Here is a 288358-nt window from a genome sequence, read left to right as displayed (position 1 = left end):
CCACATTACAGAGCCACAGAGGTAGCCATTTCTACTCCTAGCTGACTCCTGCACAACATCCCAGGTGAAGATCTCAGCACAGCTTGAAAATGGTGCTTTGCAAATGTCTGGCATGGGACCTCATGCTGCAACAGCAGATAAAAGAGCTGAATTTCTTTTTGTTATTATCCCCACACACCAGCCACAATAAATTATTCCAGTGGAGTGATTTGGTTTTCATGTAGCTTCCCTGCAGCTGTTCAGCTTGGCTGATGGGCCCAACCCCTCCTGTGATGTTTTGTCAGATTTCCACCCAGATGGCAAACCTCTTCTCTTAGGAAACCTGCAAAAACAAAAAATGAGGTCGCCTTTTATTCTGCACTTCTTTTGTACTTCTTAATGTGTAAAAAGGCCATGCCCGGGTCAAAGACCTGTTGCAAAACCTGCTGGGCTGGAGGCAAAAAAAAAATATAAAAAAAATATGGAAAGTGCAGACTTAATAAAATAGAAATGGAACAATATTTCAAAATTTCCTGAAAATGTTATCAAACTATTTCCAATTCAAGCCTAACATTTATGCCTTTGATGTGCAAAAGTGACAGGCAAGGCAATTTTGGATACTATACTGAGGCACAGAAGAATTACTGTAAATAACTGCCTAGCCCACCCCACCATGGAGAGCCAGGGCAAACACCTAGCCCTTCCCTTTTCTTCCTCTCAACTGCTTCTTATATTCCATTGCATCCCTGCCAATCATACAGGAATGATGAATCTGAAGCAGCAGGCACATAAATTCTGAGACTGGCCTAGAAATCATGAGAATTACTGTACTCTGGATTCTTTTCCATTGACTCCTTGGTTTTGGCACATTTAGGCACACTCAGGACATATATTCTAGCTTTTTCAACATTCATGAGAGCTAAAATAAACTCTTCTTTTTTCTCGGCCCCCCCCCCCCCCCCCCCAGGGAAGGAGGAATGAAAGCCCAGATATTCAGATCCTGGAACTGGGACTTTAAGAAAAATCATAAACATCATGACCCACACAATGAAGTCATGATAGCTGGCAACTGTCTGGACTTCATGTTTCAAAAGTCATTGTTCTGCTCTCATTAACTTATGCTATCCAGTGTGTCTTCATTGGAAGGGAAAGAGGGCAAGGGAAGCTAAATATGAGGGTCCTTTCCCCCACCATAAATATCCTGTTGGTGTGTTCCCAGTCAGACAGTTTTACTAGTGGTTCCTTCTTCTGCCTTGGTGTGAGGTGTTGGAGGGCACTGGATCAGTGTTGTTTGGAAGAAAGTAGTTCAGTTGTAGCTCACGTTCCTGCTCAGGTGTGATGGGTGATACTGGATTGCAGCACCCAATTTGCTCATACTCCTCCAGGTCTCTTGATACTCTGCACCTTTCTGTGGCAGGATGTTGTCCTTGGTTTGGAAGAAGAATGAATACCACTGGGCTCTGGCCTGAACTGCATCATCTGGTTTAAATAAAACAATGTTCCAAAAAAGCACAAGTCATGTTCCCATGATAGAGCACGGTGAGATTTACATCAGATGATGAGAGGATTCTGCAACACCAAAGGCCCAGAGCCACTCAATATTAACTCACCTTCACTTCCATAAGTGCATTTGACTTCAGTGGAAATCAAGAGCTGAAATACCTTCCTGGAGATGGGCCAAAATGGCTATTTTATCACAATTCCCTCTTGCTTGTCCCTGTAGAACTATAGGATTGCTGGTGGGTGGAGAGGGAGACAACGCACTTTCTTGTCACTGATGAAAAAGGAAATTATTTTAATGGGCATAGAGAAAAAGAAAAGTCTTTTCTCCCTGTGGTAACAATAAAAAGTTCTCAGGCATTTCCTCATTGATACTGCAGCATCAAGCAAACATCGGTGGGGCTCCGTGGGTTCATAATCCAACAGCATTTGGCGTCATGCAGGTTCTGTGGATCTCTTCCAGGTTTTTGTTACCACAGAGTCAGTTCCCCAACCCAGCTTCAAGGATGGCGATTAAGGAAACTATTTCCTAAAAAAGAATACATCTTTTACACCTTTTTTGCTTTAACTTAGCAAATAACTAATTCTCCCACCTGGTTCTTGCGCATTGCTGATCATACATGCCTTTTACCAGCTGGTACATAAGTAGCTGATCAATGTACATTCTCGTTACTTAAACTAATGTTTCTTTATGCAATGAGGGTCCCTAATATGTTGCATGTGGTTTCCATTTGGGGCTTTTTGGGATCTTTTCCAGGAAGTTTCAGGTCATTACCTCAAACCTTCCTCAGCTGAAAAAGGATTGAGGTAATAACCCACAATATCCTGGAGGAGGGAGGGAAAAAAAAGAAAGAAAAAGAGAGAAAGAAAAATTTCTATAATGCCTTGAAGACAAGAGAATGAAAATTGCATGCAGGGTAGATAGAAGGAATGTGGCCTTTGGCCTTCGAGCAAAGGTGTCATAAAATGTGCTGTATTGAAGCAATATGTCAAAATGCAAGATCTTGGGCAGGGAAAGCAAACTGCACAAACCCGAAACCGCTGGGACTGCCGCAGAGTGATGGGCCTGATCCCTAAGCCCCGATTGACTTTCACCTTGCAGAGCTGAATGTTAATTAGTTAAGAGGTTTCATTGGAATAATGGCTGGCATTTTAGGATGAAAGAGAAACAGAAAGTGCTGTGTGGTAAGAAACCCCTTAAACAGCTTCCGGCGTAATGGGGGTGGCTCAATAAGATCATAAGGAATCGCTACCAAAGGAAGGTCAGTTTTAAGTTTAAATAGTCCAAATGTTTCTCCATCTCCGCCGACACTACACCTCATGCTGCTAGTCACTCCTTTTTCCTCTCCCTATCTGAAAACTGCCTTGGCTATAGAAATTGCCATTTATGTCCACTGTGCTTTCTGGTTGGGAGCCAGCTGTCTACCGACTAAGCTAACTGACCCCAGGCTTCAGCCAAAACTGTTCAACACCTACAGCCCTTTTCAAGGAGGGGAATCAACTGCTTCCAGGGCCTCAGGAGGGAGGTGGGGTGGAGTGTGTGTATTTATAGCCCTGACACAGGCAAATGACTTCAAAAGTGGGCTTGTCCAAAGTATTGAACTCTGACTGCTCCTTCTACTTTCTCTTGGAGTTAGAGGTGCTCAATGGTTTTAATGACCAACAGTGGGTGCCTCAGATGCTCTGGGTATTTTGTGAAGCTTTAACCAAAAAAAAAAAAAAAAAAATCTGCGAGGCTTTTTCAAGTGAGATCTGAAATGATCTATTTGATATGGTAGAGAACAAGCTCTCCCTGAATGGAAAACTCTTGGTGGTGTTCCAGGTGGAAAAGGCCATATCAAAGAAGCTTTGGAAGTGGCTTAAACTACTGATTCTGCCAAATGATGGATGAAGCTATTTTCTTTTTTTAACTTGGTTTCTTGTTGCTAGCCTAATGGAGTGAAAATGGTTCCCTTTGCTTCAAAGGATGGGCTCAGCTAGCTGGATGTTGAGGGACATGACGAGAGTTGCTAAGTCTTCCCCAATCCATGCACAGTTGCCATCCTCAAAGTATTCATTAAATCAACATCATGCCAAGAGGTAGAGGAGGGGACTGACTTTTACCCCTAAAGTCTCAGGTTTCCAAAATGTCAAGGTGACTCTGTGTATCTACACCAGAAGACTTTCTGGGGACCTGGTTTTCAGAAAGTGTTGAATAGCCCATTTTAGAAGCAGGTTTCTCACTCCCTGCCCACTCCTCCAACTAAATCAATCCCTGCTCAGTTTGAAACCCTTTGCCTCTGTTTTTGTAAAGCAAAGCTTCACATACAGCCAAGCACCATTATCTTGTCTGTGGCTCTGAACTGATAGGAAGTGGTGCACTGAACTCCAAAGCACTAGGGATCTTCATACTGCTAAACATTTGCAAAGATGCCTCTCCTTTCTCCATTCCTAGTTCATGCCATATTTACAGCTAATATGTTTTCTTAACATCCACAAATAACCGATATAGCATTCCTGTACATCAAGGTCCAACATCTTAAAGCTTTCCAAGACTGAGACAAAAAGCAATGTTTTGTGTCCAAAGACAGCACACATTTTTCCTTCCACTTCTCATTCCTCCTGTATTTCAAGGTGCTGGTGTCATCACTTGCCAGTACTATCCAGCACAGCTATCCAAAAAAACCATGAGCATACCCTAGGAAGTAATGAAATCAACACAAGAGTCAGGAGGTGTTTCTGGAACAAGGCACATCTTGCTTTCCTTTTGTCTTCTGGTTTCTACAGAGCATCAACCGACTGCAGACGGTGATTTTGTACCTCTGGCATTTTGACTGCTTGGACATCCATTTCTGTCTGAGTGATGAGTGATTCCCACAACTAAGTTGCATTGGTGACACCTCTGGAAGATACTTTTATTGACAGAAAATCTTATAAATAACTCTCTGCTTCTTATTTAAGGCTCTATTCTCCAGAAATGAAGGTCTGTATTCTCTTTAAACACAAGATGGAATTTCAGGACATCTCTTCACTCACTCATCCTGGGCTTCAGAAACACTACAGTACAGCACTGAATTCACACATTAAAAAGTTCTGAAAACAGCTAAAATAAATTCCCAGATTGAGTAGTGTGCTTTATAGATTTGAAAAAAAGAATATTTTGAGTATGTGGGATATTCTATATTTTGGAGCAAAAGGAGAAGATTTTTCTGTTGTGTGATGCATGCTTTCAGGAAAAAGAAAAAAAAGAAGCCTCTGTCTCTGGTTCTGTACCCTTTCAGCAACTGTAATCAAATCCACACGCTTTGGACTCATATCCAAAACCAGAAACAAGCCAAAAAGCCTGCAGACAGACCAGTTTTGGATTAATAAACAGTTTTAGATTATAATGTAACTCCAGGAGGGACTATTAGCTCATCTGACCTGTATATTGCAGGCTATTTAATGTTACCCAGTTACCTGTATATTAAGCCCAGTAATTTGTGTTTGACTGCAGCTCATCCTGAGTAAAGAAACCTGTCTGTTTTCAAAGACACAAGAGATATCTTCCACTTCCTTTGGTATCTTCTCCCAGCACTAACTGCACTTACTTCCACACGTCCATGCTTTATAATCTGAATTTGTCATGCCTTGTCTATGAGACATCTGCTCACATTAGCTTTTCTCATTGCATGAGAGCCCCTGGCAACTGGTATTCTCCACTACAAGATACCTTACATAGTAATCAAGTCACACTTCGATTTGTCTCTTGATGGCTAAGCAGACTGATATTAATATTTAAGATCCTTGCTTATTACCCTTTTCTCTTGCTTTTTCAGCTCCGCAAACCTAAATTCTCTGCTAACTTCAGCCATTACTAGAAGTCAAGCATCTACACCACGAGCTGTCCACATACTTTTTGGACAATGCGTTCATCTCCAAATGGGATGATATTTGTCTGCTGTGGGTGTCTATCTTCAATTATGCAGGACAAAGCATTTACCTGCTGTGTGACTAAAGTCTGTTGGGATAATGCCCACTCCTGAGGCCTGGAGAAATGCCGTGCAGACCTGAAAAAAAGAGGTCATGGAGAAAATGCTTTGCAGCAAGAGATTTAAACCATCAATCTGCTCAGCTATCGCGCACTAACTCTGATGATGACCCTACAATGCTGATGTTCAAAAAAGAAAAACCTGCAAAGCTCAAACAAGTAATCTCCCCATTTTTACTTGCCAGCACCTTTCCAGTTCATCACATAAAAAGGAGCAAAGATGAGACAGAGACATACAGTCTTGCTCTTCCCTTTTGAGTCACGTGCCCTAACAGTTACTTCAAAAGTGACTATATGAATAATGTCCAAAAGAAAAATAAAAAAAGGAAATAATTTCTCCTCTCTTCAGTTTCTTCATTCCTTCACTTTTTCCTCTGCACCATTTTCCAATTTTCTAGACAGACAACAGATTTGAAAGAAAGTCCCATAAAGGCTCACACTGCTTCTGTTAAAACCTCAGGAGACTTTCAGACAACTTAAAAATCAGTCCTGAACCCAATATAACTGGAACTGCAAGAACCAGAAGTGCCTCACTGTGGCCTAGTCAAACCCTTCCTCATGAGCAAGGAAGCTTTGGGATGAGGTAATATTTTAGGACAAGTATAAGCGTAAAGGGATGACTTCTAGACCAGGAAGGTCTTTGTGAAGAGAAGGCCATGGCTTCCCAGTGAACTTCTCCAGGCATTAGGGCCCAAACCTCATGTGCTGAGAGCACCCCAGAGGTTTTGGTGCATCAAGAATCACTCGCTGACGTCTAACAGACTGCAAAAAAGCAAGGGGGAGACATGGGGCTTTCCGAACTCATGATCCTGAAAAACATGCTCTCTGGGGTATTCCCAGTAGATGACTCTCAGGGAGGATCATTCTTTCATTTTGCCTTTGCAAACTCAGACCTCTGTAAAGAGACACCCAAAGCCAGCTCGGGATCCCCCGACATTGACAGGACCTATCCATCTGCCTTCACTCATCTTAAAATATTCTTAAACAATGTGTTTCCTTTAGTGGTCTGTGTAGCACAGTATTATTTCCTTCTTCATGTGTTTCTGCTCTTTCCCTGGTGTATCTCTTTATTTGTTTATTGAATTATCCTTTGAACTTGCTTCTGCTTCTTTTCAGAGACCTCCAAATTATTCTTCCTATGCTAATCTTCACCTTCCTTTCAGGCCCCATATTGCCTGTGCTGCCCTTTAATCCTACTGAGGCTTAACAATGATGAATTTAAATTGCAAACTCTTCCAGCTATTTCTAGTTTTGTGCAGCAAAATTCTCCATGCATTCTCAGATCACAATCACGATTCCTCTGGGCGTTTTACATTCCCTCCGAGTCAGCTGAGCAGAGGTCAAGAACATTTAGTATTGCCTCTTCCAACATTTCATTCCTCCCATGCCTTGCAAATCCAGCAGTATTGCGATTCTTCTTTGTCTGAGATGGTCTGCCTTCAGATCTTTCCTTTTGCTCTTATCTACAGCTTCAGACCAGACCCTGGCTATTACCCAAGTGGCACCATGTGCACAGCAGCTTCTACTTCTCCAAACCCTTGCTAGCAATCAGCATCCTCTTTTGCTCTCTCCTTTCAATTGATTTAAGTCATTCAACTTTCAGTCTCCTCTTATACTTCCTGTCATCTGAGTGCCATTTTCTTTTATGACTACAGTCTCAAAGGAGGCTAGAAATAGGCCATAAACCATCATTTTTGGCACTTTGGTAGTTCCTTCAGTCCAAGTACTTGGCAAACAATAATTTAAGCTTCAGCATGAATGTCCTGTCCACTTACGTCAAGTAGAGTTTGCTGCAATATGAACTAACTTTCTGCTGTGGATATTTCAACCCTATGTGCTATGACAGGATCTGGCAGAAGCTATCTGTATCGTTTAGTATTTATACTGCTACACTGGCCAGAAGTCACTGTTATGACCCATTCATGGGGATGTTTTGCAAACCTGGGCTGATCTGAAGTCTGCTGAACACAGTGTTCCAGTGACATCCGATGTCAGTTCCACAGTCGCTACAAAGCATGATAACAGGTCTGGAGTGGGATGCACAGGTATAGGTGCCTTTTCATTCACTGATCCATAACTTTCATTTACACAAGAGCAAGAATATTTAGCAAATAAATTCTCATCCAACATGGTACTTTGCTCTTGAAGTCCGCTTGTTTTATGTTTTGATTCAGCCACGGACATTGCAATCTCAGCTTAGAGTAAGAGCTGCTGAATTCGATAGCCTGATGAGGGTGAGACTGCTGCAACTCCATGTCCCCACGGTCTCCACATCCATCACATGCACATATAAACAGTACATATGCATGTGTATACATATGTCCATGTAAACATGTCTGGCCCCTTTACTTCTGTCTTTGGGGAGCTACAGGCTTGTCAGCCTGACCTTGGTGTCAGGGAAGGTTATGGAGCAGATCACCTTGAGTGCCATCACAGGGCATGTGCACAACAATCAGTGGATCAGGCCCAGGCAGCATGAGGTTATGAAAGGCAGGTCCTGCTTGACAAACCTGATCTTGTTCTGTAACAAGGTAACCTGCTTAATGGATGAGGGAAAGGCTGTAGATGGTGTCTACCTAGACTTTAGCAAGCCTTTGACACTGAGCATCTCCTGGAGAAACAGGCTGTTCATGGTCTGGACAGCTGTACTCTTGGCTGGGTAAAAAATTTGGCTGGATGGCTAGGCTCAAAAAGTTGTGGTGACCCATTTGGTGGCCAGTCACAAGTGGTGTTCCTCAGAGCTCCATGCTGGGGCCAGTCCTGTTTAATGTCTTCATCAGTGACCTGGACGAGGGGCTGGAGCACACCCGCAGTGGGTTTGCAGAGGACACGAGCTGGGGGCAGTGTGACCTGCTGGGGGGCAGGGGGCTCTGCAGGGGGTCTGGGCAGGCCGGGCCGAGGGGCCGAGGCCAGTTGTATGAGGCCCAACAGGGCTGAGTGCCGGGCCCTGCCCGTGGGTCACACCAGCCCCCCACAGCGCTGCGGGCTGGGGGCAGGGGGCTGGGAACTGCCCGGCGGGGAAGGGCCTGGGGGGGCTGGTCGGCAGCCGGCTGGGCATGAGCCCCCAGTGTGCCCAGGTGGCCACGGCGGCCAGCAGCGCCCTGGCCGGTGTCAGCAGCAGCGTGGCCAGCAGGGCCAGGCAGTGCCCGTCCCCCTGTGCCGGGCCCTGGTGCGGCCGCCCCTCGAGCCCTGGGCTCAGCGTTGGGCCCCTCACCCCCAGGCAGACCCGGAGGGGCTGGAGCGTGTCCAGAGCCGGGCAGGGGCTGGGGAAGGGGCTGCGGCACAGCTCTGGGGGGGGCGGGGGGAGCTGGGGGGGCTCAGCCTGGGGAAAAGGGGGCTCAGGGGGGACCTTCTGGCTCCCTACAGCTGCCTGGCAGGGTCAGTCTCTTCTCTCAGATGACAAATGATGAGACAAGAGGAAACGGCCTCAAGTTGCACCAGGGGAGGTTTAGATTGGGATTGGAAGAAATGTCTTCCCCAAAAGGGTTGTGAAGCACTGGAACAGGCTGCCTGGGGAGTGGTGGAGTCACCATCCCTGGAGGGATTTAAAAGACATGTAAATGTGGCATTTCAGGACATGGTTTAGCGGTGGACTTGGCAGTGCTGAGTTGATGGTTGGACTTGATGATCTTAAAAAGTCTTTTCCAACCTAAATGATTCTGTGGTTCTGTGATCAACACAGATGGAAAAGACAGCACTTGCACAAACAGAAATGGTGCCTCATCTTCTCTGGCTAAACAGGGCTAAAGCCCATTGGTGGAAAATATAGACGTATATACTGGTCTCAGGCACTCAGTCTGCCCAGTAGATGCCCCAGTCTCACAGTTGCTTCATGAACAGACCCATGTATGGTAGCTGGCTCAGACCCATGGTCTTACCAGCAGCTGATCACCAGACCTGAGGGTCTGTCTTATAGCTGGCTTGGATTTCCAGTTCCCTCCAGCAGCAAACTTGCAGATGCCAAGTTGTTTCCAGTATCTAGCCCAGCATTATGGTCACTCCAATACTTGGCTCTCAATTTCTCCACCTTTGGTCTTTTCCTTAAATATTATGTAAGACCTGCACATCCCCAAAGTGCTTTTTCCTCAGTGTCTCATGAGTCCCATACACTGTGGGCAGCAATCTCCCTCAGTGTGCAAGAAGACCCTGTGTCTCTTCTCTTGAGGGTTTCACATTAGAACCATGGTTTCACATCAGGACCACAGGTTTCACAGCAGGACCATGAGTTTCACAGCAGGAACATTGGCTGATCCTCCTCCTTTGATAATCCTGGGAGCAGCAGCGTCAGGGTTACTCTGACGGGGGTCCTGAGGTTCCTCCACCTGTGATGGTTCACCTGCTCCTCTGAGCTGCATTTAATTGCCTAAGAGAGGAACATGACAGGCATGTTGGTCACAGGTGGACCATGAAGAAGTTTGTGGGGGGAACAGACAGCAGGAAAAAACCTACCTATGTGGGATAGTTTAAGACAACTGGGACTGCAAGGTCGTCCTTGGAAGCAAAGCTCTGGCTACAATTTGCAGCCAACAATCTGCTCACCCTGCATTCAGCAGTGCCAGTCTCCATTGCATGTCTGGCAATTGCATTCACACAAATGAGATTTCTGCACATAAAATAAACTAAGCCAGAGATACTCACTGTTGGTAAAAACCCCAAACAAAACAAGAAACAAAGCAAGGGAAAGAATTGTCTGGAACATCTAAAATGCAGGATCTTAGTCTTCTCCTGAAACTAAAATTTCCAGTCTTGGAAAAATCCAACAGAAACAGAAAAATTCCTCTAACCTTTGCAAAAATTTGTTCTCTTTTGCCAGTAAAAGCCATTCCTTTGCAGCACCATTTGGATAATTTGCCTCTACATCTTGTTCATCTGTCACCTCATAGGCTTCAGATTTTTTTGTGTTTTCATCACTGTATATAAGTCTGTATATAAGAAAACGAGGGGGGGGGGGGGGGAGAAAAAGGAGGCACAGATTTTGGCAGCAATCCCTGCCTGGAATGAATATAAAACTTTGTTTTATTTAAGTGATCTGGTTGTGTGTGTGTGAGAGAGAGAGAGGGGAGAGAGAGAAAAGGGAAACAAATAAAGACAGTTTTTTTAAAAGTGAGTGTGAAAGAAATTCCCCAGAGAGACAAATAAAGGACTTTTTTATTGCTAATAACACATGTTCTGGCATGAGCTTCGCACGTTGTCAACCCACCTTGAAACCAGTGAGTTTAGCTGTTGTTTGTTTGAGGTTTGTTTTTTTCGGGAGGTTTTGGGTTTGGGTTTTTATTGTTGTTTTTTTAGAAAAAAAACTTACTACTAGCTTTTGAATTGTTTCAGTAAGGGGAAAAATTATTAAACACACCCCCCCCCCCCAAAAAAAAACCACCCAAAACACCACCACCCTTCTCCCTTCTTGTTGTTTATTTGGAAACCCTGAAGGATGAGGGGGCAGTTTCATTCCTTCCCCTCCTTATATTACTAAATCTCCTTGATGGACTGGGTTGGCTTTACGCTGGCTGATGCTTGTACATTTGGGTTAGACTAACAGGACGGATGGTTTCAGCAGCTGTCATCTTGGTGGTTGCCATTCACTTGACCTGGGTGGATCTGATCTCAAAGAGCAAAGCAGAATGGAATTTTATGGAAAAGGGGAATAAAATTGCAAAGGAAATAAAAAGACAGTTAAAATACAGTCTGGCATTAACTGTGCTCCCCACTCATATCCACTAACAGAATGGACCAATTTGAGACAGGAATGTATATAAACCTACACTTTGAGCATGCCCTTGACCAAGGAAGGGCCGAAGTAGGCTAAATGTTTTCCTCAACGTGGCCCAAATGCTTGTGATCTATTTTGAGCCAGGTGTTGTGGGATGTGATCATAGAATCGTAGCATCACAGAATGGTTTGGTTTGAAAGTGACCTTAAAGATCATCTAGTTCCAACAACCCTGTCATGTATGATACTACATATCATGTAGTCCCTGTATGGGAATGTGGTCAGCTAAACTCCCTCTTGTGCAGTCTGAATGGATCTCCAATATTAAAAAAGGAAAGAAATTAAAACTTAGCCTCCCCCATCGTGGTAGGATTTTCAGCATTATGGTTCTGAAAAGTGATTCTCTGTGCAGATTGATGGCTGAGTGGTAAAAAAAGAGAAAAGTTTCTTGTATTAGTGTTCCCCAGTTTTTTAAAGTGCAGTCTTTGAACAGAACATTACCGGTCCCTTCCCACAACACAGGTAAGTAAGGTCTTCACCCAAAGCAGTCCTCACCAAGCATCTCTGCACCTCCCAGAGCACAGTCAGGCTGTAAGTTTGGCATTCATTCCCATCTCCCTTCCTTCATGGCTATGTCCTTTTCTGATGCATTGGGAGCATGGAATCTGTGCTTGTCAACAGTGGTCACCCCACGTTTCAGATCCAGCTCCCAGCCCACTCTGCCATCTGCTGACCATCTCTTTGTTGGGCATAGAGGTGCCCCTATACAGTCTATAAGGCCCCAGAGTGGAACCTGCTTACACTCATCCTGCGAGCAACTCCTGTTCTCCCTTTTTGCCTGGACTGAACACATCAAGTCTCATCCAGAAGGATATGATCACCTCTGTCCCACCCCATGCTCTCTGGAGCTGCTTGGCAGCAGGGTGACTAGTGTGCCAGGCTGGGGACACTGGAGACAGTGTCCTAGTTTGGACAGGTCAAGGGTGTTCTCACTCCTATGCCCATCTACCCAACAACTTACAAAAAGTCAGTCCAGGTGAGCCATGCAGCTGGTGGACTCCAGGACCCTCATATTCATTGCTTAGAGCAGTAAGGTTCGGATAAATATGCAGGTTAAGTATGCTTTTCTGACCCATACCACTTCCCCCCAAGGCTTTTTGAGCTTTACCCTATACTACTTCACATCCTTCAGCCCCACTTTTCCCAGGCCCGTGGGGATCTCCCCGAGTAGGAGCTGCCAAACTAGGATGGTGTCTCTGTGATGATGACAAACATCTGGGAGAACACTAAGGGAAGAGGCTGCCAAATTCTCCCTCTTGTGATTTGAGCAAGACTTGGCCTTCTCCCTACCATAACCCAGAGATTTCTCTGGGCAGTGAAAATAACAGCAGACTTTCAGACAGGACCGTGTCCTCCCCTCCCTCTAAGGTGCCCAAGCACTCAATGTTCTGCTGTCTGATTGAGGTTGAAATCAAAGAAAACCTTAACCCAGAGGTATCCAGCTTTTGTATAGACCACCACAGACCTAGGCTACATGAAGAATGGTGACTCTGATGTGCTGCCTAGAAGATCCCTCAGCTACAGCCAGGAAGAACACCCTCTCCCACCATGTGTCCCAACCTGCGGCCAAAGACATTTCTGTCTCACATGCTGAACATGGAGTTACCAATTAATTTTAGGATGTAGGAACACAAGGCAGAAGGGAACTTCTCTCCAAGAAGGAAAGGGAGTGGGAGAGTGCCCTCAGCCTCTCAGCTCAGCTCTCCATGTCACACAGCATGAGGCCAAAGAAGGCATGGTGTAACTTGTCTCTCACTTCACGCAACCAAGTTTTCTAACATGGGAAAAGCACAGCAAAGAGCACAGAGCTCCTGCAACACAGGGAAAGTCATGGGGGCTGATTCACTATTGAGACAGAATGGTCCAGAAGCAGTGACTATTTTCACTTTTATGGTCTCCATTCTTGCATGGTTGTAAGATAGTTCTCCTTTGGGAACACATGTGTCAGTTAAGACTTCTGTTGCATGTACCGGTGGACCCATTTTCATGGGCATCACCTATCACCCTCTCATCAAATACTATCCTGTAAAGGTACTAAGTGCTACAAGCAGGCAGAGGAAGATTTTAACTTAATCCACCACCAAACAGCTCAGTCCTTGAACTGAAGAAGAGACTTTGGTTAATTGGGTTGCTCCTCAGACATTCATCTGCTAGGGGATTTCTCACTAATCCCTAACTTGGTGACTTATTCTGGGGGCTGAGTGATTATTTGTGGCATTTTGCCCACTAAGCTGTTCGCAAATGATTTTATGGAGAAGCAAAATTGAGAGAGAAAAATCAGTTTTCTCCATTGCTCAGCAAGAAAAGCCAGACGTGATCAATGGAGAACCCCCTGCAGCATTTTGTTAGGCTCACTGGGGCTCAGCAGCCCCAGTAGATGCAGCACAGTTCCATCTAGCTATGCCTTCATTTTCTCCTTTCAGTCAAAGGCAGAGTAAACACAGGGCTTCTCAAGCTGACAAACAGCCAAAGTACAGCTTCTTTAGTTGTTGGAAAAGTCCCTTACTAAAGCAAAAGCCATAGATGAGCCTTGAAATTGTTAAACACTTCCAAAACCCTAATATGTTCAGACCCAAGAGTTTTGTGTGGCTTTTTAAGAAGTATGGCACAGCTATTTCAGTTTTGACTCAGCTTTAGACCTGATCTGCCTCAAAACTTTGTTATTTTGAGGTCTGGAGATCACTGTTTTCTGTCTAAACAAGAGAAAACCACCATGTGTTTGAGGGAGAGGGAGCTTCTCTGCTTTGGTGGATTTCTCCACACAGCATCGGGCAACTTTACAAACAGACCACAATTGTCACCTGCCTAAGATGATGTCTATCCATATCTCAGGATTAGTTCCTCCATACTAAAATATACCCTGAGTTTACAGCAGTGAATCAAGTCACCTTTCATCTTTCTGAAATGTTCATGTTGCTTTTCACCTGTCCCAGATGCAAAATGAAGTGCAGTAACTCAACTCACATGTTTTAAGCCACAAATGGGGACTACAGTAATGCAACACCTTCTCCATTGCCGCCATGCCACATGGGACACCCCTAAGGGAGCCCTTTCTTACCATGACTTGCATCACTCAAGAGAGGGCTTCTTCTCTTTGCAGTCATGAGCTTTAACTCATCACTGCCTGAAGTAGAAGTTTCCCTTTTGGACCCTTGGTCCGTAAAATCAAGCCAAAAATGTGACTTATTCCTTTCTTAAGATCTCACATGTAGCTTCTCACTGTGATCCCATGGGAGAGGAAAGAATAATCCTCTTTTACTAGGGAAGAAACTGAGGCAGAAAAGGTACAGAAAACTAAACAAATTTTGGAAATACTCTCAGACACTCAATTCCTATTATTTCATTACAGAGATGCCAAAACAAATGAAACCTGCTGGTTATTCAGCTCCTTTGAAGTTCAAGCCATGTCATTGTGGGGGCCTATATCTTAAACTGCCAGCTCTGAACATTTCTGCTCCATTGACACATCCATGGCCAGACAGGGAACTGTCAAAGCCAGCAGGAGTTCCTGACTCTCAGCATGATGATGTACAGATCAGAACATCCTGCACTTACTCTCCAGCCAAAGCAGCACACTCCCACCTCCCTCCCATCTGTCTGCCCTTTGCAAGGCAACAGGAATTGCTTGTAAATCTGAGCTTTGCATCTGGCCTCACTCACCTGGCTGACACCCATCGGACTGGAGCACTGACTCCCACACGCACTCTTATGTCTGGAAAGACAAGTCTTCTAACTATCTTCAGTGAAGACACTAGTGAAAGTGAAACTGAATACAAAGCAGATGCTGATCATAACCGAATTCCCCAAGACGATATTATCTCATCTCTCAGCCGGTAGCTTTTATTTGTTGGTGATGCTCCGGTGCTCCTCTCCTTTCCTTCCTTTTCCCTGTAGATCCATAACCATGTCTCGTCCATGTTTTCTCTTAGATGGAAGTCAGTTACCTGACTTTAGACACAAAATACATATTTCTATCTTCACCTTTCCCCTTTCCTGCTTCTTGCCTGTAGCAATGCTCCAGGAGTTTGGCTACCGTATTTTCTGATCTCCTTACACCGCTGTGGCAGCAACACTTCTATCACTAACACAAGCACCACAAAAATTTCAAGTGTTATATCAGTGACTTAATGTGTTTAAGGTGAATTCGACATGTTTGTTAAGGCTACTTACCTGTGCACTTGAACTTCAGCTTTCCTCCTCTCTTCATGTCTCCCAGATATAGATATCACCTCATCAACATCTCGCACCACTGCAAGTTTTCTTTTCATACAGCAAAACATCCGGAAGGCACGTGTGACCTCACACCTCAATTTCTGCAGAGATATTAATGCAATCAAGTTTTCGTGCAGACCCAAGCGGGCATCAGGGTAGCACTTAATGAAGCTTACCAGATATACCATCTCAAAGGTAACTCATCTGACAGTTTTGTTATCTTGCCCAGCTAAGTTCCTGGGCTCTGGTCCCTTGGCAGTCAGTAGCTGCTGAGATGCTAGGAGTTTCCTAGCTGAGGTTTGGCAGCTGGCAACCCCATCACCTGGGTCTACAGTGTGTCCAGTCATCGCAGATCTTGTGCTTTGGCTGCATGCTTTCAAGCCAGACCTGAGTTCAAAAGTGGTGGTACCATTCTCTGGTCCAAACCTGAGATGGCCCTTATATAAAGAGGGAAGAAAACCTCTTTGCTCTCCCCGAGCAGTGATCTGGTGAGATCTTTGGGATATGAGACAACTTTGGGAGCTCTGGAGTTCTTCTGGCTAAAGGTAAGGGACTCTTCCATGGAGCACCCTACCAATCCATGCAACTCTGGGGGGGTATGGCATGGTGAAGTTGAGGAGGTTCACTAGGACTGATGCTGTACTTCAAAGAGGTAGTCTTCTGGGCCAGTTCAAGGTGTGGATGAGAAAGGTCTCTATGAAGGTCTCTATCATATGAACAGCAGAAGATGTCTCGGTGTCCACAGGCATTGCATTTTACCAGCTTGTTTATGTGGGGTGATGATAGAGACTGAGGTTAAAGGCCTGGGTTGAAATCTTCATTTAATCAGAAATTAGTTGGTCAATAACATTTTGGAATGAATAATGGAAGGAGTCATTTCCAGCTAGAGGTTCATGCAGGGAAACTGAGACACAAAATATCTCTGAGTGGGGAGAAGGCTACATCACCTTCTGTCAGTATTAACAGGTGATCGATTTATTGAATGCTGAAGATATCCCACATGACTTTGGACTTTTCTTTGTCTTATCTGCAAATTCAGTGTCTGTCAAAGGGGTGTTTTCTTCTAACAGGGCTGCTGCAATTGGAGTCATGTCTTACAGATGGTGGCCAGAGGCTCTGGTTGAAGAGACACAGCAAGAGGTTAGTGCCAGGAGGTTATCTGCTGCTGACACTTCCTGGACAAGGCTTGTGCTCAAAACTTCATCTACCAGACCTCTGCACTTTCCAAAATTACTGATGACTTGCCACTTTTGCAATTGACTTGCTGACCATTTCCTCTTGCTCCAAACAACAAGAACAAATGATAGGCGGAATCAAGTTCAGCCTGGATATGTATGGCCCTGAGTCTGCTTCCACCAGAGGCAAACTTGTCCCCCAGGAATTAAAATGTGTGGAGGAGGCGAACTGGTGAAAACTGAAAAGCTCCCTCAAGAACCGCACCTGCCTGTTCAATTCTTTTTTTCCTTGTTTTTGTCATTAAAGGTGCAGTCTCACTACACACTTGGTCGCCAATAACTAAGCCTTTCCTCCAGAGCCACGTTAAGCTGTTCTTGGAGAATCCATCCCGGCATTTTTTTATGTCCCTCCTTTCTCAGGCTGTAACACAGGAGAGGTGTGTGGGGGGAGGTTTCCCATCAAAATATCCTCTGTCAAATCCAGTTCACATGTAACTTTGCTGACACAAATCAGGACTGGAGGAATGTCATTGAAGTCAATCCTTTTGTTTGGAACGGGAAATCCAATAAATCCTCTGGCAGCTGGGCTTGGTCGTCAAGGATGACTTTTTTCTATCTTTGCTTGAAATATCAGCCCGCCTTTCAGCCCCATTCAAGCCCAATAGCAATTTTTTTCTTCTACACCTTCTTCTGTTCCTTTCATGTTTTCTTTTGGAGTGAAAGACTAGCAAACAAACAAACAAACAAAAATCCTTTGGAGTGTAACGAATGGACCCAAATTATTTAATCTGGTGTGGAAGCCTACTGAAAAGAAAAGTTCTAAAAGACAGCAACTAAATCAGCATTGACCCTTATAAGTAGCTTAGTTGGAACAAGGGCAAAGCAAGACTGGCAGAGACAGGCTCCTTGATGTTAGCTCAGGCTCTGTCCCGCTGATGTCATGTTATTTTTCGTTTAAACAGTATGTGAACAGACCACACAAGTACCAGAAGGGCCAAAGCATGGCAGGGAATTAACTGCGAGCAACCAGTCAGGACCACTGATTTACACTCAGCAGCCTTAGCTGTGCCCTGCAATACAGAAACATGACACGTGAGAACCAGCTGTGAGCACTCACAGACTATTAAAAGAGACAAAACACCCCAACCCCCCAAATACCTCATTCTTTAATTACAACATGACAAGAGAAGTGACATAAGCCTATTATTTGATTTTAAGATCCTGTTCCCATCTATACCAGATGCATTTGTTCCGAGACGATTGACTGTTTGTTTCTGTACTCGGCCTTGCCAGCTCCTCTTTGCACCTGGAGTGTTCTTTCATTAGCAGTTCTGAGACTTTAATTTAGCCCGTTTTGAAAAGTTTCAAAAGGCCAATCTTATGACAAAAATGTTGTTAAAATAGATACCTCCTAAACTATCAGCTATAGCACAGAAAAAATAATAAATAACTTAAAGGGGAATATTCCCCGTGTCACTTCACAATGCTTGTTTCACATTTTTCAGCTCACGAGGGAAATACAGGCTGATCACCACCAGTTTTATGCTGGCCAGTTTCCAGTTGCCTTCACTTTCAATTATATTCAATTTCCATGTTGTTTTCTAGTTTCTCATAGGCTGGCTTAGTGAACCCACAAACATAAGCTCTGAAATTGCAAACTGTGAAGAAAGAACCACTGATACACATGAAAAAATATTAGGAATTTTACATATGCCTGGTTTTTCCTAGGGCTATAGTAACTTTAGACAGAGCAGAAATCCCTCAGCTCTTCAGTGAGCACATTGTGCCATCACTGCCCTGGAGAGCAGCAGTCTCATGCTCCTCCTGCCGTGGATGCTTTTCTCCATCCTCCCCCTACCACTTCCCTGGGGCCACAACAACCATTTGTGTCCTTACAGGGATTGATATTCCTGCAAAACAGCTCAGGAAGCTAAGTTTTTTATTTAAATTCAGTTTAGTTGCCTGACCTGGTACAACACCCAGGTTTGCTTGTTCTGGGGCAGGAGGTGGTGAGGTACCTTTTCCCCATGGAGGTGACAGCTCGTGGCAGCTCATCATGTTCATTGAAATGTGGCCTTAAAGCCTTCCAGGATATGAAAGACTCTATTACCCTTGTTCTGCAGGACAACGCAGGGAAGGGATCAGGTGATGGCTACACCATGCAGATCTTCAAATGCAAGTTCACAGGGCAGCCCCCAAAGTGAGACACCTTTCACATAAATCAAAACTTCTCATATGGGATTCATCCTGCTCTAATGGGTTGTTTGAGGTAGACAGGCAGCTGCTTGAGTTTTCTTCTGGAGTTGCTGGGAAAAGAGAAGCTTGGAAGAGCTCTCTGGAGAGGGCCTGGATTTGAACCACTAGCCAAGAGCTCACATGACCCATGCAAAGGAGAAATTAATCCAATTTACTCCCAGGTACAGTGTAATTATTCTAAAAAAGGGTTGCACCTGCCCTGGTCCCAAAAATTATCTTCTCCCCCCAAACCGGTCCTGCATATGGGTTTGCCCCATGAAGGAAAAAGCGTATCAGGGGAATCTAGAAGAAAGATGCTATAATTGTGTAAATACATGCATAAGCATACGTAAAGAAGCCACATCAATAAGAAATACCATAAGAAGTCTTTGTAGCTAGCAAGCCTGTGACGATTCATAGCCACCACTTCCCTCCCTTGCCCCGCTGCCCCCAAAATTTGCTAAAGCAGCAGTGGTCATTATTCACTGCAAACTATACAGCTGGATAAACTCAGTGATCAGACAGGTCTTTCCTATTTCTAATGGGAATCCTGCCTGAACTCTGGCCTGCCTGAGTAGCCCTGGGAGAAATTAGCTGATTAAAAATGTCCAGGGGCAGCTGCAAACGGGACAAGTTTTATTCTTCTAAAATACAATTGGCAATGCACCATGTTTGGGAGTTATCACAAGACACTGCATCACCAGAATATTTCATTAAGGCATCTCCTTCCTCCGGTTCATTGTCTGTTCCAGGTTTTATATACCCTGAGCTGGGGGGAGTGGTGTTTCTGCAGCCACTGTCCAAAGGAAGGTCAAGCTGGGTTAACAAAAAATACTTTCTTGTTTAAGCTCTAGGGCAGTATTTGCCTTCCTTTTGCCTCTGAGTACAGTGAGATTGGCTTTATGTGTGCTGTCCCCTCTCTGCTCAGTCTTTTCTCCTTTCAGTGCAAAGAATGTGCTTAACTCCTAAAACATTAGAGCTAAGATCTGGCATGCTTTGCCGGCAAGTGTGTTCACTGTCACTCCCAGGGAATTCATTGCGGTGAAATCCATCTTACTTGGCTTTCCAGCCCTGCGCCTGCAGACATCTCCATCTGAGCTGCATACCCTGGGCTCCCCAGACGTTAGAGTCAAGAGAGGAAAACAGGCACTGCTGAGGTGCAATTCATCTCAGCCTCATGTAGACATTTCTATTAGGTCAGAGCCACGCTCTGTTTCTCTTCACTGACTATAAAGGGAGCCTGAGGTGACTAGCTTGCATGGAGGCCTCTTTCATGTAGATGCCTATGTTAGGTGAGATTAATTTTGCCCTGTAAGTCAGTTTGTGAGGATATCAGACATCCAGCTTTTTATTAGAGCTTTGATTTTGGAGCAGTACCTGGAAATTTCTTTGTCCCTCTCTTGCAGCAGCTGCAGAAGCAGAGCCCTGCAAAGGTTAATCAACCTGCTGTAGTTTTGATAAACCTTGACAGCATCAGACCCTGTTGATATCTGCTTTGGCAACTCATCCCTGGAATTTTCCCCATTCCTGGAAACATCCAAGGTTAGGTTGGACAGGGCTCTGAGCAACATGATCTAGTTGAAGATGTCCCTGGTCATGAAAGGGGGATTGGACTAGATGACCTTTAAAGGTCCCTTCCAACACAAACTGTTCTATTCTATGATTCTGTGACTCGCAGCAAGTGTGGGAGCCCTGCTGGGTCAAGGAAAAGCCACATTGCAGATGATTCTTGCAGAAAGCTACTGTGTCTCTCAAGCAACTCAGACCATGCACAGGCAATGGGCAGACTCTGCTTTGCATGTAGGCATGTTGGGAAACCAATGTCCTCTGCTAAGCATGACCTATCATCAGCTTAGTAATGACAAGCTGCAAATGTTGAAACCTGGACCACGAAGCTCTGGTCTTTTAACATAGCTCCAGTGGCCTGCAAAAACCAAATGGAACAATAATGAGAAGACAGGCAGCTTGAAATCCATAGACACACAGTGCTAAACCAAAACACCACCACACTGTTAACACAGATGTCAAAACAAAGTATGAGCTCTGGGATTCATCTTTTGCCAGTTCAGTGCAAACAATTTGGCTCATGGAAATTAAGCGAGGAAGTCTAGCTTCAAACACATCCAGAGAATGAGTGGGAATGTGGATGACATCCAGCTCTTTTTGAACCTGGTTGATATGCACAAACAAGTGACTGATGGTCACTGGTTAGCTATGAAGAGCACTGGTACTCCCAGTGCTGCTCATCCAGCAGGTCTGACTGGTGCAGTAAAACATTGCGTCTCCCCTTGGTGGTGAAATGACCATGAAAGGCTGTTCAATGTGAGCATATACATCATCCTGACCTAGGTCTCTGATACATGTATGTCTTCATGAACTGTGGTGCAGGTCATGTAGAGCTGGCAGGGTGCACCAGCACTGCTGCCCAGGAGCCATTAGCTTACACACTCTCATGCAAGGAGATATGTTTAGACCCATCTGATGCTTCTAGCTACCTAAAAGCCACATAGCTTTAGGAAAAAATACCCAAATCCACACTGATATATCCAGTGGGACTTAGTATTTAGGGTTTGGTTCCACATTAACTGGGCTCTTAATGGGCAAGCCAGCACTCACACTTGGCAACATCTACCCAGCCCAGTAGTCCTGCAGAGCCAGTTTGCATCTGCATGCCAAAACCCATATGCTAATTGGTGCATCTGTGTTTCCTCCAAGCCAGACACTTGCCTGGGCCTGAAGCTGAAGTGAAGAGAACATTTGCACTGACTCCTGAGGTTATCAGTTTCAGGCCTAAACAAAGGCAGCAACAAAACCCACCTATTCCTAGGCAGCCCCCCCTCAAACTCAGCGTGCCTAACTTCATGCATCATAAAGTCTGGGAAAGGCTCTCAACATGAGATTTTACCAAATGGAGAGTGTGCAGCTATTTAGCACACCCAGCACAGATGACCTGCTGAGCCAAAAGACTCCCACTGAATCAAACCTGATGCACACCATCACTGGCACTGCAGAGAGACAAAACAGGTGCTCCAGGATTGTGTTTTCACCTCCTAACTGCATCAGGTATTGCTCACCCAAGGTTAACCACGGTATATTTCCTAGAGTGATGCTGAGTATCCTGCACAGATGATGGTCTGAAGGGTTATGACTGAGGACACCACCAGCTAAAGGGATATACCAGAACTGGTCTGCATATCATTCAAGTGATCCTGCCAAAATCACTCCATGGCAGCTCAGATAACAGTTGACCTCCCTTTTCTGTAACAGAAAGTCCTTTGCTGCCAGTGAAACTGTGGGATAGATCTTTCATCAATTCAGATCCACTGGCTGCAATTCAATCTGTTCTAGGACTCCAGAGTGAAAAAGCCCCACTTTCTGGACCAAGATTTGTTGGCTATTACCTCTCTCTCTCTTTTGACTCCTCAGTCTTCCCGTCCTTTGTTTTTTTCACGCCGTTCTTCTGCGTCTTTCCCCTTGTTAGAGATCATAAGTGTCCCCAATTACCATCAGGAGAAAGCTTCTAGAGGATTTGGAAAGAGAGATGATACTAGGAGGAAGGCCCCAGCTGTTGCGATTGAACATAGTTCTGTCACTGTGTTCCTGTCCTTTCCTCATAGTTTTCACATGGATCCACCAAAGCTGATCTATAGGAGAAGAAGTTGGTTAGGAGACCAGGAGGATTTGGAGACGATGTGACAGCAGCCTAGTTGGTAACATGTAGTGGATACCCTGCCATAGGTCAAGAAAGTTGTCAGGTACTGCAGACAGGCAGAACAGCTTATTTTGTGTCTCTTCTGGCCACCTTTCTGTTTGGGTATTACAATAGACAATCCCTGTTCTAACGCTCATGAGCACCGAGATTTGGGTTCATCCCACCTGACTTCAGCTACTTACTGTGGAAATGGTCACTCAGGGCTGCTGCTCATGACAGTAGAGAGAAGACACTCTCAAGGCTGGTCATTGTATCAGTTCTTAAAGCCTATGCTGGTAAGAGCTGCTAGGAGAGCAGTCAGCACTTTAAGCCCGTGAATTGTCTGGTCTATTTTAGGCTTCTTCTTCAGAAGAAGAACTTCATCTAATAATAGCTCGTTTGTCTCAGTTGCCTATAAAGACACCAGCTCAAGGGTAGGAACCTGTATTTAGTCATCTTAGTCATCCCCTTTTAAGTACGGAGGCCCAGGAGCATGCAGCTCTAATTTATGTATAGGAAAACTGTTGAACAACTTAAGATTCTTTCCACACAGAAGCTTCTTCTGTAAAGAATGAAAGATAAACTCAGCAGGATCTAGTTGTTGGGAACTGACATGGGGGTCTTGTTGAGTCATTCTTCTTGGGAGTAATTTTTAATCTTGTTTCCAGAAGTCTAGGGTGTTTGCTGGTGGTGGTAGACACAGCTCTGGAGAAGGTCAGTGGGGGTTTAGTCTATTGGTTAGTCAGTGATTTGGTTCAACTCCAGAGTGATCATGTTGGATTTTCTACACGAGACTTCAGTGTCTGTGTCAGTAAGAGGAAAGTAGCTCATTAAGGCAGAAATTGTCAAGAACTTGATCTCCTCTCCCAGTAGTATAAGGACAGGTACAATAGTGTCAAAACAACCACTGACAAGCAAACCTTGTGTGGATATAGTTATCTGGGGAAGCCAGGAATATGAGAAAAAGCTTGAAATTATGCTAGCACAGTCCTGTGATTAAGCTGCCAATCTGGTTTCTGCATCAGGCTGCTTGTGTGACCTTTGGAGGAGTCAATTATTCTTTCTGGGTTTTATTTCCCTCTCTGCGAAGTGGAGGGGATTCTGTCTGTCTAGGCAATTAAAGGTTCTTCAGGACAAGGACTTCCTTCTCACCTGAGCAAGTTCATGTCTTAGCACCACAGAGCCTTGATCTCAGTTCATGTTTCTAAACAAAGTGGCATGCAAAAATCAAGAACTTACATACACAAGCAGCACAACAATTGAAAACCACCTCAGCCTGCAGTTACAGGAACCAACTCTTGCTTCAGATGTTAAAAAGCAATTGCACACTGCTGTCAGACATCAGTGCAAGGCACAGGTAAAGCAGAGGAAAGGAAAACCTGTACTGTAAAATCCTTACTATTTGTTTTTTTAAATTTCATTGTTCCTTCACCATTGGCTTGTAAACCATTATGACATGTAGAAAGAGACACATTGTTTCCTCTAGCCTTTTGGATGCTGCCATTGGAGTTGCAAGGTGGGTTAGCAGTAATAAGAGCAACATATTTCCCTTGTCTCTGTGGCGTTTTCTTTTCACAGTGGATGTAATGGCAGTAAGCTGAGTTAAAGTCCATAACCATTAGCTGAATACTCATTGACATTACAGAATAAATCAATATTGCAACAAGAAGCTGACTGTCTTGGTGCTCAAAATGCACAGACTGCACTGGAACAACCACCATCAGAGAGAGAATTTGGCTCAAGACAAGCAGTTGCACATGTAGATTTAGGACCAGATCTGCATCAATGGAGCAATCCCTTTTAACTGCACTGTTGGGATGGTTCAGCCATTGAAGTCAACACGTGTCATCACACCCATGAAGTCTTGTTTTTTTAACCATCTAAAGACTGTGACAGATTCTGTATAAACTCAGTGCCTAGTCCACAACCTTACAGTCAAAGAAACAAAAGGGACAGAGGACTTCATCTGCTCTGCTCTTTGCCCTAAACTCAGCTCTATGCCTTGTATTCAGCTAGATGTTTTTCAAACCTAATATTACAAGTTCCAACTAAGAGTTTACATCTACTCCAGGCAAGTCAGTTATTATCCTCGCAGCAGCAGGTACCTGGATCAGCTCTAGGGAGTGGATTCCTGGGTGTTCACAAACTAAGCCCTCAAGATATGCAAAGATGTTATGAATAATGTGAAATCTCCAATGCTTGTTACTGTGGCATGACAGGCACATTTGGACAACTTGCAGCTGCATGGCATGATAGCTATGTGTCAGCTGCAGAGGAGACAAGAATTCTCATTGTGACAAGATAACTGTGCCTACATGGATGTGTCCTTGTCCTCTGTTGCCCTCTCCTCTGCTTTTCTTATCTTTTGGTAAACCAGTTTGTAATCTTTCTGAGATAAGGACTGCCTTTAGGAGGAGTCTGTGCAAGACTCAGCCTATTTGTAGTGCAATCCCTGCTTTGGTCTATTTGGTGCTACTGTGACATAAATAATATGCTCTTTATTGATAAATAGATAAGAAGTTCTCTGGTTCTTAGTTCGCTTGGACTATATCCCACTTCAGGAGTTATCTCACAGGTGAGCTCCCCTTCCAATCACATGTGGTCCCACCAACAACTCCCACAGTTACTTACACATGAAAATAATATTAGGAAAACATTTACTGTAAGCTTTAGTTTTATTTAGTAGACTTTAGCAGCTGGAAATAACAAGGAGGAGCCAGCACCTTGCAAAGAGCCAGCACTGCACAGACCACCAGCAAGTGCTCCACACACCTCTGTTTGGAAAGTGATGAGACAGATGGAAGTCATTATTTTGTTTTGAACAAAATACCATCTGGGGCCAACATTTGCTGTCTGTTACTTCTGAGTAAATCCAGAGAAATTCCATCGTGTTTCTTAATAATCAGTCCTGGGACCAATCTTATTAAATATTTTCCTTAATGAACTTGGCAGAAAATAGTAGGCGCCTGGTCATGAGATCTGCTGATGACACAAACTTGAGCAACTGTATTGCTATTGCAGAGGAGGATAAGAATACGATACGGGAAGATCCAGATGACCTGGAAAGAAGGCTCAGTGAGAGAAATGGGTGAATTTTAACAGTAACAAAGAGTAAGAGACTAAGGCGGAAGCTTGTTGGTTTGTGGTAAGGGTAGAGGAAAAAAGACCTGAATTAGTCTATCTGAGCACAGCAACCTTAAAAGGAACAATTGTAATGTATCTCACGCAAGGTGTTTCCGGTAGAGATAAGGAAGTGTCCACACCATTGCACAGAGAGCAGTTGAGACCCCATCTAAACTGCTGTAAAGTGCTGGTCACCCCAAATCAAGCAAGATAACTTCAAAGTTGAAGAATTGCAAAGGGACCAGAGAGTACATCTCGTGAACAGCAGCTAAAAAGCTTGGCTGGTTCAGCTAAAGAAAACAAGCAGATTCATAACCACATCTGTACTTGTAAACTAAGCCTTCCCAATATGATTCTCTGACACTGAGGTCCACCAGGAAGGAATAAATAATGTCCAGGGTGCTTATATCCAGTCTTCTGACTGGGCAGTCCATGATCCATGCTGGCTTCAGGAACATCCTGAGCATTGCTTGAGAGCATCCTAGTTGACATAAGCTGAAACTTTGCCATTGATGTTCCAGCAACTGAACTGTAACGACTAAGTGTTCATGGAGTGTTTACATCAGGAAAGAAACATCAACAAAGGAGAAAAAAACATTCAAGCTGAAGGAAAAGTTGGCACAGAAAGAAGCAGCTATTACATAGACCTGAGAAAATTTGGGGTAGAAATTAAAGACGGGGTTTTGCCCTCCTTTATCTAGGTGTGCATGTCTGTACACATCTACACCGAAGAAAAGGGAATCCCCACCTGGGGTGACCATTTCACTCTAAGATGCTGTCTAGGCAACACTGTCAAGACAGCTGCCTTCTGGAGCTGCTTACTTCTGTCCTTTGGTACCAAATGCCACAAGTGAGACTTAGAACATCTCATTTATAGCTATCTGTGCTAGGGGAAATGAATGCCACCCTAGAAGTTTTACAAGTAACCAGGGAGCAAATGCTGGAGCAGACTTCCAAGGCATTCAGGGAGCACATGCATCCACTTGCTGGCATTTCCCTCCTAGAAGAGGACTATGCATCAAAACTGAAGCAACAAGGTGTCTGAGACAGAGATCACCCGCCAATGGGAAGTGATGTAATCTTTGAAGCTGCACTGATTTACAACAGCAAGAATCTTGTTCTCACTGTTTCTGTGAGCCCAAACAACGGATCGTTCTTTTTTTCAAAATGCATTGTCTTGTACCTGAGTATGAATTTCCCCATTTATGCTGGACTACTCTGCTGATTTTAGAGAAACTGCTCATTATTAACACTCACATAGTAAAAGAATCAGAAACCAAAATTCTAATAACTAACTCCAAACCATATTCTTCTGTCTAAAACCTCGTTGTCCGGTTAATACAGTAACAAAAGAGAGAACTGCCTCAAGTCCATGAAGATCCTTTGAGGTTTATAATGTTGACATTTTTTTCACCTTGCTTGCTTGCATGGCACAGATGGTGTGTCCCTCTGAAATGAGGCTGTTGCTCCTGCTATAGCTGACTACCAGCCTGAGCCAGATGGATGGACAGAGGGGAAATGCCAAATCGTGCATTGATGAATCACTCCACAAGCTCAGCTACCTGCCCCAGCTGTGAAACCTCCTTTTTCCTAGACAGTCTGTGGCATGGATCAGAGAGCTACTGAGACTGTAAAGATACTGAATGACCTGCTGGGGGGCAGGGGGCTCTGCAGGGGGTCTGGGCAGGCCAGGCCGAGGGGCCGAGGCCAGTTGTATGAGGCCCAACAGGGCTGAGTGCCGGGCCCTGCCCGTGGGTCACACCAGCCCCCCACAGCGCTGCGGGCTGGGGGCAGGGGGCTGGGAACTGCCCGGCGGGGAAGGGCCTGGGGGGGCTGGTCGGCAGCCGGCTGGGCATGAGCCCCCAGTGTGCCCAGGTGGCCACGGCGGCCAGCAGCGCCCTGGCCGGTGTCAGCAGCAGCGTGGCCAGCAGGGCCAGGCAGTGCCCGTCCCCCTGTGCCGGGCCCTGGTGCGGCCGCCCCTCGAGCCCTGGGCTCAGCGTTGGGCCCCTCACCCCCAGACAGACCCGGAGGGGCTGGAGCGTGTCCAGAGCCGGGCAGGGGCTGGGGAAGGGGCTGCGGCACAGCTCTGGGGGGGGCGGGGGGAGCTGGGGGGGCTCAGCCTGGGGAAAAGGGGGCTCAGGGGGGCCCTTCTGGCTCCCTACAGCTGCCTGGCAGGGGGTTGTAGCGAGGGGGGGTCAGCCTCTTCTCCCAAGGAACCAGTGACAGGACGAGAGGAAATGGCCTCAAGTTGCACGAGGGGAGGTTTAAATTGGGTGTTGGGAGAAATGTCTTCCCCGAAAGGGTTGTGAAGCACTGGAACAGGCTGCCCAGAGACATGGTGGAGTCACCATCCCTGGAAGTGTTTAAAAGACGTATAGATGTGGTGCTTAGGGACATGGTGCAGTGGTGGACTTGGCAGTGCTGGGTTAATGGTTGGATTTGGTGATCTCAAAGGTCTTTTCCAACCTAAATGATTCTATGATTCCATGACCTTCTCAGCTGGGACTTTTTGAGGCAATTGAGTTGCCATTTCCTATAGCTGGTTGTGGAGGGTGTGGGGTTACATCACAGCATGCACAGACAAGAGACTCAGGCTAAGATTACCATAGGAGACTGCCTCCTAAATCATAAATAATTGCATTGCAGCAGTGATTAAGGGTGCAAGGAAGAATTAGGGAGCCACTGTAATAAGTACTGCACTGACACACACAAAACTCCCGCCTACACATATATTGATATGTGACTGCAGGGGTATCAGGCATAGCATACACACACACATGTACACATATCCTCCGATCATCCTGTTTGCTCTTCTCAGAGCTATTCAGCCTCAGCTGCACTGAGTTTAACTACAGTCAAGCTCTGATGACAAACATAAAATCCTTGCCTTACAAGACTGGGGGAAGCAAGAACATTAATAAACGTGCCGACTTCCAAGCTGAACAGCACAGTGGTCCTTGTTTTCCAGTGCTGTTTCCTCCTCATTTGAGCCTTGCAACATCTTGCCTTTCAGACCCATCCCTTAGCTTGATCCATCAGACTGACTTTTTTTTCACAACTGTTCCCACTTTATAATTGGGAGACTGGGGAGAGAAAAGAGACGATGACAATAATGATTAGCACATGCACCATGTGCCCCAGCGCAGGAACAGCAGGGGTGGTGTGTTCAGTGGTGCAACTTAGTGCAACATCTGCTTCATCTGTCTCTTTCTGCACTACAATTTCTGTCTTCTACTCACTCTGTGCTCTGATGTTTTGGGGGTTGTTTGTTTTTTGGGTTATTTTGTGGGTGGTTTTTTTGCTTTCCTGCCAACATTTCTTGAGAGGCAGGGTTTCCAGTTCTGCTGCTCCTGGGCAGTCCTGCCACATGAACTGCTCAATGTCATCCTTTTGCTTTGACGTAATATACCCATATGGGCTGCCTGGAGGCAAGCAGCTTCATGTCCAGCTCTGGAGTTGATCCACAGCATGACTTCTGTGGGGCAAATGCACCAGAACTAAAATTAGATTTTTCGCTGTCCTACATGTCAAGGTTTCTGGTTCCTTCAGGCTTCAAGAACTGTGTAAATGAGACTTTATAAAAAATGATGGCCTTCATACTGAGGCAAGGTGGGATAAGTCTTAGATTGACAGATGCGCAGAAGGGAGATTGACAAGCCCATGACAACTGTTCCCAACACCTATGTCAGGCCAGTTCTCCTGGACTGTCAGATTTCTTACAATGAAATTAGGATCTTCTAGCTTCTGGATTCAGATTTCCTGGACAATCTGCTACTATGAGACTCTCCAGGCTGCTCTCCTCATCCCATCAACCTTGGCAAGCCAACAGGCCCCAAGGCTGGGAAAACAATAATCTCTGGCTATGGGGCAATTTGCATGGCTGGATTGCTCCTGACCTCTGGGCTATGAAAGCTGCAAGAGCCTCTGGTAGCTGAAAGCCTTTCCAAACCACCTGAGGACAGGACAGACACAGTGACATCTGGGTATTTTGTTAAGGTGTTTTCAGGGCTACTTTGCACGACAAAGAGAAGGGTCAGTGTGTTCAGATTTCCCACTAACATAAACTATTTCTCATGGTGTGCCAACCCAGCCTATCTGGAAACAAGCTTTGTGTCTTTCATTTCCTGGGTCACCTTTCTTTTTTTTTTCATGTTCATCACATGGAAACCCAAGTGAGAATCTGTGATTACCATTTACCAGAGTTTGGACAACACAGAAGGACTTGATGCTTCCACTCCACCTTGAGAAAACTGCCTTCGTATTTGGCTACCCCAGTAGTGGAACAAGGTGACCAGTGCCAAATGAATATATCATTGCCACAATATAGGGCTGCTGACAAGCCTGTAAGGCTCAGCTGAAGATTTCAAAGCCCTGGGCCTGGACCAAGATCCTGTGCTGAGACTGTACAGTGCTGGCTGGACAGCTGGAAGTGCAGTAAATGGGTGTCATGACATAAGCCATCATCCGGTGCTCTCCAAAAGGTAACTGAGATACAAGTTTACCTCCGCCATCCCTACGAGCACTATTTCTGCTCCATATTTTTGATGGTGGGTCCCTGTTTCAGGACCCTGTTAGAAGCAGGTATGTTGTTCTGCATTCCTGCAGTCTCAGTGGTCAGACTAACAGGAATGACCATGCTGGGGCAAGACTAAGTCATCTGGATAGTGTGCAGAAAGCTTGTTTACACTTACCTAGCATATTGCAGGTCTTTTTGTACTCTCCAATCTCCAGTGAAAAACAAACAAAAAAAGAACAAACCTACACCTCTGTATCGTTAGAGTCTGGCCTAAAACATTGGCAATATCAGTAGTAGCATCTCTGGACCTGACTGGAAAAGCTTTTTTTCTCCTGTGGGATTCACCTCTCTGTTATATGTTACCTAACATATAGTCCAGCAGTTCTTTAAAAGCAGGTTCAGGCTTTCTGGTGCAAAAGGCCTGTATCCAACACAAATACACTAAGTGCATGAGGCAAGCAGATGAGTGCTAGAAGGATATGGTCTTCCCACATGTTCACTTGGGCAGTTCAGACACATTTCTGAAAACCACAGTCCCCAGGGACATTCCTCTCTCTGCAAGGGAATGTGCTTGTTAAGCCAGGGAGACAAAAAGCCATCTCCGAAATGAAACAGGTTGTTCTCCAGCCCTAAGAGTGAGGGAAAAAGTCATTAATACAGCCCTCAGTCCAGGTAACATGTCTCTTAGTCATCAGACTTGTTTGGAGACCAAAGCCTCAGCTTCTGATCCCCTCTGACCTGGGGCCCAGCCCGGGAGCAACTGTGGCCAGTCATCTTGGCATCCCTCTGCTCAGAAAATCTTCAGCAACCAGTCCCCAGGAAAATATCTGTGATAGGTCTGGGACTGTTCTACCCTTTTGCAGTTGTGCACGGCCCCTGTGTTGGGTCTGGCTGAGATGGAGTTAATTTTTCCCACAACAGCTCTCATAGTGTTGTGCTTTGCATTGGTCACTAGAAAGGTGTTGGTAACACACCAGTGTTTTGGCTGCTGCAGAGCAGTGCTTGTACAGCATCAAGGCTATCTCTCCAACACTCCCTACTCACCTGGGGATGGGATGGGGGTGGGCAAGGTCTTGGAATTGGACACAGCCAGGACAGCTGATGCAAACTGACCAAAGGGATATTCCATACCATACAGCATCTGATCAGCAACAAAAGCTAAGAGAAAGGAGCAGGAGGGGAGGCATTGGTTATTATGATGTTTGTCTTCCAGACCAACCACTACATGTATCGAAGCCCTACTTCCCAAGAAGTAGTCGGACATCACCTGCTGATGGGGAGTAGAGAATAAATGTTTTGTCTTCCTTAGCTTCTGTGTACAGCCTTTGCTTTTGCTTTATTGAATTGCCTTTATGTTGACTGTGAGTTTTTTCCATCTTATTTTCTCCCTGCCCTGCCCTGCTGAGGAGGGGAGTGACAGAATGGTTTAGTGGGTACCTGGTGTCCAGACAAGGTCAACTCATCACAGCCCCACAAAACAGTGCTGGTCCTAAGCATAAAGAGTCCAAGCAACAGCTTGGAGTTTCATCTCTCTAAGGTCCAGGGAGCCCTTCTACTCATCAAACAACTAGATACCAGACATTCTGCAGTGAATACCCCATGGTTTTCCATGAACTTTGAGCTAAAAGCATGCACAAATATCCATGCTGGAGCCAACAGTATATGCACGGATGTAGGAGAATGGTGGTGTGCACTGGTGAAGGGAAGAAGATAGGGAAGCAGGAGGAACAGGTCCTGAATTTGGAAGGCATTGGTAAGGAGAAGGGGACAGAAGAGAACTGGATACAAGGGGTCAGATAGGTCACTGAAAAGACCTTTTAGGAGGGAAAATTTAAAAAAAAAAAAAAAAAAGAAAAAAAAAAGAGGGAGCCTGCTTCTAAATGTTGACTGGGGAGTCTCTCAACCCAAAGGGCTGGCTGGGGGATAGATGCTTCCTAGCAGCCTCCCATTTCCACAACCCACATGCTGCAGGATTTATGGCTTAACACAGAACAATACAATAGCTGCAGCTGTTTGGCTCCATGAAATAAGCTAGGGACAATTTTCCATCCCTGAGCATGATTGGCACGAAACGTTTCATGTCCATACAGCTGAACTTTCTTACCATCTTTCTCAGGTATCTTGGTGATGAATCCCAACTGGCTGGGTCAGTCTCCTAAGCCTGAAACTTATTGGCTTGAGAGTTGTGGCCAGGGTCTCTTCAATCTCCTTGCAAATCCACTGATTAATTTGACTGCCCTGGAGCTTAAAACTCCCTTCTCCCACATGGACATGGCCCTTCCAGACTGCAGCTGAACTAGTCAGGGGTGCATGATGGATACAGCACATAAGATACCTACCAAGATAGCTTTTGCAGAGGGTCTCTGAAAACACCATTACTCTGGTTGCCTCCCCGTTGACCTACAACACTTTGCTCACTACCACAGGACAAATAGACAGCAGCTCCTGTAAGCCAGGAAGGCAGAGTCACTCACCAGCCTTTATGTTGTGCATTGAACATCTGGTTGTTGATGGAGGAATGAATAAGCTAGAGGGCTGATGTGAACCAGATTGTTTGCACTCTGTCCAAAAATTCCTCTGCAAGCTTCCAGTGTTGACTTTTGGCTTATCTTTCACACATAGCCTCTCTGGGCACTTTCTGGGAAACCAGAAGTACGGATTTGCACCAGCTGAGAAGAAGGATTTCTCATGCTCATCATGCTATGCTTTCATCTGAGCAGACAGGTTTGGGCTTGATTAAGGACACACTCCTCCATGACCTCGGAGTGAGGAGAGGCACACTCCCAAGCTCTAAAGAAAGTAGAGCAAGAAAGGGCAGGAAGAAAGGGACTATGAAAAGGACTCTGTTTCCTATAAGGGATGGGTAAGGAACTCAGAGTAGGTGAGAGACGGAAGAAGTTGGAGGCTAGAACAAGAGTCAGGTACAAAGCCCCAGCCCATTCCTGCCGTTGTGCCTTGTTCACCGTGGCCAAGGGCAGGGATTCAGCATTTGCATCTGCCCTGTCTGCAGTTTCACTAGACCCTGAGGAATATGGCAGATCACAGCCTGGCCAGTAAGTTGCTACTGAACGCTGATCTATCTCTGAAAGTGAGGCAGTTTTTTTTCTAAGCCCTCTTCCTCAAAAGCAAGTGAATAAAAAAAGTCCTGACACAGCAGGAGGGAATCCCAGGTCTACCACCTAGTCTCTATCTCATTCATGAAGAAGGTGGGCCATAAATCCTGCATAAGCCAGTGCAAAGCAACCCCCTTTCCCCCTCCTTGATGTTTTTTGACAAATGCAAATAATAAATCTGAGAATGGATACATTGTTTTTTAAAATACTTCAAAATTTACTTAAGCCCTGGTTGTGTGATGTTCACCATGCACAGAAACCTCAGACTAAGAAGGACAGTGTGTCTCTCTTTAGCCAGCCATCCTTGGTGCGACTTACAAATGTCAGGACCTCTGGAATGACCACTGAGAAAATGGACTTTCAAAAATGAGTCCCCAGCCTCCTCCTAACTGAGACATAAAGAGAAGCAATTCCAGGACAAATGTCTGTCATGGGCTGCTCAGTTTATCAACAGCAGTAGCTGTGTCATCTACAGAGGGTAAGAGGCAGAGCCCATCTATGGTATTAAGGCCATCACAGTCTGATCCTCAGTGCCCAGCTGACCCTCTTCCTTTCTCTGCTCTGCCTTCCCCACAGCTGTGATTTGTTCCCTGGATATTAATGGTTGTTTATAATGACTTCTCAAGATGAAACCTTGGCCCAGGATCTCTATTATGTCCTAGTCTGGCTCAAATAAACCAATAAAGGTTTTTATAGCAGAGAGAACAATATCTTCCCTTTAACATTGCATAGTTAAGATACTGAGTAGATGTGGCAAGAAATCATGAGGTTCGCTTGCAGCAAGGATGATTGAGGTTAAACATTAGGAAAAACTTGCTAGCAGAGAGCGGGACTCTGGAATCAGCTGTCTGAGGTCTCTGTAGCCTCCAACTTGCTGCTCAAACAACCAGCAACAACTGCAGGTAGTTAAATGCCATCTCTTTAACAAGACATTGAAGGTAAGTCTCTGCTGGGAATGGCACAGTTATGGTTGATCCTTTCCTGGTCCAGAAAGACAAGCCCAGTAATGCTTTGAAAAGCATTTCAGGGTTTTTTTTTCTCTGTAGTTTCACAAATTGCCTTTGGGGCTAGCCTTGATTCCTCCCATAAAAGAGTGCATGAACATATGCTGCTCTTCTGGGAAGTCTAGCTGAACTTGAGAATTGGAACTATATATATCTTGTTTTCTGAAGAGCATCTCTATGCCACCTTCAAGACTAGATGTATCCACTGTACAGATGGTTTATGGTGCAAGAGCAACACTTGTGCCTGCAAAAGCCTCAGTGATGAGCTCAAGGGCCATGGTGCTCACAAGCTTAGTGTACCAGTACTTGAACTCCACAACCATTGTCTTCTTCCCAATGCCAAGGAAGTGCTGAGGGTCTACAACTTCAGATCTCAACACAGGGAAAGAATCAAGGTCCCAGCATTACGTCTCACAGAGTCCCTTTGGAATTGCTAATGGAGGAGCCAGGAGGAAAGGAAAATCATTACACTATAATTCAATGCATGAAAGAAGACTACGGAGACTGAAGGACCTATTGAGTCATCTGATCAAAATGTTGTTGTCACAGGTACTCTGCCATATGTTCCCATTCACACTTTTAAAGCTACTAAATGCTTTTCCAGAATTGCATTCTCTGATGCTTCAAAGCCATCTGCTAATTTTTCTGCTTCAAAAAAAAAAAAACCATGGCCCAATTTACATCCATTTATATTTGTACCAACAGAGACCTTAAACTTAAATACCACTTTCTCCCTCCTGCATCATTTCTATGAAGAGCATAGAGAGCTCACCTCTCCCATCCACTCCATACAAGTCTTTATACTATTTGAGAAACTCAGGTTTGGTGCCTAAAACTTTTAACAAATATAATAAATAAATAAATAAAAATACTACCAATCATTGTTGACAAAACTTGCAATAACTCTTAGCATAATGTCATATAAAACTAGCTCATTTTCTTATTAGTGTAATTATAAAAGCTTCTTTTCCTTCTTTCCTGTTCACACCCCTATGTAAGCTGAAAACAAAGATTTCTGTAATTCTTACTGCCAAGCCCAAACAACTCAAAAGAAATTAAATCTGGCATGCAAAGCACCTTCATTTACCTTGTCTTTCAATGGCTTATTAAATATTTCACATAGAAACACTCACACACAGCCACACAGACACTCAAACAGGAATGCCTTTTTTAACATTACTTTATGACTCTACCCCAATGCCAAAGAATGAGTAAAGGAAGCTGGAAAATTGTTTTTTATCATGAGGTTGAGAGGACACAATCCAAGAAATGTTGATGTTGGAAGACCAAAAGATCTGTCAAGTCAAACTAAGGTGACTTGTGGGGATGTCATTTAAGCAACTTAAATTAATACTGCATTATATATCCTGAAGTGCTTCAAGACTCAGACTGTGGTCACTGGGGGTTTTTTTGCAATTCAGCTGGGGAACAGGGCAGTAGCCAAGCCATGTCGGTAACACAACAGTTTTCAGGAAGGATTGCAAGTACAGAGTGAGATTTAGTAAAAAAGCAACCCAACCTGGAGAAGGTAAGTTGGGTGGGATTCACCTCACCCATGTTTGGCTGTCTGCACTGTAGAAGTCTCCATTCCAGCTGGATGACCTGAGCTCTCATGTTAGTTGAAGGAGAGAAATGGCCACATCTAGCACAGAGATCATATAATCTGTTTTAAATATCTACTTGAGATGAACTGAATCATGTCCTGCAAGTGTCTGCTTCCCTCCATTCACTGCAAAGAGTCCAAACATATAATTACTTGCAACATAAACACATAGGGTGGGATTTATAACATGTATTTTATGTTTACAAAGTGCATGCTTTCCTCTGAAACAGAGATCTAGCTTCCCACTCAAGTCAATAGTACAAAATCTGGTCAAATCAGCCAATGGAGTTCTAGGTGGCAACCTAGCCAAGCAGATACAGATTTTACACATACTGTTTACTATTTACTAAATTTACTTAATTGATTATTGCTCCTTGTTTTCAGTACTGACTAGATCTCCATTTACTGTCATAAAACCCTGAATGCTCAACCGAGGGATGAATATTTACATTGAAAACATTTGCAGTTATTTGAGATTAATTCCATTGCTAAGGTGAGATGGATTTCCACAATGAAATGGCATTTTTCCCAGTGAGTACCAATATTTACTATGTCCCATACCATGTTTTAATGATCAAGCTTGGTCAACACACTGATTTTACCTCCTAACTCAGAAGAGGTAAAACTGGCATCTCCAACAACACAAAACCCTGAAACATCATGCTGGGTTTCCTTTGCTATACTGCAGCTGATAAGAAATAGTTCCAAGTTCTTATGGAGTTTCAAATTTCCTTGGAGATTTGATGTACTAAGACTGATGTCAGAAAATCTGGCCCCAGCAGAGTAAGGGATGTTTAGAAAGTTTACAGGTTTTGGCAACAGTCCTAATGGCCAGACAATGGCTTCAAATGATGGCAAAGCAACTTTACAGTATTAATTAGCACAGTCTCATCTAAGGCATGGTAATTGCTTGTCTGGGGGGTGAATTATGAAGTGAAAAGCTTCACTTTGGATTGCTGTGACTCCAGTAATTTCTGCTTTGCATTGGGAAGGGCAGGCAGCACACACAAACATGACTGGATCTCATAACTGAAGGCTTTTGGCCATCCAGGGCTTGACTCAGGCAGGGCTTTACAATAGCATCACTCCTGCTTCTGGCTCCATCACCTCCACAGTCACTGGCTGGGCAGGCACATGCTCCTGAGTCACTTGAAACAACTGTGGTCAGACAGCTGGATCAAGCTGAATGCATCTTTTCCACTTTCAGACACTGGGTGAAGTCCCATCGGAAAGTCCATTTGTTGAAGACCACGGCATGGAGCATGCATATCTCCAAGGCAAAATGCCAGAGGTTTGAACATCAGAGTGGAGGTATTTCAGCACAAAGTCATAGGCCACAGGACATTCCTTCTTAAGCCATGGTCACATTATTTCATATTCATACCTTTCTTGCAGAAATCCAAAGAAAAAGTTGTGCTAACCTGAAGCCTCAGGCACAATTCATGGGCCTGATAGATTAGGCCTGACAACCTAGCAGGTTTGATTGGGTCATGGAAATATCTGCTGAAAGCCACATGAGCACATCTGATTTGGCAATAATAATTAAAAAAGAAAAAAAGAAAAAAGAAACCCAGACATTTGCTGCATATAAACAGAAAATGTTGCTTTATTTTATACCGAGTAGGGTGTTGCAGTTTATAGCAGATAGACAGAAAACATATGTGAAACATCATGTAGATTATATTTATATTGCCTAATGCTCAGGTTTGTTTGGTTGGCATTAACAACAACTCGTGGCTTCCTTTCCTATAAAGCTGGTTTACTTTTAATAAAATCTTGCATTCACATCATCTCAGCCAAGCATTCTCCTGGGGTGGAGTCAAGGGCAAAGAAGGAAACCTCTGTAAAATTCATTTCAAATGTTCTCCCTCCCTTGTGCAGGGATTTTTTTTTTCCCCATGGTCTAAATAAATAAATAAGTAAATGCAAGATGCCCACTGATTGCTTTTGACAAAATAAGGCAAGCGAGAGGCTGAGAAATGTTTGCCTTGTTTTTCCAGACCTGTCACCCTAAGATGTGTTTGGCATGCTGCAGTACTCATACTGAGAGCTGGCAAGGAGTGCCAGTGTGTAAATTTTGGATCCAAAGATGTTTTAAGATCACTAGAAAGAGCAACTTTGTCCTTCTCTGTGGTGGAAATGTTTGGAGCAGTGGGTAGGACAACAACTGGGAGAGGATGGGGAAAGGTTATGGAAGAGAGGGATTTTTGGGGACTTTGAGGGGACTGGACACAAGTTTGTTTGTAGGCATTTGAGGCACATCACTTGAGGATGTTCTTCTCACTTGCCAGTCAAAGCTAAACCTTTGGTGACAGCAGAAGTTCCTTAGCTGCAAACGTAAGGCTAGCAAAGTGACTACATGCGCTTCTTGCTAGAAGTAAGGAGCCAGGTGAAGGAAAGAGCAGTTGTCTCCCATACTGCAGACTTCACGTGCTGTAGAAATAAGCTAGAACTACAGAAGAGTGTAGCAGAGCAGAGATGGCTGAACATCAGGGCACAAAACTGTCATCGTTCATGGACTTACCATGGTCAGATAATACTGGATGTGATGCCTTAGGAGTTAACTGAAGATCCTTCCTTCATGTTACTGGTGTTGGGTGTGCTGGGGAAAGCAAAAACTTGCAAAAAAACCCACTTACAAGGTTTTCACAGAGAGACTGCTGGAACCAGTGTGCTGAGGCTATGATTATACAGAGGTGAGCAGCCAGGTCGTAGAACTTTGGTTAGACTTCAGGGTACATCATGCAAGGCTGTTTTGAGCCCGTTCTCAAAACCAGACTCATGCTCACAAAACTCAGCTCTTGGCTCTGACTGACTCCTGAAAACTCAGAATGTGCTGGACTTCCAGCCTGGGAAGCTTCAGATTCATGCACACAGACAGTGAAAGGAAAACCCATGTCAACGTTTCAAAGTGTCTTGAAGCTGCCCTGAAAGGGCAAATCTTGAAAATCTTCCACCTCCACTTATTTTTACAGTATCACAAAAGATTTTGATGGAGAGAAAATCAAATTTTGCCCAGTCCATCCCACCGTACTGAGACAAGATGAGCTCTCCCTTGTGCCAAACCGGTGCGTAGTCAATACCAATGACCTGAGAATTGCAGCCTTCCTCTGAGGGTGATGAAGAATTATTATCCACAGCTGATGAGGAGAGATGGAGGGGTAGGAAAATTAAGAGATTTTTTTCGCAGAGACACTCATTTAGTCAAGGGCAGTAATGCCAGGTCCTGGCATTCAATGTCTCTTTACATCTGTTCCTCTCTCAAGTCAGGCATCAGCATGTTTTTCCTAATTTGCTACCAAGGATTTCATTTGTGCTGACGGGAACAGTGCAATGGATTTGTCTCTTATAGCAAGACCTGGTCTATCACCCTCTTTCTCAGAGCCATGGGAAGCAAAAGCAATTGCCTTTAATCTCCCAAGACCAATCAATCCCCGTTGCTTCTCCTCCATTACACAGATGTCAAACCAGCTGTGGCAGGAGCAGAAAATGGGCTTTGCATTATGTCCAGCTGTTAGGCAAATCATGGAGTAGAAAGACCACATTTGGGATCCTTTTTCTTTTCAGTGCTGTCAGTCAGATGGAACAGCAGGTCCCTAAAATAGTTATGAATAACCATTAGTAGGAGAAGACTTTGAAAATTTTCCTTGTTTATACATTCACTGGAGGGTCTAAATCCTGGTAGAGCTTAGAAAAATCCACCATTTTCACTAAGCTTTCAACTCTGCTTGGGCAAGAGCTCTGCTGCACAGGATAATAAATAAATGTCATGCCACATGTATACACATTTTCTTCCAAGGCTGTTTTCAATTTCTCCTTTCAGGCGTGTTTTGCCCTGATGGTTCCCTTTTCTGGCTGTATAAGAACCAGCTTCAGCACGTCTCTGAAAGCTTTCCAAACAGAAAGCTCATTCATGTCCTCAATGCTGAGATGAGTAACAGTCTGCAGCCATGTACCTTAGGAGCCATAAAGCAGAGTGGACTGGATTGGAAAAGTTCCTGTCCCCCTTCCCACTGTGTTTTTTTTCATGGAAATAATATTCTGGAGGAACATAGCATTTGAACGCAGTGCCAGCAGAAGGGCCCTGGAGACTCAAGTTCTCACATCTTCAAATTTATCAGCCTCAGCCTGATCTTGTTATTTTTGCTACCACTTCCCACATCAGGAGCTGAGTCCACAGTGTATTCAGGACCATTACATGGATTTCACCTGGAGAGCTCAGCTGTCTCAAAAAGAGCGTGGTGTAGTAACCTAACAAGTGATGGAACTGCTCACTCACCTTGTCCTACTCTGTAGGACAGCTCTCAGAAACATTACATGACCTCTGCAGGCTTCCCACGCAGGCTGCTGCTGGCAGACGTGTCCTTCAGCTGGGGTTGGCCTTGGTCCATGGCAGCAAGCTCCTTAACAAAGACCTCAGGTCTGCATAGTGGCCATGCCCTCAGCACCTGCTGAAACAGAAACTGAGACTACTCAACACCTTGCAGCAGATTAGTCCTAAAACCACCAATTCAACACCCTTGAAAACACTTTTATGCCAAGGTCCACATCAGGCAGAAGAGAAACACGAAGAAGACACAAGGCAAAACGCTCAGGGACATTGAGCATATCCTTGATGCTGATGAGTTTTGGACACATTTTTCCTGCAGTACAAGCAAAGACAGCACTGGTACCACCTTGCAGGTAGCTCATGCTGCCATGCATGTTGGTCACCCTGATTTACCAGGCTTGATGTTTCCTATGTGTGTTAGGGGAGTAATCAGAGGGAAGCTTACTTGTCGTACTTTGGTTTTGTCTTCTTATCTTGGCTGGGATTTCCCTTAGAACAATAAACTGTTGTCCCCTTCTCCCTTTTTTTTAAATTATATCATAACAATAAAGCACTCTGGAGTGAATTTTATCAGACCGTTAATACACAGCATGGGTGGGTGAAGGCAGAGGCCACACTGCAGCAACCCCCACTCCCGGCACATATTAATGGGGCCCATAAAACACACCCTGTTGTGTCTTCTGGCTTAATTGTCAAATGGTTTCCAGATTTAAAGCCCCTAAAGAGAATCTTTTAGGGGATCTACGTTCATTAGGTAACATCAAAAGTAACAGTAAACATAGGAAATGGGAGCTGCCATTTCAAACTCACTAAGACATATATCAGTGAGGGGTTTGCTAATGTTTTCTTTCATACTGGCCCAACCCAATTAAAAAAAAAAAAAAAAAAAGAAAAAAAATTACCTAGCAGACAGAAACCGAATACACCCAAAATTCAGTTTCTTTCCCCAACTGGAGTTCTGTTTATACTCTAATGGCCCTGCCTAGCTCTTCTCCACTTGTTGAATTATAAGTACATGTAAGAAAGCAGAAAGAAAACTAAACTTTGGGGATTAAAAAGCACTGGCCACAATTTGTAGGAATGCACAGCAGTTTTAGGTACCTCAGAGTTTTGGAGTGCCTATCCTGAAGTAACTTGAAGATGTTTTAAAGTTCAGGTTATTAACTCCATCCCTTTGCCACATCTCAGGCAGGGCACTTGAAGATCCTACAAATGCTGGCTCTGTTTCACCTCGTTTAAGTCTCTCTTTCTCTCTCTCTCTTTTTTTTGTTTTTTTTTTTTTTTTTTTTTTTAATACAAGCCGTAGCAGGGCAGTTCAGTAACTTTCTTCAGATGTCTCTTTTTTTTCTTCATCATTGCCTACTTCAGAGCTTCTTGTAGCTATTTTCATGGCATCTGGTACTGATCACAGGCAGAGACACAACAATGAACTTGCTGGAGCATGGCTCTGGGGGGGCGGGGGGAGTCTGGAGTTAGAGACCTTCTGCTCACAGTGTGCTTTGGTACCAGTCCTGTTCTTGAAAACTCCCTGGCTTTCTTCTAATTCCTAGCTTGGAAAGTTTCACCAGGAAGGGAAGGGAGGAAAAAATAAAAGACAGTCTTTTCTTCATCAGTGGCCTTGAGGTAGCTGGGAACCACCTTTACTTGACTGTGTATATGATCTTCAGGAGAACAGTAAATCCCCCATTTGTGGGACCCATCAGTTTAAAATGACTGATAAGTACAGTTTTTCCACAATTCACCTTAGTCTTGTTTTCCCCTCAGATTTTAGACACCAGGTACCCCTACATAAGCAATATAAGCAGTTTCAGGGGTTCCTCAGTGTGGGGAAATAGAAACGAGAGGGAAAAGTAACCTACGCATTAATAGTATATACAGTCTCTCTACATTTGTAGCTGATCCATGGAGGTCCATGGCCACAAATAGGTGGCCAAATTCAAGACTATCTATGTCATTTTCAAGTAGATGACTAAAACATCTACCATCAGTTTGCTAATATAGTGTAGGAAACCAGTCAGATGACTTGCACCCTGTAATTGCCTCTTTGCCTCCATGGACAATGAAGGGAGTTTATTGTAATTAGTTCAGACTACAAACTATCCTCTGTATATTGAGAACAAGATGTCATTAACATTACCCTTAGTCCTTGCCCAAGCTCTTCCTGACATCTACTGGGATTCCAAAAGAAGGCTGGGTAATGAGATAACCTGTTATGCATAAGAGCCCCATTTGCAAAATAAGGCTGATAACACTTTCTTTCTCTCCTTCCCTGCCTGTCAGGTCTATCAGTTCTAGAGGTTCTCCTTTTTTTCAGGGTATATTTCCTTGCATACAATGGCCTCAACCCTCATCCAGGTTACTATCTTGTCTTCTATGACTGTTCCTTTGCAAAAACAATGATGGTGGAAGATATGCCTTATAATTCAAATCAACACCTTGGCCTGCCTCCACCCAGGTTCCATCACAAAGGTGATTTGAGCTAACAGTGACTGAAAACAGTATCTTTAAGCTCAAGCTACTGTTCAGTGAGGAGCATTTGGGAACATATTTACCTGTTTCTATTAAGGAGGATGTGGTCTCATAAAGCTGGAAAGAAGTGGAACAGTTTGGGTCATAATCTTGTCTTCATAATGGGATGCTGATAGCACAGCACTACACAACTGGCTTTATCGAATCATCATGCCAGCAAAGCTGAAGTGTCAAAATGCTTCTTTCGGAGAACGTTGCAAAGAGCATGTTAGTGATGAAGAAACTTACACAGAATGTTTTTGCTGAACACCTTTGTTGCCTGCCTGTGCTGTAAGACATTCATCTTTTCAGTTATGAGAGAGTGGTGTATTACTTGAGCATGAAATATTGTGCTGATGAAAAGGAAAGCCAAGTCACAGAATCGTAAAAAAAAAGGCCTGGAATGATAAGGAGAGGTCATCAAGGCCTTTTCTTTGCCTCCAGGCAGGATCAGTTTTTCCTAAACCATTCCTGACAGATGTTTGTCTAATCTGTTTTTAAAGACCTCAATTGGTTCAAGAATCACAGCCTCCCCAGGCAATCTACCCCAGTGCTTAACTGGCTTTACTGTTAGCAACTTGCCTCTCAAGTTTAACAGAGCTCTCGCAGGGCTCCATTTAAGACTATGACTTCATGCCCCTGAGGATACAGAGAAGAGCTTGTTCCCTTCCTCTTTGCAGCCCTTTTTATATAGCCAAAGACTGCTGAGGGCAACCCTGGATAATCCCTTCTTACTGCTTAGTTGATGTCCATGCTGTTGACCAACTTCAGCTGTGTGAGGACCTCCCCTGCATTCCTGTGGGGTTTATGCTGATTTAAGGGATGGCTAAATCCAGTTCTTCCTCTGTCTCACTCCTGGCCAGTAATGATGGCAGATGGCACAAAAGCTGTTAGGGGTCTGCTCAGCAGCATGAGGGTGGCAGGGAAGTCTTGCTGCCTGAGGGCTTGTGACAATGGGGCACTGTGAAAGGCTTGTTCAAGTATACAAATGCATGAGGGTCCCCTTGGAGTGGTGATGTTTGCTGTCAGCTATATGTTGCCAGCCTACAACAGTGCTAACAGCATCTATACCAGAGACCATGTTGGCCCCCATGGGTTTCATGATTTCTGGTCCTTGAAACACTCTCACTTCTGAACTGATACCCCATGAAAACTGTCTTTGCCAGCTGCATCCACCACATGAAGTGAAGATCAGGTTTTAACATGACCTGTGTGCTTCCTGCCCAACACTGCTGCCCATTAGCCCATATGGTTGCTCCAGATCTAAACAACATCCACTGGGGACCTGCATGGCCCAATGGGTTTGGCTTCACCCATGCAAGATATGTGTAGCCTGCCAAAATATGAGTTGCCTTCCAGGTAGGCTACCAAACCTGCTCAAAGTCTCCTCCACTGGAGAGCTCAGATGTTAGGCTGAGGTGGTCTAAAGACCTGAAGGTTTGCAGCTGGAGGGCACATCCAGCAAAAGTAGATATTCCCACGGTGCTCTTTTTCTACCCTCAACACTCACTCTGGAGTGGGCATAATTGGGCCCTCACAAGGCAGCACCCTCTATCTATCATCTCACCTCTTGTCCTGTCTCTCTGAGCACTCACACATTCCCTAGACAAAACTCCGGCTCGTTTGCCCATAGCCACATGTCCTTCTGTTACGAAACACTAAGTGAGCAAAACCTTGAGGAATTCCATTACAGGTCATACTGAAAAATAAACCAAACCTTGCTAGCAGGTCCCGAAGACAGATAATAATATATGAGGTGGGTAGAGGCCAACAGCTGCTCCTGTTCCTCCTCTCTGCAAGGGTAGTCAGAAGGAGACATTTCTGACAAATTATAAATGACTTGCTGTAGCTGTCATCTTTCAGAGCAGCCACAGAGTAGTGTCTCACAGTGAATATAACCCTTTTTCTCCCTTGCTCCTCTCCTATCAAGAGTTTGGTAGCCTTTTGGTATCAGCCCACATTGCCAGGCAGGAAACTTCCCTTAAGATCCCAGACTGCTTCTTCACTTCAAAGGCCAGTAGGGAGTGTGAAGCACAGGGAGGCCACATTCCTGCAATTTATTTGCCTTGCAGCCTGGTTGCCATGCACTGTTTTCCCTGTCAGAGGTGCCACCAGCCCCCTCCAAGGCCTCACCTTGCACTTGGGCATATAGAGTGGCTCCAGAACAGAAAACAAGAGCATGCTGACCTAGGAAAGGCCACCATCATCTCCTAGGTGATGTAGGCTTTAGCCCGCATCTTCTCTTTGGCAGGAGTTAGAAGCCTGTCCCATCTACCCTTGCTTACATCTGTACTGCAGCTCATCACTGCGCCTGGGACAATCTGAGAACAAAGCTGGTATTCCTGCAAAGTGCTGGGAATGGGAAAGTCACAAGGTCCTGGTATGAGAAAATAAACTATGAGACCCAAATACAAACCTGGGACAAAACAACACCAGTCAGATAGTCCACAGTTCCTGAGACTCCTCCAGTAAAATTCAGTTTGATTGCAACTCAATGCGTGGAGACAAAACCATCTTGCTTTGTTCACAGCAATTCAAGAAGGCTCACTATGAATAATACACAATGAAGGCACCACAGATTTCTGACTCATGCAAGGACAAATGTGCGTGCATTTGTCTGTAAGTCATCCGTGCTTCTTGAGCTCATAGCTGACAGAGGTAGTGCTTTCTGATTACCTGCTTTTATGGTCCAGCTGGTGCAACTGGGATTTATTTAACAGGTCCAGCATTAACTTGTCAGGAAGGATGGAGGTGCCATGGGTAATTTTCTCCAAACAAACTGAAATGAGAAGGTAAGTCATCGCATCTTTCCCTCACAACCACTTTCCCACTGCCATTGACTTTCTCATGCTTCCTTCTGATTTGCAGTAGATGAAGGTTTTGTTCCTGCTCTTACTGAAACCAGAGCATTCCCGTGGTGCTCACTCCATGAAGTTAGCTTAATGTTACCAGTGATGCTTTGTGCTGAGCTGACACACCACCCTGTACACTAAGACATGGCATGTGTGGTGCCTTGTGTTGTAAGCAGCAGGAGCTCTACCCAGCCAAGAAAGTATCCACCATGCTAGTGAGTGTTGTTCAGGAGTTCAGCCCCTCTGGACCTTAAAGAAGACACCATTCATTAAGAGGCTTCTGGAGCAAACGTAAAATTCTGTACCAGTTCATTAAGAGTGTTGGAGAACATTTATGGGCATGGAAACACATTCACTTGTGGTTTGGGATCTAGCAGAGGCCAAGAACCATTCCCAATAGCAGTTCAGAGGAAGGTACCTACTCAGATCTAAAAGCGTGGATGCAAGCTCTTCCATGCCAGATGGTCCCAGAGTCACAGGAAATCTTGGGCACATTTAATTTATTTGCACAAACGCATACATCGAGTCGAGCTCTTGCTATTTTAGGCACCATGTCATACAATCTTTCTCAGAAATACATTGAGCTCAAGAGCTCAAGGTTCCCATGAAAAGAGTGGTCAGCTGGTAAGGACCTCTATAAACTTCTTAGCAGTTCCTTGAGTATTTTCTAGAAATAAATTACTGTTATTTGAAGAAAAACCATAAGGAAGGATTGTAGAAGGAAGAGATAACATAAACCTTAGATGCAGACCTTCTTACTTCTGAATCAACATTTAGCTTAATATCAGCATTTGAGTTTGTGCTATTTTGCTTTGCTTGGAGCACTATATAGTAAAACTGGTGTCTGCCTTCTCATTTGTATTAATGCAGCTGTCTAGTAGCCTTTCGGTGACTAAAAATACCCCCAAAAAACCTGAAACATTGCTCTTCTGACACTGACCTTCTCTCCCATTTTGAACTGGGGTGGACAGTTTCCCTCTGGGATACCACAAACCACATCAATGGCTGGGATTTTCCAATTTATCCCTACCTTTTCAAAGGACCTTTGTTCAAATCCCATGAAACAGTGATCATGATGTAAATATCCCAGTCATGACTGAAAGTCCCAGCATGCTTGACAAGGCACAGGCACAGAATTAAAGTGACAGTCCTTTCCCTGAGGAGGTCTTACAAAGCAGCATTGAAATTGGTGGAGGGTGCATGGAGGAGAGTAACTGCCTAACACCGTTATTAGTTGTGTTAACCTATCAGTTCAGGGTAACTCCTCTGAAGATGGCTGCCATGGGATGTAGTGTGTGGGTGTGTTCATGTGTGGGTGTGCATGCCGAGCATGTGCTCCAAGGTAGGATTCATGTCTCCAGAGTGCACATGGACACTTGAGCCTCACCAGGTTTTGGCTGCATCTTCTGCTCTCACTCAGCCTCTTTGTCTCCACTCATTCCCCCACCAAAATATGGGCATTTGATGGTTGCCAAACACGCGATAGAAACATCTGCCTGCCAGAAAGGCGCCTGCGTGGGGTCTGCTGCTGCTTCTTCTCCATGGGAAGCTGACAGCCTTCAAGGCTTGGAAGGGGTGCCCAGCTCCTCACTGCCCTTCCACTATTCACTCCTTGCTCTGCACCCCTGAGCTCTGCACTGCCCTCCATGGCCATAGCACTTTCCCACTGCTTTTGTACTCCTGCATAAACTCAGATGCAGCCCCCTTCTCTATATCACCCAAAGAGCATTTTTTTAGCTCCTCTATCTGTTTCCCATCACCCTTGCTCATTTTCATGGCTCAACAGCATAAGCCTCTATGAACCACAGTGAGAGAACATGTTCAGCTACAGTAACACAAGGGATTATGGAAACCTATTAATATAAAGAAATAATTTCAGGACAATGAGCACCAGAGAGAGGCACTGGAGTTGACGACACTGGAGACCTAGACTACTCAAATCTTGAAGTTTTGTTGAGGAAATTCAGTTTCTGTGTGTTTCATTTTCCTGTGGCAATATTTCCTTTCCCCACTTTTGTGTGTTATATCTGTCTAGATAACAAGCTTTGTAAGTGTCAGCCTACATGTCTAATGCTTAACACTGTGCCATGTGACCTTGCTTATACCTTACAGGCTTCATTGCAGCAAAAATAATGTCACTGCAGTCAGACAGAATCACCTTTACACAGAGTCCCTTGTTATGGACTTCTCACATCTCTACCTCTGGTCATGAGATGAACTCCTTGGAGTCAGAGTACTCAGGTACTATAGCACAGAGGTAAATGAGAAAAATGGCAAATATCCCCTTTTCCCTACAAAAAATGGAAGTGTTTAGGAGCAGCCAGGAAGAAATCCTCTTTTCTTGCAGTGGTTCAGAGTAAGTCGAGGACAAAAGAGCGAAGCTGAGATTTCTCAGCACAAGTCACCTGCTGCATGCCCATCTGGGGACCAGTTCTGCTGAGCATTGCTTCAGCACATTGGCACAATCACACCCTCTGAAGTTGGTTTGTTTTTCTTTACTGGTTCCAAGCCAAAAAGAGAAGAAACCTGGTTCCTGCAACAGCTTTCAAGGAGCAGGAGGGAGGGAAGATGTGTAACACGTGTTTTGCAGTAGGACATCTTACCTCAGACCAATTCATCATCGTCTGTCCACCCTGCTGGGCCCCGGCGGCAGGTCATCAGCAGAGGCCCCAGATCCACCTCCTCTCCAGAAGTGATCAAAGGGTGAGATTGGGAACGGTGTAAGCTTTCCTGGATGGGATTACAGCGCAGCCAGAGCATGCGACACTGTTTGAGAGATCCTTCTTTTCATCCCCTTGGAGCAGGTTTGTTTTAACTCCCCTCCTGCCATGCCCAGCATCCAGTGCTCATGGGAGGTGCAGCAGGGATGGTTTTGAGGGAGTGCAACTTCCAGCCCAAAAGCCCGACAGCAAATTGGTGGTGCATAGGGCTCACCCTCCGCAACAGCTGTCCTTACACAGGAGCAAGCGTACATCAAATAAAATGTTCAGGTCCTGAACTCTGAAGATTTAAAGGTGAGGTGAGATCAAACCACATTCAGAAAAATTCCACTGAGACTGATTAACACAAGCACACACTACTTCTGTCTGATGGCATCTCATTCATGTTGGGTGGTCCTGGGTGCCAGGCAAGAAGATGCCAGGCACTGGTCCTCTATGGCTGCCCTCATGCAGTAACTGGGTGGAAAGGGGTGACTCCCTGGGATGGGTTTAGGGCTCCTGAGTCTGCAAATAGGAGTTCCTCAGCAGAAAATCCCACTTTCATAGGTCCATCTTCTGCTGAAATGTAAGGACTACATGTCTGGGTCTTTATAAGATTTCTGTGTATGGAGCAAACTGCAGTATGGTCTGAGCTGATGGCTAATGCCAGAAACATAGAAACACCACACATCAGCTGAGACACAACTTCCAAGAAGGAAAACGGACTTTCCTTCCAAGGAGGAAAACATCCAAAAAAGGAAATAAAACCCCACCAATACTCGGCAAGGTTAATGTCAGTCCATGGGATGTTGTAGGGGGAACAGGGGCAGCCTGTGAGGATACGTGTGGAGGTGCAGCCTGTGTACTCACCAGCTCTTGACAGGAGCAATGTCTGTGCTGTTCTCAGGGAGCTCCTGCTGTGCCCCAGCAGAGGCACAACTGTCCTGCGGTTGCTGTTGACTGCACCTGTTTCCCTTGTGCTAGCGGTGCGGGGTGTACAGGACTAGAGAAACCCTCCTAAACTCCATCTGTGGCTATCTTAACAAGCACATGATAAGTTTCACAAATGAATTTTGGCCTCCACACCTAGAAACTACCGTGACTCTGTTACCCCTTCTTCTCCTCTAAAACAACCCTGGGACTTTTCTCCCTGTGACTGCATTAAACTTTTCAGCTTCTTTTCCTGCCTCACTGGCTTAGGTGAAAGACTCAGCATGTCAGCCACGCACTAGAGTTGTCACAGCTCCTTGTAAGCACTTCATATATTATGAGTGACTCCCACAAAGGCTTAAGATCCTTGACAGCGTTTTCCAGCGCTGTCTCGTTGCTTCCGTTTACCCTGACATGGAGCTGATGCAGAATAGAAGATCCATGTCTCCCTTCCAGAGATGCACTGGAAACTTCCCCCCCACATGCCCTCATCCATCGTCCTCCACGCAGATGAGTTACAATCTTCCCCAGCCGCCTGCTTTGGTGAGCAGCCGGAAACTCACGCGTAAGGAAGAAATATGCATGTACTAAAGCAGAACATGTCATATTGTTTAGATGTTAAGGGCAGGCAACAACGTGGGACGTGGCATGAATCACAGCTGCGGCTTGCCTGGAGGATGGGGGTACCCCACAAATGGCAGCTGGTGCTGATTATCTGGAGAAGTTCTCCTTTTTTTAATTCCTCCCATTATAATAGGATCCAGTAATTCATCTTCAGCATGGGCTGTGTGTCTGTTCTTTCTGGAATATCCCAGGGATGGGTTAGTAATCCATCACAGGGAGATAACGAGCTTTTCCTCCTCTTCATTTTTCCCCCAGGTGACTTCAGGGCAGCCAATGTATTTCTACCACCTGAGCTACATGGAGGCTGGCCTAGTGTTTTCAATCTCTGAGGAGAGCCATCATCAAAATCAGCATTTCTAATTAAATAAAATGGAAAGATAAGCAGATTGACAAGCAGGAAAAAAATGCAAGGGGTGCAGTTCTCTCAAATGCCTTGCAGTGGAAAAAAACATCTCACATGATGGCAGCTCACACAATGATATAAATCACATTAGAGAAGGTCAACTGTCTGCCTTAAACTATGACTCAAATAATTGTGTATCTTTCCACTGGCAGCTTTCACCCTGAAAGACATTTAAAAGCTTTCCAAAACCATGCACAGATCACTACAAAGGTAGCTCCACATCCCAAATAAAACATGGGGCTGCCTAGCACCAAACACCGTGCATACCCAGGTGTCCAGAGCACGGAGCAATGTGTTTCACGCATCATTTGAAATTATGCTCTGAGAATATATTGAGCAGTGTCGAGCCGGGGGACTGGATGTTACTGGGTAGCAAAGTGAGCAGTGCAGTGGTTCTGAATGCTGACTGAATATGCTTCATATCTGAATGTCATGCACTGAAGATGCTTTTGCTTGGCAATTACACTTGTAAGCAACAAGGCATCTCCATGTATTGCTGCTGCTAGAAAGTACTGTGGGTACTCCTAAATACCAAGTTAAATGGATCCTTAAACCAACCCAACATAAACACCCTTAAAAGATCAAGCTTTATGAGGTCTTCAAGACAAATACTCCCAAATCATCAGTCACATCTGAAAATCCTGACATTTAGTCTTTATCACGAGAAAAGATGTTAAAATGAGAGCTGTAGCTGCACCTCATCTTAACCAGCTCAGTCTGTCAGAAGAACACAAGCGTAGCCACATTGGTTTGGGTCAAGGGTCCATCTAACTTGGTATGTAGCAGTAGCCAAAGTAAAAAATAAGACAAGTATACAGTTGCACCCCCAACTACTAGCAATCCCATTCAAGATATTTTCTGATACCCTGATTTATAGTTGGGGGCTATAACCTGGGTAATGCACTAACAAACCTGGGAGGAAGGACGCAGGTCTCATCTAGGGCTCTACCGCTCTACCCACCTCCTCGGCTCATTCATCCTTGCAGCCCTGCTCCTGGGTGTTGACAAAGCTGGCATGTCCAGCCACAGTAGCCTTTCTCTGATGGCTGCTAATACCTCAGCAACCCATACGGTGTGGTTAGAAAAGATTGCAGAGCTCTGAAGTTCATAAAAATTCCTAGATTATTAGTTTAATATTAAGTCTAGTCTTTCCATGTCAGTATATTGTAGACCCCCGGCTAGGCATTTTAAATCCAGGACTATGAGAGAATGTTGTAAAGTCTCCAACCCACAAGCTTGGTTTTTTTCTTTGAGAAAGAGGAAAATTAATAAGACAACCTAGAGAATGGGAGTAAGTCCAGGAGACAAAGCAAAAGAATAAGGAGGGGGGGGGTGGGCTGGGGAGTGGAAAAAAGCCAGAGGGGAAAAAAGATGGAGGCTGATAAATGGGTCTTTAGAAAGGCATATTGAAACTTTGTTTACAATCTCATGGTACCAAAGCATGCAGTATTAATAGCCTTCGACACCTTGTAAAGTCAGCAAAACTAATTTTGCAGAAAAGAACTCCTTTCCCAGAAGTCTCCTTTTTCTTACTTAACACGCATTTTCTAGGGCTGACATGTCCCCTTTCATCATGACAGCAGAAAAGTAGCTGGAAGGTTTGCCAGGACGTCTGGGGTAATGTCGCGTGTACTCTTGCAAAGGCAAAACTCAAAAGCAACTCCATCAGATCTTTAATGACCCCAACCACCCCATAACACTCTGATGGGGCAATGGGTCCGGAAGCAAACATGTAAAATCCACTTGTGAGATAGCCAGTCATTATTGTCCCGATCTGACAGATAAAGAGGTGGAGCAGAGTAATCCAGGGTCACACAGAAAGCTGATGTCAAACATGTGGCAGTAGCAGGGGCTGCATCCTGTCATCCTGACAGAGCCCGTGCCGAAGCACAGACTGAACGGCAGTGTTCTCCTTTACCACCAAATTCATTCAGCTTAGGAGGCATGGCCACACTGTTGTACCCAGCCTGAAGTACCCTTCCTACTTCATCAGCTCTGCCAAATGCGTAGCTTTAGACCATATCCATGGTGGAAGGACCACGGATCTTCCAAGGACCTTCTAGCCAACTCACTGCCCAGCACCAGCTACATGGTGCCCAAGGGCCCTTGGAGGTAAATGATGGTGGCTGGACAAAGTGAGTCACCCCTGTTCCCCACATATGAAGGAAGGATATGAGGGGTAGCATGCACCAGACGTTCCTGAGTGCACCCCAAAGCTCAGCTAAAAGCCCTACGTGATGAACGGCTTGACTAAAGGCGGTCTGGGCTCAAGACGTGGCTCAGCCTTGCCAAGCGGAGCCAGTCTGAGGTCTGTGTTCACACACTGCCTCACGCAAGGCATGGCAGACCTGTATGGTTTAGCACACCTGTGAGAAGGAGCCATCTTTGGGTCACCCCCACCCACACGTGATGTCCCTCTGAAGGACAGGGGCAACGTTCCCCCCAGCAGTGACTGTGGGGTACAGACTTCAAAGGTACTATCCTCGCCGAGCCTGAGGATGCATGAGGCTGAAACAATTTTTTTTTTTATTAATAGATGCTGATGGGCTTATGCAGGAGCAACAGACGCAGAGAAAGGTATAGGAACAGTTTCTACTTAAAGCTTTTAGTTACAGAATGACCTTTTCCCCCCAAATGAAATTTTTTACATGGAATTTCCCTTGTTAACATTCTCTGTGATAATTTTTAGTGGAGAATTTATCTGATTGTTCTTGAAATTTTCCATTCATCCTGCTCCAATGAATATTTCCCTATATGTTATGAAACACCATCAGAAAGAGAACGAGAAAATCTACCCTGGATTAGTGGGAATGGCAACCATCTGCACTGCTGGAAACTGACAATGAGGGTCCTATTAGAAGCTGGTAAACCAGGATTACCCGCTTCCCTGCGGTCCCCAGGCTTGGCGTGGTCACCTACTTCAGAGCTGATACTTGTCTGTCTTTGGCTTTGGGAGTATATTCTTCTGCGGAGTTATGAAATTATAAAGCTTCACTAAAAGATGCAAATTTTAATAAAAAAAAGGTTGAGTTTGAGGGAACATTTTGGGCACAGTCGAATTTTCTGATGAGAAGTATTGATGAAGGAAGCACAGAGCACATCCTATTGCTGCAGACACAGCATCTTTTTGTGCCTCCCTCTTCCAAAAATGGGGCAGAGGCATTTGGTTCAAGAAAGGAGCTGCCCTCGAGGTGCCTCCTTCCAAGTGACAAAGGACTGTCTCCAGCAAGCTGTCAGGAGATCCTGTTTATGGGCCATTGTCCGCCTCCAGTTACAGGTCATTCTCACCTCCTACCGCTGGTAACATGAGCTAGAGCTCCCCAAAGAGAGAAAGATTAGCTGACAGCCATAAAAGTCAGTCTCAGAGCATGACCTGGCCATGCTGCCTCCACCACACATGCCCTCCCTCTGGGCTCCATCACTGGGCTGCGAATCTCACAGGCTGGTCGATGTCTCAGAAGACACCACTTTTTTTCTCCTCCCTGGTCTCCAGTGAAGTTTGGCTGGTGACTTTCTGACCCCTTCAGTAGCACAGTGAGTGTCAAGACCAAAATCAACTCTCACCCTCTCCAATGAAAACAAAACAAGGCAAAGCCACCAGTTCCCTGCTCAAGGCCACAGCAGTCCTGCTGAATTTAACCCTCCCCTTTCCACCACCCCTGTGACAGCACAACAGGCTCCGCTCTGTAATAAGCTTGACTCAGCAGGCAGGAGATGCACCAGTTCCTGGGCTGAAAGGTTCTTGCACAAACTGGATCAGATGAGCCCTTTTCCAACTGGAAAGATCACTGCTTCATTGGTGAAAAACAAAACAAGCAAATAAGAAACTCTGCAGGACTCTTCCCTCCAACCGGAACCTTAATCCAGATACTTGTCTGGTTTCAGCAGTGCTGTAGAGTTGGCCCAGACTTTGCAGCAGTAAGTGTGCATTTGAAGGAAAGGAATATTCATGACCCACATGCTGATTCAGCAAGAGCATTCAGTTCTTCTGCCAGCTCTTGGAACACCAGCTTGATTAGCAAGTGCATTGGGCTGGTTGTATATTCATTAAGCAATGTTTTCACATGCCTGCTGTTACTGCAGGGACAGTGAAGTCTCAGAGAGTGAAGTGACAGAGAGAAGCAGTGTAAGACACATGGGCAGGAGTTCATGCAGTGCATTTGCAGCAGCACAGTGTAATCAGCCTCAACACTCACCCTTGTTACGCCACTGTAGGATGGGACTACACACCTAGCAAAGGTTAGGTGGAGAGAAGGACATGAAAGAGAAATCCTGGTCATGGAAGAGATGTTGAGGTAGAAGACAGATAACCTTTGGCTTGCAAAATCCAGAGACGGTAGAAGAGGTTTGAGGGCTTTCTAAGCCACCTCTCCTTTTCAAAAGGAGTCCCAGTATTTACTTGTGTTGCAAAACCATGGGACATGCAAGAAACTAGAAAACTGTAAAAAGATTAAACCACCTAATCTGCTCCCAGTTATAACGTAAACATGAATCTATAACAGGACATATACACTTCCACTGCTCAGCTCCAACACAGATGATATTTGTTTATATTTTGGGGGGACTATATGGGAAACAGAGAATTCCAGCCTTCGGAGAACTGACCAGATGAAACTGGGAAGGTCTCCAAAAGCATCTGCCGTGTCAATGGAGGGTGAAGGAGGAAGCTTGGGGAGGTTTTGGCATGCAGAGCTGATTGAGCAAGACCTCCACAGTGCTGGTGGAATATACAGTTCAAGGGCAGCACAATAGGTTTGTGGCTTCTCCCACCTGCCTAAGACCTGGCACCCAGCTTGGCAGTGGTGGAGCTGATACTCTCACGAAGGATTTGAGATGAAAACATGCAGGGTTTAACATTAAATGAGATGGTTGTTAAATGTAACTGGAATATGAACTGATGAGAAACACATTGAGGTCTAACCAGCAACAGACTCATCCATGTTGCTGTTCTTACAGTCAAGATGAAATGTTTTCAAGAAACAATCTATGCATGGTCCTGAATTTCAGCATGGAATCAGACTGTGATTTGGTAGTGTTCTGCTCTTCAGACTGGGAACATGGCTCCTACTTTGCCCCAGATGAGCTGGGCCAGCCTCTGTGGTCTCTTCAGTTGAGAAGGAGGAGTGCATAGCAGATATTTGTTAGGTGCTCCAGGCCTGCAGCCTTTGGAACTGCTCCTGAAAACTGGCAGAGATGAGTTTCTGCCATTTAAAAGTTTCATCAAAGTCTCCCTAAGATATCCAGGATCCTCCAGCTGCCTTTAGACTGACCCCCTTTGCTGTGGAATAGGCAAATGTCACTGTAAAACAAAATTCTCTCTTTACCGTCAGGTCCATCAAATTTCAGGTGTGGAGCTGAGAGCACTAAATTAGAAACATGGCACCCACTGTGGCACCTATAACCTTTTCATCAACGTTCTGTGAAGCCCATGGTATTCATAATTCTGAGCAAGGGGGCAGTGTAACTTTGATTCTAACTCTATTTCATATGGGATGAAGTCAGTTCTTCAGTCCTGCCCAAAGACCGTTGCATTCAATAACCTTACAGTCCATTAGACTGTGCAGGGCCTTTAACCAAAAGCTTATTCTTTCTTGTCCTTTACCTTGTTTTCCACTTACATGAAATATATTAAAGTGAGTTTCTGATCTCACAGCAAACCTCTGCAGTGATGCTGTCTTCTGAAGAGCATCCGTGGCCCAGAATCAAGAAGAGTCACATTGGGTATTATCGTCTCATCACACCCAGTTAGGGATGTAATTCATTAATAACCCTTCATTTCAAAATCTACCTTTTACATCTGCTCACAAAGTTAAAAATGTCATCCCAAAGCCTCTCTCCTCTTTCACAGATTACCTGGGCACCACAAAATGTGCCGGGTTTCATGCTTTTATGTGGAGCAGGGCAAAAGAGTCCTCAGGGCCTCTTCACCACCAAGGGGCTGTCCTAGAGCCCCAGAAATGTGCAACCCCAAGGGACTGGGAGACTTTGGAGCTTCAAACCATTGCTACACAATTCCTACAGCTCCTGCTTTGAAAGGCTAAGAGCATTCTGGCCAATGAACTTCAGGGGACCTGGCAACATGGGAGTCCTTGTAGACACCCATGGACTGCAGGGACTTCTGGGGAGGAGAAGAGAGGAGCTTAGGAACTGGGGTTCCTCTGGTCTCAGTTCCACAGCAGTTGATTTGCTGAAGATTTGGGACCCTGAAAGCTGAGGACTCCCCTTCCAAGACACTAGGTGAAAAACCAAGCAGGACGAGCTAGAAACATGCCAACTTTCCATCAGGTCCTTGATGAAATCCAACTGTCTCCATGGATCATTTAGCTGTGGGATCTATGGAGGTATTGTCATGGAGGGAGGTACAGATAAAACCAAGGTAAAAGAAACAAACTAACAATACCCTGTAAACAAGGAAAAAAATAATATCTGAGGATTTAAAGGGAAATAATTAGTGCTGGATCCAACTCAGGTCATTTATCTAAAATCCCACGTACCTTAGGGGCCTTCTGAAACATGTCTAGCTTTTTGTTTGTTTGTTTGTTTCCTGTTGTTTTAACCAGACTGAAGTCTACAAGACAAAGATTTGAGACACTAATAACCGTGGCTGATTTCTGCCTGGATTTGTTTCAGCCCTCTGTCGCTTAATGCTAACCAGCAAAATGAAAAATAATTAATAACACTCAAAATTCTCCACACTAAGCGCGAAGTGCTATTGTTCCCTTCACATTCCTCGCGCTGATTCTGCAGGGCCCCAACCCAACAAAGCAATCAAATACATGTGTGACACTGACAGCCTGACTAGCAGCTTTGGCTCCAAGGAGCTCAAGGCTAGTATTTCATCCAAAAAGGTGCTGGGCTATTAGTTGACGAACTGTATGGACATCTTGAACAGGTTCTTGTCTTATGGTATGACCATTTGTGACTTGCTATTTTATGTGAGCTTCCATGTTTTCAAAGCTGGCCTTGATAACCCGGCCCTGAAGCTTTAGATGAGCTTCCAAAATAGTTTCAAGGAGGGTATTGGTTGATGCAGAAAGGGTTGTGGGGTCTTCTGCAAAGTTTCTTTTAGGCTGTGTCCACATGGGTAAATCAAACAGCACCTGCAATTATTCCCAGTCACGAGAGCTCCCTTCTCCAAATGGTTTAATTTTTAAGATGCTCTTGGCACCATTCAGGTCTGGGCCACCAGACCATGTCACGGACACCTCCCAGGCACAACTCAGGAGGTATCACAAGCCAGGGACTCCAAACTGCCTGTTTGGAAGCAGCCACCTGCTTTTGGATGGCAAGAAGGAACTGCAATACGGACACAAGCCCTTCGTTCCTGTTTGGCCTCAGGGCTGGAGATCAGCACTGGGCACGTTTAATTTGCTTGTATAGACCCGGTGACTAAATCGCTCTCTTACCCTCTCCATTACCCAGTGGGAACATATCATGTGGCAGAGATGTTTATAAACCTTCATCCATCTGGAAGTCATTATCTCAAAATGAGGTTTATTTGAAGAAATTGTATTAAATGATTACATGTTATTTTTGCCTCGGCTAGAAAGCAAACTGTTGTACCATTGCTGAGAGCCTCTCTTTGGACAAGATTTGTTTTAATATTTTATCTAGACTATCAGCATCAGGGTATGGCAGTTAATTTGGCTGCCTTGCTACAGTTGTCTGGTGGTCGGACATAATTTATTAAGAGTTTGACTCTTTATTTAGGTTTATTTATTACTGTTTCTCTTCTCCATCTTCTGTTAGGTCTGTATACTACCCCTCTAAATTGTATCTTTATTTACTTTTTGCATTTTGCAGGGAAGATTTGAAACACATATTGAAGTCCAGAAAAGAAAGAGAACAAGACTGCTAAAAAAATGTGCCAGATAGGTTGCCAAAATATTGTCACTTGTGTTGTGTACTGGGAAAAAGCTGGACTAGACAGTTGTGGGACTGATTCTTTTCCCAGTGAAAAGAAAATGGGGAAAAAACCCAGGGAGGACTAAAGCTGAGCACTGACCTTCGGCAAATGCATAGATTTGCAGTCCAAGGTTGATTTCTACGAACATGCAATCTTACTGCAGCCTCCACACAACTGATGGATAATTCATGAATGAGCAAGGGCATGCCTTTAAAGGGAAAAATAACTGCTTGATTTAGATATAACTAGTGGAAAGTCAGATGATTCCCTGCCTTTATGTTCAGATCTGGCTTGCTGCCTTACACATGCTGCCTCTGCAGCCTGTCCTTTCCAACTCATCTGTGCCACCAAACCTTTGTGTGGGAACCTCTTTTCCTCTGATCTTGAAAAAACGCCATCCCATCCTGCTGATATTCATCCTGAGCAAGTATCTCTTTGATCATGTCTCTTCCTCCCCAAGCAGCTCTCCTCAGATTCCCCCATCTGTGCTGCATCCAGCGTGAGCTGCTTCTCCTTGTTTTCAAAGGCTGTCATCCCTCAGTCAGCGTCAGGCGTTTCCCAATGCCAGGTTTTCCATCTGCTGCCCATTTCAGGTTTCTCAGGCGTATGTCTCTTTCTTGGCCAGAGCCTGGATTCATCAAGGCTCATGAGCAAATGAAGTCCAGAAGAGGGTACTGCTCAAGTGCTTTGACATCTGGGGCTGTGGGATCCTTCACACCCCTCTTGGGTTGCTTCTCAAGAAGGTAAAAGGGAAAGTGTTTGGGGCCCACGTAGCAAAGGGGCACCATGAGTGAGTGTGAACATGAGGTCCAAGACATGAAAAAGTTGTGAAGCGATTGACCTACTGATAGTAGTTTAAAACCATAATGTGCTTCCTTTCTGTGTATCATTACTCCCCACTACAAATTTGACCGGTACGATCACTTTGTAGCAGAGCTTTTTTTTTTTTTTTTTCTTTCACCAAAGGTTGGAAGATCAAGAAATATTTCCCTTTTTTCCCTGTGCATTACAAATCTCACCCTGGGATCGCCAGAACCAGTGGTGTTCTCCCCTTTGGACAGGGACCATGTCCCTCTGCTCTGTTTGTATTGTGACCAGCACAGTGGACAACTTCTGCCATATCCAAAAGCAAACTACAATCATTTGCTTTTCTATACTGTGGCCACATTCCCACTGCCCCTTGGCAATTCCTTAACTCTTTAAACCCATTTAACAAGCAGGATAAATGTCAGCCAGATCCTATGATTTGTATACTTTCAAAGTTTCCAAGCTCGTCCTTATCAGCTTAATTTTTCTCTTTATTTTTCTTGCTAATGACATATTTAGAAAGGAATTCCATATTCTGGCGAGTTTAGAGGCATTTATTAATTACATCCTGCTCTTTGTTTATTAATGAGCCTGGGTTCTCGGTTTCCCCTGTTATAATTGTAGAGGGCTTTTGTTCCCCTTTAGCCCTTGCACACTTAACATTAGCTCATAAACATTTCCTTTCCTATGCCCAGCGATTCTCACTATTAGTTTAATTGACCACTGGCTCATCTCGAGTAGGGAACTGACTCATTGTGCACTACAGCTGTCAGCAAGTCAACTAATTGATAATACGCTCGCTGGGGCCAAGCCCAGGACAGCTTGAGATACATAAAAAGAAAGTCGAGACCAGATTTCTCCTGTGTGTTTGCACAGCACCTAGCACAGCGCAGGCCAGAGCTGCCCCAAAGTTCCTAGGTGTTACCACAACAGAAATAATAAGAAATAATAATAAAGAGTGGAGGTGATGTATGAAAAAGATGGAGAAATGTTTCCACACACAGTCTAGTTGCTTCCATTTTCTGAGTGTTCAGATGACCTATTTTCCACGACGCTGCAAATCCATCTAATGAAAACCCCAGTCGTACTTGAGAAATGTATTCTTTTACTAAAAAAAATAAAAAACAAATTGATGAAGATGTCAGAACAAGGTCAGCATTCTTGGGATGATGGGCACTGAGGGAGCTCTTGTGAAGTGAATACTAAGAGATGAAAAAGGCCAGCACTGTCCTAGACCAGGAGTCCCTTTGGTGACCAGTAGAGCTAACCACGCTGCCCAGAAGCCTGCAACAGAGGAAACTGGTCACAAACTGGTGATGAAGCCACCCCTTCAGCACATAAACAATGCATTCAAACATATGCCCAGTGTTGGATGGTACAGGGCAACGATGTCCATGAGGTTACAATTAAGCATGCTCCAAAGCCCTTTGCTGATGCCAAAGGTGTTGCAGCCCCTGTGAGATGAAGCCATGTGTGCCCTGTTCATCAGTGAGGTGGGATGGACCCATGCTTCCCTGCACAAGAGCACAAAGCCTAAGCCTAATGCAAGTCCTTATCTTCCTCACCATCAGGAGGACAATTTGGAAGTCAGAGTCAGATCTCATGTTGGGGCAGTTTACACTAAGGCTGGCTCTGTACCTCTTCAAGAAGAGCTGAGTAAATTAATTTTGGAGGATCTTGGGATGTCAGCAGAGAGCCGGCCTACAACTCTGGGGTCCCAGGGTGAAAATGGGGAGAGAACCAGTGAATCTGTCATCTGCCTTTGACAGTCTTTCCTCTCAGTCCTTCCTGGCCCTCTGGCCCCCTCCAGCTGTGTCACGTCTTACTCATTGCGCTTCAGACCCAGAAAATGAGCTCCTACATCAGGTTCCTCCACCATCAGGCTGGAGCAGCCCAAGAAAGCCCCTTGTGCAGCCCAAAACATGTCCTCATTGCACCACAGGAGCTAGGAGACTGTCTGACACATCAGAGGAGAGAGGCTGCTCTTCTACCTGGGTTTTTTTTTTTCCCTTGGCTGTGAGCTTCCTCTTTTAGACTACCCCTTAGATTTATTGTACTTTTGCACTTCTGAGCACCTGGAAAGTGTTTTTGTCCCATTAATTTTGACTTGGAAGTTTCAATGTTTCCCAGAAGAGAAATAAATCACTCAAGCTGGGAAGACGCGCCCCACACAACCTCCTCCCTTGTCTGGGTCGTCGTGTCCCCTCCCCACCCCCCACCCCACCCCCCCCGGGTCTCCTGCCTTCCACTTTCTTTTCCTTCCTACTGTTCCCTTCCCCCTCTTCCAAGAAACAAATGGGCCACACAAAGTATGAGCTTTACATACCAGAAGCAACGAGGCAATCCTATTTGTCCAAACATCATTTTGCTGAGCACCTAAATAAAGCTCTCGGCACCCCAGCACATTTCCCATTGCTGCAGATGAAGACTGTGGTTCCAGGAAAGAAGGCAGCCAGCCAGAGGAGTCTCATGCCTGCAGGAGTATGCTTCCACTTCTAGAACACTTGGTCCCCAGAAGCCTGAAACACCTCTGGATGGTCAATATTGGGCTGAAGTTGCATTTCCGTAAGGTCTTCTCCCCAAAGGTGACTCTTCTAACCCGAAGGTCTCAAGACTCTCTCCATTGCAGCAGTACTTCTCACACTCTCCCAGCTTGCTTCCTAGCTTGTTATTGTCCTCCTTGCAATGAAGCAACCTACAGTAGCACTCACTGGTCTTCCTGAGCAGGTGGCATACCCCAAAGTAGGCCTTCCCCATTTCATCAGGCACAGGGACACAGAAATGGAATATGTGTATTTTTGGTTTCTGTGGTCAAACTCATGCCCCTGCCACAATCCTCCAAGAACATTGATTCCTTGCTAAAATCCTGCTGTGTAAGTTGAACACTGCTGATGTCTTCTGCCAGGTTCACTCCTGCTCTGCACTGGGGCCATTATTCCTTTGCTTTAGGATATTCACGAAAGATTCAATGATTAGGATTTTGTAATAACCTCCCTTCCCTCACCACCTGGACAACTCATTCAGTTTTCCTCCAATGATAAGCACGCGATGGACAAATTAGATACACTTGGCACTAAAGGAAGTGCTTCAAAATCCATGAAATGTTTGTCTAATCAAGACTTTTTTAAAAATAATTAAAAAAAAGGTTTATTTTTAAGATAGCCTCAGTCCCCAGATTCAGACCTGGTTTAAGGTTTTCCACAATTTGCTTCTCCTCCATTCAGTACAGAAAATACAGTGAGGGAACCACTTGTAGGTTTACTTTACCGTTTTACTATGTAACCTTTTCCTTTTCCCCTGGAAATTAGATTTACATGGTCGTTCAGTGTGTCCCCCACAGATTTCTCCACCTGTTGATTTTTCAACCAGCTTTGACGGAAAGCTGATGGTCTCCAAAGAAGTTATGTTCCCATTTCAACATTAAAATAAAGATTCAGAGAAAGGAGTGATTTCAATCTAAACACTTTGTTCTTCTATTTTTATCCTATTAGCTGGTTTCTACAGGGCGGATGAGGTACATAGCAGATTGTGGTAAACAAACTGCACAAAAACCCCTAGGGAATTCTAAAGGTGCAACAGAAAACAATGGACAACCTTAAAATAAATCAGTTTAACAAGCCATCAGCTTTGAGACATAAATCCATAGCGACCAGACTCTGCTTGCTGCCATTCTTTGTTCTTCCAGTTTCTGTCTGAATTTGAGCCCACTCTGCTAGAAAGGTAAATCCCTCTGACATTTCCAGGCTGTGTAGAAACATAGAAAGTATTGGAAATTCTTCCAGAAAGCACATTTTCACACTGTTTCCAGTTGTGTTTTGCATGCTGCAGTCCCTAGATGCAGTGTGTGCCATCACAAACAGGGGGAAAACCATATGAAAATGGTACTCAGCCCAGCACAGAGGCCAGAGCAACCAGTGCCAGGTGTGTTGGTACTGTGAAAGTCACTGGTAGTGGCTTTCAAACCACCACCTGTCCTGATGGTGACATCTGTAAAAAAAAGTAGGACACTTCCAGTTAGATTGGAGGTTTGGATTGCTTGGTGATGTCATCAAGAGCATATTTACGACATAACTCATCTCAGTCTAGACTTTGCCAGTAAGTTAAACTAATTGCATCAAAAAGTGCCTGTTTCTCTCCCTCATGCTAAACATAAAAGTAATGAAAGTAAATGAAACTGAAAAAACGACATCATTCTGGTAAGGAAATTGTAAAGAACCCAAGTCTTCTCACTTTATTCCCTGCTGTTCTTGAGAAGTTACAGCATGGCATTCAAGACCATCAGAAAAAAACGTCTTGTTCAGTTCCAGAAGTGCGTCTGAACAGAACCTCATTTTAGGCCTGTCTTGACTGAAAGTATTTCCTGGGGGAAAACCAGCCTAGGAGAGCAAAAAAGCAGGCAAGTGTGTTTTATAAAACAAGACAAGCTTGAGTGCTCTACCTGCAGTGCCGTGAAGCTGCATGGAGGATGTTCAGTTCCAGAGGGACATGGGGAGTGCGGTAGGTTGCATGTCAACAGGGGTGCTATAATAACACTACTTACACACTACATTGCTAAGGAGAGCCACTTGGGAAAGCATCATAAATAACACGACTACTTAATAGCTCTGTAGTGCCTTTCATCCAAACATCTCCAAACACTGCACACACATTTGTTAGAACTGCCGCTAACCCCAGGCAAAGTCATGCTATCTTTGCCGTGTGGCAGATAAGGAAATTGAGGTTACATTATTCCCAGGAGCTTGTGACAAAGGCCAGAGTGACAGCCAAGAGTCCTGCCACCTACTCCCCTTTGCCCTAAGGGAGCAATGGAAAATAATGGAAATGGAGGTCTGAGTCCATGGTAACCCCACACTCAAGTCAAGGGGCACTCCAGTGGTGGTTTCTTTCGTTCCTCCACCACAGCTAAGTCAAGTGACAATGTAGGGGATAAAATGGAAGATGATAGGAGAAAAAGTAATGAAGTGGCATAATAGAAACATGGTCAGCTCAATGCATGGTAAATTTATAAACACTTGGAGCTGGTAAATATGATCCCAGGCCTACAGAACACAAACACCTTCCTAGGTTGGAAGCGAGTGGGGGGATACCCTAGGGCATCAGCTTTCACTAAGATGTCTAAAAGCAAATAGATGAGCCCTTGATTTCTGAACTATGTGACTGAAGTCTGCTGTAGTGCAAAGAAGAGGCAGGTCTGACACACAGATCGTTGTCAAACCCAGCTTTTTGCCCTGGTACTGGATGAATAATGCCAGGGTGAGGCTGGTCCTTTCCACAGACTGTAGCAGGCATTTCGATGGCGAACTCAGATGTCAACCGCTACGCTGGAGGCACCTAAATCTGGGGAGAAGACTCCTACGTTTCACAGAAGAGACAGAGCTGGGATTAAATTGTTTAGACCTATCCATATCTCATGTGTTAGAGCAGGGAACAGAAATAACATCAGATGCAAGGGCAAACATGGGAGGCATGTAGGGGCAGCTTTAGCATGAGGTGCCTTCATGGAGGTATCACCAAATGCGCTGGGTGCCTGAGCTTCCATTATATGAGGACCCAGTCAAAAAGTCTGTGGAGCTCAGACAGCTATTCACCTGGAGCAGGATGCAGTTGAGCAGCAAGGTGTCATGTGAGATGCCTTCAAACCACCTGGCCTGGGCTCCAGCTGGCGCTGCAGAAGGGCAATAGTCTTTCATAACCTTCTGGTTGCATTTGTAGGGTTAATCAGGAATCTTAGACACTCTAGGTAGTAAAGCACCACTAAGTGCTTATGTTTAACAAACTGGGTATCATCTGCAGGAGTGGTTGCCTAAATAGATCTCCACTAACTACAAAGGCAGAATGGACATCACAGAGATACTCGGTTTTACATATCTAGGTCTGAATTACACCATACCCCTCAAAACTTCATGAATTTTATACAGGTTTATGAGTCCCTTATGCCAATAGCTGGCAGGATCCAAGTGCCCACACCTGGGACACTCTGAACTAAGCAGTAGGTTGGCACCAGTTTGTGACAATGACAAAACCTTTATTAAAGTGTTGTGAGCTGCAAAGAAGCCTTGGCTTCCACAGACACCACTAGGAATTGAGAGAAACTCTTTCCAGCTCCCAGGATAAGGCCTATCCATGAGGGACAGCCCTTGCCTTTGTCCAATAGCAATGCCAACACCTGAGTGAGCAAAGACCCACGAACACAGATCCATTTGCTTCAAAGCCACGACAGTCCTCTCTTCGCAAGCCCCTACTGCAATGAAACAGTCTGTTGACTCTAAGTTGTTGGGTTTTATAATGAAAAAAAGGAGGAATTCAGATTGTCATGTTTTCTGACCTATAGCTAGCAACACATAACCCCCACTCTCCCTTTGCAACTCTAAAGCGTTGGTGTTAGTGTAACTTAAGATGCTGAGGAAGCTATTCCTCACAAATATTATGATGGGGTTGTCATGTTTCAGTCCATGTGGAGTGATATACGGACTGAACAACAAACCAACCTGCTGGGACCCAGCCCCGAAAGATGAGTCTGCCTCTCACAGTCTACTCTGCACATGCTGGGGGTTATTCCTTCAAAGCAGCTCCTCTGGGAACCATGAGGGAGGAGGGAATGAGGCATAAGAGGAACAGACAGTCCTCCCCCAGGGATGCAATGACCCATTACCACTCACTGTAAAACAAGTAGTAAAGGATGGTTGATGGTCTCTTTGGCTGAAGATGCTCTGCCCAAAAGAAGAAAAAAAGGAGAGTGAGGCATGGGTTGGTTTGTGTACAACTTTTTTTTTTCACTTGGGAGTCAAAAGGGGCTTCCCCCCACTGCTTTTTACTAAATAGTATGGGATTTCAGGGGCTATTCTGGTCCTCCTGCACTCACCCCAACTCAGGTAGACAGTGCCTGGTGTTCACTCTGTCTGTATAAAGAGAAGTCAAACAGCCTAGAGGAGCCCTACTGACAATTTTACACATTTCAGACACAAAAAGAGCTCCAGCATCTCTTAAAAACAAAGACACCTGCTTTAATTATGTCCATGTCCAAGCCCAGGGGAGTTTTACGGGAATGTCTCCCACTAAGAAACAACTGTAACACCAAAACTCCCCCCACCCCCCCACCCCCCCGACTTTGGATATCAGCTCTTCCAAGGCTGGCTACAAACCTGTGGCCTTATCCAACTTCTTTTTACGTTTATAGAAATTAAGGAAGGAAGAAAACTCCTAAAGCCCATTTGGTTGTCTCCTTCCTCCTCTCAGGGAAGGTTCCCATCCCTGGAGTTTATTTCTGCTCTCTAGGACTGGTCTTTTGATTTGGCAACTCACAGATCACGGCCAGCCTGCCAAACACCACAGTGGACTCCTCTGTGCAGGTCCAGAGCAGACAGCTTGAGGAGCTACCATGAAGGTCCCATAACACTGAAATCTGGTCCAGCCAGACCTCCTGTCTCCTGGACAGCAGTGTGGGATATAGGACAGACCAAGCTGTAACAGGACTCAACAGGTCCATCACTGCCTCTGCTTGGTGCATATAGAGAGGAGTCCTCTCCTCCCACCTCAAGGTACGATGGCATCCCTCGGTAGCAGCTCAAGCCTGCCTGGAAGACGCACAGTGTCATGGAGTATCTTCCCATTTCCAGGTAGAGTGAGCCACCAAACTCTTTTCTAGGATCCCAGGACCACCATGAATGCATTTCAGCAGGCACCCCAATCAGGTCAAGGCTGCTGGTGATGTAAAGATGCACAAAAGGCTGTGGTCCCTCTCCCCATGGCTCAGGCATTCCTCTGGCTGCTGGTGCCTTTGAGCTGCAAAATTAACTCCCATGAGAGTGTGCCAAAACCAGAGCATTTGTGCAACAGGCTTCTCCATGATCACGTTTTCTCCAGAGGCATGAGGCATACATGCCTGGGGACTCTGTTGCTGTGGGAACCTTAAGAAACCAGCAATGTCCAGTCTCTCTTAACCTTGTCTTGTGGCACATTACAGTTGGTGTGTTGGTACTGACATGCTATAGGATAGTTAGGGTGGTGTTTTGGGGGTGAAGAGTAAAGAACAATTGTTCTTTGTACTGGACCCCTTGAAAAGTTGTCTGTTAAAGCAGGGGACTGAACTCAGTGATGTTCCTTTCCAAGTTTCAATCTCCTGTACCAAGTTTCTCTGCCTCCTTCTACCACTATGGCCACCACATTCATTGCACATGCCTTCTCAAAGCACCCACTGCCATTGACGAGCCTTTACTGAGAGCCTTCCAGGGCTAAGTCTAATATGTCTTGCCCCAGGGGAAGGGGGAAGACCAACCCACAACAATTCTTACTGGGAATTTGTTTTTCCAGCTGCTTCCAGCATGGCAGAACAATCCCACCTCCACAGCTTCCCTTGCAACTGATATTTTCTGTGCCATATGGACAAGAAAATATCTGCCAAGAAAATAATTAGGCACTGACACGAAGGCAGCCCTGCAGGGAACATTTATATCTACATGGAAAGGCTCCAGATCCAGATGAGAGATGAATCTAATTCCCACCTCAGAGAGAGGTGCTGCTTGCAACCCTTTCCCAGGCCATACTCAGAAGCCTACAGTTCCCTGCTGTGCCAAGGCACAGCACCCCAATGCTCCTTTGATGTACCTGTTATTTATTGCCTACAGAAGAGTGTAGGAGCTACAGCTGATTTCAAGGCCCTCAGCATCTAAGCAACATGTGGTCACACATTAAGAGAACCCTGATGTCTTGAAAGGTTTACGGTTCAAGCAAATGTCACAGGCAAAGGGCAAAAGTAGACAATGTGGAGGGCAGGGCAGGGCTTCCCCATCCCCTCTGCAGATAAGTCTCCATTTCTCAGAATCTTGCCCCATTTGTCTGCTGACTCCGCTTTCATTGCCTGACCCCTGGTGAAATTAGAGACCCAACTGGATTCCCCAAAGTCTACCCTGTTGGCCAAGCAAACCTGCTCTCAAAGTCAGACTCACTCACACAAGCAGGAGTCCCAGGAGGGAGAGAGTCCATGATTTGCTCACCCGCTCCTGTGGTCTGGACAAAGAGGACCTGTGGGGGACAAAGTGGACCATACCCCTATACCATGAAAGGGACCCCAAAGTTGGCTCTTCCTCAGCAGCAGTGTGGTACATGGGCACGGCCAGTTCAAAGCTTCTCAGTGGCACAGGCAATATTGAGTTCTGGTGCCCTTTGGAAGAAGCTGCCCCAAGCCAGAGAAGGAAACAGCTATGGGGACAGGCAAGGGGGGGCTACAGGAGGAGGAAACCTGAGGGCACAGCAGCTGGAGCACAAGATATTTTTTTTTTACCATCAGGAGCCTGTTGCCATTGGGAAGTGCCTACTGAGTTGACTGGCAGAGAAGCTCCCTGTGACTTCTCTCATTCATGGGATGGACCACAGACCAAGCACCCTGACCCTCCCTGGTGTCTAAGCTGGTCAAACCCATAAACCTGTCTCTCCACCACAATACAGCCAGAAGTACTCAAGGACACACAGAGATACTACATCTCCATGTGAGGACCTCTTTTCCCCCAGCTGTCACAGCAGAGATTACCAGCATCCACAGCATCTCTTGCCCACACCATTCAGTCTGCAGTTGTTTATATAATTATTTTTTTTTCATAGAAATCGCCACTGCCACCCTGAAGCAAGCACAAAAGGAATTACAGAAAAATCAAACAGTGTTGTGGGCTCTAACTCCTTCTTCTGCAGAAATAGTATATTTCAAAGGGAAAATATAGGTACAGCAACTCCACTGCTGAGAGATAGAGGGCTGCAATTCCTCTTTGCTTCCAGGGTTTGAAGAAGGTGGGAGTGATTTGTGGCACCCTAAGAAGACAAAGTTTGTACAGTCACTCTTGAAGCATGTGGGAGGGAGTATATATCTGTCTGACGGTCTGTCTGCTTTTCCTCCAGCAATTTTTGAGCCCCTTCACAAATTTCCGGCTAATTTGACAGAAAAGCAGAAATCTCCTAAGTACTTGAGTTCCAACATGTTTTGTGAAGAAGGGAGGGAGAGGGGGAGACAATATAAATGTCCCCACTGAGGAAAAGCAGGTATATGGTTTCTGTCCTTATTAGACCCTAGAAGATCTACATGGGAGAAGCTGTGAACATCCCAAACACTGTAAAAGCTTCAGCAAGGTTCATAGCTAGTAGACACTGAAGACCTCAAAACAGAAAACAGAAATCCTTTTAAATCAGGGTGCATTGCTACTCATTGCTCAAAGTACCGCAATCCTTGCAGAGACCAGGAGTCCCCAGCACTGGTTGCAACGGGTTGCGCAAGTCCTACATGTCTCCTTGGCTGGCATTACAGGTTTATCATATCTCCTCTTGCTCTTATGCTTCCTCTTTACAAGTCAGTGTCATTTTAATCTCCTCCTGCCAGTACCTCCCTCCGCAGGAGCTCTCTGCCTCCTCCTACCCACCACCCCTCTGCCAACCCCGGCTTTATCACTGGAGTCTGGCGGGACAATGCCAGAACAAATTTGCACTTGTATCTCCTGCTGTTTGTTATGATGGCTTGGTGTGTTTCTCCTGCTGGAGAGTTCATTTAAATTCTTATATTTCCAGCCAAGCCTTTGTAGATGAGCAAATCCATGTGTCCTTTCTTTTTCCCCTTGGAGCACTCCAAGCTTTTCTGGTCCTGCCCCAGCCATGGTGTCCAAGTCATGCCTGCTCTGTGAAGGTACAGGGAAGATTTGTGTCATGTGTGTCTACAAGGTCAAATTCTCAAACCCCGTGGGCTTCTACATATCATTATCCCAAGGTTTTTGGCTTCCTCTCTCCCATTTTTCAACATAATTAACTCTTTCTTCCACTCTGCAAATACATTAACTGGTGATCCACCAGAAAAATAATCCCATACCATGCTGTTGAGAAGTTGCTGGCATTTGAGACATTAAAATAGATCGTTTCACCCAGGAGGACAAACAATGCAAACAAGCCAATTCTTATTTTTTGGTAGGATGGTGACTGCTTGTAGCAAATAACCACAAATATAAATTACATGAACAAACAAACAAAAGGAACAGTCTTCTGTAATGTATCCCCAGGTCTGCATGCATTTGTGGTTTGTGCCCCCAAATCCCTGTTTCTCTGTCTTCCCTTAGCCTATATCTCTAATACGTTTCCATTAGCTGGAGAAAATGGGGAAGGAGGTGAGACGGCACCTGTATGAAAAAAACAAGCAGAAATCCTGAAACAAGCACATGTAGACAGAATTGAATCACCCTGCTGTACAGTTTTGCTTGTGGAGAGTGATATCACGGTTTTCCAAAAGCCACGCAGAGAGCATGTTGCCGGTAGAGTGGTGCCCTTTACTGGGAAAAAAGCATCAGAAACCTTATTCACTTGTTGGGTGTTTCATTGAGGTAACCATGCTGCATTTTGCTGTCCTTAAGACAGGAGAGACATTAATTATTCCTTTCCCTGAGCTGAAAAATGGCCACTTGAGCAACTGAAGCCTTTATCTATGTCTGTCACTGCCTTAGAGCTACTGTTCATGCTCTTAACCTGATGCTTTCTAACTGGCTGTAGACCACAAAACTCCATCCTTCCAACAGCAGCGCACTGGGTGAAACCCAGCCCTAGTTAATACACGCTGACAAGCACAAGCAGTTGAAAGAGCCCGATCCTGGCCTGGTCCAGGGCTGAATTTCAGACAGAGTCAGACTTCTGGAGATTACACACAAACAAGGGTCATAGCATGCGGGCACTGCTCAGCCCTCAACATGGATCACATGGAAAAACCTCCACAGATGCAAAATACTGCCACTGGGAGTATTTTCTATTAAATTAATGTCAGGCTGAATCAGCTGGGATAGCTCAGAGATTCCGTAGGAAAACACATGGGATGCTCATCACCAGGGCAAGTGTGGGGAGCACATCCTTTCCAGGGATCACAGGGGCACACCATGCCTAATTTCTGCTTCCAGCACAGGCAGGGAGGATCATAGACCCCCCTCATCTGCCCCTTCCCACTCCCTCACCCAACAGAGAAGATACTTGTATTTTAGCATGAAAACTATGCGGCTCCATGGCATGCTGCCAAGACACCCAGGCAAACCTCCCTGCCAGGATGGGCAGCCTCTGTGCTGCATTCCAGCGGAGGAAAGCATCCTGGTAATGACACCGAGCTCTTGCTAAGCCAAAACGTGTAACAGGAGTCTCTGGGGGGAAGCGCCAATTTATCAGTCTAACTGGACTGGAAATTCCGTTTCGGCAGGATCTGTTCACTCTCGAACATGTGCAGGGCAGCCTGAGGAATGAGCAATGAACATGATATCTCTTTTATGTCTGCCGTGGCAGATGGCCTTATAGTAGTAATAGTAGTAGTAGTAGTAGTAGTAGTAGTAGTAATAGCAATAATAATAATAGCAAAAATAATAATAGCAATAATAATAATAGCTTATTATTATTTTTATTATTATTATTTTAAAAACCTGCCCAGTGACTTCGCACCAGTCTTCCTGGATCTAAAACACAGATGTGAAACACTATGAGACATTTGTACTATTTACCCTTGAAATGCCTGTATCCTGCCTCAGTTTACTTCAGGGTTAATTGATCGATCTCTGAGATGCTGTAATGTTTGAACAGCAAATTGTGTAAACACTGCAAGTCATTCCCATGAGGGTGCACCTGAAAGACCCTGGTCCCCTATAACTAGGTTTTCTGATGTCTAGCAAAGGTTGTGCTCATCCCTCAGCTCCTTTCTTCCACTGAGGATTAGCAGGATTTCTTTCTTTTGCCTGCTTGGGTTCACAAAAAAATATTGGAAATTCCCTCTCTCTCTGGCTTAAACTGGCCAACATCCTTAATGTCTTTTGAAGAGATAAACAGACACAGGCATGTGCAGAACATGATCATATAAGTTGTGCTTTCTTAGAGAGCCAAGTAGAAAACAAGCCAAGTGACTTCAACCCAAAATGCACTTAGAAAATAAATCTTTGTGAAGGTGATCACAGTGGTGAGGATTGAGCGGGTGCAAGGAGAAACAGGCTGTGAGGGTAGCTGTAATTCTTGGGTAAATTAAAATAAACAGAGATGCAAATATAGGTGGTATCAGTCATAAGGATTGCAGAGTCTCAGCCAAAGCGTTTGCACACTGAGAGAAGCATTTGACTTTAGAGGATTAAAATTGCTACTGGTCGTTCAGGGTAAATCACCCTGGGTACAGCCATCCTGCAGCACTGGAACACAGAAACCACAGCAGAGCTGTGCTGGTAACAGACCAGAGAGTAGGGGCAGGGCTGTAAAGAAGAGAAGAAACCAAGGCACCTTCTTTCTGTCAAGACCCCCATGTTGTCCCTGAGAGCGGTATGGCTGAGTCCCACCTCCCAAACTCGGATGGGGAGTGAGGGTTTAGTCAAGAATTTAGCACAAGAGTTGGCCTAACAGATGTAGGACCTAGAGAGATAGTGATGGGTGCCGTAATAAGTCTCATCTGAAGTGCGCTTGGTGCTCCCCATCGGATGCCTGACATGGACCCAAGAGGTTGTGTCCACCTGGGGCTGCAATGGGGTTGCATTCACCCAAGGGAGGGATGGAGAAAGCACAGGGAGAGAACTACAAACCCCACTGAAATCCATCAGGAGGCCTACAGAAATGTCGAACTCCCCCAGCACACGGCCATCAGGGGGTCGGGGAGCATTAGCTGCACAGCCCAGGTTGAGGAGAGGTCAGCTACAGGCACTTGCCATATTGAAAAAGGATTTGCAGCTGAAGGCAGGGCTGACTGCAGAGCTCCCCTCCAGGACCACTTGCAGAATGAACATAATTGCTTGAGCACTTAAGAAAATAGAGATCCATCTTTCCATGCAAGTGAGCCTGCTGCTGGGACAGGAAAGCTCGGGGAAGCAGTGGAATACGTATCGGTGCTTTGCAAAGCAGAGATAAACCCACCAGCAAGGAGGGAGCAAAGAAAGAGAGCTTCGGCAAGCCTTTGCACATCAAATGAACAGTGCATCCCCTGATGAGTGAGGGTGATGGGAAGTAGATCGATGGGCAAACACTCCAAACAGTAGCGTTCATCTCTCATAATAAGGCAGCAAAACTGCTCTCGTTTCCTGTAATCTGATAACCCACCAGAGGAAGGGGGAAAATGCCTTTAAATGGTGATTATACTTTCTGTCATGGTGTTTCCTGATAAAGTGGCCCCCCAACCCAGTGTTATTATCGGTCATGACTACTACAGCAGCATCCTGAGGCTCCCATGGAGATGATTACCTTCAGAAGGAGACCTTTGCTGTCCTGAAGGATCTGCAGGACCCTCATGGGAGTGAGGAGAGAGGTGAAATGAGTGGTTCAAGGCCTCCCAGCTGGGACTAAGATCAAATCCAGCTACTCCTTGGATTATGTGAGCACCATGCAATCATAGCAGTGTCTGCTGGTGGGAACTTGGAGAGGTCTGTAACCCAACCTCCTGCTCAAAGCTGGACCACTACCAGCTTCCAGACAAAAAAAACAGCTCAAAAACTGGCATAGTCATCATAACAAACTGAAAGTGAAGATCTGAAAAACACGACCATCGAAGCTGTATGTTATTGTATAATCTCATGAACATCAAGTCAAGTGCTGGTAAGGACCTGAGATGTTTTTGACCCATCCAGGCTCTGCTATATTGGTGTTTCCTCCCAGTTGCTTCCTGGGCTGGACATTTCATTCCATTTTGGTTCCTCCTTTCACTGCTAATGTGTGGAAGCAATAACAATGCTCAGGACTTGTTTTTTTTACCTCCATCGTTGTGATGGGCCGTTGTAATGCTGCTTCTCCACCGAGCAAAATGCATGTCTATGGCCGTTGTTAGCATTGCTGCCATTTATACTGCAGATGTATCTAAGGGCCCAGCACTGGGTCAAGTGAGTCTTGTGCTAGGCCCTATAAAAGAGAATCCTTCCCCAAACAGGCACTGTATGACACCAGCAGGTGACCAGCACCTCATTCCTGTCCTGAAGGACTAACCCCAGATTTGCTCCATGCTCTGCAGTGCCTCTGATCAGCAGTCCCCACACGGCACCGTGGCTTGACCCTCTCTCATTCATCCTTCCTCACCAGAGAAGTGTGTTCGGGTGGGAACTTTCCATCACCTTCGATCATACGAACACAAAAGAAGCTGAGATCCTAGCTGCACCCACAAACACATCACTGGAAATGAAGATGAATTACGGAGACTGAGGTGCTGCGTGGCAAAGCTGGGTAGTTGAGGTAGGCACCATCGCAGCTGGGACACGTTGACCTCTGCTGGACAGAAGAGCAGCAGCTATCCCAAGGTGCCTGTAGCATTCGTGTACCTGCCCAACTCCTTACAGCTGAGCTGGAGTGGGAGACCTGATCCTGTTCCTGCTCTGCTTTTTGCCTTCCCTAAGTGGTGAATTCCTCAGAAGCAGGACTGGCTAGCCTAGCCATAAATCTGTCTCCCCTGGAGCAAGGGAAATGGTAGAGCAAGCAGGATGAGGGAAGATGTCGTGGGTGCTCCAGAATAATCATTAAAGAAAACCCCATATCCCTTCTCAAAATTAAAAGGGAATGAAAGAATGAGGTCCATAAAACTCCCCTTTTACAGCTCATATCATAGAGACACAGGTCTAATCAGGTTTCTGATTAATTAGGTACGTAATGGGTGACTGCTTCAGACAATGTGCAGGGACAGCTAATACAGCAAGCAGCACTGAATCACAGGCTTGAGAACAGGCAGAACAAAAGCCCCAGATTGCTTTATTACGTTTTTGTTATTAAATCATTTCTTCTAGGGGGAGTGCTATTTTAAACCAGCTCATGGCTTCAGGCAGGAGGGTTGCCCAAGTCTGATTTCTGCTCTGCAGCTGCAAACACTTCAGTCCCATCAGATCTACTGAAGCAAAGGAAACTCCAGACCCTGGCAGCTTGCTGTTGGCTGTGTGCTCCTGAGAGCTGGGCTCCCACCCACCACCCTGCTGCGAGACCAGCGCCTTTCCTGGTTAGCTCTGGACCCCAGAAGACACGTTTTCCTCCCCGAGCCCACCGCTGCCAGCTCCCAGTTTTGTGTGGCTGAGGGCAGCCAACGCCACCATCCTCTGAGTGCCTTGGGGAATAATGTGGAGCAGGTCAACACAAAGAACTCACAGTGACACTGTCCCTCTTCTTAAGGTGTGTCCGGAGTAGAAACCATACACAACTCACAGCCCCAGTGACGTTATGGATTTCCCCAAAATGATGACGGACGATACCTACTCCGTTTGCCACGAGAGGGCACTTGTACATTAATTCTCACATCCCTGGCTCTAGCATGGAGCCTGCCCGAACACGGTTTGGTCAAGGTGGGATCCAATATCCAACACATTTGGGGAATTTATTTTGCAAGGACAGGGCTGTGTTGAGTGGGTTACTCATCACTTTACAGGGGAGACTGCAATAAGGGATACGGGTGCAGCTGGGGGTCTTGGTCTATCAGTTCTATACGGAGAGAAATAATAGCAAAGAAAACTCCCATGGTAAAGGATGCTATATGCAGAGAACATTTCCTCAGAGGATAAGGTTTTGCAGGGAAGGTTATGCAAAAGGGTAACATTGTTCAGTCCAGATGAAGGAGACACCTGCTTCCCAACTTCTTTAGCAAAGACTGTACAAATTCGCAGTTTGGAAACAGGACGGTGGCTGATGTTTGCTGCAGACATGACTCGTTCCTTTGCAAACACCTCACCAGCTGGAAGCTGCAGGACAGAGTCCAGGCTGCTGACTTGGAGCTGATTAGAAACCTTATTCCCCCTTTCCCTGCCTCCGTCATGCAGTGGATGTGGAAAACTGCAAACTCTGAGAATACACATAGCTCTGAAATTACCGCTATTCATCATGTCCAATTGGTTCTTGGAGGAATCCCAACCAGTCAAGGAGTTCTGCAGCGTAACAATAGGTGATTATCTTTTGTTCCAATTCATTTTGTCACAACAGCCTCCCAGCCTCTGCCAGACTGTGAATTTCATTTGGTTTCCAGGAAAAGTACAGACTTAGAAAGGTCTTTGCTTCTCTGGGGAAGGCACCTCATGTTTGGGCAAGAATTCAGCTGTGCCTTGTAAGTCAGTTAACAGACACAATCACTATCTCGTGCCTCAGGGTTTTTTGGGAGAAAAAGAAGCTAAACATCTAACTAAACTCTGGAACTTCAGTCCGGAAAGTAAGAGAATGACAGACATTAATTAGATCAGCTCTTGGAAAGAGAAGGCCTTCTTTCAGTCTACCCTCTCTCTTTTCATGTTCACTTCATCTTAAGGATCCAACCATAGATATGGGACATAACGCTTCTAAACACCATCAACACCATCAAAAAGGGCAGTCAAATGCTGAGCAAACACAAGAAAAGCTCACAGAAGAACAAGCATGATAAGAGACTGCAGAAAATATGACTTATGAAGACAGACTCGTGGAGTGGTGACGACAGCCTAGAGAGAAGAAGCCCGTGGAGGGAACGTGATGACTGTCTTAACATCATTTGCAGCAAAGCAAATCTAGGTTGGCTCCAAAGGAGACCTACTAAGTCAATGGAAGAGAAACACTGAAACAGTCTGGACTCATTTCTGCTATGGGTCTTTATGAATCAGCAGCATGCTCCCTGGTGTAGGCATTTAGACTAGATAATGTCTTGAGCTTTCTTCCATCCCAAAGCTTCCTCCATGCCCAAGACTGTGAAATTCCACAGGATCTGCTATATATGTCCCATAAAAAGAGTCTCTGTAGCTCCACCACCCAGACTTACACCAGAAGAGAAAGCAGAGTAGCAGGGGGATGTTCATCCCATTTTCAAAACCAGTGCTGATGGCCAGAAACATCTGTTCACCCACATACGTGCTGCCTCTGAGCACCGTGTTTCACAGGGACTGGTTATGGTTAAAGAGGTTGAGCTCCACAGGTTGAGTGTGGAGATAATGAATCAAATCCCATTCTCAGTAGCGTTAATTATGAAGTCTTTCTGCAAGCAGCTTACATGAGATTTTGTCCCTGCTGAGGAAATTTCAGTAACTTCAATAGAAAAGAAGACAGAAAAGAGCCAAGATTGTTTTCATTTGTGGCTAATGTTCAGCTTTCCACAGTATTAGAGCACACTGAAACCTTTCCAGCTGGATGGAGACAGATGAGTATCGCCTGAGCTGGGGTAGGATGCGTCGGGGTGCCTGCCCGCAGCAAGCACCCTGGCAAGAAAGCAACATGGTTCATGCTTGTAATCTGCGTTTATAACAAGCATCTCTGGCTCCCAGCACCATGACCGTGGTTGCAGCCTCTCTCAGTCACAGCCAAACTCATACACACCACATCGATTCAAAGGTGTACACTCCAAAGAAGACCCAGCCACGCATTTCTCGGCCTCCCATGGAAAGGCCACCCACATTAGGAGGAAATTTATGAATTAAAATACATCACGACCCAAGGAGAAGATTTCCCTAACCTATTGTTTTCTAGCACAGGGAACAGAGCCCGCTTTCAACTTGCAACAGGCTGGGCTAAAAAGGCAGGGGGGAAGCTCCCGGGACATGTGACAGGCAGGAGCACTCGTATCATCTTCAAATGTCAAAGACCCCTCCTCTGCCCTCCTGCACTCACCTTTTACCTTCAAGCATCCTCTTCCCAGCACAACCCATCACAAGAGCATGAGCCTTCTCCAGCAGGCCACTGCTTTGAGCGGCAGAGCTGTCTGCAGCAATCAGCTCTTGCTCAAGAGTCAGGAAACGTGTGGCCAAGGAGGCTAATTAACAAGAAAATATTTCAATCGTATTTCCATATTGTAGGACTCATGGTTTGCATGTGTTTCCCCCTTCCCCTGTGTGGAAAAAAAAAAAAAAAAGTGTTGCAAAGACTCTCAGAGACAGGGAGTGACATGCGGATCTCTGGCACCTTCCTGCTGAATTCTTTCAGTGAAGGAGTCTGACCCTTCCCGGGGAAGGAGGTTCATGCCTCAGCTGGGTGTGCATGATAGGAGGGGAACATCTGCACCAGCATGGCCTCTTTGCATGCAAGAACCACCCACAAAGTGTCTTCTTCCATCACCTTTCCCTGACCATGGACTCCCAAAGTCCATTTTGAGTCGTGGCTCCTTGCAGGCGTGTGTTGCACAAGATTTGTCCCCATCACTCATCTTACAGACAAAAACTACTCCCTCCGGTCATAAAAATCAAGTCACAGCATGCTTGCAACGTGATGATCTGAGAGCAGAAGGGTTACAAATGCTCAGGAAAGCCTGGGTTTTAAACCTGGGTAAAATGCAGGAGTGGTAATGATAAAAATATAAATGATTTGCATGCAGCGGGTGAAAGACGGTTAGTGCTGTGGGCATAATTCTGCCAGTGCTAAGCCTCTTCAGCTGTACAAAGTGTTCCATAGCTGCAAACCGGGGGGAGAAGCTGGGGGACAGCTCAGCTTTGCAGTTCATATGCTGGCAGTTGAAAGCAGCAGCCCAGGCATCTCCACTTCCCAACCACACCAGGCATTTTTCTGGACCTCAAATGAATGAAGAAACTCAGCAATTCTCAACTTCGGGAGAAACTTCCTCAAAACTGATGCCGAAAGAGTTTTCCCCGACATCTAGCGGCCGGCAAAAACACTGAGAGAGATAACGCAGCAGTAGAAAACAAGCCGTGCTATTACCAGGAAGATTAATTACAAGTGCAATAATATCCAGGCCTTCTGATGAAATATTTTACAGTATATTGCCCTCAGGAGAGTGGCTTTTTTTACTGATTTATTTTAACCTTCACATTACACAGATACGTTATAGACGTCTTCAGAGATGCCCTGGTGTTATTTGCCCCCTGACAGCAAATAATAAACTCTTTCTCAGCTATATAACATTTCCAAGGAAGCCCTTGACGTGACTAGAAAAATATTGAGGACAATTAAGTCACATGGCACTCATAGCCCTGTGGGAACGGACTTGAGCTCTGCTCCAGGACTCGGATAGCATGAGAAACCCTGGTTCAAACGGAGTAGCAAGAGTCTTGGAGGTAGTAATTATTAAAGATCTCCTGCTTAAAGATCCTCTGGGGTCTCTCTATTATTTTAATAACAGTTCAAGCCAACTTTACTGCTTCCAGAGGAGCCCGTTAGCACAAAGGAGGAAGGGCTCATCACAAGGGAACATAGGCAGGAGATCAGCTGCTGGCAGTTTTGTTCAGCAAGGGGGAGCAAGGGGGTGGTGGTCACACATTTTGGGGGGTCCAGGTAAATTCGATGCCTTGCTTGCCTCCCCGCTTTCAGTCTCATTGGATGGAGCAATGTCATGGGCAGAGGTTGCTGGGATGTGGACATCCGCATGCAGCTCCCCTGGTTGAAATATGGTTGAGAGGATTCAGGTAATTTGGGTAGATTTCCAACCATCTGGCCTGCCAGCCTAGATGGTTTTCTTCATTCCTGTCCTTGGATCCTCATCTGCAATTAATTTTTTCCCCTCATTACAGTTGTCTCAGCTTTGCTGTGTTTGTGCAGCGCCTGGCACTCCAGACACAGAGTCTGGCTGAGACCCCACACACTCGTCACACTGAAGAGAGATGCTTGCTGCTGGAATGGGGGAGGTGGGAGGGATGACTAGATCTTGCTGTTCTGCACAGTGGGGGGGCCCCTCCAGCACCCATCAGCATCAGGGGAAAGGTGTTGACCTCCCTCGGTGCCCAAGAGCTGTGTACAGCACCCAGCACATGCAGGCACAGGTTCCCAGCTGATGCTTTCAGCTCATTACAGGCAGTGAATCCACCTGTCATCACTCACCAGTGTTCACAGTGTGCTAGCATCAGTGGTCCTGCCACTCCGGGTCCCACCACACTTCTGAAGGTTTCTCAACACCAGCTCACTATGAGCCTGCTCTTCCTCTCCCCCACAGTCTCCTCATCCCACCCACGCAGCAAAATGCCGCTTAAATCCTTTGATAACCATCAAAGCACCTTAACATGATGTTAGGGTTCCACCCCATCTGACCCAGACACCGTATCCAATTTCTCTCGTTGCTGTGAGTATTGGTGTGATGGCATGCGAGTCCCACATTAGATGCATCTGCCACAGGATTGTGCAATAAATCTTGGCAGACAACTGGCTTTTGGGCAATTTAAAGCCTGGTTCTGAACATACTCCTTCTCTGTTCAGCCCCTTGGGGGACCGAGACCCCACAAGGAGGAATAACTTATTTTCTAAAAATCTTAGCTAGCAAAAATAACGCCAGGACTTCTGGAAGCATTAGACCAGCCCATGCTACATCATGAAGACTTTGGTTCCTACAGCAGCAACTTGCATCAGGGTCCTCCACAGGTATCGTTCCTCCTTAATTTCATGGCAATTGGGCCTGTATTTTACCATGAGCAGGTCTGAGAAAAATAGACTGAAGCAAAGTCCTGGCAGCAGGGCTGGCTGGTGGCCCAGGGGAAGTGTGTGCCTACAAGGGAGGCAACAACATCTACATTCATGTGACCGTTGTCTTATTTGCAGGGTCTGAGCACAAGTTTGCTGACTCCATGCTCATACCCCTGCCCCGCACTTATGTAGTAGATGGCCACAAGTAAAGAGAAACCCTCTGGGATCACCATAAAGGTGACCCTGTAACTCCAGGTTTAGGCTACACCAAAAGCACTCAGCACTTTTAGCTTCTCTTGCCCCAAAGGGAATAAATCCTCTGTGTGGAGGAGTAGACCTCAAACCCCTTTACCAATGTTGCAAACCTGACACGAAGGGCAGCTTGCACGGACCTCTGATGCCTTTTTTTGCCTCCCTCTTTCCAAGCCCTAGATGCTGGAACAGATCCCTGCAAAACCACTTTGGTTGGAGAGCTGTTGTCAGGTCATTTTGAAAAGTTTGCAACACTTAGCAAATTGTTCTTGCTGGAGGTTGTACAATAACAGTGTCATTACTCAAAAAAAACATCCAAGAATATTATGTTAGACACAGGTCAGATCTCTCCACCCACAACAATATTCCAAGGAAAAACAGAAAAAAGAAATGAGGAAAAGAAATTGTTAAACACAGGCTCGAGATGACAATTTGACAATGAAATATTTACCCTTAAGTATGTATATTTTCATGGAGAAAGGTTATCTATCCATCCATCATCACATATTAGTACAGGAAAGAGCTTGTGAGTATGTAGATATTTATATCTTGCATGTGCATTTAAAGAGAAAAAATAATTGTATAAATGCATGGCTGTGTCTATGCCCCCCCCTCTTTTCCCCTTAGGTGCCCATCACAGACACTGCATAAATAGGTTGAAACCAGTCATCTGACCTTTTTTAAACATCTGTATGAAGATGAAATGAATAAAAGTGTCTGTTAGTCTCCAGTAACAATAAAAGGAGCCTCAAGGCATCAGTTCAGGTGTAAAAACTCTATTATGCCAGACCAAACCTACCTATATCTCTTGTTTACTCCATCTTTAAAGCAGACATAATAAACCTGCCTTTGTCTCAAAAGTACTTGGCGATCCAGAGGGGAAAGGTATGCATGACACAGGGATGTTATCTATGAAATAGCGACATTAAGGTTAGTAATGAGTTCATTTCTAAAACTTGTGGGATTGCAAAAAGCCAAGGCTGCCCTCTGTTTGGAAAATCAAGTCTATATTCTCCCCATAGCTCAGAGTGGACCCTTCAAAAACCATTATTTTTCTATCAGAGCTCAGTAATTTTTAAATGAAATGTTAGAGAAGGAAGGTGGTTAATTCTAAGAGCTGCTCATTTGATATCTCACAAAAACTGCATGACCACACTCAGTGCAATTACCCTATTTTCCAGCATTTTGGCGAGTTGAATGCAATATCAAAACCCGCATGAGAATTAGAATATTTCCTTTTGTTTCCCATTTTTCAGGGTTTTTTTTCACATTTACGTTGTCCCTTGCCACTCTGCCTTGGGTTCCCCAGCATCAATGAAATCCTTCATGGTGCAAGAGCAGAACAAGGATGCAACAGAGCAACCCCCAGAGCGGGTGTTTCTCCAGCGTCTCTTGTACAGAGGACACTGCTGCAGCCCGTCCTGCCTAGTCCATGGGAAGCAACTGGTGCCTCAAGGCCACACCAAGCCAGGACCTCCTGTTCCTGGGTCTACAGCATGGGCACAGGGCTCTGGAAGGGGGCTGGGGTTGGAAAAGCTGGGACCTGATGCCTTGAACGGCTGGAAAAAGACCCAGCCCCTGGGAAGCCATTGGCTTTGGCTGCTGGGGATGGAAAGTGTAAGAAGGAGCCAGGGCTTGGAGGTGTCCTCGTGTCTGCCTCAACCTCTGGGTTGGAGCCAGGACATCTGAAAATACGTGTCTATAAATGTATGCACCCTGGGGCTGGGTGAGGCATTCCTTCCTATGCCATCCCCTGAAGGACTCAACAACAAGCAGGGCGTACAGACCCCCAAGGAGCACTGGTGGTTGGGTTGCTCCTGAAGACACCATGAGACCCCACAAAACTCATGATATCTGTGATAGACCCCTTCTAGCATCAGGGCAGGGAAATGTCAGCCTCTAGGCTGCTTCGTGTCCACGCTTTGTATCAGTTCCTGCATGCTTTAGCATCTCGAATTCTCTGCAGACCTGTGGTAGTGGATTTGGTGAAGTTTTGCTGCCTTGCTGGGTCAGGTCAGGATCAGGCCCTGGGTCGTCAGCAGGGTTTCTATACTTCCACAAGGTTTCAACAACATTAGTTTCTTCTCAGTCAGTTTTTCCCTCTCTGATGGTCAGTCCTTTCTGCCTTTCACATGTTCTCAGGCTCCACAGCCTCATAAAACTCCATGGGAGAACGTTTCCGCTTGGTTGACGTGGGCAGGAAATTACTGTCATTTTTCACTTCTTCAGCCCAAGGAGGTGTTCATGGGGCCCATCACCAGTGGGCAGTTGCACGTTGGCCCTTCCATCCCCAGAGAGGTCTCAATGCCAGCAGAAAAGAAGCCAAGCTTACTATTTTAATTGGCACCAGGAAGGCAACCTGGGCATTTCAGCAACACAGCATCTCCAGCTGACCCTTCAGCAGCATCTCAGCAGTGCAGTGAAGGGTGGAGAACACCCCAGCCACCTCTGAAGCTTAGCAGCAGCCCAGATACATGTGTTTATCCTGGGTTTGGACATTTACACACCCTGCCTCACCATGGTTGATTGAGTATGAGCACCCACATGCCTGGAATACCTCCACACTTTGACACCCCTCTGATGGATCTGGAACACAGCACCCTGAGGATGACTCCTGCAGACACCCCTGTATGGGGAGAGTTAATAGAGAGGAGCTTTGTGGCAGAACACAAATATGAACATGGGACTTGCAAGTGTCCACCAAGCTTTGCCTTCTTCCTTCATCACTTAAGAGGAATGACGAAAGGCAAAGACCAACATAATGGGTGAAGAGCCCCCTCTCCTTGCTAAGTGCATAATTTTCTTATTTTTGTGGGTGGAAGGGCAGGGGCTGGAAGATGCTGTTCTTGGGGAAAGCTCCAGGACATGCTCAACAGATGGGAAAAGGCCTGTTCTCCTTGGCTGTGCAGTAGCTCCCCAATGGCATGCTTCTTGGTATTTTATCTAAGACAGCCTTTGAACTTCTACCTGATGAACTGCACCCCTTCTTTGTGGCAGGAAGAGTCTGCCATGCTCAGCTGTCCACATAAGATGATGGCAAGGACAATGCATTGTCCACCCCGTCCTGCAGAGCTGCCTCCTAGGGCTTAGCTCCCCTTTCCTAGTGTTGCATGGGGTTATTCCATCCCAGAGGTAAAAACTCACACACGCCCTCGTTGAACCTTGTCAGGTTCTTGTCAGCCCATTTCTCCAGCGTGCCCAGGACCCTCTTCTGAGTAGCAGCCATGCCCTTCAGCACATTGGCCACTCCCCTACCCAAGCCTTGAACCATCCACAACCTTGCTGAGAGCGAACTCCATCCAGGTTATCAATGAAAACATTCAACATTATCAATGCCAGTGTTGATTACTGAGGGATACCACTGGCTATTGGCTCCCAGGTGGACCTCGCACCCTTTATCATAAATCTCTAAGATGTTTGTACTAGAGCTAGCTACTACATCATCACTGCGGTGAGAACCGGAATCACAAAACAACTGTGGTTGGAAGGACCTCTGGAGGTTGTGGTCCAACTTCTGCTCACAGCAGGACCAGCTCCACTGTCAGATCAGGTTGCTCAGCTTTATCTTTACCTGCAAGTCCATCTCAGACTTGCTCTCACACAAAATGCTGCTGTCCTCCCTGCTTTCATTTGGAGAGAGCAAACCGTGACCTCCACAGCAAAGTGTGCCCCCAGATGTTTCCCAGCCCCAAGGTGTGAAGGCAGGGATAGGCATACTGTTCTACCGCATGCTCTGTGGCTAAATCTACTGTTCAATCAGCTTGCTCCACTGTTCCCAGGTTGTTCAGTAACGTTATCCTCTTTAATTCCTAAATTCTTCCTGTGTGCAGGTGCACACCTGTAATAATAAAAGAGCCAAGGTTGCAGGTGCTCCATGCATGATTTTAATGTACTAATAATCTCTATGGCCTGACAGATTGATATCCCAGGAGACAGGAGGATCTTTGATTTTTTTAAACAGAAATGAAGAGAACAATCCCAGGGCTGTTCCAGTGCCTGAAATCAAGGGTAACCGTCAACTGCAGAGCCAGGGCTGCAACAGCTCTCATTCTCATTCAAGATACTTGCAAAGGATTTGAAGAAGGATCTGAAGTATGAAGAACACTCCCCTCCTTGCTAATTTACTCTTTTATCATTTTCTCTGTCACCTGCATTGTCTTTCTTCTTTCACATTTAGACTTCAAGCTCTTTGGGGCAGGGTTTGCTTTTACTTTGCTTTCTATGTCTAGGTCTCCACATGGCTGAAACAAAAATGGATATAACCTTTCCACTTGAAGAAAGATATGATGCACTCAGGAAAAATCCCATCTGCCAATTCCATTAAAGCCCTCTAGAAGTTTTATGACCAACACATCCCTTTGTTAAGGAGCCAGTCTGGATTTTTGGTTTAAACAAAGTCAGCATGATATCTGCTTCGGGACTCCTAGTGCAAAGCAGATGAGAGTTGATGAGCTAGAGAGAGCATCAGCAGACCACCAACGCTATTACTGTCTTTGCAACAATCTTGAAGATGTGTATAGATATCTACTGTAAGAAAAGGATTCAAACTTGCTGTTCCACAATCCTTGTTTTGGCTGAATAAGTCATGTAGATTTTAGAAGTGCATGTGACGAGCAAGCATGAAACACTAATCATGCAACACTGTGCTCAGCAGAGATGCTCACGGGCTGCCTCTAAGCAGCACAACAAACAGGAACAAGCCTGGAACAAGCCAACAGTGTGAACCTCATGAAGTTCAGCAAGGACAAATGCAAGGTCCCGCACCTGGGTAGGGGGAATCCCAAGCACAAATATGGGCTGGATGGAGAATGGATTGAGAGCAGCCCTGGGGAGGACTTGGGGGTGCTGGCGGACAAGAAGCTCCACATGGCCCAACAATGTGTGCCTGCAGCCCAGAAAGCCAACCAAATCCTGGGCTGCATGAAAAGAGGTATGCCTAGCAGCTTGAGGGAGGTGATTCTGCCCCTCTGCTCCTCCCTGCAGCGCTGAGTCCAGCTCGGGGGCCCACAACGTAAGAGCAACATGAACCTGTTGGAGCAGGCCCAGAGGAGGCCACGGAGCTGGTCAGAGGGCTGGAGCCCCTCTGCTGTGGGGACAGGCTGGGAGAGCTGGGGCTGTGCAGCCTGGGGAGGAGAAGGCTGCGGGGAGACCTTAGAGCAGCTCCCAGTGCCTGGAGGGGCCGACAGGAAAGCTGGGGAGGGGCTTTGGGCAAGGGCAGGGAGTGGTGGGACAGGGGGGAATGGCTTGAAGCTGAGAGAGGGGAGATTTAGGTTGGACATGAGGAAGAAACCCTTCCCCGTGAGGGCGGCGAGGCGCTGGCCCAGGCTGCCCAGAGCAGCTGTGGGTGCCCCATCCCTGGCAGGGCTCAAGGCCAGGCTGGACGGGGCTGGGAGTAGCCTGGGCTGGGGGGAGGGGGCCCTGCCCGGGGCAGGGGGTGGGACTGGCTGGTCTTTAGGGTCCCTTCCAACCCAAACCCTTCTGTGATTCTACAAAATTTGTCAACCTCAGCACTTATCCAGACTAATTAACATGAGCCCAGAACGAACTGCGACTCGGAGGCTGCATTCATTTCCAGCACCAGGAAGGGTAACAAGAGGATCTCACTGACAGGCGCCTCTTTTTCTGTTCCTCCGCCTTCAGCCTACAGCAGCTGTGCACTGATGTGCTGCTCAAGGAGGGACAGCCATGCTCTGCCCACAGCACAGCTCAGCAGGCTTTCAGGAGCGCTGTCAGACCACGCTTCCTCCTGCTGTGTTCAAAGCTCAACACCCCCAGGGAAAAGCAAAGGAATCAGAGGACAGTGTCTCCTAAGTTATCTAATTGACTGTGGCTCAGCTCAGACCTCTCCGATCAGGAGGTCCCAGCTTCTGAGGTCTGAACTTCAAGAGGGACCCCAGCACCAGGAGGTGCTGCCTCTATGAAGTTCTGGATGTTCCCACAAAGTCATTGCAAATCGCCCATGTTTCACCTTTGAGGGCCGTGTTGTAGATTGCAGATCCCTGACCTAAACCCTTCAGACATATTGGGCTTGAAAAAAAGTGAGGCTGATCATGCTGCACTAGCTGGTTTGAGGAACCCAATCATTGTGTGATTAACAGAAGAATTAAAACCCACAGCCCAGCAAAATTACCTTGTCTCCTGTAATTTGTGGAGAGGGTGCTTCAGCCTCTGGGTTTCCAGGTGTGTTCCAGCTTGCTTTCTCAGTTGTACTTCAGAGCTTGGGAGGAGGTTCACTGCACATGCAAGTGAGTGGTATGTACAACCCAAAGATGATGAAGTATTTCCACGTGTTTCTAGTTCTCATGACATTCAGAATAAGAAATCACAGGCATCACTGCTGGAGGTAAGTGTACGAGCTATCACACCCTGTCTCCCGGGTTCTGCCTATGCATTGCTTGCATCAGGATTTGGAGGCTGGTGTAAGGGAGCCATCTGAGTGGTGAAATCACAGTGTAACCCTGGAGAAAGAAGGAAAACCAGTCCCCTAGGAAAAGTGCAACCTGTAAGCCTAGCTAGGAATGCAACTCTGCAGGGACGGCTCCATATGTGATGCTCCTCCCAAGCTGTTTCTGTGGCTAATAGGGAAAAATAAAGCTTTTGCAGCAAGCCTTACCTCATCCCAAAGCAGGCATCCCAGGAATAGGACCCTATGGTCACTTCTATTCATTGGCTCTACCTGAAGCCCAGAGTAACCAGCTAAAATGTAAGGGTCCGCAGCGCAAACACCTCCACCAGCAAGGTCTTTCCTTCCAGCCTTAGTGTCCTCACCCACGCCCAGGAGATGGCTGCTGTGGCACTTGTTTCACCCAACCAATGGCAAAAAGTGCGTCAGTTGCTCAACTTCCCAAAACTGCTAGAATAGAGCTCTTGGAGCAAATACCACTCCCCAGCCCTGGAGCCTGGCCACGCAGCCAGGTGGGTGTTGCAATGCCCTTCTGCTCAGCAGAGAGACACATAAGGACAGGAGACAAAATAAATTTCTTTTCAGCAAAGGAAGATAGTTCTGCATGCTTTGGTGACTTTGCAGCTAATAATTTCCATATGTTTAACTATCCTTCACAAGCACCACTTCCATCTGACTTCCCAGCTTGTTTCCCCATGGCTAAGGATGGGACAGAAAACCCACTCCCATCCTCTTCTTCATTTGGGAAGCAGCCCTGAGAGCAGCTCAGCACCCAGGATCCACATTGCTTTACTGGCTTCTTGGTACCATCCAGGCCATCATGCCCTGGGCAAAGCTCAGCACTGGCTGTGGCAGGCTCCTGGTTAATCCAGACAGGCACCTTTTTGTCTCTTGTGCTGGACTTTCCTGGCAGTCAGGGAGATGGGGGCAGCCAGGAAAGGAAAGTTTCTAAGTATAAACCCCAAAGCATCCTCAGCAAAAGTGTCAAATTAAGAGGCACATGGTTGACCAGAACTATTTATAAAGTGAGACCTAATGGAAACACGATGGAGCTGAATCAAATTCCTGTTCCCAACCCATCCCTCTCCCCACAGCCTGTCACCTGAGCACTGTGGCACCAGCCAGCATCCTTGGCTCTGACTTGCCCAGGGTCAGGGTCTAAACTACAGCTGCGTGCACAAAGTGCAGCCCTTAGGTGAAAAGTAGGTCCTGGATTCCCAAAACCATGGATGATGGTCCTCAGAAAGGTGGATGTTAGCGTGTGGTACACACAAGGCGAAAGCTTAGCTGATCCTGTTGGGAAGAGTTCTGCCCTGCAAAGGTTTCCAAGCATTTTGCTGAGCAACATAGCAGGGTGGACACTTACCCTTATTTTTCACCCCTACAGCCGTAGGGAAGGCAGCCAGTGAGAGAAACATGTTGGTTATCTGGGAGGGATGCTCCAACTCCCCACAACCAAAAACCCTGCAAGGTTGCAGCTAACCTCAACTGCTTGATTTCCACCTAGGCTGAGAGGTGCAAGCCAGGGCAGGACCGAGCACCTGGATCATTGCCACAGTCTGGCACACCAGACCCCCCAGTTCAGCTCACCCACATAAGCAACTTCTGATGACCAGCAGTTCCTTAGGCAGCGAGGGTCACCCAGGAGGAACCTCCACAGGCCCACCTTGGATGAGGACAGATGGTCCTGCTCTGCCCCTGCTCCAGCAAAAGCGATAGCTGCAGCAGCAACTGGACATCACACCAGGCTATGGGGACCAGCAGTCTGGTGCTCTCTTCCTGGCAGTGGCAGCCTCTTCCCTACAAGTCTAGGGAAAAGGAGGAGGAAGGACACAGGGGGCAGGGAGAATGAACAATCTGGGAATGCATAAATCCAAGAAATGTGAAATTTTAAGACCTAGATCTATTCCAAGTGATCAGAAATAGTCTGGACTGGAGAGGTCTATGCTCTAGGTTCAGCAGGTTTCTGATGCTTCCTTTAGGGAATTTTTAAAGAGCAATGTTTGCAGCACTCCCTCACCTATGGAACTATCCCTTGCCAAACCCCACAGCAGCCTCTGCTCCCCAAATCCTTCAAGGGTAAATGCGGCCACCAAGAAAAGCCGCATCCCCATCTAGGTGACCAGGCAGCCCATGGAGGAATGAGGCTCCCCACCTCAGCTGCTGCTTCTAAACACTTCTGCAACACAAACACAAGCCTGTAGGAAAAGCAATTGTGTGCCATTTGTCGCAACAAAAAGCTGTCAAGAGAAACAGACAGCAGACCACAGCAAGGAATTGTTTTCAAGTCCAGTGGTTAATAGCTTTCTTTGCAGAGCTCATGGCTGATCCTCCACAGAAGGTCCCACTCTTCAGAAGGAAATGTTACCATACTTGTTCTTGTGCCATTGCGCTGCTCTTGCAAGTGATAATCCTATTTTTATCATGTGTTCTTCTCACTGGAGCCATATAGGATGCTACACTTCCAGCAACTAGCAAATTAATTGGGTTTAAGATGTGTAAAATTTAAAAACCACCAGGGGAGGAAAGAATAGGAACCTTTTCCCAAGCTTTTTATTGAATTCTTAGGGAATTACGGATATGTGCAATTTGGAGGAACAAAAACATGGAGCTGGAAAGTTCAGGAGCCGGTGTAGACCACCCTCAGCTGCTGAGACAGGATCACATTGGTAAGGGACATGTCTCAGGGGTGGTGTAGCACAGGCTGGACTTTGATGGGCTGGAGAACAGAAAAAATCTGGGACAATGAAGACAAATCATGCCATGGGGGGTGGTGGCAGGATTGGAGCCAGCAGGACCAAGGAAGTGATTCTCCCTCTCTGTTTAGGTCTTGTCAAACAGGGCACTGGGACCAGTCTGGGCTCCCCAGTACCAGGCAGATGGTGAGAGAACCCAGCGAGGCCACCAAGCTAGCTGGGACCAGAGCTCAGGGCATGTTAGGAGAGGCTGAGAGCTGGGCATGCAGTGAGAGTAGAAGGCAAAGGGGGATTTTATCACTGTCTGCAACTCCCAGCTGGGATGGCATGGAGATGAGAAAGACACAGGGTCTCATGGGAGATGCTCAGTGAGAGGAAGAAAGTCAACAGCACAAGTCAGAAATAAGAAATTCTCGTTAGAAAAAGCTTTTCCCCATGAAGGTGGTCAACCATGGGAACAGGGGTCCAGATTGGGGGAAATCTCCGTCTCTGAAGATACTCAAAACTATCCTGAAAAAAACCCTTGGGCAACCTCAGATCAAATTCAAAGCTGGCCTTTCCAGTCCTGGTTACTCTGTATGTCTTTGTTCACACCCCCCACACCCTCCACAGCAGGGATTAGCATCTCCGTGGATCACCTCCTCTACCATTTTCTACTTTTACAGTTCTGAAATTTTTCCTAAAACACACCAAGTGCACATTTGCTGCGTGTGCATGCATTTCTTCTCACCACGTGGCAGTGGATGTGTAGAAACAGGAGCTTTCCCACTCTCTTCTTTGCATCCCATCTTGTTAACGCCTTGCAGGAGATGCACCTCTTTTTTGTAACAGCATCGCCTCTGGTCTTGCACCGACTGTGAAGGGGAACCTCTCAGCTCCCCTCCCACCCCAATCAACCCCACAAAGAGCCACTTCGCATTGCTCCTTGGGGGCACAACAATGTTTCCCCCTCATATTATTAGAAAAACAGCCTCAAATTCCACTGGTAGTTTGAAAATTCCAGCTGAGACCCATCAGATGGAGATAGCTGTATCTTTTTTTATAAGGTATCAGTTTCATCAAGGGGAGGAGGTGGAAGCAGAAGAGATGCTGTCCATGTGCCAGATGGGCATGGACAAGTCCCAGGCCAAGTTCACACCTCATCATAACAGCTTATTAACCGGCAGGTCAAGGGCTTGAGCAGTAACCCCACTGTGGTGCAACCCTCATGTAGACATGGGAAGATTGGGAGATATGCCCCGCTCATGGAAGCATTGAGGATATCTGCAGTTTTATCTGCTTGCGGAGTTTATTGCGGCTGACCACAGGCTGTTTCGGTAAGATGCTGTGCAGATTTTTTTCTTGCTCTTTGGAAAGTGGGACAAGAGGCAACAAACAGTTCAGGTTCCAAAAACACACTCAAGAAATGTGTTTATCCATAGGACTGTGGATTCATCTACTGCTTTTTAATGAGCTCTCCTTGACAACAGCACCAAAATGCTGTCTGGGAGCTGAGCAGGACAGGGGCCTCTGCCTCCAGTCCCAAGCAACAAGGAAGGATAAGGCATCACTGCGCTGGACAGAAAAATACAGCTCCGCTTCGGCTCCAAAAACATTTTGGCATAACTTTCTAACTTGAATTTTATCTGCAAATGTTTTCAGCCCAATACCACTGGGAATCCTGATTTTTCTGAGACTTACCAACAGGAAATCCCTGAGCCAGAGGGTTTAGCTGTAATGAACTTATTGTATATTCAAGCACTGAACGTCAATTTGGATTACGATGTCAAAAATAAGCACTGAGAGCATGCAACCATACCCTGGGGTCACCTGTCAGGAACTCCAGACTGAAATTGTCCAGATATAGACCAGCACAGCCTTGATTTATGTTTTTCCCTGTGCAAATATAACAGCCAAGACTGAAAGAACCTACTGCATCCCAAAGATGAGCCCCCTCCTCCTCTTCCCACTGCCTTCTTCCACTGTGCACAGGGCTTCCTCGGCTGGGGACGTTTCATTAGAGGCTGCCCAAAAAGCTCAGGATTAGTCAGATGCGTTGGGAGGCTAAATCCTTCTATTAATGCATGCCTAAATCACTGCCACTTGTGTCATTCTGGGAGCCCAAAGTCCCAAGCACAATCAGGATTCCCATCCTCCCAGACACTCAGTATGCACAGGTGAAGACAAGCTCTTGCTCCCTGGCCTTAGGCTAAAGAAACACGGGAATCCACGCAGAGCACAGGACGCAAGACAAGAGGTGAGTAGGGTAGGAGGGATAATTTACACCTTCCTCTCCAGGCACGTGGCCACAGGCCTGCTCCTGTTCAGCAGCTGCAGGCAGCTTGTACCTGTCTTTCCATCCATCCACTTTTCTCAACATCCCAGATGCAGGTAGAAACGGGGAGGCTGGACTGGAAAGCTGGGGATCTCCCTTCATTTCTCATGCTCCATCCCAAGCATTCTGAGGTGAGCGCTGATCCTCTTCTGCTGCCCGGTGCTCACTGCAACCACGGAGCAGCACCCACAGGGTGTGCAGAGCAGGTAGCATTGGCTCATCTCTGCAGAAGGGGTAATACCATCATACAGGGATGAGAAAAGATACCCTACCAAGGGGATGCCAAGCAGAAGTTTAAATCCCAGCTACAAGTTATGTTCTGGTTTTCAAAGTGATTCCAAAAATAGAAGACCAGAATCAGGTGAAAACACACACCTTCTTCAAATAAACAGTTCTGCTAAAGTTTCTATAAGCTAAGTGCTAATGTTATTATCTGCAATCTTGGTGTTCTCACCAGTTATTACATTCCCTGAGATTTCCTCCTAAATTCTTCTCACAGAGACTCTACAGCCTTTTATGGTTAGCTGGATGGAGAAGATACTTGGAGGAAGGGAAGGTGAAATTTGGTTCCTCCAACCGAAAGTGATGGGACTGGAATCTTAAAAAGAAAACCAAATCCAACAACAACAAAACACCCCAACTTCATTCATAAACCCATATTTCCCCTCTCTCTCTCCCATAATTTTCTAACCGGTTTGTTGTGAAGCTGGCAATGAGATTAGACCTTTATTTGCTCTGAGGAAACATCGAGCTTCCTCTCCCTTGCATGTGCACAAACACCGTCATCTGGGAGACTGCAACCACAGGCCTCAGTGCAAGTATTGAGGTCAGGGATGGGGCTTGCAGGGCACTTGCAGCCTCTTTTCCTCCCTGCAAACATTCAGTCACATGCGGAGCTGGGTCCCTCCCTCTGGCTTCCAGTTGTTGGAAACTGCTCAGGGTGGAAGTATTTGCCCCAGTCAAGCAACTGAGAATCCGCCTTGGAGCCTGCATGCTCTGCCTTCCCTCCTCTGTTTTGGTGACTGCTTGTGTGGTTTGTGTTCCCGAGCCTCTAGTTCACCCTCACAAATTACACTAGTACCAAAGTGAAAGTCAGGGATATTGGGTCAGACTAAAGCCAACAGCTGTTATACATTGTTCTTATCGGGGAAGAAGGTAGATCATAGAATTATTTAGTTTGGAAAGGACCCTTAAGGTCATCGAGTCCAACCACTAACCCAGCACTACCCAGTCCACCACTTAACCACATCCCTAAGCACCATATCTACATGTCCTAAATACCTCCAGGGATGGGGACTCCACCACTTCCATGGGCAGCCCTTTCCAGCGCTTGACAACCCTCTAATGAAAATGATAGGAAGCCTTGGGTCTCCTTTGCTTTGGCAGGTAGGGAAGGGTTGGTGCTCTCTGTTTTACTCGTTCACCTTATGCTGAAAATCACAGCAGTTGCATTGGCTCAGAGATGCTCAGCCAAAGCACATGAAAAATGCTGCTCTACTCTGCTTGTCCCCAACTTGACAAATACTCACTTGAGGCAGCAATGCTTTTCATTAATGCTGGAAGCTTTGCTGCACGGAGCGAGCCCATGCCGATCAGCCCACGTACTCCATGCCTGATATCTGGCTAACATCAGGGCAGGGAGGATTAAAGCTTCCCGCTTTGGCCGTCTGCAGTTCCCAGCAAAGCTGACAGCATCTTGGACTTCTCACCCAGGACAAATCCTACCCCAATTTAGCAAGTCTTCTCCGTGGACGAAGGGGTAGCCAAAGAACCACTTCATGTTGTCACACTATGCGTTGTTGACAAAGTTACCGCTATAAAAACAAGCCGGAGCCAAGCCAACCGGGGCCCTCCACCTAGTCTAGCATGAGAGCATTTCCTGCTAGCACAGGGAAAAAGGTTATTAAAGATACACATGGAGGCAAAGGTAAAGATTGCTGCTGCAGGTTGTGGAGTTGCACTTGCTGTATGTCAGTGTTTAGGGTCTGAGAAAGGTGAGCCGTGTAAGGGGGACTCCATCTGGTATGAAAACCCAAAGGTTAGATGTTTAAACTAGATCAGATAGATGATAAAAAGGTGCAACAGGAACAGGGTTGAATGTGCTTAAGCTCAACTGGGAATTAAATGAGAAGATGCTGTGGCTGCAAATAAAGAGGTTTTGGCTGCCCAAGATAATGCTCTGAACAGTCCTTGTTTTTTCCCACCATCTGCCAATGCTAGGAAAGATTTCCACACTTCAGAAATACCATGGCTTATACTGCAAAGCATACACCAGGGGTCCTCAAACTACGGCCCCCAGGGTCTTCAATCCGACCCCTGGTATTTACTGAAACCCCCTGCCCGACCCTCCCCCCCCCCCCCCCCCCCGGGGGTTGGGTGGGGAAACTGAGCAGATGACTGCCTGCCACTTCATCTGCACGCTGTCCCCTGGTTAAAAAGCTTGAGGACCCCTGGCATACACTGAAAAAACCTAGGTGAAACACTGTGGCCTGTATAATATAACTATTTAGGCAAGACCAGCCTAAAAACTCAGCAGAGCCCGCTGGCTCATGCTCTTCTAGCAAATGCAGATGGGACATGGAAAGGTGTGTAATGTTACATAGACATTAAGCATCCCTTCCACAGAAGATCAACAAAGCAGAACATCTCAGTGCCTCTTACCCTTTCTGCACATGCAGCTGGGTCTTCTCATTATGTGGTTGCTCTACATATGTAGGACAAGATTGTCTGCAACTGGTACTAATTTTTCACTTTAGCACCAAGCCTATGGTTTCAGCTGATGGGAATGTGCTTAAACCTTGCAGATGGCTTATGGTTTGGCAAACATCTGGGGAGAGAAATACCCAGGTAGATCTGTTAGTAAGAGCTGCTGGTAGAGCCCAGCAGCTGTGGGGCTTGCAATTAATTGGGTTGCAAACACCTATTCTACAACAGTGCTAATGACAGGGGAAAAAAGGAGAGGTGACAGACATCAACAGATGGAGAAGCCCTATAGAATCCAGAGGGCACTGTCTCTTTGAAGGCCATCTGAAGGTATGTGAAGAAAATTAACCTTTTTTTAAAAAAAAGGTAATTCCGTTTTTTTGGTTTTGTTACAAATGTTACTGAGAAACAGAAAATAGAGGAAGTTCTTAGAGATCCCTAGCTGTCCTTCAGCCTGCCAATACAGTTTTGAAGAAGGGGTCCCTGGACTGCAGGAAACCAACACCCTGTTGCTTTCGTCTTTCCCTTGCCTGAACACACAACACAACCCGTGACAGAGGAGGAGGAACCCATTGCCAGGAAGACTCATGTTCCTGCTCTTTAGACCAAATATCTTGGAGCCAGAATCACAGTCCTGCGTTTCTGATCACCAGGAGAGGTGCTGTGCTTGCACACTGCCCCGACTGCCCTTATAGCCCATGAGACATCACCTCTGTCTGCCTCCAGAAAAGGTGCTTTTTAATTCCACCACAGCAGCTGAAATTCCTTCTTTTAATCCATCTCACCACACGTTCCTCTGACATGATGCCCACCCCAAGGCAATTGCAGCCAGGTCATAAGGAGGGACCTAAAGCTCCACCACAGGTGCTCAGCTCTGCATTCACTGCTGGAGCGCTATCTGTAGTGAACATGTGAAATGGAACCAGCACTGTAACCAGCATTTAGGTTTTGAGGTGAAGGAACAGGACACTGATGCTGTACAAACGTTGCGATTTGCAGCTCTGCATCTCTGCTTTCTGCAGAGGACTGAGGAACTCAATGTACTTCTGGGACCGAGTAAAACTAGTAATTGCAGTGCTAGAAGCTCAGCCTCCTCCAAACCCAGAGTGCTCTAGCTGCCCAGGGACCTTTTAAAACCAGGCATACTTGATTTCAGCTAAGGGACAGGTGTTAAGCTGCATCCAGGAGCACGGTGGCCCGTTAGCAGGAATCCTCAGCAACTTTCAGACCAGGCATCAGCACACAGGAGAACTTCATAGCGACCAAGCTAGGCAGAAGTGAACTTGGTTTACTGCCACTCCTTCCAGCAGTGGTGTAAACATCTGTGAAAGAAAGAAGGGACTCTGTGAGATTACCACAAAGCTGAGACATTATCAAAACATCTGCGCTGTGTCTGTCAGATGCCCCACCTCTGCTCAAGGAGTCATTCCCTCTCAGTCCCACACTGGGCAGACACAACCAAAGCCACAGAAAACAGATACACGTAAGAGTCCTCTGTCTTGCTGCCAGTGCACTCACACATCCAATTAAACCATCGAGGATGTATTGGGTTGCAGTGAAATTTCACCATCATTGCAAACTTGCAGGGAGTAGATGATTAATACAAGAAATTATTTGCAAACCCAGCAGCCACGTTCTGAGCAGCGCTAGCCAGGTCAGATGAAATCACAGAGGCAATCCCAAACTCTGTCAAGACTCTTTCTAATTTCACATCAATGACCGAAACAGATCTCCTGAAAGCAAAACTAGAGAAGCGAGGGCTGAAAAGAGGAGGCACGGATTTCTGCTGCAGAGCTTCACTGAGGAGGGGCAAACTCGTCCATGCATTAGGAGATACCCTGCCAGGAAAAAGAGGTTTTCTTCCCAAAAAGTGCATCACTTGCTCATAGCGTGTGCAAGCCTCTGCTGAAAATAGAAGCACTTGGCACCAGCAGTTATCAGCAGCAATGAACCAGCCAGCTGGAAAGATACTGCCTTCCTGAACGGAGAAGCCCAAGGAGACTCACAAGCAGAATAGTTGCCAAGAGGTAGAGCTCAAATTAAAATCTGGACAGGCACAAGTAGCACAACCATCGTACCATGCTGCCTCAGTCTGCCACCTTCTGTAAGAAGGAAAATGAGGACAGGAACTAGTCTCAACAGCTGGATTTCTTCTGTCCATCCTGTCCAGCCCAATGCCTGGCAGAAGCATGACAGCTAGGCTGGCAGGTTTTCCACTTGTACCAACCGCATGTTCAAGCTTAACAGCTTTTCCTGCATATGCAGCTTAATTGACTCAACTACCTTATTATTATTTAAATACATTATTTAAAAAATACAGACATTTTATATGAAACTTTGAGGCAGCTGGGATTGTCTTATGCTTGTAGATCCATTTGTATCAGCATTAATACACTACGGCACTTCAGGAGTCGCCTGTTAGGAGTTGTCCATGATTTCAGTTTAATACTCGAGACATGACTGCGCAACCTGACCTGCAAACGCTTTTCTGTATCACAGACATGAAAAACACACCATGTAAGACAAGCTGACAAGATTGACTCCAGCAGTTAAGGTTCAGCTCACATTTCAAGCACCATCACCAAAAGGCATTAGCTGCTTTCAGTGATGTTTGTTGAAGTACATTCTCTCACAAAACTGGGATGAGGGTCTTGCTGGCACTGCCTGCAACTGAACTAACAGTGCAAACCCCTTTTGACAGATACCCTGGAGGAGCTGAGGGGTGGTTGCTGCAATTACACAATGCCTCTGGCACTGGCATGCCAACTGTGTAGCACTGCTGGCAGGTGGACACAGGACAGAAAGCCAGAGCACTGCTGCCAAAAGACAAAAAAAAAATATCAGTAATTAGGGCAAGTGTTAGATTTATTCCCCATCCCACCTCTGCCCAGCCAAAGAAACTACATTTAGGTTTGCCTAAATAAACAGCCTGAACTTCTTTCAGTTGCCGTGGTAATCAATATAGGCGCTCAGCATCAGGGCTGCTGCGTCCCTCTCCTGCGAGAGCTGGCAGGCTGTCCAGGCTTGGAGGTGCAGCAGAACACACAGGTTACCTTCTCCTCCGCCAATGTTCCTGGGAGAATGCTTCCCCTCTGCGAGAGCAGAAAGCATCTGCTTGCTGTAGCCAGGGAAAGCAGCACCAGTTCACACAGGGTTACTTGAGCTAATTCAAGGCCTAACGAACCTGTGTCAATGAAACCTTTGTAATACCCCGACTACCAGAAAGTTGGGGTTTTTCTTTATTTTTTGAGGTCCAGTGCTTTAGTTTCTTTTAGCAAGTCACTGCAATGCAGGAAAGGACTTTCTGTCCCTGCTAAAGCCAAGACAATCCAGACCAGAATGGGATACAGCTGTTCTAGAAGTTGGAAATTCAGAAATTCAAGTATGGTTTTATCAACACAACCTATTAAAAGTAACCTAATAAAGCTAGATTGAAGAGTCCAGCAGATTAAATGTCAAGCTAGTCAATGCAGTATATACAGGACAAATTTCAGCAGCAGCACAGCTGATGCTGACAATCAATTAATTAGTGGAAAAAAGTTTTCATACTATTCAATGAAAAATGGCAAAACAATGTTGTAAATGTTGTATTCTGCCATATAGAAAATAAGCTGACATCAAAATAATCAGCAATTAAAATTATCAGTTAGATAATTTTTTTTAATGGAAATTTTTTTTCCCCAACTGAGGTTAAGACAACCTTGCCTGGAGGCAGGAGCTACTCACGGCTGCCCAAAGACACCAACTAAACAGGATTGTCTCAGAGCACACAGAAGACATGCAAACACTTCCACCTGAAAAGGGTCAAAATCCAGAAATCAAGGAGAAAGTCCCTCTCTGGCCATTTGAAATATGACCAAACGAGGTACAGAAGAGCCCAAGGTTTATTAGAATCAAGTCCACTCTCTCCAGCAGCACCTCCAGCTACATTTCAATACGAGCCTTTCCATTCAGAGCTCATTCTTCACTTTAGTGCAATCTATTTCAGTAATGCTGTTCAATGTTGCAAAACGCTTAAAGTAAAATTTCTCTCCTGTATCTTCCCAATTCAGCTACAGAACTGTATAGTTGACATCTTGGCATTTTACTCTCTGCTGACAGACAGATTGGGTGGGAGAAAAACAACATGAAAACACTAAACAAAAAAATCTGTTGCCCTGATAATACCTGGAGAATCCCTGTAGCTCTTCACATTACACTGCTTCCCACCAGCAACTCCACGTCGTGGACAGTCCCCTCCCAAGACTTGTGCAGTAGACTCCTGTTCAAGGGGAACATAAGCTTTTTACGTAGACATATGTTGCTTATTAGCTTGGATGACAGAAGGTGCTGGATGAGTAGCAATACCTCCCTGATGAGGGAACACGGCATTTCCACTATCCATAAAAGTTTAGCAAATCCAGCCGTATCCCAGCCCCAAAATGCTGTAGCTGTTTTTCCAGCTGCATGCCATCTTTTTGGAAGGAGTGTGAAAAAGAACCACAGTACCATCTTGTGTGAAAGAGGATTTGGAGCCAGCAAGGCTGTCAGGCCTTCTAGCAAATCCTCTTGCCCAAACGTTCATATTTGGATCAATACGGGCTTGATGAACAATAAACCGAAGAGGCTGGGGAAGATACAGTCATTCAAATCAGGTTTGTAAAGAAAAACAACACAAAAAAGCCATTAAGAGAAGACACACACGTTGAGAGATACTAATCAGGTTTATTTTATAAATACAAATGAGCTTTCCCACAATTACCAACATAGTTTTACTGTGTAATTTACTATGGGATATTCTGGTTTTGCTGATTTTAAATACCTGGTCAAGCAAGGATAAGACAATGCTGTTGTGCTTGCTATAAAAATATAGTGGGATATGATCTTCCAAAACTAATATTCTCAAAAATCTTAGGAATTCCTAGTGAGGGAAAAAGATTGCAATGAAATGTTTTCTCCACTTGAAGACATTTGCAGACATTTAACAGTGTCACAGCTGTGCAGGAACTGAAAGGCTCTTGACAATTTAAAGCACACTGATTTATCATCTCACCTTCAAACCCACAGTTTGTTTCTCTCCCACTACGCTATTTTCAAAGTAATTGGGGGTGGGGGTGGGGGGGCAGTGAATAAACACAAAAGAAAACTATGAGGTGGCTGCAGTCTGTACAATCCCCCATCCTCACAGCAATGAGAAGGTTGTCAATGCTTTAATTAGCCCTACGATGCTGTCCCCCTTCACACCACCTTCTATATAGAAAGTGGTAAAAAGTGGGAGAGACACACGGGGACAATTTAAGGCCTACTGAAGATACATCCATAGAAAGCCCATCAAAGAAGCTTTGTGCGACAAATGCAGAAATCAACCATCATGTTTGACACATTAAAGAATTACAGGGCTCAAACAGGAACAGCAACACAACATCTGGGATGAAAACTAGACTTCATTTGGTCGGGTGCAACCTGAGAAAATGCACAACTAATAAAAAATTCAAAGTCTCACTGATGCTCTACAAACCTAATTTCACATGTCGCTTAATTGCACTGAGATGCTCCATGTTTGCCTAAGAAACATAGCGACTCCACAACTACTCTTTGGGTTGCTTTGAAAAGTCACCACCACTCACACAAGCTAATGCCTTTCCGTTACAGAGGAAAACACTCTGTTTGTGCCTACAGAGGGTCTGTGCTGCTTTGAGTGTGCCAGATCCCATCCTGCAAGGTGCACGGCTGACTCAACGTTACCAATTTTCATCCAAAATTATATTAAAAGATACAGCCACAGGACAGAGTATCTTACACCTACTTCATTAATAAGCGCTGTGCTTCCAGGTGTTTATTTCACCCTCTCTACAGCAAACACTAGCAAGAGCTTCCTACCTATCTCTTCTCAAAGATGGCAGTACTTCAAGCTGCTGCAGCACTTCCTTTTGGCAAGCTTTCCATATGGTTGGAACAAGGAGCTTATTCAGGGTAGAAGATACTCATGAACATGTCCAACTTCATGCCCAAGTTTGCACCTGAAATCACACTCAGCATCTTAGAGAATCAAGGTCTCTGCTTCCGAGTGCTTCCATCTAGCACATCACACCGGGACAGACCAAAGACAACAAATCACTGTAGAAAGGCTCGATCCAAAAACTCCATTGCAGACACAACCGTTAAAAGCTAACAGAAGAAACATGAATATAATTTTAATACAATCATTAAGGTGTTACCTGGAAAAATGCATATACTAGAGAAGTGCTATTATGTATATTGGTTGTCACATACACATCTTGTTTTGACAACACAGTTGAGATTATACATATCCACATTTTTAAAAGTTAATTTAGGCTAGCCTTACAGTTTAGTTAGGAAAAAAAAGACTAGGTGATTGGTTCAAAAGAAAGCATAGACCAGGGAGGGAAAAAAAAAGCCAGGCATGATGAAGTGTTTTTTATTGTGCTATATATTTTTATATTTGAGAGCTCACAACGGAGCCCAAATTCTTGGGTATACAATATAGAAAGCAAGAGCAATGAAAACCAAACTGAAACAAATACCAGGAATCACAAGCAGGCTGCAAATTGCTTTCTCATTAGTGCAGCTGAACACATGTGCCAGTGGTAACCTACCTAACAGCAAACCGCACCTCCAGCAAATTGCTGGAAGTTTCTTCCTTTAAAGTACAGATGGTTAAAAGGATATTAATTTAGATGAATAATGTTAAGTGCCTCCTTTCTACAAAGGGTGGAGCGATTCCACAAATTTGCCTAATTCCAAACTGCAGACTGCATTTTCAGTCTGGATTTTCAATGAAGAGGTCTACGAAGTGCCTCACAGCACGCTGTCCCTGTCAGATACCTTAGAGGGTGGCAGCTGAACCCCGCTTCAGTAGTGCATTTGTTAGGTCTCCACTGACGAGGTCTGTGCCCAACCAAAGCGTGGAACAGTCAGGCTGAGATTTTTATATGAAACCTTAAAGACAATTCAGTCCTCAAGGCTTCTACTGGTAGGAACAGAGTATGGAGGAAAGGCATGTGTGCATGGGGAAATCATTTCTGATTAATCAGGTGCAAGGAAACTGCAGATATCACACAGGTGCTCGTTCTCTGGCAAGTTTACATCACCAACTGAAGACCCATCAGTGCAAACTAGAACTTCAAAGGCTACAGAGCACAGCCAAGAGAAAGCTGTCCAATTATAACAAATTCATGGCATTTCTGTAACGCTGACTACATTGCTCAAGGAAACACAGGAGTACATGGGAGAAGGTAAAGAAGTCTTACCATAAATGTACTTTTAAATTAACATTTTTCTTCTGAGAAGATTAAAATAAATTTAAACTCTAAATAATAATTAAGAAATAAACAAATATTCATAGAAGGGCCTGATCAACACTATAAGTTGTTTCCAGGAAAGCCTTTATAATTGGTTTCCAATGCCTAAAAAAAAATCTCCAGCAGATTATAAATACCAGATGTAAGAGGACTGGAAGCAGATTCAAAATTTACCTGGGCTGTGAATATACCATGACCGTGTGTTATCGTGCTCAAGTCCATTTGTCTAACCATAGGAATAGCTTTAGGGTTTTTTTGTTATAATTAATATAAAGAATAAGTGCAATTTTATCTCTATTCCAGACCACCGATTTTACCTCAATGTCTGCTATCAAATCCCTGTCCAAGCTCACTTGTCCGAACTTTTACGCGGTCTGCGGAAGCTGGACATGTTTTCATTCAGTGCATAGATCCTTCGAGAGAACTCCTCAAACTCCCCTAAGACTTGTTCATCACACTCCACTGCCACAGCGTGCTCCACTGGGATGGAGTTAAAGTCTTCTAGCTGATCTCCCATGCTGAACCCCGTTGCTTCCATCCCCATGATCTCCTCTGCCTGCTCCACGGTGCAGCAAAGGACAGGGTTGAGTGAGGGTCGAAACTCACAGGGCTGCTCATTGCTTGCAGTGCCAGAGCACTCGCCAGGCAGAAATGCCCCATTTATTGCACTAGTATGTCCTAGACAAGACTCCTGCCGATCTTGGGTATTGTTTAGGCTCCAGTTTTCTCCATTTAAACTGCTGCATAAGTCCTCGCCTTTCTTGGTATTTCCTTTTGAGGAGTCCGCAGAGGTATCCAAGGAAGAAGATATCGATCCAGGTTTTTTATCTAACTCTCCTACATGGGCTGCGATGGCAACAGGCTGTGTTAAAGCAGAGTTGTAGCTAGGAGGAGGAGTTTTGTACTGTAGTCCTTCATTTCCCGTGCTGGCTCGTTTTCGGAGTCCTTTATCTGGAGAGGGAAGCCCACTGGAAAAGCCAATATCCAATCTGCTGAAGCTAGAGCTCTGTCTCTTTGGAACAGGAATTGCACTGGATGTATGGTGTCGATCACTATAAAAGAAGGAAAGGATAAATCACAGCTGTCAGGCATGCTCATGAGCAATACAGATGTTTAACCAAAGGCTGAAGCAATTATTTTATCACAACTACAGGCTTCGTTTGGCCAACTACTTGCATCCTAAAGTGCTAAAACCCCAAATGTGTTTAATGCTGTATGAACTACAGAAGACACCCCAGAGGACAGCTTTACTGAAAACTGGTAAGATCATGTAAGAATTTTTACAAAGCTCTACATTCTGAGAAGTCAAACACCCAAGAAACCACCATATTATGTTAATTTGTACTGTTAACACCATTTTATAGGACCAAGCTGTACTTTATGAATTATTACTGTTGACTGTATATTTATGTATTTATGGCCTGTATTAGGCCATCATAAACTCTTCAAAAGTAAGTAATAATGGCCGAATCCTCTAAGAGCAGCTTCTTCCAATGGTGGACTTTCCCAACTGCTGCACAAAGGAGGAAAAAAAAACCCCACACACTAATGTTGCTATTTGTAGAGGATGATTTTTGCCAGATCTTCTGCTTTTCTGTGCCAATCATTCAAATGTCAATCACTGTTTCTTGAGGAACATGAACTAATCAAGCTTAATTTACAAGTTTGATTTTACTATTTAATACAGTTCAACAGACCACTTACACTGTCTCAGGATCTATAGTGTGGAACATCCGCTTTACGTCACCTGGGGTGTGCTATGTGAATTTTCCTTCATCAGCTTAAGCCTTATCCAAATATAACCACTATCCTTTATGCAAATAGTATGTTGTACATTAACTTAAGCAAATGGTTCATTTTCCTCCCAAATTAAAAAAAAAACACCACACCCAAAAATACAACTATTACTGATCTGCTGAATGTATTAACTCAGAGATTCAACTGCTGTCAGTATGAGTCTCCTTCATTAACTCAATTTAAAAGAAACCCCTTCTACTCAAGGCCTGATACATTTTGGGATCTGTCTTGCAGGGCAAAAAAAAATAATCTTGGAATAGCAGTTATGAGTAATCCCTAGCTTGAATCCTTTTCCACATTATTTTTCTATTTTTTTCTCCCCTTTGTAAATAGGATAAGGTAGAGCGCAAAAAGTCCCTCTGTGAAAAATAAGCATCCCCAAGGCAGGGCAGTGTAGCGTACTACTGCTCTTTTAATTTCCTCTCCCACCTTACCTCCTCCTAGGCTGCCCCTTAATACATGCGTAGGGCTTCCTCCTCTTCCATAAAAACCTCAAATTACCTTAAGCAGAAATTGCTTTTCAGAATTTACAGTTGCAGACAGTGAAACAGAGAGATAAGCACCACACATGCAGCTAGCCACGAAAACATCAACTTTCTTCTTAGACTTCAACAGATGCTTCAGACCTTTTTAATGCAAACTCTGCACAGCATTTGCAGCTTTGTTTGCAAAGGTTTGGAGCATTCTTAACGGAGATGACAAAACAGAAAGCAGTTATGTGCCACAGATGCTAAGAAGTGCTGTATACATAGTCTTGGAGACTAGCCCTCAAGTCCCTCACTGACCAGAGACTTGAAAATACTTCCATTAACCCCTACACAATCAACCATTTATTTTTCAAATGATGTAATATGACAAACAGAAGAATCAGAGGCAGGACACTTGTGAACTTTATTTAGGCAATGTGCACTGCAGACATTGGGGATGGGCTGTTTCCCCCCCCCCCCCCCCCCAGCTTAGTGCTTTCTGCCCTGATTCAGAAAATGAATGAATACTTTGTATTAATTATTGGACTAGATTCTGTTTATCTTAAATCTTAGCTAAGAAACATTTTCACATTTCCTCTAGGTTTGCTGAATCTTCCTTAACAGCGAGCACAGGAAAAAAATAGAAGGCTACATTTTCACCTTTAACGGCAAAACGAGATATTTTGCTCTGTATCAAGTGACTGGAAACCTTACAACTAAATTATAAGTCTTAGGAATTTACTCAAGTTCCAAGATATGCACATATTAACAAAGCCAGATATCCCTCAATGCACTTCTCTGGGTCCAAGGGCCCATCCTCCTATGTTTACAGGAACTAATTCCTATTCTTCACAGACAAGTGACAACTGATTACTACAGACCACTGTTCAAATTATAAGGCGTTTTCAATTACGTAGATGGTGCTTTTCAGTGCAAGATGTCTAACGTTTGCTGCCTTTCCCGTTCCAGATATAGATATGCTGCAGAGCTGAACTATCTCCCTTTCTACTTGGACAGGATAGCATGTAACATGGTGATCTGCATACCTTACCAAAGAGGTGTGGCAAGATGCATGCCCCACCTTGAGACACAGAAACAAGGACAAGTAGTGGCTGCGTGCAATGGAACTGGGCAGTAAAGGCCTTCCTCCTCCCCCTTTCCTTACAAAAACTAAGTCCGAAGCACAGGCTGGGACCAGTCTTGCTATTAAGAGGAGTCTAAGCCTGCCACAAGTCTCTAGGAGTACGCAGGGGAGCCTCCAGGCAGGAGAGCTATGAGCTTTGTGCTACAAGGGCTTGGATACGTGCACTACCGTGATCCATCACTTTGACTCTAAATGCAGGAGGCTCAAAAGAGAGAGAGAAGCAAGAAGGAGAGGTGAGTTCTGTGCTCAGTCTAGTATTTTAGGTTGGGGAAAAAAAAAACCAATTCTGCTGCTGAAGTTCGCTTTGGTTTTTTGTACTGTCTTGTCAATTCAAGATCCAAAGGGCGACACATTTGCCTTTTGCAACTCTAGAATAAGCTGTATAAAACATGTTCCTGCATCTGCACCTATGTGACAAATCAGTTGTCTAATACCATTTAACACAGTCAGTGTGTGCAGTTCAAAAAGAAGATGGGCTGTGTGAGAACGCCATTCTCATACAAGCTCCTTTTCAAACTCGAAGGCCATTTATTGCCATCCCTTTCCAAAAGAAATGGGTGGTTCCCAGAACTGATTCCAGTATTACACCCCCTGCAACAACGATAAAAAACATTCTGCTTGGTTTCAATCAAGATATCAGGGGTGAGCCAAATGGGAATATATTCCTGCTGAACCGGAACTCAGGAGGGCTGCAGATTCCACAGAAAGAACCCCATACATCTGAAATTAAAAAAGCAGGACTAGGAATAACACAAGATGTACAGGCAGAAAAGGGTAACTTCCTTCTCCCCCATGCACAACAGATGACAGATGCAAAGATGTATCATGTTAGTTCTGTAGACAGTTTGGGTCTATGCTTACCAAGGGACAGCCGAGACAGCTGGAACAGTCTACATGCTAGCTGCAGAACTTATGGCACAAGACAGTTGTATCCTTTGCAAAGGAAAAGTCTGACATCAAAGAGTCAGATCTGCAACACCCCACAGAGCAGCAAGGGCTTCCTGTCTCATATCTAGACGCAATGACAAAAGGGCTTTATAAGAAATTCTGCCATTTCTCTGGATTTTATTCAATCATCTAGGTTGAAACAGGCATTTAAGAGATTAAAATCTAATCCAGGAAGAATTTAAAGCTGTAGCTTCCTGATCTAAGTACAGATGAGTCTTTCTTAAAATAGTCACAAGGCTATCTACTCTTTACACAATATCTTAGTGATAAAAGCCCTTGCCTGAAATGTAAGCAGTCAGAAGAGGGTCCAGAAAAGTTACAAACACAGTGGCCTAAACACCAGCCTATAGACAGGTTTGGAGAGTGCCCTCCTGTTGAATACACCCCCTTGCAGCACATGATGCAAGTTCTCACAAAGGTAAGAGCCATCTCAGAGGAGGAGGACATGTAGGAAAAGAAGAACAGAAAGCAATCCTAGGTTTATCCTAGCTCCTGAAGTTGGAGAGGCACACTGTCATGCAAAACAAGTAATTCTTGGAGAGATCAGACTCAAGGCAAAGCCTCTTCACCACTGGAACAAGTAATACCTGCTACTCCTGTTTGTTGTGCTGGACTATGCTTCAAACTTGCTCAAATTAATTTCTCTTAGATCAGATTCTTTAAAGGGCAAAGACTGGAGTATGGCATAAGACCACTTAATTGGCAAATGCCAAATTACCTTCAGCAAGTGCTGATCAGCCTGATCTAGGCACAACAGCAAATTCTCTATTCAGCAGCAGAAAGAAGCAGCACCAGAAGAAAAATCTAAGTTGGTTTACTCAAGACACATGAAAACTGTGGCGTATAATCAGCTTGAGAAAAGCAGCTTTACAAAGTGTTCTGGTGGGCATATAAACTTAAGCTCCTCCTAAAAAGAAATGAGCCTAAATTCCTTTGTAAATCTAGGCCTTACAGGCAAATGGGTGAGAAATTAATTAGTTTGCAGAACCAGGAGATTTTTTAAAGAGCCTGTTATGACACGGCTATTCAAGCTAACACTTATGTATGCCTGAACAATACCTCTTTAGTGTAGCAGCCAAAAAAAAAAAAATTAGTCTTCCCTTCCTTACTAAGTTGAACTGGCAGAATGATCTATACTAAGTGATCTAACAGCCTAAACATAGCAGCAACACAAAGCTAAGCTCCCTCATCTACAAAATAACTTCCCAGTTAATAGAGTGCATAAGGCTGCCCTATAGGGCAGTAAAGCAGCAATGATCTTCATTAATCATGCAAACATTCAAACTAATTAATTAGAACAAAAAGCACTTGCAGCCAGGTTCCTTAAGCTACATGCAATGACATAGACCTTACTTGAGACTGCAAAACCAGGTTTCAAGCTTCTGGGAAGCTTGAAGGGAAGATTTCTGAAACCAGCCATTGCTGCCAATACATATGAACAGGATGGGTTTAGCTTTAGTCAGAAATAAATACAGGGATAAGAGCCCAAATCTGAGAAAGCAGGAACAAAGACAATGGAATGGCTTAACTGTTTATCAAATATTATCTAATTCATTTAGATAAAAGTAAATATACACGAAGGACTTTGGAAATCAGCTGCCTTAGAGTTCGCTGCCTAGGCTCCTTCCACAGTTACCGGAGAGAAGGGTGGGTAATACCCTATTGAGAGTCATTTATAATCAGTAGGAAAGTCACCCTCCCAAGACGCCTGATCTTGATCACAGGGGCAACCTAGGCATCTAGTTTAGGCTGAGCAAGGAGTGTCTAGAAGGCAAACATGAGAAGATGAATAGCTCTCTGCATAGTTTTAAGTACAACAATGGTCATAATCTTGCAGGCAAGTAAAATAAAACCAAAATGGCTCTAGGTACAGTGGGTTAAGCAGTTAAGTCAAGGGGTCTCTTCCTGTTCCATCACCTTCCTCCAGGTGAGGATGCCATGTCACATTAAGGTCAAAAGTTATGTTTACAGAGGCACAGAGCTCAGAAATACTAGGCTGCTATTAATCTTCATGAAAAAAAAAGCAGCTGATGGAGGGTCTCTATTCCATTTGCATTTTCCTTGGGGAAAAGTTTGTACTGTTACCAGAATCCATAGCACTGCATCATGGCAAAGTCCAGAGAAAGAGACATGATGCTTTTATCAACTCTCACAGCTCATGGAATTAATAAAAAAACAAACATATTTAAAAAGGAAGTTAGATGAAGTTAGAAAACTATCATCCAAATTCCACGAAACTTTAAAGACTGTAAGGTATTGTCACCAATGAAAAGAGTTTGGCTTGCAGGAGCATAGTACATTCCTCTAAGGTACAACCTTGACCCGAATTACTGGGGTTGAGCTGGTTCAGCTTCCAGCCACAATTACTTGGTCAGTCTTCAGAGACAGCAAACAGGTGTGGACACCTGTCCAAAAAGAACAGCCTGCAGCTAGTGGAGTATAAAAACTGATCTGATGAACTGTCATCAGGCCTTAATGACTTTTAGTCATCAAGCTGGATCAGACCAGAACCAGTTACATATAGGAGTATGTATAGTACCTATCAGGAAGCAGGATTTATAAATAAATAAATAAATAAAAAGAAGAGAAACCTCAGCTCTATTGGACATTATAGAGAGAGAGTAACATCGTCACCAATCTCAATGTTTCAATTGCATCCAAATCTCAAAAGCCAATTCATAACAGTCTAATTTCAGCTGTAAATTTTACTGGCAGCCAAATTAGAAAGTAGCTGTTTGCTCCCCAAAATACTAGTTTTCACTAGTTAATAAATAGTCGGTTTGGGCATTCGGACAGACCTAAGGCACAAGACAGACTCCATGCTGTAAACAGGCAAGATAAAGGTAGGATACAAACATTTCTAAAGTTATTTTCCTAGTGAATGGATCCTGGTTGCAATCTGTTTGCACTTGTGATAAAAAGAAAAAGTTTCTTCAGTCAGATTCACTTGTGATTATTTAATCTGTCTGCAAGGGGCTCAGAGAAACTGTAAAGCAGTATGAGAGACAGAATACAACTCACAGGCTCAAATATGTATCTTTTCTTCCCCACAAAATGTTTCCTCTGAGGAACATTACTGGATCACAGCTGGTCAAAATACTAAATCTTGATTGCCTGGCCAGAATCCAAAATCCACAGCTACAGCTCTTTGGTATGAGAATACTTAAAAAAAAAAAAAATAACTTAAACACCATTTGATCTTTTTTGTTGCAAACTATGACCTCATGGCAGTAAGAACGCTAAATGAAGGTGTTTAAGTTGGTTTATAGCCATCTGAAATGTTTGAAGCTCCAAGCGCAGCTCTGAGCCAATATCATGTCAACTGTGCTAAAAGCAATAATAGTTTCTCACCTTCTTAGAGATTACTGGTTAAATAACGTACAATAGCAACAGGGCTGCAAAGGGAGGCTGCCAATATGAAGTTAAGGTGAAACTGCATCTTTTGGCAGCTAAGAAATTCTGACACAAGCTTTAGAAGAAAATAATCTTCATAAATTAAGCTACCAGAGGTTTTTTAACTCAAACATTAAGTTTAGAGCTCCTCTTGAATCTAGCAGTATATGAATCAAGACATACTTCGAAACACAAATGTAAGCCTTGGCACACAAGTATTTTTGAGCAAAGCTTTTAAATGCAGGCTCGAAAGGACATCTCCCCGACTACAGACGTGACCTTCTAAAGGAGTATCTCGTATTTGCCAGCATTAGGTAAGCCTATTGTCTAATCTATTCACTAGGAAAAAAATATATCTCCTCACTAGACTGCTCAAGTTTGCAGTGTGCTCTTTACTTGCCACTAATAATCACAAATACTATCCCTCAAAAGTTACACCGAGTGAATAAAATTAAGCTGAAGAATAGGAGAGAAAATGAAAGAGTCTCTTGATTTCATGCAACCATGATTAAGAGTCTGACTTGTGAAAGGTAAATCTGAACATGCAAAAAGGAATAAAACAACGTTCAGAACGTACAGGCTACATATAAGTAGAGATTTGGTCTCAAAAAGCTAGAATAAACTGCATGCTCAAAAGAAAGATTTTAAGAGAAAAACTGTATGGGGCCTTTTGCATCAGCAAAAGCTAATCTTAAAAACAAGCTGCTTTTCTGGAAGCCAGTGAGACTAAAAAAACTGGAAACAGAGAATTACACCCAAAAGGAAACAGAAAAGATTTGAGGGACCACGACTGAGACAGTCTACATCAACAACAACTTTGTCTCATCATCTTTCATGTTAAGTGTCAACGTCCAGATTTGATATCACAAAAGTAAGTTTTTGCAGTTCGGCAGCTTTCATAACAGTGTGCAGCAACCAAGATCTGTCTTTTTTTCATCTATACACAGTACAAATAATATTTTTCAGTATGGGGAAGGGGGAAGAAAAGTAAACACAGCAGAATATAGGTGCCAGGAGAGATATGAAGAGGGAAGCAGAGCCTGTAGACCTGCAAGCTTGCTGCAATAAATCACGCACACTGGGATGTGAAAACATGTATTAATCATTTAAGTGTCATGTCTGAGAAACCAAAACAACACAAATCTCACCAGGCAGAGGGAGTGATCCAGGGAACCTTGATGCAACGGCACTGGACTCTGCAGACCTTCAACAGGGCCACGGGCTGGCCCGGAGCTCCAGGCAGAACATGGAAGTTCATGAAAGCCTGAAGCAGAGACTTTAAAGATAAATTTGCTCCAATAAAACTATGAAATAGGCGGGCTCTTTCACAAAAGCTGTGGGGTTTTTTTGTTTGTTTGTTTTTAATCTGAAGGGGTAAAGAAACTATTTTGTACTCTAATCTAGGCTGATGGTTAGCAGAGAAAGAGGATAAGCCTGAAATAACTATGTTTTTCAGTTACCCTGAATATCTAGGGGATTCAATCCCATTCCAGACGTCAGAGAAATACAGATGTCTCCAGTTAAAAGCAAAAATGAGAACGATGCATGGGCTAGGAGTCCAACAGACAACCAGTCCCATTCAAAGAGAAACTAAGCACTGTGTATTGTATTTTAGCAGTGTGATTATGATTTGACAGAACTTAAATTCAGCAAAACCCAGCTACAGTGCTAAGAAAGGAAACTGAAGACCCACAAAACCAAAAGCAAACAAACCAGGCAGTGCAAGCGAAGTGTAGATAAGAAAAACCCATTGCTGCCTCGTATGTTCCTGCTCTCATCCTGCAAATTAAGGACAACCTGGAAATACCCTCTGCCACAAACCGTAGTCAGCAAAGTACCAGATGACTCCCCTATAGTACCCTGAAAACAAAAAAATCCTTCAAATCTTCATTTTAACAGCTGGTAGCTTTTATGCTTGTTTAAATATATGTTATCAGATATCATCCACAAGACAGTGGGCATTTGTACTCTGCTACGTATGTGCTCAACTGCAATGCTCGATTATGAAAGTCTAGCCAGTTCTTCCTCTTGAGCTAGACTCCCCGTAAAGCCTCATTTCCATTTATATTATTAGGAAATACTAAGAAGCATTGTTTAGAATCATTAGCCTTTAAAAAAAAAAATCAAAAATGAACAACTATTCATACAAGTTTTGGAGGTGAGAAGGAAATGAGGCATAGACATTCATGGCGGGGCGAGGAAGAAGGGAATGTGATACTCCCAGAGAACTATGCTTAATACTTCTACATGTTTTGAAATATTATCCAGCCAAAAAATGTGTTTTGTCTTCCTAACGATTGTGTATCACCTATAGGGAAAAAAACCCTGGTTTTACGATAGCAAAATTTCTAAGGCATAACTGAAGCTTCCATTATCAGTACTTGAAAGTCAGCACACACCAGAAGGGAAGCACAAATACCTGCATTTTGAAAATTACTCCCATTTAACATGTCCCACCAGTCATCCCACCTCTGATTACTCCAGAGCAAACCAAACATCATCAACCTGCACCCCCCTCCCACCCTACTGACGAGTACACACAAGTGCTATAGAATTTACGGTTTCGGTATTTTTGTCCTTCATTCTCAGACTTGCTTAGGGGACCACACATCATCTTAGGATTTTTACATCACTATGATGGATACCACACAAAAATCTCACAGTAATATCTTCCCGATGAAGAAAGCTTTTCTTTATGCATCCTGCTAGTGGATCAAAAGAAAAGCAGGGAGAATCTTTTCAGCTGTGTGTGAAATTACTGACAGAATAAAACGCACAGGGGGCTGAGCTTCCTCTTCTCCAAGCCTGTTTACTTCCACTGTTTTGTTGGCAGAGTTGAATTTCCATCAGGCAACGCTTTTTACAGTATTGCTAAAAGCTGATACTTTTTCTACGCCTGTATTTGTTTTCCTTTGCCAAGACTCTCCTCCCAAAATAAGTGATCTGGACACTAGTTTAGAGTTCACATGGATCAGCATTTCTGTGCAAGGAATGAAAGGTAACAAAGCCAAAGAGGGACACAGAAGCAGGGGCTGGTAAGAGCTGTGGCATGATGATGTCCATTAGGATTTCACCCATTGAAGCAGAATTTTTGTCCCAAAGGTCTGATATATTGAGCTGTGTTACTCTGCGGCACTGACCCTGTTTGAAGCCTGATCTTTTCAAATGGAGCAACAACAGAAAGCTTATTTTTGGTTTTGCCTAGAAGGATATGTGATCTTGTATTGTCTTTAGAACTGATGAGTTGTTCTTCCCATGTTCTACATATTGCAGGAAAAAACAAAAAGACGACACTTTTACAGCTTAGCAACATTTTAGGACTCTACTAAAATATAGCAATAAGAAAACTGTTGGAATAGTGAAATCCTTTAAAAGTTGCAGAAGTGGCTACACAAGAGAAGGCTGTATATCAGCAGTTTGCCTGTTGGTTTTCAACCCAAAACTATGCATCACATAACACTTTCCGCATTCACTTCAGGCAAGTATTTCATCACTAAAGAAATCCACCTTATGCTATGCTGCCATGCAGAGCACGCAAGAGACTAGTCTGCATTACGCTAATAAAAGCTCTGCTACTTCTGCTGGTTTAACATGTAAGGAATTCAAATATAATGAATAGCACTAGAAAGTTTTAACTCCACTGTTAAAGAAGGGCCAGTGCCACAATGTTCAGTGTCATTTCATAGCAGATTTAAAGATTAGTTCAAGGTTGGTTTGAGTCTCCCCTAAAAGCCATATACTAGCCCCCAAAAATTAAGGTTTGGCTATTAATGTTTTGTAGTTTGTTATTAGGAATAACTACTTTCAGTTAGAAAGACTGGAAGCACTCTGTCACCACGATTTAGCATTATATGTGCCAGAAGGAATTATTTCTCAGACCAACTGAAGCAATGAGGGAGTCCACATCCATCACCAGAGCGTCTGGCAGCAAAACCTGGTAAGGTTACCTCAGATGGGATGATACTTTCAATACCTTGGAGTATCCAGGGTACCTGCATGGGGCCAGGTATGACGGAGGGACCACACAAGACTTGTGCAACTTTGAAGCAGGGAATAATTAACCTAGGGATCCTAAAATGGCACAATGCTATGTTTGGGTGGGATTCAGGCACACAAAGAAGGAAGATGAGAATGGAGGACAGAGTAATTGCTTAAGCTAAGAGGCTGCATGCACATACACAATTCAAAGATCTTAAATTTAAAAAGTAAGAATACAACTCATGTAACACCTGCAGAAATACACTTGCTAGTGAATTGTGCCTTCTGCATTTACTGAAGTTTATTTCAGTTTAAAGGAGAATTGGTCAAGCCTCATGCTCAAACAACTGCTGCAAGATAAGCCTACATTAACTTTAGTCATATAATATAGAAATCAGAAAGCTGCGCTGCCATTCAGCAAGACCTGGACAGCCTGGAGAGTTGGGCCAAGAACAACCTCATGAAGTTCAGCAAAGGCAAGTGTAAGGTCCCGTACCTGGGGAGGAACAACCCCAGGCACCAGCTCAGGCTGGGGGTGACCTGCTGGGAGGCAGCTCAGCGGAGAAGGACCTGGGCGTTCTGGTGGGCAGCAAGTTGCCTGTGAGCCACCCGTGTGGCCAAGGCAGCAAATGTTACCCTGGGGAGCACCAGGAGGAACATAGCCAGCAGGCTGAGGGAGGGGATCTTTCCCCCCTGCTCTGCCCTGGTGAGGCCACCTTTGGAGTGCTGTGCCCAGTGCTGGGCTCCCCAGTTCAAGAGAGACAGGGAGCAGTACTGGACAGGGTTTAGTGGAGGGCTACAAAGATGAGGGGACCAGAACAGCTCCCTGATGAGGAAAGGCTGAGAGAGCTGGGCCTATTTAGCCTGGAGGAGAGAAGACTAAGAGGGGAACTTATCTATGTCTACAAATACCTTGAGGGAGAGTGTCAAGAGGATGGGACCAGGCTCTTTTCAGCAGCTATTTTTATTAGCAGCAATTACAATCAACACAATTTGTGTTGATTGTTAATTCAGGTTCCCATGCAGCTCACTTGAATTACACGTTTAAAGCAATGGGAAGCCAAGCACTGACAAGGCTAAGACCTGTCCTGCTAAGGCTGTTACACCTTTCTACCCTCCTAAACTACTGTATTACAGAAGGTCCACGTGCAACCAACCCTTAGACAAAGTTCTTAGAATGATTAATTCACCTCCCTCTAGCAAAGAGCATTGTTTTTCAAACAGTCACCTTCCCCCACTCTGTACACCTCTGAAAAGTGGTGCGGGCCCTTCATATGGAAGATGATACAATGAGCAGAAGAAAATTATGGACATTTACACTGTATTTTGGAAAAGTCACAATCTTCACGCAGCATGCTTAACTTGTGATAAGTTGCTTGCTTGTGAAAAATTCCTACATCTAAATTTTTTGTAGCATCAACCTCTATTCTTTTTAATTACAAAAAAAATACTTACCATCTAACCATTAGCCCAAGCTCCATGAAGTTTTTCAGGTTCGGAAGAGTTTGCCTTAAGTCTGGAGTACTCAGCCCATGTTGATATCTAAGCTACAAGAACAGAAAAAACTACAATCAGCACTGCTTTCCAAAACTCAGATTCCAATGAATACAACACTATGGTCAGTTAATTCCCCAGGTTTTCAAAGAAAGTGTAGAGTAATCAAGCAGTTCCAAAAGATCTATTCCCCTTACAGAAATGTTCCATTTAATACTCATAACCTCTTTTTAGCAAAACCCACCCAAGAACCGCAACAAAATAATCAATCTACTGTTAAACCTCATTATACTTTTTCCATTTCCTATCTGCAACAGGAGAGCAGCCTCACAGCTTAATAAAAATATAGCCTTTAAGTGAAAGGACCAAATTTCAACACTACGTTCTATATTCACTGATTCAAAAACACTTATTTGTGGACATCTGTCTTTCTGAATGTATCAATGTATGCTGGAATCAGTAGTGGAATTATTACAGTAACATAAACTAGTAAAAATACACACTGTCACACAACTAATCTAAATCTATGTTCCTTACACAGTTTACACGAACATTTAAACTGCTGCTCTTATTCTCATAATTAAACCCAGCATTCAAATAAAATGCCATGTAGCTAAGAGAAAGGCTTCAAGCACTGACTTAACTTTATCCCAAGTATTAACTCCTATGTGGGTGCAAATGTAAATGAAAGATCCAACACACTGACTCCATGCAAACCACAACTTCTTTTACCCTCAGATTATTAAATGAAGTACAGATGACATAACTGCCACTGCTGGCAATTATAAACTCCTTATTTAAGAAGTCCTCAAGCTAAAAACGTCTCTGAAGAAAACGGCACAGGGAAGGGAAAAAGTCCATCTGTCTTTCAAGATTGAATCTCAAAACTTTAGGGAAACTTTGCAGGGAAATTTATCCCTTGTGTGGTTAAAATATGAAAAAAAAAAAAAATCCCTGAACTCCAGTTTCTTTAAGACTACCAGAATGAAGCAGTATCAACTTAATACACAGTTCTCTGCAGATGTTAACACCCTCTACAAGTCACAGTTGACCTCCAATATGCACATTCACCAACTGCACAAACTTGATACCAAACAGAGCTACTTGCTGAAACATGGAACAAACCCAAAGTCAAATTTGCTTTTTAGAATTACACACCTGCTTCCATAACTCATGAAAGTATGGTGTACGCAAGCATCCTCAAAGTTAGAAAGACTGATTTCTGACTTCTCCCAAACAGGCCAATCAGTTTTCCACAGAAAAACACTCTTGAAATTGGGAATGATTTCTATGTTTGTCTGAGTTTTAGAAAGAAAAATTGCTTTGGAAGAAAATCATCCTCAATACTGTATTCTGCAACAGGAGGCCATTTATTACAGTTTATTATTTCCATATGGACACAGCCAAGTCATACGGTGGGCTTGGATTCATATTTTCTGCTACAATGACAGAGCCTGGATTAAGACAACCACACAATATAAATTACTAAACGATCACCACATTCTCCTGATGGGATTACAGTGGATTTGGTTAACCAAGGAACTAGCCTGAGGCAAAAGAAATAAAAAGAAAAAAACACAAAATCAAAAACATTACATTTGTTCCTCCTACTACAATCAAATGCTCACAGAATACCCCTTTTTTTAGTCGTCCTTAAATTCTAAAGTTTCAGAGCATGAAAAGAATTGGATTAAGGAATCCCTCTATTTCTAACAGCCAAGAAAAGAGGAATGCATGCAAGACTCATATCAAAACATGAGCAAAGCAACTGTTTCTGCTAAAACACATTTCATATTGCAAATAGTAGAGATGCATCGTAAATCAAGTTATGATGGAAGTTTTGTGAAACCTCTAGAAAAAAGATTTCATGTTATAAATTTTATTCTGTTTTGGCTTTCTAACCACTTAAAAACAAAGCAATATTGCCTTATGTGTCTGGATCAATACAAGTTGATGATGGTGTATTTATAAAACAAACCTACAAGTAAATCAGAAGCTGCTGAAAAATTCACCTGCCTTCTAGTGACAGGAAAAATATAATAATAAAAATAATCAGTTGAAGCACCAGAGCCATGAGTTACTTTCAGGGTTTTAATCTGGTTGCAAAATTACCTCCCCATCAATGCAACAAGGTTAACTCCTACTTCACAGTGGTCTGCAGTAGTTCCACATACCAAGAGATATCTAAGTCTATGAGTAGAACCCACTACACATGCTGCACATGGCCGGGGGGTGGTGGAATGAAGAAAGATTTCTCTTTTACTTAAAGGAGCTGAACTCCTCTTCCTCCTACTCTTATCCTCTGGCAACACTGCATCATTAGTAAGGAGGTGGGGTTTTTAACCCAAACCATAAAGCATTTCTCACACACCTTTCCCCTTTCCTGAAGTTCAGTACTCTTTAACAGCCAGCACCAAACATACAGGGACATTTACTCCATCTCATCCAATAAATAAGACACTGAATAACAGTAATAACCATCACCTGTGTGACCTGTTACAGTAGGATACAAGTACCCTTTAACATTGAAATCAACTTTAAAATAAGAGAAAAATGTAGGGAGAAGACAGCTGCTTTGTTCATGAGACTTAAAAGGGCAGAAAAACAAAACCAGAAAGAGAAGACCTTGGGGGTGCTTGTGGATGAAAAGCTGGATATGGCCTCGCAACGTGAATTCACACCCAGAAAGCAACCCATGCCCTGGGCTGCATCCCCAGCAGCGTGGCCGGCAGGGCGGGGGAGGGGGCTCTGCCCCTCTGCTGAGACCCCCCCCACAGCGCTGCGTCCAGCTCTAGAGTCCCCCACATCAGAAGGACACGGACCTGTTGGAGCGGGCCCAGAGGAGGCCACAGAGCTGGTCAGAGGGCTGGAGCCCCTCTGCTGTGGGGACAGGCTGGGAGAGCTGGGGCTGTGCAGCCTGGGGAGGAGAAGGCTGCGGGGAGACCTTAGAGCAGCTCCCAGTGCCTGGAGGGGCTGACAAAAGTTGGAGGGGGACTTTTTACAAGGGCCTATAGTAAAGGAACAAGGGGGAATGGCTTTAAACGGAAAGAAGGAAGATTTAGATTAGATATTAAGAAGAAACTTTATACTGTGAGGTGGCAAGGCACTGGCACAGGTTGCCCAAAGACATTATGGATCCCTGGCAATGTTCAAGGCCAACTTGGATGGGGCTTTGAGAAACCTGGTTAATGGAAGGTGTCCCTGCCCATGGCAGTGGGATTGGAACCAGATGGACTTGAAGGTCCCTTCCAACCCAAACCATTCTGTGATTCCATGACCACGTGCCGTCTTGATTCTCCTAAGAAACAGAGTTCAAATTTCAACTGTTGCTATTAAACACCACTCATCTCCACCTGCCTCACACTAAGTTTCCAAAGGAACCAAGTGACATTTACAAAAGCAGCATTTTATTTAAAAATTAGATTGCTCCTTCAGGATATTACAAACCCAGCCATCCAAAGAAAATGTGCCTGTTAGAGTGAACAAGTGTCCAAGATTTGCGTTCACATTTATGACCACGTATTCTCCATAGGACTGTGAGTAAATAATTAATGATGTTTAAGTAATAAAATATTAATTGCCATTTCCTTACTAATATTTAGTTCCTATATACAGCTTTGTTTTCCCAAGTGCTGTGTGAAACTTACTTGATTGAACAAAAACACATAGTATACATGAACTGCTAAACAAATAAGCTAAAGATATCAGACACTTCAGACAGGAGTCTGAGTCTGTTCTCACACCAGTTACTAGCAACACTTACTCCACAGAAATAAGATGTAGAAGATGAACTATTCATAAAATAGAATGCATCTCAAGCAAGAACTTAAGGGTACTGATATTTGGGGGTGGGGGGTGGGGAAATCACACTATAATTTCTTTCAATTACACAGATTCCTTTACTCATCTCAAAAAAAGGACATTTCAACATTTTACTGTCTTTGATTTCTACGTCAACTGTTATTGCTCACTTAGAGATGTAAAGAAGTAGTTTAGCCAAATGTATCTTTAAGTACATATTCATGTTTCTACAAGATTTTAGAAAACAACTCTAGATTAAACCAATTTGATTACTTTCCGAGAAAACTTGTATCCTCAAGCCTCTAACACTACAAATCCAGTGAGATAAACTTAAGAATTTCAACATTATGAAAAGACTTTGAAAAGAGGATAGACAGTAATTATAACTGTCAGGAGGTAACTGTCTAGACTGCTTTTGTAAAATCTGATTTTATTATATTTTTTTTTGTTCTAAGACAATTTCAGGAAGTACCTGTACAGAAGAATCTGAAGAAAGAGGAAATTATGTTTATATTAAGGCCAACTCTGACTCTTAGAAGACCAGCCTATCATACTAGTTAGTATTTTATGTTGTACTTAGTATTTATTCCAACATTACAGAAAACCATAAATGCTGACATAAACTGCATTTAAAACAATGGTTCTCAGAGTGAAAGGTAGATTTATTCTTAAGACTTGTATTAGCTATCTAACAAAGTATTTGAACAATTTCCACCAAAGACTAAGAAAGCTGTCCCAGCTAACACAACCACAGTACTAGCTGTAGGTGAGGCATGACAAACAAAGTTAACTCCTAACAAGTCAGGCATAATTGGTTTAGACTCTTTGGGAAGAAGAAGTTTCTATCTGTATTTCCTTTTGTGCAATGGTTTGAACTCAGACTGGAAGTGTCAGTCCTCAGCAGTGGATCACCTCCAACCTGAGCATCTCTAAACCACTACTGCCATCCAAGTATCTTCCAAGTATTTATTTTGTCAGCTAGGCTGTTAACTACTTAAGCTTTTATGTAGTCTGACCTGATTTTCATTATCACCTTCCTAAAGGTAACAGTTCCACAATAAAACATTAATTCATCAAATTATGACAAACATAGCTATGTCATTTGTTAAGTAATTCAAATACAAACCTGCAAAGGCTCCGTTACTCTCCTATAAAGTCCGTAAAAGAAGTATTAGGACTACTGAAGTTTTTCAAATAAGTTGGCTTAAAAAGAAATCATTTAGCCATTATTTCTAGGTAACATCAGATCGTACCCAAGATTAAATCTAGAGCTTTTGCCACTAAGGGGCTGCCTCTTAAGAAAAATAGTAGTATCCTGCGTTTATGTGCAAAAAAGAATAGCCCATTTCCTATGCTAATTCCTGTAACAGTATTTAATGACTAATGGTATACAAGTATATACATTTACTTCCAGCCAGAAACCACAGAGTACCTGGACTGGAATATCCTTTTTGGGGAGCACAGAATGACTCCAATTCTGAACTCATCTGTTCATCATTTACCATATTGTTTCCCCATCCATTTTCATCTTGTTCTAAGACATGTGGAAGCAGCCTTACAGCTCAGCCTGTTAATAAGATTCAAAATACCAGCCCCTTCAGTACATGTTATGCGTAATACTCAAGTCTACACTGAAGTGTCCAGCATTTTTGCACTTCTCTTAGCCTCTACTGCAGACAACTGGTCCTTGATGTTGTAGCACCGTCTGTATCTACACAAGAGGTGGACCCAACCCAGTACTGCACTATGCAAGCTCATGTACTGTTAAGGCAGTCAAGAACAATTTTGAATTATTTTCAATTGAATGAGGAGTTTTTCTTGATAGCATCAAGCATTTAAAAAGGACATCTGCTCCACAAATGTGAAAACCTATAAACAAAAATAGAAGCTGAAGTGTTCTTTCAATCAAGTTCGCAGCATTGGTTAGAAGCCAAACATTTACATAAGGTTTTCAGAGGATGTCAAGTACTGGGACAGAAATATAAAATTCAAGTTTTAATAAAATGACATAGTTAATTGTTTTACAAGATCCTGGATGACTTTTCAGAGTATGAGGGAGCACTGGCTGGGATTCAGATGACTAAGCACTGCAATAATGAAAACAGAAAGTGTTGTTACAATGCCTGTTGCTATATAAACAACCTTGGGGGATCAGTGAAATAATGCCTGCTGCTATATAAACAGTTGTGTGCGTTTATACCTTTTGGGGAAAATTATAAAATTTTAGATTTGCACTCTTAACATGTTGCTTGCCTTTGTTTTATTAAAGCTAGCTAGTTGTTCTAGCTCTGAACAGCTACATGGGTTTCCTGAAAAACCCTTAGGGTACAACATTAGCTAAACATGTGATATCAGTTAGCTCTTTAGATAACGCATCTCAAAGCTAAACATTTAAAATTAATTTTCATTTTTCATATCTAAAAGACTGTCAGTATACACCTATCTCAGTGTAAAAGTAAATATAACCAAGGCTTGCTTTTTTTTTTTTTTTTTAAGCTTCTTGGGGAAGTTGGGGGTGGGTGGGAGGGAAGCAACATAGCAAGCACTGTGATTACAGCAAGTCTTCAAGTCCTCAGTCTTGCTTTCAGAAGGAGCAAATACAGAACTGCCACAGCAGTGACAGCCCTCACCCAAACAAGAGGAAGTGCTCAAATACACAGCTATTTTTATGGAAATGCTGACTTGTTATTGTGATATGCCAATGTCTGCCTCTCTCTCTCTCTCAAGTGGATTTCAAGGCTGTTCAGAGGTCCACCCTGGTAAGCAGATGTTTACTTTGTAATTCTTCTAAGGGTACTAAACTAACAAGAAAAACAAGTTACATCAACATCCTTGAAGACCCATGTCCTTCATTAATCCATTAGGCACAAGCTTTAAAGTTCCTCAAGCTGACCCTGCCTGCCTAGAGCCTTCATTAAGTCCATCTCAAAGGACCTGGATCACAATTTTGCTTTAGCAATAACAAGTAAGGCATACAAAGAGCAATCAAGGCAGTAACTGGAGATAACTCTGTTTTAAGCTGTCCCTTCAAAGGCTGCTTCCAATTACACCATTATTTTTAAAACATGTGTCCGATTCCCCCCCCACGTACAAGGCAGAGGCTGCTATAAGACACATTTCTCCTACTTTGCTCTGTAACAGTCACAACTAACAGTTGAAATACTGCAAGTCACTGGTCCAAGACACTCAATAGTACAGTTGGGAAATGTTGATCTCTACATTATGGCTAAGCATCTGCACACAGGTCTGCACAGAGCTCTAAATGATTCAGTTCTCACAAACTGCAAATGCCTATGTAACTTTTTCTCACCACTGGTTCCTCCTACCCCAAGAACAGCCTGTCTCCTCTCTCCTCTCAGCCTGGGGAATTTTAATTCAATTCCACCTGAAAGGTAGTGGAAATTCATGCATGAAACCTAAGTGCATCAGTGATTCAGCAGTGACCAGGGAAACAACACACTCATCAAATAACAGCTCTAATTCCCTTCTACCTTCTTTGATTTGCCTTAGCACTCTATTTAGCTGCTGCTTCCCCTCACATCCACCAAAATGTGAAGTCTGATCAACATTAAAACACAGCAGCAGCCTGGATGCTAATGCTCAGCAACTTGTAATATTCTGCCAAACATTTACGAAGTAGTTTTCTTCCAATTTTTAAAAATGAAATGTGATAATAGGCAATATTTAATACCAGATTTTGGTTTCACAGCAATAGTGTTTATTGGAGATAGACCATAAAAAAATAAGGAAATAGGAGTACGTGCTTGAATACATGCAGAACACACTGTAGAACTAAACATTTAGATGAGCCAAAAGCCGCCTTTCCTCCAGGACTCTCTCATACATATTTGTGAAACCTTTCCTGAGTGTAAACACAATACCTCTCCAGAGAGGTGTCTCAAACATCAGCCTTCATGGTTTGAGTCTGGTGTCTCACTACAGATATGGGAAGCCACCGTCAAAGACAGACTGGGGGAAACAGCCACTTACATAGGTAAAGTATTCCTGTAAAATTTGGTGGTTAGTGGGCTTATTATAAAAATAACATATATAGGCCCCTTTGCCCATAAAGGTGCCTCTCATATACCATGACTATTTTACAGAAAGAACATTAAAAAAAGCAATTTAGAAGATAAAGCAGTTACTGGCCTCAAAAGCTTCCCCTCTTCCCCAGTAAAATACTCAAATAACTAAAACCACGTTTACTGTTCAGCCATAGTCTTGCTGCATTATAGCCTGATGAGATGAAACCATACAGCATAACCTTTCCAGGTTCAGGTCAGAACTTTTTAAAATGGCTCGGTATCACAAAATGATGTTTATTGGATTATAAGGCATGGGCACACTTACTTCCCATGACCTCATTCATCCTGAGCTTTTTGTATTAAAAATCATTACATCAGGCACAGAACAAAAAGGTCAGATGTGCAAAAGCTAGGAAAAAGATGTCACATTTTGTAGCTCAGTCTTAAACATGACATTTTCTTTATGCATTTAGCTCCTCAAGCATAATTTTGCGCTGCATGAGAACATTTGAAGTTTGCTTTTTACCTATTTACACCAAAAGGGCAATAATCTCAAGAGTACACAGGTAGATACAGAGAACTCGCCCACCGTGTCCTAGCTGAAAATCAAGAGTGAATACAGCACAGAGCCCAAGCTCATCAGCCCGGCTGAAAGACTGCATGGCCACACCAGGGTCATTCCATCAGTTCAGGTGGAAGTGTCATCTGCATAAGCCTATGAACTCCTTTCTGCTGGTGATGAGGTTTCATCATCTGATGACAGTTCAGAACAATATAGTAAAGTTTCCAATCAAGGCTTTGGAAGTTGGTATATGGTGCTACTCGCACTTCATACTTCTTTTTTTTCATTACCGTTGTATTTTGATAAATCCACACCAAAGCCAGGCAATTTTCCCTTTTGGCATCAGTCCAGCTTTACCTCATACCTTAAGATGATACAGGAGAGGAACCTGCAGAAGTATTTCAGTGTGCACAAAGCACTCCATGAGGTACTGCAACACAATCTTTCAGCTACTTGTTCTTTCATACTATGCTGGGAAAGCCCTTGTTTAAAAAAAACCTAAACACCGAGCTTTTGGCAGTTTTTCTAAAGTATTCATTCAGGTTTGTAAAACCTGCTCCTTCAGGTGAAAAGGCTCTTGTTTTGAGAAAGCATTACTCAAACAGCAAGTGATCCATTCCACACCACAGAGCCCACATGTAGAAAGAATTTGGGGATTCTCAGCTCCCAGCCCCATGTTTCACCTAAGCTGCTTCCCAGGTATCCATTACGCTACTTTTAATGGGCAAAAGAGATTGACTTCTAGAAAAGATGAGATTTCCAATCAAACCGGGAAACCTCTCATTTGAGGAGTATAGATTCAATAGTTTAGCCTGTGTAAGACTTGCTTCCTATCACAATAACACCATCATTCAGAACACCAAATGGCACTAAGACACATCAATATTGGAAATTTTTTCTCATATGATGGACAGTATTTCAAACTTAAAAGCTGAGGTCAGGGAGCATTAAACCAAGGTCTGTTCAGCAATGGCTTTCCTAAAAACAGCTAGCAACTTACATTGGCTAAATAGAACCAGAGCTTGTTTTTTTCTAGTTACACAATATTAAGAAATATTGACGTGAATTATGCACAAGGCCAACAGACAGATAGCCCCTTTAGCATCTCCAGTCTCTTGAAAACCAAATTACTTCAAAGCTCTGGATTTCCAAGCATTATGGACTAATCAGAAAAGTAAATGAGCCAATACTGGAGACCAACTTGCTTTAAACGTCAACCACAGTATATAATAGGTCTGAAAGGCATTTATGGATAATTAAGCAGCTGTCACAACCAAAGCTTTCAAAACAGGATTTGTACCCTGATGTGCCAAATCCTATGCATAGAAGTATGACACAAAACCTGCCTCATGGAACACAAAGCATACATATTAAAACTATGCAACAAGAGAACAAAGCATGTGGGTGGATGGAGAAGTGTAAATTACAGCTCAGAAAAGAAAAAAACCACTACAACAAAACAGAAGTCACAGCTTGTCGCTTGCTAATGAGAGAAGATTGGTTTTTGTGCATTAAAGTAAGCGAGGTTTCAGAAAATTATGCAGTTTAACTTGTTGGGGGTTTTTTCTTACACATTAAGAGATGGCAACACAGCAGAAAGCAAGAAGGGTCCTGAAGAGACAGGCTCACAAAGGAGGTCCATGAATTCCACAGGTGTTAACACTTTATATCTGAAAAAAAAAATCAAGCTTTGCCTCCAGAGCACACACCCTGCTTGTTAGGAGAAGTTATAGACTGTATCTTTTTCCTACACTAACACATTGTGCCATGCCTTGATAACAGACTTCCCACTTTCCTATCTCTTTCAATTTCAAAATGTAGTGCTTATATATACTACAAAGCAGTTTAAGTTGGCAAATCACACGTGTTTATGTCAGCTTAACTATATCAGGAATTCATTTTCCTTTTGATTACTCAACTTTGGTTCTATTTTAAAACACTTCTTTTTAAAAAGCTTAGCAGGCTGAAGAGTTAATGCACAGAAATGATGACAGCTACATAGTACACAAGTGATCTAACATGCAGAACATACTTGCAGGGGGTGATACCCAAAATTACTTTGGAGAAGTGACTCTAAGCACAGCTGGTGATGCCACTTCTCTTATTCCACCCAACCACATTGTTCACTCCACCTCATCTGCTCCAAACTCTCTGCACCAGAGCAAGCAGCACGGCCTCCAGTGCTACCTGGTCTGAAGCTGCAAGTACAGTGATCAGTACAGGCTGGAAAGCCAAGATCTGCTCCTCCGCTGAGCAAGTTCATATTGGCCTTTGCTGAGCAGTACAGATTGCTTACAGGGCAAGGATAGGCAGACTTTCATCTGAATGAAAGGATGACTGTTATTACAGCTAATCCAGTCTCATTTCAACCTATTTTATCTTGGCATGGGTGATAGGAAAGGAAAAAAAGAAAGTCTTCCAACAAGTTTGCAAAAAACATATGTAAATTCCCCAATTCTAAATGATCTGGCTAGGTATTAGCCCACTGCTACACTAGGAGACTTTCAGGAATGAAACCTTTCCTAAAAGCTTTTGGCTGTGCGCAGCTGGAGAAGGTACTTTGTGGTTTTTCAGGTGCAGTCCCTTCCTCTTAACATTAAAATGAATGCTTGGCACTTTACAAGATGAGGACTCAACTCTGGCTTCAACCTGTGCTCTTTCAAGAACACTTTTCCCCATGCAGTTAAATTGGCCACAAATTCAGACAGTGCATTCTTTCTGAACTGTATGTTTTATGATCTTAGTTTAGGGGCCTCATAAAAGATGTAGTGTGCAAGCCACAGTATCCTACACTCAAAGGGTCATAACCACTGCATCTACACCGATACCCACAGAACTCTTAAAGACACTTCTGCTCAGTAGTGTTTATTGCCAAAACAAATTTCTAGTCCTAACATTTCTGCCGTTCAACTTCCCATGGAAAAGTTTAATAGTTTCTATTATAAAGTTGATTTTCTCACATGCTTGATAGCCTAACAGAGCCAGAAACTGAACATCTTGCCTCATTTCACAGTTAAAAGCTGAATTTCGGTTCAGTTTCTTCCATATGGCCCTAGTACATAAGCATTCAACTTTTAGTCCATTCAGCTATTAGAAAGGTATCAATCTGCCTGCAACTAAAATACATCAAGAAGTATTTTGCTTTTCTTCTGTGCTTCCACGAATGTTACTTACCTCGGGCATTAGACAAGCAACTGAACCAAAAAGCACCATTCCCACCAGAGCAGCACTGGCTGATCAACAGCTCCAGCACCTTACATAAAGCACGTAAATGTTGCCTGCCCCCATGTGGACACATCAACTCTGCACACACGAAAGGAAGGCTAAAATCCAAGTTACTCGCTTGGATCTGTACTGCGTTGATGTGAAAACAAACATCCTTTGGAGAGCTGACAAAAGATTGAGTGATTTTTTTTTGGTGTCAAATAGCAATGTTCCTCTGTTGCTAATGACTGTCAGATGATAGCAGAGCTATTCTTTGGCTAAAGCTGAGCAAATCATGCCAATGTGAATAGGAGTATCAGTCTAACATCACTCAAAAGACGTCTGACAAAACAAATCAAGGCCGGATCAGAAGAGAAGCCTTGCCTTGTGAGGTGATTGTGAGCACACATTCAGCCGGAACAGAAAAAAAAAACCCCAACCAATCTTACCACATGTGGTGTAACAAATCAAAAAGATTTCACAAAACCTGGAAGTGATGACTGGGAAGGTATGCTCTGACTGCCACCAACCGCAGAGCCTCCCTGACAAACACCAGCAATCAGCTGGGGTAAGAGTAGACATATTCACTCCTTAGCTTGGCTCTAGGAAATCAGAGAGCCATGTGACAGCCCAAACTGTTTGGTACCCAGTTTTGCAAGTCTCCCTCCAAGACCCAGTAATTTAGACAAGGACAGAACACCACTGTTTCCAAGGCACTGTCCACTAAAGCCAGATGGAAGTTGTAGCCAACATCACAGCAACAACAAAGCCAAAAGGGGTCCTGCAGTGATCATAGTTCAGGCCTGTGGTTCTGCGGTGAAGCTGGACTGAGACTCAGAATAAGACATCCAGAAGATCAAGAGACAAATTAAACTTCCACTTCCTTCAGTGGCTGACCAAAATACCACATCATCATTTGATACTCAGAGTTGCAAATAAATTGATTGTCCCATGCAAGAAAATAGCTGCAGTAAATCCCCTTCTGACTGGGTCCAGAAGAAACCAGCTCTACAGCTACAATTATTTCCTCTCCAAGCAACTGTGCAACTGGAAGAGCAACAGTGCCTGCCAAGTATCATGCAAGAGACAACTTCTTGAATACCTAAAGGAACTGGAAGTTTCATGGTCAAGGTGGTCACACTCTCTTCAAAAGCTACACATCATATAAGCATGGGTTAGAAATAACGACCAATACAGAAAAAAAACCCATGTAATATTAACTTGTATACAGCTTCAGGCCAGGTAATCTCCAGTAGTGACACTGTGTGTGCTCATTAAAGACTCACCTCAAGAAAGAAGGTCACTAAAATAAGATCATCTCTTCATATGTAATGAAGAGTCTACACTGAAGTCAGGCCCAAGCATTCCCAGGCTCTGGGAATGAAGGAAAGAGACAGCAAAACAGCTGGTAAAGCAGCAATAGAGCTTCTTCCTTTCTACAGGCCTGAGATTTGAAACTCAAAGCCACTGCACTCTCATCCCCACACACCCTAAGATTAAAGAAAAAAAAAAAAAAAAAAAAAATCAAAGAGCCAAGAGCAAAAAACCCTGGAGTGCCAAGACCACTGCTCAAGGACTTGTGAGAGCTCAGCTTCACAAGGTCCGTGTCTGTGCCCTAGCTGAGCTGCACGCGTTGGATGTTCAGTGACAAGAACTCAAGGATGCTAGCTTGCCCACGCTGTGTAAAGTTTTGCTTATCACCCACAAAAAAAAACCCTCACAACGCTTCAGTGAGCTCCTGATATACATTCACTGTAGCAGGAAGTTTTCACAGTGTAATCTCAACACCTGTGCTGTGAAAACCAATGCAAGAGTTGATTTCATTCCCCTACTACTTAAAGCCTCATCTTCCTCAGATACTCCACACACATCCGTAACATAGCAGTTGCAGTTTGTGGGGCCAGCCACCTCCTCAATGATCTCCCAGAGCCTAATGCTTTTGAGAGCTGAGCAATTCATTCCCATTTTTAGCAATGGCATTTAGGAATGACAGTGACTTTTTTTTGTTGTTGATATTATTGGACATAAGTCACTAATTTCCCTTTGAAAAAAATAACGCATTTGTATGTTTGCTAGAGTCAGAGCTGAAATCTTAACTGACAATTTATGGTCTTACCTAACGTTATCCAACTTTAAAAGCTGCTTTGTGAACTTCATGAGGTATTCAATTTTACAAATAGAAAATATGGGGATTGAAACAATTTGTGCTCACATACAGATGGAAGTTATTACGAACTCTCGGAATTAACACACATTGTTTTGACTTCGGAATGTAACAGCAAAGCAAGTTTCTCCAAATAAATGCTCTACCAAGCTAGCACTGAGCTGCTTCTAATTCCAGCTGAATTCTCTTGAGTGCAAGATGTGGTTTTCATTGTTATTATCCTGCTGTTTTACAAAACAGTACCACTTTATCTCCAGAAGAGTTTTTATTTCAGTAATTTTACTTAATATCAACCCAGTCTCACTTCTTCCCACTCACGTTTCTCCTTGCTGCCAGAACTCTGGGTAATTGTGAAAGGGAAAAAAAAAGAAAAAAAAAAGGCCAAACCCCAGAAATATAAAAATCTGTGAAAGCCGGGAAGCTTATACAAATCCTTTCAAGTATTTCTTTGATACAGGTTTTTCTGGGCTCTTTGTTTCTCACCCACAGTGATCAAGACTTGCACAAATGATTCAAGTAAGGTGATGGAGACCTAAGCTCTTTTCTTAACCCTCCAGTAGAGTCAGCACTGTTCCTCCTAGACACCTCCAAACTTCCCACAGCACCCGGAGGGAATTAAGCAAGTGATCTGCACTTATTCACAACAGAATAATTTGCAGGACCGGTTCTTTGAATTAAGGCAAACACCTTTGGGCCTTAAAAGGATACCCTCACAGGTTGTGACAGTCCAGAGATAAGAAAGATGCAGCTCATTCTCAAGCCAAACATAATTATTTTCACACATTCACATGAAGTATATCTGGAAGCTTCTCTCAAAGCAGCCTTAAGATCTTCAAAAAGCTACTTATGGGCTCCTTCGAACTTGAGATACTCCGTGATTCTAAATTCAACAGTTCCAGTCTTCAAAGGAAGACTCAAAAGGATTCAATCTCAGGTTTTTCAATCAAGTCAGTCCCTGAATACAGAAGTTCTGTGATTTATTTCTGCATGTTATCTACTGTTCTGCTTTCATGCTGCTTTTGCAACAGAATTTCCCCATGGCAGAACTATAAAAAGCTGCAATATTTGAACACATATCAAAACAAAGGTGACTACAACAGTTTATATGGACTTCAGTAACACTTTCCTGATTAAATAAGTAGTAGAAGCCCCCTAAAAAATCTGATTTACTTTTATTATGTTTTTATATTCAACAGCATACAATTTCAAGCATTAACATGTGAACCACTGGTGTTGTACGAACCACTTCAAAGTCTGGCCACTGACTACTCTAGCCTGTACTAGTTACAGCGATCATGTAACTTTGGAAGCTTTTTTTATACAAATACCTACTTAAAGTCTTCATTTACTTTTATGAGTTTAAACACATGCCAATGATTTCAGAAACCAACTGCAAGGATTTGGAAGGCAACACAGGTGAGTGACCATGTGTTCAACTGTTCATAGTTCTTTAGAAATTGGACAAGGACAAAATCAGAATGAAAGATTTCAGTAGGTTCAGCAGTGGTAACAACTCAGGTGACAGCTCAATGAGAAAAAACAGGAAAACAAGTGAAGTGATGACAGTTCCTATTAAAAAAAAATAGTACAGGCAGAAGCACCAACTAACCAGACTACAACAACTAGAAAGACTACAAACTTGGGCTCACTGAAGAGGTTCATAATCTCAATGAAGAAACACACACAGAGCACTTGCATCAAGTAACTGAACAGCAAACTCCAGAATAGGAACAAAAACATGAAAGGCTGAAAAGCAAAGCAAACAGCATCACAACTCACAAGTTGCAGAATGAACTAATGTATTTACTTAAGTAGAGATTAAACAAGCATTGATTTGATAGTAATGGAGAGAAAGCTATCAAAGCATTTGAAGGAAAGAGTATTTAATCCCTTTTTCTCACTAGTCTTCCCCATGAAAGTCAAGTGTGAACAGCTGGCTGCCATTATTAATACCAGCAACAAAGAGTCACAGTCTAAGTTATACTAACAGCTTAGTTAAGTGAATTTCCAAGATTAGCAGGACTTGATTAACTTCATCTTAAGATATTTTAGCCTTAAAGTAATTTCAGAGCCATTGGAGGTTATCTTCCAAAATATACTAAGCATGGGCAAGATACCAGAAGTCTGGAAAATGGTAAATGCTATCCAAGCTTGAAAAATAAACACCACAAAAAGACCCAGAAGCTTTACTTCAATTTGGGGTAGGGAGTGGGGGAAAAAAAAAGAACTGGGAAAAAAACCCAAACAACTAAAAACTAAGCATTAAAAAAACCCTAGATTCTTCAAGAATAAAACTGTCAGACCAACCTAATTCCAAGCCTTACAAACAGGGTAGAAACTGAAATGTCGTATTCCTTTTGGAATTTAAATAAATCTCTTGGCACTTTATGGTCTAACATGTTCACAAGCATTCTGGGGAAATGGGATATTGACAAAGTATGAACAAATACAGAGCAAGTACATACTCTTTGGGTGAAAACCAATGGTTTACCGCTGTAAATGGAAGCACTAGTGAAGCTGAGAACCTAGACCCCACCTAAGTCTGGGCTTTACCTCAGTTCTATTCCATATTTTAATTAGGTAAGCTGGATAGAGAATAGCCTCAGATGCAGATAGCACAAAGCTGAGACTGAGCTCTCAATGTACCTTTCCCCATCCTCTAAAGTTACATCACCAAATCAGAAACATGACCAAGAACAAAAAAGTGCATCTTTAAGGATACATCCAAGGTACAGCATGTAAAACATGAATTAAATGAGTCGCCCACGCAAATTCAGAATGAACTACTTTCTTGCTGTGCAGAAGAGACTTGGGATTGCTGGTTGCAATGATTTGTGAAAAATCACTGTCTTAGGTTGTTAAGAGTACAAACCTATTAGAACATAATGAACTGGGAGGGGGAAAATGACAACACCTGCGAAGCATTTCTGCCATCCTACTCAATGTTTTGAAGACAACAGCTCCACACTACATCCAACTTTGGGCACTGCACTTCAAGATAGATGTGCATTCAGATGGAGAACAACAGACAACAAGAACGCTCAGAAATTAAGAAGTGCGAGCCATGAGGTAACCCATTAGAAAGGAGAAGTAATCTTTCAATGCCTAGGTTTGCAAACAGGAAGAGACTTAAACAGATTATTATAGTAAGTGATTATGTGATTAAACAGAAGCAAGACAGAGTTGGATTAGATGTCAGAAAAGACTTTAATGGCCAAGACGCGCAAGCATTGGAACTAAGCAGTACTTAGATCACAGGTTTTCCTTCAGGGAAAGTTACACAAACATCTACCAGGGATAGCGTAAGAGCAGCTGACTCTGCCCTAGGGCTATTAAACAATCTAAATGGCTTCCCCAGGTCCCTTTCAGACCAGATTTTTGAACATTTTCTGAATTCCATACCAAATGTGTTAGCAGCAGGTATTAGTGCCATCTCATATACAAGTTTGTAAACCTGTAACTCTCACATGCTTGCCAAAGTAAAGGATGATTTTTAAAATATATTAAGAGCAAGGAAGTAAGGATCATTAGAGGGCTGCTTCTTTTTTAATATCAAGTCATACACTTGCAAGACTTGATTTTCCAGCTTTTCATGTTTTCTTGTCATAAATACAGGGGTAGAATATTAGTTAAAGTAATAAAACAGCAAAATTAAAGGCAGTAATGAGAATGACACCAATGGATTCCCAAGTATGACAATAAAATAACAGAAAACATTTACAATTTCCAAAACAATGTGTATAGAATCACAGCATTTACTATTTGAAAAGGAAGAGATCCATTATTAGCTGGTAAGCCCTTCTCTAAGTACCACAGAAGAAAATCTCAAGCACAAAGCTGTAAGGTCTAAGCAGAGACAATGATTTCAAGAACATCTCCACTAGCTCACAGATGTTCGCCATACAGAATAGCATCACTAGACAGCAGACGCAGACTCATGCTGTACTGGCACTAAGCAGACAGATATAAACAAAATAAAAATCTCAGTGTACCAACCTGTGCTATATTTTTGTTGAGAAGATACACTCCATATTCAAACTGAAGCTTCTCCCCTCCTTTTGGATATAAAGGAAATCTGATGGGAAAGAAAAAAAAAAGGAAAAAAGCATTTAAGGTGAAAATACTCAGATGCTTAAATAAAGTTCAAAAATCCACAGACTTGTTTTCTGAGATGATAGATTTAAAAAAAAACCCCTTGCTGACTTCTTCCACAAACCCCCTTCTACACAGTATACTTAGGAAACCTCTACAACTCTAGTCAATCACCCTTTTAAAAACTTATATTGAAGTTCAGCTAATGAATTACATTTTCTAAAGTATTTTAGGTTTTTAAAAGATGCTTTATGACTGTCCCAGTACTGCAACATTCCTCTCAAAGTGAAGCATATTTTAAAGAAACATACAGCATAATACCAGATCGTACGTTATCCCTTTGTATTCAGCCATTCTCATTTGGTTAGCTCATTTCCAAATAAAAATAATCTTTGAAGAAAGATGTTCTCTCTTGACTGCTATTTTGTGATTGAAAAAGCAGCCATCTCTTCACACACAGAAGACGTTTGCAGGCTCAGTTACTACCATACCAGAACAACACTTAAGAGAGAGCCATTCAACAAGCTTCACATACACACCAAAGGCTTAAGACAGTTACAGCATTACAAGTCACTACAGCCCTTGCAAGTATTATACTCCTAATGCTTATTTCTCCTATTCAATAAATAAAGCATTTTTCACAATTTAAAATATCTAGTTGTATCAAGTAGCTTATAAGAAAGTAGCACCGCGTATTTCTGTCTTACCTGCTATATAAGATCACAGAACCAAAACTTTAGTCCCTAAAGTATTGAAACTCTTTGACAGTCTGCATTAAAGAACATAATTTTAGGCATATGTTCTAGGAATCTTGGCTGAAGCGAAGCAGTTCTCAATCAGTTTTAATATTTGTACATTGCATTCCTTGGGATTGTCTTTTGACTCTTCCTTACTACCAGAGGTCACTGTGGTCAATACAGTAATCTTAGTACAATCTAAAATTTATGTTTATAGGTACTACACCATGAAACTAGCTTTTGCCTTTTCATGAACCGTATGTTCTCTAGCCCCTAATCAAAATGCTGCGTGTATGATCTGCACAGACCCCACATTACATCAGAAACCAAAGCCTCTCTCAAATATAAGATAACAAATATAGGAGATCAGTATCTACTAGAAACAACACACATTCTGAAGGGGTGATTACGCTAAGTGTATTTTATCATCAGTCAGCCCCACAGTAAAGTACATTTGCAACTTTCAAGGAGAATTATATACTGCCATTAAAGCTAAAGGTTAACAGGTCATGATCACAGCAGATCAAATATTAAGACGACAGTGTCAAGTTTTATGCTACTTTCAAACTCAATAGGTCACTTCGAGTTGAGGAATATAAAAATCACAGCAAACAGTATATTTCTAGCTCACCTTGCTTAATAGATCTATAAATCCAACTAGTTCCCCATGCAAGAAAATAAAACCTTTCAAAATGAACACATGCTACAAAATTCCACAACGCATTATCCTAAGTGTAAAATACAAATCAAAAGGAATTCATTTCATTATCTACAATCACCCTACCCAAATAGAGCAGAATTTAGATATAAAGGATAACTTTACAATTAACAGTACAAAACTAACTCAAGCTTGACAATAAAAGCACCATTAGGAACACAAGCTATGTTTCACTACAAGATAGTATTTCATTAAGTCACTAGTAATGGGAACCATGTATTCTATTATGAGATACAGAGCTCTTCAATATATGCAGTATAGAAAAGAGGATAAAACCTGGTTTAGAGTTCTCTCTACCATCTCCCACACACAGTTTCTTTTAAGTGGTAAAGATAAAGTTTTTCTGTTCACCACGTCAGTCCTGCTTCTTGGCTAATATTCACGTTTTTGTCCTCTAGCTTCCATTAATTACTCTTGGAAAACTATAAACTACATACATCCTCGTGTCAGCTTTCATAACATAATCATTTACATGAAAGTACTGAAAAATGTTAGTGGATATTTTTGTGTATGCATGTTTCTGACTCAGAACAATATTACTGACTTTTATGTCTGTTTGTTTCTGTGTTATCTCGGTTGCACATGAAGCCCGATCACAAGCAATAAGCTTAAGGCAGAGGAACCATAGCATATTCTATAGTGCTTCGTTGAATATAATTGAATGCAACTTTAGCTGCTGGCTCCCTACATGAAATTCTTCTTGCCTGCTCCTTAGAAAAGCACGACTGTAAGCAAAATCTCTCACTTTGGCACGCTGCAAAAAAGTTAAGTCTGCTGTGTAAGGTTTTAGTTATACTTGCTCAAAAAAATCTATTTGAAAACTACTATTTTAGTATCTTTTATAATCGCAAAGCACTTCATAAAATCCAAAATGGCTTCTGCCTGCCCATTCTACTCCAACACATACCTTCCTTGTTTCCATTCTTGCTGATACGTTTTGGGGGAAAAAAAATAATCAAGCAGGTCCTTTAAAGCAGAGCATAGATACTTACTTTAAGATAACACATTCAAAGGATACATTTAGTGTGTGTGTGATACATTTAGTGAAAAGGAGGAAAAAAACCAAAAAAACCAAGCAAGCTACAGGTATCTGCTGTGTAATCACCACAAGGTAACTTCTCTCAGATGATCTTAAGTAGCAGGAAGCTTGTTCTGAGCATACTCAGAAGTTGAGCTCTGGTCCTCCTCACAGCAGTACACTTAGACACTGAGGAAACCATACACCTACTGTTAGCAGGCAGAAGTTTTGAACAAAACAGCTTTTACATACTGATGTTCAAAGTGCACCCTTAGAAAAATATGGTTATATTTACCTTATGACTATGGAATATTACTTTTCAATCGTGCCCAGACTTCTTGAAACACAGCCCTAATACACCCTGAGTTTACAGTAGATCGTCTGTTTCCGTATACAAAGAGCACACTGCTCAGATGGCATGCAGCAGTAGTAATTTTGACAGTGACTCCTAGGGAAGATCTTAGTTTAGAGAACATTAACTTGACATAAGAAAACCCCCACAACATTTAGTAAGTTATAACAGGTGAACCCCATTTGGGGTTGTTTCTGCACTGTACTTGCTTCACTTGGGAAATCAGTCAGCCATGATAAGAGCCTGTGCTGCGGAAAGCACAAAGACTAGTAGTGGTAAAGGGAATAAGCCAGTGGGCACACGGAAAGGCAGCTTTAGGATCCAAGACAATTGTGCCAAAGACGCTGAAATTAAACAAGCCCCACCGAATTCAGAAGGTAGAGAACACTAAGACTGATCCAAACTGTACATAAGACTGATTTTAACCAGATGGTCAATACGTGCCTTTAAGATCTAAGATAACATGAAGAGGATTCTCCATCTTAAAAGCTTACATTTGTTTTGGAAGTTTTATGTTTTGCTTATTTAATCCTGAAGGACTGTGACAAACAGGAAGTTTTCATTAATTTCTTTGAATCATGTGTTCTATTTTATAGGACTCCCTGAGATACAAGTCAGATGACCAGTGCTACCCAGCTGCACCACACTGTAGGAACAGAGGCAAATCCATAATAAACCACTTAACATACACACGTATGACACTTACACACATAGCTCACCTCCCCTTTCATGGCATTTGTTACTCTGGGCAAAAGTTGTGTTCTTCTACTTGTGGTATCACAATGACAGAACAGTTTATTCCATAGTGAACCAGAACATCATGCTTACAGCCTCAAAGCACACATGAGGCTTACACCAACACTAACATGTTCAAGATCCAAGTTTTCCCAGTCTCACAATAAGAGGTTTTGATCGCCATTTCTCATGTGCAACAGCAAAAATAACGAAAACAGAATTTAAACCATTGCAGTTACAAGGCCCTTCTAATCATCTCTGAATAATTTCATTTTAGCAGAGCTTAGAATAGAGATGGCAATGCAACTCACCCACCCCCACACCTTACCTCTCTCCCATCTCTCCTGCTTGGAGGGATCCCAAGAGCAAGCATCTCCTCTCTACCTGCAATCTTAATTCCAACAAGTCGATACCAACTGCTTTATTTCGACCTGTAACTTATTCCCTATTAATTATTGCCACACTTGCTAAGCCAACAATCAGCTGCTGGATAAAGAACTCTTAATCTTAAACCCCATCCAAGAAAAATTGGCATCAAAGTCAGACAGGAGAACATTATTAAAAGCTAGTCAAGAAACTCTCCTCTTCCATCAAAGACACCTAATATTCCTATCAGATACTACTCTTTGCACTCAAATCCCGAGTTTAACACAACTGGATGCCACTAACCATGAGCAGTTCTAAGAACAAAGAAGGGGGTTTTGAAGTATCTAGAGTAACTGATTTTCAGCCATTTACACATAAGGAGGTTTTGCTTACTCATTGCCCATCAGCAACAAGTATGAGCAGGTCAAGGCTTAGGGTACTGCTGATCTACATAACCAAATGTACCTACACGTAAGAAACTCAAATGCAACCAACAAATCAAAGCACACACTCAAGTATCAGAATACAGATTAGTGCAAGCCTAAGAGGAAGATACATACTCTAATTTGCTTGTAAACTGCCCAGGCAAACGGGTGGAAAAGGAAGAAATCCCAGCAAAAAAATGTTTAAGTGTCAGCGTTGGTGTTATTTTACACTGTAGACTCCACGTGAAAGTTTTAGGGTACTAAACCTCATTAAGCCCTCCCAAGAGAGTTGTGAAAAGGAAAAAGTGAGGCAAAGGTTATGTGCTTGTTCACAGTTACTATGATGAGGAAAAATGACCTCAAGTCAGCCTTTTAAATAAAAAACAGGGTTGAGAGTCTACTTATTCTTCAAGCTGAAATTGGAGAATCAGCACCCTACCATCAACAATGGAATTAAAATTTAAGTTCTTCAAGGATCTTGCAGCACTTCACAAATTCCAAGTTTTAAAATAATCAGTTTGATCACTTGCATAAGAAATAGTATTCTGATGGGTATGAAGCTTACAGGTAACCAACTACACCATCAACAGGACTCTTAGGAATCTGCCATTTTGGAATTACTCTTTAATGAGATTATTTTTTTTTAAGATGGTGTTTAGTCAACTAGAATACATCTTAGACATCACACACATACACACATATCCTCTAAGTGAAAAGTAAAATATAATCTTACTACAGTAAATCATATTTTTAAGGTTACAGAGACTGTAGACAGGGCACTAAGTTGTCAACTTTGGTTTAAAAGCCTTTCTATTAAAAACCCCCCAAACCTCAATACTTGCAATTCCAGTCAACATGGAAAATTAAGGGTGGCTGGTTGCCATCATTTCCACTCCAGCTGAATCATTAAAATGCAAACAGCTGAACAGAAATATCACTGTTAAACCAAGCCAAATTTCACTTTTCAGTTCAAGATGCATTCTTGAATATGTCTAAATACATTTGTGGTCTGGAGGCAGTACTGGATGAGCAGACACAAGTTTCAATGAACACCTTTGCCAGTTATACCTGTCTAAAGGCTTGAAGACATTTCTGCTGGAAGTAGACGCTGTGACTACGGCATCTCTGCAGCAATCCGATCCAAAAGCTGCAGCGTGCCCCACGAGACCACCAGCCATCGCTCCACATTGCTGAAACTACCTGTTCATCCAGACACAAGCAGATCATCTTAAAATCATAAAACCACAGGCACAAGGAAGCCTAATGTATAGTCTCTAAGGCAAGTTCAAACCACTCTGTATTCTCAGCTATGGTAACACTTCCCTTTAAATAGAACTTCACCATCTTTCCTTGGGGTAGGAAGGTTGTCTAAATTATTTTCCACTATTGATTTCAGCCTTATTTTCTATGATTCAAGACATAGCAAAGGAGACTGGGATTAGGTGCTTCTGAAGGTAAGTCTGAGAAATTTCAGAAGTAGATGGTAGAGAACAGCTTCTTGCAAAGATCATTCTTTTTCATATTTACAGTTTAAGGTAAAATGCCTACAGTTCAGATCAATCAGGTTTAGCGGGTCGTGTGTCGTCCCCCCCCAAACACATTAAGGTATTACTTACTTCTTAATAAAATAAAAGGTTATAATTAATCTCTTACTGACATTTGAATATATGGATTAAACCACTGGCTTTAATAAGAAAGCATGGGCAGGAAGTTTGCTACTACAGTGTCCCCAACCAAAACTGCTCACTAGTACTGATATATATAAAATCAAAAAACTAACTACATTAAAAAAAATTTACAGACCGCTTATGATGCCAAATATTGATGATTGAAAACCGGAGGTCTGTTTCAATCCTAAAAACATGATTAGCCTAATTTCAGAGTTTTGAGCATTAGACCCCCTTCTTACAACTCAAAAATAAGTTGTGCTAAATATTCTACTCTAACCACTAAGAACTTCTCTTCACTATCCTACCTTTTCCAGCTGACTAGCCAAGTACTTACAGCCATTAAGATCTTGTTTAATTTTATATCCCTAGCTAATCATTAGCTGTTTTACATATTTCAGTGTTTGATGAACATGCAGTAAAACACTACAGGATTCTTGGTTCAGTCAGATGGTAACTGTTAAGAAAAGCTGAAAGAATCTCTATTCCATATACTTATTTCAGACCTCAAGTATCTCTTATGTATTCAAGTCCAAACACATTTACTGTTGTGCTCTATGATTTATGAACTCCTCTGTATCCAGAAAAATCACATCTGCACCAATATATTGGTGGCCAATCTTTACTGTCTATAGCCGCCTGTCTTTAATACAGACTATTTTTAAAGCTTAAGAAATTGCTTCATTTTTAACTGTTTTCACTTGCTTCTACTTTGGTATTATACCATATGTTTTAGATCTTTTATTCTCTCTTCTGTTCAGACTTCTGCCATATCCCAAATTAAAGTCTCAAAGTTTAATCCCTACTTCAGAAAGCTCGTTAGGGAAGAAGTCAGTAAAATAATGATTTTTACACATCAAACTGTTTTCCACAGGCTGAAGTGTGGCACAGTTTAAATAGCATATTACATCCCATTTGGCAAATGTAAGTAAAATTCCAAATCTAGTTTGGATTTTGTTAGATAACCTTAATGTTCAAAGTGATGCTGAAGTTCAAGGAGTGTTAATATTTGCAGCCTTACAAGCTAAATTAACAGCAAGGACATATATTTTAAGAACACTTAATTATCCAGTAGTTAACTAAAAGATCAGAAACTTAGTTCATCAACTAAATGAAGCCAATACCACTGTGTTTTCACGTCACCATATTTGCAGTACCTTTGATACTTCCTGCCAAACTGCATCCACCAACTTTGTCAGAGAACAAACTTGACATGGCTTTTTCCTTCACTTCTTATTTCCAAGGACAGTAAGCAGAATGGCTGCAGGGAGATGACTGTAGAGCAGACTTGGCAGAAAGCAGCTGAAACCAAATTACTCACTATAATACAGATAAAGAACTGATGTAATTTCTGTGACCATAACAGTCACTGGTGTGATTGCAGAGTCATCCATCAGATCCAGGGAACAAACTGTGCCTCACAACACTACCAAAAAACAGGGCAGTTTAGAAAATGATAAATTTCAAGCTTAAGCCCATGACTAGCACAACCTATATAAGGATAGAACTAAATCGGCCAATCCAGATAAGACAATGACCTAAAAACTTCACAAGTTCTTGCTTGATATGGCTGAAGTATGAGGAGTGTGCAAGAACAAGGTTTAAATATTTACTGAAGTTTGAGTTATTTCAACCTCGCCCACTTTTGGGGTCTGCAAGGGGGGCAGGCAGGGGAGGAAGGAGCTAGTGTTTTCCCTCCAGCCTAACCACATCCTGTTTGCTCACTGTAAAACAATGTTGTATCCAGAGGGGAAAGTTCGTGTTACTTAAAAGTGCTAGGACTTTTCTGAACCAGAAGAAAGCAAACCCTGAAAACCTTAAGGTGAGAAGGATTACCACTGTCCAGCCAGCTCACTTAAAATCACTACGCCACAGGACACTTTGAATCAAGTAGTATGAGAAGTAGGCTGCTGAAAAGCCACAGGCACCAAAACACCCAGCACTTGCACCCTCTTTGCACTCCACCAGAAGACCAAGGCACTAGAAGCTTCGGGTGCACAGCTTCAAAAATTGTTTCCTTCTCAGATAAGCTGCACCACAGTTCTGTCTGCTTCAGAGCAGAGACTGGCACAGGACCTCTAAGTAGCAGACCCAAGCAGCTGAGTGCTTGTTGGAAGGAACACAACTAAAAGACAACAGTATGTAACTGCCGTCATCACCAGACTTCTCAATTATAGAGATGCGACACAGAACACTTCAAGTCCTTTTCAGATCAAGCTACCAACTGACAGTGGAGGCCACAAAGTGACCTTAGGGTGACTACTAGCCTACAAGGAACAGCTAACTATTCTGCCAACTATCAGCATGATTGGAAAAGTTTTAAATGAAAAAGTTAAGATCCCCACCCAGTGAGCAATGCTGATATCAAATGAAAAGGCAGAAGAAAGGATTACAGCGTGCACTTTGTTAGAGATGAGATTAAGACATGAATATGAATCACAGATCACAAGTGAATTCAGGTTTGATTACTAGTTGGTTTTTAGTTTCTACTCCAGAGAAAAAGCTACACTTGTAAAACAAAACTTGATGACAAAAATACAGACTGCCAAGGGAAAAAAAAAAACATATCCTCATTCAAGCTTTTCACTATACAAAGATAATTAGTTTACTGGGAAAGGAAAACATATTGGTAGTTTTAACTTCATGAAATATATTTTCAAAATGCGTATCTGAATAGCTCAAGAAGATGATAATTGAAAGCAGAAGCACTGCCATCTTTCTATTATGAAGGGTAACTGCTGTGACCTTGTTTCTGGAGAATCTACAATAACTTCAGTATGTCCAGGCTGTACAGGAAAAGAAAGCAAAGACCCAGATCCTGAAAGTCAGGCACTTCTTGATAAGACACTCACCAATTTATACAAGAGGGTATCATTCCACTACTTCAGCAAATAACGCTTTCAAACACCTCAAACACAGCTAGCAAACCACAGAACAAATGACACTGATGGCTTTTTGTAAATAGTGCATTTCCGTGACATATTTCAGCTTGAAATCAAGGCATACAAACCATGATGGATATCACAACGCAAGGACTATCTGTATGGACAGAACAGACAACGTCAGTATCAGATCTGTAAATCTCCCTGCCACTGAAGGATCATTTTAAACTAGAGGACACTTTATAGAGGTCAAGTCCCTGCTTATTGAAAAATGAAGTAATGTTATGAAAAATAATCTCATCAGGAGTATAGTGTTCCAATGGGAGTAAATTAAGACTAGTATGTCTTCACAGAAACATTTCTCAGCTGTAGATATCTGGGGTCAGTTGTCTGATCTACTGCAGTAAACAAAATCTGCTGTCTCAGACTGGCCAGGAGCATGTAAAAGCTTCTAGTTCCCAGAAATAGTGTTAACAGTAACTAAATTCATTAAAGAACACCTGATCTAATTCTTAATCTCTGCACAGTAATACTTGCTGACCCAATGAAGGCAAAAGCATTATTTTGGTGATCAAGAAAAAAAGTAAGCTAGGATTCTAGCTATGCACCCTCAAGAATGTGGAACATAAAAATACAGTTCAAGATAAGTTCATGGCAAAAAGCACTCTTCGAGAAATATCGTTGAACATTTAACACACACTCAATCTACCACACAGAATCAGCTTTGCTTTGACAGCTATTACATTTCTCAACAAACCATCTCCCTCCATCTGATTTACATTTACCAAAATTTCTTCCCAAAGCTGCCATTTTGTTATCTCAGCCAAAGTACCAAATATGACTAAAGACTTCTCAATTGAGTTGCAAGATGTTATGTCAGTGAAAAGTTATTCTTGCTTGTGTCATGATTTTTCAGATTGCCTTGTTGCAAGTGGCTTATCTGTTACCAGGCTCAAAACAGAAGTACAACAGTGCTAAAGTGCTTAAGTCTACTACAGCTGAAACTCTTGTTTTTCCCATCCTTTGAAACAGGGGCAAGACCACAGTAGCAAGGGCCACTCTTAGACCATGCTCATTCAACTAGCTGTTTCCAAACATTCCAAAATTGTCCATATGCCTGTTCAGCATCACTTACCACCACATATTTGCAAATCCCGCTTGCCACAGTTAAACTAACTGAAAGACAACACATGGAGAAAGGCAGCATGGAAGCAGTCTTATAGCAGACTGGCTTTGATACAACCTTTGCTTTCCTCACAAGCCTGAAAAGTGAAAATTTTTATACCAGAACTTACACTGTAACCCATATTGCATGCCTTAACACTGTGTGTGAACCACACACAATGGAAGTTTTCTTTATCAGTACAAATGAGTGTGTCTAAAAATACAACACCAACATATCAAATTGACTGCTTAAACACATGCAGATTAAAAGTACATCTGGCTCAACTTACTCTGAAACTTTTCCACTTCTCCGAAATCTGGGTCCCTAAATCAAAAGCATCTCAAACTGGGGTAAACTAACCTGCTGGTTTGAATTCAAGACTCAATCATCAAGCCATGCAGATACATTACCATTCACCTCACACAGTGCTGCAGCCCTTGGCCCTGCACCTGTATGTCAGCTTTAGGTATACAGAAGCTGTATTAGGATAAATATGCTCACGGCTTTACATCCTTAAGGAATCCAGAACTATTCTGAAGATCCAACAAGAGCACCTGTGTTTCAAGATTGATATGCTTTTCAGTTGCCACAAGACCTTCATCCCAGTGAAAGACAACCTGGTTTTTATTATTCACACCTCTGCACTTCTCACGTGGGCTATGGCAATGAAATAAAATCGGTCTTTAAGGTATTGACACCCAGGGAATTAGAGCTACTTTTGAGTGCTGCAGTGCCACTGCGATACAAGAGGTCTGATGCACTCAGACTTTGTTCCCAGATGAAGTCTGATGCCAGCAGATCTTCACAATCCTGTCTCAAAACAGCTAATTCTACCTAAATCAAAACAAAATGATTAATAATTACAACCTTCTGGCATGCTTTAAGTTCTCAATAATGATGAAGCTGAGCTCCAGAAAAAGACAATTTTGAGGTACAAATCCACAGCACAGAAATAGTTTCCATGAAATTACTTCAGGATCACACCTATCACTTTTAGGTGCAAACACAGCATGCAATTTTGATCATGTTTTCTATGAGACATAGTAGTGCAACAGATAAATGTTTCCTGTGTTTAGTGATGACAGAAGGTGTTCAGACAGGACAAGTAGCAGCATAATTTAGAAAGCCATAGCAGCATGCTCAGTTTCACTCCTCATGCCATTTCATTTGGTTCTCGAGGTACATATAAGTAATAAAACATAACTGCAAAGACATCAGATGCCTTTGAAGGCAGATGCCCAAGACTGCACTGCAGCTGCCTGTGTCTCCTTTGACCTGTTGGGAGTCTGTATTTCCCAAGCAGAATAGAAAAAAAAAAAAGACCTTAAATCTTTCTATAAATTATAAAACAGCAAGGAAACTTTTAGAGTAGTTTACTGTTATCTCAAATCAGCAAATGCCAAATATTTCTGCAAAAAATACACCAGACTACATAAGCTTCTTCCATCACTGTCTAGGTACGCTTTGTTGTGTTTTTTTAATTTTATTTTTTAATATATATTTTTTACCTTTATAACACGAGGTGGCAATAAGTTCAATGTTTAAACATACAACACACGGAAAAAATAGCACTACTTTGAGATCAGACAATTCTGAAATGCCTGTATGTGCTCCAGTAGCTACGCCTGAAAACTATGATGTACCACTTGTCTTTTAAATACAAAACCTTTTCAGATCACGTATTTTACCCCTTCATTTTTTTTCCCTAGTCTGAAATATGACTTTGAGGTGGTTTTCTTCTTACTACTGCTAGTTTTCTAATTCTCCCTTAACATGGTTTGGTGGGAAGAAGGTGCAGCGTGAGCTAGAACAGCCTGAACATACTACTTGATTTCTCTTTATTTTTACTACAGAGAAACAATGTTAGCAAAACTCTCTTGAAACCATTCTCATTTTCAAATTACTTAGCAGAAAAGCAAGACTTCTTGAAAATCTTTTAAGACACACAATATGACCAAGAATGCAAAAATACAACAGAAATAATTTCTGTGAATGTGCATTTCACTCATCCAGACACACAGAGTACCAGAAAGATGAATAAACTCCAAAGAACATTATTTTTCTTAGGAGAGTATACATATTTCTAAGCTGTCTAACGTGATTTGATTAAACAAGTATTCTACTCTTGAATATTCAGCTGTCAGGTTATGTAAGTGACATTTGAAGCTTCAAGTATAAAAAGTAGCAACCAAGCATAGATTTGAACCAACAGAGGCCAAAAGACTCCCAAACAGATGGCATAACCGTGCTTTACTGGACTCACTTTAAAGTTTGCAAGGAAACTGATACAGTTTCAAAAGATTCAGTAGCTTCCAGCCAGCAAAATGCAGGCATTTACTTTGCAAGATGTTTAGCTTACACTGACAATGAAAGAACAGAACTATACTGAACTGAAGACTATATAAACAACAACAACAAAAAGAAAAATACAATAAGCAGCAACACCAACACAGGCAATTTCACCAAGTATGACTCACTCCAGACATAACAGTCCTTATTTTGCTGTAAACTGGAAGCTATTCTTTACTTAAATATCTGGGAGCAGACTAACAGAAGCATTAAATGCACGACTTGACAGACAGTGTCAGAACACATCATAAATACTTTCATCTCAGAATCATTACTATGTTTATGAGAATGTGATGAAGTGCTAGTTTTCAGTTGTGCAAGAACAGTGCCAAAGAATTTAGGTGGTTTATTCAGCAAACATGTATGTTTGTCACTGCACAGAGGAACATGCTGCTGTCCTCAGTAGCTTTAGTTTGGGAGTTCTGTCTCCACAGAACCAAATCACATAATTGTTTAGGTCAGAAAAGACCTTTAAGATCATTAAGTCCAACAGTTAACCCAGCACTGCCAAGTCCACCACTAAACCACATCCCAACCATGTCCCCAAGCACCACATCCACACGTCTTTTAAATACCTCCAGGGATGGGGACTCCACAACATCCCTGGGCAGCCTGTTCCAGTGTCTGACAGCCCTTTCATGGAAGAAATTTTTCCCAATATCCAACCTAAACCTCTCCTGGTGCAACTTGAGCCTGTTCCCTCTCGTCCTGTCACTGGTTCCTTGGGAGCAGAGACCGACCCCCCTCGCTGCAGCCTCCTGCCAGGCAGCTGTAGGGAGCCAGAAGGTCCCCCCTGAGCCCCCTTTTCCCCAGGCTGAGCCCCCCCAGCTCCCCCCACCCCCCCGAGCTGTGCCGCAGCCCCTTCCCCAGCCCCTGCCCGGCTCTGGACACGCTCCAGCCCCTCCGGGTCTGCCTGGGGGTGAGGGGCCCAACGCTGAGCCCAGGGCTCGAGGGGCGGCCGCACCAGGGCCCGGCACAGGGGGACGGGCACTGCCTGGCCCTGCTGGCCACGCTGCTGCTGACACCGGCCAGGGCGCTGCTGGCCGCCGTGGCCACCTGGGCACACTGGGGGCTCATGCCCAGCCGGCTGCCGACCAGCCCCCCCAGGCCCTTCCCCGCCGGGCAGTTCCCAGCCCCCTGCCCCCAGCCCGCAGCGCTGTGGGGGGCTGGTGTGACCCACGGGCAGGGCCCGGCACTCAGCCCTGTTGGGCCTCATACAACTGGCCTCGGCCCCTCGGCCCGGCCTGCCCAGACCCCCTGCAGAGCCCCCTGCCCCCCAGCAGGTCACACTGCCCCCAGCTCGTGTCCTCTGCAAACCCAATGGGGGTGCCCTCATTTGTTTTGAAACCTTTCAGACTCCAGAACTTCTGAGGAATGGTACTCTTTCTTTCTACATATTTGGTGCACTTGCAGATGTTGAATGGGACCAATGAAGTATATTAACAAAATATTTAGTGAAAATCATATTCTTGCCTCACCTTGGTGGTTCAGAAAGTCAAAAATAGATTTATGAGAGAAGACAGTGTTTTAGTAGTACCAAAACTATTTTATGGAATACAAGAATGGAACAGTTATTGAATAGATTAGAAACACTAATACCTTTGCAATTATGAAGCTGATCATATATTGTATGCTACTGGCAGATATATACATATACAACTTTTTCTACCTTAAGTAATGCAGCCAGAGAAGTGCTGAGTTCTCAGAGCCCCCTACTTTTGTAGGCTTTAAGTTCCATTACAAACTGTAACTGCAACAGACAAAATTGCATATGTCTACCAGAACTTTGAGATTTAAATTATCTGGATCATCCAAATAAACAAACCTGAAGCAGATAAAGCATTTCCCAAACGTAACTTATATTCTGAAAGCTCTCAAAAATAACCAGCTTACAAGGGCTTTAAAAAGCTGGTAAAGAAACTTGAAAGTGAAGGAACACATTTATACAATATAATGTTAAATACAAACACATGTACTTATGAAATTGTTCTCAAGTGAAAACATCAGCTATTCCCCCAAAGCACGATTTTTAGAAGCTCTTAATATGGATCTCAGGGAAACCCTGCAGTTCAAAAAAAAATAAATTACAAAGCCAAGTAAAACGTTTAATCTAGTCAATCACGATGCTGTGTGTTACAGCAAAGACTGAGTATAAAGAAAACGGAGTAATCAGTCACATGTTGGAGTTTTAAAAGCTGCTAAAGGAAGGTGACTGAAATAAAGAAATTTAATAATGCATATTAATTGCTATGTTCAATTCAGTTAGGAGCAGGTGAGAAACTTGAGCTATTAGTTTAGAAAGAAAACTGCAAGACATTTGAGGTTTTCTACAGCAAGCAAGGTCCCTTGAGAGTTGAAAGGATTGACTCTCCAATAGCTGGGAAGACAAGATCTCAGGCAGGAGCTAATCCTGAAAAATTCTTGCAGAACACAGGTAAATGGCCCAACAGGGATTTATATACTTAGCTAAACTTTCTGCTTTTCAGAACTCTATTGTGCAATAAAGTATTAAGTCATGAGGGTTTGGAAGCCTACAGCCTGAAGGACTAAACCTTCCAATCTGTCTCAGACAACAGGAAATTGGTTTAATCTTTATACACCCACACACAGGCAGCTCTACTCCTCAGAAATTTGTTTTCCAGATCTAAATGTTGTAGCTTGCTACCCTTCTGAAAGTGGTGTACAGGAAGGAGTATGATCATATGCTTAGAGACTAAACGGAAGCAGAACAGATTAATGTTCTATTAAGTTACCCAGGAATTGTTTGGACAAGTTATTAAAATGGTATCAAAATTAATTTGCAAGACATAATTATATAGCCATATTTCATTGTATCAAAACAGGAAGACCTCAGAGAGATTAACTCTTAAGGCAAGTTACCTCTGCTGTCCTGCCAAAAGTCACTCAGCTTCAAAGAGAAATCATACACTTCCAAGCATCTCAACCCAGTCAACTACACACAGTCCAAATCAAGATGGAAGGGTCTTACTATCAGTAATTAGTGTTAAAATATTATAATACTTTGATTGTACATTTCCAAAGAGGGTTTTTTGTGGGTTTGTTTTGGGGGGCTTTTATGGGTGTGGAGGTTTGTTTTTTTTTAATTTACAGGTTTTATGTCAAGAGAGACAGCTACTTTTCACAGACTCCTTACCCCTCAGCCATTTCCTTTGCTCCCTTTTCCAAACCTTGGACATGGAAAAACAAAGTTACTGATGCTCCAAGCCTTACTCTGCAGCCACCCAAACACACACAGGACCAGAGGGGAGCAGCTGGCCTCCTACAGCTGGTCAGTATTGCATTCCTTTGAGTTCTGTGGTTGCAGGCTACAAAGTGAAACTTAACCAATAATTGCCATTGCTTTCATATTAGAGCACACATTTGCAAAGACAGTGGGGAAAATAGGCAAAGTGCCAAAATGCAGGAGAAGACATTCAAAGAGTGAATTTAAGGACACCAAGATAGTTTCCTAGTAGCACAACAATAACTATAGTGTAAGTACATGTTGAAAGACAATTACAGAATAAATGAAAGACTCCTCATTGAATATTAAGTTGGTTAATAGTAGATAAGTTTACAGTGCTTTTTTTCAATTGATTTAAATCCTCTGCATTCAAGAAAGCTACTTAATTTATCACGTTTATCAACCACTACTCCAGTACTGGCAGTAACTCCTCAAGTGAAGCTGTACTTGCTACCTGCAGTTTATTCCCATAGCCAGTGGCAAGACATAAAAGCAAGTTTTCCAATCAACAGCCAAAACTTACCTATAAGACACACCATTTAAGTTTTTCTAGCATTATTAGAAGCCCAAACAATAGTATGTGCGCGCCAACAGACCTAGAATGAGAGAGCTGAACTACTCTACTAGATCATAGAATTCTAACACAAGAAAAACAACAGTCCCACAGCTACTGAAAGCAGTAAAAAATAACTTCAAACTCCACATCACTTCAGACTACCCAAAGCTGTTCAAGGGGGTTGGGGGTTTTTTGTTGCCAATTTGTTGTTTTGAAGGAAGTACATAAGCACATTTATGACATACTTACTCTCGCTCTTTCTCTGTCAGTTTGTCGTTGATATTATCTTTGATTATAGATCGGGAGCCCTTGTGGATTATAGGATACCTGAGTGGCACTTGTAAGAAGTAGGATATCATTGAAACCAAGTGAGCGGTGTAGCCCAGGGCAACAGCAATGCTTCCATCATCTTTTGCTGTCAATAATAAAAAGATTCTGTTATTTAATCAACTGAATCAGAGTACAGACTCAGCACAAGTTCATCTATTGTTCAGAGAATAATACAATTAACAGAGCTATCAGAAGTTATAACTTAAGAATAGATGCAAGCTTGAAATAAATTTAGACTGCTTTACAAATGTTCACAGTTCACTGTATTTGCCTCTTTTATAAAAAAGGGCGATGGCTTGTTCACCTTCCAATTTTACACTTTCAAAGCTAAAAGTTACTCTTCTCAATATTTGCCTGGGTGCGTATGGATGGTAAAGGGTAAAGAAGAGACAGGAAAAGCAAAACAAAATTCCTGTGTCAAAATTCAAGTCTGAAACTTTCTGCATTTCTCTAGATGTAGCTGACACACATGACCAGGGTCAGGTAAAACTGCATTCTTCCATAACCTTATTCATTAGCAAGATCAGTTGGAGATACACTGACCCCAGGGTATGAACTCTGTTCTCTGCCAACAACTGGAAGAACTTAGATTATCCCATTATTTTAAAGTAACATTTTCAATTTGAAATTTAACATTTCAACCTTAAAGCTTCACCAGCTGGGAATACACACAGGTCTTGCAATTCAAATTACAGCCTTTAGCCACCTACAGCCTCTTCCTTTCTGTTTTCTTTATTTTTCTTCCTTGTTAGTGAACACACTGATACAAACAACATGGAGTCATCCCTTCTGATGAAGAAGGGAGTCCATGAAATCAGCTATACAGAAGACCCTCTAAAAAAGCTTATGATGTTCCATGTCAACCACAAAATCATGCTGAGCTCTATCAGAACATGCCACAGTACATTGATTTAAATTACACCCCTTTCAAAAAGGATTTTGTAAAACGTATTCAACTTCTGCAGCAAAGTTGTTTTTTAGGGAATAAAGTGTTTTTGATCCTTCAGATTCTTAGTGGATAATGATATTTTAAAAAATCAAGTATCTGAACAAAGATACGTCAGACAGCTGGTTTTCAAATTTAACTGTGTATCTCACAAGCTGAATGCTTAGTACTTCTTCCTCATAATACTACATGATAAAGAATTAGTAATTATTTTGTAAGGAATTAATACCAGTAACCTGAAAATGGGCCAGAAGATGCAGGCCACTGATTTCTTAAGCACTGCCAAACTGAATTCATTATCATATTTATTGCAGTCAGGAAGACAAAGAAATAGGCTGATTTTTGTCACGTTGACAAACTGGATTTGTTTTACAGATTATTCCTCTGCTATCCTAGCATCCAATATACATGTTGTTAGCACAAGTTAACTACTATGGGATGGCTTTAAAGAGTTAAACAATTGTTTCTTGGAAAAAAACCTCAGACCTTGCAGAATGAGCAAGTACTGGGAGCAAGAAATTCTCAAGCATATTTTAATGAAGTTCCAACTCACATCAAACATTTGCAGATGAATGCATGCCATTACTTGTACAACTGTTATACAGATAGGCATGCTATATATTTGCTTCTGCAATAAGGTGACTGTAGACAGCTGAAGTAGAAGCTGACTTGTAAGATACTCCATACTGTCAGGCAGCTTTAAAGTCTTACTTACACAAGTTATTTACTTGGTAGTTCACCAGCAACTACAGCAAACTGAATGGGGATTCATGCATGTTGCTCCATCAAAATTTACGGATTCAATGTAGTCATAATGCAATTTTAGGACAAATGTTTTCCAGAATCACTAAGTTTGGAAGACACCTTTGGAAATCGCATAGTCTAAGCCCCCTGCTCAGAGCAGGGTCAGCTACAGCAGGTTGCCCAGGACTCTCCCAGGCAATCTAGGTAACTTGTTCCAGTGTTTCAGTATCGAGTCTTAGAATACAGAGGTACTTTTCCAAGAGTCAACAGTAACTTCCTTCAAACTAGCTAGGAGGTAGGAATAAAAAAGGCATAAAAGTTTTCTTCTAGTCTACACCTTTCCAGTCATAAATTTGGGTCCTAAGCCATTGCTATCAGTTTACTTATTTTCATAAAGTTTACAAGCAGTGTCAACTGAGCAACTAAATAATATCTGGCTACCTTGAAAGTCTTCAGAATTAGGAAGCTTGACTCCACAAACAAAGTAATCCTTTTGATCATTCTGTAAGTTTAAAATCAACAACGGAAAGTGAGAACAGAACAACATCGAGAAAACAGAAACCTGCACAAAATCCAATGACAAAGCATTTTTGTGAAGAAAAAACTAAATATTCAATTAAACAGAGCAACTTTGACACAGTATTTTAGTCCACATCTCATAACTCAGAAATAAATGCAACTTTTTATAAAGAAGGAAGAGCTTCATCTTAATTCATTATAGAAAAGATTTTGGAGTTCAGTATTTGGACATCTGTTTATGTGCACTTTGTTAAAGTTCAGCTAGCCTGCTGTCAGGGTTACATTATAAAATTGTTAACAAAATGAAAATATCCATTAAATTACAGCTACAGCTATTTCTACTTTTATTGTGGAGACTATTTGTGAGGTGCTGGCATAAGTCCTCTTCCTGTGAGGTTTGCAATCTAAGGACCAAATCCAAGAAAAAGCTGGAAAAAACAGCATGAGTGAAGAGCAAGTTTCATCACTAATAAAACATGGTATTTGCTCACAGTGTAATATATAGGAAATTCATTTCACATCAAGCAGATTTTTAGAATATTAAAAACATACCAGATCAATAGGGTAGATATAGGATAGCTCTGACAGCAATTGCTTGCATCGAATAGTCTGCTGGGCGTTTGTCTTCAAAAACAGTTCTCTTTGGGGAAAGAGATCCCAAACCCATTAGTTTCTTCAAAAGCTTTAAGTAAAGGTATCAAACCCTTGTATCCCTTCCGCAGCTTCCCAAGCTTCACCTCTCCTCCCCAAAAAAGTTAGGTAATTCCACAAAAAATAAAAAAATACAGAAGGCAAAGCTGATTTTTCATTGTCAGTTGTACCTCATACTATAGGTGTATTTTGACTATGACAACCAAGTATTACAAAGCTGTGTTACATTAAAACAGACCTAGTCCACACATGCAATCAAGCATCTGTTTTCTTCTCTTCTAGACTTGCCACTGTTAATTATCACTTTAGATATCTACAAATCATAGCAGAGGTGTCTTAACTGATGTTTTGGAGCAACATTAGTAAAAATTTGGTGCCAGGAGTCCCACTTCAAGTGGCCCACTCTCAAGCCTGTATTTCCTTTCCCTTCGGAGAAAAAGTGTAAACCCTTTACCTCTTTGCAGTGCATTCCTTTCTTAATTCATGCAGGGATTCATTATGCTCTTGAAGTTTCTGGTATTCAGTCTCAAATGCATTTTCTAAGCAACATGAAGAATCAGGAAAAAATTACTCTCAAATATTTTCTTATCTGGAGTTTTAAAAAGTAGATACTGACACAAATGTTGGCAATAATCCTCCACTTACTCTTAGATGCCCATTTTCCATGTTATGCTGCCAAACTGGGGAATGACAGTGTAGGAGAAACACCTGTCTGCATGCACTATACACCATTCACCAGCCAAACACAACCAATTATACCCCAATTCTCCTTTAACACCTCTTTCCCTCACACCCACATCCACAGTAGTGGAGTAATTCAGTTAACGCATCTTAATACCTGCATAGCCAGAATTAAGTGGAAAACCCCTCATTTTTAGTAGCAAGTAATTATTTTAAACGTAGCTAGGTATTTAAAAAAAAAAAATCAAATGTTCATGTGTAGCTTGGTCACTGGTGAGCTCCAAAGAGACAGTGATACAGTATTTTACATACAGGACTATATACAGTCATACATATAGTCATATATATGATGCTTTCCCAGTAAAAGAAAATACCAAGACTACTGAGCTTTTCATCTTTCACTTACATATTAAGCTATTAAGAGGAATTTTTGTCTTCTAACACTTAGAATAGGATCCTAATCACAGGTACAGTAACATCCCTCATGACATTATAATGTGCCTGCATCAAGCCACTGTTCACTGTATTACAGTGCAGCTCTTCTGAGTGTCTCAAAATGTTGATAAAGTGTAGATGTAAGATTGTTTTAGAGAGCTGTCATAGTAAGAAGTTATTCAGAGACAGGATATCAGAAACTGCTGCCCAGAATTCAGTATGACACAGATGGTAAAGAGATTATTTGAAGCTTGTAGCCAGATATAAAGACAGACACAAACACGTTAGAGCCATACACCAAAAAAAAACAAACCCAAAACCCCACAGCCCAAAAAAAACCACCACACCAACAAAATAACCCCCACCAAAACAGCACCTTTATTACGGTCACCATGACCATAAGCTAGGCGACTACTCTTCTGATCAGTGGATTATGAAGATCTGCAATAAAAGCATTAACATTTCTACACCTACCTCTGTCATGCAAAGTAACTTTTTCCTTATGCAACAAGGCTACTTCTTGACCAAGGGCCTTCTTCTGCCTCTCCAGTTCATTACGCAGCACCAGGATCTTCAACTGTAAACATTCACTCTCCTTTTTCTATTGGAAGAAAATGAGAGTTAAAAGAGATAAGTTTTTCTGCACACAAGCAGTTCCATAAAAGGAGTGATAGGAGGAAAGCAAAAAAGGGGCAAGACTAGTGTCTGCTGGACTAAAGGTGGAGTTCATAGATCACCACAGGCAATAGATAATCAAAGACCCTAATTATTTTGCTGCCTTGGAAGGAGAAAAACTCAGCTCTGTTCCACAGTGCCTGCTCCCTCTGTGAGATGCACAGAGACGGAAGGAAACTTCTGCAGGACAAGAACATAGAAACTTATAGCAGCAGGACAAGCATTCATTCCCTGGCAAAGGGTTAGGCAACAAGAGAGAAGAGCAGCCATAAGAAGTCTATACTAAACTGAAGCAGGGAGCTGGAAAAAAGATTGGCGGTATCATTACGGATTATGTCATTACATTATATCTGAAGGACCCCTTTAAAAAAAATTAGGATTTGCCCTGTACCTACTCTAAATCTATTAGTGTTTCATAAGAATATTTTTTGTTATTTGATGCACTATTATCCACTGACAAATTGTGTTGCCATGTGTGCAGTGAAGCAGAATTTTCTATTATAAGTGGGGTTTTGTTTTAAGGAAGGAGCATCTACGATGTTTAATAGATCCATATTGGGAGTAACTGAAGACAGCTTCAAAATGGAAAAGAGAAGTTACGTCTCTTCAGTCCAGTCACAACCCTGCTGGAGTTCAAAGCCCAAAGAGGCACTCAGACATACTTGTGAGCAAGTCTTGTGTAAGTGCTATCAGACAATGTCGCATATAACGCTGCCAGCCTTCACTTTTTCAAGCAGTTAGAGGACATAATGTTACCTCAACACTAGCTGCCTGAAAAAAAAGTCAGTTCTTGCTGAACTCTTTCTTCCACTTCATATTTGCTTCAGTTACACATGTATGCTCTTCTGGTTCAAGACCGCAGCAGGAAACATCAGTCAATTTTATAGTTCACACACTTATAAAGGGGAATGGAAGCCCAACAAGAGTTTCCACTACTGAACAAAGGAAGAAAGAAATAGGTAATCATTTCCATATACATAGACCATGGTGGCTAAGAAGTTGCATCACGTGTGTGATCATTATCATTTTTGGTTTTAGTATTCTTCACAATTTTGCTCATGCATATCTATAAAGGAAAAGCCTTTGCCTAGAGGGACAAGGATATCCATAAGAAAAAAGATGGCTAATAACCTTTTAACAGCCAAGATACCAACAGAAGGCAAAGCAGCTCTGGGTTGGAGTCACTCACAGGAGATGTGATGTTGCTCCTTAAGGGAGGTGACTCCTTTGCTTCTTTGTCTACAGTGCAACAACCTCCCATTTTTCCATTGGAAATTAGCAGAGTACTCTCAACCCAGGATCTGCCTTACAGCAATAAAGTAACTTCACGTCACAAGTTTGCCCTTTCCTATACAAGGCATCAGACACATGCCAGTGAGTACCAAGACAATGAAGTCACTACAAGCCATTCTTGTTCTGGCAATTCACTGCTTTAAACTGAGCTCAGCCTTCCTGGGCAGAAAGTCGAAAGTAGTGCCAGTACACTTTTTTGGAGAGGGGAAAGAACAGGCAAAACAAACTGTCAAAAGCTATTGAAAACTCTAATACATTTCCTACTCAAACTGAACGTGTCACTTGAGTGACAGCTTTCGCATGAATGCTGTTCACCCAAAGGGAGCAGAAGTGCAAGAAGATACAGCCAGTGGACTCACCTCACTAAATACACCCCAAGTTTCTGTCAAGATTTATCTAAATCATTAAAAGTTTGTTTTTCCTGATAAACCTCTTTCATGCACTGTGCCATGTTTATGCTTTTCTAGTATAAAAGCAATTATACAAAATAAAGGTAAAAATAGGATGATCTATCAACCCATCTGTGTAACACAAATTAAAATTCATTACAGTTCTCAGATGAGTTCCCATTTGAAATTACAAGTTTAAGTAAAGATTTCAAGTCTGATTGTTAAAAAACTCCCAAGCTTATGGTCAAGACATCAGCCAGATGCTTCAGCAAGCCTGTAGAATAAGGTTTCAAATAATCAAACTTACCAGTTCATTGCTTGTAGATGTACATCTCAGCTTTTCTTCAATCTCCCTTCCTATTTTCTGAACAGTTACCTGAGTCTGTTTAATTGCACACTGGGCTCTGTGAAGCCTGTAAGGAAAAGAGAAGTTACAGCTGTACTAAAGGTTCCCCACACATGTCCTAATGATGAATGTGCCAGCTGCCTCAAACCCAGCAACAGTAACATGAATTCAGATTGGCAGCTTCTATTTTGGAACAAAATATTAAAAGAATCATAACTTGCACATTTTATATAAATGAGTATCCAAAGTAAACTATCAAGTCTCTCAATTCGATCAAGTACCAAATCTCCTTCTCATTTGTTAAATTCAATACACGCTGATAAGGCAAAGCTGTAGGTGAGACAGCAGGTAATTACAGGGATCTTGTGTAACAATGAAGTTGTAACACTGTGAACATCAAAACGGATAGACATGACAGTTACCATGAGCACTGTTAACACAGGCCAGCTTTAAAAAAGGATCCTTTACATCAGGGGTCCTCAAACTACTGCCTGAAGGCCCCCCAGGGTCCTCAATCCGACCCCTGGTATTTACAGACACACACACACACCCCCGCCGGGGGTTGAGGGGGGAAAACCAAGCAACCGCAGATGACTGCCTGCCACTGCATCCGCGCGCTGGCCCCTGTTTAAAAAGTTTGAGGACCCCTGATCTACATGCTACCCAGGCCAAGAGCACGAAACACCCTTTAGTATCTCCAAATATCCTATGGGCCCTTCTGTAACAGAAACACGGGTTTCTTATTTTAATCACATTTGAAGTGTGAAAAGATGATGATTATGTGTTTCTGATCATTAGCCCTGGCTTCAGGGGAGAAGGGAAACTGATTATTTGCCATATTTATTGAAAAAAAATCAGGCAGAGGAAAGCAATGGCAAAAACAGGTCAGAAGTATTAACATCTTAACATGAACATGGAGCGGAAATTAACTTATTTATTAGAAAAAAATCAGAGTTGGTCTGCAGACACAGGCTATGTCTTTTCACGCATGCAAACCCAGGCTTACTTGTCCCATTCACAGTTTCACTTTTAATAGCTTCTTTTGTAAGGATATTGTCCAGGTAGCCTTGCTGCTGGCATAAGCACTTCACTAAGGTCTAGCCAGAACGGCAAAAATGTGGTCAGATAACCTACTGTATGACATTTGTGCTTTGCCAGGCAGGCAATGAAAAAAACAAGCCTGCTTCAATTCATCTACACTCTGCCAAAATTAAAAATATTTGCCTCTTCACAGGAACATTTAATTTTACTAAAGCAAGGCTACAAATTTGCCATAAGCCAAGGACCAAAAGACACTAGAGCACACAGAAAAGGCTACTCAGCTCCTACCTTTTACATTCTCTAATCTCTTGCAGATTTATAAGCAATTGAGGCATTGTTATTTAAAGTTTTTGGCTAACGGTTTTTAATGGTCTGTATGAGCTAGACCAAGATAACGAGGCTAAGTGCTTCAAGTACACATAACCACAAAGCATTACTCCTCCTCACACCTCTCCCCTCCACACCCCATCTCAACAGCCATATTACCGATTACTTTATTCAGCATGAGGACAGCACCTAAACCACCTAGCCCAGCAAAGAAATACACAGGGAGGAGATTATACACTGACAACAGGGAATAAGCAGTGCTAGCAATATTAAACAGGGTCATTGTGATTTAGGCATTTTGTGATACAACTTTAATACATTTAAATTATCAGACACCTTTAGCTCCATCACAATATTGCTTCTCTTAAAACACCGTTCTCTGTAGTAGTACAATTCGAAACAAAAATCGAAGTGATTCCTTTGGTTTCTTTAGAGCTTCTCCAACTGCTCGGCCCAAGCAGCTTTTTAGGGGTAGCTGTGCCCCATCCCAAATGACATATCAAGAGCTTTTTAGGGGTAGCTGTGCCCCATCCCAAATGACGTATCAAGAGCTTTTTAGGGGTAGCTGTGCCCCATCCCAAATGACATATCAAGAGCTTTTTAGGGGTAGCTGTGCCCCATCCCAAATGACATATCAAGAGCTTTTTAGGGGTAGCTGTGCCCCATCCCAAATGACATATCAAGAGCTTTTTAGGGGTAGCTGTGCCCCATCCCAAATGACATATCAAGAGCTTTTTAGGGGTAGCTGTGCCCCATCCCAAATGACATATCAAGAGCTTTTTAGGGGTAGCTGTGCCCCATCCCAAATGACATATCAAGAGCTTTTTAGGGGTAGCTGTGCCCCATCCCAAATGACATATCAAGCAGCATGGCTCTACTGACTGCTACCAAGGTGGGGGCAAGACTGCTGAGGCCAGCAGCATTGGGTCACCCAAGAGCTTGGTCTCACATCCCTAACAGTACTGAAACCTCCTGGAAACATTTATGTCCTACTGGGAACTATGACTTACACCTCCCACCTTCCCAAATGCATCTTGAGGCTGTTGGCTATGTAACACATGGTTACACAGGTCAAAGCATCATGAACATCAATCAAAGCTCTGCTATCACACCATAAAGCACGGTCTAAGTTTTCTACTTCAACAGTTTCCAGTCTGCCTTTTTCCAAAAGCCTGGAACAATTTCCTTCCAGACACAAGAAAGCCTTACTCTACCTATAAGGTTTAGCTTTGGGTAATAACCGAGTACCATTTCCCTTTCCTCTTCATCTAATTTTATACTGGAAGAACATTCTCGCTTTAGTCTGTTAGTGATTAAGAAGTGTTTTACAAGTTTTCATGTCACGCAATTTAGGTAGCAAAATCTGACTGCTGAAAAGTGTTTTACTCATTGAAGGAGTATTTGTGCAACTCATTGTTAGATAGATCATTTACTACATAAGTTCCTCCCAGTGATTTGATCAATACTGAGTTAACAACCTTTACGTTTTGTACTAGCTTTAAGTTCTTCTACCTGTGCCCAAGTATAAGGGGCAAACATCTACTCAGACTGATTTATCAAAACCTTAGAATACTTCTTCAATTTGGTGAATCTATACCTAAAGGTATATTCCGATATTATTACTGCTACACACAGGAATTCAGCAATCAAGTCTGTTTTTAATAAGAAATTGTTTTAAGCCAAACATCACCCAGTCATTTCTTACAATATAAAAAACCCCCTACACTTAAACTTGGCTGCCTTGATGCCAAACCATGCCATTTATGTTGCAAGACAGAAAAAACTTACTGATACTGGTTGACTAAATCCCAGTATGTTCACTGTTGTTCCAAAAACCTTAAAATGGTAACAGTAACATCATGACCACATCCAAAGTTAAGCCTTCCAAGATTAAGATTTTAGGAACTTCACATCACAAAAGCAGCAACTATCGACAGAAACCTCCCTTTTCCAGCCAAAAAAGCCCCCACTGCACCCACATGGAAATCTTTGGTCATCCAACAAGGGGAATACAAACTAAGCCATAACAATACCAGCATGGAAATTCTGTCCATCATTTCTACATGCACAAGACAGACTACGGTGGAGACAATTATGACTGTACCAATGAATGGAGATCAGCAAGCTAAGGCCATAAATCTAGATTAAAAATTACATATAATGAATACAGAGAAACTTCAATGCTAATTGACTACATATTGTTTCCATTTCTGGTCTGAATGCAAGTCCAATGCTATAGCCTAAAGTTAGCACAATTTGCACTTTGAGTACAATCTGGCTTGGTTTAGTAATTGACAACGATGAGCCAACTGATGGCATAATCTACGTGCTATCAGCCAATGCAGGATTCCTCCCAGATTGTTCAAGAGGGTTTTTAATTTTTTATTAAAATTAGCACTTCCATAGCACTTCAAGAGCTAATTCAGGGCTTCAAGAGGCCACTGGCTTGCTACCAAATTTCTTTCGGCAATCAGAAAAGCCAAGCCAGTTACAGCAGAAATCCAAACCTTTTTAAAGAAATAGCTTAGCCAACAGTGTCGTCATCCTGTGTCTGCAGGCTGCTCTGGTGTCTCTGCAGCAGCTCACAGCCATTGTCAGCCAGCAGTAGAGTAATACGAACATTAAATATGAGAGATTTACTGCTGTCGCTTGGGGCCCTTGAGAGCTGCCATGCTAGTGTCCAACATCAGGTGAGTTGCATGCTGCTGCCTGGGAAAGAAGTGAAAAGCAAAGTAGACGTTAGAATTCCTTACCACCCTAATATAGTTTGGAAGTGGAGATCCATGAAGCTGCTCTCATATCACTGCTTTCTGAGACAGGGAGACTAAGAGGAAACAAAATACTCTCCCTTCCTTTGAAAGTTTAGAAGACAGCAGTACAAATAGAAAAACATTAGCCTTGTATCATAAACTTAAGAGCAACAAAAGCTGCATCCCTAACTGATCCAGGAAGAACTGGCACACAAAATTTCAACATCTCTCCTCTTCACTTGCTAGTTTCCAAGTTGCTGAAATAGAGGCTATTTCTTCGAGGCTTTTCAAGTCTGATGTAAAACTGCCACATCCCTGTGCCCCTCTGCATGTGTCGTCCGTCCGTCCCCCACCCCCCAAACAAAACCAACCCAACCCAACCTACTTTTTACCTTGGCTGTAAGATTTGAAACAATTCTAGCATATAATATTATGATGATCAATTCAATTTGGGTACTGACTTAGAGGGAAAAAGTTGCCACGTTTTGGACTTCTTCACCATTACAGGATTTCTTTACAATAACATCCTTGTCTTGCTTGCAAGATCAAGCAGTTTCCCTGACTTCCCAAGGCCACACAATGCAGTGCTCCAACATAACTTGACTTTACAACTTGGGAATGTGCTATAACAACACGTTCGCTCTCTTGAGGCTTCCAATAAGTTTGAGACAACGTTTGAAGGTTCAGCTGAAGCACTTTCCTTTAAGACTTGTTGCTGTATCCTGCAACTGAGATAGCCCTCTTGGTCAAGAATCAGTCCAGTGATTTACGAGTTTATACATCAAGTTAATTCCTGGCTGAAATCTTTAAAAAACTGTAGCGACAATTGTGCATATTAAGCTAACATACACTTATGTTTACATTAACGAAAGAGTCTCAACTTTATTAGATATCCGATACATGGTTTTGTAGTTCTATCATACGCTCCAAGTATCTACTTGCTTCTATCAGACATCTGGATTTTTCACGTATGAAACTAAGCCATAAATACATCAATTAATTACAGCAGTCACACAGTACAGCTACTTCTCACAAGAGAAATAAATGCTTATGGTCTTATTTGCCAGAACAACCCTCATTTACAATGAGACTAAATTTAAACTATGAATTACTACCAGGGATTTAGAAAATATAACAGAACACTTCTGGCCATAAGCGAAATGTAGGAACCTGGAAGTAAAATACCCAAACCTATTATTAAAGAACAAAATAATCCAAGACTTTCCTATTACATACAAAAAAAATTGGAATGCACACTACTTTCTATCAGTCCAGAAATTAGATTATGTAGAGTGCCAGCCAGCTATAATTTTTTTTTTTTCACACAGCCCCTTAAACCATTACTTGCTACATATCTGCTTTCCCACAAGAAAAAGTTTTCTAATTTATAATCATACACTCCCTTTCTCAATTACCTCAGAAACCTATACCTACAATTTGTCAAAAGCAGATGTAGGGCAAGAGAAGACAGTAGGGAGTAAGAGGAGAATAAAATGCAAGTCTGACTTGTTCATTTATGCCATTAAACCTCTACAAGAGCCAGTGCTGTAAGAAACTCAAACAAGACAGTGCTATTAAAGCACAGATACTTTCCATCATCCTTTCAAACAGTCTTAATTTGAGCCTTACATGTGTAAGACTCCAATTAAGCTTTTGAATAACCAAGTCCATGTGGACACTGCAACAGTGGATGCTTTGAGCTATTTGCAAATGGAAAAAAACATATATATCAGACTGGCAGCAGGGGAGGTCCTGGCCTTCAGTGTGAGGAACATTTAAAGGAGCTAGCTAGTATACAGATCACCTTCAATATGCACAGGACATGAATGGAAAAGGAGTTTTCACGTGAAGCACAAAGAACTTTTTCCATACATGAAGTCAGAAAACCTGAGATGTCTTTAGTTCTCTTATTCCAGTTCACAGATTTAACTCCAGTGCTGGTTGATTTTTTTATTCAAAGAACAAATGTATTTGTGGCAAATAACAGAGGACGTTTCTTCTTTATACCGGTGCTCATCAGTTTGTTATTACAGAAACCTTGCTGCCAGGGCAACAGGCAAAATCATATTCAAGACACTACATACAGCAGAAAGGTAAATTACATATAAATCAAATTTCTAAGTTGCATAAACATGTAAAGATGACTCCTACCAGAAAGATAGTAACACTAGTAGAATACAACAGCCTTTTCCTGACACACAACTTGCCAGCAAATCTTAACAAAAGTTTCAACTCTCACTCTGAGACAGTGAGCAAGTCTAAGACTGGAGTTAAAGCACAACTGAGAAGGAAGATGCATAAATTCAGGTTGAATGGGTTACAGGCTCCACCTAAAAAAGGGAAACTGCTGCTCTCAAGTTGTTTGTGTTCTTCCAGTTGCAGTCCACACAACCAATAAAGTGTTTGTGACAACCCAGTGCAGGCCTTACCCACCAGAGGGATAAGGAGAAACACCAGTGCATACTCAGGTGACTCATTTTTTCTAGTTGCAAGCTACTGCACCTCTTCCTGGAAGCCATCCCCAAACTCAAATCAAAGTTTACTTCCAAGAGAAGTAGAATTTTGCAGCCGACTCAAAAACGCGAGATCTCCCACTAGACAAAGGGATGGCCTGAACACTCACAAGAGTGTTCTGCAGCTTCTCAGTCATAGGTGCATTCCCTACCCTGCCTTGTTTTTAATTATCAAAGACATTAAAGCATTTCCCCCAATGTGAGATCTTTAATCCACTTTATTTGTTCTCAGTCAAAATGCACCATTGACCCTCCCTGATGTGGTTAGGTATTTCTGAGCATTCTGGAGACATGACTGCATTCACTGAAATCTTTCCCCAGGCTGACAGATAAAGAAATTAGCAGTCCCATTCTCATGGCCACATCCAGGACGAAACTGTAACAAGAAATAAAGAGTCCCAAATGCCATTGTTCACAAAATCCTCCTTCTTAAACACTTTCAGGTGTCTGTTAGAAAATTATTTAGCTAGAGTGACATGCTCTGGTTTTCATCAACTCTAATATAGCCAGAAAAAGGAGAAGGATTGGGTTATGACTTCTAATCTAATTGAACATTGCTTCATTGATATGCTCTTTTACATGATGTCAAAAATAGGAAGAATAAAGCTATTTTTAAGTTCTGCATAGCTCTGTGTAACCTCTCTCAAACAGTACTCTGAGACCAAATCTGATCAAGAGCTAGCAACATGCCTATCATGCTTACCTTAAAAATCTGCCACTGTAGGGGTGTTTATTCCATACGGCACAGTGGAAAAGATGAAGATAACAGCAGCAGCCTACTAACCCTGCAGTTAAATTAACACACAAAAATTCCCACCTCTCTCATGCTACGCAGACTGTTTCAACTTGCTATGACCCATGCCGCTCTCTTCGACAGATTTTGGCAAATGTCAGGCTTGTAAACTGACTCTTCTGATGACTGATTAGCCTCACTTTCCATATGGCTTAGCACCACACAGGTAAAATGCCTGGGAACACATTTGCCTAAAAGTCTGATTCCACAGATAAAAACACCTAAAAAACTTCTCAAAGTAATTCAGATCACAATTTCCATCTCCATTGCTACTTCCCAGGAAAACAGCACCCCACAATTCCAACCCACATAGTTTTTAGGCCAAGTGAGATGACACTTCTTACACTGTTCATCCATTTCAGAACTGTTTATTAAAGTATACAGAGGCACTCAAGAGGTCTGATTACAATTCATGTTTATTTATGCTGGCCTTAGGCCACCTGGGTTTTCATGTCCAAAGCCATGGGGATGCCTGCCTTGTCTTGGCTGCCTATACACTATGAAAAGCCAAGTCTTCCAGGTGGAAATCTTTCCTAGCGAGAAACATCAAGCCTGGCCATCACAGAAAAACAACCATACTTATCACTAGCAAAGGGAAGTTTTAGCAGAGGAACTTACTGATTTAAGAGCTCAAGTTATGCTAAGAGGAATTCTACCACCCATTCCACACTTGAGACTGTATTTCCACATCTGCTGGGAGGGTGATGGCAGCAGTAGTAACAACATTAAAGTCTGCAACTTGAGCCAGCAATTTGTCTGCTAAGATACTCACAGGAAAAGCTAGAACAAGGCACCGCAAGAGCATCAGGCTATTTGTGACAACCTTTTCCTGCCACACACACCGCCTTCTCAGGATATGACACCTTCTACAGCATGAACATTCATAACTACAACATTTAGAGTCATGGCTATGAGTTGGGACCTTTCTCTGAGGCAAGAACAGTAAAGGCAAAAGCTACAAACAAAACTTTTAACTGTCAGTGCCTATTTTAGAATTAAAAAACAAAAAGAAAAAGCTTTCCTACGTCCCCTTATCTCTGTGCATCTACCAGTATGCTAAAAAGAATGGGGTAGCAAAGACCAACTCTGCAACTGCAGAGGCTAAAGGCTGAATCGTACCTGCTGGGCAGAGTTCCATGGGTTCACTTGTTCTATGGAGATGAACATGGAAATAGAGGGAACTTCAGGGAAGTTCAAAAGACAGTACAGCTTTGTGTGGCTCACCTCTGGGTTTATCAGATGCTGTACAATCCTCCAAAGAGAGCAGTTCACAGTATGTTTTCTTCCTGCTCTCCCTCCTTTTCACCCCACCAAACATCTGGAAACCTAAAGTTTGCAATTGCTCGTTATAGCAACTCTACAATAGCAAAGTGACTGAGTTACTGGCTGTCCAGATGGGACACTGACGCTGTTCAAAACTGCCTTGTCTTCTGCTTCTCCTTACCTGTAAACAGGTCAATGTACCCCTGAGATACACCTGAACACAAAGCAGTTTAAGCCTATGAAGACCTTGCTCACTCCATCATTCTCCACTTGGAGCTTATGAAAAACAACTTCAATTTTAGCATAATTCCTATGTGTGAAAAATAGGTGCCCAAGGCAGTTACTACATTTGGCACGTGCAATTCCACTGACCCTGTAGTCTCAGAGAAACTACTCTGAGGTACTAATTAGTTTTTCAACACTACAGCTGCTTATGTTGACTGCATCCTGTTGTCCCTTTTTCTAGTTTCAGAGATCAACTTGTGCTAGGTTCTGTTCCTTCAATAAGCCTGCTAATATAAATGGAAGAATTTAAACACACAGGCAATGTTATCTCTTAAAAAGCTTCTTTCCTAAGACAGGCTGAGCTAAACAAAAGCTGATTTTATAGCATCCCCATGTTTTAGTCTTTGTCACTTAAGATAGCTGATTTTACCAGCCTCTCAAAGTTTCACACTGCAGACAAACACTACCTACATTTGTATTCTTAAATAACATCTCTTCAGTGACAAGACATGCACTCTTTGTCAAATGAACAGTTATATTTTACAAACAGCAAATCCTGAAACAAAGCCTGTCACTTTGAAGCATATTATGACAGATTATGAAATCTGAAGTAGATACACACACTTAAGGCACTGGGACTTAAAAGACAATTTCTAGTAACTAATACTTGCCATGTGTCAACATGCCCAATGTTCAACAGTGCCCTGCAAGTTTCTTTGAGCCCCTAACCTAGAAAGTAGCAATTAGTTGCTAGTTCAGAAGTTGAGCTCTGGTCCTTCTCAGAGCAGGGTCTTGTCATTCACAATCCCGGACCATTTAAAGTCATTGAACATCACATTTCTGTGATGTGAAATACAGGGAAATTGTTATCTTAGTTTTATAATTTGGTTCAAAGTCATGTTTAACTGTCCAGGGCACTGCAGCCAGATTTATTTGTTTGTAACCAGAACTGCGAGAACCTGTTGGTTTTGATGAAGGCACAGCCTGCATGGTCTCTGGAGTTGCTCTAGTTTGAGATATGATCCACTAGATCAGATGCACATGTGGCAGTAGCAGAGAAAGCCCTTTAACACCTGTAAGTATTATTTAAATCAACTTCAGCCAGATTAGATATTAGCAATATTACAGCAGTTTCCTAGAGCTGGTCTTTACTCACCTCCAGCACTTAAATTGTACCAATATCAGTTTTTGTTGTTGTTAAACAGTATTTTTTCAACAAATACAACCAAAATGTTTTCAATTTGGATTAACTGGCTGGCTAAACAGCACGAACATGCCATCCCATCTGCTGAAGGATTGATTAAACCATAGAGAAGGCTGTTTTAACTGGAGAAGTGAAAATATAGGAAGCAAAACTTCAAAGGGGCAGGTTTCACTAGTTCTTAGAGCATTTTTTGTCTCCAGGCAGAATCTGGGAGAATTTCAAGCACTCAGAGGCACAAAAGCCATCAGGCAGGCCAATTGCCTCAAGTACCAGAACAGCAGGAAAAGCTGTTGTAGAACCCAAAATATTATTTTTTGTATTTAGGAACTGAAGTAAAATTTTAACATACAGGATTTTGAGCCCTTTCTTTACAGATCACCAGCATATCCCATCTTCCCAACACTACTTCATACTGAAAGGTCTATTTTTCTAAGTTTTAAGAAAAGTATAGAAAACTAAGAGAATACTAAATATAAACCTATTCCCATCAGTGCTGCAAACGTGCAAAGAGCTTGATTATGGAGACATGTCCAGAACATGACCTCAGATGAATTTGGCCCATCCTGAGTGTTATGTGAAAGGTGAAACATGTTACTGTATAACCTATTACTACCAGCAACATAATATTTAGAAAGCCTTTAAGTGACCTCTTTTCAGGAAATCTGACAATATGGCCAAGGGACAAAAACCTCAAAATTTTAGCTTTCCAGTTGAGGTGGTTAATTTTTGTAGTCTTTCTTAAAACAAATGGCTGGAAGAACATTCGTCATTTCCACATGGCATGAAAAACTTATTAGCAGCACAATGTTTGCCTGAGGATCTTGTCCCTGCCCCAAAACAAGAAGGTTCATGAGCTGCAGAGGTGCTGAGAACTCCTTGTGAAAAGCTAAGCTGTCTAGATACTTAAACTTTTCCTCCTGCTTAATTAACTTGTAAATCCATGTAATTAAGCATCTGAGCACACAGGCACTATTTTAATCCAACACTCAAAAAATTTTTCTACTGTTCACACACTCTGGCATTCCTAATTAATTTTTTTAAATCAACATAATTTGAGCCAAGCACGTGCTTTTCATTAAGGCCTATTCATAAGCTTCACAAGTTTTAGCTATTCACTTCTTTGGAGAAGTAAAAAAACCAAACCAAACAAAAAAAAATATTGAAATCTTCCCCAAATAGCAGTTTTGACAGCAGACAGGGATCAACCATAGAAGTTCTCATTTTGCAGTTTTTCAGGAATTAAGGGCTGAGCTAGAACCTGCTATCTCAATCTATTTTCACACGGTACAGCTGATCATAGCAGCTATGACACATCAGGCAGCACAGTACCAACAGAGTAACTGGGATGCAGATCCCACCATCACCAGGACTTGCTTCCTTTTTTGAGAAGTTTCAACAAAGCCAGTACAAGCTGTTCTGCATATTCACATCTTGTGAAAAGATTAGGAAACCACATGTGCAGCTTGTGAATTTTTACTACAGACAAATATCATATCATGAGAAAGTCTTCAGAACATGGGATTTAATGTGACCAGATGCAAACCTTTACAGTGTAGACACCTCCCTATTCTCTTTACAGCCAACAGACAGAAGCAGGCAGACAGCAATTCATTTCCTCCCAAAGTACACATCCTGTCAAATGAATCACAACTCAAATTATGCCCATCTCTCTCTTCTGGCTGTAGATGGAACATGTTCTCACAAAGAACTAACTTTGGAAGGAGTTCACGGGCCAGTTAGTCAAGCCTGGACTCCTGGAAGAGGTGGCAAACCAGTCTGCTTGATAGAAGAAAAAGGACACCCAACAATGAGACTAAAGATTATTTTAAAAGAAAGAAATGCTGTCACCACTCTTGAGCTAGATATGAAAAGGTAGGCCACAGTAGAGAAAGTATACCTGTAAGAAAGCAGATGACAGAGGGAATAAAAAGGATTCTGGACTTTGCCTCAGTTCATGAAGAACTTTCCTAGCTAGGAAGGAAACAGAGAAAAATAGCACCTAGTTAGAATTTGTGACCATACCTTTTTCTGGAACCAGGCAATGTAATATATATTCCTTGATAGGGTATGTAGAATCCACTGAAATATAATCAGCAGCAGGCCTGGTACCAAGGCCTGGAAAAAAACGTTCCTTTTACGACAAAGCAAAAAGAGGATGCCTTAGCTCAGAGGCAGGGCTAAACAGCAGCTACACCCAACAGCATACCTAAATAAGAGATAGTGCCTAGGCTCCCACCTTCCCAAGACTGAGCAAAGCGCATGGCTCTAGTAATCACGTTTCAAAACGGCACTGGTGAGCATCCATCAAGGGGAGCTTTATGAAAAGTGACATCTTCATTTCTTGTCAGCTTTATCATACACAGACACTTTCAGAAGAAGGACCACAGCTCAAATTAGAGAGGGTTAGACAGGGGTCCAGTCGGTCAAGTTCATGACTTGTACATATATTATACAAGTATAATAGTGTTTTTTCCACAGCATGCTTCATAATACAAAGTAGTGCAAAGGAAATGTGGAAAAACACCCAAAACCACCTGAATAAAACAATCAGGGTGACCAACACACATTTTCTTCTCTCAATTTAACAAAGACTTAATATGAGGTAGTGTAGGAGTTGCCTTCTAATGGACTGTGCCAAAACTTCGTAACACACCCTCTGGTGGTTTTCCACTAAAAGTACAGAAGACAGGCATTTCAAAAGCAGCCTTTACTTTAAATATGCTTTACAAAATCAAGAAACAGCACATTTAAATTTTAAGAGAGCTTATAAAATAAAGACTTCTGAATAAGCAACCTAGAGCTAACTTTTCCTACGGCTTTCCTCACTAGAGAGAGCCAATGCTTCATACAGGCAACACTGACACCTACTGTTAACACTACCAAAGGGATTCAACTTCACAACTGATTAAAAAAAGCAAACACATTTTTCCAAAGACTTTTGAAAGCGTATTAAACATTTCCTGTTCAAGGGTTTCCTCTGTAGTACATCTATTGCTATTACTGAGGAACCGAAGTTATCAACCTGTGTTGTTAAATGCCTTTTGAATACAAATTCCTCAAAGCCAGCCTACTGACAGCATTTAAAACCTGTTTTATTTCCCCACAGCTACCATTCTTGAACTATTATAATTAAAGCAGATCTGAAAAAGGCCTTCTTGTTTACCTTCATACTAGTATTTATTGGTTTTCACCACCAGAAACACCTAAGTAACCACCCAAAAGTGCAGTTACTAGACCTTTCTTACACCATACACGTGTTGGAGTAACCAGGTCCTGACTATGCAACGCCTCTTTTTCTGGATTACAAGGAACAACTATCCAAAAGGTAACTTCAATTCAGTGGTTCAACATTGAAAAATCATACACACACACTTATGTGTGTAGCTCTTTTGCTTCAACTACAGCCTCATTCTACCAGATTAAGTTTTGGCAAGTTGCTTTTTTCCTCATTGTTCTCATTTAAGTAAATTTTAATTTTGTTGAGAAGAACAGAGGGGGGGCTTTCCACAGAAGCTCTCCAAAAAAGAAGCTCCACGATTTCAACATTCACAAGGCAAGTCCATGCGCCAGCTCCACAGCAAGCTCTAGTTCACGGCACTTAAAGCATCCACATGGTAGAAGCCCAGAAACCACCAAGGAATCACGTCCTTGCTACTAGTGCTAAGTCAGCACTACCTAGATACCTCCTTTGCACACTTCAGTGCAGAAGGTTATTTTTATATTTGGAAAGGCTTCTTACATACACACACTCTAAAGAAGTTACAATAGCTACACAGAATATTCTCAAAAACCTTACCTAAGCAAAGAGAAGACATCGTAAGAGTTACGAACACAGTTCTGATCCACCTGGAGAAGACTATTCTTCAGGGTACCTGAGTGATCCTTAAGGCAAAGAAAGAATATTTATTTAAGAATCAAAAACTTTTCCATCTTGATTGAAAGCATGCACTTTTGGTAGCACAACAAACGTTCTCGCATTTAATGCATTTGAAATCTGTCTTCATACAGTTTTATGTACAGTCGGTAGAAACAATTTAAGGTGGTAATAACACCAAGTTCAAGCCTAGCCTACAACAGCCATTATTAGCTGTAAAGATGTTAATGACCTATCACTTTATCTGTGCTCTAGACACAGAGTGTGTTTTCCTGTACTACACAGATTTTATGCACAGAAATACTGAAGGATGCAATTTGAAGTACTGTCATTCTTCAACTTCAGATCTGACAGCCTATTCGGTAACATGCCAGAGATGTACAAGACAATGAGATAAAGCTCTATTCTTTATTCATGCTGTAACACTTTTAAAAGATCAAGGCATTCTTAGTTTTGAATGATGTGAACAAGTTTCTGAAAGTTCCCTCCCCCTCCCCCCCCCCCCCAAAAAAAAAAAGGTTATTCTTAAGGGAGCAAAGTGCTTTGGTGCCTCTTTGTGTGGCATGTACAGTAACAGACAAACTGCAATTTTTCACACTGCAAAGGTCAGATACCAAGCTATTCCATATTCAGGCATGGTCACACAAATTCCTAGAAACATCACAAACTCAGAACTATTTCTTCACATGATAAAGCAAATTTTAAGTAGGGCCACCTGGCAGCATTGTGGGAAAGTTTATGGAATATAGGGAAAAAGGTAATTGTTTTAGTGTATGAAGTAGCCCTAGCGTGCACACATAATCAAATAATTTTCTAGCAGTAATACAGATGTACCAAGTACCACAATTCCTGCCTTAACAGGCCGTTTCCACACAGATGATGCTGAAACGCAGTTAAATGTCAACATCTGACAGAATTGTTAGCCATACACCATGCAGCAGACATCCCTTTCCACCAAAAATAAGGTTCCACCTAAATAATCACGAGATCTATACATTACATTATGCATCATATTGAACAGAGGCATCAAGTCAGCAAGTCTCAACTAATTTCCTTTCTTAAAATGTTGGATCCTACATGCTGTAATCCATACATATATCCCCTGAAAAAAATACCAAAATAAAGACATCAATGCCTCAATGAACCAGGATGGTGGAAAACTAAAAATGCACAACTAGCATCACCATTTTACACCATGAAGTTGATGTTGTTTCAAGAAACACTGACTTCAGAAAGCAACATGCAAAATTTTTCAGAGAAAAAGTGTAACAGCCTAGAAAAACTAGTTTTAGGAGGGAAAGAATTTAGAGCAGCAATATATTTCAGCCTTTTCTTTTTTTCCTCCTGTACTAGTGTGTTGAAAGGAAATTCCTAGAGTCAGATACCAAGTGATCCATACAAACTGAGGAGACTTGCAGAACACACAATGGAAGGGTTTCAGACTATTAAAGAAGCTTGCCCTTTGAAAGGGGAATTTGTCTACTTCTCTACCACAGCTTTTATTACATACAAGCACACATATTTGTAAACACACAAAAAGGCTTTGCTTGTGCTAAGTGGCTAAAAAAGCATATGTGGGGAGAGACTCTACCTGCATAGAGAACACACACTACAGCGAAAGAGAGATACAGCTTTCCAAAGATAAAGGTCTTTCCTGCTTGACAGTTGCAAATAGCTACAACTGAAGAAAATAACTTACTCTTCTATTCCCCCATACCAGTGACCACAGAAAAAAACTGTTTTGAGTTATGAAGAGCCATATAGACTAGTTCTGGTTTTACTTCAAGGACACTATAGAAAGCTAGTCATTAACTAAAAAAAGCTATAGTTACTTCGCTAAATACACTTTCTGAGAGGATATCACTGCAAGAGTAAGGGCAAGTTATCAGTTAGTAGCAGCAAGTGTAAAATAGTTAAAAGAAAATTTGGAAGGCAGGAAGGCATTGAAGAAACCCGAGAAGGAGCAACCTGATTTTAGGAAAGCCAGTATAGCACCCAGAATCAATCCTGTTAAACCTGGGTAAAAAGTAGTTTTACACACAAGCATGCAGTCTCAGATAAAACCAGATTCAGAAAACTGCCAAAAGGATTGGGAACACTTTAAGTCCAGGTTGAAAGCTTAAATAAAAATATATCTGAAGCTCACATCTATCTTACTCAAACATTGGAACAGCTCAAGCAAATCCAAGTAGAGTTTCACTATGATTACTAGAAAGGAGGAAATCAAGAGAGGAACAAGCGCTTCAGTGGTCTCACACCAGAAGGGAAACAGGAAAATAAATTGAACAAGTCTGTGATGAAGGCAGAACCCTGCTGAAATCTTCTGGCAAAATTACTGCAGTAATTTACTACAAAATAAAAAAAAAAAAACTTGAAGAGAAACAGAAACTGGAGGTACAATTATGTGAAAGTCAAATGTAGTTAAGAACAAAGCAGCTACGTTGGCAGCACACATTTGTATTTACATTGAGAAGAAAAGCTGTTAACACTAGAAGAGGAGTTACACTAGCACTGTCAGACACCTACAGTAAAGCAGTAATAGCCTTCAGGGCTCAGAAGGCAGACACAAAGGCTTCTGAAACCTTATTGCCCAGCATTTTTCTTCCATGAGCTAAGTACCCATTGCAGGAAGAAAACTGCAACATGAGCGAGAACGTTACCCAAAGAAGATGTTCGGTTTTTCATTGCATATCAGCAACACCCAAGTTGCTGCTGAACAGAAGAGATGGTAGAAAAGCAAAATTCCTAATACCTATATATTGTCAACAATACAAAATTTAAAGGCTTTTTGACATCAGTAGAAAGAAAGCAAAGAGCCTGTGATATTAACAACAATAAAGAGGCCTTGGATATGGTTCTTTTATTTTGTTAAGATAATAATTGCTACACTGCAATTGTCTGGTTCACCTAGAATTTCTCCACCAGTACTGCTGCTAGTTTTCTACTTTGGTCCTTTATATGACCGCAGCTTCTAACAAAGCAAGCGTTCTGAGGACAAACCTGCATTTTGAAGGTTATCTTGTATACAAGTAGGCTGGAAGGTTCTAAAACAGCTACCTAGTGAAGTTCTAAGCTTCCAGTGCTTCAATTTTAAATTACACAGTTTAGCAATTAGAATATTCCTATTTGAATGTTGCTCTTGCTGGTTTTCTTTACCAGGGACATATGCATTTAATCAATAAACGTACAATGGTCACCAATAAAAACAACAGTTGAGTTGTAACAGTCCCTAACATTCCTGCTCTACTTCATTTTATTCTGCTGCAATAGCTTTTAGGCTCCCACCTCTCTTACCACAGGTAAAGTTCACAGACAGAAAATGGGAATTTGTGTTTAGATCCAGACAGACCAAGCAATGCTCAGAAGCACATCTGCAGTGTGTTTTGAAACTCTGGAGTTCCTGAAATATTGCCAGAACAGTTTAGTCAACTTCCAACAATTTTCTTACTTTGGCTCATAAGTGGTCTTAATTAATGTCAATGACATTTAATAAACTAATAAAATTCAGTTTATTGCAAAACTCCATAAATCAACTTTGGCAATTAATTCATAGTCCAAAGAACTGGGGGGTTTGAGCAATGGGGAGGGAAAAAAAGTGTACTAGACCTTAATTTTGTCCATACTGAGATGTGCAAAAATAGGACACTTCCAACACTGACTGAAGTGCCTTTGTGCATGAGGTTTTCATTAATTTGCAAAATGATACTTTTAAGATTCTATTTTCATAATGAAGTTTCATGTGTGACTGTGCAAAGAAACTAAAACTGTTATTCCATCCATGTACTACCTCAAAAATTGAGACTAATAATTAAGATATCTTTAAGTATTAACAGATCCACCAAAATCTCACCAGAAGAAAAAAAGCACCACAGGAGATCAGAAACCTGACACCAGAAATCACAGCATGGTCTGGGTTGGAAGGGACCTTCAAGACCAGCCAGTCCCACTCCCTGCCACGGGCAGGGCCCCCTCCCACCAGCCCAGGCTGCTCCCAGCCCCGTCCAGCCTGGCCTTGAGCCCTGCCAGGGATGGGGCACCCACAGCTGCTCTGGGCAGCCTCGCCACCCTCAGGGTGAAGAGGTTTCTTACGTGTATCTAGTCTAAATCCCCCCTCTTTCAGTTTAAAGTCTTTCTCCCTTGTCCTATCACTACAGGCCCTTGTAAAAAGCACCTTACTACACGTTTCAGGTGGTGCTTCATGAGTAATCACAGCATTGTTTAGGTCAGAAAAGACCTTTAAGATCATTAAGTCCAACAGTTAACCCAGCACTGCCAAGTCCACCACTAAACCACATCCCAACCATGTCCCCAAGCACCACATCCACACGTCTTTTAAATACCTCCAGGGATGGGGACTCCACAACATCCCTGGGCAGCCTGTTCCAGTGCTTCACAACCCTTTCAGGGAAGACATTCTTCCCAATATCGAATTTAAACCTCCCCTGGTGCAACTTGAGCCTGTTTCCTCTCGTCCTGTCACTGGTTCCTTGGGAGAAGAGACTGACCCCACCTCACTACAACCCCCTGCCAGGCACCTGTAGGGAGCCAGAAGGGCCCCCCTGAGCCCCCTTTTCCCCAGGCTGAGCCCCCCCAGCTTCCCCCCCCCAGCCCCTGCCCGGCTCTGGACACGCTCCAGCCCCTCCGGGTCTGTCTGGGGGTGAGGGGCCCAACGCTGAGCCCAGGGCTCGAGGGGCGGCCGCACCAGGGCCCGGCACAGGGGGACGGGCACTGCCTGGCCCTGCTGGCCACGCTGCTGCTGACACCGGCCAGGGCGCTGCTGGCCGCCGTGGCCACCTGGGCACACGGGGGGCTCATGCCCAGCCGGCTGCCGACCAGCCCCCCCAGGCCCTTCCCCGCCGGGCAGTTCCCAGCCCCCTGCCCCCAGCCCGCAGCGCTGTGGGGGGCTGGTGTGACCCACGGGCAGGGCCCAGCACTCAGCCCTGTTGGGCCTCATACAACTGGCCTCGGCCCCTCGGCCCGGCCTGCCCAGACCCCCTGCAGAGCCCCCTGCCCCCCAGCAGGTCACACTGCCCCCAGCTCGTGTCCTCTGCAAACCCACTGCGGGTGCGCTCCAGCCCCTCGTCCAGGTCATTGGTACAATATTAAACAGGACTGGCCCCAGCACTGATCCCGGGGGAACACCACTAATATAGAGTATAACCAAAGTGGGGCTGTATAATGTTTAGCATATCCAGCACTGACATGAAAATTATAAGGGAAGACCAAAAGCAGAAATACCCCTTCAGGTGCATGCAGCTTCTGAAGGTCACAGGAACACTGTGCTTGTGCCAACTAGCTTGGCTTGAGCGGCAGACAAGGCACTTAAAAGCAGGACGTATGTGCTATAAAAGAAGAGATTTAGCTCAAAGAACTAACAAAGAAAGCGATCAGAAACTACAGAGAATGGTGACAACATACATTTCTAACTCTTGAAGCCAGAAAGAACTGAATAAATTATAGGCAAGGAAAAAGGAGATTATTTGTGCTCTACGTAGGCTGTGACTGTATTTGCAACTTAGCTACAGAGCATGTACAAGCAACAAAACCAAGATGTACTTTTAAACCTTCTCAGCTAAGGAGCAAAATCTGACAACCAGGAAAGAGGATAGCATTACCATCATTAAACTCAGGTCTAGGTTATTAATACTAAAAAAATTAAAACATAGAATTCCATCTGCTCCAGGAACTCTGAGTTAATAGCACCAGGAAGCAGTGTGAGCTGTGTACCTAACTATCCATAATTTGAAGGATAACCATCAAAACACCAAGCACAGTTTGGAGGCTTGCACAAAGCCAACGAGTTCTGCATACACGGCCACCTTGTCCCTTGCTCCACTCTCCCAACATATGAATGGTCACCCATGTTGTTGACTAAAAGCCACTGCTTCCATTCAAATCCCCACAAGACTGGGCTTGCTGAAACTGCAGCTGTGTGTCAAGGAGTCATGTTTTTTCTAGCCACGGACTCCTTATATGACTTATCTATACCGCAGTACTGCCACCAGCAATTTGGTATTTAAAAAAAAAACAATCAACAAACAAAAACAACAAAAACCTGTCAGCTGTGCTATTTACAATAGATAAGTTTACATTTCATCATTGATGTAGTAATCAGCATTGCCATATAATTTGGCTGCAGTCACGATATTGGTTGGACAAGCGTAAATACTGCAGCAGAGCCTTTGGGGAAAGAAAAACCAAACACAGGGTGAAGCAGTTGCAACACTGAGCAAATAAATTACTTCTTTTAAGAGCTACAACTTCCAGTTTTAAGATTGACAACCCAAACTTGATGTGCTTTAATATTTGCTGTGAAAATTAGTCTTAACAGCCACACTATTTCAAAGTGTTCTACATTTGAATGAAATGTCTGCCTTGAAGAAGGCAAGTCAAGGCTTACTTTCAGTAACCAGAGATTTTTTTTGGACTTAAAATGCTACACTAAGACTACCCAAAACAGCTAAGATGTCCATGCATCAGAGGCGAGATATCAGGTAAGACAGGTTCTTATCTGTCATGTAAAACTGTATTTCTTCTCAAAACAAAGCATTTTAGTGTTCTGAACATCCAAGTGTGACAATCAAGTTTACAAGTTGAATTTTCAGCTTGTCATCAGTACTAACAAGCCAGAACAAATATGGGATACCCTCACCTTCTGTTCAAATGAAGCTCCATAATAACCATCATTGAGACCAAAAATAATCTCATTTGGGTTTCTTGCATGTATCTGTAAGAAGAGAAGGAAAGAAATCATTTCACAGTCAGCTTGTTACGGCTTAACACATCAAACAAGCCTAAAATGTCTGAGAGTCAAAAGCAGATTTTCAGTACCTGTAATACTAGAAGTACATGAAAACTAAGAAAACTTAATCATACAAAATGCATTTGCTTCACAGCATTAATAAAAGTCACTGAGTATGTTCAGCCATTCTACCTTGAAATCAAAAGCACTGGCCCAAGCATCTTTCCTGTTGCTACATTTCCAGCTGACAAAAATAACTAAGATTAGGAAATTAATCAGAGGTAAGTCTTGAGTAATTTGCTTTCACTTGATCTTACCTAAAACTATACTCAAAATTAGGCTTCTGTGGTCAAAGCAGACAGAAAAGTAGCGTTCAGTATTGCAGTTAATATTCTGCTATTAACATAAATAGCATTCATAAAAGCATAGCATCACAGAACGATTTGGGTTGGAAGGGACCTTAAGGATCACCTCATTCCACTCCCAGCCAGGGGCAGGGCCCCCTCCCCCCAGCCCAGGCTGCTCCCAGCCCCGTCCAGCCTGGCCTTGAGCCCTGCCAGGGATGGGGCACCCACAGCTGCTCTGGGCAGCCTGGGCCAGCGCCTCGCCGCCCTCACGGGGAAGGGTTTCTTCCTCATGTCCAACCTAAATCTCCCCTCTCTCAGCTTCAAGCCATTCCCCCCTGTCCCACCACTCCCTGCCCTTGCCCAAAGCCCCTCCCCAGCTTTCCTGTCGGCCCCTCCAGGCACTGGCAGCTGCTCTAAGGTCTCCCCGCAGCCTTCTCCTCCCCAGGCTGCACAGCCCCAGCTCTCCCAGCCTGTCCCCACAGCAGAGGGGCTCCAGCCCTCTGACCAATTCCATGGCCTCCTCTGGACTTGCTCCAACCCACCCCCAACCATGTGTCCTGTGCTGGCGACCCCAGAGCTGGATGCAGCACTGCAGGTGGCATGTCAGCAGAGCAGAGAGGCAGAATCATCCCCCTGGACCTGCTGGCCACGCTGCTGAGGATGCAGCCCAGGGTACAATTGGCTTTCTGGGCTGCGAGCGCACACTGATGGGTCATGTTGTGGCTCTTGTCAAAGAACACCCCCAAGTCCTTCTCCTCAGGGCTGCTCTCAATCTATTCTCTGCCCAGAAATAATCTGAAACATTATTTCAAATAAAATCATGCACTAGAGGAAAATCTTGAGGGAGCCATTTCTTCTGTCCAGTCAAATGGAAAAAAAAAAAAGCTACACTGTGAAACGTACTGGGTATGACAGCGATGAAGTTAATTTTCTTCATAGCAGTCCGTATGGTGCTGTGTTTTAGAACAGTGACAATGATACCATTGGTAACACACCAGTGTTTCAGCTACTGCTGAACAGTGCTTGCAGTGTCAAGACCTCCTCCTCTGTTTCTCACTCTGCCCCCACATCGAGTCACCTGGGGGTATGCAAAAGCTTGGGAGGGGACACAGCTGGGAAAGCTGACCTGAACTGACTGAAGGGATATTCCATACCATATAACATCATGCTTAGTAGAAAACAGGAGTCACTCTTTGCAAAGGTTTTGCTTTCAGTTATTAAACTGTCTTTATCTCAACCCACACGTTTTTCCACACCTTCTCTTTTCTGACTCTCAACCAGCCCACCAGTGCAGCGGGTGTTGGCCAAGATCAATGCACCATGTGAAGCTAGAGGAGTCATTCCCTACAAAGCTTTCTTCCTTTCCAGGCTTTCAAAGATCCCAATCAAAAAAAAAAAAAAAATCATTTAAAGTGAGAAATAAACTGATCTATTCTAAATCAGTTCTATCAATTAATCAATCAAAAAGTGCACATTGCAATTAGGCCAACCTATTTTATTCAAAAATGCACCATATTTTTTGGTGGGTTTATTATTTATTTGATATGGGTTTCTTTTTGAGCCACTTCTACCGTAAGCTCCACAATACAGAAAACACCTAATTTCTCACCTCTTTCAAAAGGCTGCCAGCAAGAGACAAATTGCAGAATAAAACAGATCTTATACAATAAACTCCGTGGACTGAAGCGCTCTAATGGCATGTCATTACCATGAGAATGGACTAAAACCGTAATATACACAATCATTATGATCTATGTTCATTTAATTTTATGTCTAATCATATCGCTATTTCCTTGAATAGAGGCATTGCAATTTAAAGCACCGAGTGCTAGCAGTAGCACTTGAGAGGCTCAGTCAACAACAGTAGCTTAAAGTAGTCAGCTAGTTAAGATTTAAAGCTCTGAGGTAAGCTAACAAGTCTCTGCAACCAGACTTTAAAATATGCCCCTCAAATGCATTCATTGCCTTTCTTAGCATTCGATATATTTGTTCATCCAGATGTTTTAATGCCTTACATAACAAGTTGAGAAACACTGTTTCCACATTACCTGCTGGCCCAAGTACTTCAACCCATCTAGATTGACCTTCCATTCAATCAAAAGCTGAAAGTGCTCCTTCTTGCCACCCCAGATCCTCACAACAAAACAAGAGACAGAGGTATCAAGTCGATCAGGCATTATTCCAAAGTCCAGACTCCTCCATGTCGGATTCTGTAGGTATTGAAAGAGGGATAACAACTCCTCAAAGAAGCTGAAAGTAGTCCTAAAATTGACAGTTCAGAAAGCAGTAAAGTCCATGTAAAAGTTTTAAAAAAACCTTAAGTATAATGAACACCTACCATTTCAAGGTCTACACAGAGTTGAAGCCAACAGGCTCTGCTGCTTCCTTATCCTGTTTTCTAGAGAATTCCTGGGTTAAAAGCTACATGCTGTAAGGTACTTCAGAAACTCAGAGTGGACTCTGCTTCCTTCCAAGATGTTGAAGAATTTACTTCAGAATTCACTAATTCAGTTTAGCCATCAGGAACTTTAAAAGGAGAAGTAACATTCCTTTTCAGGTTTTAATTTAGCTTCTGAACACTAGCGTATGGCTTCTATTGTAAAATTAATTTTACCACATTGATCTACTCCCTAGTAATTAAGCTTGCATAGTTTATTGACATGTTTATTCACATTCTTCTCCTCCTTGACTGATGCTGATCGCAATCCTCAAATGTTGTCACCAAGAGCTCCTCTTCACTCTAAGAGACCCAACTTGCACCTCAAGCTTTACAGAATCAGCATACATTTAAGCTGAACTACAAACATCTATTACAGTTGAACTCAGATTTGCAAACAACAGGCGTTCCAAGAACTTGCACTCACCTCTGACAACATTTAAATTAAAGATTTATGGAAACTGTTACAATTGGCCCAAGCTGCAATCCAACAAAGTCAATTCAACGCTGCTAGTGCTACAGACCAGATACCAACTTTAGGACTTCCACAGGCCATAAGTCACAGGGTGCCCAAATGCTGAAGTGGGAAAGCGCTTTATATATATATCCATCTCCCTCCTCCACTGCACACAGAAATGGTAGCTCCTCCAAAAAAAAAGGCTGCAACCCACTATTCCACGAAAGAACAAGCTCTTCCTTCCAGTGCTTAAGCAGCTTGGAACAGGCCAAGCATCTCTGAAGTGGTGTTAGGCAATTTAGAATAAGATGCCTCTGAAAAGACGGGAGTGGCAGAGCTACCCAGTATTACAGAAGGAATGCATTAATCAAAATTTCCTAATGAGAAAGGAAATTTGGTAGCTATTCAGGCACATGAATACCAGCTCATTAAAATACCCATAAATGATGTACGGAATTTGCTCAAGATGTCTTTTATTTGAATTTTTGTCATTCCATCTCATGTTCCCTTTGGTTAGGTTCCCTTTTTGTTATTCCTTTTCCTTTTTAGAATAGGAAGAACTCAAAATCATGAAGTCTCAAGGAACTTGTCTCTTGAACAAGACAACAATCATGAGGATGCAGACAGCTTTTCCTCCATTCAGGAGGTTTTCAAAGCACTTACAGCCCAGTGTGCTATAAATGGTGCAGTTCTACCTTGTTAACACAGACATTAAAGTCTGTTCAAGATGTTTTCAAATTCCCTCGCTCAATATTTGCAACATCCTGCTCCCACAAAGAGACCTACCCCTTCTCAGCTGTAATAAACTGTTCAGTTCTGGTCCCTTTACTGATCTGAACTGGAAAATTTAGAAACTCTGTTTTCAAATTTCAGTTTCTTAAAGCCATCGGCTCCTCAAAGATTATACATGTCTACATATGCAGGTACATGTTCCTTACTGCTCACTTATACAATAAAAAATGATGTTCAAAGAAATCAGTGGTATATTCTGCAGCACTGTTTGACTCTCCCCTTATTTGGGTGTTGCAAGCAGGGCCTCTGCTTCTACACCAAGGTTGCTAAACTGCACAGCATGAGCTTCTAATGAAGCTGAACACCCAAAGTGATATACAAGTGCTCCTTGAATAAGCAATTTGCAGACACTGAAGTAAAAAGCAGCTGTTTCTGTTGCTAGCATCAGCAAGAACAGCAAAAAAAATACACCCCGTGAACTGTAAATAAACCTGAGTTACGATGCCTACAATTCTCAGATGCTGAAAGAAGTTAAACCAGTAAAAATCTAGCTAACATTACTTTGCCTACTTAGTGTTCTCAATATTTAAAATGGAAATTTATTGTAAGGCTTAACCTGAGCACTGAATAGTTTTCACAAGAAAAAGCCCTACCCTTGGAGTGTTTAGCCCTATCTACAGAAGTACCAACAGACCACCGCTCCACAGCTGTTAAAATGAACATGCATTTTTACTATTCAGTAACTCGCTATTACAACCCTTGTGAAAAGAAAATGAAAAGGAGAACAATATCATGAGGCTCCTAGCACAACTGAAGAGTGGAAATACACATTTAAGAGTTACAGTATTAAGCAGAGAAATTAAAATACTGCAATAAATACACAATTTTTAAAAGAAAGTTTTTCCATATTAAAGTTACTTACCAGAGAATTCTTGATCACCTCACTCTTATAAAATTCTAAAGAAAAAATGAGTAAAAAAACACCTTTAGATTAACTTAAATACCAATACAAATCTGAATATTTGAAATGGGAAAAGCTGAAGTAATACTCATGAAAGACAAATGCTAGTGGGTCTAGTTTATCAGCAACAGATTCATGAGAAAGACTTCAAAATGCAGTCATGCTTTTGATTAAAAGTACTCATTCACACTTAATTATTAGAAGTCATTATTTAAATTTAGCATTTCATCTTTACACCCAAGATAACCCTCAAGATGTACTAAGGCTTTGGTTTCTAGGGAAAGAACATGCCCCAGTACTCTACAATATTTGTATGACATTTACAAAGTGACCAGTTTGTCACACAACGTCTTCCTGGAGGAGTGCAGCACAGATGAACTAATTGCACTGGTTTCCTGAAGAGCATGGGTGACCTGTTCCAGATGCTTAGAGAGTGAACAGCCAAGTTACCTCAGAGGTGCCAAGTACCCTGTATTTAAATGGAACCAAGCAACTGCTGACACATGGAGCTTAGCTCTCCCAGCCACCATAAGAGCTTCAAGTCTTTAAGGAGACAGCTCTGGAGGCTGGAATACAGTTTTTATACAAATATCCTTCAGTTCACTAGAGGCCAAGAATAAAGCTTCTATGGAATGCAGAACAGTCTCTTACATGAACTACTCTATAAACGGTGATCGGTTACAGGTTCAACAAACCACCACAAGAAAGTCCAGGGAGCAAGCTCAAGTTATGTATTCTTGTCCTTCTAAAACAGCGACCTTGGAAAAAAGCAAGGTTCAACTAGCTAAAAATAAAAATTATGACAAAAACAAAATTTGCCTGCAAAGCTCCAACTGTCAATCATATCAAAAGGAGTATAAAAATGTATTTTTAATAACATGTCTCTATAACGAAGAGCTATAACATTTTGCTTTCCACTGCCATGTAAAGAGAAATGAGATCTAACACTCAACAGCCGAACAGATGCCTGGATGCTTCATGTCATTGGCTGACAATTCTATTTTTGGAAAACTTTGGTAATAGTAAGTGCTGGTTTATGCTCCATAAAATAACTGGTACACAAAGAGTGGAACACTCTCCCCCACAAAAAGCAACTAAGGCTCCAAAAGCTTTAACTTTTCTGTGCTCTTGGACGTTCACAAGTTTCTTAAGTTATCAGTGGGGGGAGAGGATACCAATGACAAAAAGAGGCTGACTTAAGAGACTCTACCAAATCTGTCATCTGTTTTACTTCCTTGGCTGCTAACACTTAAAGCTCTTATGAAGTTCATGAAACTAAAGAGCTCTTCGTCAGTGTTAGTACATGTGATACAAATAACGGCAGCAGGTTGTCAAGGCAAAAAAAGGCCAGAGAATTCATATCATAAGAATTCAAAGATTAACTAGTAAAAAAGTTGATAGCAAGCCTGGTTTACCTTTGTATATCTTGGCATTATCACACAAGTGAAGAGTGAAGTACGTATCCAAGAGGCGGTAGCCATTCTTATTGATAATGTTACGTGCAGCAATATTCCGAAGATGACGAAGTCGGCGCTAAAAATAAGAAAAAAGCCCTAAATAGTTAAAGAACTTTCTTAGACTGAAACCAATTCAAAACAATTTTTTATTTGTTTTTTAGTCAAAGCATTTTAATGATTTCTAAAGTACCTTTGTCAAAAAAATCCCAATAAACACTTATTAGGGAAAAAAATTTTCTTTGCAGAAAGCCAATCTAAACAATAAGCGCTCAGCAAAGCCATAGGAAACTGAATGCACAAGCCACAACTAGCACCTATGAGCTCAGATTAAGCAACACTGATACACAAGACAAGCTATTCTTGTGTCCTATATGTAATTTTTATTCCACATGTCTATAAAGTACACTGAACTATTCAAAGCTGTTTCAAGCAAATATGTGACACAGCATCAAACAGCTGCAGTATCACCCAGGTGTTCTGCATCACCACACTGGAAACATTTTCTAGCCAAAGCTATTTTCAACAAGCACTAGCGAACAAAGAACTCCAACATAAACCACCACTTAATCCAGAGCCATAAGTAACTGGCTGAAGAAAGCTTCCTGAATTCACAGTAAACCTGGAAACTGCTCTAACAACCTTAAATAAAATACGTCAGAAAGACATATCCAGATTTTCAGGGAAAATTCAGGGCACAGTCGAATTTTTAATGTCTGTCAGCTACCATCTGCTTGGATAACTCAGTCCTTTCCTCTTGGATTGAACATGCTATAATATGTCACTAAAATCTTCAGTTTAAGTGATTTCATCCAACTCCAATATTATGTTAGTTTGCTACAATACTGTATCTTGAATGAAAATCATCACATTGAATCAATTTATCTCTCTCCTCACCTCTCTCCAAGTGCCAAACAGCTTTAATAGCTGTGGCTACAATCCTCAACTTCAAAGCATACTACACCCTCCATCTTTGATGAATATCTAACATTAACTTACTGTTAAATTTAACTAGTTAACAAAGTAATTTCATAGGACTTTCCAGTCACTCTTAAGTCATCGCTTAGCTGTGGTTCTTATTTTAGCTTTGAAAACTCATGCGTGCTTGAAACAGACTACTGTGAACTTGGCACTCAGCATACTGCCACTTCAAATATAGAAAGTTCTCACCAAATCCTTCAGTATCACGTTCCCCCAGTCAATCCCTCAACCTACCAGTGTCTCACCGATCCACCATAAGTATGTTAACAAATGCCTCCCCATCCTTTTTGGATCACCGCAAACAACCTACAGGCCTCAAACAACTAGTTTCATGCATTCTTTTACCGCAGAGTTCATTTTACAGCATACTACTTTCTCCCAAAAGCTTGTTAATTTTTAAGTCTGGGTCCACCTTAAGAAACACTTTTGCATTGACTAACAAGAGAGTTAAAATACATTTAAAACCAAGAAACAACTTTTCTGTTTGCAGCTTGTCCTAAAAGTTTTTAACAGGACTTGAAAGGCCATCACCTGTTTTGGAATCACAGTATGACACTCTACATTACTTAATATCATTTAAGTGATGTATTACTTTTCCTTCCTGGAAAGCTATAGAACATTGCATTTCTGTGTTCACATGACAGACTCAAAACCACCAGTAGATTCATTCCTGCAAAGTCTACTTATGAATTAGACTAAAAACAGAGCCTGGAATGGGATGTCCAGATATGTCTAGTATATATATGCAATACAAAACAATTTAAAAAAACACAAAAAACTTTCTAAGCTGCGTAACTGCAGAACTACGTGGCCTTACTTTATTAGAAATTGCTATCAGGAATGTCAACAGAAAAATTTAAGCCACACTTAAACCCAAAACTAAAACTATATATACCTTGTATATTATTTCAAATCTAACAAAGCTCTTCAGTTTTGCTGGCCATTTTTATGAGCAACTTAAGACACTCATTAAGAAAGGTCTTTGAACATACAATGCACTCCCTATAAAAATGATTCAAACATTTTATCTGCCATCTCTCTCCTTTAATTAACTTCAGTAGCATACAAATAAATTATTTATCATGCTCATTCCCCCCTTCATTTTTTATTTCTTTCTTTTTAAATGCCTTATAACCTAAGAAGAATAGCTCACATAGCATCTAACAAAGAAGGCAACATTCTACAGGTCTTTTTAGGATCACCAATTACTTGCATGCCTGGTTTAAGTAGTACGTTACAATGAAGTAGCCCTCAAGCAAAGCCACACAAGTTTTTCATCTTTTACTATGGGCAGCAAGGTTTGGAAAAAGCTGTAGTGTCGCAACCTACAGCTGCAGCTCTGGACAAGAGCAGAGTCCTTATCTCCATGGTTTGTGACTTCTTTGCACCCTTCAAAATTTGGAATTTATCCTATAATCTAAAGTCTCAATTGTCCCAAACCAGTTGGAGGAGGAACAACAAAGCTGGAGCTGTGAGGCCACACCACAGTTCAGAACTCAACATGCAACAGCTAATGAATGTCTACTTAAATCTCCAACTTGGTCATCACTCTCCCCCTCCCTTCTGTCTGATTATTTGTCCATTTAGCCTAGCTGATAGGGAGCAAGTTTCCAATTACATGGACAATTTTTGTGTTCACATTCTTCAGTATGAGGTCATGATGACAGAGGGGCTTGGATCCTGAAAATAAACCTTCCATTTTGCTCACTACATTGTGACTGAAGATATATTGCATTATTCAGATTTCCTCAGAACTCTACAAGAGGCAGCAGAGATAATTACCCTCTCCTGAGCAAAGATAATCAGCTTTAGCCAGGAGACCATCAGCTACAAAGACATAGCCAGATGACAATTCAAATAGGCTCTAAAATTCTTCATCAACTTGCAGCTGTTCTGTGAAAAACAGTACGTATTATTTTGAGGGAATTCTCAAATCTGTTAAGTGGTACCTCTTATGTGTTTCATATAATTTTTGCTCAAGATGTTAGAACACACAAAACAAAAACCCTACTGTGTTGTAGTTCAGCTATCACTGGCATCAGCCAAAAGGCCCTGCTGCTAACCCACACCACTTATTCGAGCTGCTGCATCACCCTCCTCATCTGCACCACCATCAATAAGCACTTGTGCAGCTGCTCAGTGTATCACACCAGGGAGCTGAGCTGGATGAAAACGAACCACCTCTCTCTTTCACTGGGTTAGTTTCACCAGATCAGTTCCTCAATAAGGTTCACAATGTGACTGTACAAGCAGCTGTGCTGGAGACAGAGCAGCAACCAGCAGCCAAAGGCAGACAGGACTGCTTAAATAAAATCACCAGCCTAAAATATGTGCAGAGCTATCTACAGCCTGGCACTTTTACAAGCCAAGTAAGAAGTGGTTCACAATGAGGTATCAGTGCACTTCAAATTGCAAAAGCAACTCTGCACAGAGAAAGGAACCATTACACTTTACACTGAACACAGTAGCTGCAAACAATCCAGAGTTCTTTCATTTCCTTTTTCTTTTAGGCGAAATGGGAAAGAGTTATCACTTCTCATTAAACACTAGTTTTAACTATTTGCTCTTTATAGAAAGGTATCAAGAAATCCTCATCACAAGGAAGGAACCCCCACAGATGAGATGCTCTGCAACCAGAAGAACCATTCCAAAAAGCCTAGTTTAAAAAAAAAAATCAAAATACACGTGCTAAAAAACATAAGTGCTTTGACAACCTCATGAGTCACATAAATTAAAAAAGGCCAGCTGTGTTTGCAAGCTGATAGTGCAGGATTTGCCTTCATAAAGATAGATAAGCAAAATATACAGATGAGTATAATTTTCAATGCTATCTCCTCAGTTGACAGTATCAGCAACACAGTCCTGAAGATCTCAGACACTACACCAGGCATCTTAATAAGACAGCCTGCTGAAAAAAAAAAAAACTATTTTTCAGCTGAGCACTGATTTAAGTTAGCTCTGACAAGCACAACTGATACCATTAAAAAGGGTATTTAACTTTTCCAGCCGCTCTGAATTTAGTGCACACAGCCTGAATGATGACATGCCTGGACCACTGCTTAGCAGAGTAGGGGAGCAGGTTTAACGACTTTCTCGGGGGAGGGGGGGGTGGTGACACAGAAGTTATGTTGATTACCGCAATTGTCCTAGTCCTTTGCAAATCCCAAGAAAGTCAATGAGGCAGTGAAATTACATGGTAAGCCTTGTTATCATTTTATTTAATTGCCAATCTAAGTTTCAACTCAGTAAAAGCAATTCCTATATAGCAAACCTATGCTGACCTACACAAAAGAAGTTAGTGCTTCCTTCTACCCTGAAAATAAATGACTACAAAACAAGAGAAGAGATCCACTAATTGTCCCTTAGAAGAACTCCTGAGTAGTAGCTTATATTTTAACAACACTGCTGGAGGTAAAGATGTCACAGGTTATAAGCATACAGCTATCCCCACGATATATAGAAAAGACGATCATGATCTCTTTACAAGAGATCAGAAGAGCAGAGCCTGCCATCAGGTTTCATCCCTCATGCCTGCATAGCCACAAAACCAGCTTCCCGGAATTCAACAGCAGCATCTTGACAAGAGCTGCTACGGAGTGCTGTGAGGCCATCCATGCTCAGTTTCTCTCAAAAGTCAGGGGTCGTCTTATTACTTAAGAAAAGCACTCAGTTATCATTCTGAAGAACTATTATCAGTTGTTTAATGTATTTAGTGACATTCAATGACTTTCTGGGAACCTCTCCAGATCTACTGCTGGCCATAAACAAGTCAGACCACCACAGAATAAAGTATTTTGATCAACAACCTTGTTAATACTTTGCTTTTTCATCAGATGATCTCAGAACTCTATAAATCTACCAAGTCTTCTGAGGTTTAAAGGACTGAAACTGCCCGGTCCCTTCATGCTTTAGTTCCCTCAACACTAAGATACTGTAATCTTTCACTACCTCTGCCTAAAATACCACTTTTTCCATCTAGACACTTGTTCCCATCCTGCACAATGCTTTCTTGTGCATTTGCGCACTCTCAGGATGAGTGTCACAGAATTTAGCCAAGGTCAAGCTGGCAAAAAAGATGTTACTTTGAAACTTGTCTAAGTTCCTCCAATTCAGCTCCCTACAGCTACACAGATGTGCCCACCACAAAAGCAGGTTGGAGCAGGCAGACTTTAACACTGCAGTTTCTTGATGGCTTACACTGATCCAGACAACACTCTCTGCTTCCCTCCAGGCCTCAGAAACTGAGGTGACAAAGCTATTCACTGTTTGTTTGGGGTTTTGTTGGGCTTGGTGGGGGTTTGGGGTTTTTTTGTGGTCTAACAATCTGGTCCCATTAATGAAAATCACTGCAAAGATTGGGGAGGGGGGGGCAGGGAAGAAAAGGTTTTAAGTCAAAACAAGACAGAAAAGTGTGCGGTTGTTAACATAAGGTCTGGATTGTTGATGGAACCACAAGAACAGCGACTACCTACAACAGCCTAAAGTATTCGTGGAATTTCACAATTATGTGTTCAAGGTCACATAATGGGTGGTAAAAACAAGCACAAGAGTTCTGACTCCTCTTCCATCTTAACCACTTTATTATTCTCTTACAAGAAACTGATGGCCTTGGGAAAAAAACATAAGTATATCCAATCTGGATGAGAACACAGCCAAACACCGTTTTTCTATCTTCACTACTGATCTACCACACTTACTAGCTCAGGCTCCAAGTATGAATTGTGAAGCTCAGGTCATTAATACAGGCAACAGCTAAGCCTATTCTTTATCACATGGATGGAGCCTATCATTTTTTTAGCGGCCCAGTCAATCTAATGGCTCACTGCTGAGAAAACGGGGAGGTCTGTCTTCTTTTTGTCCCACATCTGCCTCTTCCCACCCTCGCTCCCGGCTGCATGGTCTGCCCTCTTTATCACTGTCCCTTTCAGTAAAACCATTCACAAATTCTTGCTCCTAGCAGAAACAAGAGCACTTTGACAGATTAGTTTGCAAAAGTGTCAAAAAAGCATCTAAACATAAGTAAGGCAGGCAGTTTAGTTTCTCCCAGCACAGCCATCCAAGATGCCATCAAACAGCCCCCTCTGTGAAAGGGTGGTTAGGTTGAAAATTTCTAGATGTTAGTAAAAGAATGACAGTGGGCCTACTGCACCCATACTCGTGAGCAAGTTTCAGAAATTCTGTTGGAATAGTCTAATTTTTAAACAACTTATTAAATTTGAATAGATTTTCCAGAATAAAGTTTAAATTCAATTGACAAGGGAGAAATTTTTATAAATCTGGTGCTGGACTGGAAAAGGCTTTTTTCCCCCCCATCCCACCACCTTCATATTCCTGGTGACATCCCATATAACCTGTGTAAAGTGCAAAGCATCAGATGGGTTCAAGAGAGCATTTCTGTTTCAACAAGGAGCAATGCAAGGGGGGGGGGGACGACGGGACGGGACCACAAAAAAACCCCACGACCTTACTTTTGCCTGAAGTGTAAATACCAGGGTAAAACCAGTGTAAGAAGGCTGGGAAGCCATCTTGCACAAGCAAAGCTGAAATTTACAGAACATACTTTGAAAGCTCAAAGCTGTCAAAAGCAAGTTACCACTCAGGGCTCTCACAGAGGCCCAAATACCTGACAAGCAATCATTTTTTCCTCCAGAAAACACACTGTACAGGACTTTCAACACTGGCTACAATTTCAGGACCATTCTCCTTATTTAGCCTTTAATGGAGCATCCTACCTATCAGATGGTTTTTTAACATGAACACCAAGACATAGTCTTCATCTCTGGACACCATCTCCGATTTTCACTTGTTGCCCTCCTCCCAATTGTTTCAAGGGAAGATATTCCATAAATTCTCTTCAGGTCAGGATCAGGTCTGACCTCTGTACAAGCTGGTATGTATTCTGGTTTTACCTAGCTTTCACATGAGTTTCCTAGCTTGCTTGCTTTATGACCCACAGTTGCACTGGAAGATTTTAAGCATAATCCTTCCAAGTATTTTCACATTAAAGTGCGGTGCAAAGATTAGTTAGCAACACAAACGTTATACAGCAAATCTAATTGCTTCGAACTTAAGAGAACTGATCTTGCAAGGTCAGCTGTTTGGTTCTCTGAATACTTCTCATAATTAAGTCACAAAAAAACCACAGGGCTCTAGCTCACAGCAGTCAGGTTGAGGGTTTTGGGTGGTTTTTTTCCTCTTCTTGAAAAGCATAGATGCTCCAGCTCTAAAAAAAACAAACACAAAATCTATCAAAATACAAAATGTATTTAGCCAACATCAGCATTACTTATCCCAGTGCTGTTCTACACCTCATTATTACAACTTCCTACTCCTCAGATTTTCACGAACTACTTGCTTTCACCTATCCATACCAGTTAGAATATTAAGTAGCAATCATGTGATCTGAGTTCCTGGAAGTCAAATGGTAGACAAGAATTCATATTTAATTCAATTTTATATAAAGTTTTCAAGCTGCCTTGTTTTCCAATTCGATAGACTCCACTACCAAAAAAAAAAAAAAAAAAAAAGTAAAAAGTACCTCACAGAAGGTTTGGGTCAAGTCTGCTGCAGTACACAAAGCTTTTAATATCAAAGAAACGTACAGTAGGAAGTTTAGATACTATTCAGATGTGTTATTACTTAAAACCACAGGAAGGACAAGAAAATGCTTGTACTCCAGTTTACACACTTGCTAGGAAGATTTCTAAGTTTTGTAATTAAATAGTTTTCCACAGTTCAGCTCAGAGTTAAGAGAATCACATGCAACTTCAGATCTACTTCAGAAGCAAAGCAGAAGCATTTGATGTGCAATTTTGTAGGACACACCAGAAGGAATTTTTGGAATTATTTTAATGTCCTTCCAGCACACACTTGAAGACAGCAAGGCCCGCAGAGCTACACAACCATCATTAGTTCAGTGCTACTTTCTGGCAATAGTCTTTAAAAAGTTATGCCTGCTATCAATCATATGCAAGGCCAACACCAGTTCAAAGACGCACAGTAGAATTTCACTGTATTTTTTCCTGTGAAGATGCTACAAACACATACAACACTTTCTTCCCTCACATTTCTTAAGATTTGATGCAAGGAAGAGACAAATTGAATCTGTGCCATGTGATTTACCCAGACTAAGTGACCACAAGCAGAGTCCAAACTACTTTCATCACAGGCTCAAAGTCATCACAGATGTACAATTGTGAATTTTAGTTTACAGTTCCTTAAATCAAGGTGCTTCCTTTCCTTTACACTTAGGGGCATCTGAGAGGCTTTTGAAAGGCTCGCCTTAGAAGATTCCTATGAAGCTTTCACTTTAACACATTAAGGCTCAATACAGGTTTCTAATCACCCACACTCCCCCACAACTACTCCTGCTTCTGTACTGCACTAAGTTTCAACAAGGTCAGTCAGCAAATGGAAGATGTTTTCTAAAAGGCACTGAGCCTTCCCTAATTTGTATAGGGAGAAAGTGAAAGAGGAAGTATAAGGAACACTTCTATACTTGATATGGCCCATGCAGAAGTATTATTATTCTCAAGCTACTTGAACATAAAACAGCCCTTCATTAGCTCAACCCAGAGTTAAAGAATGAAACACGTGAAGTCAACTTTGCATCTAACAAAATGCGTCAATGGCCCAACTTGCTCTTTTAATGCTAATTAAAACAGCAACAGTAGTATCAGAAAATAATTCAGATAATTTCTTTCAGTTATTACATAATTAGCCAAGACAGTTACATATTACTCCGAGGTAGCTACATCCTTCTGTCTATCCTCCCTTGCACCCTCTCTTTAGTAGCTACCCCACCAAACTGTTTCCTCACTAAATAACTGAATTTACACTGGGGAGCAACTCAGAACTCAACTTCTACCTCAAATCAATTATGTAAATGGCTGGTAACTTCCACCAGGTGCAAGAAATCTCTTTGTACACCATAACCACATGTGGAAAATCTATACCACATTTTTACACTCAAAACCATCGAGACAACCAAGACTAAAACTGATATTCAATGCAAGCCCACAGTGTTCACACTCTTCACTAATTTTATGTTTCCTCGTCCTTCCTTCCACAAAAAATTTGTGCTTGTCTCTGCAGAAAGACTGAAAGAGCCTGTTATCTAAATCATGAGGTAAGGACAGGTATAGAAGACATGGGTATTCAGTCTTATGATACAAACAGGATAGCTTGTTAGGTGTAACGAACATGACTCAAAACACAGAATTTACTTAAATATAAAGTTGGCAGGAAGGGTTCAGAAGCAAAATCTTAAGCCATACCAGGACTTAGGCAAATTAAGTTCTTTTTGTGTACTGTTTCAACTGTTTCTGTGTTTGGTTATGGTCACTACAACATCAAGAGCAACAGACCAAGCAAGCTGGCAATAGCCACAACTCTGAAGAAAATAAACTGTCAGCACACCCTAAAAAAAAAAAAAAAATTCTCTAGACTGAGGTTAAGAAAATCTTACAAGCACTAACCACTGGGCACACAAAGCTCCTTTTGCTACATGTTTATATAAGATCCAAATAACAAGGAACTAGATACAGTCTTTCCATCTTTAACAGAGACCTTTAAGAAACAGCAGCTAGAAGTACCATCTTTCCTTATTGATGTTTTCCTCTGAGTTTGTCTAAATAAATATTTACCCATTTAGAAGATGAAAGACCAAAACTCTAACTGCCTCTTTTGACAAAACATGGGAACTATGCCATGGGGTAGAAAATGGAACACTGGGGTGCAAGTCCCACCTCATTAACACTGTGACAGTTCAGAGAAGTCCTTTAAGCCTCTTATCTTGGGCAGGAGAGCATTTAGTCCATATTAGCAGAGGGAATGACCTGGGAATACCAATCAAGCAATGAAAAATAAGACTATGCTCAGAAGGAAGGTCCCAAAACTAACCAGGGCCTTATGGAACATCAACAAAATCATCAACAAAATCAAAGCAAAGGCACTTTTAACCTTAACTACTTGATTTTAAGTACACACTACATTGCACAAGCAAACAGCATATGCTGATTAATAACCTGAAGCATATTAATGTTTATCATGTTACTGGATGACAAACCAAGGGCAAACCAGTAAGCCTTTCTTCATAAGAAACAAGTTTTTAGTTAACAGCTACCAAGACCTTTCTTTCAATTAAAACCATTCCCTAATCCCCTACAAATCTCCTGAATAAAGCATCGAAACTGATTTACTACAGCTTTCTGACAGAACAATCTCTAACTTATCAACAGATCATTCAGACTGCAAAACACACTTGCATTCTTTAGGAAAAATACTGCAGTACCCTGCAGACAGAAAAAGTCTATCCCCAGATTAACAGCCAACTATTTCCTCCCAATCATCTCCAACAAACACTAGACATTGATACGGCTGGACATGGACACAGCTGTGTATGATCACTAGGTCAATACTTAAATTTTACCAGAGCAGTGCTTCCCTCCATCCCCACTCAGCATTTAAAGACCGTGCATGTCAAAGAGAAGTGAAAGCAATACTCAAATATGACACTTTCCACCCACTATTCTGATTTCCCCCAGCATATTTAGTAGGAAAGAGGAAGTAAAATACTTAAGACTCAGTCTTTGTTTTCATATTACACAGTAGAAGACATATATCACTAGTTATATAAAACTATTTCAAAAACAGATGCTCTTTTCACACTGTTTTAGTTGGAAAACTAGTTCGCATGCAGCGCTCAGACCATACAGTAGCGTTCTTCACTTCTCCCACATACAAACACTCTCAAACTCATTTGCCAGCACACTGAATCACCCATTTCCACCATGTAACCCAAGTTGTTGTGTATGAACAGCACGCATCTTTAAAGAAAGTAACTATGAAATTTTAGCCTTCTAATTCACCAATATTCTTCCCGTGTTGCTTTACTTCTACTCGCCTGGATCACCTCAAGTATCTAAACATACACCCAAGGTACTGAATTGTCACTTCCAACTGCTGAAAACACAGTTTTATTTACTATTGGAATCCAGAAGTACTTTCAGAAGAAAAAACACCTTCTGTTTTAAAGTTCACCTCACTCCTGACTCCCATTCCTTTGCATCCTGCATTCAAACAGGGTAGCAATGCAAATTTCTGAAGCGCGTACATTATGCTTGTGCAATTACTAAAATCCCAAAAGCTCAGAGACTGTTAGATGTTTAGTATATATCATTTCTTTAAATGCAGCTGAATGTAATGATTTCTTGTACAAGAAATTTTACAGAATGGATAGAGTCTTCACTGCTGCGGTCATCAATGAGACATTTAGGTCTTGTTATCAACTTCTCATTTCTTTATGGGAAGGTGCACAGAATAAGAGCATAAACCTGAAAAGGACATTCACGGTCTTTGAATTCAATACCTTTATTACAGTCAACCAGTTCACAGAAGGTAGACATTACAGCATAGTTTCATGTTCAAAGTAGATTTAGGGGGATTTTCTTCCTACCAGTAAGGGGTCTGCTCCAGAACTTTGCTTGGCTGAAAGAAGGTTTTCAATTCTTAAATTAGATTTTAATCTTTAATATCCAAAACAAAGGACCCTTCCCTGCCAAACAGGTTTAGGATGGGGATAACCCATTGTTTGAGCAGTGGTGGGATGGGAGAAAACATATCCTGCCCACATGACACTTTCACCCAGCTACTGGAAATGCCAACATGCATTTCATGAAACCAACATGCATCTAGTCTGACAAGTCTGTACCGATACTGACTATAAACAAATGTGATGCCCTGCGGTTTGCTGAAGTTCAGAGTGCAAGGAAGCCTCACATGGCTCATCATGGAACCAGTTCAGGGCCTCTGCCCTTAATCTCAGACCTCTGTTTCACACTATGTGAGCTAGACTGCTTCCACAATTAAGCTAGTATGGAAGCCACAAGAGCCACGTTTGCTAAGCATTGCTCTCCAGCTCCTAGAAATCCATCAAACTCCAACTGGTTCTTTATGAATCCCAGTCTGACAGTGAATGGAAACTACAGAGTGTCCTTGGGGAGTTTCACTGTTTGCTCTGTTTTGCCCTGCCCCAAACACCTACTTCTGATGCCTGTGGCTGAAAGCTCATTGCCGCTTCCTTCCACGTAAGAACTTTCACCATCTGACAAAATAGGTCTATGAACTGGAAGATACAGAAGATATTGGGTCACCTGGAATTTGATCTAACACTGTTCACAGCTGTGCACTGTGGCAGTTTACCCCTACCCTTCTTACCACCACATCCATATTCACCAGTGTATCCAGCTCCCTCATGTGCATCCTTCCACACAATACATCCAAAGTCTTTGAGCAGCTCATCTTGGAGACCCACCTTGGGCATCACTACAGAGGGCAAACCAAAATGTGATTGACTGACACTAAACTGGAACTAAAACTTCTGATGGAAAACAGCTGTGTACAGCTCCTAGTGTATCCCCTAGTATCTATAATATCTAGCTCCCCCCACACCCATTACCCCGGTTATCTCCAGTGAGCAGAAAATTGTTTACACCAAGGTATCACTAATGTGGGTCCAAGAGTTAAACAGTTTTCTGGGGAAAAATGCACATGATCTGTGGTCCCATTACAGGGCTACCTTATATACAGTCTAAATATCACATACTGTTTTTCCCCTATAATTCGGAAGATCGTCTATGGCTTACTTCAGAAGAAAGCTTCTTGCAACTGATCATCAATCAGGCCATTGGAAATTAGCAGCACATGCAGACCAAACATTTTAGCTTACAACTGGCAAGTACTGGTAGCAGAAATGCAACCAGCTGATGAGATAGTTTTCTGTGCAGTTGCTGTAGAGTCAGACCACTCAGGAACAAGCTGCTGAAATACTTTGCAATCAGCCAAGTCACACAAGTGCTAGGCTGCGACACATATGACTTAGTACTCACCTGCTACACTGGAATCCATGTCCAGTTTTGTTCACTTTTCTTCTGCTCTCTATTTTTATCACAATAAAGCAGCAGGGGGCATTTTTGTCATTTTCTAAAATGGTTCTAGCCATTATTTCTGAGGGATCCTCCTCTGCTCCACCCAAAACCAATTATACCTATAGTTTATTCATGCCCTGGCTGGCCATCTAGGCATGAGGGATGCTTCAGTCTACGGACATGGATCTGACTGAATGCCTGAACCACAGACTAACTGGAAATCATCTGTTTAAAAAAAAAAAAAGGGTTCTTTTTCTTCCTTACAATTCCCTAATGACTCACCACAAACTGTGCATCAGTACAGCTGTTTGTACAACAGTACCTGCAGTTCAAGTTCCAGCTTGCAGGTCTCCAAACACTATCTCACTGTTCGTTAAAAGCTTCAATCTCTCTGTTGGAATTGATAGTAAAATCTTATCAATTTCAGCCTGAAGGAAAAGTCTGAAGTCCTGGAGGCACTAGTTCTTAAGTCCACGAAGACAGGCTTTCCTGTCTCTTGACAACCACACATGACAGCTGTTTTTGTCAGCAATTAGCACAGCAACATTAAACAGATCATTTGACTGTAGCATGACTGGCTCTCTATGTTAAGACTGCGGGGTTTTTGTCCAACTGCTTCCATCAAGAATATAAGAGTCTGAAAGGTCTGGCTCGCTCACGCCCACATTGCTTTGAGCTGCTTACAACATCAGGGCTGAAAAGTTTGTTTTGAGCATTTAGAAACCCCTAAGTTATCACAACACTCCTGGCTTTCTTGCATTGAGCAACTAGGAAGAGGTAATGCTAAAGAATCCCTGCACGTTTTCCATTCTGTTAGACTCACTCTTTCAGCAAAAGAAAATTGACATCCTGGCACAATTACTTTAGGACACAAATTGGAATTTTATGCTTAACCAGATGCACTTCTTTACAGCCATATCCTCTATTTCTCCCACTTAAAATGTAGAACACAACAGCAAAAGGCATTTTTAGGCCAGGTCATCCTGTCACCAACGAACAAGTTAAAGAATAGATTAGTCAGTCTGATACAAGTGTGGTCACATAAGCAAAGGTTTTGGACATAGCTTTTCACTTTTGCAAATGTGTAAGTAGCAGGAACTTCATTTTCTACTCAGTGTGAACTTCACTGCACAATTAAATCTAGACTAAACCCAAATTACACCTTCAATATTTCAGCCATTTAAAAAGTCACTTCAGTCATTAAAAGCACTCACCTTAAGTTCACATTTGAGAATTTGGTCTCTAGAGAGATTTATAGCCATGACTCAGACCACCTTACTCTCACCCTTGTAGTCAAAAAATGCGGAACTGGGTGTTCTAGAGAAAACTGCCTACTAAAACAAATCACCGAGTTGATTTCTGTGCTGACAGGCAGCAAGGAATTATTGTGTTACAAAGCACCACCACACTGATCAGCCAGATTTTTGCATTATAGAAGTAGTAGAATAGACTGGAATGACTTTTCCATTCTTTTTCATGATTCTGCAGTAAAATACCTCCAGAGTGATTAGCCCTTTCAAGGTAAGGCATCTTGTAATTCAGTAACAGACTTTTAAGCTCAGACAATACAGTGAGAGGATGATTCATTATCGGGGTATTCAACTAGTTTCTGAGCTTCTTCATTTGATGGCAAGCACTGACACAGCATTACAGATACCTCAGCACACAGTCCTTTTATTTGCAGAGTACACAGCAAAACAATACCTCAGACCTGGTCACAGCCTTACGCTTACTACAATTAACATTTCCTCAGCACCCATAGAAGCATCCTACATGGCTTAAACTAAGTATTTACCCAACTGGAACATCACATAATTAATGATTCAGTTTCTGCTCCTGCAAACTCCTACAAAAGTTTCTTCTCCTAGAAAAAAAGATAGTGTTTTGGTCTCACTTCACAAATTAAGTTCAATGACTAATAACTATGGCTTCTCTCTCCAGCATTCACTTGTTTTTTGCACAAGCCTGGGAAAGAACAAACCCCAAAATTTAGCAGGGAGAAGGCCATACTTGATCTTCTAAATGATCCAGTGCTCCCGTGAAGTTCACCCAAAGCAGTGCTCATGCTTATGTTCATTAACGTAGATCAGGCCCACATTTACAATAAGTACTTGCTCTCAAATTAGGGTCAATACTAGCACAACTCCAGTAGCCCAGAGTCATCTCCATTCCTTCCCTTTGCCCCTAAGTGGATGTCTGGTAAATAAGGTTTATCCAAGGAGCAGTTACAACTTTATTTCAAGTTGACATCTATTGATTTTTCTCTGGTAACTGCATTTTCACACCTGGTAACTCATAGCTCAAGTAACTTAGATCATGTGTCTACTTCTTAATAGCACTGACTACACCGAGGCAATGAACCAAACCTTCAAGTGCTGATTCCCATCTTGCAGTATTTCCAAAAGCATGCCTTTGCTAAGTAATTACTCCCCCCTCCACCACTACTGCTTAAGCTCCTGTACAATGGAGCGACTACATGTAAGAGGGGAAAGGGCACAGACTTGGTTTGATACAGATTGCTAAACCCTCATGCAGATCCTAGACTTCCTCACTTAACCTTGCTCCTAATGCTCTCCAAAATTAAAATGTGGGACAGTTGCCCAGTAAACCAGAAGCCAACTATCAGCAAACAGGAAAAACAGTTAGCTGAAGGAAGGATGTGATGGGGAGGGAACATTGCTGCAGCTATGATTTGAACTATGCTGCAACTCCCAGCTTTAATCTGCACCCAGCACTTCTATGGGCACAGAAGCAGCCTCTCAGGGAGTGGGAACATCCCCCTTTGCTCTCCAGTACTGGCAGAAGAGGGGCACAGACCCCTGCCCCCATGCAAAGGGGATCTCACCCTCTCATCTTCCTCTCAGCCCAAGAGAAGGGTGCTCAAAACCCTTTTCCCGAGGGTCCCTTCTTCCATCAGCTCAGGGACTTGGTCTCAGACACCCCCATACCCCTTACACTTCAGGGAGCCCATGCACACACACCCCCTCCTCAGGGCACCCACACCTCGGGGGGCACCACCACCCCCTCCCTACCCCTTAGGGGACCCCACACACATACCCCTCAGGGCACCCCGCACCCCAGGCAGGCTCCCCCTATACCCCAGGGAGCACCCTACACACACACACCCCCCTCAGGGAGCACCATACACACACATGCACACCTCTGGGAGCCCCTACACCCCTCAGGGAGCACAGCCCCTACGCCCCTCAAGGAGCACCCCACACGCCAGGGAGTGCCCCCCCTTTCACTTCAAGGTACCCCCCACACACACACCTCAGGGCACCCCACACCCCAGGGAGCCCCTCCGTTTCCCCTCAGGACACCTCACACCCCAGGGAGCCCACAGACACCCCTCAGGACACCTCACACCCCAGGGAACCCACACCCCTTTTCCTTCCGGGCACCCCACACCCCAGGGAGCGCCCCCACACACACCTCAGGCCACCCCCCTCCCCGAGGCCCGCCGTACCTGCTGCGAGGGCAGCTCCACATGCAAGGCCCGGGTGGCGGAGCCCGGGGGTAAGGCAGCAGGGCCGGCGGCCGAGCTCATCCTCACGGCAGGGCAACGGCCGGGCAACGGCTGCAGCGCCTGCGCATGAGCCCTGCGGGCCGCCACTGCTCCCCCGTCGCCGCCCGGCACCCAGGGGTTAATGGCGGCAGCAGCACCGGCCCGGGCCGCTCGCTACGGAGCCATATTACCGCAGTGCTGGGGGGCGGGCGGCGAGGGGCGGGGGAATGGAGCGTCCCTATCGTTCATTGGCCCGCGCTACCCCGAGGCGGGAACCCGGGTGTGCCCTTGAGACGCCTATGGCTGAATGGTACGTCAATCAACGCTCCTCTCCCCGGCCTCTGTCAGACCGTTGGAACGGGAGCCGGCGCCGATTGGAGAGATGACTTCCGGAAGGCGGGGCGGTACCTGAGGAGCCGCTGATGATTGGAGGAAAACGGATTTGAGTGACATCGCTCGTCCTCCGTCACGTGTGGGGGGGAGCTGTTTTTATCACGTGGTAGGACGAAAATATTTTGCTGGGTGGGTGCGTGGGGGGGAGAAGGGGGGGGGGGGGGGGGCCGCTGTCGCCATGGCAACGGGGAGCGGCCTGGTTCCGCCGCTTCGGCCGTACCGAGGGGCCGCCGGGGACCCCGTGAGCGTCCGGGCCCGCGGCTGGGCCTCATGCCCTTAGGCCAACCTGCCCCACATCTCACCACTATCACCAGCCTGCCCCACATCCCATCCACCCACCCCAGCTCACACCCACCTGCCCCACATCGCACTAACCTGCCCAGATCATGCCTACCTGCCCTACACCACATCAGCCTCCCCCACAAAAGACCAACCTGCCCCATAACAGATCAACCTTTCCAACATTATGCCAACCAACCCAACATCGCACCAACCCATCCCACTCCACACCAGCCCATCCCACCTCACGCCACGCCAACCCTGATGCCAGCCATCCCCTCAGCACCTACCTCCATCCCACCTCACCCAGGCAACAGCCACCCTGGCCAGAAGGACCATCCCCACTCATGGTGGCATCATCCCCACATACCACGCAGCACTGGGAGTGCCAGTCCTGTCCCCGTGCCCCACGGGGGCCACCTGTCCCCACAGCACCCTGCAGCACCTGCCCAGCGTAGGTGGCTGCACTGGAGATGCTTGTCCCCATCTCACTGCCGGGGACCAACACAGGCTGTGCCAAAACACCTGTCTCTGTACCGCTGGGAACGCCCATCCTGCCGCCCCAGCAGCGGCGCTGGGAACGCCTGTCCATGCCACGTGCTGCAGCACTGGAAATGCCTGTTCCCACCGGGCTGGGCGGCTCTGGAAGGTTTGAGTGTGGCACAAAGTGCTGGGAAACCCTGTCCTTCTCTCCTCTTCTCCTCTCCCCCTGTCTTCCTCACCTCCTGTCCTCAGTCCTGAGCAGCGCCCATGCCATGATGACCATCCCTGCTGGAAGCCCACCAAGCCTTTGTTCACTTGCAGTACTCACGGTTTTGCAATATTCATGCTATGGTGATGTGCATTGTACTGGCATCGTCTTCAGACTGCATTTTTGTGGGTATTCATTATTAAAAATACCCCAAAAAAAGAGGAAGAATAATGAAAACTGGAGTAGAAAGTCAAGTTTTCTGGAGTTCGATGGCCATCCTTGCAGAAGTCACCCTCTTTAGTCCTCCTCATCCCCTTGCAGCTGCTCACCATGGTCTCCCTTTCTCCCAAGTACTTCCTAGGTGTTGAAATGGAGCTGCCAAACTTTTTCCCCCAGTAATTCCCTGTTTTACCACAGAGTGACATGTCTGTGGACCTTTTTCACCAAATTGTGTGATTCTATATGTTGGCACCCAATGAATACAATACAAAAAATGAGTTTAGGTTTTGGGCATCGTGAACATAGAGTTCTCTTTTGAGTTCTGGATGTTACTAGGTCTGATCAGGAAAATTATTTCAAATTATTTTTTTGGAAGATCGCCTGAGAACCAGTGCATCTCCATTTTTTTCTTCTGATTAAGAAAACCAAACTACTATTTCAGTACTTTCAATAGCAAGCATGCTATTTTCATGCATCCAGACCCCTAAGCCACGTTGTTGAGATCAGGAGGTTCAAACGTAGTAATTTTGGACCTGTTGTATCAGTTTGATTCATGTCCTGGTTTCTGGTTCATTACAGTACATGTGCTCCTTCCTTTTGAACTGTCATCTTCACCTTGGAGGATCAGAACTTGCTTTTTAAGATGAAATCTGGGGGTTTTTTTGCCCAAGGTTTGAAAAATACATTTGGAATGACAAAAATGATCTTAACATCAAGAGATTTACGAATACTTTCTGAACTTGAAACTCTTTAGGTATGCTTCCTCCAGTGAGGAAAACTAATTCTAGCTCAGAATTATATGTAAAATCAGAGAGGATCACAGCTTTAAGAACAGTTGTTCCTAAGATAAATCACTAAAAACAGCTGATGGAAACAGCATGAAGATGCCACTGCTAGTGTGCCCAAAACATCAAAGGGTTTAAAAAAAAAATCAGTCGTCAGATGATACGTGCTTTTTCTGTGACTAACTTTCCCCTGCTCCTTCACCTTCCCCTTCCAAAAGAAGCATGTTAACAACATAATTCTCATCCTAAATCCAAAACACAACACTAAAGCAGCTACTAGGAAGAAAATTAACTCTATCCCAGCCAAAACCAGGACACTAACTTCTATTGATTTGGTGAATTTAAAGTCCATACGACACTGCTGTACAGGATTCTCCTATTTTTCATCATTTCCACAGAAGCAGATGACAATCTCAAAATTTTCTTAAAATACTGATGCTTAGAAAAGTCAAATGAGTTATTTAACATAGCAGCTTGCATTCCGTGTATATGGAGATTGCATTTAATTTGCTGGTTAATGCAGACTGAGAGCTCTAACCCGTAATTCAGGGACTAAAAAGCAAAATTTGACCCAGAGGAAAATTCAAATATGACCCCAAATCCCATGTTGATTCATTAATGATTTTGTAGCAGTGGAAGTGATACAGCCCCAAAGAAGTCCCTGCAGATTTCCAGCTCATGCTAGTTAAGATTTTGGCCTCATATTCTAAATATCAAACTTATCTTTGCTTTTTGCTGTCTTAGCCTGACAAGGAACCATTTGCAAGGGCATTATAAAATGAGGAGTTTCTAGGGATAGTGTTTCAGTTTTACATTTGATTTTCAGGAGCTTTGAGAGGTTAAGTCCATGCCTTGCGTAGTTCACCACACCGACCATTCAACATGATGAGAGCTATTCAATAACCCAGAGAGTGCCTGAATTTGAACAAAATAATCATCCCTTTTGGGCTTAAAATAGGTAGTTCATTAATAAGGAATGGTGAATTCTTTTAATCAGAGTATTTGCAAGCTGCAGCCAAGGAGTGACTTCTTTCATCCCTGGTTTATGAACAATCACTCGAAGCAGGAATGCTGGAGCAGCACTGCCGATCCCAGCTGCATACGTGGCATTACGTAGAACCCTGTGTAATTGACTGATGCCCTAGGAAACAGTCATTTGTATTTTTTAACCACATAAAAAGGCTGGCATTACCTGTCTGCATCGTTTTGAAGATCACAGCATGTGCTTTATTATGTCCCCAATTATGTTCTTGTGGCTGATTATCATCAAAGATGAAATTCCCACGGCTTCAACAAGTGCACAGATGCACGCAGTACTTCCACCTCCCTGACCTGCCCATCTGCCCAATCTGAGTAGTGTGGCTGATACTCCATCCAGAGGGACCTTGACAGGCTGGAGAGGTGGGTACAAATGAACCTCATGAGGTTCACCAAGGCCAAGTGCAAGGTCCTACACCTGGGTTGGGGCAATCCCAAGCAGAAACACAGGCTGGGCAGAGAATGGATTGAGAACAGCCCTGAGAAGGACTTGGCGGTGCTGGTGGGTGAAAAATTGAATACAACCCGTCAATGTGCACTCACACCTAGAAAGCCAACCAAATCCTGGGCTACATCCCCAGCAGCATGGCCAGCAGGGCAAGGGAGGGGGTTCTGCCCCTCTGCTGAGACACCCCCCCCCCACAGCGCTGCATCCAGCTCGGGGGTCCTCAGCATCAGAAGGACACGGACCTGTTGGAGCGGGCCCAGAGGAGGCCACGGAGATGGTCAGAGGGCTGGAGCCCCTCTGCTGTGGGGACAGACTGGGAGAGCTGGGGCTGTGCAGCCTGGGGAGGAGAAGGCTCCAGGGAGATCTTAGAGCAGCTCCCAGTGCCTGGAAGGGCCGACAAAAGTTGGAGAGGGACTTTTTACAAGGGCCTATAGTGAAGGAACAAGGAGGAATGGCTTTAAATGGAAAGAAGGAAGATTTAGTATGTCAGTATTAAAGAGGGCTTACAAGAAAAAATGGGGACACACTTTTTAGTAGGCACTGCAGTGACAATACAAGGAGGAATGGCTTTAAACTGGAAGAGGGTGGGTTTAGATCAGATATGAGGAAGAAACCCTTCCCCGTGAGGGCGGTGAGGCGCTGGCCCAGGCTGCCCAGAGCAGCTGTGGGTGCCCCATCCCTGGCAGGGCTCAAGGCCAGGCTGGACGGGGCTGGGAGCAGCCTGGGCTGGGGGGAGGGGGCCCTGCCCCTGGCCGGGGGTGGGACTGGCTGGTCCTGAAGGTCCCTTCCAACCCAAACCATTCTGTGATTCTAAGACCTTCAAGTTTTCTTCAAGTGAATCCAACAGGCAAACAGGAAAAAAAAAGTTTTCAAAAATATTATCTGATTACTGAGCATGTCTTGTGTTCACATGTGGTCTAAACTCACGTCAGCAGCACCTCGCTTTGACATCATGGAAAACCAGAAGCAGTTTCTTCTGGATGTTTTTTGTGGAAAGCAAAGCCAGAAAATAGTTAAAATTATTAACAGAATTTCAAAATGCAATTTTAACATAATAAAGTGAATAGTCTTGCAGAATACAGCATATTTTTTAAAACTCTCTGGAGAAAGCTGGATGAAATACCACTCAGGATTTGTCAGAAATGCCATTTGAAAACTTAAATGCCATTTTTCTTGAAGCACTGTTGTATCAGCATTCTTTCTGCTTGGTGGCACTAAACTTGAGACATATGGACTAGTGTCCTTTCACATGACGTGTGGTAGAGAGATACTGCCTGCAGGTCATTACGGAAATTATTTAATGGACTTTATTGCAAGTTTTGGTATGCCAGAAGCTTTGGGAAAGGAGCCAATGACCTTGTCGTTAATGGTAACTCCTACTGCTGTCACAGATTGGGTCAAACATGCTTCTTATTGGGGTATGAGATCATTGCAAAGTCACCCAAATGAGCAAACATCACTGATGGATTCAAGTATTCCAAGTGCAGAGCAAAATACTTCATGTTTGTAAGCAATTTAAAGAAGAGGAAAAAGCGGCATTTGGCCACTGAATACCTATTAAATAATGCTATTTACAGCACAGATTTGGGGGTTAAAAGAGTTTGTTTAGCTTTGCCTTTAGAGAGCTCAAGCTCAAGGAACAGAAACTAACAAAAGACGTAAGTAACACTGGGCTTGTGGGTGCTAAACCCTGGACTCTTTTCCGTCCAAGGTATTTCTGAGTGTCTGTAATTCTAGTTGCAGGTGAAGGTTTGTTCTGTCCCCAGAGGCTGTTTTAAACTGCTGTAAGACACTCGCAGCTACCTAAGACTTTCTAGTCATCTCTATGCAATATCTTACAGGCTCACAGTGAAAAGCACAATAGAAGTCAGATCTTTTTGCTATGAAGGCCCTTGGATTTGAACTAATAGCAAGGTAAGTCTGTGAGCATCAGCTGAAAGGCCACTAAGATATCAGCTGGTACTATAGAAGTACTGGTCTGCATGAAGATGTTTAGAAAAATGCTGAAAATGGGCTCAGGTTATACCACATTAAAGTCCTGGGGGTGGTAGGGTGGGGGTGGGGGGGCATTATTAATTTGGAAGTAAATTTGCTGGTTTTTACACTTCACCATCTCTATCAGCTGCATAAATGGTTTCGTTAATAGATTTCATAAATTTATCAGAAGTTTCCTGAGTGTCCCAAAATACAGATAAACCCTACCTCAGATAGAGAGATTTCATTGTATTTTTGACACATCATCAAGCTGTTCTGGTCACGTTATGTGCATAGAGGAAATCCCCTTTCAGTAGAAGACATCTTCAAATCAGCTCACAACCATTAGACAACTTTCACAGAAGACATGGAAGGGGATTCTTTGTGCTTCAGAGAGCAAATCATGCTTAGAATATTTATTATTATCCTGGTGCATCGAAGAGCTATTATTTTAATGGAAAACCCTCTTTCTCAGACTCAAACATATATTTTAAGCACATTCTTTAAATGAGATCGGGAAACAAAACATATTTTAAATGAGATACAGTCACAGAGACCAGCAGCACTATCTCAGAACAAGGTGATCTGCACATCAGCTTTTACAAACCAGCTTTATTCTCATGCCAATTAGGTTGTACAAGTAGTAATTGGTAAAGTTGGTAATTTCTTTAGGCGCCGAGTGTCTTTTTGCCATGTGGACTTTGGTGTTTGGCACCTGGGCTCTTCCCTGTCAGTCTTCATAGCACAGTTGCAAAATACGGAGCAACAGCCCATAAAATAAACCTAATTTCTGGAAATCACTTATTGCTTTAAACCAGATTGCTTTAAAACCACACGTATATTATTGCTTTGAAGCCTTTGATACACTAAAACACTGTGGTTTGTGGGAAGGGATGTTTGTTTTGCTGGTTTTTCTGAGTAGCTTGAGAAATGTGTTGGTAGACTGAAGTCACCCGACTGAGATAGGCTGCTCTCACATGCACTGAAGTCAACAGATTACATTTAAGCATCTTTGGTGGGGTTTTGATCAAGCTTATGGTGAGGGTTTACATAAAAAACACTTCATCAGGTTATGCTGGCTTGGGATGAGGTTCACCAACTGGTCAAGACACCATGATGCAATTCAGTTCAGCGACAAATGCTGCTGTAGCAGTCATACCTGAATTAGCCCTGATACGCTTTTTTTCAATCTTTTCTCACCAAACTGTGATGAAGTCAATCTGTTCCAACCTTTTTAACTATCCTCAAAGTTTCTCACTAATAGCAAATCCAAGTTTTTCTTCTGCTGCTTTCAAATCTGTTTGTTACTTGTCTTATTTTCAGGGAATGATGGATGCGTGGATCTAATATACTGGCAAACTTTAAGGTTATTGCACTCAGTTTTGCTACAGGAATCTCACCCACCGGTTATAGTGTGACCGGGGTATGTGAATCTGATTTTTTTCTTTGGAAAAGGTATTTGAGCATGTTTACTCCTGCAAGAGGGTTGCCAATTAGTTTAGGAGTTGTTTGAAATAGCTTGTTGAAAAATCTAAACAAAAGCTTATTGTCCAAAAGAGCTGGAGGGGCGTCAAGTGGCAGGAGGTTGTAAAAACTGCCTTCAGAGGGATGTTATTACTTCATCACTGTGGCCATAAAGAAAAGCTTTTACCAGGAAGGTTAACAAGTTCAATAAATGTTCAAAGAACCTCACAAAAGCTTCTCAGTTTGGAAAAAACATGAGCTATTTCTTGATGCCTTATGTTTTGAATGTGGTAAAAGAGAACTGTTGTCACACAAAGTCATGCTGTGATCTTCCCAGGTTTCACAAGCGAGGCAGAATCAGGCCAAGATAGTTTGGGATGAGGATGTTTTAAAATGCCTCCTGGAAATGGCCTTTGGGATTAAAGCCATGAGCCCGCCATGTGCTTACACAGGGACACGTGTGCATTCAACACAGTTTTTTGTTTTGTGGGGACTACACATGAGCTTTGAGTGAGGGAGTACTTGCATCCTGCTTAATCAAGGCTTGGCAAAGTGCTGTTTTGCCCTTTGAACTGTTGTTGCAATAGTTGGGAAAATGCTATTTTGGATCAGATATCAAACCAAAACCCCAAGTCATTAAACATGCTCTAGAATGGAAGATGCTATACAATTATATGAGATTACTGAATGAACGTGCTTCCTAAGTGAACAGAGGCAGCCAAACCAATTCATTTAACCATACAAACAATGAACTAAAAGGCAGAGCCAGGGGAAAAAAAGAAAAAAATAAAAAGAAAAAAAAAAGATTAATCAGCTTGGGATAAGGCATAGTATTTTCCAATATTTCCCCCCCCCTCCCCCCAGTTTTCAGCTAGTTATAGAAGGCCATATCAGTACTCGCTGCTTTGGGATCCCACCAGACACAAATGTTGCAGGTCTTAGCTTATGTAGTACAGTGTTGTTCATCCTGAGGACTGTTCTAGAGGTGTGCTGATAATAGTGGGCCAACTCTGAAACTCCCTGTTCTAATACATATGCTTTGTCTGCTGTTGATGACGCTTCTTGGACTGGTGACAACATGTCTACGTCTTCTGTGGTTTTGTCTTTTTAAATTATAGGAGTTGGAAAAGAAATGAGAAAATCTGTTATAGGATCATACATTGAGGTGAAGTGTTAGCCTCTGCTAGCTTAAGCACGTGGCACAAAAATAGCTCAAATGCTATTTTCCCTTGGGATCATTATTCTTTAATAGAAAGTTTCAGTGTATCTGACTTTGAGGGAAGACAAGTGATTGCTCTGGAGAAGGAACTGACAACAGGCAACCTTTTTTGCTCTGAAAGTAATTCTACAACCTCAGATCAGCCTCTAAAACATCTTTTATGTCAGAAAAATTAAATCAGTTACAGCTTTCTGCTTGCTCACAAGACACTAACTTTGCACAGGACCATCCACACCAAAGCAGCTCAGTAGCCTTTTAGCACATGTGGTCCATCACACCCACCCACCTCAAAGCGATCATTACCAGTCACTCACTCTCACTGGAGTCTACATTGAAAGCCCATGTATATCAACCAGAAGATGGCTTCTGATTTCAGTGGAGCATACACTGAGGCCAAAGGCTGGTGGTTCACCACTGAATAAGCACTGGGTTTGCAAGTGGTTGCAAGGACTGTCTTCCAAGGAACAGGCAAAAGTCATAAGCTCCTGTAGAGGTACGGTCATGAAATATCCCTTGCCACATTGCCCAAAGTCCTTGAAGGAAATTGGTCTCGGAATTCTGCTTGACTTAAAGTCCCTCCTTTTACTGCATCTGCATTTTCAACTTACAGAGGTGGTATTATGATTTCCTCACTTAATCTGATGTGTAACGGTTGTGCTTTCCACCCCAGAAGTGGTTGCATTTCACCAGTGGACAAAGTAAACCCTTCTGTAGAATATTTATAGAGATATTTAAGGCCCTTTGAATGGAAAGCCTCTGGAGGATGATCTGTTAATGAGTATGAAAGCTAAGCATACATAAGGAGAAAAAATATCAATATACACATTGGCTGGGAGCCCACTGGCTGTGAAGCCTCCCAGGACAGTATTTGTACCGAAACCTTGTACACTAATTGGCTATAAGTGTCTCCAGGACAACATAGTGCTGTTACACCAAATCATCAAGACTTTCTTGATCTTTGACTTACTAGGTACTATTTGTAGGTCACAACATTTTGACTGACTCTTCACTGATGAAACCTGTGCATCCATTTAGAAAGAATTTGTTGGAGGGGACATCCAGGCCCTCTGATGTGACAAGGAGGGAAAATGGATGGGTACTACGATTACTGCTGATGTACAACATATTTAGATATGATACCTGACATCCACTCCCTCCAACCAGTCATACAGGACAGCTATATGCAACTTCCTAACCCTCCTGTCAGTCCAGGTTGGATGGGGCTTTGAGCAACCTGGTCTAGCAGAAGGCACAGGAGGGATGGACCTAGACAATCATGAAGGTCCCAAACCATTCCGTGATTCTATGCTTCTATGATTCATTGAGTGTCTGAAGACACTCAGCAGCCCAGTCACTTGGTCAGGCATAAAACTGTGGTCAGGATGGTAGTTGTTGTGGTTTAACCCCAGCCAGTAATCAGGTGCCACGCAGACACTCACTCACTCCGCCCTCACCCAAGGGAGTGGGGAGGAGAACTGGAAAGCAATGCAAAACTTGATGGTTGGGACAAGAACAGTTTAACCATTTTGATAAAATGAAAACAAAAGAACAATAATCATAACAGTTATAATGAAAAGGAGGGAGAAGGGGAGAGGACCAAAATCCAAAGGGAAGGGAGAAAAGAAAGCCAGCAATGCACAATGCAATTGCTCACCACCCACTGACCAATGCCCAGCCAGTCCCCGAGCAACGATCGGCAGCCCTGGCCAACCCCGCTCCAGTTTATATATTGAACATGATGTCCCATGGTATGGAATAACCCTTTGGCTAGTTCGGGTCATCTGTTCTGGCTGGGTCACTTCCCAGTTTCCCGTGTCCTTCCAGCCCTCTCCCTAGCAGAGCCGAAGAAACAAAAAAGTCTTTGACCACCCTGTTCCCACACCAAATCCCAAACACAGCACTGCACTAGCCACCAAGAATAAAAACAACTCTATCCCAGCTGAAACCAGGACAGTGGTCCATGTCTCTTCATGCTCTGTTGGAATTAAAGGCTTGAGGTGGAAAAGCTCAGCTGACAGTACAGAAAATGGGCAACAGCTTGATGGCAGGCAGCTATTGGCGTCTACAGCAAACTCTAGTCAGAGAATTTAGTGTTTGGAGAGCTGAGCTAGTTTCTCTAAAACTCATACTTTCAGGGTGGGACAATAGAAATAAATGTCAGTCCAGCTCTTTCTGATGCCTTGGAGAAGGTTATTACACAGCAATGTTTGTATTAAGGAATCTACAATAAGTGTTTTCGGGATGCCGTGCAGTGGGAACATGGGCTCTTGGCACAGAGGCTAATATTTGGCTTGGTCACACACAACAGGAGGACCATCCTGCACCGTGTAACCTCAACCAACGCACAGCAGAGAAGCACAGAGCAAAGCCAGGGACTAGTTTGGGAAAAACTGATGTGTGATCAGCTAGCAAGGATGGATCAGATCTGGGAGAAACCGGGGAACCAGTCAATGATCAGACCATGGATGGAATTCAAATTCCCACCAGGCTTCTCTTATAGCTTGTTATAGCCTGTTAAAACATCCTGACCGCCAAGTTTCCCAGCACAGAAGAAAAGATAATCCCAAAGCAGAGTAGAGAAAGCTCCGCATTGGCATTTTTCTTCCTGCCCTTCCACCTGCAAAAGGTGGTCCCTTGAACCCCTGGCAGAAGTAGGCAAAAAAATGCCCAATTTTGTGATGGTTCAGATTTTCCTTTAGAGGGAAAAACCTAATTTAACTGAGTTGTTGCCAAATAATACCATTTTCCTGAGGATCATTTTACAGCATGAAGCTTAGAAGGATTTGCACGGTAGAAATTCATTTGTTATTCTATGTGGTACTGCTACTTGGGTTAAAGTGACAAAATATTCATGTAGTGGGTAATGCATCCATTTCTGCTCTGTGCCTCCTCCTCGTACAAGGCCGTTCCAGTCCAGGTTAGTGGTTTCTCAGCATTGCTACTGGGCATTTCCCCAAAATGCTTTCGGTTTTTTCTTATCACGGAGTTACTAACAGGGACCTCATGAGGGCAGCATGTCCTCTCTTTTTCTTTTTTCCACCTCTTTCCTTAACACTGCTCTGCTTCCAGACCGAGTCAAAAAAAGAGCTGTGTATGCACTACAAAGGGCACTAAGCTGCTTTAATTAATGAGGGTCTCAAAGGCAAGCTGGTGATATCCCACTCGCAACACGCTGGTGCTATACAAATTACTGCTGCCCTGCTTTGCAGATAGGGAAAAAGCAGCTAAGTAAACCCACGTAACATGCTCAGAATGCCCTGACTGGCAATCAAGGAAGGAATAATCATTGCAGGTGGCTTGCACCCAACTGCCATGCTTTGTCCGTAAATTTAGTCATGCACCCTTTTGTTCCAGTTCCGTTTGCTGGAGGGAGAGCTCTGATTTGAGGCAAAGGAGACAAAACAGGACAGAAACTATGTCTATGTATGAGGAAGAAGAGGTGACATTGGCAAGTTCCCTCTTCTAGCCTGTACAGAGGCACAAAACCAGGTTGAAAGCCCCCAAGCTACTTTCCTTCCCTTTTTAACAGGTAAGTTTGAGAGCCAAACCCCAGCAAGAAGGGAAGGGAAATGCATCTGTCAGGAAAGGGCAAGTAAGGGAGTGCGAGAAGACTGAAACCAGAAAGGGCTGATACAGCCCAGTGCAGAAGAAGGGACAAATTTATCAAGACTCTTGCAGGCATAATGAGGAATGTTAGGATGACGGGGAGATCTCAAAGCACTGGAGAAGCTCAAATGTACTTAGTATCAAGCTAAACAACTGCAGAGGAAGGGGGGAGGTTGCTGAGCTAAGGCAAGACAGGGCCACAGGAAAGCAAAGATGTCCGTTTCTCAGAAGAGACTGTCAGAACGATTTTGCGAGGGCTGGTCTGTCATGGGCAGGAGCCTACCTCTTGTTATGGCCAAGGGAAGACAGCAAGATAACAAGACAGCAAGAATATAGCCATATCATCCTGACACTGTCCCAGCAACAAGTAGTGTGGTCATCACTTAGAGGTGACAACTTGAGCTTCAGTTAACATTTAGGTTATTTTACAATATGATCTCTTTCGCTCTGGATGCTGGCAGCCCCTCCCCAAGAAGCCTCTATGTTACATAGTCAAGGGCATGAGTAGGAAAACATAGGTGCACGGGGAGGTACCTACAGTACCAGGACACCCTCAGTGAGTCTTCTGCTAAATCAAAATCATTAAACACACCACAAGCCAGAGATGAATTCACTCCTATGCTCCTAAGATTAGCAAGAGAAGGGAAAACCAACTGCAGAAAAACAGCTTGGAAGGAGTCATTTGTCCATGAGGTCAGCTTGGAAGGGTAGTTGAAACTTCTGTGAGACTACCATGTCCTGGGCTGGTACCTTGGGCACAAAATAAGATCAAAGGAAAAGTCCCCTCTTATAGACCGGTGGTAAGTAGGTAGGAAAGAACAATACTCAACAGCAATCTTAATTAATGGGACTTCCAGCACAGCCAGGAGTTTTGGGCAGAACTGGTTCAACCTTGCAGTATGGACAATTACAGGACATTTGTTAGTGCAGCCCTTTGCAGGAATGGATCCTTTCTCCTTCCTCTGCTTTGCATGCAGCAGCTGTGCTGATATAAAACTTGTTAATTGAAAAAATTGCTTAGGAAAAAGCTTTGCAAGAGCTGACCTCCTCCCATTTGTGCCAAAGGTGGTTTCTAGTGACTTGTCCAGTCAAACTGTCAGAAGTAGTTTGGGCTTTTCTCGCCACGCACTTCCAGACAAGTCACTGGAAACCCAGCCTTAATGTTTGCTGGCAGAAGACAGGACCAGATCAATTCTACTAGGGGTGAGGAAAAGGGGGAACAAGCAACACACCAGGTTTATCTTCTGGAGCAGGAGACTTTCAAACTCCACCGGCCAAGCCTCAAAAAGGCAAAATACAAGTTTGGCTTTCACCTTGACAAGCAGCAGCAGCCGCCTGTGAAAGTCAGCCAGCATTGATGGACCACTTCCATAGCTCACAGGCCAGCCCCAGCCCCAACAGACAGCAGGTTAAACCCTCGCTTCTTACTAAAAGAGCCCACATGAACAGCAATGTGTGCTATTTCTGGAGCACTTTGCACCGCCAGTAGTAGAAGGCTGGGGGCTCTGACAAGTGCTGGAAGGATTTCCTCAGCCAAAGGCCAGGGATGCAATCCAGCCCTGTGCACTAGGCAGCAACAAAATCCAAAATAATTTGCCAAAAGGTGCAGGAGGGCATGAACTTTCTGCATCTGCTTAGTAAAGGAGGTCTATAGACATAAGCTGCTTTAGCTCCTTATACACTCACAGGCAAAAACCCACCCTTAAACCTTAAAGATTTGCTTAGCCTATCCTGCACATCCCATGCAGGGACAGTGCAGATCAGCATGGGTCTGCTTTTGGACAGTTTTCTCCCCATGAAAGCCAAGGCACAGCTGCAAACACACAAACAACTGCTGTAACATGAACCCAGCCACACACCCCTGCAGCACCAGAGAGACCAAAGCAGCCCACTGGTTTTGGCCAAGTTTATTTCTAGAAATTTGTACAAAAATTGATACTCCATAATACAGTCTATCAAATATGATTGATGAACATTTGTCTTTAGAGGCAAGATTCCAGGAATGTGAAGTACTGTCCTCTTGCATGGAAGAAAGGCACATTTTGGAGCTCAAAATACACTCAAATGAACCATTGAAAAGGCAGGTCAGATATGCAAATAGTGCAATGTTTCAGGTTTATACATAAACACATTGTACTCCAAAGAATTCTCACTACAAGCAGCGTTAACATCCACGTAAACATTTTATAAACACTTTTTTAAAAAGTTGCTCACTTTAGAACCTATGCATGAAAAGGCTACTCCTTGACATTCACTGGACAGAATATTTAAAAGCCATCTTTGGGCAGAAGTTACTCCTAGCTTTCCCCAAATGCTTTTGGGATCCAAAACACTTGCCTGAGTAGTCCCACTGCATTTAACCCTACAGGCTATCCTAAGGGTCTGCAACACTGAGGCCACACAATTGCACCATCCCACCGCTCCTAGAACTCGTCCTTGGAGTTTTGTGGCTATGCAGGAGTCCCATATTTCCAGCTACATCTCTATGTAGAAGCAACACCTGGGACAGACCTGCTTCTAAACTGACATTCAAAATACAAGTGGTGAAGTTAACAGCCTCCACACTATGGACAGAGGTCCACCAGACTCTCATCCCTTTGTTTGCTGCCCCACCCACAGGAGGTGCCATACCAGGGTGTCTGGCAGCCTCCTTGTGCTTTCAGAAAGGGCTTTTCCAAAGCAGAAATGCCCTTGTGCTATGTAAGCATGTCTCAACATGGCTCTTCTGCAACATGCCTGTAATACTGCCATCCCACTCAAATCATCCTGCTGCTTTTTTGATTGAAAACCAGATGGATCCCACTCTCCCCCAAAATAGCTTGTGCTATCGGGTACAGTAGCTGTAGGAATGTTTTTAACCCATTACTGGCAATAGAACAGCATTATATAGCAGATTACAAAGGCAATCATTTCCCCCATCCAAATCCTCACAAGCAATAGGGAGTTGTGCTTTTTTTTTTGATAGAAAGACATTTGTAATGGGATTTATCCAAAGCAAAGCCTTTTTTGTGTGTGTAAAGTGGTCTAGCAATACTTTAAACACTTTCTTTACGGACACATACACCCACGCATGCTTTCAAGTACACGATGACAGCTTGGACTCCTGGAGAAGATGTGTTTATTCTGAGAGAAGGAGGTGCTGCTGAGCCAGTCCCTTCAGTTGACTTCCAAGGCCTCTGTTTCTGGCAGGCCAAATTTGCTCTTATACTTGTCAAAGAGTTTGATCAGGGAGTCCACATATATGCTGTGGTAGAAGTCCACTTCCCTCTGGGATGGATTATCGATTTTGGGGATGCTGATGGGCTCTCCAACTAGTAAAGAGAGGGAAAGACCCACATGTTAGGTTGAATGTTCCTGTACAGCCTGCAGATTTGTCTTCTATGGCCACAGCTATGGTAGTTCAGCACATCCACCCTGGCACAGCACAGCCTGCCGTTATAGCAGAGGTTTGCCTCATTCCTCCCAGTTCTGCTATGCTCTGAAGCACAATTTTCTCACCACATCTGCAGCAACACCCAGATTCACTTTAGCTACACAAATGCCATCAGAGCAAAGCCTCTGCTGTGCAAGGTGGTTGGAAAGTCCCACTTCTTTCTCCTTACAGCAGCAAGGTAAATCCCTCCTCAATTAACAGGAACCAAGACTAAAAGCTGCAGTTCTTGTGTTCCCTTATACACACCACAAAAGCAATGTGGCTTTCCCCCCCACCCCCACCCCCCTTCCCTCAAACCCTTGCTTCTTTGGGTTGGAAGACTCAAAGGCAAATTTTAGAGTTGGCTTTAAGATTCAGCTGTCAGACAGCATCACACTGCCAGTCCTAAGAGTGCGTGGGGAGGCAGGCTGCTTCTCACTAACTATCCAAGACCAGAGAAGGTAGCAGCTACAGCATATTTTCCCCCAAAAGAGCTCACTTGCAAAAGTATCTGCCAGAAGAACATGATGGAAGGCTTGTAGCCTCTGGAAACTCTTCCAGTTAGTTCTCAGCTATGCTGGAAGGTTTTATACAGAAGGGAAAACAGTTTTATAGTCAAGACTCCAACACCAAACTAGAGTAGAGGTATGGCATAGACTCAAGTACACTACTACCTAGAGAAGCACATAGCACATTCATACCAAGACCTTACCAACAGTAGTGATGGGCTTGGAGTAAGGTAACAATCCCCAGGTGTTGGAGGAGAAGAGGCCACGGCCATGAAAGATGCATGGAGCAAAGCCAATGTGCTTCTGAAACTTCTTCTGAATCCATCTTCCCCAGGAACCCTCCTCAAAGATCACCTGCTTGTACACTTCATTCTCCCCAAAGGAGTAGACAGGAACCAAGTCCGCACTATAAAGATGGAAAGATGTTAGGACCCCACACCCCTGGTCTGCAGTCAATACTACAGTACCACAGTCACACACCTTTGAGGCTGCACATTTGCAGATTTTAGTGGCCAGAGCTCTCTTTGCAGCACAAGGTACTGACATAGGTCAGCCAGACTTGACACGATATAGTAGATACACTTCTAAGCACGCAGGAGATTCATACTTGCAGTGGGCCTGTGAAATACTACCCAGTCAGGCATTAAATACGCTTCCATATAGTCTCATCTGATTTTTGACGGACACCCCATTCCAGACACATGGGATCCCTGGAGATCACAGGGCCTACATAGGTGATGCCCCATGCAGATTACTGACACCGGCCTCCCCTTGCCCTGGAAGCTTCCTGCTGTCCTAGGCATCTTCCCACCCCATCCCCTGCTCAGAGGCAGAAGCCAGAAGACAGACTCATGTGCCTGATGCTCTCTGTGCATGCATCCACACAACACAGCAAGACTGCAGAAAGGAGAATCCATCCAAGACATCAGCTGCTTCAGGGGATAAAAGCACTTTTTGTATGCTAGCAGTACTGCTCTGGCATTGAGGTTTCCTCCTTACCCATGCCGTAGAGCCAGTTTCACAAATCCTTTCCGGTTTTTCAGTGTCACAGAGTTCTTCCCCGGGGTGCAGTTCAGGGACTCAGCTGCCCCTCCAACCACAATGATGATGGCATTGCCACTGCCGTTCTTGGACAAGATGTAGTCTATGCTGTCACGGTTCACAGGACATATACCTGCATATCCAGGAGACAGACATAAGGGTCAAGCTGCAAGATTAAGATGATCCTGAAAATACCAGCCATACCTGTAGCAAGAAGTTTGTGCCTTGATTTGTACGTTGAGTTGTCCAACTTCCCTGGGGTCATAGAGGCTTGGGTGTATTATCAGGCAACTTGTTCCTCAACTAAACCAGCAGTTAATAGACCTGGACAGCACTAGACTTTGTTAGAAACAAACTCCACCAACACCAGCTCTCCAGAACTTGCCCTTAACACAAAAGGCTTCAGCAAGGGTTTTCTTCTGTACTTCATGATGCCAAAAATCAATTGCCTAAGACATCCTCCCTCTAAGTAAACTTTGCCGTATGAGCTGGTTTATCCTTGGGGGGAAGAAGCAAAGCAGTTGTGTCATTTTGGTGGGTGAGAGTCTGAATTTGACCAGTTCCTCAGCAAAACCAAGCAGCTGAATAGATTGTGCCTTGGGAGGATGCTTTAGTGATAGAAAAATAATAAACGAACAAGCCTTTCCAAGACAGATCCATTACAAATTAATCTAAAAACCAAATTTTCCTGAAATATCAAGCTCTTGCACAGCAAGAGCACAATCCTCTGCTGTCCTGGAATGGAAGAGATGTATGGGGCAGAGTGCTCACATAAGTCCATGCTCTGACACTGAGTCCCAGTGTCTGGGAAGGCCTTTCCCTGTCCCACACTGGAAAGGGCAGGACTGCACTACCAGTCACAGTCCTGCCCTAAAGCTGCAGACCCCCACTCCCAAGGACCTTCCCGTTCAGTTCAATGAAAGACAGCACCTTTCATTTCTACTCTGTTGCTCTAAAATGCCGTCTGATTCTCTGCTCCCGAAACCTGTGCTTTTCTCATACAGTTATTGTCAGAGCTTGCTCATGCCTCACATTGTTGGCCAGGATAAGCTGAGAAGTGATATGCCGTCATTTACATTCCCATCCACACAACATGTCTGAGCTGTGCTGAGTACTTGAGGTCATTGCACTAGGAAGGGCAGTATTACACAATTTAATTTTAGAAGCTGATTCTGCAGATCTCATGGTAGTCATCACTTGAACCAAGAACTAAATGATGAATGAGTTCTGTGGAATTATACAAGGCGAGTCTGCAAGCCTTCATGTGTATCCGGGTATCAAGGTCACCACCTAATCCCAGCTGCAGACCACAGGGGAGCAGACCTCACTGGAGACAGATCAGCTGGATTTGAATACATAAAAATTTCTTTCAGCACAGCTACATCTCTCTGACCACATTTCCTTTGAAAGGCTCAGGCTGTACTTGCTGCCCCATAGGACACCTTCATACTCCCATGCTCTGCACCAAGGCTCCCTGACAACACAGCCCAGATTCCTGTTCAGCCCTGTCTGCTGGTCAGGGGAGATTACTACTGCCCACAACACTGAAACCCTTCCTCAGAAAACACAGTGAGACATGCAGACAAGTGGCAATTGCTGAACTGTGCTCCTTAGCACATTCACAAAGTATATGGGACTTTTCTGGCCATCTCCTCATGCTTTAGAGGATCCCTGATGTAGCTCTAATCTCTAGTAGGCTATAAAACTTTGTAATATGTAACAGTTGGTCCCAAACCAACTAAGTATGTGTATTGGTATAGTAATATTTGTTAGGATTGCACTTGAAGTGGTTCATCCACAAAACAAAGGATTGGAGGGAGCTATCAGCACTTCCTAAATGATGTTTAAACCTTCGTAGTGACACCCTTAAGTTCCAGTACAGGAAACTGAAGACAAATCATGGCTTTCTGAAAAGTTTGCTTTGTCCAACAGATCACACCTATAGTATTGCTTAAATCTTATGTATAAAGGAAGCAGAATTTCTTACCAATTTAACTGTAATGCTCAGGGATAGCCAAGCCAACCTTGTCAGCAGTGATGTTGCTAATGTCTTACTCCCACCTTCCTTCCAAAAGGGATGGAAGCAGCTCTGGCTAGCCACAGAATTTGTCTACCAGTCATCTTGAGCAGATGGCACATGCTTTTTTAAATACAGAAAGGCTGTGTGGAAGCTTAATCAACACAACTAAGTTACAGACATGATAAGACTAGAAAGCAGATCCCAACCTGTCATGCACCGCTGTCCTGTAGGATTCCCAAATTATGGAAATTAAGGACTTCACACAGCAACTTCCATCTGGTGCAGGACAATAGAAACCAGCTTGAGATACTGCCCTTCCTAGGCAGGGACAAACACCTTTTCTGCACCAGATGCAGTTATTTTTCTTCTCCCTCACCAAATCAAGGCAGTAACCTTGGAAACAGCCAAACCTAGCTAGTCAGAGCCAAGTATAGCTACTCCTATCTTTCCCCCAGCCACGGGTCAAGATTCAGCCAAACCACTACATTAAGATACCTGTTTCAAAGTCATCTATTGGCAAATCTGTTCCAGGGACAGCAAACGTGGTACTGACCTGTTCAATTCAGAGTTTCCCTCACCTCTGCCTAACTGATGGGCATCCTCACTCCGAAAAGGAAGCTCAGGCCATGCAAGGACACCATTTCTTGAGGCTGTCAACCATGCTTCCTCTGCCCAGTTATAGTCTATTAAGTGCTCCATTAAAATACTGGTATCTATTAATGTCATTCAGTACAGATATCACTGCCTAACTCCTGTGACCCATCTGTGGGAATATATTCAGGGAAGGGGCTCTTCTGAACAGCTGGAGCCATGCAATACCCCCAGACTCTTTACTCCTGGCTGGCAGCTAAAAATGTGGTTGGGCGAAGAGGTCAGCTATCACCACCCTAAGTTCTAGATGCGTGATAGCTCACGTGGTAGAGCCTAAGAGCAGAGCTAGTCATGGTATTCACATTTCAAAGGCTCGCAAATATTTTATATTTTCAGTCAGTGCAACTTCTTCATCTACCAGTACGTCCTAATGATAACTAGGACACTTGCTTCCATGTCTCCATCTTCTACACCCATAACTACAGATGCCAGATGTCTTTACTATGCCTTTGGACAAGAGTATCCTTGAGTTAAGGATGAATACAGAGGAGCAGCAGTCCCTGCAGCCCAAGCTCTTCACAATTACTCACAGCTTCCTCTTGACAACTACACAAAAGCAACATTTGTGTGATGCTACCAGAGAGAAGTGGTTACGCGAGCTTCTCCCACAACTTTTCACTTGAGAGAGGGGAAGACAGTTCAGAGGCAAGGGCATGACTAGGAGGAAGCACAGTGCATGTGCTTGCACTTACCACCAGACATTAAGTAGTCCCTCAAAATGGGCATCCTGAAGTTCCCAGCCAGCGTTGCAAGGTATGGTCGGATCCCAGGGAATTTCTGGCTGACACCTGTGGCCTCTGTGCTGAAGTTGCAAAAGGCACCCAAGCCCATGATGCCATGTGGATGGTACCCAAAAATGTAATTTTTGGTTGTCAGCAGATTGTGGGTTTTAACCAGCTAGGAAAGAAAAGAGTGAGCTCACATGAAAACAGATATTTTCAGGTAAGAAAAAAATAGAGGAAAAAGTCAAAGCCCCCCACTTTTGTCTCTCTTCCCACCAGGCAGAACAGCCTAAGAGCTGGGGTATGGGCTATGCTGGATTTCAGAGGCTGCAGTAAGGGCAGCCATTTAGGCTTCAGTTCCCCAAGCAGAGGGAGAAGAATAAGCAGGCTGCTGGTGGACACAAGATGACTGTCAGCCAGGCAGGAAGAGGGGCTGGGCTGCAGTAGCCTGTGCCCTTTGTTTCTCTACTCCTCCCCAGGGTATTCTTGCAAGCCTCTTGCCCAAACCAAGTCCTTCCTGGCACTGTAGTCACAGCTACACCTTGTTCCAGGCCCTCTCTCAGCACATTAGTGGATCACATCCCAGTACAAAGGGAAAAAAAAAAATCAGTGTCCCATAGCAAAAGCAAGTTTACTTAACACCTGAAAAAAGATCCAGCCACTTAACACACCTACTGGCCACCCTCCAAGAAGGAAAATGTGCAAAAGGGTGGCTTACCACTGGAACCCATCCCTCCTTAAGTTTTGTTCTGGCCTACACAAAGGGCCAACAAGACACCAAGCCATCCACAGCAGTGCTCCAATTTCTGCAGGACATGCTCCAGGAGCAGTGATCATACTGGTTTGGGGCTGTGCAATATTCCTAACCACTTACTCATCTGTTTGCACAGCATGAACATGACAAAGCTGTCTTAGCCATACACAGCAAAACCAATACCATGGTATCACTACTGCCAGAGGATTTTTTTGGCGCTGTAAGTAGCAGCAGTGTCCCATGCATCAGAGCATCTTCCCCTGGCAGTACACAAGCAATCTGACTAAGCACCCAACAGGACTACTGCATCACCCCACAAAAGAGGATCAAATTTAAATTTTTCAGCGCGCAATGGTGCCAATTTTTGCTGACCACAACATCCCAGCAGCTCTCAGACTGGGACAGGACCTACAAGCTACAGTTGCTCCTTCAGCACAGGGTGCTAGAACAACTGCACCCCATCCCTCAGATTGTATATGCAAAGGTCACTGTCAACTCCTACAGGAAAAAACGCAGATTTCCAAGACGTCACATCAGCGTTACATACCCTCCTGCCTTAGCCAAGAAGTGCCCTGGCAGTAAGCGAGCAAGTCTGTTTTGTCGAATCATGCTACAGAGCTGGAGTGCCACTGTGACATGCTGAAGCAGCGTGCCCAGAAATTCAATTCCCTCCTCCCCATGTTCCTGTCACGGTCCCTAGATGAGACTACAGCACTTGTGCTATGTAAGACAGCAGCTGCAATACAGGCATGACAGCCACGGGTTAAGCAAGCTGACTACCCCTCCTCATTGTTTCCTCTGGCTCTGAGGTCATGTAGGGCTCCAGGAAGCGTGTGCAGATGCTTGTGGCTGCAGCAGCTCTGTAGAGCCCTGTGGCCTGTGTCACACCAAGTCATCCTTTCTTCCCTTTCCTTTCTTGCCCAATTAGTAGATGGCTTTGCTTTCACTCTCGAGGGTGAGAGGGTGGTGCCTTGACCAGTTACAACAAACAGGGTTGCCAGACTACAGACTGGAAACCACTCTCCAGGAAAGACTGGAGGGAAAAAAAAAGCAACGATTCCATAAGAATCCCTCCATCCGTCAGCTCTTGCTCTGTTGTAGGACAGACTCAAGGCCTGGTGGCTACAGACACACATGACTTGGACCAGTGGCAGACATTCCTCCTGAAAGCTTTTGCTAGAGCAGGTGGTGGTTTCCAGGTTCCAGACCTCACCCTTCACCTGCACCAAAGCACAGCTGCTTTGAAAAGGAAGCCAGCTGAGACAGAGGGTTTGTCCTTGCAAATCTGGAGCACAAGACATTTGTCAGCTGATCTTGGTAGAGCCACATGTCTGTCTCAGAGTTGTCCTGCTGCCAGCCATGGCAAACCTACTGCAGCCACTCCACCACGTGCAAGGACATCCAGTTCCCAGTGGAACCCGCTGCTGGCATACCTTGTATGAGCCCCAGCCAAGCTGCAGCCTTATCGCTCTGTTTGCTTTCCAAGACCTCCTATTATGGAGCCATAGGGCTGGCGATACCCACCACTTGCACAAGCCGTACAGGAGTAAGGCAAGAGGTATGCAGGGAACCAGCTCACCCACACACCTCACCCATGGCAAGGCAGAAGGGGAATATCTGAGCAACTCTAGAGACTCAATGAGAAACATATGCTCACAACAGGGATTTACAGGTCTGAAAGTCAGCCTGGCATTCATGTATATATATACACATATACACACACACGCTTTCCCCCCCAGTTCATCCCATCCAGACTGCCACAGCCCTCCACAGGTTGTCCTAAAACAGATGGGTTCACAGAAAGTGAACTTCTCTTCCTCTACCCAACTCAAACTGGGGCAGCCAGAGACTGCCAGGCATCAGACAGGTTTGTGCCCTTATCGGCAAGTGGTGCAGGTCTTGGATCTGCTAGTGCATAAACTCAGCCCAGAGTCTGACCTGCCAACAATGAAGGCTCTGCCTTCGGGTTTCCCTAAATTTAGAGTCACAGAATCATTTAGGTTGGAAAAGACCTTTGAGATCATCAGCTCCAACCATCAAACCAGCACTGCCAAGTCCATCACTAGACCATGTCCCCAAACACCGTATCTATGCATTTTGAAAAACACCTCCAGGGATGGTGATGCTACCACCTCCCTGGGCAGCCTGTTCCAATGCTTTAATCTAGAAGCAGGGATTTTTTAAGTGCTGTAATCATTTATTTCTAGTCTCAAGCAAGACTGAAGTTTTCCTTAGGAGGCTGTTCACTCACTACTAGTTTTCTTGCACCTTTCCCCTTTACAAGCAAACTCTGAGCTGCCTTATTAGAATGGCCTAAGGAATTGCTGTAGCTGTCATTTGACATCACCCTTGCAACTCTGTTCTGAGCCTCCAGCAGGTTTTTTCCTTTTGCCTTCAAGGTCTTTTCCAGTCCCATACAGCCTCAGCACTCCCATGATGAGACAGAGGCAAAATGTCCTTGCTGCCCCCCAGCTGGATGATTTACAGTGCTGGGACTGAAGCTGAACCTTCACCCCACTGCACTTAACATGCCTGTTCCCAGCTGCTGTCCGAGACCAACCCTATTTCAGTGGGAGCAAAGGTCCATCCATCTGCTCTAGTAATAAGATTTCTTTAAACAAATCTAAGCCCGCCTATAAAAGCAATAAAGCAGTACAATTATGGTAAAAACCCCTAGTGTTAATATTTGAGTGCCAGATACACTTGGAGAACAGTATTTACTATTATATTTGTAGGAATGGGATGAGTAAACAGCACATTCAAGTGTGCAGAAAGGGGACTGCAGAGATACTACTGCTCATCACCAGGAGCCTGCAGAACAGGAAGAAACTGGATGCCTAGGTGGGTGCTCAGCCTGCCTGCAAGCTGAGCAGCACAGTGACCACAGAAGCACGCAGAAAGCAGAAAATTAGAGCTCATCCTGCAGGATCCAAGCAGCAGCAGTGAGCATATAAACTTGCTTAACAACTGAACAGCTGCAATTAGCTGCATCACACCCAGCAGCACTATGGAAGAAATTATCTCACCTCTCCAGCAATGCAGGCCAGGACCTGAAGACCCCTCCAGGCTCTCAGTATTACCACCATGCTACACCACAAACAGGAAGCAAAAACCTCCACCTCCATTTTGTAAGTCATCTACAACAGCAACTAAGGAGCAGCTTTGCCAGGAAGCCAGCCAAGCCAGAGAATGCAATACAAACGCTGCAAGAAAAGTCTGTCTTGCAGCAGTCCTTGCTCTGGCTAGCTGCCGACTCTCCCATCTCAGCAGGAGACTGATGAGGTGTCACTGCACACATCTGAAGTGCTCACTGCTTCAGAGGTGAGCCAAAGGTCTGCAGTCCTTGGTCTCTGAAGTGCTGTTGCCAATGGGGATCAGCAGTAGCTGTGCTCACATGCTCAGGTGATGGCTTCTTTACTACAGAAGATCTTTAGCTTGTGTCACTCCCGACATGACATCCCCAGATCAGCAGGATGTGCTCAGGCAGCTGCTGGGACCTGGCTTGCCCCTGCAGCAGCAGGCACACAGCACCATGTTCACACCTGCAAGATCCTGGTCTTTACCTAGCAGTTCAGCACCAGGATTTAGCTCACTGGAAGCCTCCTCAGCTGCTTCATGTACTGCTTAAAGCACTATTTGCAAGGCCAACCACTAAGCAGCAGACAAACTTAAGCTTCTAGTGCCCTAAAATAGCTTATTACTGTCACAGCAGCTGCAACAAGCCCCAGTGAATATGGACAACCTCTGCTCATGCTGAGGAATTTAGCCAGATTCAGGCTGGTTTCCAAATCCACCCAGCATTACAAAACACAACCTGGTACTTCCAGATACAGGTACAATAGTCCTACTGGTGTTTCAGGCCAGGAGGCACTGCTGACTCAGGTGGAGACCAAGCCTAATCAGCATAAGTATCAGAGCAGAGCCTGCTTTTCATGCAGCTACTCTGCTAGAGCAAGCCTGATCCCAGCAGTAGAGCTGTGGAAGGATGCAGCAGACCTAGGACAAGTGCTAGCACACAACTCTGTCAGAGGTCGGTACTGGTGGCATTTCAGTCTAGCCAGATCCAGCCTGCATCCTCAAGACTGAGCTCACACCAGCCAGGTACAGGGAAACCCTGGCCTTCAGATCTGCAGCCACCCAGGACACTATGCCAAGAGGCCTCCTCTCCCAGTATTTTGGTGCTACAGCTCTCACCTACTGGGAGCTGGGTCCTTGTTCCTGGGGAGGTGGCCTTAGGGGTTTGGAAAAAAAAAATCTGTAAAACTGCTTCCTATTTATTTCCTAGAATAGGAGTAAAATCTGAGCTAATATCCTAAATGCAGGTGGTGCCTGTGCCTATATGGATGCAGCTATCACAGCTCTGCATGCAGAGCTTGCAGAGGCAGTTTAGCATTCCCAGTGCCACGGGTGAGATTGTCACTGGTGTGATCTGCCCTTGCAGTGCTCAGTGGACACACTGCACAGGACAAGGTGCAGCAGATTACTACCCCAACAAACCATGAGCCAGGGAAACAAACCAAGCCCTGCTCAGCCATTACAGATTGTCCAGGATCCAGTCAAGGTGAATTTTGCAGACAGAAGATTTAAAACAAGTGATCCTCTCTAGACCAGTCTCCCTCTTGACTGAAGACAGGCAAATAGTTTATTTTTTTTCAAGGAGTTCCCATGCTCTTAGCAAGTTCAAGCCCAAGCCATTCTGGCGGTCGGTACCACTCCTTGCAAGAGATAATATTCATAGGATCAGCCCCATTAGACAACCACCTCTAGCGCCTCACAGCCCCATGATCCATGTCAGCAGCTTTTAACAACTGAACAACCAGCTGGCTGCTCCCCTGTAGCAGGTCAGCTGTCAGCCCTTGTGTTCTGCCCTTTGCACCATTTACCTGCAGGCTCCATAAGCCTGGCACAACTCTGCCCCTTAGTGACAAAGGAATTACAGCCATAAGGGGTTCTCACAAGTGGACTGTGTGAACTAGTAAGTATTTACCTAAACTGAACTTTTTTGCTGTTTTTATCTAAACCATCTCATCTCTAAACCTACCTGAACAACCCGACTGACAAACTTCTAATACCTACAGTGGATCTGACCTGCATGGCTGGTGCGGAGCATGTTTCCATGAAGGCAGATATAAAGACACCAAAGGAGGGGAGAAACAAGGGTGCAGCCATTACTGGTGACCCCCTTGAATCAAGTCCTCAGGAGAAACTACCCCATTTTAGCCTTCAGCAATATCAATACGATGGGGTTTCTTGCAGTACTGTGGATGCTGTACTAGAAAACAACAGTTGAAGCCCTCTTCAACACTGGAACATGCTCTGTTCTCCATTAGCTATGAGACCTTGGCTGACCAGGCACTTGCAGCCTGTGCCATCATGATGTATTTTTCCATGTACACCTACCCTTGCCAAGAACTACCTGTTCACAGCAGCAAGTGTGGCAAGAGGTTTGCTCACCAGCAGCAGGTTCAGGCACCCTGAGAGTCCAAGTGACTTTGCAAAGGAAGAATCCAATCTATGCCACTTTGGTTTCCTACTGGAATTGGATTCCCTACTGCTCTCTGAGGCTGGACTGTCTTAGGGGTGGGTAGCTCACCAAAAGCCATGGCAAGGTCCCTTCCTTTTGCTCAGGCTGAATAAAACTTGCCAACAGCCTTACATAATAGTCCTTTTGGCTGTGTGTCCTTCCAAAGAGGATCAAGTTCCCTCCTAGCTGAATTTGGCCCCTGCTCCCTTCCAAGCCCCTCAGCTAACTCTGCAGTCCCCAGGGCAGACTGGCAGCCCTGTCCCCTGCCTGCAACACGTCTGAACTACCAGGGAAAATACATGCAAAAGGTGAGTAAGTCACAAGCTGGAGAAATGGAGCTATTCACACTGCTGGAACCCCCCCTTCCCCAAAGCAGCTAGACTTCAGAGCAGGTTTTACCACTCCCAGTGAAGTGGCAGGACTTCTAGTACACAGGGTTCCCAGCTATTCTTACCCAGTATACTGCTGCCCTAGGGTGTAACTGGAAAACAGGCCAAAACTGCACTAGGTGTACTAGGGAGGAACAGAGGTATGGCTAGGCACAACACAGGGCTGCTGCAGCACAGAAGCTGGAGAGATGAACAGGGAACCTTACTGCCACAGGGCAGATTGCCTCAAGACCATCAGAAGCAGCAGCTTCTACAAATCACAATACCATCGCTGGTGTTGCATCTCAGATTTTATAACCACAGCCGCTCCAAGCGGTAGTACAGCAAAGTAAGGCATGTCCTACTTAAAGCTCAGTGTCATGGATAGACTAGTATAGGTACAACATCATTTCCACAGGGGTTACTACAAAATAGTTAAGTGCCAATGCACAGTATTAAACTGTTACTTACTCTTATTGGAAAATAATCCCTGAAGTACCTCCATATAGCCCAATTTCTCACCCACTGGGATCTTCTTCCACCTAAAAAGAAGAAAACTCGTGGTTTTAAAGGCTTTCCACATGGGTGTCCCCCAAGAAGCCTAAAGGACTCCACATAGTTTGCTGTCTTACTAGAGAAATCAACAGTTTCACTCCTCTAAATGGGACACCTGCATCTTTCACTAAAGTCAGGTGAAACCATCCATCCTCAGGACTTCAGAGTACTTCAAGCTAATTAACAACTAACTACAAATTCACAGTAGTATCTGACCTGATAATCTGTTGTAGTTGGGCAATGGAAAATTCAAGCTAGAAACAGCTCAATGTTCACCCTAGAGTCATCCTTTGGGAAAAGGCCAAGATCCTGGATGATTTCAGTGGTCTTGAAGCAATGGAGAATTGTGCTAATCTGGCTATGAAAGGAGTTGCCATCAAAACTTGTTGTCATTGCTGTAGTGGGTTCTCAGAGCTGGTTTCTACAAGTTGTTCTCCGAAATAAGAGTTTTCTGCTTTATTTGCAGCAACACTGACTCCACAGGGGACCCACATCTTAATAGTCATGTGACAGCCTGAACCTTGTAAGAGATTGAAGACAGCAAGATCTTGAATCTTTATGCATATAGATCTTTCTGGCCTATAGAAAGAACCTAAGCCTTAAAAATATGCTGCTAAAAGCCAGCAATGGCACGATACTAGTGAGTGTTATCGTGAATTACCCTCAGCATCGAAACCTGCAGTCACTGCTTAGGCCAAAGGCTGACATTTATATGCTTCACTGAATAATGCTTTTGGTCAGCGATTCGGCCAACCACCACTAAGAAGGGAAGTCACCCAATACAAAGTACTTCATTGGCCAAACAGGAGGACAGGGACACTTAAACAATAAGGATCTATTCTGCAATATTTACCTTTCTTTGGTGTATTCCAGTCAAATACCAGCCAGGCTAAATATAGAGCCGCAATTGCCCAGCAGTCTGTGCACAGTATGTACATGAGGATTAAAGTGCAAGCAACACCTGGATAGGTCCAAGAAAGATAAGAAAACAAGGGTGCATCAGGTTTTGGTCTGCATTTACACTTGCATAAAGAGCCTCTTGCCTTTTGACCCTTCTATACTGACGTCTTAGTCTCAATCTGATGTCATTAATCCTCAATCAAATCGGATTTAGCTAAAAACCCTTTATGTAGGACTGAGACAGCTTCCTCTAAAGCTACACGCTTTGAAGTACCTCAACCTCCCCTTCATGGTTTCTCCAGGTCTCTCTTCTATAGTATCTCCAGGTAGGGCAGCTGCTTCATCAGGCAAGAGCAAGACTTCATAAGCATCAAGATTTCCCAGTGGCCCACACCAAGGGAGTTTCTTCCACCATCACACAAGCCTTCCACACATTACACCAGCTCTACACCAGCCATCCCACCAGGGTGCCAGAGATCCCACCCACAAATGATGTTGCCATTTTATCACAAACTAAATTGGGAATGAACAGCAAGACTTACGTGACAGACTGCAATCAGCATCTTTCTCCACAATAATTATCAACAGCACTATGGAGCAGAGCAGCCTGAGGCTTCACATAACAGAAGCACCCAGAGACGAAGTCTTTACTATTTTAGTAGTCTAACAAAAACAGTTCTTGCCATTCTCTGGTACCTCTTGGAAAGAGACCAAGCCAAGAGGAAGGCACTCTTGTTGCAATCAGTTGCATCAGTTAGTAGTTGCTTCTAAGAAATTTATTCTCTGTAGACATTCCCATGAGCAAGTCAGGTAAGAGATTTCCAATTGCTTCAGCCTTATTTGTACGGTAGACACAGACTTGTGCTAAACATCAGTAGGTCTCTCTCTAGCTTCTATGTTTTTCTAGAGCCAGGTGAAGTAATTTATTGCCAAAATATCAAAGTATGCAAGTGCTTTACAATACTCACACACCCCATAAAGCATCTTGCTGCAGTACACATCCAGTAATTAATGCTTATATAAAAGTTAACATTTTTGCATTAAAATTCTTCCAGAACAAAGGCAAAGAAAGCTTTGCTTTAGGCCAAAAGGTAATACTTACCCATGATAAGGAAAGTGAGAACCCATTGCAGCACAGAGATGATTTGGAGTTGTTTCTCTACTTTGGATTTAGATAGCCAGAACAAATCCTGCAGAGCAGAAAGAATGTTTGATCCTGTGCCTAAGAAAAAAAAAACACAGAAAGCCACATTTGCACCCTGCACAAAGGTATCTATATTTCCTTTCAAACACAAGGTTTAAAATCAATTTTTGTGCAGTTTGCTTTTAGAGCAAGGCTTGTCAAAGGCTCATATTTCCCATGGAGTTTGGGCATCCTGGAAGGGGAAGGATTGCCATTTGCTAACATTCAGCTGTTATGGGGATACTGGAGGGGATTAATAGGTAACATCAGTTCCCACTTCAGCAAGCCTCTATTCACTCAACCATAAAAGGGCAGAGGACATTAGCACTGGTCCTAACATATGCCCACACTTCAAACTGCCAATTCCTGGAAGCAGCATTTGATAAGAGAAAAACTCCCGAGTTCACCATAAGATAAAGATCAGCTGTCCCAAACCACAGGCAAGCACACACCAGGCTGTGGTCTGGACTATTGCTCATCCACCCTTGACCAAGCCTGCTGTACAGCTATGTGTGTGTTCACGGAAAGCTCTGCATGCCAGCCTTAGACAGCACAGCTCAAGGGCTGGTTGAGCAACACCAACACACAACCCCAAGGATCCACAGCTCCAAGGGAAAGGAAAACTATCACAGCATTTCTAAAGCAATAAATGAGGTGGGAAGGAGTTGAAAGCCACTCTTTTAGAAGCTTAAACTATTCAGGTAGGGTGAAAACCAACTACAGCTGAAAGACTTGATTTCTATGAGGAACCACCTACTGTGGTGTCTGCTGATATCACAGAATGACAGCCTGGCTGGGGTGGGAAGGGACCCCTGGAGCCCACCCAGCCCAACCCCCTGCTGAAGCAGCTCTCCCAGAGCAGGTTGCACAGAGCCGTGTCCAGGCAGGTTTGAATGTCTCCAGGGCAGGAGACCCCACAGCCTCTCTGGGCAGCCTGTCCCAGCGCTCTGTCATTCTCAGACTTCTTCCTCACATTCAGATGGAAGTTCCCATGTTGCCGTTTGTGCCCGTTGCCCCTTGTCCTGTCACTGGGCACCACTGAAAAGAGTCTGGCCCCCTCCTCTTGTCACTTGGCCTTGAGATTTGTAGGCATCGATGAGTCCCCCTCTCAGCCTTCTCTCCTCCAGGCTGAACAGCCCCAGCTCTCTCAGCCTTTCCTCACCAGGGAGATGATCCAGTTCCCTGATCTTCATAGCCCTCTGCTGGACCCTCCCCAGCAGTTCCCTTATCTCTCCTGAACTAGGGAGCCCAGCACTGGACCCAGCACTCCAGCTGTGGCCTCACCAGGGCAGAACAGAGGAGGAGGAGGATCACCTCCCCCAACCTGCTGGTCATGCCCCTCCTGATGATGCCCCCCAGGATCCCACTGGCCTTTTGGCCACATGGGCACACTGCTGGCCCATGGGTGACTTGCCATCCAACAACCTCCAGAAAGAAGTGGGCTTTCCTTCACTTCTCTTCATTGCTTTATTTTACAAGCACAATAGTAACTGGCTGAAATGCAAATCAAGCTTCTGGCCTATGAACAAACCAGGAGGCATGCTTACCTATTTCTTTTTCTGTTTAAGGAGCAGCTTGTTATTGGAAGGGATGTGATGCTGCAAAGCAGCTATTATATCAAGTGGGTTCAGTCCCTACTAATGCTGGCAGAGCGTGACACTGCCAGTGGTGATAACCTTAGCAAGCGCCCACACTTAGCCAAGTGAAAGTGATTGCAAATAGCTTCTCCATTAGATGTAGGAAGGTACCAGAATTTTTATTAGTTTCTACAAAGAAATTTTCACTGGTGCATCCTTTAAATATATGAAACATCTCTGCAGCCTTTCCTAACTGCTGCCCTTGCTGACAGCCTAGGCAATAGGATTAATGCACAATACCAGCTGTATTAGTTTTGCAGCTTCTCTGCTGCCCCTCTTCAATGCCATGCCACGTTAAGCCTGGACATGGTCCCTATGCTGACAGCTATGTGCCCTCCTGAGAGTTTTCTGTAGTAAAGCCACACCAGAGGCTGCAGCCTAAATCTAGAGCCAGCCCACCCAGCTCAGACCCTTGGCTCTACTTGTCTACCTTGAGTGAAGAACGCTAGCAATGGTTTGGGCATTAACTACTCCAAGCAGACCAAGTTTTGGTCTAGGACAGATGTCACTGCAACTGCCAGTAAACTGAAACCTACAGCACTAACCCAGTCTGAAGCAGTAGCTCAAGTTGAAGGCTTTACAGGATAGCATAGCACAATATTAAGAGTGAACTCAGCAAGTCCCTCCCACTTCTGAGATGAGAAAGGAGAACATGTTGAGTTAGAACTATCACCATTGCACTGATTTGCAATACTAGAATACCTAAGCAGGAAGGCTCAGAAATCCCTCGCTGTAGCTCTTCACATTTGGCAGTAAATCCCCAGATCTGGAGTGAGTGATAACTTTTTCTTTACAAAGTCAGAAATCACCTGTCCAAGGGTAAGAGAAATCTGTCCTTCCTGCCAAAGGGCCACAGCCTAGAGGCAGCCTCTACTGCAGCTCCAGGAACATGCCATCCCAAAAACCTGGCTTACAAAATTACACATGGACAGACCTCATGCGGTCCAAGGACTGCTAGATACTTTAAAGGGAGCCTTTAGCAATAGTGATGTCACTGGCCATATCTCATGTCCTCAAAAATAAGCCAAAAGTCTTAGAGACTATTTGTGATCCATAATAAAAGCCCAGCCCCATGTAATTTATCCTTCCAGCACATGCACTTACATTACCAAAACATCTTTGGATTGATGAATTCAACACTCCAGCCTTAGATCAGCTAAATCCCTATCCTCTTCCCCCAAAGAGAACAACTGCCTACCCCTCCAGAAAGGGATCTGTACTTCAGCATTTTCTAGATGCTTTAACAAGTTGTAGGCATTGCTAAGCCTGTAAATAGACCAGTATCGAGTAGCACAAATCAACCTATCAGCTTGTTTCCCAAACCACATTAAGCTTTTTGTGGCAACATTCAACTCTTGCAGACAGAGGGAAGGCATGGGTTTGGCAGACAGCTCCGAACAGGCAGCTGACCACCTGCCCTTGGACAAGTGGTGTCCCGGGTCAGTTATTTCCTGAAAGCAAAAACATCCTTCACAGATCAACATTCCCAGCACCAGAAAAGCCTGCAGTGACCATGGGCAGAATACTACTAGTATTTAATTCCCAGTTAAGGGCATGAAGTAAGTCCAGTGGCATTGGAAAGGGCTGGGGGAATAGGCAGACGTGGCCCCTGGCAAGTGCCAGTGCATGGTCTAGCTTTGCACCAACAACCTGCACACTCCAGATGGACCCAGTGCATGAACTGCAGGCTGGGCAATTACTGTCTTTAGTGCTGAGACAGCTCTTTCCAGCCATTTCTGACCTTGCTGTTCATCACATCAGTCTTAACACTGTGTATTCAACCCCCCATGCAAGCCTTGCCTCCTTTTTCCTTCAGCTGTAGGTAGCCAGGAAGCTTTTTTTGGGAAGACCTTCCACACTCTGGAGAGTCAAGCTGGTTACTGGTGACACAGGGCAGAAGAGCTTTGACAAGTCATCAGAAATCTGGTTTTGGGGGGCTCAGCCACAGCAGAATAACTCAAAACTGATACCTGGGTTCAGTTCTTTGAAGAAAACCCTTCTTTGAAGCGCTCACCTGTGGGCCCACACCAAGCATCCTTTACATATTAAAAACCCAAAGGAGAATTAAGCATAGGAAAAGCAATTTCTTTAAGTTTCAGGAAATATATTAGCCTAATAACAAAGTTTAACAAGGCACATTAGACATATCTACGATTATCTTTGAGGCAGAAGGATACTGTATACCCCAGCCTTTGGTATCCATTCATATTAGTATCTTCCCAAGGAAGTATTTTGAATCCTGGAGCACCTCTACCTTCTACTGCTGAAGTCACTTATCCTGCACTGGCCACCCAGTGCAGCCCTTGGAATGTTTTCCCAAGCACCCATTCCAGAAATGGACAGCCCAACATCCACACAGTAGAGGTCTTAGCAAGAGCTTTCCTAGTCTCAGATGAGGTCCTGAACCCCTCAACTCACACTGCAGCTCATGCTCTGGAATATTCATGGGATACTCCCTGCACTAAGCCACACATAGCTCTCAAGGATGCTACTTGTCAAGATGGCCAGAGTAGTGACTCCTCCAGGAGACCTCACTGCTGCCCAGTAAAAGCAGTCATCTGCAGCCTTCCAAGGAAGCTCAGTGATGTTAGCCAGCTGTCTCTCAACTGGTGATGGTCTTACTACACTTTTATCATTTAATTCCAGCAACCACCAAATGCAGGAGATGCTACCAAGGAGATCCTGGCATCAACGAAAGGTTTGATGAAGCATCTGACTCATGCCTGCAACTCAGACTCAGCTAGGGGCAGCATCTGGTGCACTTCATCTGAAAAATCATGGTGTTCTAGCATGGTTTATCTAGGCAGGGAGGCAGAACCAAAGGTCCCGGGAGTGGAAGTAAACAGGACTTCACACTTGGGCACCAGAAAACCCAATCAACTGCACTTTAATTAAGAAGCGGCCAAATAAATTAGCTGAGAGGAAGTAAGCATTACAGATTGTTAAAAATACACTGAAAGCTTGTGAGAGTCAAGCTTCATCTGCAACTTTTTCAAGACAATTAGCATGTTAATTCTTGGCCAAGAATTATACTGCATCACACAGCTTATTTAGAGGAAAACCAAATCAGATCCTTTGAAGCATAAGGTGCAAATGGGCATTTTGAGCTACATACCCAGCAGTGAAGCTGACATGGGAAGCGTAACAAGGCTAGATTAGATAAACAGACCGATACCAGGATACTTGTAAGGATCCAGCCTCCCATGCAAGAGCAGGAGTCTGCACAGAAAGCTGCTACATCAAATGAGACATCTGTAAAACCCCTCGAGCAACACAAGCTGTTGTGTCTTGGGTTTATTCAGATGCCCCAGCTGCAGTGCAGAAGCTCTCTCTGCTTCCAGCTTTGCTGTCAGTGGTACTAGATAGTGGTTCATTTTTTAGAGAATAACAAATTACCAGTGTGGGGTATAGTTATCCTGCCCTGTACACAGCTGTACAGCAGTTTGCTGATGTCCCATGAGACTACTCAATAACTCCACATTATCTGCAGTAATAATGCCTACAACTGGAGGTCAACAACATAGTTAACAGGGACATATGACAACATTTATTTCAGCCACTTTAGGAAAGAGCTGGGATTCTGCATAGCAAATAAACAAATTTGTCATGACATTTATCTCATGTTAGATCTGCATTTACTCACAGCACTGAACTCGGCCCTCAGTCTCAACAGTCACAGCCGTACGCAGGTTAAAGTGATGTAACCATGAGTGTAGACCCAGCTGCCCTAGACCAGCCAAAATGTTTAGATTTAAATCAGCAAGACTTAATAGCTCTAGACAAGAGAAAGAGAACTATCTTACTATATCTCATCAGAGTCCAGGAGAGGCATGTAGGAGCTCTGGAAGAAGGGCTCAGTCATGAGCAAATCCAGACCTCCCGGGTAGTTTTGTCAAGAGGAACCACCACAACACAGCTCACAGCAATGCTGTACTCCCAAAACAGGAGCCCCCAGGTTCCCTCACAAAGCCAAAGTGAAGTCAGCCTTATGTTGCATGTGAGGTTTGGCAAACTTCAAGGTAAAGTTAAGCAAAATAATCTTCCTCACCCCAAACTTCTGTAAGATGAAACAAGATCAGAAAAGATACTTCAGCAAAGGATAGCCCTTAAATGCTCTGGCCACACTAACAGCCTTTCTCAGGAGAAGGGAGGCACCTCCTTGCTGCTCTACTAAATACAAGAATGCCTGGAGACCCTATGGCCAAAGTGAGTCAGGTCAAGGTGAAGAGGTGACAACTCCTACTACCCAAAGTGTCTTGAAGCATCATCCAACCCTACACACTGGTCCAAGGTCTGCTCTGACTTTTGAAATACTGGGTTGGTGTCCGAGAAAGTTCCCCTGCATACACACAGGGGTTGATAGAGGGGCAGGTGCCCAAACCTTTTTTTTTCTTTTTTAATTAGAATCAGACTTTCAGTCAAATTCACAAGCACTGGGACAAAGCCAGATGCCAGGCAAGCAAGAAGACTGAAGGACAGTATGAGCCATTGAGACTCTCACTCCACAAATCTTAGTCCTTTGCACAGACAAGATACTTTGCAAAGATGTTCAGGAGGTAGGGAAAAAAAGTCTAGTGGGTTTGTTCTAGATGTCCTGTGTAGTGAGGGAAGTTATCTAACATAATCAAGCAGCACATGAGGTCCCATGCATGAACTGCTGTACCACATCACCTCTGTCCATCTTTGACCTGCAGGCTCCCACGATACCACCAAAGCCCAGCCTGAATCTCAGCTCCTCTGGCAGGCACCTGGCTTTGCTATGAACAGGTAGGCTTTGAAGCTGGTCCTGTGCTTTGTTGCCCATGGCAGGCTACAGTACTGACAATGGGTTGCATTGCCAAGGCAACATCTCCCATTTCCCCAGGCAGAAGCACATTATGAAGTTAGTAAGGAAGCACAAATATCACTGCAGGACCCCCACGAGGGACCTCAGAGGAAAATTGACCTGAGGAGAGTTAAGACAGCTTTCCATCACTAAGCAGGATTATCTAGAGATGAGGCCAATCACTGTCCCTAAACCACACTCCATTTTGAATTATGCACGTGTCCTAGATCCATCATTAACATGCCAGTGCCAACAAGGTGGCCAGTGAGGTCTTGGGTCAGCCCTACATATTTTATAAGTCTCCTGAATGATTTATCCTCTGTACTTGGCTTGCAGTTAGCTCCCAGTTTAACAGTTCACATGCTGTCAATTCAAGTTACCTCTCTCAACTCAAAACATCACTTATCTTCTGCTAGTTGTATAAGCAAGCTAAGTTACTTTAAGGACCTATTCTGAACATGGGGAACATATACAGGTCTTTTTGCTGGTCAGTTCACAACTGATCCTACAGCCCCACCTCTAATACCAGCAGGTGCCACATCTTTCTGATGGAGATGAGCAGCTCTGTACGTAGGACTGGACAGGACACAGTGCAAAAGCAAGAGCTGAGGGGTTAATTCACCAGGTTCAGGTCCTCTTAGCTCTGCTAATGATTTGCTTAATCAAGAAGCCATTTCACAGGTGCTTCATCCCTGAAGGAATTAGCAGTTTGCTTTTTCAGGGCAGAAAGTGTTTCGCAACACAGCTCGATCACTCAAGGACACTCCAGAAGGCACAGGGTAAATTGTTGTCCAAGTGTGTTTTCCTGCAAAGCCTGCACTTCTTGCAAGCCCTGACACATCTCTTGCCAAGCACCTTCGCAGGAGGGGCACAAGGCTCTAGCAAGCTAAATATTTAGACTTGTTGAGTTTATTCTTGTGAGATCCCTAGAGCTGCTTTTACAAGCGGGCAAGGGAGCGCACACTTTGGGATTTCCCATATTGTCTCTCCCACGTCTTTAACCTACACATTTCAGCCTGCAGGAAGAGGCGTTCAGCGTCAGCCCATGATGGGCTGTCAGCCACTGGCACCCAACCCGCTCCTCTCCGCGAGGTGATTACTTACCAGCACGGAGAGCTGCGGGAGCAAACCTGACTGTACTTCATAACATACAACCTTGCTTTCACACTGAATCTTCAACTCCCCATTATAAAGCAACAGCAAATTGCAATGCTTTTTCTTTTCCTCCTCTGTTGATGCAAGCGGGGGGTATACAAAATTACAGAACAAGGCTGCAACACTGAATTTTACCGGGCATGTGATGCTGATAAAACTACTACGCTTTCCTTCCTACCGTCGCAAAGAAAGCGGGGGGGGGGGGAAGGAAGCTCCTTTTTAAGCCAAGAGCAACCACCCACACTTCGCCAGGGTGCAAGGGCACTTAGACAAGCCAGAGCCTTCTGCAACAGCTTCAGGAAAGCAGCCCGACCGGAGGGTTAGCTCGCTAAATTATCTTAATTTTTTTTTTCAGCTCGCTAAAAAGCAAAATCTGCGCAAAGAGCTATAATCCTCACCCCTCAGGGAAGCTACAACCGGCCTCCCCGCCATTGCACATCGCTTCCCCCCCCGCCCCTTCCTCCTCTTAAACACCCACCCCTGCAGGCAGGGGGAAGGGGCACAGAACGCGGCGGCGCTTTCGCGCCCCCCCCCCCGCCTGCACCTTGTACCGCCGAGATGCTGCTCCCCCAGCGCAGCATCCTCCCGGCACCAGCACCCACCCCCACCCCGGTACCTCGCAGCACCCCGGAGTAGGCAGCGATGATGGTCTTCATTGCGGAGCGGTGCTCAGGTCTCGGCCAGGGCCATGGGATGGAAAACAGCACCCGGCTCCGACACCCGGCGCAACCGGTGAGCGGGAGCAGCCCCGGCCGCACACCCCTATATAGCCCGGGGCGGGGGGCGGGGGCGGGGGGCGGGCCGCGCAGGGCGCCTGGGTCCCGCAGCCCGGGGGGCGGGGGCGCGCTGGCCGTCCGCGGTGCCGCTAGCTGCGTGGGCTGGGGCTGGGGGGGCACCCCCACACCCTCTGCAAGGTGTTTCCCTCCCTGTTTACTTTCTCCCCATTGCAGGGGCGGGGGCGCATCCCCCCCAGGCCCCCACTAGCAGTGGGTGCTTTAAGACGCTGTGGCCTCCTCCTTCCTCAAATACTCTCCCACCCCACACTCTGCTGATTGTAGCTTCCCCGGTGGGATCTGGGAGGAAGGTAGAAAAGAGAAAATTGTAGAAATTTTATTAACAGACGCTTTAATGGTTTCATTAAGTTTCATTTTCATTAAGACAGTTTGCAGGTATGCCCAAACCTCTAACTAAGCCTCATTTTCTTCTCCTAACGAGATGTTTAAGGATCTACTCAAATGATCCATAAGAAACAAGGTGTTATTTAGGTATATATCAAGGTTTTAACATAGCTGCACTTGCCAAGAGATTTCTATACATTTTTACAGATGGGGACAGATTGGTCTGTCCCAGCTCCCATGGCATTAAACCAGATTCTTTGCAACAGAGTCATGGCTGGCCCAGTTGTTAAAAGGGGGGATTTTGCTACATCCCTGGACAAAGGATCAGGCCTCGACACCCTTTCCTAATATTTTTTCATATTCTAATCTAATTTTATCTTCTGTAATTTGGAGAAAACAAAAAGGATCTGCTTTTGAGAAGAACTTTGACATCGCACAAGGAAAAGCCCATTGGAAGCAAAGAGCATGTAGAGCTCCCCATATGCAGACAGGTAGCGATCCCCACCGAAATGCCCCCAAAAATGCTTCAATTTTTGACTGGGTTTTAGGGCAGGAGCAGATTCGAGCCTTGCTGAGCCAGCAGCATTTTCCTGTTGCTCCTGGGGATGCCTCTGCAATATGTACTTTTTGGCCCAGAGAGATGTGTCTATCAGTGTGTTTCACAAAAAAGTGGTATTTTCAGCTGTGGAGACCTTAAATCTGAGATTCAGAGGTGAAAGAGTGATTTATTTTTCTTCTCAGCCCCCTGAAGCATTCCCGTACCCATCCTTTTGAGTCAAACTGGCACCAGGACTTGTTCACTCCCCATTTGGCCACAGGGCCGTCTTCCAACAGTTGTAGTGGCTTGTTGAAATGTGTATAAAAATGGAAAATTGCAAGAGCCTGTCTGAAGAAAGGGTCTTGCCCAACAACTCTTGGATAAGATCTCCAAAAGGGAGCCCAGAACAGAAATAAATCACCACTACAATACTGCTGAGTGAAAGGGGAATGGTCTCCTGCCTGCCCATGTCCCTTGTTGATTTCGAGTTATCCACAAGTGAAATAAGGACTAAGGTAGCTTTTCTTATCATAACCGGGATAAAAACCTGCAAAAAATTGTACTGCCAGGTTGTGACAGCATAGACAGGTAGACAGAAAAATATGAAAGTGCTGGGACCATCATCTCTCCAGATCCATCATCTTTCTGTTGACCTAGACCCACCTTGTCGTACATTTTGGGTCCAAATTCTCTGAATCCTGATCATCTTCTTGCTGCGTATGCTGCAGTGGGATCCCAGCCTGGAAGGTTGCATTGATAAAATAAATTATTAAAAAAAAATCCCAAACAAAAACCCACAAACACCTCCATGCTTAATGGAGTATTACAACTTGCAGGAGTAAAGACACAACCACCGTAGCCCCAGGCTGAACAGCAGCTTGAACACATGACTTGCAGGTGCAAATTGTGACACCACATTTCCTGGGAGGAAGGAAAACCGAGCCCAGATCTGTGACAACACGACTGAGCCCCAGGACAGCCTCTGCCTTCACAGAACCTGAGCAGCGGCAGGGAACTGGCTGCCACCCACCTCCCATCTCGCTTGTTTCACCAGTACTTGTCCTGCAACTTTCTGTTTCCCCCTCCCCTGTTCAGCTCACTGAAAATCAGAAATACTAGAATACTTATTAATAAATATTATTAATAGAATAATCTATTAATATAATATTAACATAATAATCTATTAATAGAATACTTATTATTAATATAATAATCTATTAATAGAATAATAGAAAATCCCCAATAATAGATATCCACAAAATAGTTATCCACAAAAAGGATACTTTTTGCCATCGAGAAGCCACACACGGCTGTGCTAGTTTGATGGATGGTTTTGGAAATGCCCAGTTTGTTTTGCTGGGTGCTTACATTGACACAGGAGTTACACGACCCCGTCTGTTATTAACCCACCTGTCTGGCACGGTTGTTCTTGAACAATAACATACTTTCAAATACACTACAATTACTTCACCTGAGCCTGAAAAACATTGGTTGTGGACAAAGTAACGTGGTCAGGACCCAGTCTTCCTGCTCTCTACAGCCAAAAACAATTCACAATTGTTTTAGAGTCCTGTCCTTTATTTCTATTTTTTAGCAGCAACTGAATCTCACAGCAAAGCAGCAACGAACCCTTAAGCAGTCACAGTTTGTTTTGGTTTTTTTTAGTGCACATAATGAATTTTTAGGGCGATGCCTATCAAATCAAGCTTTTGAGAACACACTTCTTTTTCCCTTCTCGCTTCTGTTCAGGAACTTGAGAACTGTTTGTGAGGCATGGGGCGGGTTTGCAGTACTTTGAGTCAGCCATTGGTGTACAGCTCTATAGCTTTGTTCCTACATGGTTATTTAGCAGCAGAAAATGTCCTATTTTCAAAGCATTAGTGTTCAGTGTCTTCACCCAGAGGCCAGGTGTCTGGATGCATGTATGAAACTGCCTGTATTTGGCATGTCAGGACATATGCACTCAAAGTCAGGCTTATCTGTCTTCAGACTTAAAAATGTAAAGTCATTTCCCTGCCTGTGGTTAACCTTCTGTTTATGGATTTTTAAAGTTTCCTCTTTCCAGGGAGTATTATTTTTAGTAGATTTTTGTTTCCAGGACTGATACAAGTCTTCAACAGAGAGGGTTTATAGCTGCCAGGTTTGTCCGTTAATCCAGGCACCTCTACAGAGACTGCAACAACAGCATCTGAAAAGACCCTTTTCTCCCCAGATTCTCCTGAGCCCACTAAGAACATGATGGGTCTATCTCGGTGGTAGAGACCATAGCTTGGGTACCATGATCAGGTCCAGCTCACCATGTATTTCTTCTGATGCAGTGCGATGAATTCAGGCTGAAAATAAGGTCTGCTCTCATTGCAGCCCACTCGTGGTGCATGAGGAGCATCCTCATGGAGAGGGAAAACCTTGTGTTGAGCAGGAGAATGTTGCAAGCACATAAAGTCTGTGCTGCCAAGTTGTGGCCCACCAAAGACCTCTCACCAGACCATAGGGACCTCCATAAGGCTTCTGCTTTCATCCCTGCATCTTCCTCTGAGCCGTAATCATCCCCTCGCCAGGAAGGATGGAAGTCTTATCATCAGTAATGTAAATGACAAACCAGACGATAAGATCTGGGATTTAACAGGGAGTTTGAACCCCAGCCAGCCAGCCAGCAAGGTTTGCTTTGTCAAATTGCCAAGCAGGCAAAACAGTGACAAGACCCTTTCTCACTCCTGCAGCGGTTATTTTTCTACCTGCCATAAATGTGACTTTGGTCGTGCTTACTCTGCGTTGCGCATTGCCTATGGTGCTTTCCGCTCTCCCTCCAAGGCCTTGTGTCCTCCTCCTTTGCCAGTTAATTCAGCCATGGGAGCCCAGGAACTGCTCACATGAGCCCAAAATGTAACCTGAGCCTGAAGGTGCCACTTGGGAGGCACTCGTAAAGAGCAATGCTGGCGAAATGTTCTCAGTCACCTGCATCTGCTTTGACGAAGGTCCATTCATCACCTCCTGAAGGGTATTTTTAGCATTTTGTACAGAGGCAGCAGAAAGTCATGGGAGGGTAAACCTCTCCCTCCATCGTTTTTCCTGCCTCAGTGGGAAGAGTTCGCAGTCCAGGTCATGTTTATGGAAGTGCGCTGTTGGTTCATACATCGCCCGAGTGATAGACCTGAATTTTGAGCTAAGGGAGATGTGTGTTCCCACTTCCCCACACGTCACCTGCTTCTCTACAGAGTCGCAAATAAACCCAAAAGTGTGTAAGCCCTGGGTATGGAGAGGGAAACTGAGGCACAAGCTTGCTGGGGAACTAAGCTGTTGTGTCCTGGAGAAGCATCACAGAATTAGGTAGTGGTAGGAATTTCACGCTTGGTCCTTCACCTCATCAGCTTCAAAACTGGGGCTTTCCTGCTTCCTGGCTGTGGCTTCTGGTGGGATCCTGCAGATCCTGTTCATTAATGTGGGCAGGGGAAATGTTTTGTCACCCCGAGTGAACAGCAGTGCCTGGGTTCTATTTTCTGTCCATGCTTTTGAGTTAGGTATTATGATTTTAGGAGCCCAGACTGGTCCTCTCCAATGCTCCATCCCCAGAGAAATCCTTCCCATATGGGCAGGAGCCAGCCACTTGCAGACATGCAGAATAAGTGTCAGGCAGGGTATCTCTGAACCCGTCAACAAACTTCATGGCCCATCCCTCCTTGCACGAATGACAACCACGGATCATATGCTTCCTCACTGGAGCATAACAGGACAATGAGTAACAGATGAATAAAGTCACTCTGGGCAAGGCCATCTGCATGGTCCAGTGACACCGGCTCATATTTTGCCAGGGTACAGAGCCAGAAAGAGCTGAGTGAGCAAGGAGCAATGCCTCCCTCCCCAGGATTGCTCAGCAGAGCCCATACTGAGATACCTGCAGACATCTGAGCACTACCATGGTCATTGCAGTGGTTGGCCTTTGCATCTGGGTCTAGATACACTTCATGTGGCCAAAGACTTGTCCCAGCCCCTACCCACAGCTTGATTTTCAGCCAAGTTGTGCTTTACACCCTCCCCTCCACAGACCTTGGTGTCATGCTGTTATCTCGCAGCTATTTATCAGGTTTGTCCTTCAAAGAATTTGCTTAGGAAGGGGATGTTTGCAAGGCAGAGCCTTGCAAAGCCTTTTCTCCAGGGGGATTTCTGCATGTAGTGTGGGCACCTCGGGCATGCATCAACACATCCCTGGGCCTTTTCCATCTGGACATCCCCAGGAAAGAAACTGAGGAAGAACAAGCATTCAGCTGGTGTGGCAAAGCCTGCATTCATCCAGACTGTGTTAAAAGCAAATCTGACTGAAGAGCAGCCCACAGGTGCAAGGAAGGGAACAGCAGAGGGTCAGACCCAATGGGCATCCCACAGTTGTTCTGTCTCCCTGCAGGATGCTGGTCCTGTATCCTGTCTGATGGCTCACCATATATTAGGTGCAGCCTGGGGTAGGAGCACCAACACTGCAAACACCCATCTCATATTCAGTATAGATACAGCCACTATTTTTGGCAGTACTGGGGCAAAGAGTATGTCTTCTGCAACTCACTGGTTAATGGTGGAATCAGTTATTTTCATAGCACTTGCTTTTTTGTTCATGGAGTTAAGAGTTATTTAACATTACAGAGATTCTGAAATGTAGCCATTTCTTCTCTTTTAAGCTGCACTTACACCTCTTTTTTCACAAGTGGAAGCAAAGTTCAGGCCAAAACTGCAAGAGAGCCTTCACTGTGAGCTTTGTGCTGGAGGGCATTAAAACCAAAATAAAACATATAAATAAATTTAAAAAAAAAAAAGCCTCACCCTCCCTTTCCCCACCAGACAGATAGGAAGGTTTATGCAAGTCACTGAGCCAAGCCAGATTTTGGCTGTTGGCAGCAAGTCAGGTATAGCTGCCTAGCTACAGTCTAAAATTAGAGCACCTAAAAATTAACTGTATGGCTAAAGAACTTTGGTCCCTGTGCTGAATGAGCACTAGAGAATTAGTAATAGACAGTTAACCAGCTCCACTTTTAATCCAATTGCAAGGTTTTTCCAAAACAAGAATTGGCACACAGAAAAGAAAAAAAAAAGAAAAAAAAAGGTGGTTTTAGTTTTTTACTCAATTATGTTTGCTTCCTTCATTAAGAAGGGTGTGGGGGAATGAGACATGGGCAATTGGTTAAATATAATAGGGAAAAAAACAGTTTCCCCTTATTGAAAGGTGGGAGACTTCCATATTCTTTTAGGAAGCATCATGTTAATCTCCTGTTGTGCTTCTCAAAAAATAAGCATTTTCAGCTCCATCTCATGATGAAGACTGCATTTTCCTAAAGGCTTCCCCATGAAGTTCTCAAACCTCTATATTTGCAACCAGACAGCCCTGGGACAGAGCCAGCTTCCAACCACAGGTGGGGAAACTGAGGCACGAAGCTTGGAAGGGTGACCATCCAAACCCAGACCATGCATTTACTGATGAAACCAAGGCAAGTGCTCCTCCTTGCCTCCCTGCCTCCATCCCAGCTCTCACACTGGGCAAATCCTCGGCAAAAGCCTCTTACATCCTCCATCCCCTGGGCTTGTCCAGGGCCACTGAAGAAGACTAATGCTATTAGCCAAGGCCATCCGCCCCCCCCTGACCTTCCAGCCAGGCCGACCTCTCGAGGGCTGTCCACTACCCTGGGCATGATGGCTCCGGCCCCAAATCCTGTGCAGGATCTGTCAGTCCCAAGACAATAAGGAAAAAGTAGATGAAAAAGGGAGAAATGGACCCTGCAAAACACCCTCAGTTTGCATGGACATAACCAAGAGTTGCCCCATGGGATCTGCCCATTTCTGGTGCTTTCCAGCCTCAAAGAATTTTACCAATTGTAGCAAACTTTCCCAAGCCCTTTGGGGACCATCCAGCAGCAGCACCCATGTGCAGAGAAAAGCAGAGGCTGGGGAAACCCTCCTTTTGCCCCAGACCCCTGCAATCCTTCCTTAGGGTTTCAGCATCGCACAGAGCATGGAATGACCTCCACTGGGGGAACAGAGAAGAAGGCAAGATGCACCCCATCCTTGCACGGTAGCCTGATGAACAGAGACCATTTTTCTGCAGGGAAGAGAAGCAAATTAACTGCTGCTGTGTGGGTATTTGCTTTCTCAAGGCATAGCCATGACATAATCTGGGTAACTCTGCTCTGCAAGAAGAGGGTTTGGGTTGCTTCCTTAGATTGTCTTCCTCCAGCTGATGGGTCTCTGCTCCATGTAAGCTGCTGCTTGTGTCTTCCCTTGGCTGGAGAAAAGCTGATGCTTCTTAGAAACTGGGTGGTTGCTTGTGGTCTTTCTAAGATGTAAGAAAGGGCTCCTTAGGATCGCAGACTGGGAGATGTCGGTTTGCAGGCAACAGGTGTTGCTTTCATGTTAAGGCCATGCACATATCTACATCCAGGGATTTGTCTCAGTGGGAGGAGGGATGAAGACTACATGTGGATGACCCTAAGCATGTGGCTCTCAAAGGAAAAGAACAAGGAGATGTGCATGAGAATGCAGGGATCCCAGTCCTGAAATGCTGGAGCTGGAATTTCCTCCAGCTTGAGCTGCCCTGGCCCATCCTTGGTCTACAGGAGCAAGGCTTCTGTGAGCTGCTTTGTGATAGGGAAAAATGCAAGAGAATAAGTACATGGCATCTGCTGCACTGTTTTCCCCATTGCATGAGGTATGGGTCTACCCACAGGCTTAGGGACACACTGTCACCCACCTGCCTGTGTTTTATGCATAGCTCAGAGGCCCAAGTTAGTCTGTCCAAGGTGCTCCTTGAGGTCTTGGACCAAATGGTTTCTGCTGATGAGGGGTAGGTAGACAGCCAAGGGGGCTCAAGAGCATCTCAGACCAAGCGAGTCTCCTTTCCAAGGATGCTGTTGCACACAGCACCAAGCATGCTGGAAGCCTGGCTAGGTGTGAGCATCAGGGCTTTGGTCTCCTTTGCTATGGCAAATTTCACCATTTCTACCAGAGATTTTACCTTTTTTCTGTATTTTCACAGGTTTTCCCGCTTGGTTGAGTCTGACTGCACCTTCTATCACCAGCTACAAGGCAGAATTGTGATACTAACTGACTCATAACCTACTGTGTGATATTCACTGGACCATGGGTGAGAAGCTTCTGCGACACAAATCAGCAATAATGATCTTAAATTTACCAGGACATCCAAAAGAGGCCCCAGATCTGCTGCAGATGTCCATTTAGAAGCACTCACCTTTGAGGGAAACTGCAATCGGACCTGTGCTTGCTAGTTACACCTTGTAAACATATTTTTGCCTCCTTTCACCTTGTCCCAGAGCTCCCCTCTGTGAATGCAGGAGAGCATCACTGTTGGTGGTCTGGGAGAAGGCACAAATGCTCTTGCCCTGAAGTGCCTCTGTCTATCAAAAGCCAAAGTTTTTGCTTCTTTGTGCTACAGAAACAGCTGAGGTTTAGGGGTTGTTTGCAAAGTTTCAGTTTGCTGTTTTAGAACAAGCATGCTCACTAGCCACCAGTTTTATGTAAGTTCACTGATTAAAACAGAGGGTTATTTTAGCAAGGAAAGGAGTTATATTTTCCATTACAAAACTGGAAATGCAGCTGCAAAGAGAAAAGCATAAAACCGCTACAGCAAAGACCTGGGACCTACTTGACATTTCTCCTCACACTGTTCCTGCTACTGGGATTTCTTCATAGGTACTCACTACTAAGGAGGCAGAAGACCCTGCTTGGCAGGGCTCTGCTACTAAAATGAATTTATCTCTGAGACCTGGGCCTTCGTACATGCTTGGATATTTTATATTAGCTCTTGAATTTCAAAACACATCTCCAGAATCCATGCGCGGTTGAAAATGCTTCCCTTGATGAATGAAGAAGGATCTTGGAACAGAACTTCATCTCCTTCCCTTGGGAAGTCAGCTAAAAAACCATCCTCACAACACTCTGCAAGTTGTACAAGGGACATCCCATAGGAGGTTGTCTTTTGATTGCTCCTGGCTCAGCTGATCTGACCAATAACCTGGGCCTTCCAGCAGTGTTAGAATAGCTTGCAGTTTCCATACTATGAAAATCACATCATTTCTCCAATACTTTTTGCAGTCCTGCAATTGCAGGGCTCTATGTAGAGATCACGTGTGATGAATCAATGGACTAGAGGTACCTCAGTCCCCCATGGTGTTAAATTCAGGGGGTTGCATCACAGCCAGATATAAAACAACTCAGAATTAACAAAATCTGCAGGGAAAAGGTACGAGCCTAGTTTCACAACTCCTGCGAGTCCCAGCAGAGTAGTTCCACAGATGTGTGTGGGCAGTAGGCACAGACAGATCCAGTCTTGCAACCCTTTACTCACCCAGGGAGTCACGTTGACTGCAGCAAGACTGTTTCTGTAAATGCTCACTGTGTACTCCACAGCTGCAGGATCAGACCAGGAAATGCCGAGGAAGGGTGGTATTCATTGGTGGCATCTACAAGCTGAAGGGCAAAAACCTGATCTGGTCACTTTAGGTTGTCTTTACTCTTGACAGGGCCTCTAAGTGGCTCTTCATCTCATTCTGTAATGTTGGAGTGTCTGAGAAAGGTTTAGAGAATCACAGAACCACAGAAGGGTTTGGTCTAGTTCCAGACCCCCTGCCCCGGGCAGGGCCCCCTCCCCCCAGCCCAGGCTGCTCCCAGCCCCGTCCAGCCTGGCCTTGAGCCCTGCCAGGGATGGGGCACCCACAGCTGCTCTGGGCAGCCTGGGCCAGCGCCTCGCCGCCCTCACGGGGAAGGGTTTCTTCCTCACGTCCAACCTAAATCTCCCCTCTCTCAGCTTAAAGCTTTCCCCCTTGTCCTATTGCTACAGGCCCTGCCCATTTCTATACATACTTATAGATTTATATAGAAAGAGAGAAAGAAGGATATCAATCTGGGAAGAAATAGGCCAAACAAGTTGAAATTATAATTATTTTAAAGCAAGCAAGTTGGAATTATTGATTATTTTAGAGGATGCAAGCTGAATTGCCAAATTCTTACTTAAAAATGGGAAGTAAAGAGGTGATGACAACCACATTTGACAGGTTTTTAGTGTTAAACTTGTTGCCTTTCTCGGAAAGTGTAAATGACACAGATAAAGCCAGAGTCCTCCCCATGTTAGCCCCATGGCTCAGGAGTCCCTGCAGCCTCATCTCTTCTTTCGGTGGTCATGTCTGTTAATCTCTGTTTCCCCTCTCGTTCCTTCTAAACCTGCCAATCTCTTTGGCATCAGCTCCCTTGTAAAAACACTTGCAATCCTGTTGTATCAGACCTCCTTGTGTCTGGGATGTCCACATCCTTCAGCCAAGGTCTGAGACGGGGTGGATTTCACATCTAGCTGGGACCATGTGTGCGGCACAGAGGTCACTGCTGCCCCAGCACATGACACTGATGATGCCAGGACATGCTGCTGGTTCTCTCTTCCCAAACTTTAGTGGTGGGCATGGCCAGAGTGGGAAGGAGAGGTGGCACAACAGTGCAACAAGGAAGAGTGTGAACACCTATATATCTCAGCCCAGATCTAGTCCCTCCTGGGGCCAGTAGAAAGGACTTTTCTACTAAAACATTTCCTTCTCCACCACCAGATCCTTCCTGCTCCATGCTGGCCATGACTTCCTTCTCCCTTACAGTCAGAAAATGCTCTCCTTCATGGTAACCCCCAAAGGCCATGTTCTCCAGCCTGACCCAGGCCTTTCCGCTGCTTCCCACCAGTCCCAGCAGACAGCTAGACCAGTGTCCAGCCATAGAATGAACCACTAGTCCAGTTCACAGGCAGTAGCTCTCTTCTGGGATTCCCAGACCTTTCTGGAAGGTCTCAGGAACAGATACACAATACAAGTTTAAATAGATGGGCAGCTGAGTGAAAGGTAAAGGCCTGTGAGACGTGTAAGATCATAAAGTCTGCGGATTTTCTGGTATCTCCCAGATATTTCCTTTCCCCTTTGCTCTGTTATGGGCATTTAAAATTTTGCTTGGCTATTTCTCTTCTACTTCTCATTATTTGGGTAAGTTTTCAAGCTACCCATTTAAGGTCATGTATATATGATGACTAGAAACAGAGAATTTAAATTGATACAGTTGTGCAAGGATTGCGCATACTGCACCCCAATTTTTAGGGATTGTTTTGATGCCAGATCATCTCTATTTGTTTTCATGTACTGCTCTTGGGAAGGGATTTAAGCTACTTTTTAAGAAAATCTACAAAAATAAGGGTGTTTCTTTGTTCACATGTTCCTGCATAGCCCAAGCAGCCAAGCGATGATGGCATCTGAGGAAGGAGCTGGTGTGTTTGCTTCAGGGTTTTGAAGAACATGCACGCTCACATAGGTTTTGGGTCAGCCTGATGGTCCATCAACCCATGTCCTGTCGCATGGTCAACAGCAGGTACTTATAAAACAGGGGAAGACTGGTCTTGCTGTAATTTTCTTCTTCAGGACAGCAGGAGATGGCATTTCAGGTGTTGCATTTAGGAGTCCAGTGGACTTACCTTCCACAATTTTTTTCTGATTCTTTTTGAACCTGCATGCTTTTGATCACCCCAGCTTCTGCTGACAGTGTGCTCTGGAAAAAGGGAAAACAAAGCAAACCATCTTTTGGTTTGCTCCAGAACTCTCTGCCCAAAGATTTTCATGGATGATCCCCATTTCCTGAGCTCCAAGAAACAATTGCTTCATCATCTTCTCTCCATTCAGGGTTTCGTAGACTGCTGCTGCCATTTCTTCCACCATATCTTTCCCAGGTTGAGAACTCCTACCATGTCCCTCCTTGTGTGAAAGAGATTTCTATCTCTGGTTATCCTTTTTTGTCTTCCTCAGAGCAGAACTTCACTCATTGTTTGAGTATTAACTCACATCATGAGTTTATTCAGTGGTACAGAGATGCTTTGGTTTTCATTCTTCATCCCTTTCCTAATAATTCATATCATCCTGTTTGCTTTTCTTAGCCAGTGCTAAGGAAAGAGCCAACCTTTTCAGAGGACTACCAACAAGGACTCCAATATCTCTTTCCCATGTGGTGAAACAAATTTAAGGTCCAGATGTGTGAAAGTTTCTAACTTTGGAAATAGTATCAACTGTGAAGATGAAAGGTTTGAAAAATATCTTGTAAAGGAACTGGGCAAAAACATCCATGGGATTTATTGTAAAATACAAAGATATCACCTGGCCAGGAAGAGCCAGACTGGAAACTGCGGGGAGCTGGGGAACTGCTATGGAGGACATTTATGTTGTGTTTGTCTCGTTCTTCCTAGACGTTTGCTTTTGGTCACCAACAGAGATATGAAACTGAGGTAGCTGAACCTTTGCTCTGAGCCAAAAAACCTATTTTATCTTCTTAGCCTTTTGTTGGGAGGAGATTTGTGAGGACAGAGTTGAAGCTGGAAATGCCCTGCATGTGCTGGAGAAGTAGCATTTGAGTCAACGTAGCCTACCCATACCTCACCAGTGTGGGGAGAAAAGAGATCTGGATCCCAGACACTTTCTGTATAGTCTTCAGAGAGCTGGATCCCAGGGCAGAAGTTTGAGAGCCCTAAGACAGAGGCAAATCCTAGGGCCAAGAGCTGAAGAAATAAAGACAGCTGTTAAGTCCTCAAAGCCAGCTGCCTTCACTTCCCACACTGAGGGCTTGGATTCCAGACCTCAGCCCAGAAATAAATGTTTAATCTTCATTGAAAGCTTTAGTTTGGTAGGGAGGCCTCCTATGACCTCACTTTTTTTTGTATTGACCAGTGCAGGGCGGTATAAGCGATGAAACCTAGTAATGGGCAAAAACACTGGACAGTGGTGTCAGTAAGAAGGAAGAAGTATTGATCACTTCCTAGCAGGTCACACTAAAGCTGGCCTCACAAAAGATCTGCTGAAGCCTATTAATGAAGGCACATCCTGGGAGAAATCCTCTTAGAGCAGTGGAGGTGAGAACGCAGATGATATTACTGTTCCCAGCACCGCAATCATAGCGGAACAGGGCTGGGAAGGGATATTGAGAGTTCAGCGGGGCCATGCCTTTTATCTCAAGGGAGGATCAAGTCCATCCATGTCATATGTCACCAGGCAGACATGGTGTTAACATGCTCTGAAAGACTCTCTGTGATGAAGATGCCACAACCTTTCCAGCCAATCTATTCTTAACCCAGATCCTCCTGGCTGTGATTTGGTCCATTGCTTTTTCCCCCATCCAGTATGGGCACGAAAACAAGTTTATTTCCTTCTCTCTATCTGTCTTCATGTCTTCATATACCATGTCTTCTCAATCCACAGTTCTGCAGACAATTCTATCTTAATTTGGTCAGTTGGGTCCAGCACAACCTCCATAATCATCTATACTAGTATAAGTGCTTGTGTGTACACACATACATATGTCTGTGCATGTATGTATATTTTGATGATCATCTTGACTTCTGGAGCTGGACAATGCGGGGTTATCAGGACTACCACAAGTCTGAAAGTGTTTCCAACATAAAAGAGCTGTTGGAAAATTTGTTGTGAAAGAAATATTATCCCTTTTCCCATTTATACCCCAAGCTGTTTGTCTGTTCTTGGACGTCCCCAAAACACTGGTCCATTTTTGGCCAAGAAATTTCTTATGTGGCAAATCACTGAAAAGACCTGCAACACCTAAAAAATGCAGATGGCAGGTTCAGGAAGTGATCAGGAAAGGATCATCAGGGCACACAAAGCACTTTTCTGCTTCTTTCCTTCATATGTGTTTGTGAGCCAAATCCATCTCCATCGTCACTCAGAGCACCCCTGAGGCTGCTCTGATTTCCATCCTATTCTCACAAGGTCTCCTCCTGAGCTGGGAAAGTGGAGAACAGTTGAAGCACAGGCTGCTCCAGCTATGTTTCCCACCTCAGAGGACAACCTACTACAAGTAGAGGAGCCTCATTATTCAGCAAATTACCGTAAATTAACCTCCATCCTGGCTACCTTGGAGTGACTGACACATTTAGGATGATCTTTGTCCTTGGAGAATTTGTAGTGCAATGGCTGATTGCCCCAAGTCCAATGCCAGGAGCATCGTCTGGATCTGTCCAGATGAGAGATGGTGAGTTAACCCAAACTTTCAGCTCTGAGTGCAGACACCACTCTATTGTGCTTTTATAGAAGAAGTTCTTTTTGCTCTGAAGAGGTGATTTTTTAATGTCTTGGGGTTGGATGGCCAGCTGGCTCAGTGGTTAGAGCCCTATAGCCAGGATAGGGCTCAAGCTGAGATTGGAAATGGGAATCTAAAGTAGGAGCAAACCAATGCCAGTGATGAAATGAGGCAGAAAAATGAGCCAGGAGAGGACACCAAGCCCTGAAGCACCAAAGTGACCCAGGGAAAACATCAGACCCCCTTGCAACTGTCAGACTGGGATGATGCGTCCTGCATATTCCCTGCCTCCAACCCTGCCTCTTTAGGCATGTCCTTGAATCGGTTGCGTGCAGCAGTCGAGGGGCCAGAATAGCTGTTCCCACATGAAGAGCAAAATGTCTTCGGAGGACAGGGCTGCTACCATGGGAGAAGGGGATTTGCTGATCCTCTTCTAACCAGCTTTACAACCAGGAATTTGCGTTTTTATAGGACTTATGTAAATACTTCCAGGATACTTTGCTCCACAGGTTTAGTTGGTAAGGAGCCTTCTCTCCACTCAGAAAAATTTTACAAAGCCCAGTTTTCAATATACTGTCTAAATTTCCATCCCGTCTCTAACCACAATGTGTGGTCTGTAGAGCCATGGGATGTCTCCTAGTGACTTAAGAAAACCCAAGACATTTTCTGGGTTCACATATAAAATAATCCATGTTTGGCCTGTGTTTATACAGAGGTCCCTTCTTGCTGATACGATGACTATTTGAAGATAGAGCAAAAGTGTGTGTTGTGCATTTCAGTCCTAAAGGCAAGTAGAGGTGCTGGGGCAGTCCTGATTCGATCAGCTCCTGGTATCATTAGGGGTTACTCATCACTTTTCATCTACAGAAAAATATGTAGGATGTTATGGGCAATGGCTACTGGTGATTAATAGCTGGAGGAGATGGTGATGATGGTGTGACTGGTGCTAGGACACACCGTCATTTGCTTGAGTGCTTAGAAGAGAAAACCTCTCTCTGTCTCTTCCAGGGCTCCTCCCAGTAAGGGGGTAAGATCCAGAGACCCAGAGGACCTGGACAAGTGTTCATCCCACCCTCTGGTCTATTTGTCAGGGCTTTGCAGTTTGGGTACACTGCATCCTGCAAATCGTTCATCAGTGATGGGAGCCAGGCGGTCCAGCAGCTGCCAGGATAAGACCTTAAAATGGCCACTGGGCAGGAACAGCATTGAGCAGAGAACATTTAAAAGGGTGCATTGGTGGTTGCAAAAGATAGTTGAAGTGGGTCAAATACCTTCCCCCAATCTTGCCTTTGGGGCTTAACTATAAGGGGAAAAGCAGTGCCATGGTTAAGACCCCAGGACACTGGATGGGGAGATTCAGGTCTCATCTTTGCTACAGACTTCCTCTGACCTGCAGCACATCAGCTGGGTCTGGGTGCACTGGGGATTTGGACCACAGGGTCATGCCGGTTCTTGCTCTCTGGCCCTGTGACGCTCACAGTCTCAGGCTCACAGCAGCCCAGCATCAATGGAGGGGTTAAAGGAGCTCCCACGCTCCACCTCTCCAGGGATTATGGATTGTATTTACTTGTAAAGTGCTTGGCACTTCTTGGAAGCAAGGCACGCCGTGGGATTTGTAGGTAATGTCACGGGACTGATATAAAACAGCACAGAAAAAACCATAACCCAGCTCATTCCCTCATCTGAGGGACATGTTGTGACTCCAACAAGTGAGCACATAGTGATGCTGAGTCTCTCAAGTCCAGATTTTGGGTTGCTGATGAGTAAAATGGGGTGCTTAGTCTTGCTAGGGCATCCCGCCATGAGGCAGCTTAAAGGATCTCCTTTTCAGAAGGTAGAAGCTAAGCACTTTGTAAACAGCTCTGAAAATCCTGACCTTATGGTATCCCCTTGGTGGAAGAATCCTATAGCAGTGTTTACATGCTCTTGGCAACACAGTGTTTCTCTCCCAGTTCAAAGTACTCTGTGATGTGGAGGTGAGTATCTTCAGCATCCACACATTCCCTTGGCCATGAATTTTTTGCTTGTAATAAGCAAATAAGCAGGCGAGTTCTGTGCTTGCTAAAGGTGGTGAAGACAAAAGCACTGCTTGCTTGCATTTGTTCCCCGTCAATTTTAGGTGACCAGAACAGATCAATAACCCAGAAAACTGTCTTCTCCAAGAATTAGGTGTGCTTGTTTTTCTGTGCATTTTGTGTGTGTGTGTGTGCAGATGTTTTTTTCTGTGCATGCATGACTTTCTGTGCTCACATTTTCTGCAAGCATTTCATAAATCCAAGTGATTTCAAGTAATTTCCACAGTGCTTTCTGTATGCAATTTTCATTGCAGCTTGAGTTGCTCACTGAAAACATGATTGGGCTGCTTTTTGTTTGTCTCATACAATCTAGTAAAACATGAATCGATTTAGCTCATACACATTATGTTGTACCTCGACATCCAAAATGCTGGCTCATGACTACCTGATTTTACAGATTTTTCCCCTCCTGATAAGTGCATGTGGCATTTTGAAGGTCTCATGCTGTCTGAAGCACGAGACCCTCATGCCCCAGAGATGTGGTGGCTTAACATGTTGCTAGCAGAGTTAATAGCTTAGTATCTCTCAGTTGAGCTGGACATGGATAGGAATGAGAGTAGGTGCATGCTTGAAAAATGGACTGACCATACCCAGCATATTGTTAAATCCAATATATGCCCTCCTGCCTCATGCGGCACAGTGGTCATTGCAGGTTATTTCTCTGCTGGTGGGTTTTTATAACCTGAGCAAGGCGGTCTGCCAAAATCCTGCGTCAGATGGTTTCTCCCAGAAAGGCTGTGTCAGGAGGTGAGCTCAGGTGATGGGAGATGCAGAAAAGCAGCTCATTGGGATCAAATCAGACAGAACTAAGAGATTACCAAAATAAGCAAACAAAAAAAGCCCATATTCCTGGGGACACCTGTGTTTTTTAAATGCTTTAAATGGTTTTGGAAACAAAATGATGGGTTTCAGATGCATTTGCAATTCTAGTTCCTTTCTTGAACAGGAAAAGGCTCTGTGGTGTGAGGGAGGGATGCTTGACATACCACATTTGGGGACTTTATTGAATTAAAAGCAGCAAATCTTTCCCTGAGCAGAAAACCACACATTTTTCTAGTCATTTGCTGCAACAGCAAACAACCTTTTAACCTCCTTCCCAGGGCAATAAAACAATTTTGCAGGACTAGATCTATAGAAGGGCAAAAAAAGCATTTTGCTTGGCTTTCCTCCTCTTGGGGAATTAGTTCGTATTTTGTATTCATCAGTTGTTGGAGGTTTTCTTCTGAGACTCATGATCTGAACCCGATAAGTAAAGCAAATCCAGATTAGAGCCTCTCACAACAGAAATACTGGAGAGATCATGAGGGGAGCAGTTGGAGGAAGAGACAGGCAGGAGGGGAATGCCCAATCACTACACTTTTATTCTTTACCATATTTTCCAGTATGGAAATGGAAGTCCCAAAAAGGCTGAAATTTTAAATTTCTGCAAGGGAGGCAATGAATTTATCTTTTCTCACCAGGCTTGTTTCTCAAATCAAAGCCAGTTGCAGAAGTAGGGAGTGGATGTGCTGGAAGGAAACATACTGTGGTTTTTTAGCTTCAAGTGGTCCTTATTTGTAGGTGACAGCTTGGATGTCCCCCAGTCCTAGCATTTGTGCCTCCAACTAAGCCAGTTCTGAGATGCAGAGTCCAAACCCAGATGTAGTTTCGTTTGACTGGCTGATCTGGGAACTCCTCTTTCGTTAAGGTTTCTCCTGCCTTGTGTTGCATCAGAGGAGTTTTAATCCTCCAGACAGCTCTGTGTGAGGCTGAAATAGCACAAAAGCTTCTCATCTTGCAGTGTTTCACTCAAACACAGCTCTGGCCTCTTGAGAAGATGAGATTGCTCATCGCACTGAGCCCCTGAATAGCCCCAGCTGCAAGGTCGCCTATGAATTATTCTTCTTCATGTTATATTTAACACAGCCCAGGCACTGACCCCTCTGAGGATAAATAGGTCCCTGAGGGATCGAGGACATGTTCTAGTCTGTGAGATAAAACCAGCCTCAAAGGAAGCCAATTATATATAGCCAACACCCTCCTCTGACCCCTCTTCTCCAGCGTTGGGGTCTTCCTTTGCCTTCAGGTCTCACATGCCCTTGACCTTCAGGTCTCATTAGCCCTCAGACAGCTCCAGCATCCTCCTCCCCATTCCTCCCTGGGATTTTTTCGTGACCACCCATTTTCTGCCTTTTCTCTCTCCCAGGATGACATCACTGGTCAAGAAGTTGATGGACCATTCCACCTCTCAAGTAGGTGCATCTCTGGCATCAGAGGCATCACTATGCCAGATCCCCAAAAGGGAAGACTGAGGCTGCCATGGACAATTTGGGAGCACATCTTCTAATGTGGCTTCTCCATGAGGTTGGGGCAGAGTCATGTCACTCCTACAGGCCCAACCCCTCTTGTCTGTATCAACACCTGCCATCCTTGTCCATGCCACGGACTGGACCTTGCGTCCTGCTCCCTCCCCATTTCCTACATCCCCACAATATCACCACATCCAACCACCCATCCGACACCTCCCCAAATCCTCTCCCTTATGCACTGCTGATTTCCACCCCAACAGCAGCACCTTTGCTCCTTTTCACAGTGCACCAAGATCTCAGCTCCTTGTCCTTGCCCTCTGGAGACCTACCCCATCGCCACAGCACCCAGTGCTGTGTCCCTGGGGGCATCCCCATCGCTCCCCTCCAGTACTGATCCCCATCAGGATGTTTGCAAAGGGTCATGGTGACGTTCCTGGAATCTGCAGGTGGCATGGCCAATAGCAGGGAAGGCAGAGGAAAGGATAGGAAAAAACAACTGGAGATAGGGTAAAGATTGGATAGCGATGAACGCTGAAAGAAAAGGGTGGGAGATAATTATTTTTCTTTTCCTAGTGCATAAATCTTCCTCCTGCTTAGGCACTTCTGTCCTTAATTAAGGACAAAAGAAAAGGTCTATTAATAGAAAGCAGGCAAGAAATCATAGCAGGTGACTTGCTTTATTTGACTGGATTAAGTGTGGGATTACAGGAGTGTTTAGAAATGTCGATAAAGGCTCCATCAAATTCTTCCCTGTTGCTGCTTGTTTTATGGGAATGGGAGGAGCTTGCAGCAGGTCATTCAGATATAAGGATCCAGTGGAGTAATTTGATCAGGGCAGGAGGAAAGGGAAAAGAAAACAAAACGGTGATGGCCCTGCTATTGTCAGTTGAGAAACAGTTCTGTGTGTTCTCCTTCATAAACACAATTTTTGCAGCTGCAGTAACAGAAATCCCAGGTGCAACAAAGTGCATGTGCTCTGCAGGATTTTTTGTGGCTTCTTGCAGGTGGGGATTGGGATGTGGGGAAGAGAAAAAGTGCAGAGTTTAATAAAGTTCTGGATATCAAGAAGAAGCAGCTATTCAAAGCCTTGATCACCTGCCAAATGTGGCTTTATGAGCCATATTTCCTGTCCCAAATCACTTCTCCCTTCTCCCACCTCCAGGCTGTGCTCTCTGTCCTTAGGAAATGGCCTCATTTGTACAATGAAAGGCACAGTGGTCATGCTGCCATAGCTGGTGACTACTCCAAGGTGTTCCCATGCAGGGGTGTCTGGGGTTAAATTAATAACATTATAAACAGGAGTCCAGGTAAGTAGAATCCTCTGGATAAGCCCTTGCCCTTTATAAAGGTTTTATTTCTTTTGCCCCAGTGGGGTATGACATCGTGTTGCTGCCGAGTGTGCCTAGCACCGTGCTGGGAGTATGAGCTTTCTGATAAACTGTTGTTTCAGGTGGCAAGAAAAGAGCCCAGAGCAATTAAAGACATGAGAATCACCAAGCAAACAATGATCATTTGTTGATATAGACAAATTATATTTTAAAAAACATATGCATTCAGCAGAAATTATGGCTTATCATCCTATTTCTAAATGAAAGTAATGGAAAGCAAACTTCCAATAATTCATATTTGCCTGGAATTATCTTGAAAAACTGGCCTCCAAACCTGACTAGAAATGTGAGTCTTCTGCTGGGGACTTTCAGTAGTGCTGACCACAGATGGCATTTGGGTTTTTTATTCTTCTTTCTATCTTTTATGTGTCCTACAGGGAGAAAAAATGAAAACTCTGGCCCTACGCCTATGCAAATGCCAGGGAAATCAAGTCCTTCTCCCTACACTGTATAGACCATATGTTAACTGCGACTAACATGAGCTTGTGAAAATAGTTCCATAGGTAAGGGAAAACTTGGAGCTTGACCTCCGTGGTTTCACCTTGCTTGAGGAGTTCTATACAAATTCCAGGTGTCTGTCTTCTGGGATATTATATTTAGCTTTATGCTCCTCAAAGAGCTTGTGCAATTCATTTAGGTATTTCTGATGGACTTGATCAACCTCTTCCTCAGAGGGTCTGTGCTTCCTCTGCACTGGAATTGGCTTCCCAACTGGAAAACAAGCACAGGCATTAGGAGAAGGCAGTGTCAGGTCCCTCTGAACACTCTGCACAGCTTAGCACAGAGCTGGGCTCCACCTCTCTAAGGATGTGGCGGACAGATCAATATGACCAGTCATGTCCTGGAGTTCGGGAGGCAGCACAAAGAGGTAGGGAGATGGAGGTTCAGATTCTGCCTCTGCTGTTGGTCTCCAAGGTCACATCTGCCCTTGCCTCAGTTTCCCCATCTGCAAAGTTCATTAATGCCAAAGACTCTCTGTGTAACTCTTTGAAGTAATAACTACTGCATCCCAAAGCAGTCCCTACAGCAGCTCCTAACATCTCAGATGTGCTGCAGATAAAGGTAACATCATCCTAATATTTGGGTTGGGCTTTACACGCTGTTCCCGCATGGCCCTGGGAATCTGCATTGCAAATGAGGATACAGAGGCACAGCAGAGCCCAAGACTATCTAAATACACTAGCAATTGTGGTGGTCCCACTTTGCTCAGGTTACATCTTCTGTGAAACATCTGATTTTTATTAAGAATCCAGTACACACTCATCTTTAGAAAATCATGCTTTTTTTTTTCAAGGACAAATCTAATTAATTTGATTCCTAGCATTAGAAGAAGCCCCTTCCCAACTCCCAGAGCCACCAGCAGCAGGACCAGGTGCTTGCAGGGGACAGAGGAGTCCATGAGACACCTCTCTTGCTCTGGTCTTTTACTCAAATTGTGTTTGTCAAGTGATGGAGGGTTTCATCATTGTGTAATGCTGTTCCTCATCAGACTAATGAAGAGCCCTTGTGATACTGCACAGCTCATAAAACCATTGAGACAATCCAAACACGTTGTAAAACAATTAGAAGTAATTACTGGCTGTCAAACCTAATCAGTGGGGCAAGCTCTGACCTTTCCAAACAGCCTCTTTAATTAAACTAATTCACAGAGCATCAGCTGTGCTGGTGGGCCAAGCATGGAATTGTTGAAACCAAGCAAAACTTCCTCAAAATCAAAGACTTTCTTGAAATATGGTCTCCCATGGGCATGGTTTCTGGTACACACAGCTTGCCTTGTTCACATGCAAATAGGTTGGGGTTTCCAGCTGTGTCTGCATGAGACACTGAGCAAACCTGCAAACTGCTGAGGTGTTGTCCTACCTGTATTTGGAAAATTGTCTTGGAAGTTGTTTATTCCCAGTGCTACTGCAGTGGTTCATACTACTGGATTGTGCTGGGGTTAGGGTTGGCTGCATCCCACAGGGGTGATAGGGTGGCTGTGCTTGCTCTGGGGCCTTCCCAGCACAGCCCAGATGACCTGGGCTCTGTCATAAGACCAAGCCAGAGTCCCAAATGAGTGTGGCACGTGAACAGTTGAGGATGCTCCTTTGCCAGTGCATTTCTAGCCCACCACAGCTCATGCACTCTGGCATGATGCTCCAGCCCAGCGGAAGGATGACACAACCCGGGGGCTGTCTCCAGCCTCTGCTGACCAGGCTGAGCATGGCCAGCATCATGCCGATGTGCCAAGGAAGGACTTACCCACGGTGCAGATGGGCCGTCGGTAGGGTACCAGCCCGAAACTGTACTGGAAGATGCCTCGCGCGTGGAAAAGAGGAAGGGAGATGCCCATGATCTGCTGGAGCCGGTGCTGGAGCTGCCGCAGCCAGGAGCCCTTGGGGTTTCTCACCTGCTCGAAGAGGTCATTCTCCCCAAAGGAAAAGATGGGCACCAGTGGGGTGCTGTGGGGAGTCAAACCCAATGTAGAGGCATGAAGATGAGCAAAGCCCACCCCAAAACACCACCACCCCCTCTCCAAAACAAGCAGGAACACCCCATTAACCAGCCACAGAACAGAGCATCCCTCCCCAAGCATGCCTTGACCCCATCCCCTGCGTCACCCGTGCTCAATGGCAAGGCGGACAAATCCCTTCCTATTCTTCAGCAGCAAGGTATAGGACCCCGGCCGGGCATCCAGCGCCTCCTGTGCTCCACCGACGATGATGGCCAGCATGTTTCCACCCTCTGGCTTCTGCAGCACATACGATGCGCTCTCCTTGTCGGAGGAGACAAGGCCTGTGGGCAGAGAGGGAAAAAAAAATGAGCATCTTTAAAACCCACATGACTGTGGTGTGCTCTGTAGGTGCTCCCCTATTATCCAGCTCCAGAGGGGTGCTAGGCCCTTTATTTTCAGAGTTTTCCTACCCTTTGGCAATCTCAGCCCAGCAACCCTGAAAGGTGCTGGATTCATGCACAGTTCTGCTGTGTGAATGTACAATTATCCCTTTGCGGTCTGGCCCAGAAATGAGAACTGGGAAAAAAATCAGGAAAAAAGTAAACTGAGAACTAGCTTCACTTAAGCCCCAGGGAAAATCTGTTTCAGTTTGTTGTCAAATGAAACCGTGTCCAATCCTGAATAATTTTAAAGTTGGTGAAACATTCACTTGAGGTCAAAACACAGATGAATTTCACTGGATGCTGCTAATTTAAAGTGGAATTTAATGCAGAATTTGGTCCATTGATGTAATTTACTTGCAAAAGTTATAAATCTTTAGTTCAAAAACATTCTTTAATTCAGAAACATTCAGAAAGCAATGTTCTTTTGATATTTTTAAAAAAAATCCTTGTTTCAGGGGCTGAAATAATTTGCAAATTAAACCCTCTTTGTCAAATTGACCTGAAAATAAGCAATGCACCGAACTCCCACATTACAGCGATTGAACCTTCTTTTGCCTGGGTCATAAGTCTCTCATATCTCACTGTTATGATTCCTCGCTCTCCGTGTAAATATTTTTCCAGCAGCAGGAGACAGAGTTTATGTGGAAAACAGGGTGATGTATGCCCTGGGTTATCTCAGATGGAACTGGATGCCTATGTTTAGACTGTTGAATCCTGCCCATGACATAGGCCCATTTGGCTGGAGAAGTGGGCATTCCCCAAGCCCACCAGTTAGAGATGGAGGTCATCTCCTGCCGGTCTCCAAAAATCTCTGCAGACTCCCTTTCCCTTCTCTCCATTTAATTTTTACCTATTCCTTTCCATTTCTTCTTCCTCTCTTGCCATGTGGTTTTGCAACAGTGTGAGCTGCTATTTGCATCCTCTCTCCCTAGATGCTGCTTCCTGCAAGCAGCAGCAGCCTCAGAAAAATAGGTTTTCTCCTTCTTTCGGTGGAAAACACAATTTCAAGCCTGAATGTTATTTGCATGGAAAGAAAGAAATGCAGGGCCACCCCACGCTGCTGGTCTCAACATTTCTGTTCACAATTTGCTCTGCATTTTGTTGTTACTCAGCACCTGACACAGCAATGCCCAGTGCTCAGAGGCAATATACGAAGTTGAACAACAGAGATAACAGCTAGGAGGGAAATTTTTAACTTCAGAGAGTTTTGGGTGCCACTTCCAGTAGCTGCATCCATGCACGGGATCTGACCGGCCACCAATGGGGACAAGCAGACCCTTGATTCCTCTTCCCCTGGTGTCTTCACTTTCCTCAGAAAAGCACTGACTCATCCCGCCAGTTGCCATGCTGCTGCCCTGCTTACCTCCACTCATCAAGTAGTCCCTGAAGAATGGGATGCGAAACCACAGGGAGAGCATCATCAGGTGTGGGGTGATGCCTGGGAAGAGCGTGGAAAAGCCTGATGCCTCTGTGCAGAAATTGAGAAAGGCTCCTGCTGCCAGGACCCCATGGGGATGAAATCCCATCAGGTAGTTCTGCCTAGGGTCCAGCTCTGCCGTCTTCACCAGCTGGGCACAGGGATGGAGCCAAAAGAGACCAAAAAGTGAGTATAGTGCTGTCACCCTGGGGGAAGGGAGCTTTGGCTATGGAGTGTAGGTGGAGGATGCCTGGAGTGGGGTCCCTAGCACCTGCTGTGCCTCTTGTTGGAAAAGGTCAACTGGAACAACCATTTTTAACTGAGATGTATTTCATTGCCTGTATTTCCATCTCCTCCCACCCCTTGGTCCAGAATGACATCTCCAATGACACAGTTCCACATGTTGCCTTGATCTGGCCTACATGCTGTTGGGATCCTACTTTCTTTAAAATGTCCTCCAATATATTTTCTAATATGGGGAAAAAAAGTTAAAAAGTGAGAAAAGGGTGATTATTTCTACTTCCCCCTCCACCCCACAAGCAGAATAGCAAAAGGAGTGCAGAATCACTCTGGTAATGATCCATGTAAAGCTGCTACCTGATCAACAACATGGTATAGACCCAAGGTTTATCCTGTCCTGAAATATGTGTCAGGTGGTTCGAGGATGCTTCTGCCCATGGTAAGGTGGGATCCAGCTCCCAGACATCTAACAGAGAACAGGCTGATGGTTTTCTTGCCATCGGGGAAAGACTGCAAGAACCCAGCCACTGGTGCCCGTGTTACGTACCCAAGCAATCCCTGAGTCCACCAAAGAGCAATAGATTTCTACCCAAGGTTGCTGCGGTTTTACTGGGAGGAGGGAATGGGGAACGCCCATGTCTAGCCTTTAGAGATGGACGGTTGGCTAAGGTGAAATCCTCAGCCAATCTGAAAGTGGGTTTGGAGCCTGGGAGATACTACATGGGAAAGCGGGCACTACAGCAGAAGAGGAGATGATTAAAGGGAGATAAGGAACAACCAGCATGTGGACTCCCTGTGTTATACTTGCTATAGGCTGCTGAGAGGAGAGGGGCTGGTGTGACAAACCCACCCTGCAGCTATGCCACCGAGAAGACTCTGCCATGCCAGCATCAGCCAGCATGTGCATAAACCCAGGCAGAAGCAGTCAAAACTGAATGCTGATGCCTCTGCATGCTTCCTGTGGGTGCCAAAGATGCTCACAGCACCGGAGAAGGATGAATCTTTCCAAGGTTAGCCATCACAGAGCCACCATGCATTTCCAGACAACTCAAAGACATTTCTGCTCAAGAAGAAACAAAGTGTTTTAGTGCGTCGCCCCTCCAGGTACCACAGTCCCATCTGCACTTGGGGAGCAACTAATGGTGCATGTGTTTTCTTAGAAGCAGCCAGAAGCGCAGGTTAATCATGAGGGTGTATTTTACTTCCTTACATCATGGCTAATTTCCCATCTGAGCTAAGGCACTGTTGACTGTGCACATGTGTCCACTCAAGCGCCTGCTCCTAATGAGGGGAATGGACAAACAAGAGTCCCACTGCTGCCTGGGTGCCGAGATGCCTAGGCAGGAAGAGGGGCAGATGGCTGAATTGCTAAGTGCCCAGGGCCCCTTCCACCATTTGCTTATTTTTGAGTAATCTCAGCTTGCATCAATGGTTCCTGCATTCATCTTCAGCTTCCAAACAGCCTTTCATCTCTGCAGTGATTTATAAGCAGAGAGGTGAGACACTCGCGTGTGTTGAAAACCACTAGATTTCTGGCTGTGTGTGTGCAGGTAACAAGAAGGGTGTTGACAGCAGGCTCAATGTCTGGTTGCACCCTAAGATCACATCACCCTCCTCGCTAATGAAGAGCTGAACTCAGGGTATGCACTGAGCTGTGCGAACTACTTAATGGGAGAGTTCACCTGTGCTAAGGCACCACACATCCTCAAAAGCGTCCCTAGGAGACACCCAGCTGCTGTCTTGGTGCTCATCTCAATGAAAGGGAAGGGAGGAGAGGAAAGAATGAAGAATAGGGCTTGTAGTGATAGGACAGGGGGGAATGGTTTTAAACTAAAAGAGGGGAGATTCAGACTAGACACAAGAAAGAAATTTTGTACAATGAGGGTAATGAAACACTGGTACAGGTTGCCCAGGGAGTTGGTTGATGCCTCTTCTCTGAAAATATTCAAGGCCAGCCTGGATGGGGCTGTGTGAGCAACATGATCTAGTTGAAGATGTCCCTGCCCATGGCAGGGAGGTTGGACTAGATGACCTTTAAAGGTCCTTTCCAACCCAAACCATTCTGTGATTCTATGATAAGAGGTGAGGGAAGAGAACAAGGGGGTTATGACCCCTTACAAGGGACTGGACACCCACCAGCCAGCAGCCTTTCCAGCTCTACTTCTGGTTGATCACATTTTCTCTAGTTGTTTTCCATTGAGATCACCTTGTGATTTATTTTATTTATTGTGGTGTGCACTTGTTTTCAGGTACTGCATTTTTCATCGTGCTTTTCATTACCATATTATTTGCTGGGCTTTTTTTTTTAATGTTAATTCTGGCCACAAACAAAGCTAAATGCAACCCTCGGTGTTTTACAGTGCCACTGGGTGGCAAGTCTGTCTCTGATAAATGATTCCTTGTCTCCCTAGTGGCCTCAGTGCCACTAAAGTCTGGAGTCCTACCAGCCACTGTTGGTTCTGGACCGGGTCTTTTAAAACACATGCATTTTGGAGCTTAACCATGATCTGTATATCTATTGCTATGTATCCTATGTATCCAGCTGACAGGAGCCTCATTAAGTTCAACAAGGAAAAGGACAAAGTCTTGTACCTGGGGAGGATTAGTCCCAAGCACCAATACATGCTGGGGGGCACCCTGCTAGAAACCAGCTGGCAGAAAAGGACATAGGGGTCCTGGTGGACACCAATTTGAACATGAGACAGCAATGGGACCTTGCAGCAAAGAAAGAAAGAAAATGGTGTCCTCAGCTGTGTTAGATAATATTGCCAGCAGGTGCCCTCTTCTCAGCACAGATGAGGCAGCTCTGGAGGGCTGTGTCCAGCTCTGGGCTCCTCAGTACAACAGGGACATGGACATCCTGGAGAGTATCCAGCAAAGAGCCATGAAAATGACGAATGGACCAGAACACATCTGCTGTGAGGAAAAGCTGGGAGAGCTGGGACAGTTCAGCCTGGAGAAGAGAAGGCTCAGGTGGATGTCATCACTGTACATAAATACCTCAGGGTAGGGTGCAAAGAGGACGGAGGCAGGCTCTTGTCAGTGGTGCTCAGTGCCAGCACCAGAAGCAATGGGCACAGAAGGAAACACAGGAGGTGTGAACATGAGGAAATATTTTTTCACTGTGCGAGTGACCAAGTACTGGCACAGAGAGCTTGTGGAGTCTCCATCCTTGGAGGTATTCAAAAGCCATCTGGGTGCTGTCCTGGGCAATCAGCTCTCAGTGGTCCTGCTTGAACAGGGCATTGAACCAGAAGACCTCTGGAGGTCCCTTCCAGCCTCAACCAGTCAGTGATTCTGTGATTTTTGACTCCCTGCTTTAAGCCATGGGCAGCTAGAGGGTAGGAGTCTAGTCACGCACGAGTTGGTGGAGCTGGTTAATGTTTCTGCAAGAGCTGTCCCCCGCAGTAGCACTGACGACATCTTAGTAACTTAGTTGAATTATGTGCCTTTCAGCTTTGTAGACAGGGCTCCTTCCAGGGCATAACACAAGGAGGGGAGAGAAGGCCCTCGTGTTGTCACAGTGCCTGCTCACAGTTGGATGATTTGGCCAGAATTTGGAGAGAAACCAAAGAGCTTGTACAAGACTGAGAAGGAAATTTGCAGCAGAGGAGAGACTTGGGCAAAGTCTTTTACACCATAGGCAGGCCCCTGGACTCTAAACAACCCTTCTCCTCCTGGAAACTTTAACGCAAAACCTCGATCCTCCCATCTGGATTGTTCCCAGTGTTTATTCGTTCTTCCCTCTCCTCCTGCCAGAGGTTAATGTCTGTTCCCAAACTGCCAGGAAAGTCACTGGGTGACACCACACAGCCCAACTCTCCTGCACTCCAGCCACAAAGTGCTTAGCGGGGCTGGGGTAGGGGTGCAGAGGGGTGGGACTCTCCTCCCTCTGCCGTAGCAGAGTTGTCATTTCCACACCCACCGGATGGCATTTGCTGTTCTGGTCTTTCTGGGTGAGTTGAACTTTTAATAATTGTTAAAGCAATTAAAGGTCCAGCCAAGCCGGTCTGTGCGTAAACATCTAAATGAGACAAGTGCCTGACCCAAAGTTTTCTTGGTGAGACAAGACCAGTTTCTCATCTCAGAGGTGTCTGAGGGATGCCAGATTAATGTGTATGACCTGTGGTCCGAAGGCAAGGAGCTGTTAGCACCTCAGGGTTGTGCTCTCCACACTGAGCCGTGGGTTTGCTGGCTTCCCCTGAGCTTTCCCTTGTCATGGTCAGAGTGCTCGCTGGTGTCTTGGCTGATGACAGCAGGAATGACCCCTTGTCAAAGGTATTATGAGGCCTTGAGATCCCAAAACTGGGGTCATCTTGCCCTTCCCAACAAATGAACTTGTTTGTGTTTTGAAGGATGTGGTCTACTTTATGCTTCTCCTTCATGAAGAAATATCTTGATAGCTACAGTTTTTCAGTGCTCACAGTGATTACCCTGTAGCAGAAACTCCCCTTTTACACTGTCTACTCAAATGTGGGTCCAAGACATGGGTGAAACCCTCCCGCAGTTCCCCCAGCTCCCGCAGAGATGTGGTGAGACCTGTTCCATGCACTGCCAGCCGTGTTGGGGAAATGCATACACAGATTTTCAGGAGCTCTGATAAAAGCCCACGTACTGGTGAGTTTCTCAAGCAAATTAATCCAAATTAATTTTAAACTGGATTAGTTAAACCACATTAACATCCCAAGTAGATGCTCTTAGCTGGAATTAAAGTGGCCTTTGTTTGGTATCTGTTTTGGTTTGGTTTGGTTGGGGTTTTTTAATTAATTTTGGAGTGGAATTAAGCTAATTGGAATTAGGGCTTCTGAGTGACTGTGTCAGCCCAGGAGTTCAGCACTGGTTTAACAAGGCTGCTTTCATTCACCCCTTGAGATGCGGCTGGATTTTCCTGGTTGTCCCCATGGCAAGAGGGTGGACAGGCAGTTCCCTGGGTAAGGTTGGTGCGCTAACGCTTGAGGGAAGTAGCATTCTCCCTGAGCCCGAAGGGAGCTGCACTGGAGATGAAGCAATACCCAGGCCCCCAACCAGCATTGTTTGCAGGGCTGAAGGGATTAAAAAGTCATTAAGTGAGGAATTAATGAAGTCGAGACGAGTATGGGCCCTTGTCCTGGTTTCGGCTGGGATAGAGTTAATTTTCTTCTTAGTAGCAGGTGCAGTGCCATGTGTTGGATTTACGATGAGAATAATGTTGATAACACACTGATGGTTTTTGTTGTTGCTAAGTCATGTTTATGCTAAATCAAGGACTTCTCAGTTTCTTGAGCTTAACCAGCAAGGGGGCTGGAGGGGCACAGGAAACTGGGAGGGGACACAGCCAGGACAGCTGATCCGAACTGGCCAAAGGGATGTTCCATACTATACGGTGTCATGCTCAGTATATAAACTGGGGGGAGTTGGCCAGGGCTACTGGTCGCTGCTCAGGGATTGGCTGGCCATCAGTCAGCAGGTGGTGAGCAATTGTATTGTGCCTCACTTGGTTTTTTTTTCCTTTTGGAATTCGTTACTCTCTCCCTCCCTCTCTTCTTCCCGTTGCAATTGTTGTTATCAGTATCATTATTATTGTATTTAATTTTATTTTATTTCAGTTATTAAATAGTTCTTATCTCAGACCACAAGTTGTACATTTTTCCTGAATCTCCTCCCCATCCTGCTGGCCAGGAGGAGAAAGCAAGCAGCTGTGTGGTACTTAGTTGCCGGCTGGGCTTAAACCAGGACAGCACTGCATGGTGCTTGCCATGCCAAGGGACACATACTCAGGGAGGGCACTGGCATGCCATGACATTGCATCCTTAGGGATAGATGAACATATGGTGGGAAACGGGGAGCAGCACGGCATGACCCCCCCCTAGCTGTTCACAGAGCAGAGGAGGATGTGGTCAGGAAAGCTGGTCAGCAAGCTTCTGCCTTCTGAGTGACGTCGTCTCCCAGAATTGAATTGCTATTGTATTTCTGTCCTTCTCTGGCTCCAAACTCTGTTTCCAAGGATGTTATGTTCATTAATCTGCTCTTAAGTAGGATACACCTCCTTTCAACTTTGACCTAAGCAAATCCTTAGGTCCCTCGCTGTCCATGGGCAACTCCAAAGAGCACTTCTTGGAGGATGAAACATGCAGCCAGTTTCTATGTAGGATGAAACCCAGCAGAGAAATCCAGAAACCCAGCTAGATCCAAAGGAGAAATTGTGCCAAGGCAAAGAGAATGAGGTAGCCCATGCAAGGGTGGCTAGATGGGAGACCAAAGGGCAAATATGTGAATACTGCCAGCCACTGCTGAGGAAGATGGGTTTCAGGTCCCAGCAAGGATGAGGGTCTGAGAGGGACTAGTTGGAGAAATAGAGGGCTTTGAGCACTGAGGTTTTCTCCAGATGCCACAAAGCCAGGTCAGAGCTGTGTTTGCAGCAAGTATCAGGGAGTCTGACCAGCCAGGTGGGTTTAAATTGAGTTTGGATGGGACTTCACTACCCTCACTCCCAAAGCTGGATAAGGACGGCAGCTCCAAAATACCCAGGTCCTCCCTTGCTCTCGTGTGATGCTGCTTTTGGGGGTCTTGTAGGACCTCCTTTATGTGGTGGCTTATGTTGCTTGGAAGTGCAGATGGTGGAACACAGTCCTGCAGTGGACATGACCTTGGCCATGGCCTCTCTCTTACTTAGGGTCACCTGAGGGCAGAGAAGAGAGAGCCAAGACATGCGAGAGAAAAGTTCCTGAAGAAAGTACAGAGAGGTGGCTTTAGGCCATTTGGCCATGTCTTGCTTGTGCCCTAACAATCCCTCATCTTTCATCCAGCCAACAGAAGGAAACAAAGCAAACAACCAAGACTGCTGGAAATCAGAAATGGTATTTAACATCATGGGCCATGACACAAAATCCTCACTTACAAATAACACCACTCTTCATGAAAAGAAAGAAAACATTCCTGTCAGGGCTTGGTTCACACAAACTGGACCTGTCACCCCTCTGCAACACCTTGTACCTCTCCAGAACCAAAACACACTCAAATAACCCCCGTCATGCTTTATGCCATTATGAGAATGAATGAGCTATGGGATGGAGCCATCCCAAATCACAGCTCCTAGGGTTCAACTAATTCTCCAATAACTCATTTTAGTTATGCCAACAAAGAAACAATAATGCCAGCAAGTCCCCAAGCATAATGACAAAGGCCGGGACTCTGCCAGGTGCTGTAGATAATAAGGTCCAACTGGCACTTGGATAACCCCAAGGCTAGTAAGAAATACCCTGTGGCTCTTCACAGGGTACTGCCCCTGGTAGCAGCACAGACCTTTACTTTCTAAAATGTATAATGTATTGCAGGATATTGAGAACCCCTTGTCTGTCAACAGCAGAGGCAACACATTACTCTGGACTTGAGTAACGTCTACTTGATTGTGACAATGTGGAGTCGTAAGGAAGCGTTCCACTGAGACAGGTTCATGTTTGCAAAGGAGACTTCAGTGCGGTAAAGACCAGGGACCATCCCCACGCAGCAGGCACTTTTCAGGCTGCCCTGAATAAAGCTGGTAAGATGGTGCCAGCTGGGTTGCTCTGAATAATGACAACACCTGAAGACAAAATTTTTTCCCTTTAAGAGCTTAATTTAACTTCCTGCTGCCAGATTTAACTTGTAACCCAAGTTCTGTGATCTAAAGGTGAAATGTTTGGTCTAAGCTAAGCATCCAGCGCCAATTTATAGTCAAGAAAGACAGTGACTTTCTTTTGAGAACTATGGTAGAGAGAGATCTTGTCAAGCTTATGCTTTCACCATTTCTGCCCCACCCCCACCTTCTGCACATCTATGGTGCTCCTCAGCTGAGCCTGCTGAAGCACATTGGCTGTATGAGGGAGGCTGGTGACAGCAGTCTTAGAGCAGCAGGAGAGGCTGGGGAGAAGTAGCAGTGAAGATGTGCATTCGCTTAGCCATGTGACGGAGAAATTTGTTTTTACTGTAATGCTGGGTGTATCCTTCATAATAAAGATTCACTGATAAATGATGTGGAATCATAGAATTATTTAGGTTGGAAAACACCTTTAAGATCACGTCCAACCGTTAACCCAGGACCGCCAGGTGCACCACTAAATCGTGCCCCTAAGTGCCACGTTTACATGTTTTTTGAACACCTCCAGGCATGGTGACACCACCACGTCCCTGGGCAGCCTGTTCCAGTGCTTGACCACCCTTTCAGTAAATAAATTTGTCCCAATACCCAATCTAAACCTCCCCTGGTGCAACTTGAGGCTGTTTCCTCTTGTCCTATTGCTTGTTTACCTGGGAGAACAGACCAACCCCCACCTCACTACAGCCTCCTGTGAGGTAGTTGTAGAGAGCAATAAGGTCTCCCTTGAGCATCCTTTTCTCCAGGTTAAACACCCCCAGTGCTCCCAGCTTCTCCCCATCAGAGCTGTGCCCCAGCTCCGTTGCCCTTCTCCAGACAGGACTGTGCCAACAGAGATAAGGGTTTGGGCAGGGACCTGCCAGCAGCAGACAGATTACTGATGGCTTATTGAACATAGCATAGGTAGAGCAGTTCACAATATCCAAAATCTCTCTGGAGGCAGCATCAACCCACAGCAGGTACCACCAAATATCTGTTCACACATAGTCAGCCCCAAACAGATTCATTTTGCAATTTTTCATATATTTTCCACAATTTTAAGACACAGCTGAGCTCAGCCGTGTATTGCAGGCCTACCGTGAGGATGTATAAAAAAGGATTAGGAGAGGGTTAAAACACAGGGAGAAATAACTTTCCTGGGCAATGCACTGGACCCCACCTTGAATTCTCACTGCTTTTTTCTCATCATCCTTTTTAAAATCACCCAAACTCATGCAGGTCCTTCCTGATCCTGTAACTCCCAAACCCCAAATTAAAGTACAGTCTGCTCCATGGGGAATAAAGCTAGCAGCAAAGTGGTACTTGTGCAAGGGTGGTATCGGCAGAGGGTGCTCCTTGCATGCACTGCACAGTCCAGCTCAGAGCCTGCACGCTCCCAGGTGCTGCTTGCTTCCAGATCCCCGGAAAACAGAGGCTCATCCCAATCTTTCTTGGCTTTCACGACAGTAAACATGATCAGAGATCTCTTAAAGGCAGCATTAAAAGCCGCTTCTTAAAATAAAAGAGCAGGCAGCTCTTAATGCCTCCAAACACTGGCACTTGGCCATGCTAAGTTTGCTGCTGGGATCTGGGAGGATTAGGAGCCACCTTTAATCTTCCCAGAATGACTAATTCTCCAGGGCTCAACAAACTCAATCTACACACAAACATGGCCTGGGGCGCTGGGTGCCCAACTGGTCCATGTCCCCAAATCCTACTCCCCTGGGGGTTTGGACAAGTGGGGTTGATCAGCTTGAGGAAGAAAAGGCTCCAGGGAGACCTTCTAGCATCCTTCCAGTACTTAAAGGGCCCAACAAGGAAGCTGGAGAGGGGCTTTTTACGAGGCTATGTGTGTGACAGGACAAGGGGGAATGGCTTGAAGCTGAGAGAGGGGAGATTTAGGTTGGACATGAGGAAGAAACCCTTCCCCGTGAGGGTGGCGAGGCGCTGGCCCAGGCTGCCCAGAGCAGCTGTGGGTGCCCCATCCCTGGCAGGGCTCAAGGCCAGGCTGGACGGGGCTGGGAGCAGCCTGGGCTGGGGGGAGGGGGCCCTGCCCCTGGCCGGGGGTGGGACTGGGTGGTCCTGAAGGTCCCTTCCAGCCCAAGCCATTCTGTGAATCTAAGTGAGAGGTCCACTGCAGCATCCAGCTGCACGTGTTCAAACCAAAAGCCCAGCTTAGTTCATCCTGAGAGCAGTGTGCTGGATGGTTAAAGCAATATTTGCAATGCTTAACGCCCACTCTGCTAGGCACCGGTCAGCTTGTGCTCAGCGGCATGAAATGAAATGCCTTCTCTGCAAGGAAGAAAATGCATTTGCGGTTTATAGGCGGGGAAGCAAGGCTGGCAGATGGGGGATATAACAGAGTATAAACCCAGGAGTGGTGTGGCCACGTGGGACAGGGTTTGCGTGGGCTACCCAGAAGGTTTCTAGTGCAATGAGCAGGGAGCAGGGAGGTCTTCACACTGTGTGGTTCACTGGGGAGCTCCTTGCTGCGGGATGCCGGGGTTGCCGAACGTTTTTTCTGTGCTTTTGTAGTGACAAATGGCAGAAGATGCATTCAGCAAGGACTGCTAAATCCTATACCCTGGCTTAGAAAACCCTTGAACAAAGAAAGTCCGGAAGACTGAGAAAATGTTTGGGGAAATACTATTATGTGATTTCTTGGTTCTAATACTCTTTTTGTTTTATTTTTGTTTTCTGCTGTCCTTTTGTGGAGCCTCCTCTGATTTCCCCCAGACCCGCAGGGAGAAAGCCTCCACTGAACCCTCCCCGCCGTCACCCAGCAAGCTGCAGCCAAACCCAGTAGCCATGCTCCCTCTACTGGTCACTGCTGGTCCTCCCCGCCTGGCAGTGGCACCCAGGGAGGGAAGGACAGACAGACAATGCAATGCGGAGTTCAGGAGGGGGGTCAGAGGGCTGGAATTAGATGAGCTTTAAGGCCCCTTCCCACCCAAACCATTCTGTGATTTTGCGAAATAATTTGCAGAATATGTATCGCATATAATCATTGCAGCCACATGAATAGCTCATAGCAATTCTAGCACTTTCCAAGGCAACCCTGAGAATAATCTGTTAGGTGTTTCCTATCAAATGTCATCAGATATTCTCTGTTCCTTATGGTAAAACTCACCACAAGCTTTCCTGGGATGTGTTCCTATTCCTGCCCAGAAGATTATGATACATCTTTTGGGGGCCTTGCTTTGAACCTCATCCAGAAGCCCTTAAATCACAAGTTAAGCTCTGAGATCAGCCATAAAATAACTCATTGCAGGTCCTCAGCATCACTTTCTGCCATGTTTTTGAACAAAGAAACTCAGTGGCAGTAGGATGCATGCAAAGCAGACTTTGATGGATGGTCTTGCAGAGAGGCAGCTGGGAGATGCAGTTCACCCAGCTGAGACATGTGAAGTTTGGCTAGCGTATGGCAGCTTCCAGCACAAAATCAAGTGAATTCATTTGAATTGTCCACAGCAGTGGAAAGGGGCAGTGATAGCCTGGTTCAGCCCAGCACACCTATCTCTACCAGTTGCACCCAGGTCCTGTGAGAGGCAATCCCAGCTTGCACAGTACTGTATGCTACCAACCAAACGTGGTCATGGACAACACTTTGCTCCTTCACCTCCTCCAACCCACGAGGCATATTGGGGATGAGATGAAAACTGAAATGAGAGGAGGGCTAATCAGGGGAAATCAAAAAGCACCAATTTTCCTGGTGCAGCTTTTGTTTTTGGAGTATCCTGGAGGTGGTGCCTTTACACACAGGTCTAAGTATATTCGTGGTGTTGCTCTTCTGGAATGACACAGTTTGCCTTGCTATCAAGCAATGTTTCCACACTGATAAAAAGGAACAACATCTGCTGGGACAAACTGTAACAACGTTGTGTCTTGGCAAAGACACCGTTTTACCTGCAGCATTAGGGTCAATATTGTACTGAGTTGTGGCCTGCAAAAGGGGATGATGTGACATCAGAAGATACATTTTAGGCATCATCATTTTAGGGAAAGATGTTGTTATAACACAATTGTGTGTAAGATCCACTCAGAAATGGTAGGAGAGATCCAGGCAGACCCTATCTTCTCATTTTTTTGCCCAGCCTTGATTTCTGCCCTAAATTAATCTCCTTGCACACCAATCTTGCAGTCTGCACTCCAGGACCTTAAAAAATTCAGGTGTGTTTATTGGGGATGTGTGGATTTTTCTTCCTGCTGAACTGAAGAGAAAAACCTTGTGTTTCACCATTGAAGTGCAGGTCTGGGATTTGAAAGAGTTGGCTCTTATTTCTGACTGAGCAGCAAACCTGATGGGTGACCTTGGGCAGTCCTCACTTTGCTCCAGCTCCCCCTAATCCTTATCCCAGGCCCTACTCTCTGCAGGATGAACTCCCAGGCCAGGCTTTTTTTTCTGCTTTGGGCTGATGAGTCCTTTGGCTATTTGGGCTCCCCACTTCATTTTACCTGGACTGCAGCACCCAGCTCCTCACTCCAGGCTCTCTCTAACCAGCTGTGGGCATCCTACCTGAGTTCCCTCAACAGGCAACATTTCACTGAAGGAACTATCTTACATCCCACAGCTTGGTCAGCCTTGGAACTTATTCCCTTGCATGGCCCATGAATGCTTCTGCTGCATTGCTCAGATTTGTACCGACTTGTGATGACTCTGAGGCAAGACTTTGTGCTGGTCCACTCATTCATGCCATGACAAAGGGATACCAGATGAAAAGTAAGATCAAAGGCCAGCCATATGCATTAAAATAAATCAGAAAATGTCACAGAAGTCCCTCTCAGGGGAACAGCAACACTGTGAGACTGCCTAGTGCACATCCAGCTTTATCCATCCAGCCTCTTCCCCAGCAGAAGGGGATGCTGACCTTCCAGGGCACCAAGACCTCTTGGATTTTGGTGAAAAGTTGGCCCTGTGTCCACTGGGTAAATGCTAAGCAACCTGAAGAGCAGCAGTGTTGCAATATAGACATGAAAACCAGTTAATGGGAGATTTCCTTAACTGCTGGAATGCAGTGAGGTTAAACAGGTGAGTAAAAGCCAGATGATTAAAGGATGCAGTTGATGAAAATGGTGGTCTACATTTTTTCTGGGTCTTGCAGTAATCTGTGAATTGGAAAGACAATCCTTCAACACTGACCTCCCAGCACCCCATGGCATGACTGCTGGCCCCAGACTACCTCCAAGCATCAAGGATAAAGTTGGTCTGTAAATGTCCTAAGAGCCGATGGGATCAGTGGCACTTACCGTAATGGGAAAATAGTCCTTCATGTACCTCCATACGATGCTGTTCCGGATGGCATGGATCCGTCTCCCACCCTTCCTGGGTTTTTCCCAGTCTATCAACCACCATGCAGTGTATAGGGCACTGACCAGCCAAAAACGTGTGAAGAAGAGGGCGATGAAGGCAGCTGTGCAGCACTGTGCTGAGAGAAAAGCCAGCAGTGAGTTGGCAGCTGCATTAGGTAGACTTTGTGAGAAAGGTCTTGAAACTTGAAAGGTCTGTGTTTGGACCTCGGATGGAGCCCAAGCCTTCACTAGGCTTGCTGCTGAACTGTTCTATCAGTGTGAAGGCATTTTTGATGCAGAAGTGATTTCTTTCCTATCTGCCCCAGGCAGCTGGAGAAGAACCAAAGCACCATCCTTGCGGAAACTACCTTTCTCCAAAGGCCACCATGTCCCCCTCTTCCCACATGATAGATACACCTCACTGCATCCAGAGGGTTCTTGTGGATCAGATCTCTATCTCTTTGCTGTCTGGCTTTTCTCTGGAGTTAGCCTGATCTCTGCAACAATAATGCCTCTGTTTTACCCCAAATCTCCTGTTAATACCCCCTGATGACACCTGGTATTTTGCAGTGGCAGCAAAGCGGGGCACTATGCCTTATTTGTACAGTCCCCAACAGCTTTGTCCTGAGCTAACAATTCCCCATTTTAATTGCATCCTTGATTTTTAATTTTTTATCTTCCCATATATAAGACTTTACTCTTTATTGAGTTTTTTCTTATTGATTTTGGACCTTTTCCTCTACTTCTCAGGTTCACTCTCAGCTCTAATCCTGTCCTCCAGAGGATTTTCAGTCCCTCCAACTCAGTGTCATCACAGATTGTAAAAGGATGCTGCATTTCATTCCCTAAGACATTAATGACTTGGGACTTTCCCAAGTCATTAAAGGCTTCTCTGACCTGCTTCCAGTCAGTGCTCAGCTTTGCTCTCTACCTCCCCCCTCCCTCATGGTCTGTGTTTTGGCATGGGAACAAGAGAAGAAAATTTTCTGTGCAAATAAGCACCACTCGGTACATCAAATCCCACCCAAGCTCAACACTGTCTGTCTGTAGAGACTGGGAAGTGCTGATGGCCACCAAGCTGCCACCTGCTAAAGCAAATGCCCTAAAATGTGTCTGGGAAGAGCTGTGTCCTCACCTTCTGTGCCTCTGGAAGCCTTGGTGGAGGCTGGGGGAGCTCAGGGGCAAACTGAGCCAAAGAGAACCCCATTCATCCAAGCCCTGTGCCTTCCCCAGCTCATGGATTACACCATGTGTAGTGGGTTATGTATTTTGTCCTTCACTGGATCTTCATCACAGATCTAGCACGCAGGGCTGAAAGATGTGAGGATGGAGATGCCCTGTTCAGCTTCAGCTGTGAGACAGACGCATCCATGCCCTCATCCTCTGAGACCTGGATTTTTATATTTGGTTGGAGTCATCTGAACATCTCCCTCCTCTAGCTCATCTCAGCTAAGGCCTATTAGAGAGGAGGTACATGATGCTTTCGTTTAAGATCTCCTTATAGCTCCTGTTCGCTTTTACTTAGGATAAATAAGTAGGTCTGGAGGGGGGGGGGTGGTGCGGGGCGCTGCAGAGGGGGCGTTGGTGATAAATCACCCTGATCCCAGAGATCTGCATGTGAAAAAGAATCCCTTATCTATTGTAAAACACTGGCATGATGGTACTGATAATTCCTGTGGGGAAAAAAAAAAAGCAATAATCTAGCAGGATCCTAAAAAGCAATAATCTGGCAGGATCCTAAATGTCCTTAAAGCTGAAATGGGATTTTATGTCCTCGTATAGAGACACTGTGGCAGGCACCTGGGTAGGCACTAACACAGCACACAGGGAAACGCTGCAGCTTTCTGCAGAGCAAGAGGTCTAACCTGCAATGCATCCTCCAAGTCAGAACAACCCACTGCTCATACCTGGTGCTACTCCTTTCAAATGCTGCAGACACCGTCTTTGTAACTCTTTGAGGAAAACAGTATACAGCAGGAAACCAAGTTCCAGGGTCCACAGGAGACATAAACACTACTTGAGGACCGATGTGGGGGTTGCAATTTCACTGCACCTGGGAGCCATGTCACCAGGTCTGTCACAAAACTGCAATGCCTAATTCTTTTTTTATCTTACCGTGCAAAGTTCAAAGTACATTCTGCAAAAGGAAGGAGTTGTTCTGGTCCAAATCCATGTACATATCATCCAAGTGAGGCTTTATCTTGTGATTATATAATTATTAATTTCTCCCTTGATCAGTTTACAATTCAGCTTCCATTTTTTCAGGGCAGAATTTGCACACAGTGACTTTCACTCAATCTTAAGGTTATCTTTTTTGTGTGCTTGTAAAATTTTATGGTGTCCTGGTTGCTGTGGGAAAGAAGCCCATTCCTGTCCCAGAATGGACCCTCAATCTGAAAGTTGCTTGGACCAAAGAGACAGGAAAGTTCCAGAAAACGTACAGTTAAATCCTACTGTCTGCATCTAAATGAATCCCAGCCTTAGGCAGATACATGATTATTTATGGGCTGTATTTTGGTGAGAAGGGGGCACTCTGTACAGCTGCTTGGCGTGGAAGGGGGAGTCACTGTAGCTGCTTGGATCAAGGGAGACTGCTATCCCTCTTCCAACTTTCTTGTAGACATCTGTGTGTCATGTCCTCAGACTCTTCAATGACAACATAGCAGAGGCAGTGTGGTCCCATTGATTAGACCCCGAGACTTTCTGGACCACCAGTGGCAAGATGTTTGCCACAGAGCCGCATTGCTTCTTCCTGAAACCCATGTCAGGTCCCCAGGCTGTGTTCACCACCAGCCCTGCTGCCCAGGACCTCACGCTCCTCAGCCTGGTTTCAGGGTCCCTTCACCAACACTGAGCCACCCTCTTATAGCTTATGCCAGTGATTCACCACATTTTAGTCTCCTGGTTCTCCAAGCTGCTGCAAAATAACATCCCAGCCAAGAGAGGGCCAAATCCTGCATCCATTTGAGCTAAGGACTAGAAGGAAGGACTGTGCACTGGGATCCAAGATCTAGTTCTATTACTGCAAATCCCAAGACTTTCCTGAATCCACACAGGAGGGGAACACACACTCCCCTTCCTCCATGGGTCATGTCCCAGAGGCAGAGCAGCAAGGACATCCTAAAGCCACCTCCTTGCCCCTTCTGCTTCTTTTCTACAGAACAGGGCAGAAGGGGTGGGTGACAAACAGGAATATTTGCTTGTTATGAGGCTGTTCCCCATAATCCCCATAACTGCTTTCTTCCCTCCAGGGGAGTCCCAAGACAAAAATGAGGAATGATGAGGGTTTCTTGCCTGTCCCTCCCTGTACTGTGGACTGCTTCAAAGCTGCCCAGATGAGAACCATATTTTCCTCAACATATGCTTTCCTACAAACAACTGTTGTTTTCTGGGCTACCAGCCAGGCAAACACTTTAAAGGATATCACAAACATGGCATTAGGCTCTAGGCCAGGGAACCTCAGCAGATATGTCCCTCCTGGGGCCAAACTCCAGCCTATGTACAGCTTGCTGTGCTGACAAAGCAACCCACAAAGGGCTGTCAGGTCTTGGAAGAGGTGGGAGTCTGTGTCATGATGGACCTGCAAGTTCCTGGTTCACTAGAAACCCATCTTTGAATCCCATCAGCTGGCAGGGCTGTGCAGAGCCAGACAAGCTTTCCAGCTTAGAATCGTAGAAGTTTGGGTTGGAAGGGACCTTAAAGACCATCAACTTCCAACCACCAGTTTCATTATGGTCTCCATGGGTGCAAGCTCTCTGGTGAGGATGGGGACTGCAGGCACACCACACCAGGCACACAAATGGCAATGAGATGTGATTATAACATGGCTCTGCCTCCCTGCTTTTACAGTATTCTTTAGGGGAAAAGAGTGGAGAATCTTCAGTATTCAGCCATAGCATCACTACAGTATCTACCTTCCACGTTTCTGCCCCCATAACTCCCATGATTCCCAGCCTCAGGCTGCAATTCTCAAGCCATGGTTGTACACTCAGGAGGAGCAGGCATGTGGTTGCAAACAGACATGATCCTCGTCTCCTCCCTCTGCAGGTCTGGACTCTTGCGACATAGCCCAACTGCACATGCTAAATTACTATAAAATGGCCTTAGACAGAGCCCTTGCAAAGCAGACATCACCATGGGCTGCAAGACATGGTCTAAGGGCATCATGCCTGACCTTGAAATCATATCAGTTCAGTTATCTGAAAATGGCCAAATAATCCTAGGCAGGGCTGAGGTTAGCTGCTGCACTGTCTAATCTGTCACGGAAAGCGAAGAGACCTCTTCAAACCGAATCCACTGCCAAAGGGGCTTTGACAAGCAGGAAAGATCCATACAGACCCTAAATCTTACACTTTCTGTTCAGGCCAGATGCAAGGAGGTTTGGCTGTGGTTGTCTGTGGTGAGGTGTGGCTTTGGGTGAACCAGTCGCAGGGTGTTCTTGGACTACTGGGCCACCAAAACCTGCACCCAGCCTGTCAGCCAGGGGGGCTTCTGAAGCAGCTCTTCATTGTGCAGGACACAACACCTCATGCCTCCATGACCATGCAGGAGTCAGTAAAGAGAGGACACATCCATGTGGATGTGATGGCTTTCTTGGATTCCCTCACAGACCGAGTGGTTTCCTGGGCTGGGCTCCCTCAAATTGAGGGCAAAAATTAAGTGTTTGGTGGTGGGTGTCTCCTGTTAAGTAGTTTTGTTGTGAGCTGCAAGTCCCTCCCTGGATGAAAACATGGGCATATCACAGACAACACACAACTATATGCCACAGGCTCCAAGCGAACCACAGGCTCCAAAACACACGGTGGGCTTTTCTGGCCAAGTCCAAAGAAGGACCACATCCCATCAAAGTGCTTCTGAGCTCAACATGGCTACTAACCCAGCATTTTCTCTTTCAACCTGGAACAGGGAAAACAGCAGCCTGTGGAAAAAGATTTTTGGCATCACAGCAGCCCCAGAGTGAGTCAGATTCATATTGCAGTTGTCAGGAAGGTTTGCAAGTTGCACATTGCTGAAGTCCCCAGCACCAGCCTAGAGCCCCTGCCAGTGACAGCCTGCAGAGTCCCAGGCTGTGGACTACACTCAGCTGTCAAGGCGGCCTGGCTGACACTGGCACTGCGTGCCCTTTGAGCCAGCCCTGCTGATTGAAAGGGTTCAAAGGCTGGGTGCTGTGCACTGGATCTGCGGAGGCAGCGTGTGCAGGTCTCCTGCCCTTGCGCTGGGTTTGCTTGCATGGGTTCAGCCCAACACTAATGCTTCTGCAAGGTATGTCTGGATGGATGCCCACGCCCAAGTCCACGGACACCAGGAATGAGAGGTAGTGGGGAGCAGTGCAGCAGGTTTGGGCACCAGCCTGCTGGTTTTGGTGCCCCGCAGAAGTCTGGCTCCACCATATTAGGACAGGGCACTGGTCAGTAGTGGGATCCTGAAGCGGGAAGGCAATGGGGTCCCCACTCCATGCCCTGCATCCCACCCTTGCACTCTGCACTCTCCTTCCAGCAGCTGTCAGCGTCTGAAGCAAATGGCACCTTTTGTCTCGGTGATCTTGCCAGGAGCATCCTTAAGAAAACCGGCAGCGCAGACCATGCCTGCCTGTTGTGAGGGATGCTGCAGCAGAGCTCCCTGCCAGCACCGGGGTCAAGCTGCTGCACTCATCCCACCCCCTGCAGAGAATGAATGAGCCCCTCACCCCGGGCTTGGCTTCTTGGCGGATGCATTTGTACAACCATAGCAACAGCTGCCTGCAACCAGTGCTGCCCAGCCGCGGGTGCTGGGATCTCTGGTCAAAGGGCTGTGCAAATGGCTGGTGGTGGTCGATCCTGTGTTTTTGGGAGCCCTTTTCTGGCAGCAGAAGCACGAGCCTGTCTCAGAGAGAAAGGAGCAGCTGGCAGCCACATCCTGCCCATGGAAACTCTGATCTCTGTGCCTGAGGGTTGTAACTGAGTGCAGCATGGGGTCTTTGGCAGCTCCTGGGGTGAGATTAAAGGTATCCCTTAGCTCCGAGCTTTCACAGTTGTTAAACTGGGAGATTTTGAATGGAAAGCTCCAGGCTTAAAGAAATTTTGTAAAATGAATCAAACCAGCTGGAATTGCTCCATGAGCTTTGGCTATCACCTTTTTAATGCCTTTCTTATAGCATTTCTTAACTGCTTTTGGTTTCAGATTGCATCAAAAAAACCCCACCCCAAAATAAAGTAAAACTGTTGCAGGGAAAGACAGTAATCTTTGGAAGGCCAGTCATGCAGGAGGTGTGGGTTTGGGTCTCATCCTCACTCAGAACAAGCTGCATTTCCCTGCAGGAACCAAAGCCTGTGTTTCCAGCAGCTCCATGTTACCCTCTGACTGTGGTGGATTCCTCCCTCCTGGCCGTTTTCTGGCTTTCTGCTGGCTCCAGAAGTCATCTCTATCACTGAAAAGTCAAGTGCCAACTTGGTCTCAATTCCAAGAAGGGAAAAAACTGAAGTACATGTTGTTTTGCTGGAAAACACTGTTAAAGCTCCATAAGCCCCAGCTATATCCATGCTGGGAACAGGAATGCGTTGTATCCATTGCTAACAGGGCGGCCGCATCTCTACTATGCCCCATCCCACCCAGGCACCATGGAAGCAAATCCAGGCACAAGAGTGGAGAGGGAGTTAGAGCACCCCAGAATGTCCCTGCCTGGATAGTTGGGTCCAAGGCTGCATGGCTTTGGCCAGATCTCCCCTTCCCTGTGCTGTTAACACCCATGTGTCCTCCTTCAAGCTGGTCTCCGTTGGGCAGGGGAAGGCTGATCACACCTGGGATCTCATATGCACTAGAAAAGCCCCAGGGTTTATAATGCAAGTAGAGGATGGCACCAAGTGCCCTGCACTCAGCCATGCCCTAACTATGCTTTGCAGCAACTCAGCCAGCTGTGCCGCCACTGCCACACTATAATCTCCCCTCCATCTGGAGAGGGATGTCCTCTGGCTTGTCCCAGAGCAACCCAAGGAGTCACACTGGTTACACCTCTCCAGAGCACCTCGGCAGAGCCCATTTGCTGAACCAGCAGGTAAACAGTATTGCCTGGTCATGTCCACACTGCTAATTCTCTTCACTTCCAATAACGGGCAGCCTCACCCATCCTGGATACCAGCAATGGTCCCTGGCTTCTGCCATTGCCCGAGCTGCACCAGTGTGTAGTTTGGAAGTGTGTTCCTTAGCATGAGCTAACCTATGCTAAGAAGCAAGCAGCAGCTACACTGTCTGGACCAGTACAGCCCAATGCTCCAGTCCATTAGATACTGATGCAGAGGTGGCCATTCAGCTCCAGGTCCTAGAAGAGTTTGGACAGAGCCATCTCAGAAACTTAATGAGGCTCTGAAGCACTGCCTATGCTTTCTTCCCAGGTATTGTTTTGGAGATGCTTGTGTGCCAGGACACAAATATAAACAAAGATCTGTTGCCTCTGTGTATTGGGACTAGTCAACAACTATCCTACCACAACAAAGCAGAAGCTTTACACACCGATCCCATCTGAGATTAAGAATTGGCATGACAATGGGAAAGTCTGGGATGCCACCTACCAGCTTGGCTCATGATGGGCTGTAAATCACCCCAATTTGCCCTCTCTAGTAACCTGCCTCTGGGTCTCCCATCTCCTTATTTCCCAGTGCATCCTATCTAAAAATGCATGAATCTAATTTCCATCAGCACCTGCTGCCCACCCCCCCAGCCCACTCCCCTCCAGTAATGATTTTGCCTGGGTCCCAGTTTGCTAATGTGTCTCTTCCCCAGCCTGCTTGGGTTTTCCAGGAAAAATGCCCTTTTGGGGTGTGCAAGGGCATCTGTATAAAGTAAACTGTCTGTTCCCAGGGTTGCAAAGCAGAGTCACCTATACTCTTCCCATCTTACCAGCCCTCAAGTATGGGCATGCTATTTCTCATGACTGATGCTGAGTAGGGCACCTTAGACCAGGAAAACACTAAACCTAAAGAGCAGGAGAAGCTGAAACCCCACGCAGGTTTAGCTGCTGCGTAAGACCCATGGATGTTCCCATGCACAGGCACGCAGCCATGCACCTCCTTAGTGCCACCGTGCTCAGATCAGGTGGCGAGAAGAAACAAACAAACAATCAAAAATAAAAAAGGAAAAAAACCACCTGCCTCCCACCCTGCTCTTCATACACTGAGATGGAGACAGGCAGTGCAACATCTGCTGCTAATCACTTGTCCTAACATGGGCTGGGATTCACTTCAGGATCCCAGAAGACGCTTTTAATGCCACTTCCCTTCAGTCCCAGGTCTTCCTTGGGGTTGAGGAGAGAAGGGGTTGGGGCAAAAGCTGTTCTGGCTTCTCAGAGAAGGAAAATGAGATGTCTCTTACCCAGGCCTAGGAAGCTGAAGACCCACTGAACCACTGAGGCTGTCTGAAGCCTTCTCTGCAGTGGCACGGAGAGTGGAGCAAACTCAACCTTCATCTTGGCCTCTGCTTGCAAGTCTCAAAGGGAGAAGGAAGTGGCAAATGCAAAGTGCAAAGTCGCCCGTCAATATTTACCCAGCCTTACAATACAGGGGATTGTGCAATGTACAGTGGTGGTGGTGACTGTCTGCAGCCACCCTCCTGTATGAGGAGGAGAGGGACGCCGACGGGGGTGTCCCCAACTTTATGCCAATGTGACTCATCACGTGATGAGACAGTGAGGATTTCATGCTTTTACCCCCCAAATCTGGGAAATAAACCCCCTTCAGCATGCAATTTTGCCTTCAAGTGTCTGTTTCTTCCAAATTTCACAATTTTTGGATGTTCACAGAGAGGATGAGGAATTTGTGCATCTGAGCCAGGCTTTATTTTCCCCGTTCCCCTACAAAGGAGCCTGTGCACAGCAGGACGGCCAAGCAGAGGGGACTGATATGGAGAAATAATGTGAAATGGGGATAATGGACATGGATTGTGATTGTATGTGTCTGCTTAAGGAATGTGGGTATGGTGACTAGTCATGGGTGCGGTGACAACTACAGTTTTGAGGAGATGCCTGCCCCTCTTCCTCTAACAAAGGGGAGACACCTGCCCTTCTTCCTCTAACAAAGGGGCTATTTAAAAGAGAATGAGAAAAGATGAGAGACATTCAAATGCTATCTAGAGGGAGGGAGTGCTAAGTCTCCTTGCTGGAGAAGATTGGGTGGTCACAATCACCTGAAGAAGATCGGGTGGTCACAAGGACATGAATCACCTGAAGAAGATCGGATGGTCACAAGAACATGAATCACCTACAAACCTGCAAGACCACCACATTCCAGGAAAGGGACTGATAAGCTAATTAACATACGAAGCGGGGTTTAGGTAACGAATATGTATAGGCGTTAATTGAATATTCATTTGTTCATTGTATAAATGTGAGATGGTTCGTCACTTCGGGTATGCACGCTTGTGGAGGAGCGATCCCCCGTGCATCTGCGCGCAATAAACATACCTACTTTATAACTTTCGAGTTATAGAGTCTAATTCCGCACGTCAGGACAAGCACAGGCAGGTCACTTGTATTTGCAAGTGATATGCTGCGGATGGGTTTCTGTCTCAGCCAAGGAGGTGGGCAAGCAATGCAAGGATGTTTCGCTGCTGAGCACAAGGGTACACAAGCAACCTCACGCCTCTGCCAGGACATGGACGGATGGATGGATGGGTGGATGGATGGGTGGATGGGTGGATGGATGGGGCAGACAAGTATCCATGTGCATCCTTGCATGTTTATGTGGGTGTACAAGACAGGAAATACTAAAAAACCCTCGGGGAACTGACAAGCTGCTCAGGTAAACAAAGAAATCATCATGTGAGAGGCCTGAGAAAACCGAGGGTCTCATTGTAACCAGGATACAGAATAATACCGCTAACAGACTGAATCAAACAATAAGCTGACCCACCGCTAAAGTGCCCAGCATGCATACAAAGGCGTCACTCGCTTGTCTAAGGGGCATTTCAAATCCCCAAGCTTACCGCAGCCAAGAATTACAGAACAAAACTAAAGACAACCCTTGGCAAAAGCAAATCAGAGGTGTTAGCTGAAAAATAATCCCTCCTCTTTGTCAGGCCCGACTAAGACGCCAGGCTACAAGGAATTTACATCTGTTACACTCCATTTTCTGAAGTCACTAGAAACAACAGGGCTCTGGTGAAACCCCAAGGGCTCTTTTCCTAAAGACACCGGGTTGCTTTAATTGAGCTGAAACTGGCTTAGATTTCGCCTGAAACTCTCCCCATCCTTTGTCTTCTGCTGCAAACATCAGAATCCTGTCTGCTTTGAGAAAGCAAAGGAGGCTTTTAACTCTTTCAGCTCTGTTGCCTGGAGACATGTTCCCTGGTGAGGAATCACCAGCAATTTCCAAAACGCTGTGGAGAGTTCTGCAGGTCCACAGCTCCTGGCCTTCCTGGGCCATGGGGAAAAATCTTGCACAGACATCCTTGGTCCAGATGATGTTTCAAGGCATTTTCCATTTTGCAATCTTTTCCTTTTTGAAGCCCAGCCATGCCAGGGAGCTCTTTTGGTTTTTGCTAGTGCAAAGGGTCACACCTGAGCCCTGGGGACACCCAGACATGTGGGAAGCTTTCTGCTCCCAGAGATTTCAGGCTAAGCTCACTGGCCCTTAGATGAACCTCTCCATGTCAGGACCTACCCACCAAAAGGCCCATCTAATTTCTCATGGAGCTGCATGCTTCTCTGGTCACTTTTACATTTTCCTTCTTTTTGTTCTCTTTCCTGACTTGGGTTTCAGTTATGGATAGGCTACGGTGGATGCTCTCCTTGGGGGCATCAGAGACAGATCATCACTGAGCTTTGACTGCAGGCATGGCAGGAACCTCTGGGACCACCCAGCAGTGATCACTAGCAATCTCTTAAGTCCCACATTAGCACCTCCTGATAAATTTTGCTGATGTTTAATTTACCCTTATTCACTTAACTGTCACCTCTATGGCTTTTAAACTTCATTTTTCTCCATTTTTTGCAGGTTTCTCACCATTTCTCCTTATTTCTGACCGTACTTATGTACTCATACACATGGCTCACGATGCAGCTCCAACTCCATTCTCCTTGGCTTTTCCCTTCTCAGGTATTTATAGCCATTTATCCAATCTCCTGTGGCTTCCCCTTAGTCTGGGAACAGTAAATTCCTTTAATCCCTCAATAAGTCACCCTCTGTAATCACTTTATCAGCAGCCCTTGCCACTTGATTGATCAATGTCCAGCTCTTGAGTATGAGTAGGAACCCATAAAGACCTGAGTCACCGAGCTGTAGGCTTTGCAAATCAGCATGGTGGGGCATGCCCACAAGGCTTCACGAGTGGAGAAGCGTGCACACAGAGATCTGGCCATGCTCCAGCATCAGGGCTGAGAAAGCCTAACACGGAGGACCTGAAGGGATGCATGGAAGGGGCAATGCAGTAACATGTATGGGAAGCCAGGACACTGCATAGCTCTCCCGCTTTGCCCTGCCAGGAGAAGCAGGTCCCTTGTTGAAGCCACACCACATGTAGACCATGATCTCTCCAGATCACTGCTCCTCTCTTCTAATCATACATAACCCCCTTTTTTTCCCTAAAGCCTCTCAGCCATATGTATACCCAGAGCTTCCTACCAAACTAATTTCCCCTCCAGTGGGCAAAATCATCAGAAGGAAACTGAAGGTATCTTTTTGGTAGTTGTCCAGTGGTTTCTCTAAGTCCCGTTCCTTCCTGACCCATCACCCCACCAACAGTAAGTGCAACCCCTGCAAGGTCCTCTTTGCTGGGGGGTCTTCCCACTACACCAAATCTCTGTGATAGCATTGCACTAAGCTTGATCTTTGTCTGTCCCCAGCTGTGGGCAAGACAATGGCTGTGACAGAAGTCCACTTCTGCCTGCTGCTATTTTTTTTACATGCAAATGATTTCAAAATACAGTCTTACAGATTTTACTCCCCCTTCTATCCATTGCAAAATCACTTCTTCTGAAATCTGGCTGTGTTACGCCAGTGATTTTCATTATAGAATTTCATGTCCTTTAGAGCACTTCAATTATCTGTTGAATTCTTCTTTTCATGCACTTCAATTATTCTCTTTATGCAGCACTCTGATATGGATTTTCTTTGGCTCCCATCCCATTTGGCCTTGAAGCACCCTCCCAACACATATGAATCATGAAGTTGACAAGGAAAACAAGAGCACCCCAGGCAGGTCTGCATTCCCAGCAATTGTCTGTGATTATAAAATGATTTAAGATGCGAGAAGCTGCTAACAATCCCCTGTAAGTTGCCACTTGCAGTGTTGTCACATCCTCTTGTCCCTGGTCATATGTGTTGCAGACAGGAGCAATTCAGACAAGCATCACTGGTTCAGAGATAGATCCTGCAAAGCTGCGTGAGTGCCTGGGACAAACCTGCCATGGCAGGGACACAGAGGCGGCAGTGCCATTGAAGATAAATATAGGTAAATAGAGCTTCCCTACATCTATCTGGGCAAGTGTGGAGTTGAACACCAACGGGGGGTCTCCAAGTGTGGTCCAGGTCTAGCTTCAGAGCTGGAGTCTCACCTACCTTTAGCCCACGGAGCTGATGTCCAGGGTCCCTCTATAATGGAGGAGAAAGGCTCCTGAGGAGATATGGGCCTTACATCAGCCTCACCTTGTTATGATTTTTTCCTTCGTTTTCAGTCCATTACAGCTCTTGTTGGTGACCTCCTGAGAGCAATGGGATGAGCTGCTGTCCCCTTCCTCTGACACTTTTGGGGAGGTCAGTGATTAGCCTGGAGCCAGGTGCCTCCCTTTGATATGGCTATGATTGTATATGGGGTTTTTTCCTAAATAAAGCCACTTTTCCCCCCTGTAAGGTCTTGCTTGGAGCTTTGCCACACTCTTCCTACAACGCCATAACATTTTTTCCTACAATAATTGGTGGATACATGTGTACAGGGCTGGGTGGGAGAACACATGCAGACAGCATGTGATGAGATGTCAGCTGGTGGTCCAAGAAAACAAGCCGATCCCTTTTCATCGTCAGATCCAGCAGAGGAAAACATACCTCTGGGCAAGCTCGTATGATGGCAGTATCCGCTCACGTTGTCTGGCCAGTGAGCATGCTCTTTGTGCCATCATAAAACACAGGAAAGGTTATCCTGTCCCAGGATGGTCTCCAGTAGCTTAAGTTTGACTGAAAGGCATCCCAGCTTCACCTGAGGATGCCAGGAGAAGATTCGCCAGGTCCCCTATTAATCAGCTCCAAACCCATCCTGGTTATCATTGCACAGGGGATGCTTGGAGCTATTTCCTGCCTCCATGCCAGCAGATCCCAGCATAGGTGGGACAGGGAACCACTGCCTTGGG

At 44.1% G+C, this 288358-nt stretch overlaps 3 protein-coding genes across 6 annotated transcripts; all 3 read right to left on the bottom strand.

The window, feature by feature from the left end:
- Positions 1–99319: 99319 nt before the first annotated feature.
- On the bottom strand, positions 99320–199981 carry UVRAG (UV radiation resistance associated). 4 transcript variants are annotated; one of them, XM_037376661.1, is made up of 16 exons: positions 199726–199895; positions 190488–190552; positions 183310–183427; positions 181856–181890; positions 179356–179517; positions 176871–176945; positions 170141–170226; positions 156190–156295; positions 154000–154126; positions 152864–152948; positions 152311–152398; positions 151681–151741; positions 149469–149634; positions 132910–132988; positions 115119–115210; positions 99320–102988 (listed from the first exon to the last, which is right to left on the bottom strand). In XM_037376661.1, exons 5-16 carry the CDS (start codon positions 179482–179484, stop codon positions 102286–102288), a joined length of 1797 nt encoding a protein of 598 aa, XP_037232558.1. In that variant the 5' UTR covers positions 179485–179517; positions 181856–181890; positions 183310–183427; positions 190488–190552; positions 199726–199895; the 3' UTR covers positions 99320–102285. The 4 variants fall into 4 exon arrangements, 3 of the variants coding, with proteins under 3 accessions (XP_037232558.1, XP_037232557.1, XP_037232559.1); XR_005102538.1 differs by lacking the exon at positions 190488–190552 and adding an exon at positions 110834–110949 and having other exon boundaries at positions 102901–102988; positions 199726–199975; XM_037376660.1 differs by lacking the exon at positions 190488–190552 and having other exon boundaries at positions 199726–199981.
- A 13791-nt stretch (positions 199982–213772) lies between these two features.
- Positions 213773–237892, bottom strand: DGAT2 (diacylglycerol O-acyltransferase 2). Its single transcript, XM_037377765.1, has 8 exons — positions 237753–237892; positions 229439–229558; positions 228290–228397; positions 227353–227423; positions 220206–220410; positions 216801–216975; positions 216005–216207; positions 213773–215191 (listed from the first exon to the last, which is right to left on the bottom strand). The coding sequence occupies exons 1-8, from the start codon at positions 237790–237792 to the stop codon at positions 215037–215039; spliced, it is 1077 nt and encodes a 358-aa protein (XP_037233662.1). The 5' UTR covers positions 237793–237892; the 3' UTR covers positions 213773–215036.
- A 19928-nt stretch (positions 237893–257820) lies between these two features.
- MOGAT2 (monoacylglycerol O-acyltransferase 2) lies at positions 257821–283486 on the bottom strand. Its single transcript, XM_037377103.1, has 6 exons — positions 283393–283486; positions 275008–275186; positions 261876–262080; positions 260236–260410; positions 259877–260076; positions 257821–258346 (listed from the first exon to the last, which is right to left on the bottom strand). Exons 1-6 carry the CDS (start codon positions 283484–283486, stop codon positions 258192–258194), a joined length of 1008 nt encoding a protein of 335 aa, XP_037233000.1. The 3' UTR covers positions 257821–258191.
- Between the last annotated feature and the right edge of the window lie 4872 nt (positions 283487–288358).

Source organism: Falco rusticolus, chromosome 2 (genome assembly GCF_015220075.1).
Source record: "Falco rusticolus isolate bFalRus1 chromosome 2, bFalRus1.pri, whole genome shotgun sequence".
NCBI lineage: Eukaryota > Metazoa > Chordata > Aves > Falconiformes > Falconidae > Falco > Falco rusticolus.
The sequence above is the reverse complement of the archived record's forward strand: the minus strand, read 5'-3'. Positions and strand labels throughout refer to the sequence as shown.

What these genes read in the sequence shown, in the direction of transcription:
- MOGAT2 (XM_037377103.1), bottom strand. Translation starts at nt 283,486, where the DNA reads ATGAAGGTTGAGTTTGCTCCACTCTCCGTGCCACTGCAGAGAAGGCTT. An exon ending in AGGACTATTTTCCCATTACG is followed by an intron (nt 262,081 to 275,007) that starts GTAAGTGCCACT and finishes CCCTGTGCCCAG; the next exon opens with CTGGTGAAGACGGCAGAGCT. An exon ending in GGACTACTTGATGAGTGGAG is followed by an intron (nt 260,411 to 261,875) that starts GTAAGCAGGGCA and finishes CTCTGCCCACAG; the next exon opens with GCCTTGTCTCCTCCGACAAG.
- UVRAG (XM_037376660.1), bottom strand. Translation starts at nt 199,806, where the DNA reads ATGAGCTCGGCCGCCGGCCCTGCTGCCTTACCCCCGGGCTCCGCCACC. An exon ending in GAGCTTCATTTGAACAGAAG is followed by an intron (nt 170,227 to 176,870) that starts GTGAGGGTATCC and finishes CTTTGCCTTAAG; the next exon opens with GATCACTCAGGTACCCTGAA. An exon ending in AAGGAATGCACTGCAAAGAG is followed by an intron (nt 152,399 to 152,863) that starts GTAAAGGGTTTA and finishes CTTTCCCCAAAG; the next exon opens with AGAACTGTTTTTGAAGACAA.
- DGAT2 (XM_037377765.1), bottom strand. Translation starts at nt 237,792, where the DNA reads ATGAAGACCATCATCGCTGCCTACTCCGGGGTGCTGCGAG. An exon ending in CTACTCCGGGGTGCTGCGAG is followed by an intron (nt 229,559 to 237,752) that starts GTACCGGGGTGG and finishes TTTTTTTCTTAG; the next exon opens with GCACAGGATCAAACATTCTT. An exon ending in GGACTACTTAATGTCTGGTG is followed by an intron (nt 216,976 to 220,205) that starts GTAAGTGCAAGC and finishes CTGGATATGCAG; the next exon opens with GTATATGTCCTGTGAACCGT.